Source organism: Schistocerca serialis, chromosome 1, assembly GCF_023864345.2.
Source record: "Schistocerca serialis cubense isolate TAMUIC-IGC-003099 chromosome 1, iqSchSeri2.2, whole genome shotgun sequence".
NCBI classification, from domain to species: domain Eukaryota; kingdom Metazoa; phylum Arthropoda; class Insecta; order Orthoptera; family Acrididae; genus Schistocerca; species Schistocerca serialis.
Genome location: NC_064638.1, coordinates 155,404,245 through 155,665,559, shown reverse-complemented (window position 1 = coordinate 155,665,559; position 261,315 = coordinate 155,404,245). Strand labels below are relative to the sequence as shown.

At 39.7% G+C, this 261,315-nt stretch overlaps 1 protein-coding gene across 3 annotated transcripts; it reads right to left on the bottom strand.

Moving 5' to 3' along the window:
- Positions 1 to 26,727: 26,727 nt before the first annotated feature.
- LOC126464701 (GTP-binding protein 1) lies at positions 26,728 to 194,650 on the bottom strand. Of its 3 annotated transcripts, XM_050096253.1 has the most exons (14): positions 194,569 to 194,646; positions 194,396 to 194,454; positions 193,007 to 193,257; positions 176,322 to 176,433; positions 151,914 to 152,094; positions 113,330 to 113,508; positions 111,095 to 111,258; positions 90,600 to 90,838; positions 66,858 to 67,002; positions 66,592 to 66,774; positions 53,394 to 53,529; positions 48,057 to 48,190; positions 47,803 to 47,970; positions 26,728 to 27,150 (listed from the first exon to the last, which is right to left on the bottom strand). In XM_050096253.1, the coding sequence occupies exons 3-14, from the start codon at positions 193,121 to 193,123 to the stop codon at positions 26,941 to 26,943; spliced, it is 1,968 nt and encodes a 655-aa protein (XP_049952210.1). In that variant the 5' UTR covers positions 193,124 to 193,257; positions 194,396 to 194,454; positions 194,569 to 194,646; the 3' UTR covers positions 26,728 to 26,940. The 3 variants fall into 3 exon arrangements, with proteins under 3 accessions (XP_049952210.1, XP_049952208.1, XP_049952211.1); XM_050096251.1 differs by having other exon boundaries at positions 194,396 to 194,650; XM_050096254.1 differs by lacking the exon at positions 194,396 to 194,454 and having other exon boundaries at positions 194,569 to 194,644.
- Between the last annotated feature and the right edge of the window lie 66,665 nt (positions 194,651 to 261,315).

Genomic DNA, 261,315 nt, shown 5'->3' with positions numbered 1-261,315 from the left:
GGACACTGTAGTTCAGCACAACACAGAGGATTGGACTTTAACTGCTTATTTGCAGCAAAACAATTTGGACTAGCATCCTCAGCAAACAGTTTTTGAAGAGACAAAAACGGGAGTGCACCAAGTACCAAGTGTGTCATTGCATATTTTGTTTCCTATTTTCAGTTTAATTTTAATCCTGTGGTTAACAGTGATCCTATCAGGTTGGCAAAAGATTTTGGTATTCAACACTGTTACAGCCGGAGGTAATAAATCACTTATGAGTGACCCAGTGATTTATAAAATCTCCGCATTCCTTAAATTTCCCAAAGTAATATCTGCTAGTGGTACACATTGTGTTTTCTGGCCAACCTCTAATGCCTCTGTACCTGGATGATGCTCTTGAAAATGGGAATAATTTCCTGAAATGCAATGTGCAAAATATAAGTGAAAGAAAGCATGACTAGAGCAGAAAAGTTATTTATAGACAAACCCATTGTTTTCACAAACCATTTCTAACAGATCAAGACACGTTCTTCTAAATTTCACTTTTAACTACCTATAAAGATCAATGATGAGCTAAAAATTGTGTTTTTTATATACTGCAGTAACAGAACAATGCAGAACCTCTCATATGGAATAGTATACCGAGAAGAATGCACTTGGCAACACGATTCATTTCCTGAAACTTGTCTTGTAAAATATAAATGCAGGAAAATCATGACTGATAGCAGAAAAGTTACTTATAAAAAACCCTACTACTTTCATCTGTTTTTTCAGTCTGTTGTTTGAATCTCCAGTGTTTATCCATTAAATCTTCTGAACATTGTAACTGTCATTGGTTCTGATTCTGTTATTGGTTCTTTATTTATTTATTTTTATTTTTTGTTTTTTTTATGTTCAACACATGACTGGTCAGCACCCATCTCTCCCTGAGATTTTTGCAACATTGTTGTGGTGGTGTTGGTGGTCTTTAGTACCAAGATTGGTTTGATGCAGCTCTCCATGCTACTCTATCCTGTGCAGGCCTCAACTTCTCTGAATAACTGCTGCAGCCTTACTTCATTCTTTATTAAGATAGTTTGTGTGTATGTAAAGTGAAGACAGGGCACCCATCTCTCCCTGAGATTTCTGCAACATTGTTGTGGTGGTGTTTGTGGTCTTTAGTGCCAAGATTGGTTTGATGCAGCTCTCCATGCTATTCTATCCTGTGCAGGCCTCAACTTCTCTGAATAACTGCTGCAGCCTTACTTCATTCTTTATTAAGATAGTTTGTGTGTGATTAAAGTGAAGACAGGGAAAGTCGTGTGTTTTGTTAATTGAGTTGTACAAGAAATTATGCCCATAGACATGGGCTCAAATATCAGCAATTTCAAAGCCCCTTTTGGAAGATACAGCGAGCACTTTCACAAATTTGCCATACTACTCCGAGAGGTGTTTGGCTTAAAGCAAATTTCTAAAACACTAATTGAGGTTTGTAGAAACAAAGAATTATTTATGAATGGTAAACACATCACATAATTTTAAAATTATCTGCAGGTGGCAGATATGAATTTTATGTGTCATTACATAACATATGAATGTTTCAAATTCAGCATTGTCATGTACAAACCTAATAATTTTAGTGAAGTTGAGAGTGTTCTGTGTTTTAAGATGTAACTCCATTCATGGAATAACCAACTTCAAATGGAAACTGCTCATTTCCCCTATTTGTTGTATCTAACAATGGGAGCAGAGTGAAATTTTGAATGTTACCAAAACATAGCTTGCTTGAAATTCATTTCTGTTTCTGACCCTTTCTTGCTGATATTGCACCTGAACCACATGCATCATTGATAGCCCAATAATATGATAAACTATGTAACAAAATTAGTCTCTGATTTCTATAAGGATTTCCCCGGTTACACAAACTTGCGGCCATGATTGTCCTTGTTCAGATATATACTCTTCTGTAAGCAGCTTCTTTCCACAATGAAGACTAAAACATACCCAGTGATATTCTTTGAGACAAACAAATTTAAAAGCAGGATGATGAATTTGCAGTACCCAAAAAGTGAATCTAGGCAATGTTCTGATGAAATAAAAAGTAAGGAATAATCATTAACTATTGGCAGTTTTTGCTGTCTAGTAATGACATGAATGGAGCTTTCATTAAATCACATAATTTTTCTAAATAACAGCTCCAGTTGCATAAAATGTTATTTGTCTTGACTAGTTTTGGCTGCTCAAGTATTCCATAACTCCTCCTCCCCCCCGCCCCCCTCCCCAAAGTGTTTGTAGTGAATCCATCAGGGTTCATTTGAATGTTGTATAGTGTTTTAGTATGTGTTATGTGGGTGGCCCAGTTCATGCTTTCATGAGACTGTTATAAGCAAGGTGAACACGTGTAGTTGTCAAATTTTGTCTTCCACAATGAAACACATTTGGCACTAATAGTATTCATGAGCTCTCTGATGCAAATACCAGCTCACAGCACAATATTAGTGGCCGGAAACACAAATATCATTGACATTCCCTTTCATAGTCTCTTCTAATTCCCCTATATGCCACTGCTTATTTTTAAGTCTCATGGGAACGAGTAATTGCTTAGTGTACAGATTGTTACATGGTTCCAAAACCTTAAGTGTGGTCCTACGCCAGCACTGTTTTTGCAACTGACCCCGGTGTGCTTTGGGTCCCCAAAGATAAAATAAGTGTAAATTTTGCAGTATATTAACATTTTCTGATGCCCTCTAAGTGCTAAATGGCACAAATAAAAGTACTGTTTCCCTCTAACCAGGTCTGTTTTACTTCTAAAATACTGTTCACGGTTGCTATACCAGATACGCTATTGAGTGGGAAGCATTGTATAGAAATACAGATTGTCCAGAAATTCAGAGAGATCATTATTGAAGTATTAATTGAAAGAGGGAAATGAATACAACAGATGATGAATGGATTAGCTTTGAGAAATGAAATAGTTAAGGCAGCAAAGGATCAAACAGTTGAAAAGACAATGCAGAGCAGATATCCTTCAATAGCACCTGAGAAAATATAAAAATGAAACAGGTGAAGGGAATACAGGTGTCTCAAAAATGAGACTGTTATGAAGTGCAAAACGGGTAAGCACGAATGGCTGGATGGGAAATGCAAGCTTGTAAAAGTACGCATAATTAGGGGAGAGACAGGTGTTGTCTATCGGAAAATTGAAGAGTTCTCTGGAGAAAAAGAAAAACATCCACACAAGTTTTATGAGCTTAGATGATGAGCCCGTACTTACAAGGGGAAGACCCCAGGAGTGGAATCAAGTTTTTGAAACCACCTATATGGCAGTATAGATTAGGCCCCCACATATCACACACTGCAGCCATTCATCAGAGTGACTTCTCATTTGTGAGTAATTGAAGTAAATTAATTCTACATGACACTAAAATAATAATGGAATGTGGAATGGCAGTATAGCATAGTGGTTACGATACATTCCTCTTGTGCAGAAGGTTGTGGGTTCAAATCCCATCATACTTTTAAATATTTACTTAAATTATGTTGACCTTTATTTTTATTCAATTAATTGGTTCAAATGTAACTTTTTTAAATTTATAATCCATTGTTGTGTTATTTTCGGCATGGTATTGAGTTTTTTGTTTGCTTTCATTTTTTCTGCATGTCATTCTTTTTTTTTAATTTGGAATCTTTCTGCATGTGATTTTAATTATTTTTATTTATCTATCATAATATTTAAACATTTGAAAATGTTGATCTATTGGTTAAAAAACAGAAGACAGTCATCTTTTATTGGCTGTGCTATGGACAGTGTCTTGTAGTGGGTACTAGATGAACACTGAAAAAAGTAAAACAAGGATAATGGAATACTGTCATATTAAATCAGGTGATGCTGAGGGAAACAGATTAGGAAACAAGGCACTTAAAAGTAGCAGATGAGTTTTGCTATTTGGACAGAAAAATTGCTGACGATGACCGAAGTGGAGAGGATACAAAATGTACATTGGCAATGGCAAGATAAGTGTTTCTGAAGAAAAGAAATTAGTTAACATTGAATATCGATTTAAGTGTCAGCAAGTCTTTTCTGAAAGTATTTGTGTGAAGTAAAGCGATGTATGGAAGTGAACAATGGACGATAAACAGTTTAGACAAGAAGGGAATAGAAGCTTTTGAAATGTGGTGCTACAGAAGAATACCGAAGATTAGATGGGTAAAAATGTGGAGGTACAAAATAGAATTGGAGAGAAAAGAAATTTGTGGCACAACCTGACTAGAGGAAGGGATTGGTTGACAGGGCACATTCTGAGGCATCAAGGGATAACAAATGTTCATGATGCTCTTCTTCCCCTCATCATCTTAGGAGACTGATTTGAAGATGATCATAACTGGTTACTGTTTCGTGTGAAAGTGCGTGTGTTAAATATTTTTATGATGATTACCATCCAAACCCTCTGAACAATTTTATACTCCACAAATTGGGAGACCAAGAGATGAATACAGTAACCAGATTCAGTACTTATTTGGAAATGAAGAGGCTTGCACTTGGATAGCAATCATCATAAAAATATTTAAAACATAAATGTTTAAAATAGTATTTATCACACAAAATAGTAATTAAAACAATAACCGGTTTCAACCAATTATGATCATCTTCAGACCAATCTTCTAGGGTGATGAGTGGAGGCATGAACCATATGTGCAAAGACACAAGCATCAACAGCAGTCTGTGACTTTGCACATACAGTTTGTGCTCCACCTGCTGCCTCTGTTTATCACCTAAGGACATTGGTCTGAAGATGATCATAATCGACTGAAGCCAGTTACCATTTTAATAAATATTTTCTGTGATCAAGACTGTTTTAAGATACAGACTGCTTTTCCAATAATGTTATCTAAAACATAAATTCTTGTTGCACTACGGACAAAATATTCCAGATGAAGATTTTAATGAAAGAAGAGATTATAAATAACACAAAATTCTATCAATATTAGATAAATATAGAAATCATGAATACAATAATGTGAAAAAATATAAAATCATAAAAACAAAGAAATTAAATTGAAGTTCATATACACAAATAATTAAAATCACATGGACAGAGAGAGATACCAAATGAAAAAAGTGTGATAGGAAAAAACAATGGGAGCAAATGAAAAAGTTAATATGATGATTAAAATGATGTGATAAAGGATAAGAAATTAAAAAGTTACATTTAAACTGAGTAACTAAATAAGTCATTTCAATAATTATTTAAAAATAAAAATTTCAAAGCACTTTACAGGATTCAGGTGCACAATCTTCTGTACATTACGAATATATCATAACCAAAACACTCCACCACTGCTCTGCATAACATTATTATCTTTAATACCTAGCGCATCATGTGAAATTCTTTTCCGTTGATTACTCATGAAAGAGGGTCCATTTTCACGAACTGCTTCAGAGTATACCTGGAACCCTAACCTACACCACTGTACAGATGGCTCCAAATAAGTCGAATCCCATTCCTGGGAAACTTTCCTTGTAAGCAAAATAGGGTAGGCTCAAAAATGGGACGAATATAAAAGGAATATATTGTGTCAAAGACAATGTTGTAGTACTCGAGATGGGAGACATGATGCTTCAGGGAGAGTTTGACAGGGCACTGAAAGACCTAATACGAAATAAGGTCCCTGGACTAGACAACAATCCCACAGTATTATTGTGACCATGAGAAACTATCCATCTGATGTGCAAGATATATATGACAGGATAAGTACCCATAAATCTCAAGAAAAATAGGTGCTGATAGGTGTGAAAATTAATGAACCATCAGCTGAATAAGTTATGGCTGAAAAATACTGACATGAATTATTTGCAGAAAAGTGGAGAAACTAGTAGAAGCCAATTACAGGGAAAATAATTTTGCATTCCAGAAAAACATACAAATACACAATGCAATTTTATTTCTATGAGTTATATTACAAGATGGACTGTAGAAAGCAGATATATGTTTCAAAACACAAAGCAACTAATGACATTAGCTGCCTATGGGCATTGATTTAAATCAATGGGAAAGTTGAAAATTTGTGCCAAACCCAGGTCTCCTGCTTATTAGATGTGTTGACTACTGTGCCAGCTAGACAAAGTGGTCATCGCAACTGCACGGGCTACCCTAGCACGCCTCCCTTCAGACCCACATTCTCAATTTATCCACACACTACTGATATAGTGCCCCTTGCCCATTATCCTCATTACTCACGGCATTTCACTGATTCCCGCAGGAGTTCGAGTGTGGTGTGCATCCGCATTGAAGCAATCGTTGGGCATCCTCACTTTAAATATACAGGTTTGTAATATTTATAGAGTTAGAGAAAGCTTTTACCTATGTTGGCTGGAATGCACTCTTTGAAATCCTGAAGATTGCAGAGATAAAATACAAGGATCAAAAAATTATCTAGAACTTTTACATTCAGCAAACTGCAGTTAACAAGAGTCACAGGACATGACTGGGAAGCAGCAGTCAAGAAAGTAGTGAGTCAGGGTTGTAGCCCATCCCCAGTGTTATTCAGTGTGAACAGTGAAATGTAGAAGAAAAGTAGAGTTCATGGAGAAGAAATAAAAACTTTGAGGTTTGCCAACATTGTAATTAGAGATGGCAAATCACTAACAAGAGCAGATGAATGGACTGGACAGTGTCTTGAGAAGAGGTTAATGTATGATGAACATCAACAGAAGTAAAACAAGGGTAATTGAAAGTAGTTAGTTAAGTAAGGCAATGTTGAGAAAATTAAATTTAGAAATGAAACAATAAAAGTAGCAAATGAGTTTTGCCGTTTTGGCAGCAAAATAACTTATGATGGCTGTAGTAGAGAGGATATAAAATGCACAATTGCAATAATAAGGAAAGCATTTCTGAAAAAGATAAATTTATTAACATGTAATATAAATTTAAGTTTTATGAACACTTTCCTGAAGACAATTGTGTGGAATGAAGTACTGTACAGAGGTGAAAGTGGATGACAAACAGTTCAGACTAGAAGCAAATATAAGTTTTTGAAAGGCGGCACTACAGAAGAATGCTGAAGATTAGCTGGGTAGATCGAATAACTAATGGTGAGTTACTGAAATGAATGGGGAGAAAAGAAATGTATAACACAGTTTGACTAAAAGAATGGACTGATTAATAGGAAACACCCTGAGGCATCAAGTTATCGTCAATTTGGAACGGAAATAACTGTAGGAGGAAAATATTGACAAAAGACTTCAATATAGTAAGCAGGTTCCAATGAACGTATGTTGCAGTACCTACACAGAGATGGAAAGGCTTGCACAGGATAAACTAGCACAGAGAGCTGCACCAATCCGGTCTTCAGACTGAAGACCACAGTAACAACATGTGAAATACCTGTTGCCATCCACTTCATGGTAGTTTGTCGAGTATGGAGGAAGATGTGGACGGCTACCATTTCAAAAAATGGTGAATAGAGACATAGGTTTTGTTTTAGTTATTCAAGCACAAATCAGGGGACAGTTGAATGTTGTTCGCTACGAGTACTCATGTGAACACAGGTTCTGAAGCAGAGCAACTGAGTGCAACACTTAAGCTGAATGTCTGTTCACTGCACTCAGTAATTTCATTACACAGTGTGAAGCCGTACACAGTTACCTAAAGTGAATTTTCATTACGATACAATCAAGCCAAATATAATTAAGTTGGCATTTAAGTATCTTTGCTGCTATGTCATTCAACCTATTTCAGGCATTACATCATCTCTAAGGAGCAGATAAAGCATAATTCCTCTTAACATTAGCCTGTGTACAGATAACTATGAAACAGCATTTCTCGATTGTTGGCACCTGGTTTGAACCACAGTTACAAATACATTTGCCTTAAGCCATGTTTTCACTGAATTTAGAAACATGTTTCTGTTTTGTTTCACCAAAGTCTGCTGTATGTCGGCAACAGTTCTCATTGTTTGCGTCCCAATCTATGCTAGCAACAAACATTTCTATGTATTTATTTGCATTGTCTACTATGCTGAACTGGCAGCAAATGATTTACACTGTATATTCACATCAAGAACTACACAATGAAAGTGAAGAGGATGAATTAATAATACTCAATGAAATAAGCAGATGAAGAAAAAGATGTAGCCATCATCAGTTAACAAAAGCACACTACAGAAGAAGTGGGGGAGGGGGGGGGGGGATGAGATGCTGTGTTAGCTGATTTGGATGATAGTTCTTGTTTTCATAGCTTCACTAGGATGTTGCTGCCAGATTTTGAAATTCTAATGAACATTCTGGGACCAGTTGTATCAAAGAAAGATACACATAACAGAAAAACAATTCCTGTTAAGCAAGACATGCTGTTACTCTCCATTTTTTGACATTGCGTGATTCCTATCAAAACCTTGTTTATTTATTCAAAATTTCAAAGCCGTCATACCTCAAATAGTGCCTGAGGTCTGTGAAGTTTTGGTCGAAGGATTATGTAGAGGTAATTCAGTGATGTTAATAACACTGAAACATATATTTTATTGAGCACAGACTTATTTTTATACATAGGTTAAAATTATTCCAAATCATCATTTTCAACAAACGGAACTTCTTCCCATCCATTGTCACTGGCAGTTTGAACGAATGTGACAAGGGAATCTGCAGCTGATGATCCCCCTGCCACATCAGCGTCCACCACTGACCCCCCCCCCCCCCCACACACACACACACACACACACACACACACACACACACACACACACACACATTGGCAAAAATTCACCTTCATCTCAAAGCAAACACTTTCAGTGGGGTGGAAGATCCTGCCAATGAACTTCTCGACGTAATCGTTGTGGTTGTTGTTGTTGTTCAAAATGTTCAAATGTGTGTGAAATCTTATGGGACTTAACTGCCAAGGTCATCAATCCCTAAGCTTACACACTACTTAACCTAAATTATCCTAAGGACAAACACACACACACCCATGCCCGAGGGAGGACTTGAACCTCTGCCAGGACCACCCACACAGTCCATGACTGCAGTGTTGTTGTTGTTGTTGGTGGTGGTGGTGGTGGTGGTGGTGGTGAACATTGTGCAACATTACTGTTACCTTGTTTAATTCCTCTCTTCACCTATTACCTGCTTTTGTGAAGGCAGTGCAGTTGCTGGTTCATTTGAACCTGCAGTACCTTCCATTTCTTCAGCTTGTATGTATTGTGGAACCTGAAGATAAATTCACTTTTTTGCATGTGCCGGCGATTGATGATGAATGGCTTGAGAAAGAAACTGTGTTCAGCCAGGTCATCTATTTTCCCCATTGTGTGAGAGTAATTGATGGGAAGCATATTGTCCTGTTGCTAGTGCAAGTTAATTTTACAATCACAATGGGGCATTTGCTGCCTGCTGATAGTAACGGCAATTATAAGTCTTATATGCTGATTTCGGCTACCAAGGAAGGAGTTTAGATGAAGGAATTGTTACGAATCTGTCACTAATTGAACTAATAAGAAAAAAAGATATGTATTCCTGGCAGATGATGATTTTCCATTACAGGATAACATCATGAAGATATATCCCAGAAGGGACAACAAATACTCAAAAGAAATAATTTTTAATTACTGATTGTCTATGGCAAGCATGGTTGTGGAAAATACATTTGATGTTATGGCCTCAGTGTTTCATGTCTTCGAAAAACCAATGCTGTTGCCACACAACAAGGTGTGACAGTAGCATGTCTCCATATTATTCCCTACAGACAGGCGAAATAATCCCAGAGGCCTGGAGACAAGATGCTGCAGCATCATTTATCATTGCACTCACAAATATGTACCACAGATAACTTCAAGCACATACAAAGAATTTCATGGCAAACTTGCAAATTACTTTATAAGCCCACAATGACTTGTACCATGCAAAAATAATTACAGCTAAATATTGTGGTACATTACAGCATACAAATAAACATAAGCACACATAGCCTTGTTTACCTCTTTTTCAATTGTGTATTGTTTTGTTTGATTCCTGAATATCATCCGAGAACTGTAAATAACTGAAAACAAACCACTTCAGTTTATACAAAGATTCTGTATCACAACCAGATTTCTTGCTCTCTTCAAGTTTCCTTTTTCACTTTTGTATTAAGCTACGAGACACTTCAGTTTTTTCTCCTCATCACTGCTGCTGGTGCTACATAATGCAGTGAATTTCTGCAGAGACCTGCTTCATTTTAGTATTTTTGTAAATGATTTTACATCTATTCCAGAGGCACTCCCCTGCTTCATATGTGTGACAGGTTCATACTTCTTAATTGTTGTCCACTCCATTTTTCACAATGCAAGGCAATATGCAAAATTACATAAAGTAGGACAGAGAATAAACAAACACTAGTGTTGTAGAGCAGATTTTAGGGGTATCAGACCAGATACAGACTTTCCTTTGATTTTTACTGGCACAGCTATGGAACACTTTTCTTTCTTTCTTTCTTGTTAGCAACATGCTGCAAACATCAGTAGTAATCCATCTTTGTTGCAGAACCTGTGTCAAACTCAGTGTAAACACAAATTTATAGACTGTCACAAAAATGAGACAGTAAACGCCCTTGTACAAGGTTCCTGGGCCCTGAATACAAGAAATTTTATTATTTAAATTTTACAAAGAGTCCGCCTTTTTCATCTGTCGCTTTTCTGCTGATGCAGCGACAATCAACCAGTTCATGATGGCAGAGGCCAAATTGGCACCAGCAAATCCGCCCTGTCAATCAAATCACACTACAGATCATCTGAGTTGTGAGACTGATGGACTCTCAGAGTCACAGGCAAAAAGCATCTCTCTCCAATGTTCTGAGCTGCCGCTAAGTGGCTTAGTCTTCTTGACCACTGCAAATCCCTTCTCCTCCAAGCCGGCCGCGGTGGCCGTGCGGTTCTAGGCACTCCAGTCTGGAGCCGCACTGCTGCTACAGTCGCAGGTTCGAATCCTGCCTCAGGCATGGATGTCTGTGATGTCCTTAGGTTAGTTAGGTTTAAGTAGTTCTAAGTTCTAGGGGACTGATGACCACAGCAGCTGAGTCCCGTACTGCTCAGAGCCATTTGAACCATCTCCTCCAAGGTGGGTCTTGGGCTACTACAGCTACCTTCTCTCATCCTCCTAGCAATCATCACCATGTATCTCCATGGGGAAATAACTGACATGGTTTCTTTTTCTGGACATGAGTATCATATATTATTTACAAGTCCACACAGCTATCCAATCCTGACAACACCTCCAATCAGATGAACACACTGCTGTCAGAATCGGGATGCCGAATTCACCTGGTTTGGTTCTGAGGAGCTACATTCAAATTAGTATGCTATGAGCAGATGCATGAAACTGTTGTGCAGGGCTGTCCGGCCCAGTGCTGTGACGCAATGGATGAGCAAAGTGCAGTAAATGGGGCTGTCCACCATAGTCTACTCACCGTCACCACTGCTGCAACTGCACAAAGCCATCTGAGCTCACATGCTTCCTCTGCCACTTCGCACAAGGCCATGTCGCAGGTATGATGACCAAGGGGCCACCATAATGCTAGGTGCTGCTGCCATGTCATTGCCCAATGTTGCCATGCCATTCATCAATCAGCAGATGTAAGTCCGAGCTTTCGCTTTTAGAGAGAATCTTTACTGACACAGCCATGGAACACTGTTTTTTTGTGTTAGCAACACCACAGTCCAATGCCACCAGAGGAGTTGTTGAGAGCTTTGTGTGTAGAAGAAATACAGATCACAGGAAAGCAGGAAATGGATCCATAATTCCAAGTTAGGATGGAGCAACTTTGGGCAAAGAATAAAGATCTGCAAAGATGCCTTAATGAGATATTATTAAATGCAACACCACAAACCAGCATGTGCCTATAGCTATCCTCGCTTCTCCATTTCCTGAGTTCCCACAGTGGTTCCATCCTGACCCGTAATTGATCTTGCAATAGGTGTGCTGGTTCCCACCTATGTGTGAAAACCAAGTGAAAATGTCCACACTTTTATACAAAATTTAATCGATACAGGAAAACTGTCCACATGGGGTACAAATTGTAGAAAGGTAGTTGCCTACCTAGAGTTGCAAGTGGAGGCTCACACTTACGTAAATTCCATAGAAAGGCAGAGATATAGAGCGGTATTTGGAGAGATATGGAGATTAACGTAGCATTAGCTTCTATAGTGACAAACTTTCCATCGTACACCAAAATTCTGGAGAGGATTTAGAGCACTTTGCTGACTAAATGAGAGCTTTGTTGTATCATACATGTGTACTGGGGGAAGTAATGAAAGGAATGAGGTAATATTCAGCAAAGCAGAAGCTCGCTGTTTGAATGTATTTGTTCTTGGGATTTAGTAGCACGTAGGAGCTGAGGTGAAGTGTGCTGCACCCAAAGGGAGGCCATAAAGCCCAGGACACAAGGACCCTGAGTGTTTGGCATCAACATATCACTACTGTAGAAAGATGAGAAATGAAAAAGTAAATGGTCCACCTTTACAGGATCACTCGGCTAATAAAATAGGAGCTCGATGAAATGTGAATATGGGAAATGCAAATGGGAGCAGTTCTTTCATTCCCCTCTCCCCCTTCCAAAAAGTAAATCCAGTAAGAGGGTTAGGGCTCCCTCAGCAGCAAACATAACTTTGCAAGTTAAAATCAACAGTAGCATTGCCAAGGGCATACAAATAACTCACAAAGGAATTACAGACATCAGCTGCAAGTGGGCATTGATTTAAATCCACAGGGAAAGCTGAAAATTTGTGTTGGACCATGATTCAAACCTGGTCTCCTGGTTACTAGGAAGATGCTCTGACCACTAAGTCGTCTGGACATGGTCATTACAAGTGCATGGACTACCCCGCACACATCCCATCAGACACAATTCTCAACTCCCATTACTCACAGCATTTCGCTGATTCCTGTAAAATTTTGAGCCTGTTGTGCCTCTGCACTGAAGAGATCAATGACTGTCCTTGAGTTAATTATATATTTTCAAATTTCCCCTTTGATTTTAATCAATGCCCACTCACATCCAATGTCTATAATTCATTTTTGTCTTTATTCATAGTGGCTGCTGTATCAAAAACGAACAGAAACCAATCATATATAATCAACGTGAGGATGGTCAATGATCTCTTCAGTGCAGATCCACAACAGGCTTGAACTCTTAGGGAAATTAGGAAAATGCCGTTAGTAATCAGTGTAATGACTGAGGAGCACTACATTCGTAGTTTGTGGATAAGCTGTGAATTTGGGTGGTGTGCTAGGGTATTTTATGTAGTCATGAAGACCACTGTGTGCAGATGACTTAGTGGTCAGAGTATCTGCCTAATAACCACAAGACCTAGTCTCGAATCCCAGTCCGGCACAAATTTTTGACTTTCCCTACTAGTTTAAATCAATTCCCACTCGCAGCTAATGTCTGTAACTCCTTTGTGTCTGAATTCATAGTGGTTGATGGATCAAAAAAGGTGTCTGTTCTTTCATGTCCAAAAGGACACACACACACACACACACACACACACACACACACACACACACACATAAGGGCTTTGTTCATTAAATCTACTCATACTGTTGCAGACAGTGGATCCGGAAAAAAGGTATACCCAATAGGTTCGCAAAATGTGGAACTGGAAATAAGACAGAAGGAAGTACCAGTCCACATTCGAAGCAGTTTAAAAGTATGACAACGATTTTAACATTATTTCAATGTCAATTTTCTATGCCACTGACAAGGTATAGTTAACTTCTGAACATAGAAAGTCCAAATAGATGTTGATGTTTGCCATTCTGGTAATGTTCCCACTGTAAGGACTCAAGGGGGTCCAGAATGAATGGCCACATTCCGACAACCCACTAAACCATTTACCATTGCAATGAAGTTAAAAAAATGAGAAAATATCATACAGTACATGATAAATACTTTGTATAGATGCGAATAAACATTTTTTAAGATGAGATATTTTCTTAATGGATCCATTAACAAGAAATGATATGTGGTAAAAAGATGCACGTGAAGCACAATTTATATAGAATGAGTGTGACAGATGAGATACATTTTTGCCAGTGAGCGTAGATAATTTTGGAAGCAGTGACATTTAAATTCCCTGGGGTACCATCCTCAGCAGCAAAGTGCATGAAGTAAATACTGATAACAGCATACCCAGAAAAAGAACATCCTGAAAGAATAGTTTACATAAATTACACCTCAGTTATGTCACCTATATAAGCAGAAATTGAAAAGAATCTTGAACTTCTGTGTAAAGCAGATAGGCGTAATACCCTGTTCCACCCAAATTTGCGACTTTATGTGAACAAAAGAAACAGCCTCTGGCAGCCTTCGTCACGTACCAAGAGATTCCTCATGTTAATGCTAGGCCTACAGCACAGACACCGTATCAGATACCCTATCACGTGCAGCCCATAGCAGAGAAAAATATTTCAGATTTACTAGAAGCAGAAGTGATTCAATCTTCTCTAAGTCCATGGACTTTTCCTATAGTGTTAGTCCCTAAAAAAACTAATTGAAAAAAAAAATTGGGTTCTCCTATAGTGGTAGTCTCCCAAAAACAGTAACCAAGAAAAAATTAAAGCAACTGTTTAGACATGAGAGTAGTCGATAAGGTCATGAAATCAGATACTGATAATGTATGACACTTTGGATTACCTGTCCAAATGCAAATTCTTCACCAAGTTAGATATGCTCTATGGCTGGCTACCATTCAGGAAAAGGCAGATTTTGTTGTGCCCTCCGGGCTTTATGGATTCAGAATGATGTCCTTTGGCCTCTGAAACAGTTCTGTCACATTTCAACATTACATTGTTTTATTTTTACAGGTTTAAAGCCAACCATTTGTCTAGTATATCTGGATGACATATTTGTCTTCTCAAATTCAATGAAAGAGCATGCAGAACAACTGAAAAACATGCTTAACTTGTGTTAGTGATACTAATCTAAATCTGAAATTAGAAAAATACTGTTTTGCACAGTCACAAGTGCACTATTTAGGCTGCATAATTTAGGCAGATGGTGTACAACCAGATCTCTCACTGATGGGTCCAGTAGACGATTTTCCACGGCTGAGGAACTGTAAAGGATTGCAATTATTTTTCGGGTTAACAAATTACTAATGACACTTTGTGGAAAACTATGCAGCTACCACAAAACTTCTCAAACAGTTACTAAAATTGTCTGGTCAGCAGACTGTGATAGTATGCCATGTTAAAATTGAAAGGAATTATTAGAAGTTCACCTGTTTTGCTTTACACAGATTTAGTGCTTCTTTTCAAATTGTCGTTTGATGCTAGTATAACAGGTACATACAGAATAAGCCCATGCTGAGCACCAAAATGTAGTGGATCAGGGACATCTGTGGAGAAACCAGATTTAACCATGAGCAGATCTTAAATATCAAGATGGGTTCGCACCTTTCCTGCGAGTGTGTTAAGGTCTGTAGATGGTTTGGGAGACAGCTGAAATGTGTGGGAAAGCTTCATACAAATCAGCAGTGATCACACACAGTCCTTTATTCAGTCAATAACAAGATTTCTCAACAAACATAAACAAGTCTTTAATTATTCCACCCAGCTAATACAGTCATTCAAGTGTGTTTCCATCCTCATGTAATATTCTGCCACTGAGTGGCACATACGGATAAGCTGTTTACACAGTGGAGCATAAATATGGTGCACTGACTCAACGGTGGTGACGCAGGTGCTACATGGGCATACAGTGGTTGCGGTGCAGAACTAGGCCAGCCAGCAGCGTCTTCTGTCTCTACAGCACACTGTGGCATTCCCGGTAGGGTAGTGACGACTTTTCCCAGATTCAAAGACTGGACCAACAGCCAAAAGAAGGGGCAGACAGGTTGCATGGTGTTGGCTATCCAGGCTGGGCAGTCTGGCAGAGGTCCGTCAGTCATGTCCCGGTGGCAGCAGAGGTACAGGGAAGACTTGAAGGTTGTGTCAGTAGACTCGTAGCGACAACTGTTACACAACAGGCACCATGCATGGCCCTGCTAGTCAAACAAGACGTATTCAACTGGGCCATCATTTAAATGGTAGTTTCCAGCACTGGATTTGTGGGCCACTGCGAACTATCTGGAACAAGGCAACGGTCAAGGCCTGTCATAGTAGGTGGTGCACATCGGTGACGCAAAAGTCAGTCAAGCCAGAGTGACATTTCAAAAGCTGGCCCCAGGCTATTGACGCCCTAAACTGTGATCATGGAAGTCTTATTACTGTTGAGGAATGCTGATCAAGCATGGGTGATGATCAGCTGTGGCCGATGTCCATGGCTTATGACCTGATTTTGACGCTTATTGCAGTTCTGGGCTTTGATTTCTGCTTCGAGTGCCCAATAGTTTCGTCCGTTACAATATCCCCCCTCCTGGGAAGAAAATTTGCCCTTGAATTTTACTGGCGCGCGCGCGCGCGCGCACACACACACACACACACACACACACACACACACAATAGTTTATTCACACTTTTTTTTTAATTTCAAATTTCCAATTCTACTAATAGTATAACTTTGCACTATTTACGTTTTCTCTCAACCACAGAGTCTGTATTTTCTCCTTTGCACACATTTTACTTCATCTTGCTTTTAGTTCTATTAGCAGTGAAATAATTTCATTCCTTGGGCAAGGAATGGGGCCCTGGCAGATTAAAAAATCCCCCATGTTCTTCTAACAGCTCTTCTGTACCTATACCATGTCCTTTCAGATGCGACACTTTTCCCCTCAGCGCAGTTGAATCGGCAGATTGTCCCAGCTTCTGGTATTCTGCATTGAAATCTATTTCTATTTCATCTTCTAAAACCTCTAAATTAGCTACCAGATTTCCTTTTGCTAGCCTCACGGTTTCTGAACCAAAATTATATATACTGAAGGGCACTATCCACCTACCATCTTACTCTTGCACATATGACAAACTGTGCCGTACAAAGCACTGCACCCAATCCAGTGTCTTGTTCTCTGGCAAGGGCTCTACAACACATACAGTATTAACCAGATCAGCTTCTATGTTCATCCGGATCAGCCTTCCTGTAACTTTTGGTCTCACACCAGTTCAGCTCTTTCACCTGTAAAACTGAGACCGAACAATGTCTCATCCAGCTCTATCATGTGCTGCTGCAGAACAATTATGGCAAGATGTTTACTCAGGAAATCCAGACCCAGAGTGACATCGTAGCAAACGCCCATGGAAGGCAGAACTTCCACACAAATTCGGAAGTCTCTCCCTCCCACTCAAAACTCAATAGTTTGGAACCGAGAGAATTCACACTTTTACCACCCACACCACTTAGCCAACAGTGTGATGAGCTCAAATTCACTGTACTCAATATACTCTGGCTAGCTACAGGTACCTATGATCCTGTATCCAACAACAACTTATGTGACCATTCCTTTACATAGATGAACAGACAAATGTCTGAGACTGATTTTGCAAATGGGGTATCCCATAGATGAACAGGGGCACAAGTGTTATGGTGATTCCACCACCTATGCAACAGTGTATTCTTTTGAGCAGCGTGCCTCACTTGCCTGCACTTCTGAAATTCTGAATTTATACAGAAACACTGAATGTGGCTTGGAGCACCACACCTACAACATACAATCTCTGCATTAAACACTAGCCTTAGTCTAGTTACAGAATCAATTTCATTCTAAGATATTGCAGTTGCCACTGCCCCATCCAGGGTTCTCGGCAACTCCATGCTTATTTTCCATGATATTTAGGGCAGCAGGCCCCGCAAAAATGCATCAACTGCCAATTGATCTGCCTCTGCAAAATGGTTTTATTGGCATGATCATCATTCTTAATTCGTGTGTACTGACAGTGACTTGCCTGATGTGGTCCACAAAACCCTCTACTGATTCCCCTTAATTCTGCACTATGCTATTAAGTTGTTCATAATAATGCTGCGAGGTATTCTTCCTGTAATGATCCACTAACCCTTCCTAAAAGTCTATGAAGGACTGAGCTTCCTGGAGTTTCTTATTGTACATCATGTATGTCCTAGTATCCCCTATCAATTTTAAACGAGCTGTTTGTCACTCCAACTTCCTAATTTCATGGCCATGTGCAAATTATCTATGAATACAAAAGTATCTCCACCATATTTACCAGAAAATGGAGCTATCAATGAGGCTATACCAGCATCAAGGATAAGTGCACATTTGCCCAAAGATGACCCTTCTCTTCTTTCACCCTTCAAACAATTCAATTCTCTGCACAAAACAACATTGTCAGCTATAACCTTAGCTACTTCATTTAATAGATGCTGAATTCTCTCCTGGGTTGTTGCTTTCTCAGGAATAGCCATTTCATTTGTCACTATCACCACAAGTGTACAGGATACCCAAACAGAAAAGTAAAGAACAAACATCACCACAAGTGTGCAGTATACCCAAACAGAAAAGTAAAGAACAAACACAATGAGACAATCACTGGAACTTACTTGAAAATTTGCACTGAATGCCACTGCTGCACTTTTTTCTCTTCAAGACTCCATTGAACAACCATTTCCAGCTCCAACAGATATTCTGACACCAACATAGTATGCCAATGCAAGCATTCCCCTTAGAAGATAGCAGTTGCCTGTCTACCACGGTAGACTGGTGGTTAGTGGCTGTTGGTGGGTGGGTGGTGGCGCAACAGCAAGGTGAAGTCCGTTGGCCCAGGTTGGGCACTCAGGCAGCAGTTGTTGATTCGCAGCCCAGCACAGGCAATGACACAGATGCGGTGATGACCGACAAAGACTGTGCATCATCAAATGGTCCAGATGTGACTACCTGCTGATGGGCTGGTCCTGAATATTTAAATCCCATTTCCACATGCTGACAGCTGAGGAAGATCTCTTGCACGAGGCCATGTTGAAACATCTGAAGCGGGATCAATGGCCTGGTGCGGCATGGTGTAATCGGTAGGTCGGTTGATCATGCAACTGGAGTCTGTGTCACATCCGTCATGCGGAAGCACAACTGTGAAAGCCATGTCTGCTGACACTTCTGAGCTGTCAGGGCATTGGCTGGCTTGACTGTGATCCCCGCTGCCAGTGTCTCGGACATTACACTAACAATGTCACTGTTGGCTACATTTTCAGTCAAATACAAGAAGTGAAGAAAAAAGCAATTGTTCATGCATCGCATCTGATGGGTCATGATGAGTACAACTACAGAAAAAGAACTTTCGGCACTCATTCTTTCAGTGTTACCTATATCTGAAACAGTTCATAGTAATTATCGATCATGTGGCTTTACGATGGGTATTGAGTTTGTAGGATTCCAGCAGCAGACTGGTTAAGTGGACCTTAAAACTCACTGAATATGACTATATAGTCAGACACAAACCTGAGACGTCAAATCAGAATGCAGTTTTCTTCAGCATGTCAATTAAGATCCTGCAAGTAAACGACATGCTTATTGAGGAATAAAAAAGGCACCAGAAACTGATGCTGAGTGTAAGAAATTGGCTACTTTCCAGATTTTATTACAATAGAGATGTTTTATATAAGGAAACACCTCTTGACGAACGGATAGTAGTAAGAAAGACTATCCAAAAGCGCAAACAGCTACAATGTCACGATAGGATACAGGAATGTATAATGGGAAAAGTGCTATGCAAGCATGCATTGCAGGCAACAATGAATGAGACATGTACAAAATTATATTTATAATTGACTTCCTTGCACTAAAGCCATCAGCACACCAACCGTGATTTAGAACAACAACGCTGAGCGTGCCGAGTTCAATGTGCTGCTCAATGCTCAGAAACAGTGTGGCTTGTGCATACGGTACATGAGCCCCAAGCAGGGTACATGTGATCACATGCCCCTGCGGCAATTGTTGTCTGTATGACAAATCACATTGTTTACAAAATGGATGGGTGTAAAATTCCTATATTAAATCTATTAAAACATACGTTTCTTCCCATGTCCATATGCTAGTCATATTGTTCTTCCTGTAGTATGCACAAAAACTGTGAACATGTTATATAGCAGCAAAAAAGAAAGTACCACGTCCACTCAATAAGGTCATCTGCTTATAAAAGTTCCATTACAAACAGTGTGATACAACTTTACAATAGCTCTCCACACTTTTTAGTAAAACCCTAGGATCATTCTTATTTGATCACATTTCCTATTCAGTATCAGAATCTTTACAACATATGAAATACAAAACTTAAAACAAGAAGTAGTGCTAGCTCTCCTGTAGATTAAGTCAATCGAACAAACTCACTCCTCAAAAAAGAGTGGGCTTATATTTACATAACATCAAATATTATACTATGTACTTAAATTAAACTAATAAGATGGTATCAAAACCTATTAAAACGCGAAGACAGCGGGGGGGGAAAAAAAACATGTATGAAGTTAGACACAAACCATTAGCACTTCTCACTTTCACTTACGAATCCGTGATGCTACTCACTGTACTAGACTGACCACAAGTTGTTAATGACTATACTTACTATGTTACATCTCCTGAAAGCGTTAACTGTAGCTATGTTACCAACTGAAATTTAATTATAAGAAACTGTACCAAGGACAATACTTTTTGGTGGATCCTCAACGTGCTGTTGCCTTCAAACAGCATACTCTCGTAATATGCAAGTTACAATACTTCTTTAACCATAAATATGACGCCGAATCATACAATTAACAACAGGTTTTTGAAATATGCCCCCTTTGCTGGCGCTCAGAAACTGCGTACATACATATGAGCTTCAACTGACAGCCAATATGGCTCCTCTTGCTCTGTAAGGAAGGGAGATGGTGTGCATGTGACGTAGGTGGCTTCCTGCTATGTCTCTGGTCAACATTAAAACACATGTTCAAAATATCTGACATTCTAGATATTGCTCTGCATGTTTAGAAAGACTGCCAAACGTGCTATTCCACACTATGACGTCAGAAACTAGGCATGCTCAACGTTCCATGTTCGAAAGCATGATCTGTGTGGCAATGGCTTAAGGGAGCACGAGGACAAAAACTAAATATACCCCTTCAAACTTTACTTGACACAGCAGAACCTACAGAAATCATAACACTCAATATTAGACCATTTCCCACAATAGCCAAAAATAACATATATGTTTTATTGATCACTGACCATTTCTCTCGTTGTATTATTAGGATACCAACTGATGGCATGACCACTGGGACAGTTACTAAAGCATTCATCACTCATTCAATATTACCACTTGGAAGCCCTGAGACCATTATAACAGATCGAAGAACAAGCTTTATTCCAATTTTATTGTACAGGTATGTCAACTATTTAAAATAAAGAAGCAGGTAACTATGCTTTTTCACCCTAAGAGTAACGGAAATGACTTATTATGTGAACAGCTCACTTTTTGACAGGAATCGTCTATTGCCATACGTGATTTCATCCTACGACAGGTTTAACTCCCTATGAGGCTGTTTATTGATGCAAAATGCATTCCCCTTCTGAGATCAAGAAGTTACCACCTGGGATAAATTCCAGCACAGTGACACACCTGGCTAAAAATTGATGTTTATTTGGAAGAGAGTTCCGTAGAACAATGCAGACATGACAGAGAAAGAGGAAAAGGAAGGAAAATTGGGTTTAATGTACCATCAACATCAAGGTCATTAGAGATGGAGTACAAGCATGGGGAATGATGTTGGGCATGCCCTTTGAAAGGAACCATCCCTGGCATTGCTTGGAGCAATTTAGGAAAATCACAGAAAACCTAAACCTGGATGGAGAGATGTGGGTTTGAATCACCATCCTCCTGAATGGGAGCCCAGTGTGGCACCTCAGTGAGACAGAGAGTTTATTTTGATCACTTAACCAAGCATAAAAGTAGCAATATACTATCTCTCAGTGAGACAGAGAGTTTATTTTGATAACTTAACCAAGTATAAAAGTAGCAATATACTATCTCTTGTTGTGTATCTAGCTCAACTCAAAGAATCTGTTGGTATAAAAGGCAATACCAAGTAAAACTGTTACACAGCAACCAATGCATTCTGATCACTATAATTTATGTTCTGCCCCAATTTAGTCTATGGATGAAAACATATTCCCCCCCCCCCCCCCCCCCCCCTTGAGTCTTAGGTGGAAGAGTCTGTCAGAATTTCGTGTCATTCTAGTTTATATCCATACTGATGATTCTGTTGTGCATTTTTGTCTAATCAGGCCCTGATTAGCTAAAAATTTTGTTTAAGTGTTGCATATATGTCACTGTTGTAAAGTTGACCCTGTGACTTACAGGTTTTTAAGCGTGTTAGCCTGATATTACCACTTCCTGGACAGAACTTCTCCCACACTGATCTATTCACTATGAATAATAGCTTGTCTGTTGAGGGCAATTGGCCTTCATCATACAATGCCAGCCATAAATCTGACATCTTTTTTTCATTGCATGTCACTCTGTGTTTTAGTGTGACTCTCTATGGTTATAACTTGGCTCCCTACGTCTAGCTTAGGTGCTACTAATGCATAGTATACATTACTCTTGTACATTACACATTATACGCTCATTGTTATCTCAAAATTAACTAGTATGCCCTTTTCAGCTCCATTTTGCTTTACTACTTAATCCTCTATATTTCATTATCCACCTTAATCATTGAATAGTTCTGTCATATGTTCACATTATTTTGCTATGTTGAGACACTGTCACCACACATTGACTTCCTTTATCAGTAAAAAAAAAAACTGTTAACATGTGTTGATTATTTTCAAAATATAATCTAGTCCCTGTCGAATGGGTGTTTCAGTTGCTTGCACCCCTTGAAACTGCCTCCGAAACCAACTTTGGCTACCTCTGTAACACTACCACGCCCCAGTCCTGAGTCATCAATTATAGTCCCACAGGGTTACTTCACAATTGTACTCACATTTCAAGATTTGAATTGTTACAGAAAATTAAAATATGTTATCCTTAGTTTTCAAGTTCCATTGATGTCAAATCCAACTGCAATGAATTCTTTCAGGGATAGAATATGCAAGAAATTTTACTACTTAAATTTTACAGACAGATCACCTTTTTTGTCTATCGCGTTTTCACTGATGCAACAACAAACAACCAACTCAAGTCAGAATAGATCAAACTGTCACTGCCGTTGATCAAACCGTGCCACAGGTTCACCTATCTTGAGATTGAGGGACTCTGAGCTGCAGTCACTGCCACTGCCACTGCCACTGCCACTGTTCCAAGCCACTCCCTCAAGCAGACATTAAATGGCTTGGTCTTATTTACCTCTGCACATTCCTTCCCTTCTGATGCGCATCTGGGGCTGCAATAATTACCTTCTCCTGTCCCCCTGGTAAGACTGCATCCCCAAGAGGGTGTACAGTTTGTTCTGCAAATCAGCTACATAAAAAATTAAATACACGCATTACCTTTTTCTCTTATCTACACTACTTAGCTGAGGTGGCTGCCATATCTTCATAGTCGAAGCCACATGAGCTGAAACAGTGGTAACACATCTGATTTGCATTTTGGAGGACAATGATAGAAGTCCCCAACCAGCCAACCAGATTTTGCTTTTTTATGAGCTCCCTATAAATAATTTAATGTGGATGCTGGGACAGTTCCTTTTAAAGAGCACTACCTATTTCCTTCCTAAAACCTGAGCTTGTGCACAGTCTCTAACGGCCTCATCAGTGGCAGCACATTGTAACATAGTCTTGCTTTCTTCCAAATTCCAATGAAGATCTTTTAACTGCAGTGCGACAGCAGCTGTAATTTTCAAACTGAATATGCTCCATAGCACTCAGTTACTATTAGCACATGATCTGTTTTTATGATTTTAACAAAAACCTTTTCACCTGCACAGCCTACAGTCTGTCCACCACCCTTCTCTGCATTGAAAAAACATGAGATGTGAACAAACAGTCACGAATTTTTTTTATATATTTTTTGGTGATATATGAACAAAGCTTTAAAATTCTTCAAAGTAGTTACCATTAGCATCTATATATTTTTTCCAGTATTTCACCCATGATTGGTAAGCCCCCTGAAAGCCCTCAACCAGTACCTCATTTAAGAGCATTGTCACAGCCTTTTGAATGTCCTCAATGTTCTCAGCATCCTTTGAGCGCAGTTTTAATCCTGGGGAACAGGAAGAACTCCAGCGGAGAGAGTTCGGGACTGTAGGGTGACTGCAGCAGCATTGCCAAGTTGTTCTTGGACAGGTACTGACGGACATGCAGACGTGTGGCTGGGCATGTTGTGGTGATGCAGCAGCCAGACAGTGGCAACATCTTTTCACACTGATAGGACCCTTTTTCTTAATCTTTTCAGAACATCGATGTAGTAAAGAGACCTAACGGTCTGTCCTTGGGGTACAAACCCTTTGTGCACCACACCCTTGCAGTCAAAGAAGACAGTTAGCATCATTTTCACCTTGGATTTGTTCATCGTCACCTTCTTGGGTTTAGTGGGTGTTGAGGTACCCCATTCGAAACTTTGGTGCGTTTCTGTGTTGTACACAAAAGTCCATGTCTCACCACCAGTAATAACACAGTCCGAATAATCCGGTTCAATGTCCACACGTTCCAACAGTTCATTTAAGACCAACAGTTGACTGGCCTTTTATTCGCCCAACAGAATTTTAGGGACCAGCTTGGTGCACACCTTTCTCATGTGTAACTCCTCTGTACCAATGTTGAACATGGAACTTTTTGGAATGTTCAGACTGTCGAGTGTCAGCAAAAAACTGAACACTCAATTGGTGGACAGAATTATTCAACAATTCACGAACACAATACACATTCGCTTCATTTCTGCTTGTTCATGCTCTTACAGAGTTCACCCCTTAATGGCCATCCCCAAACTTCTTCACCCACCCCGTAACTTGCACATAACTCATTGCAGACTCCCTGTAGGCTTGCTTTAACATTGTGTGATTCTCGGAAGGCTTTTTATTCAGTTTTGTGCAGAACTTGATTGTCCAACATTGTTTGACTGAATCACCCATCGCGTGTCATGACGAGGTCACGAAACAAAAGGTGCACTTATTCAACAATGCTGATGCTACTGGTGCTCAGAGCAAAAGCTGCCCCCCCCCCTCCCCCTCCACCGCAACTGTTCTGAGTGCTGTGTGACCAATACCCTGTGTATGCCTGCTACAACATAAATCACACAAGGTCACATTTTCTTTCGTGCTAGTATCGGTACACTCTACATGAGTCACATGGACATGCAGAGTTTTAAAAAACTATTCAGTATGAAAATTACGGATTTCAAATTGCATAAAAAGATTCTATATAATATACCACAACAAAGAACACTAATGTATTAAAAACTGTGCATGAAAGTAAAACATCTGAAGTTTCATATTAACTCTGAGACATATTTAGGATTCACTACTTTGAATCAACATCATTACTAGTAGTGAGCAGTACTCAAGCTAACAACCTATTCGTAATTTTCAAATGGTTCAAATGGCTCTCAGCACTATGGGACTTAACTTCTGTGGTCATCAGTCCCCTAGAACTTAGAACTATTTAAACCTAGCTAACCTAAGGACATCATACACATCCATGCCCGAGGCAGGATTTGAACCTGCGACCGTAGCAGTCCCGCAGTTCCGGACTGCGCGCCTAGAACCACTAGACCACCGCGGCCGGCATTCTTAATTTTCATCCTTGTGCTAGCTAAACAATACATTTTTTATTTTCCATGTTTCTTCAACTACAAAAGTGATACCTAGTATCAAACATAGCCATGCTGAAATATCATGAGTACAGGGTGGCACAAAAGTCACTGGACAGCTGGTTAAAAGAAAACAAAAGTAACAGCAAGACGAAGCACACTAAAAAGTTTTAACCCGTTATTACCAAAATGATGATAATTACACCTTGTCAAGGTGGAATACAATGCAATGACAAACATAGTGAAATGACAAACAAAACAAACACAATAATCAAACTAGTGAATTGTTGAAAGCATGATCCATGAGATGTGTTTACAGCTGTAGTTTTCCAAAGTGTCACAATGTTAATGAAAGAAGAAAGAATTTTTGCTTTAAAAACATTTTATAAAAATGGCACTACTGCAGTTCTTAATGACTGACCACCATTGGTATACTGACAATCAAAATCTTTTGTTACACCAACTACTAAATTAATCTGGTGTGAGTGTTTGGGGTGGGGACAGGGAGGGGGAGGGGGGGACAGGGAGGTGGGGGGGGGGGGCAATATTGTCATCTGGTGCACTTGAACCATATCTTTCTCGAGGAACAGCAACAGCAAATTATTATTTGAATTTGCTTCGGAATTACATGATACCAGAACTAATGATGTGTGCTGAAAACTTTGAAGAAATTTTCTTTCACCACAATGTTTCCCCCCCACATTATGCCATTGCAGTATGTGATTACTTAAATGAAAATTTCTGAAGAAAAGCGATTGGTCAAAGGGGAGATATTGACATTCCTCTATGTTCACCAGCTATCATTTCCATAGATTTTTTCCTATGGGGTGTCACAAAAACTCTGTTTATTCTCAAAAGCCTTAGACCATTGCTGAACTAACAGCTACATACACAACACATTTCATGATTTGGGTAGTGATACCACACTACGCAATAGAGCATGTAATGGTGTTCCAAAAAGACTACAAATATGTATTAATGAAGACGGAAAACAATTCGAACATAAAAAATAATTGTTTAGTATTATTTGTATTTGTAATAAGACATAAATTGAATATTTTGTTTAAATTTGTACCCAGTGTCCAGTGACTCTTGCGCACCCTGTATGTGGGATTGTATCAATGAGGATGTTAAAATACAACCAATTAATGTATTTTTGTCATTACAAAAAGGTGTATGACATCCTTTTCCAACCTGAAAGCAAACACTAGATCACATATTCAAATACTGAAATCTCATCAGAAAAGGACAAATTAAGAAGTTGTACTTCTTGACAGTTCATATTCACCTGAAGACATCATGAAAAACTTTTTGAGATAATAAATATCTTCATTGGCACCAAAGCCTATCTATGTTTTTGCACTCCGACCAGCAATCACAGGATTCTGCTCTGCAAGAGGTTTTGGTGTTGTTCCTGTTCCCGTTCCTCCTCCCCCTGATCTCCCTCGGCCACCCCTCCTCCCCCTACTCTTCCTGCCACTTCGCTGTGCCATATTCTCTCTCTTATCAGCAGACACTTCAAATGGCGAGTCGGCATCCGCTCTGTGGACTGGTGAAACCTGCAGAGAAACAGAATACCTCATGAACACAACAATAAGCAGTACTATCGTCAGTGTTCACATTTTGATATTGGCTTGTTACAGTCGTTAAAATCTGATACGCAGATCACATATTTACATCACTTGAGAGAAACATACAATTTAAAGACTATAAACAATGTGCTTGATGTGTTTAAAAAACATAACATGTAAATGATACTCTGGAAATGGTTCCTTTGCTATGGTTGTTGTCATATATTTCCACAGCATTTGCTGAACTGTGAGATGTGGATATATGAGGATCACGTTTAAAATAGGCATTGGAGAATTCTGTTTAGCATCTTCCGGTGACTCTGCACTGGCAGACGTTTAACACAATTCTGAGTACTGTTTCCTGGTACATAAAGGAGAACACCATAAACTATTTACTGAAGTAAGTTTAGGGACCTTTTAACTTGATATCTGTACATTACACTTCTCTTCAGATTAATGATATTTTGAAAGAATCAATGTTTCCTGAATTATAAAAAGGACAGCAACTATCAAACTGTTGCCCAATGAAACCGAGCAATCAAGTCGGCTTACACCACCCATATACCCCACAGGCCATAACTGGAATGTGTTAAGAGAGGTCAGAAGCTGATGAAGTATGTCATAACTACATATCTGCAACATTCCAACACGGTCTGTGTACTTCTTTGTTTGAATCTAAACAAGCTCCCAGACAAAATATTAGTCACAAAGCATGTAAAGCTAATAGCAACTTTGCTCTTTAACATGGAATGCAATACCAATGTAACAGTGTGCTTTTTTTTTTTATTTGACTCTAAATAAGTTCCCAGAGAAAATAATAGTTACCTGGCAAGTCAAAGCTAATGGCACTGTGAAGTGGGATGCAATACTGATGGGACAGAGTCAAAAGGGAACAACTGACATTGGGCATACCGAAAGTTAGTTAATGAAGAAAATGGAGGATTTCATGGGTATATTACAATCAACTGTCCTCTCAGTTCACCAAAGTGGCAAACAAACAAGCACAAGCGCGCGCGCGCGCGCGCGCAACACACACACACACACACACACACACAAAGAAGAAGGGATCACCAGTGATTTACAGTTTGTGTCTAAAAGTGTCCTTTACTGCAAGTAGGAATTGTGGAGGACATTAACAACAGGATTTGTTTATCGGTTTCCAAATTAACAGACAAGCTCATATTATGTAAGATGGATATTTGGAGTGAAATTACAAGTAAGAGACTCTTGCTCTATCTTGCCCACAAAGTTGCGATATCAACCTGACCTAAAGTACAACAACAATTGGGTGTAGGAGGCTGAATACTTGTTATCCGAAGAGATCAGTCATATTTCTGTTCACACACAAATTATGTGTGACACCACATTTACCACATGATAAGCCTTCTGGAGGAATTGCATCCGACTAGTGGTGCAAACCTATGGACATTTTATGATATTCTACACATTTTAGTTATGCAGAAATGAGCTCTTTGGTCAAGATGCCGTCAGTCAAAAATGCCACACTGAGTTGCTGGTAAATGCTGTCTGAGATTCTACCATTTCTGGGTCTATCTTCCACCAGGATAAAATTGTGACTTTATGGTGAAGGGTGCTCAGTAGCAAGACCACATCCGGAGTGCCATGCAAAGTTTCCACATTTGAACTCTACTGAAAATATTTTACATTGCCCAGAGCAATGTGCCAAAGCTGTGGGAGACTATTCATGAATTTTAGTCAAAATATATGGACTGATGTGCCAGGAAAGTGGACATCAATGTCTCCTACTCAGTACATTCCATGTCACAGGGAAGCACACCTATTATCTGTGCTTAGGGAACTGACTTGCACTTTTAGGAGAGACGTGAGTAACCTTTTGTCTGGTGAGCTTGCATATCATGCAGAGGACACCACAGCGTGCAGTAAACACACATTCGGCATATTGGCTAATAATGTGAAGTGCAATACAATACAATACATAAAATAAATGCTTACAAGAAAATAAAAATAAACATTTCATATATATCAGAAGAAAGCCATAAAAATTGTGGATAGAAGACATGCAATTCTGTTCCAATGAGTTAAGATAAAGAAAGGCAGTGAATGACCCACAAAACTATTCTTCCAGAATAATGAGTAACACCAATTCATTCTTTATAAACTGTGTATACACTTGTGCTACGATGTGCTTCATATGTCATTTATTATTACGCTGAATTATCCCAACTTACCATAAGAGTTATGAAGTAACTACGGTATCTGTGCATCATATTTAAACAAGGCTGAACACTTCTGAATCAAAATCAGAATATGGGGTTACAGCCCGCAACTACTCACCATACAGGAAAAACTTTTGCAGCAAACAGGTGATCAAAAAAGTTGTGGCTCTGTACATTAACACTTTCGGCACTAATAGACATGTTTACAAAAAGTAAGTTTGAGAGAGAAGAATACCACTTACAAGGAGAGGTCCCCAGTGGTGGGACTGACTTTTTGAAAGCATCTATACGGTGACGAAGTTTAAGGTCCCAGATATTACACCCTGCTATCATTCATCCCTAGGGCTCTGGTTTGCGATTAATTGATGATACAAAATTTCAGAATTTTGTATTCTGCTCTTGAGTTTTAAAAAACGGATGTTTAACAGTCTGGTTGCCCAGTATAATAATTAAGGTAGAGGCCTCATGTGCAAAAGGTGGTGGGTTTGAATATCATCAGGTGCTTTGAAACTTTTATTTTAAAATCTTTATCGAAATGAATTTGATCATCATTTTTATTCAGTGGCGGTGACCAAGTACACGAGCTCCAAGTAAGGAGTTGGCTCTGGAAGGAAGGAGAAGGCTCCTCCGTTGCCACCGGAGCGTTGTGGCGTAGGCGGGGAGGAGGCGAGAGCGGCAAAACAATCAGAGCAAAATGCCTCGTACCTTTGGAGGTGACGGAGTCCCACCTCTAACTGACAAACCAGGGACTCCTAAGATACAACTTGGCAAACAAATGGTAATGAGATGGGGAGCTATTAATATAAATGGGGGCTACTCTGGGAAGAAGGTGGAGCTGGCAGAGGCTGCAAGTAAGATGGGGCTGGACGTTTTAGCTGTTAGTGACATCCGGGTAAGGGATGAGAAAGAAGAGGAAGTGGGAGAATACAAGGTCTACCTGTCAGGAGTCAAAGCAGGCATAGCACAATGGGATGTAGGGCTTTACATCAGGAAAGAAATGGAACCCAGCGTAGTTGCAATAAGGTATGTAAACGAACGACTGATGTGGATAGATTTGACAGTGTCTAGCAAGAAAATTAGGATTGTGACAGTATATTCGCATTGTGAAGGGACAGATCAAGATAAGATGGATAGTTTTTATGAGGCACTCAGTGATGTAGTTGTTAGACAAGGACAGTGTCCTGCTCATGGGTGATTTTAATGTCAGGATTGGAAATCGAACAGAAAGGTATGAAAAGGTTATGGGTAAATTTGGAGCGGATATGGAGGCCAACAGGAACGGGAAACAATTCTTGGATTTCTGTGCCAGTATGGGCTTAGTAATCACAAACTCCTTTTTTAAACATAAGAACATTCACCGGTATACTTGGGAAGGCAGGGGAACCAGATCTGTCATTGACTATATAATAACAGATCAGGAAGGCTGTGAGGAACACACGTGTATTCAGGGGGTTCTTTGATGACACTGATCATTATTTAATCTGCAGTGAAATTGGGATTGTGAGGCCGAAAGTGCAGGAGGTCAGGTCCATATGTAGGAGGATAAGAGTGGAGAAACTTCAGGATAAGGAAATCAGGCACGAGTACATAACAGTGATCTCAGAAAGGTACCAGTTAGTTGAATGTAGTCAATTACAGTCATTGGAAAAGGAATGGACAAGGTACAGGGACACAGTACTAGAGGTGGCTAAAGAATGTCTTGGAACAGTAGTGTGTAAAAGCAGGATGAAGCAAACAGCTTGGTGGAATGACACAGTCAAGGCAGCCTGTACAAGGAAAAAGAAGGCGTATCAAAAATGGCTACATACTAGAAATCAGGTAGACAGAGAAAGTTATGCTGAAGAAAGAAACAAAGCCAAACAGATAATTGCAGCATCCAAGAAGAAATCTTGGAAAGACTTTGGAAACAGGTTGGAGACTATGGGTCAAGCTGCTGGAAAACCATTCTGGAGTGTAATTAGCAGTCTTCAAAAGGGAGGTAAGAAGGAAATGACAAGTATTTTGGACAGGTCAGGAAAACTGCTGGTTAATCCTGTGGATGCCTTGGGCAGATGGAGGGAATATTTTGAAGAGTTGCTCAATGTAGGTGAAAATACGATCAGTAATGTTTCAGATTTCGAGGTAGAATGGGATAGGAATGATGATAGAAATAGCATCACATTTGAGGAAGTGGAGAAAATGGTCAATAGATTGCAGTGCAATAAAGCAGATGGGGTGGATGAAATTAAGGTGGAACTCATCAAATACAGTGGAATGTCAGGTCTTAAATGGCTACACAGGATAATTGAAATGGCCTAGGAGTCGGGACAGGTTCTATCAGACTGGACAAAAGCAGTAATCACACCAATCTTTAAACATGGAAAAAGAAAAGATTGTAACAACTACAGAGGTATCTCTTTAATCAGCGTTGTGGGTAAAATCTTCTCAGGTATTGTTGAAAGGAAAGTGCGAGTATTAGTTGAGGACCAATTGGATGAAAATCAGTGTGGGTTTAGGCCTCTTAGAGGTTGTCAGGACCAGATCTTTAGCTTACGGCAAATAATGGAGAAGTGTTATGAGTGGAACAGGGAATTGTATCTATGCTTTATAGATCTAGAAAAGGCATATGACCGGGTTCCTAGGAGGAAGTTATTGTCTGTTCTACGAGTTTATGGAATAGGAGGCAAACTTTTGCAAGCAATTAAAGGGCTTTACATGGATAGTCAGGCAGCAGTTAGAGTTGACGGTAAATTGAGTTCATGGTTCAGAGTAGTTTCAGGGGTAAGACAAGGCTGCAACCTGTCTCCACTGTTGTTCATATTATTTATGGATCATACGTTGAAAACAATAGACTGGCTGGGTGAGATTAAGATATGTGAACACAAAATAAGCAGTCTTACATATGCGGATGACTTAGTTGTGATGGCAGATTCAATTGAAAGTTTGCAAAGTAATATTTCAGAACTAGATCAGAAATGTAAGGACTATGGTGTGAAGATTAGCATCTCCAAACGAAAGTAATGTCAGTGGGAAAGAAATATAAACGGATTGAGTGCCAAATATGAGGAACAAAGTTAGAACAGGTGGATGGTTTCAAGTACTTAGGATGCATATTCTCACAGGATGGCAACATAGTGAAAGAACTGGAAGCGAGGTGTAGTAAAGCTAATGCAGTGAGCGCTCAGCTACGATCTACTCTCTTCTGCAAGAAGGAAGTCAGTACCAAGACAAAGTTATCTGTGCACCGTTCAATCTTTCGACCAACTTTGTTGTATGGGAGCAAAAGCTGGGTGGATTCAGGTTACCTTATCATCAAGGTTGAGGTTACGGATATGAAAGTAGCTAGGATGATTGCAGGTACTAGTAGATGGGAACAATGGCAGGAGGGTGTCCACAATGAGGAAATCAAAGAAAAACTGGAAATGAACTCTATAGATGTAGCAGTCAGGGCGAACAGGCTTAGATGGTGGGGTCATGTTACACGCATGGGAGAAGCAAGGTTACCCAAGAGACTCATGGGTTCAGCAGTAGAGGGTAGGAGGAGTCGGGGCAGACCAAGGAGAAGGTACCTGGATTCAGTTAAGAATGATTTTGAAGTAATAGGTTTAACATCAAAAGAGGCACCAATGTTAGCACTGAATAAGGGATCATGGAGGAATTTTATAAGGGGGCTATGCTCCAGATTGAACGATGAAAGGCATAATCAGTCTTAAATGAAGATGATCATTTTATTCAGTCAACTGGATTAAACATAATTTGTTTACTTCCACTGCTTTATCACATCATTTTAGTCAATATATTAGCTTTAACAGTTGCTCTCATTTTTACTTCCTATCATTCTTTTCCCACTTGGGATCTTTGTGCATATGAATTTAATTATTTTTATTTATCTAGCAGTCTTCAAAGAAGACTGGAATAGAAGGGAGGACCAACAGAGGTACCAAAGTACCCTCTGCCACACACCTTCAGGTGGCTTGGGGAGTATGGATGTAGATGTAGTTGTAATATTTAAACATTTGAAACTGCTGATCTATCAGTTATAAAACAAAAGGCCTATTTGCACTGACTGCAGAACTGTGTCAAAAATGTATGTATCACTGCAAGATGTATTTTTTTTTTTTTTTTTTTTTTTTTTTTTTTTTTTTTTTTTTTTTTTTTTTTTTGATGGCTCATGTCATAAAAACATTAAAAACATTAATTCTTATTTCACCACGGACAAAATAATGCAGATGAAGATTTAAATGGAAGTAGAGATTATAAATAAAATTAAATAAAACAAAATGAGAAATATTATTAATCAATGCAATAATATGGGAAAAAATTTATTATAATAAAATGGAAGAAATCAAATCAAAGTTAATACATAAAAATAATGAAAATCCCATGCACAAAGCTTCCAAGTGGAAAAAGAATGACAAGAAGAAAAAATGATAGCCATATGAAAAAGTTACTGCGTTGATTAAAATTATGTGACAAAGGACTAGGAATAAAAAAATTCATTTAATCCAAATTTCAAAGAAGCTGACAAGATTTGAACCCACAACCTTTTGCACATGAGGTATGTAACTTAACCATGACACTGCGCAACCAGTCTGTTAAATGTGTCTTTTTTATAGCTGAAGAGCATCACACGAAATTCCGATTTCTTTCTTTTTGTCAGTGACTTGCAAATGAGGGCCACCATGGTGAATGGCTGCACGGTGTGAAACTTTGGACCTTAACCTACATCACCGTATACATGATTTCACACGGTAGATCCCACCAATGGGAGCCTTTCCTTGTCAGTAAACAGTTGAAGAGACACAGACAGAGAGAATGAGGCTGATAAGAATAGCACAAGAAGAAAAATGTGAAACAACAAGTTTCAGTGTCAAGAATTTATTTAATGTTGAGGTAGGAATGGGGGACGACAGGAACAGGGGTAGGAGAATGAAAATGGTCACGAGGATTTACAGGGATGTTACTCGAGAGATGGAGTACTGCTGTGGGAAGGACAATAAATATTTTGTTAATGATATTTCTCATTTCAGGATATAAAGAAAGTGAGTGAAACGTCTTCTGGAAGATGTAGTTTAGTTGTTCAAGTCTGCAACAGATCAGCTTAATAAGGAAAGTGCCTGTGGGAGTAATTTCTATCTTACTTCTCTGATTATTTGTGCAGTAATGTTTGAATAGCAGACAGACTCCCAAATGACAGATATTGATAGAAGCATCCTAGTACTGGAAAAAATTAAAGACTCTTCAAAGCACGAGGCCCACACTAAATTCCACCTAGATTTTACATGGAATCCACAGCAGATTAAGTCTCTTTTCTTCTTCAAATTCATCAAAAATCTCTTGCACAGCAAACAGCAACATGACTAGAAAAGAGTATATGCCACAACTGTTTACAGAAAGGATGAAACAATTGATGCACAGAGTTGCAGACCAGTATCACTTACATTCATCTGTTGCAGGATTCTCAGCTCGAACGTTATTATGTTTCATTAGGAGAAGAAACTCTTCTTAAAGAATCAGCTGACATTCATGAGAAACTACTCATGTGGAACACAGCCTGCTTTATACACACACCAGAGCTTGCAAACAGTAGATTCAGGTGAACAGATAGGCTGTTCGGCATGATACCATGCGGTCAATTGCTGACCAAGATACCATTATACAGAGTATCTTCATAGATATATGACTTACACCACGAATAACTTACTAACAGAACCTAGTATATTATCAGGGCGTATGTGCGAACAAGGGGGAAAAAAATCCCGGATTTTTACTGAATTTTCCAGTTAAAAATACACATTTTCCTGGGTAAAAACACACATTTTCCTGGGTGAAAATACACTTTTGCCCCCATGTTAAGCGACAATATACTTTCCCTAGGAGCCATAAAACTTATCAATCTTTTGTATGGTACAGGTTTTATACACCGACATAGAACTTTCCTGCACTTTAGGAAAAGGAACCCAGCAAAAAACACGTTTTGGACATCTCTTTGATGTGCACTGTAAATTTTCATATTATGAAAGCATAAATATGAATTACACCAAATACAGCACGGCAGCTTCCGAAGCACTGAAAACGAGATTATGATACACTTTTGTCAACCAAACATAGCTCACATCATGTGATCTCAGCAGCCAATGGCAGCAGATACTCGGAGGATAAGACACATGATGTAGTCAACGAATAGTAACATCAGTGATAAGTGGTGCGAACACACAAGTTAATGGTGTAAATTAATATACATACAGTACAGCTACCAGAAACGCTAAGCTTTCACACATAATGTTGGTCTATTTTACTGTGTACTACCCTTTAAGATATATCAAACACAAATGTGCAAGTGAAATTTTAAATAATGGCGTAAATGGATGGACTTCTGGGCCCAAAATTTTGCTGAGTAGCTGGTCCTCAAAATGTTAAGTTCTGAATGAGAGTCAAATGCTCCTTGATTTCAGAAATTCATCATACATTCTCACGTGGAACATAATTTATCTTACCTACAAGGAAATTTGCTTTGAAAGTAACGCTTCTCAAAGCACAAGTCACAATATTTTCCTGAGACCTGTTAGAAATGTAAACCAACAGCCTTGCCACACTGGTAACACCAGTTCCCGTCAGATCACCAAAGTTCGGCGCTGTCGGGCTTGGTTAGCACTTGGGTGGGTCACCATCCAGGTCTGGCAAGTGCTGTTGTGGCAAGCAGGGTGCACTCAGCCTTCATGAGGCCAATTGAGGAGCTACTTGATTGAGAACTAGCAGCACCAGTCAAGAAAACTGGCAATGGTCACGAGAGATGTCTGCTGACCACATGTCCCTCTGTCTCCACATTTGGTGATGCCTCAAGGCTGAGGATGACACGGCAGCTGGTCAGTACTGTTGTACCTTCAAGGCCGGTTCGGACAGTGTTTGTTTGGTTTTGTTAGATGTAAACCGTTGTAACACCATGTTCATCAAGAGCAGTCTGTTGTTACATGTAAATACTCTGACACGTTTTGCTGTCAGCAGATGGCTGTGTGTGCACTGGGTTTTGTCACTGTAAATGGCACATTTTCTTTGTAACTAAAGTTTTATTTTGGTGTTATTCTCTCATTCATGTTTTATTGCTGCAGTATTATTCTGCAGTGACAGGCTAAAGTAGAATTCTTTGCTAGATTATCAGTTCTAACCAATCAAAATTACTAAAATTGAACTGAAAACTAAAGCAATTGTAAATTCCCAGAATTCTAAGAAGTGTTTGGGTTTTTCCTGGATGTTTCTCCAATGAAAAAATTCCTGCATTTTCCCCAGATTTCCCAGGGTTACAGTGCTGGTTATTGTGCAACAGAAATTAAAGTAACGAAGGGTGTGCCCCAAGGAAAGATAATAGAACACGTAATGTTCTCAGGATATATAAATAGGTTGTTTGTTGACAGTGCTGTTGCTACATGGATAAGGAAACGCAGAAACACTTGGCCACTTTCCACTTGGTGGAATGAATGGCAGCTCTGATTAAATGTAGATAAATGCAAAACAGTGCTTATAACAAAGAGAAAGAACTCTATTTTATCCACTGACAAGATTAAAGGTGTGCATTTTGAGCATGTCACATCATATAAATATTTATGGGTAACAAAACCAAAAATTATATGAAATGGGATGAACGTATAAAATTAGTATTAGGGATGGCAAGTGGAAAACTTAGATTTGTTGGAAGGGATCTGGGAAAGTATAGCGCACCTGTAATGAAACAGCATACAGAATTGTAGTGTGATAAATACTAGGATACTGTTCCATTGTTTGGAGTCCTTATCATGGAACTCTGACACCAGACACTACACAATTTCAGGGATGCACTGTTACAAACGTAACAAATTTGTGTAGCCCATATGAAAGTGTAACAGAGATATATGGGAAAAATAAACTGGCATCTCTGAAAAAAGACATGGGGTAAATTTAGTGAACCAATATTCATGGAATCCTGTGGGACTATTCTGCTGATACCATCACATATATCACACAGAAGTCATGAGAATAGGATAAGGAGATCAGAGCACATACAGAGGCAGACAGACAGTTGTGTTCTCTTGCTTAGTACATGAATGTAATAGGACGGGAAAGTGCTAATATTGGTGTGTACAATGGCTTGCACAGTAGGTACACATGTTACTCTCTCTCAACTACTATGCCTTGGTCTCTCTACCCCTTGCTTCATCAGTATTCTCCACACCCATCTGAAATGTAACTGGTATTCAACTGGCAGGCCTGCAGCACAACTAAGGGAGGCTGTGCGTGTTTCTTCACAAAGTACACTTTTTTAACAAAACTAAGCTAACATTGATGTTACATTTTTTCCTTGCCTGTGAACTGCGTCACACATAATCTGTATGGTGAGTGGCTGTCTGTTCTCTCACAATTTGTGTAATTACATTCTTTTGAAAAACTGACTGCTGCACGTTTTCCAACACTGGGAAACACGGTGGCTGGTGAGTATAGTACACATTAGGATGTGACGCAAATGACTGTCCTTGGCTGGAAACATCTAGTACAAAAACACACCCATGCATATACTTTCCTGCTTTATACTGACAGAGAGAAATAACTATCCATCACAGATACGCTGAATTACACACACATACTACAAAAGAAAAATTCAGTGAACGGAAAGACTCCACCGAGAAACATAATTTCTGTATGCAACAAAAGTACATCAATTATTGTGTATTGTTTGCCATCAACTTACGTGCCCCACTATGGGATGATGATAGCACGCCTTATTCATATCTGAAATAGAAGGTATTGCACTTAAGACCACTCAAATATTTCTACATATTTATTTCTGTGAGGAAGTGAAACAAGATGGGAAAAAGAAAATTGACATTTCACTTAAAGCTCACAATGGTACCTGCAGCCTGACAACAAAAACAATTGTGCTTTCAGATATACTGTTAGCTGGGTCTTAACACACTACAAACACAAATTCACATGCACAAAAAAGTAGTATATTATATTAACTGTTACACCATGCTCTTCATATTATCCATTAAATGGGAACACAACCCCTCCCTTTCTCCCCACCATTCAGTTTTAAGTCTTGTTGCTGCACTACATCATCACTGACAATTTACATTAAACAATGGACAACATTCACTGCAAGTAATAACAGAAAAGAGGCTGTCAAAAGGAGAAAAATTTAACTGGAAAAATTACAATTTGAATGTAGCATATCATTACATTTAATATTAACTTAAGAATATGTTAATATGAAAGCTTAATAATCTTCATTTCTGTTCAGTATGTTTTAGACACAATATATACTTTCATCGTCACAATTTTTTTAAAAAAAAAGACAGACAACAAATATTGTCATCATAAAAGAAGACTTTAAGAGTAGTAAGGAAATTATGTTACAAAATATATATTTTAAAGAAGATAGCTCAGCCAGATGTTGTGGAAGGAAAAACAAAACTGAGAATCAGGCACAGGAATTACACGACACCAGAGGTGTGCAGATGGAAAGAGAGAAAGAGACGTGAAAAAAAGAAAACTGGAAATTCAGGGTTGCAGAATATAAATCTATTAAGATTTACTCCAAACTACCTTTATAATAGCAATGTCTATTGCAAGTGGTAAAATGTAGCTAATCAACAACCACCAGAGTTCTTGCATTTCAAAGAATCCCATGCTGTCATTAAAACAGAATGTCAGTGTAGTAAATCTTCAGCCACATTACTGATTTAAGAAATAGTTACTACACTGATAAAGGATTCACCTATAATATGTACTTCTAACATAATATTATTGAGCCCATTTAACTTGCAAGGTGGTGTGACTTGCGTGCCTCAGTGATACAGATAGCTGTACCATATGTGCAACTACAGCAGAGAGGCAAGACAAAACATTTGGTACTTGAAAAGGGGCAGCAGCCTTTTCAGTACCTGAAAAGGCTCTCCTTGACATGCTGATACTGCAAAGTGCTGTAAGCAAGGGGAAACTACAGCCATTATTTTTCCCCGAGGGCAGGTAGTTCTCCTGTATGGTCAAATGACAATAGAATCTTCTTGGATAAAATATTCTGGAGGTAAAATAGTCCCCCATTTTGGATTGCAGTGCAGGGACCACTCAGGAGGATGCTGTCATGACGAAAAATAAAAGTGCTATTCTATAGGTTAGAGCCTGGAACACTGAACCCCCTAAAAGAATAGGTAGTTAGAAAATTTAATAAGATAAGTGGACAGGTTAAAGTTATTTGTAGTGGGAATTAATGAAATTCAGTGGCAGGAGGGACAGGACTTCTGGTCATGTGAGTACAGGGTTATAACTGCAAAATGGAATAAGGGTAATGACGGAGTAGATCCAATAATGATTAAAAAAAATGGGAATGTGGGTATGCAACTACAAACAGCACAGTGAACGCATTAATGCAGCCAATACAGACACAAAGTCAACATTGACCACAGTAGTACAAGTTTATATGACGACTAGCTCGGAAGATGAAGAGAATGGAGGTATGTACAGTGAGTTAAAAAGAAATTTAAGGGAGGTTTAAATCTAATCGTGTTACAGGACTGGAATTCAACAGTAGGAAAAATTAGAGAACGAAAAATAGTAAGAGAACATGGAATGGGGAAAAGAGTGAAGGAGAAACACACCTGGTAGAAATCTGTAAATAGCTTGATTTAATCATCACTGACACTTGGATTAAGAACCACGTAAGGTATATATGGAAGAGACCTGGAAACATTGGAAGGTTTCAGACTGATTACATAATGATAAAGACAGAAATTTCAGAGCCAGATTTTAATCTGTAAGGCATTTCCAGGGGCAGATGTGGTCTATGACCACAATTTACTAGTTATGAACTATATATTAAAAGTGAATAAACTGCAGAACAGTAGACATTAAGGAGATGGAACTTGGGTAAATAGAAAGAGTTAAGAATTTCAGAGGGAGCATTAGGTAATGACTGACTGAAATAGGGTAGCTTTGACGTTTTTTAAATAATTTTTTTTTAAGAAAAAAGACTAATAGAAACCATTGGATAACACATGGAGATATAGAATGTAACTAATGAAAGGAGAAAATGCAGCAAATGAAGCAGGCAAAAGTGAATACAGATGCGTAAAAAATGAGATTGGCAGAGAGTGTAAAATGGCTAAACAGGAATGGCAAGAGGACAAGTGCAAGGCTGAAGAATCATGCATAAGTAGGGGAAAAATAGATACCACCGATATGAAAATTAGACGAACATTTAGATAAAAGAGAAGCAGCTGTATAAATGTTAAGAACTCTAATGGTAAGCAAGTACTAGGCAAAGAAGGGAAGCTGAAAGCTGGAATGAATATATGTTGGGTGGGTGAAATAAAACTGGCCTGGAAACTATTTTATGCAGCCTAGCTTATATTATCCAAACCGAAGGTAGATTACGTAAGTTGGGTTGCCTATCTTATGAAATGTCTTCCAGGCCAGTTTCATTTTTCCCGCACTTTATAAGTGTTGTACAAGGGAAATGAACTTAAAAGTAATATTATAGAAAGAGAAGAAGAAGAGACAAAGGTGAGATGAGAAATGATATCTACGAGAAGAATTTGGCAGAGCACTGAAAGACATAAGTAAAGAAAGGCTCCTGGAATAGAAATCACCCCTTAGAGTTCTTGAGATCCTATGAAGAGCCACCAATACCAAAACTATTCCACATGTAACATACACTATGTGATCAAAAGTATCCAGACATCCCAAAAACGTATGTTTTTCACATTACGTGCCCTGTGTTGCCACCTCCTGTCAGGTATACCATATCAGCGACCTCATTAGTCATTAGCAATTGTGAGACAGCAGAATGGAGCACTAAGTGGAGCTCACAGACTTTGAATGTGGTCACGTGATTGGGTGTCACTTGTGTCATACGTCTGTACATGAGATTTCCCCACCCCTATCCTAAACATCCCTAAGTCCAATGTTTCCAATGTGCTAGTGAAGTGCAAACGTGAAGGGACAAGTACAGCATAAAAGCATACAGGCCGATCTCGTCTGTTGCCTGACAGAGACCGCCGAGAGTTGAAGAAGGTTGTAATTTATAATAGGCAGACATCTATCCAGACCATCACACAGGAATACCAAACTGCGTCAGGATCCACTGCAAGTACTAGACAGTTAGGCAGGGAGGGAGGCGGGGGGGAGGGGGGGGGGGGACTTGGATTTCATGCTCAAGTGGCTGCTCATAAGCCACATATCATACTGGTAAATGCCCAATGACGATTCGCTTGGTGTAAGGAGTGTAAACATTGGATGTTTGAACAGTGGGAAAAAATTGTATGGAGTGACAAATCACAGCTCACAACGTGGCGATCCAATGGCAGGGTGTGGGTATGGAGAATGCCCAGTGAACATCATCTGCCAGCATGTGTAGTGCCAAGAGTAAAATTCAGAGGCAGTGGTGTTATGGTGTGGTCATGTTTTTCATAGAAGGGGTATGCACCCCGTGTTGTTTTGTATGGCACAATCACAGCACAGGCCTACATTGATATTTTATGCACCTTCTTGTTTCCCACTGTTGAAGAGCAATTCGGGGATGGTAATTGCATCTTTCAACACGATCGGGCACCTGTTCATAATGCATGGCCTGTGGCGGAGTGGTTAAGTGACAATAACATTCCTGTAATAGACTGGCCAGCACAGTGTCCTGATCTAAATCCTATGGAACACCTTTGGGATGTTTTGGAACGCCGACTTTGTACCAGGCCTCACCGATGGACATCGATACCTCTCCTCAGTGCAGCACTCTGTGAAGAATGGGCTGCCATTCCCCAAGAAACCTTCCAGCACCTGATTGAATGTATGCCTGTGAGTGTGGAAGCTGTCATCAAGGGTAAGGGTGGGCCAATACCATACTGAATTCCAGCATTACAGATGGAGGGTGCTACGAATTTCTAAGTCATTTTCAGCCAGGTGTCCAGATACTTTTAATCCCATAGCATATACGAGACAGGAAAAAGACTCTCAGACATCAAGAAGAATGTACTAATTCCTGTTCCACAGAAAGCAGATCCTGACAGGTTTGAATATTATCAAACTACCATTTTAATAAGCATGATTGCAAAATATTGAAATGAATTATTACAGAAGAATGGAAAAACCGATAGAAGCTGACACCACGGAGGATTAGTTTGAGTTCCCAAGAAATGTAGGAATACATAAAGTAATACTGACACTTAGTCTCAGTCTAGAAGACAGGTTGATGAAAGGCAAATCTGCATTTATAGAATTTGTAGATTTTGAGCAAGCTTATAACAATGTTGACTAAAATATACTCCTTGCACTTCTGAAGGTAGGAGGAATAAAATACAGAGAGCAAAAGGCTTCATACAACTTGTACAGAAATCAGACTTCAGTTGTAAGAGCCAAAGGACATGTATGGGAAGCAGGGGTTGAAAAGGGGATGAGGTAGTGTTGTAGCCTAACCCTGATGTCGTTCAACCTGTACACTGAGTAGAAAAGGAAGCCAAGAAGATATTTGGAAATGGAAATAAAATTCAGGGAGGAGAAATAAAAACTTATTGGTTTGTCAACAATATTATATTCTGTCAGAGATGGTACATCAATTATCTAATGAGGAGGTTGTGAATAAAAGTGGGAAAAAAAGAAATTTATGGCTCAACTTGTGTAAAAGATGGGATTGCAAGGGACTAATAAAGTACGCAGCTTCAAATGCATATGGGTTGCAGTAGTTATGTCTGCACAGGATAGACTAGCATGGACAGCTCTATCAATCCCGTCTCAGAAATGTTCACAAATACAGTATGTGGTTTGGATGAATTAATCAGTACATGTAAAGTGAAACAGAAAAATATACATAATGCTACAGGCTTAGGATGGAAAGAACCTTAGCTTTCTTATCAACACCGAAACTGATCTACTGTCTTTCAGATAGATACAGCATACCAATTAGTGGTGTGTTAAATGCAAGTAAATAACTAACTAGCTGTACAAATAAAATAAAAATTCTTATCTTATAGTATATCTAGTTTCTTCTTCTACTTCTCTTTTGTTAAATTCTCTGTAGACCACAAGTACTCTTCACCATTTGCATTTTCTTCTTGTCATCTGAGAACCTCTTCATTCTCTCACTTCTCTCCTGCTCTTCAGAAATCTTAACAATGCTCTTCTCTTATCTTCTCCACTGGTGGCACTCTATCCTTTCTTGTATCCTTCTCTGTTGTCAGTCTCTGCTGTATTAGTTGATATACCAGGTGGGGCAAACAAAGTGGTTGGAGAACAGAGTTCCAGGGAGCAAAGAAAAACAGCAGAGGAAAGGAAGTATAATACTAACCTGATTATAGCAGATGAAAGTGACCACCATTCATCTCTTGACACTTTTGGGCCTGGTCAGCAAGTTGCTGAAGGCAAATTGAAGCTGGACTGCTGGAACTGCTGCAGTCTAATCCGAAATATTCTGGTACAGTTCTTGAAGAGTATGAGGGTTGTTCTGATACACCTTAGAACTGAGGACTCACCACAGAAAGTAATTGTTTGCTACCAACTCTGTCAGGTGTGAAGAGTGTGTAAATGTGCTCCACAGTTTGGTCAGCTGTATAGGCAGCTGCTTCATCCTGGCAGAAGTAACTGTAGATCTTTTCCTCTTCCACTAATGCTGTCACAAATTCATGTCCAATCATATCCACTCGCCTGGGCCACTTTTATTTGCCACACCCTGTGTTACTTCCTTCTCCAATTTTGTTTCTCTCAATTCTGACCAATCCTTCCTGAATTCGACAACGCATTTGGTTCCTGTCATACGGGAGGCTGACCTCACGTTCTTCATCCTCTCTGTTGTCCCACGATTTCTTCCATTTCTTCCTGTTAAATATTCTCTCATATTTCTCTCAACTGTGTCTTAATTTCTGGCTATCTTGATGTTTCTGCTTGCTCCATTCATCTGTGGCTCTCTATCCCTGTTTGGAATCCAACAGCATTTGAACAATAGTGATCCGATTCTATTCTTGTGTTGTTCCTGACCTTAGTGTTTGCAGTCTCCTTACTGTTTTTCCTACTGATTGCTATCTGGTCAATCTGGAATACCCCAATGAGGGTGGTAAGTGGATTTGCCCATGTCATTTTCTTACTTGGTTTGGCACTGAAGTATGTTGCCATCAGTTCTAATTTCTTGTCTTTGAAACAGCTGAATTAACCTTCCCCCATTTTTTGTTTGCCCTCTAGTGTGCTGTGTATCCCTCTGCTATTCCCTTATGTCAATTCTCCATTACAGTATGTGCATTATAACTGCCTATGAATATCTTTGCTTATCTGTGTTGTATGTTTTTCAGTGTATATTGTAGCATCTCCCACAAAACGCCTAACACTTACAGGTCCTTCCTGTTCTTGTCATTAGTTGGTGCACGGCTGTTTACTATTGTACACATTTTGTTCTCTGCTTGGCACATCATCGATATCCTTTCTGACTCACTCCTCACTTCAGTTATGCCATCCTCACATCTCTGATCTACTATGTATTTCTAGTTTACAACATACGTTTAGCAGGTACACCACTCATTGTCTGACCAGATGTGGTCTGTTGACTGGCCACTGCTATGAAGTCTACATTAAATATCACTGGGTATCAGCATTCCAGTGGCGTGTACTCAACACATCAATTGTTTGGTCATTAACACCCTTTTCCTACATGACCACTTTTCCTTAAAGTAAATACCTAGTTACTCTCACAAGTATGAGTGGGCCTTGTTTCAGTCACTTCAATAAAGAAAAAAATCTTGGCAATTCTGGGAAATAAGTAAATGTATTGCAGGTGGCAGTCACTGTGCAGACTGTTCAATCACAGAGGTAACAACAGGGAAATTTTTGGAAGTGAACAACACACCTCAGTTAGATTAACAAAATATATTATTAATGATAATATTATGAAAAGATAGATTGCTACTCACCATATAGAGGAGGCATTGAATTGCAGACAGGCAGAACAAAAGGACTGCTGCACTTTTGAGCTTTTGGCCAGAAGGCCTTGTTCTACAGTACAAAACACACACAGACACAAACTTTCACATAAGCACAAATGCCTTAATCCATACAGCAACTGCATCTGATGGAAGAAGCAATCTGGTGGGGGTAGGAAAGAGACTGGAGTGGGGAGAGGGAAGGATAATATGTTAGAGGAAGGTGTAGCTCTGCTTATGGGAGCATGCAAGGACATTGTGTGGAGAGGGTAGGGCTGCTAGGTGCAGTAAGGATATTTGAGGGAAAAGGAGGGGGGGGGGGGGGGGGGGAGCAGAAAAGGAGAGAAACAGAGAAGTGGGTGCACTGGTGGAACAGAATGCTGTGTAGTGCTGGAATGGAGATAGGGAGGAGGCTAGGAAGGAGGAGGACAGGAACTAGCGAATGTTGAGGGCATGGTGGTTACAAGAATGTAGATGATATTGTAATGAGAGTTACCAACTGCACGATTCAGAAAAGCTGTATTCTTCCTACCGCTACCAGCTTTTCTGAACTGTGCAAATGGGAACTCTCTCCGCAATATTCTCTGGCCGCAAACTTTGCTAGTCCCTGTCCTTCACCGTCCTATCCCCTTCTCTATCCCCACTCCAGCACTCTACACAGCCTTCAATTCCACCAGCACACCCACCACTAGTCTTTTTCCTGTCCTCTACTTCTTCTCCTCATCTCTCCTTTTCCACTGCCTCCCCCTCCCTGCCCTACTGTATCTAACACCCCTTCCCTGCCTCTCCACCATATCCCTGCATGCTCCCACAAGCAGCACTAACATTCTCTGGTCTGCACCCTACTATCCCTCTCTCCACTACAGCCTCTTTCTTACACCCACTACCCACAGACCATCTCCCTCCATCAGCTGCAGTCTGGCCTCAGTGGTCAGAAACAGTGCTCGTGTGTATGTTGTGCTTGTACGAATATGTGTATGTTTTCTACTTCACAAGAAGGCCTTTTGGTGTAAAACTCATATGTATAGCAGTGATTTTGCTGTACTTGTCTGTCTTTGATGTCTTCCTCTATACGGTGAGCAGCTATCTAGCATTTTTATAATATTGTCGTTATTACATCCTGGATTTTCCACTGTTTAAAATAGATTTTTACTTGCAAATTATGTGGTACCAACCACTGAATGTAGTAGCACCAACATTTGAAAGTGAGTATTGTCATTATTAACACATACCAGACGTCTACTGTCAACCACTGATAAAATAATATTTATAATATAATAATATAATATTAATATAATATTAATATAATATAATATTTGGTCTTTAAATATGTCTGCTTGTGTCTGTATATGTGTGGATGGATATGTGTGTGTGCGCGCGAGTGTATACCCGTCCTTTTTTCCCCCTAAAGTAAGTCTTTCCGTTCCCGGGATTGGAATGACTCCTTATCCTCTCCCTTAAAACCCACATCCTTTCGTCTTTCCCTCTCCTTCCCTCTTTCCTGATGAACCAACCATTGGTTGTGAAAGCTTGAATTTTGTGTGTATGTTTGTGTTTGTTTGTGTGTCTATCGACCTGCCAGCGCTTTCGTTTGGTAAGTCACATCATCTTTGTTTTTGGATATATTTTTCCCCACGTGGAATGTTTCCCTCTATTACATTAATATTTACTGTGTTATATAAAGGAGAAATAGGTCATGGTTTATCTAAGAGTGATCATAATGTGAAGGTCCCTCAGCTGCGTATTTTATAAAACATAAGAATTTCCCACAGTACTTGACAGAAAGAGATTTATGTCTTCTCCTTTTTTTGTGTAGGTATTAGTAAAAGCTCTTGTCACAATTAAAATTCACAACTTGAAACAGGATAAATAATGTCACAAATTACTGCTCCTGATTATGAAAAAGTAATCGGCTAACCACACAGCAAGTGAGACACATCTGTGCTTTCCATGCATTTAGGACTTCACTCTGAAGCATGACAATGCTTTTCTGTGAACAGATTCTGAGGCTAATCCTATAATGTCAACATAATACACTGTTCTGTTTGATTTTCACATTCATAGTCTTCATGAAGTAGCAGTAATGTCAAAATATGCGATTCCGAACAATAAATTGGAATGAGTTGAACACCTTATATGTGAGCCTATTACAGATGTAGTCCCATATAAAACATTTAAGTTGCATCCCCATCTAATTGTTCTTCAAACTATTATCTCATCATAGGGTGCGATTTTCCATAAATGGACCTAGCCCAACTTTAATACGTTAATGCAGCTATCCCTGAAATGGTATATGTTCTGCACTTGTGTGTACAGCACTCATCAACAGCCCAAGCAACTAATCAAGATTCATTTCTATCCGTATATTCTGTAAGATCATGCAGCTCAGAAACACAGCTGAGACAAATAATACAGTATCTTGAGGACAAATTGATACTTTTGGTCCAAACACTGTCAGCTGCAAGAAACCTCACACGAGCTTGTGTGCAACATTATAGTATAATTTCTTTTTTTGTCTCAACGTTTTGTGGTTGGCCTACCTGCTGAGGTGACTGTGGAGCAGCAGAGGACTGTGATTGCACTGAGCAGCTGCTTTGCTTCGACTGCATCTTGTTGGGTTTGGATCGTGCTACCTGTGCCCCTGGGTTAGCCTGGGGAATCAGCCTCAAGATGTTACCGACAGCTTTGGTGCGGCCTTCACGGAAGACCTGAAACCGTGGCAAGCTATTCATAATAATTCAGTTTAAACAACCAATCACAAAAACAAGTCAAGATGATGAAATATAACAATTACCATTCGCTGTCCTGGCTTTATGTACTCCGGGTGCTTGATAAATCGGAAATGGACTATTGCTTTGTCCCCCGTTCGTAAACATTCTTTGGACATTGAGAGAATAGACGCAGTTTGTCGGATACTTCCACAGTGAACTGGCAACAAAAGTTTTACATGATTATGAATGAAATTCAACTGCTTCATGAGACCATTAAAATTTTCATGCGATGAGCAGTAAAATGTTAAAGACTCCACAATCACTTGTCATGAAATTTGCGAAGTAAGAAACTCAAAAATACAATGGTGACTTTGCTTATCATTTGTTTAGAAGTCATTCCAGTCAGAGTTGGCAGCTCAGTGGGATAAATCTTATGAGAGTAATCCTTTGGCCTTTGAATTTTATTCGACTAACATAATTTCATCGCTTTAAACTCATTGTGATTTGTGAAAAGTATCTATCAATACACTTCCCTGAAATTACATTCAATCTTACCACTAAATATTTGTTATCTTAAGAGAATGTCTCAGAGTTACTAACTTTCAATTTAAAAAATAGTGATTTATAATAATGAAAAGTATTGGTTGCATCAAAGACAAGACTAATATTTTATGCAGAAATATCACTACAAGTTGTTCTTCGTATTACAGTAACAAAAATTAAAAGACGAAAAACAGAAATGAGGAAAGGTTACCACTTAACTGTAGCTGACTGCTGTCTGGAGTACACATATGTGCATCAATGCAGAGACGTAACAACTTTCTGAGATACCACTCTTTTTCTATTGTCAATACCAACTCGCACACTTACTTGCACTAGAAAAAAGAGTGGCATCTCATAAACTAGTAATTAGTACGTGCTGTTGCGTAATTCCATTCCATGCACCACACATCACTCACCTACCGTTGAGTGGTAGCCTCTCCTTATCCTACCCCCCCCCCCCCCCCCCCTTTTTCCTCCACTTGTACTAAACTGCTGTTGCTATGAGAAGACCTTGAAGCTACGTTCCATCATCAATAACATTTCTTACCGAGATCCAACGCATACTCTGTAATATCATGTAGCCAATGGGTACCAAGAATTACAAAGAAACACTGAATTACTACTAGTAATGGCATATAAAAGTTCATGAAGATCACACACAGGATGACATCATTCAAACAACAGTTTTCATTTTGGATCATCTATTTTTCACATGGTTTTTGTCATGACCGAAAACAAACTATAGTCCACAAATATTAAGAATGGCAGAAAGCAACCATCTCAATTCTGCTATTTGTCATTAAATCATAATTAAATAAGAAAATCTGAATTTGGAATTGTAAATCATGTGTTAAAACATAATTAACAAATATCACAGGAGGGCTTTCAAAGTTGGCAATTCATTGCCATTCTATCACAGTGATTGCATTCTGCCTTCAATTGGAAATGGTATGTAAATGGGAAGAACATCTTTGCAAACTTGGAATTCATACAATAGCAATTTGTGACTGTCAGTAAAAGTGCTACACATTACAACGATTTGTAAGACTAACTAAAGTTGGAGATAGAAAACATTATTACTCAGAACAATTAAGGGTACTCGTAACTGTAGTTGACAATGATTACATAACAGATGAAATCACAGCTTCAATAGAAGAATAGTTAAGCGTGTTCAAACTGAAAACAGCACAATACTCTTCTGCAGCACAATACTCTTCTTGGGTGTGTTTTCATCAATTTCATAAGAGACCAACGTTTTTCAAGAAACTGTCAGGAGACTACATGGGTCAAACAGCAATGTAGTTTGAAACTTCCTGACAGATTAAAAATTTGTGCCAGAACGAGACTCAAACTCGGGACCTTTGCCTTTCTCAGGCAAGTGCCGTACCAGCTGAGCTACCCAAGCATGACTCGCAACCCATCCTTACAGCTTCAATTCTACAAGTACCTCATCTCCTAACATCCAAACTTCACAGAAGCTCTTCTGTGTACCTCACAGAACTAGCACTCCTGGAAGAAAGGATATTGCTGAGACATGGCTTAGTCACAGCCTGCGGGATAGAAGTTTCATATCAGCACACACACGCTACTGCAGAATGAAAATCTCATTCTCGAAACATCCCTCAGGCTGTGGCTAAGCCATGTCTTCGCAATATCCTTTCTTCCAGGAGTGCTAGTTCTGCAAGGTTCGCAGGAGAGCTTCTGTGAAGAGGCACTGGCAGAATTGCAGCTGAGGATGGGCTGCGTGGGTAGCTCACCTGGTAGAGCACTTCCCCGCATAAGACAAAGGTCCCAAGTTCGAGTATAGGTCCAGCACAAATTTTCAACCTGCCAGGAAGTTTCACATCGGCGCACACTCCACTGCAGAGTGAAAATCTCATTCTGGAATCAGTGCCATAGTTTGTTGAGCATCTCTGTAATGCTCTTGCACTGATTGAATAATACCGTGAGAAGATGTGCTGCTCTTCAGTGGATCTTCTCTATCTCTTCTATTATTCGTACCTGGTAAGGATCCCAGATTGATGAACAAAACTTGAGAATCGGTCGAACAAGCACCTTACGATTCTTGAGTATTGTTTATCAGTAGATTGTAAAACTCACTTGTTCAACTGATTCATGAGTGTTGTTCATCAATCTGGGATCCTTATCATGTAGAACTGATAGAAGAGATACAGAAGCTCCAACAAAAAGTGGCACTTTTCATCACAGGATTGTTTACTCGACACAAAAGCATTACACAGATGCTCAACAAACTACAGTGGTAGATGTCACAAGAGAGGCATTGTGTTCAAACGTGTGTGAAATCTTATGGGACTTAACTGCTAAGGTCATCAGTCCCTAAGCTTACACACTACTTAACCTAAATTATCCTAAGGACAAACACACACACCCATGCCCGAGGGAGGACTTGAACCTCTGCCGGGACCAGAGGCATTGTGAATCACAGTTACTTTTACTACCGAAAGTTTGAGAAAGCACTTTCTGGGAAGTCGGGCAACGTGTTAATTCCTCCCAAATTCATCTCACAAAATTAAGATGGTGAGAAAATTTGAGGCTTACAGACAATCACTCTTCCCATGTGTCATTTTCGAGGGGAACAGGGCAGCGGGGGAGGGAGGGGGGGGGAGGGGAGAAAATCAAATTGTGATACAAGAAGTACCCTATGAAACACACCGTTAGGTGACTTGCAGAGTATGATGTTGATGTGGAAGGTTCTGCAATTGTCACAGATGACTGAAGCTCCACCCATCTTACCTCAGACAGGCCAATCGGGATCAACTGACCACCATGTCATCCTCAACTAATAGCACAATTTGGATGCACTATGGCCATCAGTGGCTTTGCTGGTCTTGAGCCGCCACTTCTCATTCAAGTAGCTTCTCAATTGTCATCACAATGTGGAATGGACTCCATTCCAGTCCTCCCACCATAGGAAAATCCCTGGTGGTACAGGGAATTGAACCCAGGTCCTTCATATTGCAGTCATCTACAATGACCGCTCAGCTACGGAGGTGGGCTGTAGATGACTTAACAGGTACATCATTATTACAAATGGGATGCAGACACAGGGATGGCCTCTAGTAATGCGAATAGGCATGCACCATGGAATGCAGTACAGCCCATAGAAGGTGCAACCCACATGGTCTGGAGAATGAATCTTTCAGTCGGTAACACAGTCCACATTGTTATAAAAATTCGTGACATACAGGGTGGGCAAAATAAACTCGCCCAGAATATGTTTATAAAAAGACCGACACAGGATTGATCCCTGTTAATGAACACAGAAGATGCTGGAAATGGCCACTGTCAATGTCAATGCAGTGCTGTGTTCAATTTATCAAACTGTGTGACATGCAAAGCAGCTCTGCATGAGAGATAGCAGTGATAATATTTTCACTGTTCTGCTGTATTTCTTCCAGTGAATGAGGATTATCTGAGTACACCTGACCCTTCAATTAGCCCCACAGGGATACAGATCAAATGATCAAGAAGGCCAGGCAATTGCACAGCCTCTGCTAATTCTCCTCTCCTCATCAAGCATCCCATGCACTACTGACAAGGTAGTGTGTGCTGTTGCTCCATCTTGCTGAAAACATCTTTATAGTCATTCATCTCCAGCAAGTTGATCCACATATAGACTACAAACAGTTTCTGAACCTACTGGTTAGCAGCAACAGTTTGGTGAATCTTGAGATTATGTAATGGTTCTCCAAAGTACTCATGGGGATCTTCTAATGTATAACAGTGCATGTTCTGCGAGTTCACATGCCCTGACAGGCTGAATCAGTCCTCATCTGAAGAAATGAAAAACTGAGGATCCAAATAAAATTACAATGAAATGACTGTACAACAGGTTGTGGAAAGAATAATGTAGTTGAGGAAGAAGTGTGGACACTGATAAGGAATTAATTTGCTACACTTAACATGTACGGAAAGGCAAAAAGATACGGGGAAGACTGGAATGCAGGAATTATAGAGGCCATGCAGGAAAGGCAAGCTAACAGAAGATATTTATAAAGATGCATGGTTCAAAATGGCTAACATCTGAGGTCATCAGTCTCCTAGAACTTAGAACTACTTAAACCTAACTAACCTAAGGACAACACACACATCCATGCCCGAGGCAGGATTCGAACCTGCGACCGTAGCGGTCACGCGGTTCCAGACTGAAGTGCCTAGAACCGCACGGCAAAGATGCATGGAAACTGGGTTGCAGTAAGTGGATAAAGATGCTGTATAACACCACTGTAATACAAGACTATCATTTGTCTCTAATTCTTGTAGTTCAGTGAAATTAGCTTGTGGCAACTAAGGCAGTCGCGCGGCTGGCAGCCGCAATCAGCTGACGGAATGCAAGTGTCAACGAGGTTTGCCCGCCGTGAGGAGCGCTGACATGTACTTACCACTTGCTGTGGCGTGCAAGGGTTCCATGGCTTTTAAATGATGTGCTACGTTATAACTGTTCCATTGTTGATTTCACATAACGTTTCTGGAGAGTTCTACCCAAGATTTCAGCAACGTTCCATTGGTTATTATTCTGTAATCACTGCCTATGTTGTGTGTTCTTTCCTGAGTGATCTTCATAAAAACATGCTAAACATAGAAGACATACTTCTTCCACAATAAGAACGCGATAGATAATCGCGAGCCTAACACACAGTGGGAATGCAATGAGCTCATCTGTTCAGTTTTATGCTGTGCTAATGGTTTGTATCAATGAAGTAAGATGTACCAAGAGATCATCTTACGCAGCAACATCTTATGTTACAGTGAAGGCAAGTTCAAGTTTCTATGCTTATTAAAGTTATCTCTTCAAAAATTGTAAAAAAATTACCACTGCTAAATTTAATAAACTATTTAAACAAAAGTTTACTTACCCATTGCCTGATAACGAGAGCTTATGGTTGTTGGATGATGTAGTACAAGAATTTCACCTTCAAATTCCCAACAAGCAGTTGGATTTAATGCAGGTGACACCATGACCATGCCTTTTCTTATCTGTGAACGTTTGATCTGGAATGCAACAGAAAATTGCACAGCACATAATAACAGCAAATTTTCAGCTTGTCAGACATGAATTCTGAATAAACATAGTGTTACTAATGCTTGCTAGCAAGTGCCCTAACATTAGATATCCCATTCATTGGTAAAAAAACTTCCGTCTTCTGATACTACACTTTTACTCGAAGGGTGTCCAATTTTATCGTTACAGTCTTACATCTGCTTACTTAAAACACTACTGCTTCTATTAATCTCAAATCAGTGACGAAAGCTTCTGCTAGCCTTACAATATGAATCATCTATGTTGAACATTCCATGAATACTTTGCGTGTGTGTGAGCTGTCACCCAACAGCTGCTGGTAATAATAGAGGACGTTTCAGGATAAACAGTAAAAATTTTAGGAGTAAATAGTACAGACTAATTTAATTAAAACCTCCCATATCACAAGTGTCCAGTTTTTATTGGTCATTGAGATGCAGTTGTATGTAATCCATACTGACAGCAAGTGTTATGAAAAGGCTAATGATTAAGTTGTAAGTTGATTTTTTACAAATTCCACCTGCGACATCAATGCATTTTCGAATTCTCTTGACAATACCACAAGTAGCTCCTCTGAGGTTTTCTTGGCACTCTTTTATCAGAGCAGTGCTATTTGTAATCCAAATGGTTAATTTGTCTCTTGCTTTCACTTTTTCTGTGCACTCTTTGTCTTGTCACCCATCCCCACTGGCAAAAATCTAAAGAGTAAGGTTCCAGGACATTGTTGGTGAACTATCTCCCTTTCATTCTTTTATTGCTGATAGGTGGTTTATCTCCTTTAATGCAATGTCTGGTATTAGTAATCATTCTTTCTGGTATTAATTTGCAATTTGACAGAATTCATTTGCTGATTATTATTTTACATTTGATTAACAGGATAAAGTTTTGGCACTCAGTTGGAAGATCTTGAATTAATCAAAATACACTGAGATGAAAAAAGTCATGGGATAGCAATATGTGCATATACAGATGGCAGTAGTATAGCATAAACAAAGCATAAAGGGGGAGTACACTGGCAGGACTGTCACATGTACTCAGGTGATTCAAGTGAAAAGATTTCTGACATGATTATGGCTGCACAACATGAGTAAACAGACGTTGAACATGAAATGGTTGTTGGAGCTAGACACACTTTTGGAAACAGTTAGGGAATTCAATATCCTGAGATCCACAGTGTCAAGAGTGTGCCAAGAACACCAAATTTCAGGCATTACCTCTCACCACAGGCAACAGAGTGGCTGATGGCTTTCATTTAATGACCAAGAGCAGCAATTTCTACATGGAATTGTCAGTGCCAACAGACAAGCAACACTGTGTGAAATTACTGCAGAAACCAATATGGTAAGGGCAATGAACGTTTCCATTAGGACAGTGCAACGAAATTTGGTGTTAATGGGCTATGGCAGCAGATGACTGAAGCAAGTATCTTTGCTAACAACACGACATCACCTGCACCGCGCCTCTTCTCGGCTCGTGACCATAATGGTTGGAACCTAGACAACTGGAAAACTGTGATCTGGTCAGATGAGTCCCAATTTCAGTTGGTACACGTTGATGGTAGGGTTCGAACGTGGTGCAGACCCCACAAAGCCATGGACCCAAGATGTCAACGAGGCACTGTGCAAGCTGGTGGTGGCTCCATAATGGTGTGGGCTGTATTTACAAGGAGGGCACTGGGTCCTCCGGTCCAACTGAACCGATAACTGACTGGAAATGGTTATGTTCGGCTACTTGGAGACCATTTGCAGTCATTCATGGCCTTCATGTTCTCAAGCAATGACGGAATTTTTATGGATGACAACGTGCCATGTCCCCAGGCCACAATTGTTTGTGATTGGTTTGAAGAATGTTCTTGACAATTTGAGCGAATGACTTGGTGACCCCTACTGTCTGATATGAATCCCATTGAACACTTATGGGACACAACTGAAATTTGAGTTTGTGCACGAAGTCTTACATCGGTAACAGTTTTGCAATTATGGATGGCTACAGAGGCAGCAAGGCTCAATATTTCTGCAGGGGACCTCCAATGACTTATTGAATCTGTGCAACATCAAGTTGCTGCACTACCCCTGGCAAAAGGAGATCCGACACGATACTATGAGGTATTCCATGACTTTTGTCAACTCACTGTAATGGAACAGTTGTCCTTACGAAATGAGTATCACTTTCAACCAACATGATCAATTTTTCTACCACTCTGCTTACTGTTTTCTAACAGCATACACTGCAGTATAGGTAATGCATGCATGTATTATCTGAGACCACAAATATAGACAAAGTAGTTAAAAATTTGTTACTGACCAAATACAAAGACATCATCAAATAAAGCAGGTTTGACTTAAACTGAAACACTTTTAATAACAGAGCCACAATGATGCTCAATTGTTTGGTTGTCAGAGAATACACTCTAAAATTCTACAAGACTCTCTCACATATTACTGTATAAAAGAAAAACGTTTTCATCATATGGGGTTAGTGATTACTTCTGCAAATTAGTAGTACAACTATTTCATAAGAATTATAAATGGTGCGGGTCTGTGGTGGCAAAGACACATGAATTACAATTAGTTCAAAATAACAAACGGAAGTGGGAAGAATGCAGCACTTGGTACTTTGGTACTTCTATAACAAAACCATACATACAAACTTATCACACAATATAGACGTAGCCATATACTGTCACTGACAAAAGTATGAGAAATATAGGTAAACTGATGATTTCTCATACACTGTCAGATAACTTCTAGAAATCTATTACAATGTCCACAAAACACGAAAATTTCTGCTGATCCATCTTCCATAGAATGCTAAATTATGATGATATGTCACCTGACAACTAGAATTTGATCTGGGGTAGGGTACCAAACAGTGAGGTCATCGATCCCATTTCATTGGGGAAGGATGGGAAAGGAAGTCGGCCGTGCCCTTTCAAAGGAACCAACCTGCCATTTGCCTGAAGCGATTTAGGGACATCTTGGAAAACCTAACTCAGGATGGCCAGATGCAGGTTTGAACCACTGTCCTCCCGAATGTGAGTCCAGTGTACTAACCACTGTGCCATCTCACAGCCCCATCGTGCTGGAAGAGTACAGTTTTCACTACATAAAAATGTACCTGTTTCAATAATACTGGAAGTTCATTTTGAAGAAAGTCCAGGTAACAGGGCACAGTCAGACGATGTAGTAGCAGACGAGACCCAATCAACTGATTGTCTATCATATCAGTCCACAAATTTACACAGAAATTTTCTTCAAAATGTATCTCCACAAAGACATGTAGGTTTTCATTGGGCCATTTACGAGATTTACAATTGTTGTTGATACCATCACAAGTAGATGGGCATTCATCAGTATACAGTATTAATGAGATTACTCGGCAAGTTGGGATTAGGCTATTACGAATACCTGTTGTCTGCCTTCATCTCCTTCTCAAAAGTGTTGAAACCACTGCAAATGATATGGATAGATGCTGTGCGTTCATAATGTCTTCCATATTACTGTACGTGAAACACTGATATGTGTACAAATTGTTAGGAGACAATGTTCTACACAACTGAATAACACTTTTACTTCATCCATTCCCATGAGACATGACTGCTGGGCACTACACCAGCCTCAATGCAATTTAGTGAAAACATGAGTAAACATTCCTGAATCTGGAACTCTAAGGTTAGGTAATCACCTGTAATATTTTCAACAAGTGGCAGCAGTGTTTCCATTACAAAACTCAAACACAAATACCATATTGGCATACTCAGAATTTGTAACTATGTGTGACACATTGGCCAACAAATCACAATCACCGTTGAAATCCAATTATGTAAACTCTAGCACAGCTTCACAACTTTAACATAAAATACCCTAGCAACTGGAGTACCAGAACATGAAACAAAAACTTATATCTGTAACCAGCTGTTTCTCTGAAACCAATAAAAACTGGAGACATGTTATTCGAAATGTTTTATTCAAATTAGTGTATAATATCACCTCATAAAGTAATTAATATTGCTAAAATATTCTGTATAATGTTGAAAAAATTGTTTAACTTTGGAAAATTTATGTCAGTAAAATGAAAAATTGAATAAAACTTCCACAAAACTGCTGACGTCAAGCTCTAAGTGATTTATCCTTCTTTCTCCAAACATTTCAACATCGCATACTCGTTTATTTGTCACATCCCTCTTTAAGCAGTGCAAGCTGGGGAGCCAGGATTATGAACATCACAAATTCAGCAAAGGTAAGAGGTATCCCTCCACATTTCAGAATACAGCTTATTTTCAGCATTTCAAGCATTACATGTCAGCATCCCGCACTCAAACCTACACATTAAAATAGCCTATTAAATTATAAACAGATAGAATGGCTGGCACTACTTACCTTCAGGAAGTGAAATTCTAGTATTGCTAACAGTTCTGAAAACTATGAATGAGTTTTTTTCCAAGTATGTCTATCAACAATGCTGGAATTTCCCCTCCTGAAGTACTGGTTCCCCTCCTGAAGTACTGTGTAGCCATTCTGTCTCTTAGAAATTTCAAGTTTTTCTCAAGTGAATTTTCCTTTTGATAAATTGAAATCTTCTGTCACTTAGCAGGATTTGTTTGTTTGTTGTTTGCTTATGGAAATCACAGGCATACTACTTTCTACAAAATTACCTTTTCATACTTTACAGGAAGAAAGTCTTGATATTCAGTGTAGTGGCCTGAATGTTTTCACGGAACAATCAAACACAAGATGAGAATATTAACACACTACTGGAAAAACTTGGGTGGAGTATAAAAGTAATTTGAAGCAGTGAGAACCATAAGGGCCTATGTTCATATACACTATGTGGGCCTACAGCACAGAAAACCTGGCTCAACGTAAGATCAATAGATGTCAGAAGCAGGAATAAATGCTACACTCTCACAATTGATGCTGATATGCTTTCAGCCCTTACAGTTCTCAGTGCCTCATATGTAAGAAGTGTCGAGCAGTGCACAGATAGGGGGCAATTCCATGTTGTGTGGAGAGGAGGGAGATGATGTGACGATGTGGACAGGAGCAGAAGGTAAGCACTGTAAAGCAGCACAGAGGACACACAATGTGGAAGGAATCCAGAGAAAATAGTTCAATATGTACATAGGGCTATAGATATAAATACTGTCAGGGCTCGAGGTAAATATCTACAATTAGATGCATACACCTGAGCTATCATGTGGTATGCAGCTGTGAGTGCATTACATACTATTGTCACTTCTTTCCATTCCTTTTCCATTTGCAAAAGGGAAATACAGCTGATGGTAAGCCTCTGTATGAGGTCACACTAATCCAATTTTACTATCATGTTTATTTCATGCAGTATAAGTGGGAAGAAGAATATGCTGCTTAACACTTCTTGGAACAAGTGTCTTTGGGATTTAATTAGCAGCTCTCTCAATTATATGCTCTTCTGTAGTGTCTGCCACTGGCATTAAGAGAGATTTCCTGTGACATATGTAACAATCATAACCTGACAAACAGCACTCAAGATTCAGTCAAAGAAGAGTTTTATAAATTACTTCCTTCTTGGATGAATTACATTTGCATAAGATTTCACCAATAAATCACTACTTGGCACCTGCCTTTCCTACAGTTTTTTTTTTCTTTTTTTAGCTCAAGTCCTTCTGGGTGCATGCCCCTAGATATTTTAGGACTATTTTTGAAGGCAGATTAATATTTTTTAGTAAAATTATAGTGTCTTACTGCTTAATATTAATCTAATTAAGATCCGGGTCAGTTGCCAGTTTCTGCACCATATTCTGACTCTCCGCCAGTCTTATTGCATTACACTACAATTTTCTGAAACTGAACCTCCGTACATACAACAGCTTCATCCACAAATGGTCTCACAGAGTTTAAGACATTAGCATCTAGTTTATCTACATGTGCTGTAAACAGTAATGATGCTATAAAATTTTATTAGGGTATCCTTGAAATTACTTTCACACAACTGAGCTTATATTTGCCATCTTCCAAGTCTTCTGCCTCTGGAATTATGAAGAAGGCAATATAACTGGCCACAGAGCAGGCGAAAGTCAGTTCTCTTTACGCAGCCACCACTAGCAGATCACCACCAGATATGCTAATCCACCGTCTTGCGCTGTTGTACTGCTGTGGGACTTCATCGGCAATGCTCAACTCCAGGTGACAGAACCAAAACATTTCCTCCAGGTATCTGTGCTACTGTGGTCTAAGTCATGTGGAACATTCTGAACTTGGTCACATTATTATGGACTGTCACTGTTTGCATTCCGTATAGACTCTGAGTTTCTGGAACTACTAGTATGTGTGTGTGTGTGTGTGTGTGTGTGTGTGTGTGTGTGTTGACTTTAATTTTTCCCAGGTACGAGGATCCAATGATTTATATTGTATTAATATTTGACAGCCAATAAATACTGTAACTATAAAATTGTTTATTTAGTGCTGCAGGTTACAGCAGCTAAAGATTCCTCCCTGTAGAGAGTGGAAAAAACTCAGTTCACATGTTTGATACTTGCGGGATCTGTAGTTTCCTATTGAGTAAATTTTTTCCATTCAAAAAGGTCTCAATACATAAGCGTAATATTTGTTACACATTTCTAAAGCTATTGAATCAAGTATATTGTACTGAGCATTACATTTTGTAACTGAATGATCAAGATAGCACTTGGAGTTTTTGGGGCAGCGACCATACCTGCTAGTGGTTATGATCATGTAGAAGGGCTGTCAAATGCTGACAATGAAACATTTATCAAAGTATTGGAGTAGGAAATTGTTATATTAAATTTTATGCTTAACTTCATGTGTTCAGTTGTTACATGTTCATGTTCTCCATAAACAAACAAATAAAATTAAGCTGAATACAATGGGTATATATGTTTCACTTTTTCTTGTTCTTCCTTCTTCTTCTTGTCTCCTCCTTCTTCACCACTACATGGATTAGGTTCTACAAAATTATCCATCCATCTCTCCCTACATGTCTCCCACCTGCCAGTTAATAGCCTAGTGCGAAATTTAGAAGTCTTATGTTTGTATGCCTTAATAACAAGTGTTGCAATGTTTGCCTATTCAGTTCATTCCACTAACTATTGCCTTTCTTCAGAGGTCTGCTCTTGAGTATCCTCTTGGTCTTTTCACAAATTTCATTCCTGCCTCTTGTATTTTACTTAAGGTTTTTTTGTACGTTACCAACATTCATTCTTGTTATCCACAAAGATATTTGTTTAGACTGGATCTATGGCAAAGAAAGCCACTACTCCAGTTTTGGTTTTAGAGATCTCACCGCCATACAAATTACACGAATGATTCAAGTGGCTAATTGTACACATTATGTCATTATCTTTTCCATATAGTATAGAGACCTCATCTCTGTACAGTAAAATACAACAAGCTCCCAATTATGGGGGTGTGCATTACCTGGTTTGTGGATTACCCATGCACAGTTTGGAAAATTTTTTAAAAAATAAAATAATGAAGCCTGTTTAGTCTGTTATAATTAAAATAAATGTTTTTGTTTATAACACACTACTATGCATGTGGCTTGTGTTTTACAGCTGGAATATGATTCAGGCCCCAATCTCACCATCTGATGTCCATGAAGTATTTTTCCATTTTTCCCCATTTCATGTTCAGGCAAATGCAAAGTTTCTACACTTTTAACATGTCTGTTGCTGATTTCCTTAATATATGCTTGCCTCGCCCTTTTCCTATAATCTAAATAATTTCAAACTCAAAGCTGATGTAAAAATAAAATAACTTAGATATTCTTCCAGGACAGTTCCTTTCAGAATCCTTGTTATGTGTTGATAGGAAACAGAAACACACTGCTAAACATTACCAGGAGAAATGCACTGTTTCTAGCACCTGACGTATCTCAAAACACCACAGCTTCTAAAACTGCTCACTGAAAGTGTGTGTTTACCTCTGTCACACTTCTTTTGTTGTTACTGAAGTTAGGAATGATTTATATGTGCTACTAAGACGAAAGATAAATGCAAATGTATTGTTCTGATGATCAAAGAGAAATTACAAGTTATAGATTAGTTAGAAAAGAACAAATCACAGTAAAACTTTCTCAGGATCGAAATATACACAAACAAACAGTGCACAACTTAAAGAACATAAAAAATTATGGAAAAAGGTCAAACATTTTGTGAAATGCTTTGTCCAAAAGTAAGACATTAAACAGATCAACTACACATTTAAACAATGGTAAGTCCAGGATGGAATAACAGCAATATGGAAAGGATTTATTGCTATTTACCACTTAGAGGTGGCATTGAGTCACAGGCATACAGAATTAGAAAGACTGCACTCTAATGTTTGGTGGCCTTGAGATACTATTGGTATGTGATTTCAGGCAATAACACATTATACCAGTTGAAATACTACTGCCACAAAAAGACAAAGAATTAAATGCTTTTCTGATTCAGTTACTTGGGCTTTGCAAATGTTAACCGTAACAGCTCAGATCCTCATACACTATGTGATCAAAACTATCCAAACACCCCCAAAAACATACATTTTTCATATTAGGTGCAACGTGCTGCCACCTACTGTCAAGTAGTCCATATCAGCGACCTCAGTAGTTATTAGACATCGTGAGAGAGCAGAATGGGGCGCTCTCTGGAAGTCACGGACTTCGAACATGATCAGGTGTCACTTGTGTCATACCTATGTATGAGAGATTTCCACACTCCTAAACATCCCTAGGACCACTGTTTCCAATGTGATAGTGAAGTGGAAATGTGAAGGGACATGTGCAGCACAAAAGCGTACAGGTCAACCTCGTCTGTTGACTGACAGAGACAGTTGAAGAAGGCCGTAATGTGTAATAGACATCTATCCAGAGCATCACACAGGAATTCCAAACTGCATCAAGACCCACTGCAATTACTAGACAGTTAGGCGGAAGGGGGGGGGGAGGGGGGGGGGAGAAAACTTGGATTTCAAGGTCGAGTGGTTGCTCATAAGCCACATATCATGCTGGTAAATGCCCAATGACACTTCGCTTGGTGTAAGAAATGTAAACATTGGATGATTGAACAGTGGGAAAACATTGTATGGAGTAGTGACTAATCACATTTCACAATGTGGCGATAGGATGACAGGGCGTGAGTATGGCAAATGCCCAGTGAGCATCATCTGCCAGTGTGTGTAATTCCAACAGTAAAATTCGGAGGCAGTAGTGTTATGGTGTTGTTATGTTTTTCATGGAGGGGGCTTGCACTCCTTGTTGTTTTGCATGGCACTATCATAGCACAGGCCTACATTGATGTTTTAATCAGCTTCTTGCTTCCCACTGTTGAAGAGCAATTTGTGGATGGCGACTGCATCTTTCAACACGATCAAGCACCTGTTCATAATGCACGGCCTGTGGCAGCAGAGTGGTAACATGAAAATAACATCCCTGTAATGGGCTGGCCTACACAGAGTTCTGATCTGAATCCCATAGAACACCTTTGGGATGTTTTGGAATGCCGACTTCATGCCAGACCTCACTGACCAACATTGATACCTCTCCTCAGTGCAGCACTCCATAAGGAATGGGCTGGCTTCCCCAAGAAACCTTCCAGCACCTGACTGAATGTATGCCTGTCAGAGTGGAAGCTGTCATCACCGTTAAGGGTGGGCCAACACCATACTGAATTCCAGCATTACCGATGGAGGGTGCCATGAACTTGTAGATAATTTTCAGCCAGGTGTCCGGGTACTTCTGATCACGTAGTGTACGTTAGTGATGTAAGGAGACCAATGAGTGAAAGTCTGCAACTGATTCCAACTGCTATCTGAATGAAGGTTCCAATTTTATCCAATTATTAGCCTTTTTCTGTCATCACACATTAGTGAAGAAGAACAGTGTTATGTCAACAGCAATGGGAAGAAATGCACTATTTCCTTCACCACAGATACCTGTTTCCTAGTACTCGTATGGTTCACTAATGCAAAAATTTTCAGACCATAAAATTGTTGACCTTTTTTACATCTATTGCTACAGAACAGAGATATTGTCAAAACCATACAGCAGCATTGAGTATTGTGAACAATATCACCATGCAAACATTTACTACAGGCCTTGAAAAACATTTTAAAATTGAAAGTTAGAAACAAAGAGATATAGTAGCTCAAATGCTTATACATTACTGAAGTAGGAAGAGCAGCAAATAGAATCTATTTTTTTATATTCACTTTCTTTGTCAAGAAAAGTGATTGAGCACGAACAATGATGTTGACAGCACTTGTGATGAAGACATTACTTCTTATTCCATAAGAACACTCTTTTCATGATATTTGAAGAATCTCTATCAGAAAATTTTTTAGACTGAAAAATTGGTGGCACCTTTTATACCTCATGGCATAGATAACAGATATATGTCAATGGGACACAATAGCAGACTGCACAGCCTATACAATTTGTCAGTCAAATATCCTGTGGAACTCTTAAAAATTGTAAGATTCTAGGTGAAACTGAACATTAAATTCTCAATAAGCACTGCATTTGCTGAACATAATTTCAGAGATAATGCAAAGGAGTGTCAAATGTTTCTCTAACCTATTTCACTACTTCATTTCTTACTTCTACGCAAATCATTTCACAAAACATTTGACCATCTCCCCCCCCCCCCCCCCCCCCCCACACACAAGAAAGCATGAAATATGACATATTTATTATATTAAGAGTATACAGATCAAGAGAAAGATGAGAAGTTCCAATTTATATCACAATTTGATATTTATTTTATTTTTTCAACACGAAAAAAATGTCCATTTCCCACTCTTCATTTGGTATTGAAGATTTGGACAAAAATTCGTTGTGTAACTTTTCCACAAACTACTAAGTAAGTTTTTCTTAGTTAACCACAATACTTTCAAGCAATTAAATCCTTCTCTGCGAAACTATGCCTTATGCTGATCAATTAGATGCCTCATTTGTCTATTTACAACTCTTTTTTGGCTATAAAAATTCGCCCAGCTTGAACATTTGACAAAAAATAAATAAAACCTGTTAAATTTTGCAACATCTCTATAGGATTCGAGAAACTGCTGTTCAAAGCGAGAATCTTGGTGTTAATAAATATACAGCTTATGCTTTTTGTGATGAATTCTTCTGTTACACTGAACAGAACAATTTTCTCCCACAACAGATTTACAATGTTAATGAAACTGTAAAAGAAGTGCATGTTAATGGACTTTAAGCCTAGTAGCGAAATGCTAGATGGTCTTTTCTGCACCATTTAACAAGTGAACAGTGACTGAAGCCAGCTGTTATTGGAAAATAAAAACTAAATAAATGAAAATATTGTGCAAATTTGAAGGAATAATGAACTTAGTATTTTTTCCATGCATTAGAAAATAGCCTGGTTGGGCAGTGTTACCTACGAGATTGGTTTTAGTTTATGTTTATTCTAGTTGTGTGTGCATATTTGGAGAGAGGCGTTCATTTACTTGACAATACACTTTCTCATTCTGCATAAGATGTAGATGCTACATATGACTGAACAATTTTTGTGAGGTACTCAATTTGTGATAAATCATGCATACAGCCAATGGACCAAGGTGTGATTTCATCTGTGAAACATTACTGGCTGAATCTCATGAAGCAGCCTGTGCATGAATGTTCAACCATCCTCAATTACTGAAAGTCTCTGAATATGGACAATGGAATACACAGTATTTTTAATGCCTGGCAAAACATGAAGACAATAACGCTAACTTACTCATTAAAGGAAACTGCAATACCCTCCACTGAAAGTGGTTTTGAAGGTTATAGCAATTGGAATGTCATACCGCTGCTTGTCTGATCAATCTTGTGAAACAAATTTCTGGTTGTGAGAATGTAGTGATGAAAACATCTGTGAGTGGTTAAATACTGATGTCTATGAAATGGGATTTGAGCAACTAAATGACTGATATAGTGAGCAAAGTGTGTTTGGTAGAGGAAGAGAACAAAGATGAGGTGACTGAACCACTGTTTCATGCACACCAAGACAGTGAAATACATTGATCTCTTATTACAGTATGCAGAAAAAAAGTCAATTACTTTACCTATGTCTTGACTCTCCGGAAATGAGAACCTTCATCAGGAAAAAAATGAATGAAAAACAGAAACAGAAAAAACTGGATGATGATTTTCGAAGAGAGAAATGGAAGCAAGTACCATGAAATACAGTGTGTTCTAAGTATAATCATCATCATCATCATCATCATCATCATCATCATACCATAACCTTCACTTTCAGTGAGAACGGACCTGTAGGCATAAACTTAAAAATTTACCAATGGATACACCAATGGATGGATAATCTTACGTGGATATGAGGCATCACCTACAAGGCATATTATAGGCTTAAGCAGCTACTGCAGAGCGAAATACATTTGATTGTGATATACACAAATACCTCTACAAGCAAGTTGCCTGTTCTCCCTGTAAACACATACGATCATCAAAAATCTCATCACCCCAGTACTTCAGCTGACAGATAAACCTCCATAATAACCACAGATCTTAAGGAGTAACAGACACACAATCAAAATCATACAGTTACACTAATATTCATATTATTAAAAATTTAGATTAAAAACATAATGTAGAAATTTTTGGAACAATCAAAGAAAAGATAGAAGTTAGTGTTGAACATCCAGCAAGCACCTAGTTCATTAGAGACAGGAACACAGTGGTCCCTCTGGGACACAAACAGAATGAAAGTATCTGCCAGGAGTATCTGTGATAGGTGCAGCTCTGTAAGTGACCCAAGCATACTGCATTACACTTCTAACAACATAATGTTAAATTTTGTTTATATATGGTACTAATAATAATAATAATAATAATATAATAATAAAGATTTTATTGTCTTTAGGCCATTACAGCAATTGACAACGTATGGTACTGTATCATAGGAATCAAGATCTTTCTCAAAAATTAAGCACAAAGTCAATTCTTATGAAATATTACGTCATCAACAATGACAGGTTGTAAATGCATTCAGAGCATTAATATTATACTCACAGTACATGTACTGGATGCAAACTGACCTTTTTCAGAGCAAATGAAGCTGTCTGTCCACCACGAACTTCACGGACAACCATTCTCTTCCGATGAATACTTTTAACAGCTATGGGCATGAAATGACCCAATGGATCTGGCCCAAGCATTAAGGTATCATTCAATCTGATCACTCCTTTTAATGTTGTACCAGACACAACTGTGCCAACACCCTGTCAGAGGGGTTAAATTCATTAATGCATTTCGCACAAAATATGGCTCTGCAGTATATTCAGATTGTATACATTACACTCACAGGTACAGAGTAGGTGTCATCTATCTGGAACTCTGCTGGTTCATCATCACAGCTAGAAACACGAGTTGTAAGTAAGTTGAGAAACATTTTCAATAGTTCCAGGTTCTCTCCAGTTACATTTGAAACTTGAAATATGGGGCACAACCTGAAACAATCAATGGAAACACTATTAATATCATTAGTATCCTTATTTTCCACAACAGTGATTATACTGTTGGATATGTTAAAGTCTACAGGATACCTACAGCTTCCTCAAAAGTAGGCCTGGGTACAGTGGTTTTACAAGGCTTTACACTAGATATGTGTGGTTCTGAACAACAGCATTATACTTTTACTGAAATAACTTTGTTATTGGCGTTTGAGTGAATCGAGTGGCAGGAGCCACCCAACAGCCAATCGTAGTTCTTTCTCAAGTGTCACAAGCTCACTGGTGGCCTGTTTTGCAAATGCACGAAAGAGCCTAATCAGGCGTGCCTGGCTGCAGTCTGGTATCAATGCCCCTCATCGCTGCAATCTGTCACAGTTACTTTAACCGTGCTGTATGTTTTGTATTTCACTATGTTTACTACATCCTGGGTTTCTAGACAGAACACTCTTCAGGTTGTGTAGTACTGATCCCAGGACATCAATGACAATGGAGATGACATCAGCTTTGAAATCCCATATTTGCCTGAGCTCGGTGCTTGAAGCCTCATATTTCATGTTGTCCTTAGCCACCTTATCGTTAATGCTCCCGCCACACAGGACTGATATATCAATAAAGAGACATGATCTTTAATCTAGCTGATGTAAAACAATGCTGCACTGATCAGTCGATATCTATTTGTTGGTTGTAAAGGGTACTCTTGCATTCAGCAGTTGTGATGCTACAGGTGTGTGGTCACATCACTTGTGGAGAGATCTTGTGCTCCTAGGGCTCTACATGAGCACACAATATTGTGTACATTCAGGTACTCATTTTTCACTAATATTAGACAGCCTGATGCTATATGGTCCATAGTCCCATTGTGTGCTTCACAAAGTCACCACCTATCACCTTAAGTGGTTTCCACTGTAATTATAACACAATACCCTATCATCAAGGCCTGATCTTGGGCAGGTACTATTACAGCTCCTGGGTTGACTCTCATTATTTGTGTGTCAAGCCAAAGGTTGGGTAGTCTGTTTCAATATTTAAGTTATCTAGGCAGTTCGGGTACTGACCCTGCAGAGATCCCTATCTTCAGGTTTGTTTTAGCTTATTCTGAGTTTCCACTTTGATGTTACCTTGCAAAAGTGAGTCAGTATCACCAGATTCTGAATTCTGTGAGAACTTTCTTGCAACTTTTTTAGCCTGGCCAATAATTCCTCTGTTTCAATGTGCCCTCCCAGCCTGCAAATTTGACACATTAGTTGATCATTCTTAACCTGTGTCACATACCAACAGTGGCATTACAATGTACTGCCTCTATTTGTCTCAGCCCTCTCATATTAAGTACAGTCTGTCATTGTCAGCTCTGGGGTGAATGAACTACATGATACACAGTAATCAATTTAGAAGTCTTATAAACTGCAGATCAAGTATCTTGTTGGGTGCAGCCTAGCATTTCAAACCTGCATTTAATAACAGGAACTGACAGTGATCCTATAGGCATAATTTTATTCTTGGAATTGAGTTCAGTTCTTAGCATAGTGTTCTTGAATAGCTCTTTTCTTCGCTGTTTCTTACACAATTTCATTATCTAGATTTCTAATGCTGATATCATCAGAGTTCTGCCTTCAAAAAATTGGTGGAGTTTGAAAATTGTTTTAAACACTCAACCAAACCTCGTCTATTATTAACTGGAGTTTTTCCAGTTTTATTCCGATTTCTCATAAACCAAACTTTAACTCAAAAGTATACCAAGCATAAAATGTAGATGATTAAATTCTGAGATGATTAAATATTATGTTTTAACACTAAAAGAGCACAAAAGATGACTTCCCTAGGAAAGCAGGAAGAAGATATTCATTAAAAATACATAAACATAATTAAAGGAGGTGTTGAGCTGCAGAGAAGCACAATGCTAAACATTTAAGCTTTCAAACAAAGAAGCACCTCTTCTCTCCAAAACATAAATCACAAACCAACAAGCCACCTTCCTCAATGCTACCTCCACCTCAACCTGGCTGTATCAGTACCTCTGTCCACATCAAATCTACCACCACCAACAATCCCTCCACTTCAACAGCTGCCACCCATTCCATATAAAGAAGTTCCTTCCACACAGCCAAGCCACATGTGGTCAATGTGTATTTAGTGACGAGCAGTCTCTCTCCAAATCTGCTAAGGGCCTCAGGGAGTCCTTCACAGATCGGAATTACCCTCCCAACCTTGTCCAGAAATATATCTTCTGTACCTTGTCACTCCAGTCTCTTATCACATCTCACATACTTATTGTCTGGCCACAAAGGAGCACTTCTCTTGTGACTCAATAGCACCCTGGACTGGTGAAACTGAACCACACTCTCTGCCATGGTTTCAACTACCTCTTGCCATGGCCTGAAATGAGGAATATCCTCTCCAGTATCCTCCTCACCCCTCTCACAGTGGTATTCTGCCAATCACCAAACCTACACAATATCCTTTTCCATCCCTGCTCCCAACCCCTAACCCCATGGCCCATAAATCCTCCCATTACCACCTACTCCAGTCCTGTCATAGGCATCTACCACCCATTAAAGGCAGAGGTACCTGTGGCAGCAGCCATGTGACCTATAAAGTAAGCTGCAACCACTGTGCCAGTTCCTATGTAGGCACAACAAACTATCTGACCACATGAATGTCCTGCTTGACACAGTTATGTTGTATAAATATGTGGGTGTAATGTTGCAAAGTGATATGAAATAGAACGAGTATGCAAAGATTGTGATAGGAAAGGTGAATGGTCAACCTCCGTTTATTGGGAGAATTTTAGGGAAGTGTGGTTCATCTATAAAGGAGACCACATCTAGGATGCTAGTGCGATCTATTCTTGAATACTGCTCAAGTGTTTGAGATCCGCACCAGGTTGAATTGAAAGAAGACATCGAAGCAATTCGGAGGCAAGCTCTTAGATTTGTTACATTAGATTTGATCAGCATGCAAGTGTTACGGGTATGTTTCAGGAACTCAAGTGGGAATGCCTGAAGGGAAGAAGAGATTTATTTTGAAGAACACTACTGAGAAAGTTTAGAAAACTGGCATTTGAAGCTGACTGCAGAACAATCCTACTGCTGCCAACATACATTTTGCAAAGGGACCATGAAGATAAGATACGAGTAATTAGGGCTCACAAGGAGGCATATAGGCAATCATTTTTCCCTTGCTCTATCTGAGAGTGAAACAGGCAACACACCTCCCCCCACTCCTACCCTGCTATCTCTCTCCTTCCCCATGCCATGCCACCTCCTCAAACCCACAATCAACTCCAGCAGATTGCTGCTTACATCAGAAGCAATCACAGTCCGCAGTTGTACCCCGGTGCCTGTAGCCATGTGTATGTATGAGCTCTGTGAATGTGAACATGTTTTCTGATCTGGAAGAAGGACTTCTTTGTCTGAAAGCTTAAATGTTTAGTGGTCTTTTTCATTGTTGCTGTGTGCAACTCAATGCCTCCTCTACAAGGTGATAGCAACCTGTCCTTTTCATATTGTTATTTCAGCCTGAACTTTCCATTGTTTGAAAAAAAATTATAAGCAAAAACTGTCATTAATGTGAGTAGCTATGACAGATTCATTGGGGATGTTGTACCTAAATACATTTATAGGTTCTTCAAACCTAGTTCAAAAGCTTCGTCCAGTCTGACACACATTTTGTAGTGACAGTTGGATTTATAGTGTGTGACAGTCTATTACATAATTAATTGCTGATAGGTAAAGCATCTCTTACATTATATGGTCTAAATACATTAGAAATTTTCTGTGAAGTGGCATCAAAGTAGAGAAGGCATACTGCCCTGGTGTCTGTCTGATTGCTGTTCTTATTTTTGTTTTTAACTATTCCTTTCCTAACTTTCTTAGACATTTGAAAAGTCCAGGATGGAATGTAACAATATAATGAAAAGGAAAGTTGCTACTCACTATAAGGTGCGGATGCTGCATCGCAGGTAGGCACAAGTAACCTTTACAGCCAGTAAGCCTTCGTCAAAAATATACCACACACACACACACACACACACACACACACATGACTACAGTCTCAGGTAACTGAGGCCACACTGCGAGCAGCAGCACCAGTGCATGATCGGAGTGATGACTGGGTGGGGGTAAGGAGGAGGCTGGGGTGGGGAGGGGGAGGGATAGTAGGGTAGGAGAGGCAGACAGTGACATGCTGCTCGGGAGCACGCTGGTACGAGATGGAGAAAAGTAGGGCAGCTATGTGCAGTCAGAAAGTTAGACGGAGAGAAGGAGAGAGGTGAGAGGTGGGAGGGGGGGGGGGGGGGGGTGGAAAAGGAGGGAAGTAAAAAGAATGGGTGCAATGCTGGAATGAGGGCTGCATAGTGCTGGCATAGGAACAGGGAAGGGGGTGGATGGGAGAGGACAATGAGTGATGAACATTCGAGGCCAGGCTCCTTCCCACCAATAGCAGCTTTTCCAAACTGCGCAGATGGGAACTTTCCCTGCAATATATCCTATGTTCTAGTGACACTCCTGTCCTCAACCTTCATTAGTCATTGTCCTCTCCCATCCACTCCCTTCCCTGTTACTATTTCAGCACTACACAACCCTCATTCCACCATCACATCCAATCCTTACCCCCACCCAGTCGCCTCTCCCATCAGGCACTGGTGCTGCTGCTAGCAGGGTGACATCAGTTGCCTGAGACTGCAGTCGGTTGTGTGTGTGTGTGTGTGTGTGTGTGTGTGTGTGTGTGTGTGCGCGCGCGCGTGCATGCGTGCGTGCGAGCGTGTCATATATATTTCAAGAAGATCTCACTGGTTGAAAGCTTTGTTTGTGTGTCTTTTTGTTGTGCCTATCTGCAACTCAGCATCTGTGCTATATGGCGAGTAGCAACTTTCCTTTTAATTATATTGTTTCTTAGGCATTTTGTCTGTGAGAGCAGGTTGAAAAATCATTTCCAGCTGCCATTTGTTTAATTACTCCCACTTCGTTTTGATGCATTTCATTGCTCAATGGCATTTTGTGTACTCTGTGCAACATGTATCAGTATGCTACTAATTTGTGTGTGGGAGCATGGCACAAAGAAGCTTGAATGTTTCTACCGGTAGGAATTAGTGCCTCAACTTCTTACTTCTATTCCCCCTCTATTATTAACAATGCATCATCCACATACCTTGTGTCAAACTTAATATCTTGTGAACATGTTATGATGATTTTAAATAATTTTTTCTCATGGTGGTTTAGAAAGTTCCTAACTGCAGTACAATATGGACAACATAAGGTGTAATCTAATTACTGCCTCACAGTATAGGTCATTTGGATCACTCTTCCCAAAACCAATAACTGAAATTCCTCATTATGAGAACTCATTCTTGAATGCAAAACTGGCTCCCATCTTTCTTTTACTCCTCCATTCTCTCCCAAGATCTTTCTTCTACATTTTTTCTATTAATCTTCTACATTATATCTCTATTAATGTCAATTTGTATTTTTTTAATATTTTATTTTTGTCCTTTATTTCTTCACTTTCATCCCTTTTTTCCTTTCTTTGTTTATATCTTATTTGCAGAGCCTAATTTCCTTCTTTTTATGCCTTTCCAACAGTTTCCCATTCAGCATTGATATATTTTGTCTACTAAAGTCTCGCACATCTCTTTCAAGCAACGGTGTCAACAAGGTAACCAGAACATTCATCTTCACCAGCCATTTGTCATCTAGTTTTGGATGAGATCTCCTCCAGGCTCTCAATACGTTGAAGTCTTCAGCTATATGCATCCACGTTGCTACCAAATGTTTTCTAATATTATGTACCCACTTTCCATTAGGTTAGCCCCTCAGTCTCTTTTGATGAAAAAGAACTTTCTTGGTCCGCATACCATCTGCTTCCCTAGTTACATGTCTCCCTCACTTCAATTTCATTGTCATTACATTCATAATTACATCTTCCAAGCCAGTCTGTCCTCATACCCATTTGTTTGCTTTCCTGTGTTTCTTAACAATGCCCTGCATGCATCACTCAATGGTTTGCTGAGCAATCCACACTTTATAAACGCCCATGGCTCAGTGCTGTAAGTCAAGGCTGGCAATACCCACTGATTGGAAGCTTCCCATTTCATATACATCAGGAGCTTGACTTTGGGAACCTTACTTAGTTTACCACAAAAAGTTGACTCCATTTACACTCTCATGATTATTTCTTTTGTCCAGTTATTGTTTTCAACTGCACTAAATATAAATGTCATCAACTGGTCCCATGATTAGTTTCTTTTCAGTATGCTGATTAGACATAATTTTAGCTATATTTTAACTGAGTTTCTGGCCTGCTTTCTAACTTGCTATATTAATTTCTTCCACTCATTGTTGAAGTTTATCTTCACTAGAGGAAAACTGTTCAAGCCCATAACTGACAATGATTCACGTACATCCCATTAACATACACTCCTTTTCTGTGTACTCCATTTAACTATATATAAATTTCCTCTGGGAATTCCAAGAATAGTCTTGATAATATGCAATCTTCTTGCTTGACTCATTTTTCCATTTTATATTTCTCACTATGATGCTGAAGTCTGTTGGGTACAAATACACTCGTACTATATACTGGTAGCACATATTCGTATTTGCATGACTTTACTGGTTGGGTGGTGACATGAATATATAGCATCTTTCACCTTTGTGTCAACCTCACCTGCCCTGCCTAGATGATGAGGCCCAGACAACTGATACTGGCAATATAACTCTAATAATCTGGAGCAGAGAAAATGCTATACGCACTCCTTAAGATCAGGGGCTTGGATACCAAGCTCAGGGACGGCTAATGTCGCTCCTGCTACAGGTTGGTCCCTCATACAGGGACAGGTAAAGACTCCTAATATTACCAAGTTTGGATAACTAGATTGAGTCTCTAATGACAACAAATGGCAAATAAAAATGCAAACAGTTTTGGGTCCCAGAAAAACTAAAAATGTCCACATGGAATGTTACATAATTAAACAGAAAAGGACATGAGTTAATAAATATACTAGCAACTAGGAAAATAAGTACTGATGTAATTATGAAGGACCTAATGATATTCGGAAAGGATGCATTAAATTCAGTTTATGGTGGCATGTTTGTTGCTATTAGAAGTAGTTCATCTTGCAATGAAATTGAAACAGATAGTTACTGTAAGTCAGCATGGGTGGAGGTCATACTCAACAACTGGAATAAATTAATAATTGGTTCCTTTTGATGAGCCCATGATTCAGATGATCGAGGGTTCAAGAAAAATTTGAGTCTCATTTCGAAGAGATACGTGACTCAAACTATTATAGTTGGAGATGACTTCAATCTACCCTTGATATGTTGGCAAAAATGAATGTTTAAAGGTGGTGATAGGCATAAAACATCATCCAAAACTGTATTAAAAGCCTTTTCTGAAAATTATTTTGAGCAGTTAGTCCAAGCTTCCACACAAAGTGTAAACAGTTGCAATAACATACTAGGTCTCTTAGCAACAAACAACCTCTTAGCAACAAAGCAAAAAATCATCATGATGGAGACAAAGATAAGTGACCAAAGTGCACTGCTTGTAGCGAGATTGAATACCATAATACCCAAATCCATTAAAAAGAAATATAAAATATATTTGTTTGAAAAAGCAGATAAAAATTCACCTGATGCCTTCTTAGGAGACAGTCTCCATTCCTTCGGGGTGACAATTACTGAACTATACGAAATAAAATTGTTATAACTTCTGAACAGTTTGCATCAGGATGTTCAAACTGCATGATTGGCCATGGGGCATGATGGGAATTAGTATGCACTTGTGTACGCACCTTGTTGTTGTTGGCCATTTGCATGTGAAAAAGTCACAGTAAAGTGTGCCTGAGCGTATAGTGCTTGTGAGCGATAGCAACCCAACTACAGCTCAAAGGTAGTTTGCGAACGAGTTCAAGCTGAAGACAACCGGTCCAAGTGTGCTCACAGTCAAGAATTTGATTCACAAGTTTAAGAGAATGGGTAATGTTTGTGATGACAGTGTTGCAATGCAAGTCACTGAAAGAGGGTGAAAACACCTGAAAACATTGAGAAGACACACATTGTGTTTCAAACCAGCCCCAGGAAATTAATCAGACAGACTGCACAACATGTGGGAACCAACCAGGAGACACTGTGACAAATTGTTGTTGAAGACCTGCATCTCTTCCCATTAGCCATTATGCCCCAGGGCCATGGGATAGTGGTTGTGTTTTGCCAACACTATTGTCCACAGAATTGATGAACAGAACTTTGATATGAATATGGTTTGGTTTAGGGATGAAGCCCACTTTCATTCGGATGAGTTTGTCAATTAGCAAAATTTGTGCATTTGGGGGACTGAGGATCCACATTTCACGATGAGAAGTCTCTTCACCCTCAAGGGGTGACTGTGTTGTGTGCAATGTTCAGTCACAGAATAATGGGTGTGATACTCCTTGATGGCACAGTCACTACAGAACAGTATGTGAAGGTTTTGGAAGATAATTTTATCCCCACTATACAAAGTGACCCTGATTTCAACAAGTTGTGGTTGATACGAGAAAGAGCTTGACCGCATCAAAGCAGGAGAGTGTCCAAGTCCTGGAGGAGCACACTGGGGACTGCATTCTGACTCTGTGTACCCAGAGGCCACTGACATGGGCTTTGATTGGCCACCATATTCTCTGGATTTGAACACGTCACTCCATTTTGTGGGGGCTGTATTAAAGACAAGGTGTACAGCAATAACCCCAAAACCATTAGTGAGTTGAAAACAGCCATTCAGGAGGTTATCGACAGCATTGATGTTTCGACCTATCAGGAGGTTATGCAGATGTTCACTATTTGTCTGCACTACATCATTGCCAATGATGACAGGCATATTGAACATGTCAGAACCTAAATTCGATTATCTGTAGTGACAATGGAAAATCCAGGATGGAATGTAACAATACAAGAGAAGGAAGGTTGCTACTCACCATATAGCGGAGATGCTGAGCCGCGATAGGCACAATAAAAAGATTCACACAAACATAGCTTTCGGCCAGTAAGGCCTCTGTCAGCAGTACACACACATACACACATGCACACACACACTCACGCAAGCACAACTACCACACATATGCGGTCTCAGAGAGCTGAAACTACACTGCGAGCAGCAGCACCAGTGCATGATGGGAGTGGCAACTGGGTGGGGATAAGGAGGAGGCTGGGGCTGGGAGGGGAAGGAATAGTATGGGGAGGGTGGCGGACAGTGAAGTGTTGCAGTTTAAACGGAGGGTAGGAGAGAAGATGCGGAGGGGGGAGGGGGTAAGTAGTGGAAAGGAGAGAAATAAAAATAAAAACAAACATAAAAGAAATTAAAAGACTGGGTGTGGCAGTGAAATGATGGCTGTGTAGTGCTGGAATGGGAACAGGGAGAGGGCTGGATGGGTGAGGACAGTGACTAACAAAGGTTGAGGCCAGGAGGGTTACAGGAGTGTAGGATGTATTGCAGGGAAAGTTCCCACCTATGCAATTCAGAAAAGCTGGTGTTGGTGGGAAGGATCCATATGGCATGGGCTGTGAAGCAGTCACTGAGATGAGGGATATCATGTTCGGCAACGTGTTCAGCTACAGGGTGGTCCACTTGTTTTTTGGCCACAGTCTGTCAGAGGCCATTCATGCAGACAGACAGCTTGTTGGTTGTAATGCCTACATAGAATTCAGCACAGTGGTTGCAGCTTAGCTTGTAGATCACATGACTGGTTTCACAGGTAGCCCTGCCTTTGATGTGATAGGTAATGTTAGTGACCAGACTGGAGTAGGTGGTGGTAGGAGGACGTATGGGATAGGTCTTGCATCTCGTCCCCAGCTTGCTCATCTGTCTCTCGTCCGCATTTGTTAGGCAGTTAGTGTCTGTCTGTCTGTCCGACGGTCTGCTGTACGTTAATAGCTGCCTCTGTCATGTTTGTTGGATTCGGTGTTAACAAATTTATTCCTTAAGGTGTAAAGGCCGAATTCCTGAAATTAGTTTTTATCTTGCCTATCATCTTGAGAGGCGGTATATGTGTAATGTAGAGCATGTTTGTACATTTATGTAAGACTGCATGGATTTTTATTTAAATGGACATTTTAGTATATAAAGTTGCCACCCTTCCACCGTAAGAGTTCTTTTAAAAACAAAGTTGCACTTTCGGTGGCAAATAATTTTTAATGTGAGTGTTTTGTACCATCTCCATCCCTCCTACGGGGTGCATAGTTTGTGTGTTTGTGTGAGTTGTCAAAATTTTTAGTTTAAAGTAATCTGGTGTGTTGCAGATTTGGAGCAGTGTAGTCTTTCAGAGGTTGTTGTGAGCGGTCATGACTACGCCTGTGTTAAAAAGGGGTGGCAAGGTTCTTAGCCCAAAAGCTCATACTGTCAAAAAAAAAGAAATTTTTGTTATTTTTGCCTCTGAATAAATTGTAACTTGATATTTACAGGGCGCTTTCTGATTATAATTTTAAAAAAAACGGGTGGGGGGAGCTTTTAGGAATAAATTTCCATTTATTGAAAAAAAAATTTTATTTGTTTCCATCACTTCCCCACAGGCAACTACTTCCATGCTCACATAGTGTGATTAAATGCGTTAATGTTCTTGATGAATTGCTAGTGAATAAAGTAAATTGCTTACGAAAAGATTTTGAAAGTAAATTCACAGTTCAATGGCGAGTAGCAACTTTCCTTCTCTCGTATTGTTACATTCCATCATGGATTTTCCATTGTTTGATTTTTGCCTGACGGCTTTTCTTCGATCCGAACCCTGTGCTGTTTTCCTTTGTAACTACTTTCATTTGCATCACTATACTCAATGTCCATCCTTCTTTCTTTTCTTTCCTGTGTTTCTGTTGTCGCCTTATGAACTGCACTACACGCACTACTTATGAGCCGCACTGTATCAACAGACTTGGCCGCGCGCAACAGACGGCATCAAGAACACGCTGATTGTTGGTGTAGCATCCCACATTACTCCCGACAATATAATTAAGCCTATACCTCCAAACTGATCACGCTCCCTGTGTCGGTTCCCGTATTTTTGCGTGTTATCTCCTGCACTTTTCCAGTGCCACGCGATCTTACGTTTCTAACTACGAACCCCACCCCACCCCCCACACTTTCTCCGTTCTATCCCTGTTCGCACCCACTAAATCCACCTCATCCAGTCACATCTGCCGTCCCCCTTCTCTATGCTTATCCGCCCTCAAATCTGCTACCCACATTAATATACTTATATTTATTAATGATTAGTTATTCTCTACTTTGACCTTTGTGACTCTCGCCAATTTTAGTGCATTTTCACCTTCCTCTATTGGCGTCTTCCTCAGATTTTCTCTCTTTATTCCCCCCTGTGCATCAATTTCATACTTTTCACATGTATTTGGGGGTATTTCTGCGTAATTTTTCGGACGTAATTCTACTTTCTTACTTTTTTTTTTTTTTTTTTTTGCATTTTTGCACCACCACGTATCCTTGCTCCTTCCATCTGCATCAATACAGAAAAGTTTCCTTATCCCTAGCCAGATCCCAGGCCCACATTCTGTTCCTGCATTGTTGCTTTGCTCATGAAATCCCCCCAATGGCCTTACCATCAAATTACCCATCACTGGTTGCCACCCCTCCTTCCACAATGACCTCCACCTGTTCAGATTCCGCCAATCCTTAGCCCTCACCAACATAATCCTGCAAAACCATATTAACCAAGTCAAATCCTCTTTGCAGTACCTTCTCTCCATCCGCAAAATTCTCCTATGTAATCCCATATTCCTGGAACCCATCACACAGATTGAAACTCTTGCCCTGCAGGAACTTGAGCAACGTGCACAACGCCACCTCAAAAGCTCTCCATCCTGCTCATTTGCTACTCCCGTCTCGGAGTACCACTGTCCACCACTTCTACAACCACCTCCAAACCTCCCCCACACCCTCTCATAGCTGACAAACCTTGTCTCGCAGACCTACTACACTTACCCCACCCTCTGAAACTCCCTCCTACCACCACACAGAACTCAAATCCTAAACAGACCCGCAACACAGTCATGAACCTTTCCTCCAGAAGCCTGAGTCCCACAGAAATATCAGTCTTTTCCAAAGGCCTCACCTTTTTCCCCACTTCCAAATTCAACCATGCAAGACTAGTTAATGACCTTCTCTCCTTCTTCCGGTCCCTACAGTGGAAACACTTTTTCGCCACCAACCCGACCAATCAGACTCAACCAATGACCAACATTGACCCTTGCCTAACTCAGTTCACTCCTCCATCCAACCGTGATCCACCCCCACTGCCTCCAAACCACTCTCTATTAAGGTTTATAATTTATATAAAAAACAGCTACCAGCCACATGTGGCTGGTAGCTGTTTTTTATATAAATTATAAACCTTAAGTACAACAGCCACGTTTCTTAACATGTCGACTTTCGACAAAATAGTGTAACTCTCTATTAACTTTCCAGAATTTCTTATCCTCGAACCTTGCCTCACCATCATTCCCCAAATCCCTCAACATGCACACTAACCTTACATCCACAGAAAGAACTGCAGTCCACCATCTAAAAACTGATCCCAATCTTTTAATCCTACTTGCAGACAAAGGCTCCGCCACCGTAGTTTTGAACCGCAAGGATTACGTGGCAGAAGGACTCCGTCAGCTATCAGATACTTCCACCTACAAACCATGCCACAGTGATCTCATTCCAGCAAACCAACAGGATCTCCAGTCAGCACTCAAATTCTTAGGCCCATCCCAGAACCTCTCCCCAGAGTCCATCTCTCTACTTACCCCTACCACTCCCTGCACTCACACCTTCTACATGCTTCCTAAAGTCCATAAACCCAACCACCCAGGACACCCCATTGTGGCCAGTTACCGTACCCCCACTGAGAGAATCTCTGCTCTCGTAGACCAACACCTTCAACCTATTACCCGGAACCTATCCTCCTATATAAAAGATAGCAACCATTTCCTACACCGACTCTCCACAGTTCCTCTCCCTTCACCAAACGGTGCCTTGCACGTCACTATTGATGCCACCTCCCTGTATACTAACATTCCTAACGCCCATGGCCTTACTGCTATCAAACACTACCTTTCCAGATGCCCTATGGATTCCAAACCAACATCCTCCTTCCTAGTCTCCATGACCAACTATATCCTCACCCACAATTACTTCTCCTTTGAAGGCATTACCTACAAACAAATCCACGGTACGGCTATGGGCACCCACATGGCACCATCCTATGCTAACTTATTCATGGGCCATCTAGAGGAAACCTTCCTAAAAACCCAGAATCCTAAACCCCTCACCTGGTTCAGATTCATTGACGACATCTTCGCTATCTGGATTGAAGGTGAGGACACCTTATTCACATTCCTCCAGAACCTCAACAACTTCTCCTCCATTTGCTTCACCTGGTCCCACTCAACCCAACAAGCCACCTTCCTAGATGTTGACCTCCACCTCAGAGATGGCTACATCAGTACCTACGTCCATATCAAACCTACTAACCACTAGCAATACCTCCACTTCGACAGCTGCCACCCAATTCATACCAACAAGTCCCTTCCGTACAGCCTAGCCACCGGTGATCGTCGCATCTGCAGTGATGAGCAGTCCCGCTCTAGATATACCAAGGGTCTCATTGAAGCCTTCACTGACCGTAATTATCCTCCCATCCTTGTACAAAAATAAATCTCCCGTGCCTTATCTTTCCAGTCTACCACCACTTCCCAAAATCCCACAGTCTGGCCACAGAGGAGCATTCCCCTCATAACTCAGTACCATCCGGGACTGGAGCAACTGAATTACATTCTCCGCCAGGGTTTCAGTTACCTCTTGTTGTGCCCTGAAATGAGAAATGTCCTACCCACTATCATTCCTACCCCTCCTACCACGGTATTCCGCCATCCACTGAACCTACACAATAAACTCGTCCATCCTTACACCTCCCAGTCCCTTACCTCATGGCTCATACCCCTGTAATAGACCTAGATGCAAGACCTGTCCCATACATCGTCTCACCACCATCTACTCCAGTCCGGTCACTAACATTACCTATCACATCAAAGGCAGGGCTACCTGTGAAACCAGTCTTGTGATCTGCAAGCTAAGCTGCAACCACTGTGCTGCATTCTATGTAGGCATGACAACCAACAAGCTGTCTGTCCGCATGAAAGGCCACTGACAGACTGTGGCCAAAAAACAAGTGGACAACCCTGTAGCTGACACCCTGCCAAACATGATACCCCGCATCTCAATGACTGCTTCACAGCCTGTGCCATATGGATCCTTCCAACCAACACCAGCTTTTCTGAATTGTGCAGGTGGGAACTTTCCCTGCAATACATCCTACATTCCCATAACCCTCCTGTCTTCAACCTTCGTTAGTCACTGTCCTCACCCATCCAGCTCCCTCCCTGTTCCCATTCCAGCACTACACAGCCGTCATTTCACCACCATGCCCAGTCTTTTAATTTCTTTCATGTTTATTTTTATTTCTCTCCTTTCTGCTACTTACCCCCTCCCCCCTCCGCACCTTCGCTCCTACTCTCCATCTAAACTGCAACACTCCACTGTCCGCCTCTCCCACCATACTATCCCTCCCCCTTCCCCGCCCCAGCCTCCTCCTTACCCCCACCAGTTGCCACTTCCATCATGCACTGGTGCTGCTGCTCGCAGTATAGTTTCAGCTCTCTGAGACTGCAGATGTGTGTGCTAGTTGCACTTGCGTGAGAGTGTGTGTGTGTGTGTGTGTGTGTGTGTGTGTGTGTGTGTGTGTCTACTGCTGATAAATGCGTTAATGGCCGAAAGCTATGTTTGTGTGTATCCTTTTATTGTGCCTATCGCGGCTCAGCATCTCCGCTATATGGTGAGTAGCAACTTTCCTTCTCTCGCATTGCATCTGTAGTGACATTTAAATCATCTCCAATGATTGTAGGCAAGTCAAACATGTCATAACCTAAATTCCAATATCTATAGTGACATTTAAATGTTGAATAAAGTGTGTGCACGCCATAGTATGTAACTAATTTACATTGATTTTCATGTAGTTCAATAATTGTCACCCTATTACATAGGCATAGACCAGATGTAGTTTAAATTCAAAGAAGTAGTGCTGCTGGCAACTGAAAGCTTCTTACCAAGGAAATTAATAAGAGTCAGAACACATTTTCCATGTTACACTTTTCAGGTCAGGACACTGCTGCAGGAGCGCAATGGTAATGTTACCAATTACAACAATACTAATACAAGATTTACTTAAAACAGTTTTCTGAATTTCCTTCACCAAAGAAGAAGCAGTAAACATTCCAGGATTCAAATCAAGACCAGCTGCCAACATGAGTAACCTAGAAGTAGATACTCTCAGTGTAGCAAAGCAATTTCAGTAAATAAAGGCAAGTTTTCTGGTACACACTGTGTACCAATTATGTTCATTTTGGAGTATGCTGATGTAATAACTCCATACTTAATAACAATGTACAACTGCTAGCTCAATCAAGGATCTGAACCTAAGGACTGGAAAATTACATTGGTCACACTAACACTCAAGAAAGGAAACAGAAGTAATCTGCTGAATTAGAGACACTTATCATTGACATCAATTTGCAGTAAGATTTTGAAACATATATTTTGTTTGAACATTATGAAATACCTCGAAGAAAACAATCTATTGACACATAGTCAGCAAGGACTCAGATAACGAAGTAATGAATGCTATCGAGAGGGGATTTCACGTTCATTTTATACATACATTTCCGAAAGGCTTTCAACATCACTCCTCAAAAACAGCTTCCAATCAAATTGCTTGTATATGGAGCACTGTCTTAGTTGTGGACTGGATTCACAATTATCTGTCAAAAAGGACATAGTTTGCAGTAACTTATGGGAAATAATCAAGTGAAATGGAAGTAAAATCTGGCATTCCCCCAGGAAGTGTTATACCAGTTGTAGAAGTATGAAACCGGAATTTGGTTGCAATACTTACATGTCTTTATTCAAAATAATCTCCATTGCTATTTATAAATTTCTCCTACCTCTTCAGCAGGCTATGAATGCCACGCCAGAAAGCAGTTCTTCTTTTGAAGCGAAACAGTCAGTGAGCTATTTTTGTACATTTTCATACGAATTGCAGCATTGTTCAGTGAGAGTGTGCTCAAGTGATGCAAACAGATAATTATCAGACAAAGTCAAGTCCGGAGAATAAGTCGCATGCCCTAGTATCTCCCTGCCCTGTTTTGCTGTGTGTGATGGGGTGTTATCACAGAGCAATATTAGTTTGTTACCTTTTTCCATATTCTGGTCATTTTTCACATAATGCTCGATTTAAATGAATCATTTGCTGTTGGTAGTGACCAGTGTTAACGGTTTCACCAGATTTTAGCAGCTCATAATAGATTATACCTTTCTGATCCCATCACACACATAGCATTGTCTTCTTTCCAAAGCAATTTGGTTCTGCAGTGGATGTCGATAGTTTGCCTGGATTCACCTATGATTTACGATGCATAGAATTCTCAAAATATATCCATTTTTCATCACCTGTCACTATTCGATGGAGAAACGACTTTCTTTTGTATCTGGTGAGCAGCATTTCACCCAAGAGCATGTTCACCGAAAGCTTTAACAAGTATGTGACGCAATTCTACAGCAGTTTTCTTCAGATGATAACAGAAAACCAATGCTGTCCACAAATAGTAGTTCATAGGCACAAAACTCAACATGTTTACGGGTCTGAAACAGATATCAATGTATGGAACTTGGGTTACTGTGCATTGACATTCGTCGTCAACCGTTACAGGAAGCAAAAGGCGCTGCAGACGTGGTCTCATAGGCCCTCCTCTGATGGCTAGCACCATTTACATGGAAATTCCGGTTTCATATTTCTACACAAGGTAGGCCCTCAGCAGTTTGTAATCTAATAAAACAATTTGGGAGACAATGGGAATAGCTCTCTTACATTGTTTATAGATGATGCTGTTGTTTACTATCAAGTAAAGTCATCAGAATAACAATACAAATTACAAAATGGTTTAAACAAGATATCTGCATGTTGTGGAAAGTAGTAATTGACCCTGAACAATAAAAATTGTGAGGTCCTCCATGTGAATAATAATAATAATAAAAATAAAAAAAAATAAAAAATCCATCAAATTGCACACAAAACATTTGATCCAGTGAATATCTGCAGCTGAGGAACATATTTATAGAACAAAAATCGTCTTCAGTCGCTACCTTTATAAACATTAAATTTTGGTTACACTAATAAAAGACACAAATTTGAAGGTTGCCTATTAGACTAAATACCTAGAGATTACGATTACGAACAACTTAAATTGGAATCATCACATGTAAAATGTTGTGGGAAGGCAAACCAAAGACTGCGTTTTATGGCAGAAAACTTAAGAGCTGCAACAAATCTACTAAAGATACTACATACATAACACTTGTCTGTCCTCCACTAGAGTATTGCTGCATGGTATGGGATCCTTAGCAGGTAGGATTGATGGAATAAATTGAAAAAATTCAAAGAAAGGCATCTCTTGTTGTATTATCACAAAATATTGGAGAGAGTGTCACGCCTATGATATGCAAGCTCGCATCACAATCATTAAAACAAAGGCATTTTGCATTATGATAACATTTTTTCACAGAATTTCAATCACCAGCTTTCTCCTCCAAATGTGAAAATATTTTGTTGACTCCAACTTACATAGGGGGGAATGACCATAATAATAAAGTGGTGGAAATCAGAGGTGTTTATTTTTCCTATTCAGGTGTGGAACGGGCCAGGGACAGTCTGAAAGTGATTCTGTGAAACTTCTGCCAAGCACTCAAGCCAAGGAGAAAACTCCAGGGAATGAAAACAGTAGATAATAACTACACTATGATACACTGTGGAGTTAAACAAGAAATCAGAATAACAGCTGAGTCGGTAATATTAATGAGCAACAAATGGAGACAGAATTTCATCTTATATCTGGACAAATGAGAGACTGTTGCTGCAAGATTCAAAGTCACCAGAAGAAGCCTTTTGATAATAGCTGCATTTGCACTGGAAGAAAGTTACAAAGGACAAAACAGACAAATATTATAAAGATTTACAACTCAGATTAGTTTCAAGCTAGTTACAATGATTGCAGACGTTAATGGCAGAACTGGAAATAAACGATTAGATAAGCTAATAGGGAACAATATAGAAGCTACACTAAATAGAAATGAAAGAGTTTCGTATGATTCTGTAGCTTCCAATAAACTGGTAATTATAAACTCGTAATTTAAGGAATAATAGATCATAAAGTGATGTGGATAGCGAGAGGCCAGAAGAGCACTACCTGCTACTTCTTAGTCAATGAGAAAACTGCAGAACTGTTCACAGATGCAGGGGCTCAGAGATGAAATTTACTGTGATCACTAATTCATGATTTCAGATATGAATTACTACTTAAATAGTTCCAAAAAGCAAATGAACATAAACTGAAATTCAATTTGACAGTGGAAAAAATATCTTCTGCAAGGATAATCAATAAACGAAGTACATCAGAAACAAATAACAAAAACAGAAAGTTCAGATGAAGTCAGTTAATGACATTAAAGAAGAATGGAACAATATCAGAAACACAATTTAACAGCAGCTGGAAAAGCCCTTGGACTTTTTAAAAAAAGATAATAAAAAAAATAAAAAAACCCTGAAAGTAACATTGTGGAATTACGAAATAAAAAGTAGTAGAAAGAAAGATCAAGGGCTTCAGAAATATGCTACCACCTGAGAGCAAAGTACTATATAGAGGACTGTTAAATGAGAGTAATCAAATAATTAGAAAACATCAACAGGAAAGCTGCGATGTAAACATCTCTAATATTAAAACAAACATACAGGGTTGCAGCATCAGCTTATAAGATATTGAAACTTCTTTCGAGACACGTAAAAGAAACAACAACAATCCAGATAATACAAGAAGAACAGTGGTACTACAAAGACCTGTGGACAATTATACAGGAATAAGTAAGTTGCAAGTAGGGAAGAAACTGCTAAACTGCTGTAGTGGATAACAGTGCAGTAAAATATAGTACAAGCTTTAAAACAGATAAGAAATACATAAAAAACTTACTGGCATACACAACATAATGCTAAATTACTGAAATACTATCAGATAAAATACTAAAAATAGTTATAACATTTAAAAATGTGTGTTGGGCAAACAGATATATTCCACTGCAAAGCAACAGGCCCTCCCTATATGCAAGAAAGGAGACTAGTCAAACTGCTGATGAATATGCTTACTGAAAACAGTCTGCAAGTCATCTTGAAGTTGAAGATCTTTGTCAATGTTTGCTTAAAAAAAAACATTTGTTTTTGGACAGGGTCCGCCTTGAGCAAAACACCATTTTTATTTTTATTTTTCTTCCCCACATGTTTCACAAAAGTTTCAGCATCATCACTCAGTTTCGAGTTATCTTCTTGTTACCACTCCATGGATTTCCTTGATTTTATGCAATTTAATGCAGTGAATTTTATATTTAAAATACTTTGATGTAATTTTGCTGTGGTGTCTGGAATTTGTTGTAGAATTTGCTTGGAAATGCCTGGCAAGGCACTGAAATAATCATCTTGAGGTTGAAGCTCTTCTGTCTCTGTCTGCTTACAAATAGATTTGTTTTTGGAGAGGGTCTACCTTGAGGTAATAAAAAGAAAAAGAAAAATTGAGTTTTGCTCAAGGTGTACCCTCTACAAAAACAGTCTACAAGGTATACAAAAAATCATTAGAAGGTGAATCAACAAAATTGCTGAACTTGTCTGAGATATCAGAAATCATGTGGGGGAAGGAGCTGCATTGATAAAATATCGAGCTTGAAGGGGGCTTACTGGAAAACATGGGCAGAACAATAAGGAAACACATGTAATTATCACTGATTTCATTTCAAGCTTTCGATTGAGTTAAAAAGAGACACGCTCTTCCGTATACTTGACAACCAGAGCTTCACTCAACATTAAATAGAAATCATAAAAAAAGTGCATGCAAAATTAATTAAAATAGAGAAATATCATCCTTAGTTTATAATAAGGCTGCAGTTTATCCTCTGTGCCCTTTAAAATTTACGAAAGTTTTCTGGAACGGATTGATGAACTACTATTTAATCTTAAAAGGACCGAGCGAGATGGCGCAGTGGTAGCACACTGGACTCGCATTTGGGAGGACGACGGTTCAATCCCGCGTCCGGCCATCCTGATTTAGGTTTTCCGTGATTTCCCTAAATCGCTCCAGGCAAATGCTGGGATGGTTCCTTTGAAAGGGCACAGCCGACTTCCTTACCTAATCCGATGAGACCGATGACCTCGCTGTTTGGTCTCTTCCCCCAAAAACAATCCAATCCAATCTTAAAAATGTAGACCACACACTGATAATGCTATTTGCAGGCAACCAGGTAATTATTGCTAACAATGAGAATAATGTACAAAGAGTAACAAATCAACTGCAAAGACTCTGTGCTTCATACAACTTGCAGACAACTTACATCAAAACAAGGGTGATAGCATTTTATGGGAAAATAAAATTAGATCCAAAACTGTAACAAATGGAAACATAGTAGAAAGGTAGCAAACTTCAAATACTTGTAAAGAAATACATCACATGAAGCTGAAATTGATTTTCAATGTAAGATAAGAGAAATTTTAACTTAATGAATGGTACAACTAGAAAAAAATCTTACAAAGGAAAGAAAGGAAAGAGACACATCTGAAATTTTACAAAACACTGTCACTCCAAGTCACAATAAACAAAATCTGAATAACAACAATAGAAGACACAATAACAATTCACAGCATGCAGAAATAAGGTTTCTCTGACATGAAGCAGGATGCACAAGACAAGATCAAAACCAAAATACAGAAATAAGTGCAGCACTAAGGTTATTATCTACAATGACGACGATGATGACAATAAACTCCACACACAATAGTACTTACAACTACTGCCCAGCCTGGCCACCCACTAGGTGCTGACTGGCTTTCTTACAGCAGGTAGCATACGGTAAGCCTGTGCCCTTAAGTTGCTGATTCCCTGGCATGGAAGTGTACGCTACTGAGTTGCTAGAACTATAATGGAGGTGTAACACTACCAGAGAAGGAAGGTTGCTACTCGCCACATAGCAGAAATGCTGAGTCACGATAGGCACAATGAAAAGATTCACACAATTAAAGCTTTCGGCCATTAAGGCCTTTGTCAGCGGTAGACACACACACACACACACACACACACACACACACACACACACACACACACACACACACACATAAATGCAACTTGCGCACACATCTGCAGTCTCAGGAAGCTGAGACCACACTGCGAACAGCAGCACCAGTGCATGATGGGAGTGGTGACTGGATTTTCCATTGTTGGAAGTGTAACACTGACAGATATATTATTCAATATACTAATATAATAGAAGGAAACATTCCACGTGGGAAAAATTATATATAAAAACAAAGATGAGGTGACTTACCGAAAAAAAGCGCTGGCAGGTCGATAGACACACAAACAAACACAAACATACACACAAAATTCAAGCTTTCGCAACAAACAGTTGCCTCATCAGGAAAGAGGGAAGGAGAGGGGAAGACGAAAGGAAGTGGGTTTTAAGGGAGAGGGTAAGGAGTCATTCCAATCCCGGGAGCGGAAAGACTTACCTTAGGGGGAAAAAAGGACAGGTATACACTCGCACACACGCACATATCCATCCACACATACAGACAAAAGCAGACATATAATATGTCTGCTTGTGTCTGTATGTGTGGATGGATATGTGCGTGTGTGCGAGTGTATACCTGTCGTTTTTTCCCCCTAAGGTAAGTCTTTCCGCTCCCGGGATTGGAATGACTCCTTACCCTCTCCCTTAAAACCCACTTCCTTTCGTCTTCCCCCCTCCTTCCCTCTTTCCTGATGAGGCAACTGTTTGTTGCGAAAGCTTGAATTTTGTGTGTATGTTTGTGTTTGTTTGTGTGTCTATCGACCTGCCAGCGCTTTTTTTCGGTAAGTCACCTCATCTTTGTTTTTATATATAATTCAATATACTAATGTATTTTCAGTCACTGCCTCATTTCTCAAGGGCTGTCAGCATAGATATTGTTAAACTGGGTCGAAAGCTTTCTCCAAACTTCATGTATATCAGATAAAACGGTAATTTACGTTCATTGCACTGTTCTCTACTTGCAAACAGTTATCTTCCTATATCCACTTCTAAGGCTAGCATTTTCCTTTCTCTGATGAAACCCTAGTTGTTAGTTCCATGTGGTTGATGATAATTGTAGTGAGCATCTTGTAGATTACAGGTCCACATAGCACCTTCACTTTATGTTTCTTTCCTTCCTTTTTACTTTCTAGAAATACTTACCCCCCAGCTATGCATAGCACAATACTAACACCTCTTCCTCTTTCTGAGATCAACATGTCACTCATTATGAAGGGATGCTGACTCAGTTTTTCAGGATAGCAAATGGGAAGTTGCGGTACAGAAAATGGCCCATACATCACCAGTGTCTCTGTGTGTGTGCGTGTGTGTGTGTGTGTGTGTGAGTGTGTAGTGAGTGCAGTGTTATGAAGCAATGTGTGTATAGTGCATGCAGTGACTGATAGTGAGATATGAGTGAACGGTGTGGCATTAAATTATTTAACAAGTTATTTGTACAAGAAGTATTATATACCAGGAGTAAAACTAATGATTATGTCTACCTAGAAGTCTGCAAATATATATGTATACGAATTAGCTTATTTTAAATTGATCTAAACTTGTAAATTCTTTGACATGTCCTATATCCTTATAAAAAGAGATCTATGGATGAATAAAGCTACTACTACTACTACTACTACTACTACTACTACTAGGTAGGAGGTGACATGTCTATAGACTGTCCCCTTTTCTATGGAGGAGGCTAACTACAGCATTTTTCCAGTTTTATGGAATTGTCCTCTCTCACAAACATTCAGTAAATGCTTTTGTTTAATTTTCCCTCCAGCCTCAAAAATTATTACTGAAACACCCAGTTCCTTCCCTTACTTCAAACCCTGGATATACATAATCTGGCATCTGCGTGGGTTTCTCATTTATGCTGTTACTTAGAAAGTGATGTACAATAAGAAAACTGATTTCAATTATTGTAACATTTTCCAAAGTTAACTGAGTCGCTGAAAATTTCCACAAAAATAATCATGTTACTGACTTCAATAGTATTTTTTGTTGTAATAGGCATCCACTAGATTTGTCAAGTGATCAAATACCTACAGCTTTCATTACTTTAATTACCTGACCCAAGCAATACACACAAAGTACTAACATTCTTTACAGTCCATACATTAACGAAAAACAATTGGTGGTAGGTGAGTGTAACCAGGAACATTAAAATACCGATGAGATCAGTCTGCACATTCGCTATCACAATAACGAGAGAAACCTTTATGTTGCATGAATCTAAGACGTGAAATCTATCATCTCAACTATAGCTAGATAACCAAGCAAGACATATAAAAATTTGTTTCAAAAATGGAAGACCTGCTGTACAGACAAATAGTATACATATATTTTCCTTCAAGTTTCGTACTGTTTTATGAACATACCTTTCAGAAACAAAGTTTGTAGCACTAATTACAACATCATCATTTGTTTTGACCATCACTGGTACTTTCCTGCAACCTGGCGACTTTAGTATTCGAACTAGGAGTCGAAGGGTTTCCTGAAGAACATTGGGTGGACACATATCGATCTTTGTCACAACTACAAACACTGGAACACTCAAGGCAAGAGCAAGACCCAAATGCTCTTTCGTCATTCCTACAACCCCTGCATTGGCTCCAACCTGGCAAAATGGAACAAAATTACAATAATAATAATAATAATAATAATAATAATGATGATGATGATGATGATGATGATGATGATAAATAAAAGTACCCAAAATGAAAACAGAACAGTATACACGATCTTCATGTTGTTCAGTCACATTACAAAAACAAAACAACCAACATGTTCACTTCTGATTCAACTGTGTAGACAGCAAATGAAATGCTATATTGCTTTTAAATAAAAACAATAATAAATGTGAAAAAATTGCATGACACAGAATAAGTTAGTTACATTTTGACAAGCAAATTGCAGTTTCCAGCATAAAATAATGCATTTACTTCTTTTTCTCAGACCGCTTAAAAACACTGGAATTGAATTTTGATTAATTAGTTCTTCTGCCCTTTTTCACATTTCAGAACTAATTTTAGGAATTCTTGTAGTTACCATAGATTCAACATAATATTCTTAGCTAGGCCAACATACAGTGGCTTGGCTAAGAACTTAATGTTGACTTTGAATACACATCCTTAAAGTGTCATCAAAATCAAAAATCTCGACCTAGCTGAAGAAATGGTAATATTATAGGAAAGAAAATAACACTCACCCTTCCCACTGTGACAATTATGTCAATTGTACATTATTTCATAAGATTACAAGTATAAAGTTAGCTTTTCATTAAATTGTCTTCCGTATCTTGTGTTTTAAACTTACATAAATTTCAAAACTTGACAGAAAGAACAATTTACAAAACAGTTATTCTATTGTTGTGACAGTGCCACGACATTCAAAAGTGCCGCTACGTTAGTACGCGAACACGGCGATAGAGGCGCTCCGCAGCTCGGCCGAGCGCGGGAGCGCCACCTGGTTATGAACGGCGCCAGCCGCATGTCACGGCCCGGCAGTCGAATGACAGATACGGAGTTAGTAACATGTAACCCGCTAGTGTTTCTACTTTTGTATCTCCACGCACTTTATTAGTGATTAAAGGTTATAACACTTTTTGGCGACGAGGTCGGATATTTTTTTTCCTGCGTTGTGGACTTGTGTGTTCGTGTCGGGGCAGCCATGGAACAGCTTATGCAAGCGCTTATTGAACAACAAACACAGCTGACGGCTGCTATTCAGGCGTTGTCGACGTCGCTTACTCATCGTCTGTCTTCCTCTTCTCCGCCTCCGTTCCCTCCTTATGACGAGGCCGCTGAAGACTGGGAGGATTATGAGAAGCGTTTGCGGCAACACTTCTTGGCTTTCGGCATTGTCGACGCTCCTATGTGTAAGTCGTTATTTCTATCTTGGATTTCCCCACGGATCTATCAGCTGCTATCTCAGTTAGCCCCTCTGCGGGAACCTGCCTCTCTGTCCTTCCAAGAAATGTGTGACTTATTGTCTAACTATTACCGAAAAAACACCCATGTCGTTGCCGCCCGCGTGGCTTTTTACCGGTGTCGTAAACAGCCCCATCAATCTTACCGGGCTTGGGCGGCGGAACTACACGGTCTGAGTCGGAAATGTCAGTTTGTCACGGACACTCATCATGAGTCTTACGCTGATTCAATGGTTCGGGACGCTATTTTACGGCTTGCTCCTGATAAAGAAGTTCGGCAACGTGCCTTACAATTGCCAAACCCGTCGTTGTCGGAAGTTCTCAGCATCGCTCAATCGTTTGAAGTGTCTCACGCTGCTGGTGCGCAAATAGACGCGTGGTGTGATGTAGGCGCTGTCCAGACCACTTTCGACGCAGACAATGTGCCTGTTTCACAGGGAAACGACGATGTGGTGGCGGTGCACTCGCGTCAACAATGTCGCGTTGGGCCACCACGCTCGCAGCGAAAACAGCAACCACAGAAGCAGGTTCGTTCCGCCCTTCCTTCTTGTCCACGTTGTTTCGTACAGCATGACAGGGCCGCGTGTCCAAAACGTTGGGCCACGTGTAATTCCTGTAGGAAAAAAGGCCACATTGCTTCTGTGTGTCAGTCCCCTAAAGTTCCTGTCGACGAGGACGAGGCATCGGACATGGATGTTAACTGTGTGCTTTCTCAAACGAATAAGTTGTTTGTTACTGTTCGTGTTCTGGATAAAGACATTCGCATGCAAGTGGACACTGGCTCTGCAGTAACTCTCATTAATTCTTGCACGTATTTGGAGTTGGGCTCCCCTCCCTTGTCTCCCGTTACGCGAAATCTACGAACTTGTAATAAGCAGAAAATTCCTATCGTTGGCCAGTTTGATGCTTCCACTGCCTACAAGTCTGTTGTTAGGCCCCTCACGTTTTATGTGGTGGATCATGTGGGCACTGAAAACCTGTTCGGTTATGATGCTTTCCAGTTGTTCGGGTTTTCCATTGATGATGATGTGCACCTCATATCTGAGGACATTCCGTATCCACAGCTGGATGGCTTGTGTTCTGAATTCTCGTCCGTGTTCTCTGCTGGTCTGGGTCGTGCCAAGGATTTTGAAGCCCACATTACTCTTAAGCCTACGGCTCGCCCCAAGTTTTTCCGGGCACGCCCTATTCCGATGGCGTTGCGTGCGCCTGTCAAAGCTGAGATAGACAGGTTAACGGCTTCAGGGATTCTCCTTCCTGTTACCTCCAGCGAATGGGCATCGCCCATCGTGGTGGTTTCTAAACCAAACGGGAGTCTGCGATTGTGTGGTGATTTTAAAGCCACTGTCAACGCTCAAAGCCTCATTGACACTTATCCTCTTCCCCGTCCTGCGGAGTTATTTACCAAGCTCGCTGGGGGCCAGTTCTTTTCCAAACTTGACTTATCGGAGGCGTACCATCAGTTGCCGTTGGATGCATCTTCCAAGGAATTTCTCGTCATCAACACTCCTTGTGGGTTGTATCAGTACCAGCGGTTACCATTTGGTGTCGCTAGCGCGCCGGCCATTTTTCAGCGGTTTTTGGAACAGCTCACGGCTTCCGTTCCCGGCTGCATCAACTACCTGGATGACATTGTTGTCACGGGGGCCTCCACTGAGGAGCACCTTCGCAATTTGCGTTCACTGTTTCGGGTTCTGCATTCAGCAGGGTTGAAGTGCAATCTGGACAAGTCTCAGTTCTTCCAACCCTCCATTGTGTATCTTGGTTTCCACTTGTCCCGTGAGGGTATACGCCCTCTACGACAGCACGTTGCGGCCATTACCGCTCTACCCCGGCCGTCTACGGTCAAAGAACTTCAGGCGTTTCTAGGCAAGGTTGCTTATTATCACAAATTCATTCCCTCCGCGGCGGCGGTGGCTCATCCTCTGCATCAGCTGTTACGCAAAAACGTTCCTTTCTGTTGGTCCGCCGAGTGCGAGCAGGCTTTTGTCCGCCTGAAGGCTCATTTGCAGTCGGCGCCTTGTCTTGCCACATTCCGTCCGGGTCAGCACTTGGTTCTGGTGACTGACGCGTCACAGTATGGCCTAGGGGCTATTCTCGCCCATCGGTATGAGGATGGGTCGGAACGACCCATCGCCTACGCTTCCAAGACCCTCAACGATGCCCAACGGCGTTACTCTCAAATAGAAAAGGAGGCGCTCGCTATCATTTATGCTCTGAAAAAGTTCAGCGTTTTTTTGTATGGTTCTAAGTTTCACCTCATCACCGACCACAAGCCGCTGGTCTCTCTGTTCAGCCCCTCGGCGTCGCTTCCGGATAAGGCAGCTCACCGCCTGCAACGTTGGGCCTTATACTTGTCTCGTTTTCACTATGAGATTCACTATCCCCCACGGCCCAGCACGCCAACGCTGACGCGTTGTCGCGTTTGCCGATGGGCCCCGACCCGGTTTTCGATCGCGATGAACTCCTCTGTTTCCACATTGATGAGGAAGAACGTCGTGCGGTCGAGGGTTTTCCACTTACAGGTTCGCAGGTCGCGTCGGCTACTGCGTGGGATCCGGTCCTGCGTCAGGTGATCGGTTTTGTTCAGCGGGGTTGGCCGGACAGGACCAAGGGCCGGGCGTCGGATCCCCTTCGCAACTACCATGCCTTGCGCCTTCGTCTGTCTGTTCGTGAGGGTGTTGTTCTTCTGGCCACGGATGGCGCATCTCCACGGGTTGTGGTGCCCGCCTCTCTTCGCAAAGCTGTTCTCAAACTATTGCATGAGGGCCATTGGGGGATTTCTCGGACTAAGTCCCTGGCCCGCAGGCACGTTTATTGGCCCGGTATCGATTCGGACATCGCCCACATGGTCGCTGCGTGTGATCAGTGTGTTCAACAACTGGCTGCGCCTCGTACTCTGCCCTCTCCGTGGCCTGATCCGGCGCAGCCATGGGAACGGGTGCACGCTGACTTTGCCGGCCCCTTCCTCGGCACTTATTGGCTACTGTTGATTGACGCCTTCTCGAAGTTTCCGTTTGTTGTTCGCTGTCCGTCGCCCACCACTGCGGCGACGACGCTGGCTTTGTCAAAAATCTTTGCGCTAGAAGGTCTTCCATCCACGATTGTCACGGACAATGGCCCTCAGTTCTCTTCGCAGGCCTTCCGTGATTTTTGTACTGGACAAGGGATTCGTCATGTTACAGCACCGCCCTTCCATCCGCAATCGAATGGGGAGGTCGAGCGCCTTGTCCGCACTTTCAAAAGCCAAATGAAAAAATTCCTTAGTGATTTTTCCACAGATGACGCTCTGTTGCAATTTCTGAGTTCTTATCGCTTCACGCCTCTGGGTGATCGCAGCCCTGCTGAACTCTTGCATGGCCGCCAACCGCGCACCCTACTGCATCTGCTTCACCCTGTCAGGCCTTGTACTGTGTCCCCTAGTGCAGGAAAATACCCGGTGGGCGCCGACGTGTGGGCACGGGGGTATGGATCTCGCCCTAAATGGATTCCAGGGGTGGTCCAGGCTCTTCGCGGCCGCCGGCTTTGTGAAATACGTACGGACGACGGCATGGTTGTTCGCCATTACGACCAGATGCGCCCACGAGTGGTGGCCACGCCGGTACCACCGCCCCTTTTTTCGTCTCCACCAGCCCGAGAAGCCAGTCCTGTCGCTGCTGCCGATCTTCCGGGCGTGTTGCTGCCGCCGCCGTCGCTACCGCTTCCGAGTACGCCGGAACCGGCCCCAGTCGCGACGCCGCCTTCTCCAGGACCCATCTCGCTGGAGCACACCCCCAGGTCCACGACACCTATGGATGCTGCTCCGGAGTTTTCACCCATCATCTCGTCCAGGAGGCACGTTCCACGCGCCAGCTTCCGTCCTGGACATTTTCGACCATACTCTCGTGTTTCTCCGCGGGATCTTCTCGGGACCTCCCAAGAGGCCATGGATGTCTCCGCACTGTCCGTGTCTCCACAAAAGTGAGCGTTTCTTTTTTCAAGGGGGGAAAAGTGTTGTGACAGTGCCACGACATTCAAAAGTGCCGCTACGTTAGTACGCGAACACGGCGATAGAGGCGCTCCGCAGCTCGGCCGAGCGCGGGAGCGCCACCTGGTTATGAACGGCGCCGGCCGCATGTCACGGCCCGGCAGTCGAATGACTGATACGGAGTTAGTAACATGTAACCCGCTAGTGTTTCTACTTTTGTATCTCCACGCACTTTATTAGTGATTAAAGGTTATAACATCTATGGTCTGCAAACTTTATTCAATGTTATTGTTGTGGTCTTCAGAGCTGAGACTGGTTTGATGCAGCTCTTCATCTCCCAGTACTTACTGCAGCCTAAATCCTTCTGAATCTGCTTGGTGTATTCATCTCTTGGTCTCCCTCTACGATTTTTACCCTCCACGCGGCCCTCCAATGCTAAATTTGTGAAAGGTCAATATTCGACATTTCCCACTAACTACAGAAAAATTTTGCCTTCTGTATGAAATAAATAGTGATGACAAAGAAAATTTCATTGTTTGTGAAGACTGGAATGTATAGTTAAATGGATATATCACAATCAAAATAGGATAATATATTATTAATCAATCTGGAACATGACTCCCAACTATTTAAGTCCACTGTTCACACTCTCTTTTCCTACTATACTTTTCTCTTCAGGTCCATCATCCTCACTTGCTAAACATATTATTCTCACTGCATTATATTTGCAAACCTTTTCCTTTTGATTTTATTCCTGGGCCCTGATAAAAGAACACTCATTTGCAAAATGACAAGACTAATATGAACTTGTAAAACTACACTACAATCTGTCTGAGATGGCTGTTAGTTTACCATAAGTCTGATTCACTGGTCCTACATATTGCTGCAAGCAGTGCTGCACGCATCCATATGTGGAGTAGCGGTTAGTGTTGCTGGCTGGTATGCAGTGGGTCGATAGTTCAAAGCGGACTACCAGCACACATTCATTACTTTGTATTTATCATTTCTGGAAGGTTTGCATAAGTTTTTTATGTTTGTGAAGCTTGCATATTCTGGAATATTCAATGTTTTTATAAATAGCAGCAGTCTCAGCCCAGGAGCAGTTCTGTTTGGTGTGTACTTTTGTGTTCATAATAACTGTGCATTCAGTGTTGGGTGTTTTATTTCACTGATTGCTCTACTTTCTGATTTGGACTCAATTATGGTTATGATGTGACAACGGTTTGGGGAGATGGCGAATAAATCGAAAAATCTGCATCAGCGAGGCTCCAATTAGGCAACTTTTAAAGCCATCATCTACAAGGACAGGAACCAGAATAAAAGCAGTATACCGTTCATAAGGTCCTTCTATTCGGGAGACCAAGCCATTTCAAAACAGCAGTAAGTCAGCTGTACAGCACGCATCTATCAAAGTTTCTTGGAGACACTTGCCAGGACCCAACAAAATGGTTAAATGAATTCAACTGAGTCACCACGTGAGAATAATGAAGAGAAACTCAATAACTGTGGCAAATTCCAGGGTGAACTGCAGAAAAATATTGGTTATGATCAGCAGTAAGTCTGCTGACTGCAAGAATAATTAAAGAACATGCCCACAATCATGGGGAAAGTGTACACCTTACATACAGAATGATCTGGCCCTATGCCACATTGTGAATCTGAATATGACAGAAGCTGACAAAATCTCACACTTTATGAAGGGAGTCACAGAAGACATTTAACAAGGTCTTCTTGTAATAGATGTCACAACAACACACGAATTCATCAATTGGTGCCACCGCATCAAGGAAATGCAGCATATAAGAGTCTAACAAAAGAGGTCTAGCAAGAGAGGATATACCGTATTTTATGGCAGCCAGAACTGTTGGACCCAGTACACAAGAGAAATAAGCCACGAATATTGACTCATACACCATGAAGCAATAGATAATGTTGAAGAAGAAGTGGTTAAATCTAATGTGCCAATTTTCATACCCAATTAAATACGTCATGAAGAATAGACTCTGCCAATGCGAACTTATGATGCAGCTGTCAAACAACAACCAAGCATCGGACCTACATTGGTACAATCAGCTCCTGTGCAGGTATAACACCCCACAGAAGGACAGACATTTGGAAGACAGAGAACTACAAATCAGTATGTTTCCATTGAGGACTCCCTGGGCACGTACTCTACTGCAGATAAAGCAGACGGGTATTTGACAACTATTACACTGGATGATGTCAAGCATCAGCACATTGCTATTCATGCCAAACAACTGCGTATGATTATAGGTTATCTGTGGGATGAAGCCTTTAGCCTTATCCCGGATGAGGTCACTGCCCAAAATGCTGTAGCCATTCCCTGTCATATAAAATTACCAACTGTTCATCTACACATCCAATACACAAAAACTAAGGTGACTATGAAGGTGAGGTCACCACAGATGAAAACGCTCCATGGACAACAGCTGCCATGATGTCAAGGAATCTCACTGATGATGTTATTGATGGCCAATCTTTCCAGGTGCAATTAGAATCAAAGGCTTATCTTCGTCAGCTAATGAAGATTAAGTTCCATGATATAAAAGCAATTATGTTAAAGGACACAAATGGGAAATAAGCCCAACCAACTGGAACATGCAAGAATAACTATCAATAACAGCCCCCCATGAACCATGGACCTTGCTGTTGGTGGGGAGGCTTGCGTGCCTCAGCGATACAGATGACCGTACCGCAGATGCAACCACAATGGAAGGGTATCTGTTGAGAGGCCAGACAAATGTGTGGTTCCTGAAGAGGGGCAGCAGCCTTTTCAGTAGTTGCAAGGGCAACAGTCTGGATGATTGACTGATCTGGTCTTGTAACACTAACCAAAACACAGCCTTGCTGTGCTGGTACTGCGAACGGCTGAAAGCAAGGGGAAACTACAGCCGTAATTTTTCCCGAGGGCATGCAGCTTTACTGTATGGTTAAATGATGATGGCGTCCTCTTGGGTAAAATATTCCGGAGGTAAAATAGTCCCCCATTCAGATCTCCGGGCGGGGACTATTCAAGAGGATGTTGTTATCAGGAGAAAGAAAACTGGCGTTCTATGAATCGGAGCATGAATGTCAGATCCCTTAATCGGGCAGGTAGGGCAGAAAATTTAAAAAGGGAAATGGATAGGTTAAAGTTAGATATAGTGGGAATTAGTGAAGTTCGGTGGCAGGAGAAACAAGACTTTTGGTCAGGTGAATATAGGGTTGTAAATACAAAATCAAATAGGGGTAATGCAGGAGTAGGTTTAATAATGAATAAAAAAATAGGAGTGCAGGTAAGCTACTACAAACAGCATAGTGCTCACATTATTATGGCTAAGACAGACACGAAGCCCATGCCTACTACAGTAGTACAAGTTTATATGCCAACTAGCTCTGCAGATGATGAAGAAATTTATGAAATGTATGATGAGATAAAAGAAATTATTCAGGTAGTGAAGGGAGACGAAAATTTAATAGTCATGGGTGACTGGAATTCGAGTGTAGGAAAAGGGAGAGAAGGAAACGTAGTAGGTGAATATGGATTGAGGCTAAGAAATGAAAGAGGAAGCCGCCTGGTAGAATTTTGCACAGAGCACAACATAATCATAGCTAACACTTGGTTCAGGAACCATGAAAGGAGGTTGTATACATGGAAGAATCCTGGAGATACTAGTAGGTATCAGATAGATTATATAATGGTAAGACTGATTTAGGAACCAGGTTTTAAATTGTAAGACATTTCCAGGGGCAGATGTGGACTCTGACCACAATCTATTGGTTATGAACTGTACATTAAAACTGAAGAAACCGCAAAAAGGTGGGAATTTAAGGAGATGGGATCTGGATAAACTGAAAGAACCAGAGGTTGTACAGAGATTCAGGGAGAGCATAAGGGAGCAATTGACAGGAATGGGGGAAACAAGTACAGTAGAAGAAGAATGGGTAGCTCTGAGGGATGAAGTAGTGAAGGCAGCAGAGGATCAAGTAGGTAAAAAGACGAGGGCTAGTAGAAATCCTTGGGTAACAGAAGTAATATTGAATTTAATTGATGAAAGGAGAAAATATAAAAATGCAGTAAGTGAAACAGGCAAAAAGGAATACAAACGTCTCAAAAATGAGATCGACAGGAAGTGCAAAATGGCTAAGCAGGGATGGCTAGAGGACAAATGTAAGGATGTAGAGGCCTATCTCACTAGGGGTAAGATAGATACCGCCTACAGGAAAATTAAAGAGACCTTTGGAGATAAGAGAACGACTTGTATGAATATCAAGAGCTCAAATGGAAACCCAGTTCTAAGCAAAGAAGGGAAAGCAGAAAGGTGGAAGGAGTATATAGAGGGTCTATACAAGGGCGATGTACTTGAGGACAATATTATGGAAATGGAAGAGAATGTAGATGAAGATGAAATGGGAGATATGATACTGCGTGAAGAGTTTGACAGAGCACTGAAAGACCTGAGTCGAAACAAGGCCCCCGGAATAGACAATATTCCATTGGAACTACTGACGGCCGTGGGAGAGCCAGTCCTGACAAAACTCTACCATCTGGTGAGCAAGATGTATGAAACAGGCGAAATACCCTCAGACTTCAAGAAGAATATAATAATTCCAATCCCAAAGAAAGCAGGTGTTGACAGATGTGAAAATTGCCGAACTATCAGCTTAATAAGTCACAGCTGCAAAATACTAACGCGAATTCTTTACAGACGAATGGAAAAACTGGTAGAAGCTGACCTCGGGGAAGATCAGTTTGGATTCCGTAGAAATGTTGGGACCCGTGAGGCAATACTGCCCTTACAACTTATCTTAGAAGAAAGATTAAGGAAAGGCAAACCTACGTTTCTAGCATTTGTAGACTTAGAGAAAGCTTTTGACAATGTTGACTGGAATACTCTCTTTCACATCCTAAAGATGGCAGGGGTAAAATACAGGGAGCGAAAGGCTATTTACAATTTGTACAGAAACCAGATGGCAGTTATAAGAGTCGAGGGACATGAAAGGGAAGCAGTGGTTGAGAAGGGAGTGAGACAGGGTTGTAGCCTCTCCCCAACGTTGTTCAATCTGTATATTGAGCAAGCACTAAAGGAAACAAAAGAAAAATTTGGTGTAGGTATTAAAACCCATGGAGAAGAAATAAAAACTTTGAGGTTTGCCAACGACATTGTAATTCTGTCAGAGACAGCAAAGGACTTGGAAGAGCTGTTGAACGGAATGGACAGTGTCTTGAAAGGAGGGTATAAGATGAACATCAACAAAAGCAAAACGAGGATAATGGAATGTAGTCAAATTAAGTTGGGTGATGCTGAAGGAATTAGATTAGGAAATGACACACTTAAAGTAGTAAAGGAGTTTTGCTATTTGGGGAGCAAAATAACTGATGATTCTCGAAGTAGAGAGGATATAAAATGTAGACTAGCAATGGCAAGGAAAGCGTTTCTGAAGAAGAGAAATATGTTAACATCAAGTATAGATTTAAGTGTCAGGAAGTCGTTTCTGAATGTATTTGTTTGGAGTGTAGCAACGTATGGAAGTGAAACATGGACGATTAATAGTTTGGACAAGAAGAGAATAGAAGCTTTCGAAATGTGGTGCTACAGAAGAATGCTGAAGATTAGATGGGTAGATCACATGACTAATGAGGAGGTATTGAATAGAATTGGGGAGAAGAGGAGTTTGTGGCACAACTTGACAAAAAGAAGGGACCGGATGGTAGGACATGTTCTGAGGCATCAGGGGATCATAAATTTAGCATTGGAGGGCAGTGTGGAGGGTAAAAATCGTAGAGGGAGACCAAGAGATGAATACACTAAGCAGATTCAGAAAGATGTGGGTTGCAGTAAGTACTGGGAGATGAAGAAGCTAGCACAGGACAGAGTGGCATGGAGAGCTGCATCGAACCAGTCTCAGGACTGAAGACCACAACAACAACAACAGAACACAGCCCTTTGACTTTATTGTTCATACAGAATAATGTCATGATATTCTCAGACGGGACTGCATACAGGTATCACAGGGAATCATACACTGTGGAAGGTCATAGCTTCAGACTGACAAAGTTATTCCAATAAGGACACACAACAAAGATTGCTCTGGGCAGTTGTGTGCCACTGAAAACATTGTTATCCAGCTATCATCAATTAGATGTGTTACAGTCATCAATCTAGATGCTCAGTTACACTGTAAGGCTTTAGTAGGTTGCAAAAAGCTCACGAAATAAATACACACACCAGCAATTATCATAAGCATTGGAGAACTTTGGATCATTATTTGTCATAAACAGTCATAATTCAGTGCTAAATGTATGTGCATTGGAACAGCTAAACCAGTGTAGGAAGGGCAGCTCAGTGCCATGAGTGAAGAACTGTGCACTGCTATCACTACACATAATGCAGTACAGAAAGCTACTATCAAATTGCCAATAGGATCTGATCAAACCAAGCAACATCATTGGGTGTAAGCTGTTCTGTATCAATATTCAGATTTTTTCATATCCAAAGTGGAGAAAAAGACAGACCACATGATTCATAAGAAAACATCATCTCAATACTGCAGTGCTTGCATAGGGTGCCACTGTACGGACAGTATGTAATTCAAGAGTAAGTTGAGAAGATGCTGCTGGATGACAAAGCTGTATCTTCAGAGTGTCTTTGGTCCCCTCCTGTGGTCCTTGTGAAGGAGGAGGACAGCACACGGTGTTTGTGCGTTGACTAATAATGAGGGAAAAAAGTGATGAAAAAAGATGTCTGCCCATTGCCATGCATTGATGACGGTTTAAAAGGAATAAAGTACTTCTTAACTATGGACATGAAGACAGGCTACTACAAATTAAGGCTGATGAGGTTGACCAGGAGACTCCCTTAATAACACCCAACAGGTTTTACGAGTTCAAAGTTATGTTGTTTAGGCTACGTAATGCTCCAGTCACATTTGAGTGTATAACTGACAACGCGCTTTGTCACCTAAAATGGACACCATTTCTTTGCTAACTGGATGACAATGTCATTTTTTGAAGACATGTGAAAAACGTGTAAGGTGCCTGACAACTGTGCTGAAGGGTATTCAGACAGCACACCTCTGCCTGAGTGTGAAATAAAAACTTTGGGACACCTAATTAATGGTGATAGAGTCTGTCACCATCCGAAGAAAATAAGATCGCTCACAGATTTTCTGACTCTTCTGCAAACTCAGGATGTGACAAGTCTTCACAGACTGTGCTCATAGTACTGGCAATTCATAAAGGACTTCTGTACCAATTCATGTCCCTTGCAAGAACTACTATAGGGAGATGTCAAATTTTCTTGGAACAAGGAGCAAGAAAGATTTTTTTTTTCTTTTTGTCCTTAAGGGGAAGCTAACATCATCTTTAGTCCTAGCATTATATGGCAAGAATGATGAGGCAGAACTTCACAGCGACACTAGCGGTTTTGGGATCAGTCCAGTTCTAGTGCAAATTCAGGAAGGCACTGAAAAGGTGATAGCTTACACTTTCAGGGTACTCTACAACTCCGAAACGAACTAGACACTACTCTACAGCTGAGAAAGAGTGCCTCACAACCATTCTGGAGGTCAACAAGTTCTGACATATTTATTTGGCACACCATTCATCACTATAACAGACCATTGTTTACTCTGCTGATTGACTATCCTGAAGGATCTGTCGGGTTGAACGGCAAGACAGGCACTGAGACTTTGGGAGTACGACATCATAGTGGTACACAAAAGTTGATGAAAACACAAGAATAACTGCTTTACAAGGAATCCTTTGCAGCATATAGCAGTGTAGATGAAATCACAATTACCACTGCATTAAGTGGCACTGCTGCTGAATGGAAAGAAGATCCAGCACTGCTGAGAATAATAGAAGCCTTGAGGAAGGAGGAAGAAAGCTCCTGAAGTTGACAAACAGTCTGCACTGACTACCTCACCAGTTACGCTGTCACCAAAGCTGAGCTGACTACCAAGGATCCCTAAATCCAAGCTTACATGTAGAAGACATTATTTTGAAGTGTGGAGCATCCTGTGCAATGGTCTCTGATCACGCAAAAGTTTCTGAAGGAGACTATTAGCAGAGATAATTTCACACTGCAACATAACCCAAAGGGTAACAACTGCCTACCATCCACAGATGAACGGTCTCACAGAATGTTTTAATAAAAAATTGGCTGGTATGCTCTCAGTGTATAACAATACCAGACAGACAGATTGAGATGCAACACTATCATCCATGACACAGCATATAACACAGTGAAGCAAGACACTACAGGCTTCACATGGTTCTTCCTGCTCCATGGCTGTGAGGCTAAATAGAGTGGATACACTGTACCCGATTCAACTAGATGATACTCAGGATGCAAATGTGAAACACCTAATCACTAGGACTGAAGAAGCAAGACAGTTGGCCTGCGTATGTTCTCCAAACACCCAGTACAAGGACTGAGAGTGCTGTAACACCAAGCACGGTCAGTGATATACAGTCTTGGAGACTTAGTATGGATTTTCACAGCTAAGTGGAATGTGGGTTTACAGGAAACATTACTAAAACACTACTTGGGGCCATACTGTATCCCTCATCACTTGTCGGACATTACATACAAAGTAGAAAATTATGATCCCTCGTCAAAAGACAAAAGAGCAGATATGTTGCCTATGTCTGAATTATAAAGCCATATTTTAGTCACAACATGCAAATCAAAAATGGGAACTTCTCATTCAAGAAGGTTTTCTTGATGATCACAAAGCTTCAATGGGAGGGGTTACCTTTGATGCTCATCATAATAAAGAAGATATGACAACATCACCTAAACACGAAGAATCTTCACCGCTGCCATATAGGGGATCACTGACAAGATTTAGAGCTGCGATTCTGTTGTCAGCTCCAATAAAACAGCAGGTCAGGTCACTGTTTCTCCTGGAGAGGGAGCAATGCAGGAAGCAATGCTGCATGCAGCTGCAGCTGCAGGTGGAGTAGTGGTTAGTGTCACTGACTGGTGGGCTGGGGGTCACCAGACCAAACCCAATAGCCAAAAAATATTTGTTATCTAGTGTTTATTATTTGTGGAGGGTTTTCAAAATTTCTTACGTGTGTAGTGTTTGCATATTCTGGAATATGCAACATGTGTATAAATAGCAGCACTCTCCATCCAGGAGTCAGTCCTATTCCGCCTGAATTTTGGTCTGTGATAAACATGCTTTCAGTGCTAAGTGTTGTACTTCACTTATGACCCTGTTTTTGGATTTGGTTATGATGTGACACAGAGCACTAAATCATATGGAGAATTTTCAGCATTAAACAGTCTAGTTCATAACTCAGAAACTAAAAGTGGGAAGGATTTCCACAAAGATGTTCATTGCAATGCCTTATATCGTAAAAATATAGCTCTCCAACACAAAAATTTCAGTTGTGATATAATTCTGTTCTTCACCACGTTGACTGTAAGAACTTAATTTTTGCCATCTAATCAATTGCTCCCAAATGCAAGCTTGTTGTTCATCTTTACCAAAATTTTTATGTCTTAAAAGTTGATTCCGATGTAATGTAACAGACATTTTGGCTAAAACATAAAAGTGCTTGAAATTATTCATTTTTATAACAATTACTTAACTTATATTTACTATATCAGCTGTCATGGTGTGATTCAATTTTCACTTTTGGTTTCCTTTTTAGAAATAACCCTCAACATCGCTAATAAAACCACCATTTATTCACAGGGAGATAATAGGCATTGTGGGTGACAGTTTTCTTGAGCTAATTCCACCAAGCTACTTGCTACACTTGTTTTCTGAGACTTTTTAAAAACAGCCTTCTGAAACAATTAAGTTACCTCATAAAAAGACATGTGCCAAAATACCTCAATTTGGACAACTAGTTTCTCGTAACAGATTATATTTTAGTTAAAAATTAATTACAACATATGGATTGAATTTTGATGCAAAGACAGGTGAAGTAATGGTGTCAATGAGGAATAAGAGTACAGTGGCAATGGATATAAGTTTCAGAGGGCAAGTACTAAAGAAAGCAGAATGTTTCCAGTAACCTAGGTGACAGCAGAAGGAATGATAAGGAGATTGGTGAAAGGGGAAGACAAGCCATGGACTCCTGCAGAATGTAAGGAGTCTGGTCTGGAGCATTGATGTACCACCAAAATGCAAACATATGTTATACCAAACATATTATGCTCAAATAATCACATATGCTTCAGAAACATGGGTAATGGAGAGAAGGCAGGTGAGCAAGATACAGGCTTGTGAGACGAAATCAGAGATGCAGGATATGATTAACAAGAACAGAGTAAGGAATGAGACAGTGACAGAAATTGTGAAAGTGAATCCCATGTAAGAGATCATAGAAACGACAAGATTAAGATGCTATGGACATGTTAAAAGAATGGGAGTTGGCTGGATACCAAGAGATGCTTATGAAATGACAGCAGAAGGCAAGAGACAATGGACATTAGAGTGGAGGAATGTGTGAGGAAGAGAAGAGAAGACTGGAACAGAGTGGAGAGAGAAGAATGGTGGGGGGACAGGAAAAAATGGAGAGGCCTATGTTCCAAACTGGCTCAGACAGGAGCTGGAAATAGTAGATGATGATGATATGCTAATAAAACATGAATAAGAATATATTAACTGCTTTGCAATTGCATTGCCCTAAAAAAAATCTGGTTGCAAGTTTGTGCTTCCTAAATCAAAGGTCATCATTTGATATACTTAGGGCCATGTAAATATCACACAATCAGCATTTTCTACACTGTAATGAGAAATGGTGGTTTTTATGAAATTTCATAAAATTTGTCATTTTCCCAGTCCCGCAACAAAATTTCATAACTCTGAGGGCAGCAGTTTACTAACACTGACAACTGACAGTTATTTAATATTGAGATTTCATTTTAATTCTTTTCTCAACCCTGTGGTTTATATATAACCTTAAAACGCCCGTTCATTTCTCACACAGCATAACAGATGCCTTAGGTGTCAGACAAAAATGCCCTACTTGCAATGAACTGCAGTCTCTTAACAGTTTTATTTCAAGAATCTTATTTCCCAAGACTTTCAGGCAGCAAATCATACCAAAAATGACATATTTTGGAGTGTTCTTAAATGTGATGCATTAATTAAGCTGCTACAGGACTATAAAAACATAAACAACAAATACAGCATTTTGACTCTGAAAAGGCATTAATCAACATGATATGTTCTCGATTTCTTTCTATCAGCGATGAAAAATAATGAAATAAAGAAAAACTAAAGAACTAATTCAAAAACAAGCAGTCAGAAAATAACACCATAACTGACAAAAAATTTACCTAATTTGGTAAAAATTAATACCAAAATTTCCTGTTCACACACAATATAACAGAGAGATTCTGCTCCATTTTTATCATGGCAATTTTACAATACATTTTGACAATATTATGGAAATGATAGTTTCTGCTCACCATGCAGTGGAGATAACTCACAGATAGACACAACAAATAGACTGGCAAACAAAGCTTTCACCCACACAGGCCTTCATCAGAATTAGACCCCCCCCCCCCCCCCACACACACACACACACACAAATGCACCTCACATACATCTGACCACAGTATCTGGCCAAGGAGAAGGCTGGGGCAAGGAGTGAGGGGGATAGCAGGGTAGGGATTGGGGATGGTGAAGTGCTGCTTCTTGGAGCATACAGGAATGAGGTGAGGAGAGGGTAGGACAGCTAGGTGCAGTCAGGAGGTGAGATGGAGGGGTAGAGAGTGGGGGGAGGGGGGTAGAGGGAAAGGAAAGGGGGAAAAGAAGTACAAAAACTGTGGGTATTTGGTGGAATAGAGGGCTGTGTAGTGCTGGAATGAGAACAGGGAAGGGGATATGGGTAAAGAAAAATAACTAAGACAGGTTCAGGACAGGAGCATTACAGGATCAGAGGATATATTGTAGAGACAGTTCTCACATTCAGAAAAGCTGGTGTTGGTGGGAAGGATCCTGATGGCAAAGGCTGTGAACCAGTCATTGAACTGAAGAACACTGTGTTGGGCAGCATGCTCAGCAACTGGGTGGTCTAGCTGTTTCTTAGCCACTGTTTGTCGGTGGTCATTCATGCGGACAGACAGCTTGTTGGTTGTCATGCCTGCATAGCATGCAACACAGTGGTTGCAGTTTACCTTGTAGATCACATGACTGGTTTCACAAGCAGCCTTGCCTTTGTTGGGATAGGTGACGCTTGTGATGGGACTGGGTTAGGTGTTGGTGGGAGGATGTTTGTAACAGGTCTTGCATCTATGTCTATTACAGGGATATGAGTCATGCGGCAAGGGGTTGGGAGCAAGCAAGGGTTGTGTTGGGATTGACAAGAATATTGTGTAGGCTTGGCGGACAGCGGATTACCTCTGTGAGAGGGGTGGGAAGGATAGTGGGCAGCACATTCCTGATTTCAGGGGACCATGAGAGGGAGTCGACTATTTACAAGAGAAAAATATTTTTGTTAGTAATGTGTCATCTTCAGTCAGAACGTTTTATTTATTTTCCTGTTTTAATCCAATTTGTTTCAAAGCTATAGCTCAATTTTCATGGTCTTCATGATATTTTTGGGTATTTAAGCTGCTTCATTTTATCATCTAGCAGTATATTAACGAAACAGTTTTTAGTTTTATGTGAAGAAACATCTCAGGCAAGAGAAACAAAATAAATTAAATACTTCTATTAGTTTCTCACAGAAGCAGAGCAACATTTTGTAGTCAAATGAAGATTAACATTAATAATACTTCATTCATTCTGTTTATCTAGCTTAAGATGTTTTTCATGTAAAATGAACAACTATGTCATTCACGTAGTGTGAGGTGATACAAGTAGATGTAATGCCAAAAAAACGTGAATGGAGTCCACAAAAATGGAGTTGTAGCTCCAAAATACGTTGTACTAAAACGAATTGGACTTGTGACACAAGATGACACATTATGAACAAAAATATTCATAAAACTACCATCTACCATCCTCATGTCAGTCCTGTACAATCAACATGATTTGTACGCCTTCAAAACTGACACTCTGAGGGGTACTCCCATTTTCACTAGCGTTCTAAATCATGTAGAAAACTGGCCATCAGTTTCATTGAAAATTATTTACTACATAAATGGAATTGACAATCATACCATTATTATGACACTTGGCTCAGCTGGTGGTATAACAATGTTGTCACAGGCCACCATTTCAAAAGAACAGTGAAAGGACTTAAAGACATCAAAACGCACTTCGGATTACAACTATTCAAATTAGCAGAAGTCTACCATTTTACTAATTAGCTGTAGTACTCTATTTACTGTGCTCTTTGTATGTAAAAGAAATGAAAAATCTGCTGTTGCTTTTCTGCTTGAAGGTTTCAGTAAAATCTGTAATATACCAACCAATTGAAATGAGCTTCACAAAGCAATAATTAGTGAAATGGTGCGAGTGAAGATATCCACATCCACATACAGACCACCCTGCAGAGGAAGCCTCGCAAATGAAGACAGACTGACATGCTGTGGGTGGGATTTGTTTGTTTATCTGTTAACTGTTGTGAGACAAGCCTCCCACACTGCTTCTAACAAATGTTTTTACCACTGATCAATGACCAATGCAAAACTAACATCTTTATTATGACAAAATTTAATAAATGTAATTAATGGAATTATTATTTATGTACTTTGTGAGATTCAACTGTTTTCTAATTTTTTCATATAAAAAATGTCACAAGTAATCCTGCAATTTCTGTGATAATAGAAAGTAGGGTGCACCTATTAGATGCCTTGTTTGCAGGCTGGCCTAATTTTATTTTCACAGGCAGGAGCATACATTGTTCGTCTTGAGAATCCCGAGAGCTTCACGTTATTCTGTGTGAAAGATCCCACTTACATCAAAATGTATGAACAAAAGAGAATAATCCTAAAAAATTTTGTGGAATGATTATTCTTGAATAGATGTTCAAAAAGACAACAACTTCTTCAGTAAGCTGAAATCTTAATATGATTTAATGTAAAAAGCCAATATATGCTATTTAAATAACACACCAGAGTAATACATGCAGCATACAACTTATTATTTCAAGACATGAAAATTTATTTTGGAAATTATGATGCTGCTGTTATCGAACTAAAATTACTGCAGCCAGAGTGAACGTCTGATTAAAAAAGATGAGCTGTCAGTTTTAACTGAAAAAAAGTTAGACCTCTTTGCTCAGAGAAAGGACATTGTTTAAAACCTTAGTGACAATTTTAATCTTGCTGCTGTGCCTGTCAACCAGTCGACACCTCAACCATAAGATGAACTGATACCTCTACGCCTTCCATTATTTGTGCTCCACCTATGACTTTCCAGGAGCACATTAATGATGTAAAATAGAATAAATGAGGAATGATGATGCAAAAAAGATACGAGTGTCAAGGTCTGTACAAAGTAAAAGGACTTTCTATGGAAAGGAACAGCTGACAGGTTACAAAAATATAAATCTTGGAACCAGAAACAAAATCACGAAGAGCTGTGTTTGGAACATAGCTTTATGCAGGTGTGAAACATGGACAATTGGGGAAAACAGAAATTAAATGATTACACGATGGGATGGCAGAAGGAAAGAATTACAGAGGCAGGTTTAGATATGACTGTATAAGGCAGATCACTGATGACGTAGTATACAGCATTTATTCTGGATCAAAACATAATTAGCAAACACTAGGAATGGCAAACTGCATCGAGCATCGGGGTTAATGGGTCAACAAACTACAATGTAGATGTAACTGTAATATACATTGTCTTTTTCTATATACATTGAAGTGTCCAGCATCATCCAAGCATTTGGCATAAGCAATTTAGGGAAGCCATAGAAAATTTATATCTGAACTTCTGGATGAGAATCTCAGCCCTGTCAGTGTCTTCATTACCGCACCACTTCACACAGCCCAAGGACAAATAAACTTACTATTTCATATTGCATTCATTTTATGTACTCTGAAACTCACCATCAGCATTCCAAAATCAGGAGCATGACCAGTCATCCCAAATACTGTGGTCTTGAGGTAACGCTCATGCCCTGCCAAGTCAATAAATGTTATCACTTTTGAAGAACGTTCACAGATCTTCACCCAGTCAAGTGAACCATGCTCGGGCTTGTTTACAACATTTCCTGCAATAATAAACTAAATTTCATTTGTGTTAAAAAGGTTCCAGTGATTCAACACTTTACCACACAGCATATGGGGTAGTCAGTTCCAGCAAGAAGTAATACAGTGACACCATATACAATGACCATAATGAAAACTTTCATGATTAGATAGAGCACAGATGTATAAACAAGATGCACAACACAGTATAGTAAACATTGTATATTGTCACTAAATTTATTTTCTCATTAACATTCAGCTTGTCTTGGGGTTACGTGAAATAAAATTCCTTAAAAAATAATTTTAAAAAAATAACCTAATAATATGAAAGATAGAGAGATAGATAGAGACAGAGAAAGAGATAGTGATAGATAGAGAGATAGAGAGAGAGAGAGAGAGAGAGAGAGAGAGAGAGAGAGAGAGAGAGAGACTGGAACACAAAATGGAGTCAATCTTCACAATACAGTAGTGTCATACTACACAACAATCACATGTTTAGAATAGAAGAGAATACATCATGTACACATTAAACACAACAGCTTCTGTATAAAACTCATTTTCTTTGTCACATGTTGTTTCTCTCTCAAAGAAAACACTAAATGTCTTTTTAAAGTTTCCATACATTGCATTCCTTTCTGGAGCAACACAAGTTTCACTGTGTCCCAGTCTGGCGCACAGTTTTAATCTGCCATGAAATTTCAGATCAGTGCATACTCTGTTGCAGAATGAAAGATTCATTCTAGAAATGATATCCCGTGACATGGCATAGTCATTTCTCCGCAATATACTTTCTTATACGATTGCTATCCCACAACCTAAGCATGAGAACGTCTGGGAAGTTTGGAAGGTAGGAGATGAGGTACTGGCTGAAGTAAAGCTGTGATGGTGGATCAGGAGGCAGTAAGAGTACTGCCTGCAAAAGGTGAGGTGGCTGGGCACACAGCTTTAATCTTCCCAGAAGTTTGAAAGATTAGAATATGCAAAATAGATAGCAGAAAATGTTGACTGTAGTGTTCTTCGGGTATGTAATGATTATCACAAGCTGGAAAAGGTGGAGTAACAGTCCCACAATATCTCTGCAGATAGACGTCAAAATTACAGATCAGTGTATCTGAATGTTACAGGTGACATTATCAAAACACATTACAAAGTACGCTTAAGAAGTTGGGAGAACAACACCTGCCATTCCATGTTCACTTAATTAAATATATTACGAACAAACTAGCATAGAACAGGGTACGAAGAAAAGCATCAGATGAAGTTCGTAACAATATAAGAAAATTATTGTGTTCATGAAAAAAGTAAATGAAAACACACACACACACACACACACACACACACACACACACACACACACACTACACACACATAAACTCTCACAACAAAAACCAATACCAGTTGCTCCGTCTGGCAACACCTGCCCCTCCCTCACAACCATACCCAATTTAAGTGATGTATACCCGCATCCCATATTAACAACAAAAGATCACCACATTTTGAAATAAAACCAAAAACAAAATACAACAAAAAATCCACTAGACAGCTGGAAATGCCATTTGGCTCCCAGTAATTAGAAAACAAAACAACATACATACAAACTATTAATATTACACTATAAACACCGAACTATGCATGCCAGTGGTACACAAACACACAGTAGTGAAGCACCAAATCAACTCAGGAGCAAGTCCAACACATTTTAGACATAACAACAACAGGATTAAATAGTAGGTAACCTTAGTAAGGCTTAAAAAATATAGGTAACAAGACATAAAAGTTATTTTATGACAAAAAGCAAGTGCAGCACTGGAAACCAATTGTGAGTACTGCTTCAGAATTTCGAATGTCAATGCATTTATCAATTTTAGTGGCATATTACAGGCCAGCGACAACATTTCACATTAATAAAGGGAACAGATCCAGGTACTATTAAAAACTATTTTATTCATTTAAAAAGCCATAATTTACAAATGACAGGAAAAAAAAACTTATTTTAAAAATGATAGCAGAAATATAAAATAATACATATGTAAACTGGTCAATTTATTTGACCACATATATGTTAAATATAACAATCAAATGGTTTGCTCCTACCTAAACTATCAAAACCCAATATGTCATTCCCAACTGAGCTCGTACGTCCGGATTCCATTTCATGCTTGTGTCGAAATAGCCTCTGACGAGCATGTCCACGCCCATTGTCCAGTTCTCCATGTGTCAGCACTCCCAGAAGCGTCGACTTCCCAGCATCGACGTTTCCCACAACTGCTACCCTGTGTAAACAAAACAAATGGCATTGGCACAGGTAACAACATTATCCAGTGTAATTTTTTGCACAATGTTTGCCAATAAATTAATTATATCAAAAGGAAAATTCATTCAAGAACACTATATAGGATATCAAAATATCCACGGGTGTACTGCCGGTCTAGTGTCCAACGGGCACAATATTTCGGCAATCATACATGTCACCATCATCAGGTGAACTGACAGACTGAGCTCCTGTGAACGTGCTGGCACGGAGATCCATACGCTATGGCTGCTCAGAGGGAACTGGGTTCGCTCGCGGCAGCGGGCCGATTTAAATACCCTCCGCCCGCGGCACGCGCTGTCCGCGTCCTGCGCCACGGTCATGCGGTGGAACAGATTGCGACGGCGTCTGAGATGACGTCGGTGTGATGGCTCTGTCCGCCGCGGTCGTCACAACTATACGTTTGCTCAATTTACTCTTGATTAACCCAATCGCTGGTTCCCAAGCCTTACTAAGATTATAGCCACAGTCACGGTTTATGAGGTCATCACTGGTGCGAATTTTGATGGCGCCTCTAACAACGCTGTCCCAGTAGCTCGACGTCTGTACCAGAATCCTCATGTGTCATACTCCATAGCGTGATTTTCCAACAATGTTCAGCAACTGCCGACTTGCTCAGATACATCAGTCGAGTGTGCCTCTGGTGTTCACGGCATCAATCCTCGACGGTACGCATCGTCTGACCAATACACGACTTGCCACATTGACACGGAATCTGGTACACGCCGGCCTTCCTCAAACCGAGGTCATCTTTGGCGCTCCCCACCAGTGGACGAGTTTTATTCAGAGGACAAAACACAGTTCCGACCCGGTGTTTCTTCAAAACATGGGCGATTTTCCCCGAGAGTGCACCTGTACATGGAATAAACGCAGTGTCTACCTCCTCCCTCGTGATTTCATCCATCTCCACAGGTTGTGCTGTAGTGGTTGGGTGGAGAGCACGTTGAATCTGCCACTCTGAGTACCCATTTTTTTGAAATACAGTTCTCAGATGTTCCAATTCCTGGGGTAGACTCTCTGCGTCAGAGATAGTGCGCGCCCTATGTACTAGAGTTTTAAGTACCCCATTCCTCTGTGAAGGGTGGTGGCAGCTGTCTGCGTGCAAATACAGATCAGTGTGCATTGTCTTCCGATACACCCCATGACCTAGGGTGCCGTCAGCCCTTCTCTTGACCAAGATGTCAAGGAAAGGTAATTTACCCTCTGTTTCAGTCTCCATAGTGAATTTGATGTTGGGGTGTATGGAGTTTAGATGTGTAAGGAAGTCAAGGAGTTTATCCATACCATGTGGCCAGATGATGAACGTGTCATCCACGTAACGGAAAAAGCAAGTAGGTTTCCATTCGGATGACGACAGGGCTTCCTCCTCGAAGTTCTCCATGTACAAATTCGCTATCACCGGTGAGAGTGGGCTACCCATGGCGACTCCCTTCGTTTGTTCGTAGTATTCTCCATTGAAAAGAAAATACGTGGAAGTCAGGACATGCCTAAAAAGTTCAGTGGTCTTCTCGTCAAACTTCTGACTAATCAGTTCTAGTGACTCTCGCAGGGGTACCCTCGTAAACAAGGAAACGACGTCAAAACTCACCATGATATCTGACTCATCCAACCTGAAGCTATCAAGGCGTTTAACAAAATGAATGGAATTACGGATGTGATGAGGGCATTTACCCACATAAGGACTTAATATTCCCAACAGGTATTTGGCCAACAAATCTGTAGGTGCCCTGATGTTGCTGACAATGGGGCGTAATGGTACCCCCTCTTTGTGAACCTTCGGGAGTCCATACAGTCAAGGCGGTACTGGACCTTGGTGTAACAATTTCTTAGCGTCACCCTCCGGTAAATCTGCGTCCTTGAGAAGCAACCTCATCTTGTTCTCCACCTTCTTTCTAGGGTCAATGCCTATCTTTCGGTAGGAATCGTCATTTAGCAGGCTCTGCATCTTATCAGTGCAGTCCTTATGGGAGACAACAACTGTAGCATTGCCTTTGTCAGCCGGTAAGACAACAATTTCAGAGCGCTCCCTCAGATCACGAATGGCCGCCCTCTCTTTACTGGTGATATTTGACTTCATCGGCTTGGATTTTGTCAATGCACGACAAGTTTCACGACTGTGGCTATAATCTTAGCAAGGCTTGGGAACCAGCGATTGGGTTAATCAAGAGTAAATCGAGCAAACGTATAGTTGTGACTACCACAGCGGACAGAGCCATCACACCGACGTCATTTCAGACGCCGTTGCTATCTGTTCCACCGCGCGACCGTGGCGCAGGGCGCGGACAGCAGAGGGAGCGCGCCGCGGGCAGAGAGTATTTAAATCGGCCGCCGCGGCGACCGAACCCAGTTCCCCCTGAGCAGCCATAGTGTACGGATCTCCGTGCCGGCACGTTCACAGGAGCTCAGTCCGTCAGTTCACCTGATGATGGCGACATGTATGGTCGCCGAAATATTGTGCCCGTTGGACACTGTAGACCGGCAGCAGACCCGTGGATATTTTGATTATCAAATACGCCAGGAGAAACTCAAGAATCACACTATATAGAATAGTTTATAACACATTAATGACCCAGTAATTTTCTTAAAATTATGCAACGAAATAATGACAAAATAGAAACCTATCCTTTATTTTAGTTATAACTGGTTGTTCTACTTTATTGTGATATTACTCCATTTCTTTTAATTTCATGGCAACACAACAAAGCAAAGATGCCTTACTGTTAAATTATATATATTCACTATGTACCTAGAACAAATAAAAACCCAGTATGTTGCAAAAATATGAGAGAAACATTACAGTATTTGATATACTAAACAAACTCGGTACTTATGTCCTTGGTAACTTTTGTATTATACGCATTATATAGGATCAAAGTCATAGAATAGAATAGTATCCTTACTCACCTTTCAGTATGTATCACAGAATTGGTTTTGTCAATATTTACAGTGGAATCAAGTTGTATACAATAATCGATTACATATGCAGAAAATAACAAGCTCATTTAACAGTTAAAACCTTTTCTTTATAACTTAGAAAAAACATATATTATTATAACTAAACAACAGAAAATCCAGGATGGAATGTAACAATATTGTGAAAAGGAAAGTTGCCACTCACCATATAGCGCAGATCCCGAGTCATAGATAGGCACAACAAAAAGACTCACTTGGCGCCAAAAATAGACCCCCCCCCCCCCCACACACACACACACACACACACACACACACACACACACACACACACACACTCTGCAGTGTGGTTCAGTTGCCAGCGACTGCAGTCGTGTGTGTGTGTGTGTGTGTGTGTGTGTGTGTGTGTGTGTGTGTGTGTGTGTGTGTGTGTGTGTGTGCGTGTGTGTGGTTTTTTTATTTATTTATTTATTGTTCCGTGGGACCAAATTAAGGAGAAGTCTCCATGGTCATGGAACGAGTCAATACATGAAATTATAACACGATATTAGAAACAGATAAAATGAAATATAAAAAAAAACATATTCAGGTGACAAGTCGTAAGTTTAAATAAAGAAAATCAACAATGTAGCACTGGAATTTGCTTACTTTTTTAGCTCTTCCAGGAGCTCCTCGACAGAATAGAAGGAGTGAGCCATGAGGAAACTCTTCAGTTTAGACTTAAAAGAGATTGGGCTATTGCTAAGATTTTAGAGTTCTTGTGGTAGCTTATTGAAAATGGATGCAGCAGAATACTGCAATCCTTTCTGCGCAAGAGTCAAGGAACTGCATTCCAAATGCAGACTGGATTTCTGCCTAGTATTAACTGGATGAAAGTTGCTAACTCTTGAGAATATTGAGAATAGGGTAATACTGCTAACAACAAACGACATTAATGAAAATATATACTGTGAGGGCAATGTCAGAATTCCCAGACTATTGAATAGGGGTCGACAAGAGGTTCTCGAACTTACACCACATATAGCTCGAACAGCCCGTTTTTGAGCCAAAAATACCCTTTTTGAATCAGAATAATTGCCCCAAAAAACAATACCATACTGTAATGGATCTGGGAGATGTTATTTTTTTACCGTATTTGTCGATACCGAATTGTAAATGTTTTCTTATATTTTTGTCAGAATTTATTATAATTTGTCTTATTATATGTTAATTTACTTCTGTTTTTGAGAGTAAAAGCATATTGATTACTATTAGAAAATGTATCGAAGAATAGCAAAGAGACTGATAACAAGTGGAAACTTGTGAATTGTGTAAAATATCTTTGACGATGGAGTCGTCTTTGACTATAGTCAGTCGGCAGCTAACTCTTGGTTGTGTTGACGGAAGAACAATGTGAAGGTCGCAGTCATAAATAATTTTGAATTATGTTACTATTATTGTTGTATTAACTAAAAAGAAGAAACTACATTTGAAGAAACTGTTTTGAAACACCAAAATGAGAGAAACACGTTGAACCACGTCATTTCTGCAGCTGACATAGATGCATTGTGGAATCATACTTAGACAACTGAAGCCAAGACTAATATCGCCTTGCAAATGTCTAACGGAAAAGGTACTGTCACGAAATATGGCAAATTTAAGTAAATAAAAAATAGTGACCATATTTTCAACTTGTGTCTTAGCCGGGAAGCCATATTTCAACTGGGGACTGTAGCCGGGATATTGTGTTCACGAGATCTTCAACAGTGCTACGAGGAAGAAAATTTTTGTGTGTTAATACCAGTTTCTTCAGAATGTGTGTTACAGTGTTTGTGTTAATCGGGAAGTAAAAGTTTTGGAGAAGAAATGTTTCGGCAAAAAATATAATTTTCGACAGAAGAAAATACTTCAAGAATTTTGGTCAACAATCACATGGATGGAAAATGTGGTTTTGCAACAGTAGAAGAGTGTTCCAGATAAGTCACGAAACCCTCGTATTTTGTTAAAACAATATTTTTATCTTGTTTTGTATTGTTGTGTATAAATTTTTGTTCTTCACAATGACTTATGAGATTTTCGAGAGTATTGTGCCTAAAGTAGAAAGTAGTAATTTAATAGACCTCAAACATCAGGACAGGTCAAATAAAACAGAAAGAACCGATCAATTTGATTTAAAAAGTTTTCTTGTAAATTTCACAAAAGAAATTAAACAATCAGTTGACGACAATAAGACTTACTGGGATGAAAAAATTGATAACATTTTGTTGCAAGTCCAAGCAGTCAATACCCAAGTGGGTGAGCTTTCGAACAGAGTTGGCAGTGTTGAGGAAAAAATTGAATCCGTGGAAGCAAAAGTGAATGAAATTGATGTTAAATTGAGCGGTGAAATTAATACTGTAAAAAATGAGTTACTGGTAGATAGGGAAAGAAATTTAATTGATTTTAATGAGATAAAAGGGGAAATTAAAAATTTGGATGAGAATACAAAAGTTTTAGTAAAAAATGTAGAACAAAAAACTGACAATCGTTTGGTTACTCTAGAAGAAAAAGTAGAATGCAATGATTTAGAAAACAAAAAATCTGTCAAAGAACTTAGCGAAAAAATTGAAAGTTTTGACATTGAATTTCAAAGCAAAAATTACAATGTCAACACATGTAATCTTGTATCTAATATTCCAGTGAAGCACTTTTCGGTAGATGGACCCTTACATCCCGTTGATTTTATGCAGTATTGAAAGGATTGTTTTTTACCTCACTCACCAGATGAAATAAAAATTAAATTTGTGAAAAAATTCTTGGAAGGGGAAGCTTTGACTTGGGCAAACCAGATTGTAACTTTGGGGATGACCTTTTTAGAATTTGAATCAAAATTTCTGGAAAAGTTTTGGGATGATCTTAAACAAACTAGAATCAAAAGTGAATTTTTGAATGGGCGAAACTATAGAGAATCAGATGGGAACATGAAACAATTTTGCAAAAGTGAACTTCAAAAACTTATTCATTTAACAAAACCTTTGGATGACTTGATCAAAATTGATACCTTAAAGAGAAGATTGCCATCAGCAATGCAGTTGAGTTTAGTTCATTGTCCTGATAGTAATGTAGAGCAGTTTCTCAATTATATTGAAAATTTGGATAGGCTAACAACAAGAACACACAGTGGGTTTACTCAGAAAGGTAATGGTCAAAATTGGGGAAATGATAACTTTCAAAAAAGGGAACAAAACAATTATCATGGTGTCAGTCAAAATTCAGGGGGATATAACAATTTTGAAAAGAAGGACCATAATTTTTATCCAAAACAAGAACAACATTTTCGCGTTAATAATCAACAAAATAGAGAACACTTTAGGGATCAAAATCACAGAAATTTTGATAGAGGTCAGTACAATAGAAACTACCAACAATCAGGTAATGTTTGGCATAGGAATGGGATCAGAAATGTTGATCAGAGAAATTGGCAGAACCACAATCAGCAGTTCAAACAGGAACCGGAAATAAAAAACGAGTAGACGCCCCCTTGAAGGTCCGCAAGGTTGAGGCAGAAGGTGAGCATGATGAAAGGACCAATGGATGTGACTATCATAAACCCAAACATGACAGTTCCAAACCTAAGCTATCACATGAGGTCATTAGTTGTTACTTATTGAAGAAATTTCAAGAGGAAAATAATGATGATAAAGATAACATTTTCAGTACACAAGAACATACAGTAGGTAAAAGTAATTGTGATTCATTTAATTTAACAGAGTTTTACACTTGGGCAGAAAAGAACAACACTTTGTCAGATGATGTAATTTGTAGTAGTTCAGAGATGTGTGTGAATGAAAGAGAGAATGCACGCTGCGAGAATGAAAATGTTGGTGAAAGGGATCTGGTAACTTTAGAAAGGGGAAATAATATTTTGGGGGATAATTTGAATGTGTATGACCTGAATATGTGTAATGATAATGATGTTGTTGATAAAGTTGATAATGATGGTAATGGTATTGATGATGATGTTGAGGAAAGGTATTTCATTAGTTTAAATAGGGAGTTGGATATACACATGGTTGAAAATGGATTAAATAGTGAGAATATTATAGAAATTCCCAGGGATGTTACCAGGATGAATAAAGCTCACAAGCTGGATGTATGTGAAAGTGTGAATTTTGATGTTGTTGGTAAAGAATCTGACTACACAAATAACGATGACACATGTATAACTTCTAACCTAAGTGAAACTTTTACAGATGCTAATGATACACACACATTTCTTATGAATATATGGCTGAACAGTGAAACTATTTCTTTTGACAAAAACTTTAGAAAGATGCTTATTAATGTATGTGAAACTGTTTGTCCTGAGTGGTGGAAAAAGATGAGATATTTTATTTTTGAAAAGCTGAAGGATAAGTACTTCAGTAGTATACAATGTGATTTGGATGAAAATTCTTGGCTATTTGAGATAATAGAGAGTACTAATGACAATTTTGTGTCTTGTGCAAATTTTATAACTGTGACAAATAATACATGTAATGATATACCATATGATTCTGATAAGTATAGGTTCAGGGAAATTGAAAGTGATTTAGTACATGAGGATACAGGTTCTGAGAAAAGTGATCAATTTTGCAGTCCATATATAAAAGTTCAAATTGGGTCATGGATTGGTAAATGTTTAATTGATACAGGAAGTGAGATCTCGGGAATATCTGAAAGGTTAAGCAAGAAATTGAAAGTGGGGAAAGATTATGTTGAAATGCCAGTTGTTGGGGTAAAGATAAAAGGTGCTACTGGGAAGAGCAGTAAATTGGTAAAAAGCCAGGCTTTAGTGACATTTTTAATTGAAGGCAAGTTGTTCACACATGGATGTTTTGTAATTCAGGAATTTAATGAGGATTTTCTTTTGGGTATGAATTGGATAGTAAAAGTAAATACAGTATTTGATTGGGTTGGAAGAAAACTTTTGATAGAAACTAGTGAAAGGGAATACATTCAGACAAATTTTGTGAACACACTTGGTGATCAGAGTAATGGAAATTTTGACAGTATCAATTTACTAAAAGAAAATAGATTGGAGAATATTGAAACTCATAGATTTTATACTGATGAAGATGAATTTGGGAATTTAGTAAATTTGAAAATTTCAGAAACGCTAAATTTATCTGGGGAGCAAAAACAACAGTTAGAAAATCTGCTGTGGGAATATAGTGATGTTTTCAGTGACATACCTGGAAGGGTAAAGGGTTATCAGTGTGAGCTTCAGGTAAAACCTCATGAACCATTTTTCATAAAACCATACAGTATTGCAATATCAAAAAGACCTGCTGTTGAGAAAGAGCTGAAAAAGATGGAAGGATGTAATATAATAGAAAGGAGTATCAGTGCATATAATAATCCTCTAGTAGTAGTTTCGAAAAACGATGGTGGAGTAAGATTGGTTTTGGACTCTAGACACTTAAACAAAATTTTGTTCAGACAGACAGACCATCCTGAAAATATTGATGAGTTACTCTATAAATTTACAGATATAAAATATATGACAAGTTTGGATCTAACTTCAGGTTTTCATCAAGTACCACTTTCGGTTAATTCTAGAAAATATACTGCTTTCTTGTACAATGGTAAGAGTTACCAATATTGTGTTGTGCCATTTGGGTTAAATTCTTCTGTTTCCGAATTTATAAGAGCTTTGGATCATGTACTGGGGCAAGAACTTGCGTCTAAACTGATAATTTATGTAGATGACATTTTGGTTACAGGGCAAAATTGGGAGGAACATTTTTTGATTTTGAAGTCAGTTTGTGAAAAACTTAGAAAAGGAGGGATGACATTGAAAGTAGAGAAATGTAAATTTGCAGTTTCTGAACTAAAATTTTTGGGTCATGTTGTCACAGACAAGGGAATTTTGGCAGATCCAGAAAAAATTAAAGCAATTTCAGAAATTCCTATTCCTAAGACTAAAAAACAATTAAAGTCGTTCTTTGGGTTATGCGGTTATTACCGAAAACATATAAGTGATCAGAGTCTGAATGCACCATGTTTACGTCAATTACTTAAGAAAAACACTGTTTGGGTTTGGGATAAAAGTTGTCAGGAAGAGTTTGATAAAATTAAGCAAGAGTTGAGGAAGCAACACTTATTACACAGACCTGACTTTAATTTACCATTTTGTTTGAAATCTGATAGCAGTAATTATGGGCTTGGAGCAGAGTTATTTCAAGAAAGAGTAGAGAATCGAGTTAAGATACATTGTACCATAGCATTTGCAAGCAGAATGTTGCTCAAGCATGAGAAAAATTATACAGTCACAGAGAAGGAACTTTTGGCAATTCATTGGGCTTTTATAAAATTTAGAATTTATCTTATTGGACATAAAACCATAGTATTTTCGGATCACAAAGCTTTGAGTTACTTACAAGAGTGCAAATTATACCACAGTAGATTGACCAGATGGGCAATTTTTCTGCAACAGTTTGACTTTGAAATCAAACACATAAAAGGTTCTGAGAATGTAGTAGCTGATTCACTTTCAAGGTTACCAATTGGGGGAGAAAAGGAGATTTTTGAACAAGAGGAGGAAAAACAATTTAAAATTAGATACTTGAAAGGGGTGGAAAGTGAAAAAACAATTAGAGCTATGTGTAACAAAATTAGAAAAAATCAAAATTTAGATCAGAGTTGGAAATTAATCAAAGAATGTTTAGGCAAGAAGGGGTATGAGAAACTTGATAAATTTTACAAATTGCATAAGGGGATTTTATTTCGGAGAACAGATGTAGATTCTGATAATTGGAAACTGTGTTGGCCAGAGGCAGATGCTGATAAGATGATCATTTACATACATGAAAGTTTTGGTCATTGTGGGATACAGAAGTGCATTCAAAAGATACAAGAAAATGTTTATTTTTACAATATTGGAAAGAAGGTAAGAAAAGAATTGGCAACCTGTGACAAATGTCAGAGAGTTAAAGTGAGCAATCAAAGATGTGGTGGAGAGATGCAAAACATTATTCCGGAAAAACCTTTAGATCTTATCGCAGTGGACTTATATGGAATGTTACCAAAGAGTAAAGGTGGTCACTGTTACGTATTTGTTATGGTAGATGTATTTTCAAAATTAATTAAACTATATCCAGTGAAAAAAGCTACTAGCCATGAAATTATAATAAAAATTGAAAGAGATTATTTCGCACAGGTGGGTAGACCAAAAGCTATATTATCAGATAATGGTTCACAGTTAACCTCTAAAATTTGGAAAAAGTTTATTGAAAGATCAAAATTGAAGCATATACTTATATCTGTTTATTCTCCGTCCACCAATCCTGCAGAAAGATATATGAGGGAAATTGGGAGACTTTGTAGAACCTATTGTAGCCATAAACATCCAACCTGGTTTGAGCACATTCGAAATTTTGAAGATATTATGAATAGCCTACAACATAGTTCCACAAGATTTTCACCGTATGAGATTATGTTTAATATTAGACCCCCAAATCTTATATCAGAACTTATTGAATTTCCTAAATGTACACCTTTAACTATGCAAGAGAGAGAAGATATTGTCAGGGAAACTATGAGGGAACAAGGGGAAAAGAGGAATAAAAGACATAACAATAGGGTAAGATTAACCACTTTTAAAATTGGGGATCTTGTTCTGGTCAAATCTCATGAAAGATCAAAAATGTTAACTTCAGAAATTAAAAAATTCTTTGATATCTATATTGGGCCTTTTGAAGTCATAGAAAATCCACACCCTAATGCTTATCGTTTGGTGTATCCTAAGTCAAAGAAATTATTTGGCCTCAGGAATGTTGTCTCTTTAAAACTGTATAAACAGAAATCATAATTTCAAAATTTAAATAACCTATTATCATCTAAAACAAAAGTCCTCCACTGGAATACGCTTGTTAGAACAAAACTGCCTGTACAACCAAGTGTGCATATTTGCATGTATAAATTAATAATTTGAAGTTACATGTTAATTGAAACTGATGAAAAAACACTGTTGTAACAAAGAATGAGAGAAAGATTTATTTTTACTTTTTTTTAAAAAAAAAAGTCTCCATAGTGAGCATTTCTGAAGTTTTCTAATTTTTGGAAGCCAAGTCTTCCCTGTGGGTGAAGGCATGCATGTGAGGACATGCATGCAAAGGTATAAGTTTCAAAACTAATTTTAGATAAAGTCTCATGATATATGAGCAGTTTATTGTTGTTTATACCGATGTTGTGGGGAGCAAAAGTACACTTCACAAGAATGTGACTTGTAGTAATATTGTAGTAGAGAGGCAAGTGTACATAAATAATTGCAAAAAAAAAATTAGATAATACTGATGTATCTTTAGCGGTACTAAAAGAAGAAAATCATTAAAAAATACAAAATAAAAAAAACATGAGTAAAAAAAATTAAAAAGAAAATCATAAGCAAAAAAAATATACAAAAGAAAAAAAAACACTACACTATATATGTCCAGTATCATTTTTACTGTTACAATATGTAAGCATAATGAAATTAACATTAATATAAAAAAAATTAATTAAATCTTATTCTAGGAAATGAGTTTTACCTTCCTATTATTTTCAATCTGTATGTTAGAATATTTCTCATGTATGTTTTATACCATGTAAATTTGTCATGTCAAATAATTTCTTTACTTGAATTTTTTTTGTGTATGAGATTGATGGGGAAGTATCATTGCAACAACAGCCAGTAACAAGTCCACAGATTCAAAGAGTCCAAATTTGGAAGAGGTTATCAGACTGCATCATTAGTGTATTAATTGTGTAATACAGATCCATCACTGAGTGTGGTCGGGATTTTGTTGTATATGTCCATAACAACAAAAGCCCTGGGGAGCAGTTGTAATGGATCTGGGAGATGTTATTTTTTTACCGTATTTGTCGATACCGAATTGTAAATGTTTTCTTATATTTTTGTCAGAATTTATTATAATTTGTCTTATTATATGTTAATTTACTTCTGTTTTTGAGAGTAAAAGCATATTGATTACTATTAGAAAATGTATCGAAGAATAGCAAAGAGACTGATAACAAGTGGAAACTTGTGAATTGTGTAAAATATCTTTGACGTTGGAGTCGTCTTTGACTATAGTCAGTCGGCAGCTAACTCTTGGTGTGTGTTGACGGAAGAACAATGTGAAGGTTGCAGTCATAAATAATTTTGAATTATGTTACTATTATTTTTGTATTAACTAAAAAGAAGAAACTACATTTGAAGAAACTGTATTTGAAACGCCAAAATGAGAGAAACACGTTGAACCACGTCATTTCTGCAGCTGACATAGATGCATTGTGGAATCATACTTAGACAACTGAAGCCAAGACTAATATCGCCTTGCAAACGTCTAACGGAAAAGGTACTGTCACGAAATATGGCAAATTTTAGTAAATAAAAAATAGTGACCATATTTTCAACTTGTGTCTTAGCCGGGAAGCCATATTTCAATACGACATAAGCGTATGAAAATATACGAAGTAGACTACTTTTCGTGTTGAAGTATCACTTATTTCAGATACTGTTCTAATGGTAAATAAAGCAGCATTTAGTTTCTGAACAAGATCCTGGACATGGGCTTTCCACAACAGCTTACTATCTATCTGAATGCCTAGGAACTTGAACTGTTCCGTCTCGCTTATAATATGCCCATTCGGTCTGATCAAAATATCGGTTCTTGTTGAAATGTGAGTTAGAAACTGAAATAACTGAGTCTTACTGTGATTTAGCATCAAATTATTTTCCACAAGCCACAAACTTATTTCATGAACTACATTATTTGATACTGTTTCAATATTACACACAAGATACTTCACTATCAAGCTGGTGTCATCAGCAAACAGAAATATTTTTGAATCACCTGTAATACTAGAAGGCATATCATTTATATAAATAAGAAACAGCAGTGGCCCCAGCACTGACCCTTTGGGAACGCCCCACTTAACAGTGCCCCATTGGGACTGAACATCACTACCACTCTCAATATTGCGGAGAATTACCTTCTGCTTTCTGTTCTTAAAGTAAGAGGAGAACCAATTGTAAGCTACTCCCCTTACTCCATAATGGTCCAACTTCTGCAGTAATATTTTGTGGTCAACACAGTCAAAAGCCTTCGTTAAATCAAAGAAAACACCTAGCGTTCGCAACCTTTTATTTAATCCGTCCAAAACCTCACAGAGAAAAGAGAATATAGCATTTTCAGTTGTTAAACCATTTCTAAAACCAAACTGAACATTTGACAACAAATTATGTGAATTTAAATGCAACACTGTGTGTGTGTGTGTGTGTGTGTGTGTGTGTGTGTGTGATCTATTTTTGATGAAGGCCATACTGGCTGAAAGCTTATTTGTGACAGTCTTTTTGTTTTTCCTACCTATGACTCGGCATCTCCGCTATATAGTGAGTGGCAACTTTCCTTTTCATAATATATTATTACAACAATTTTTAGGAATTCTTCAATTGAATAAAATTCATTTATTTAGTAGTACTGCACAAACTGAGTGTGGCAACTCACTGAAAAATTTTGTGCTGAAGTACTTGTAGTTATTATTGACTATAGCAAGGAAGGAAAATCAACCAAGTGGCTGTTTCTGGTACTGTGTACATGAACATCTTGTGTCACATGCTGAGAAATAACTGTTAAGAAACAAATTCGAAACATTGCATCATTTGCAAGTTATTTAGAATTGAAGTTAGCCAATCTGGTCATTGAGTATGCAAATTCAAGCATTGTGTGCGCTAAGATCAGTGATGCACAGATGTGGACTTGTGAGTTAACACTTGTTGAAACGCTCATTTTGAGTTAAAATGTGCCTTATTTGGAAGTGATAAATTTAAGCTAGGTGAGCAACAGCTATGTTCACTCGGTTTGAGGAAACCAAATGTGGAACAAGTTTGGCAACACTGTCTCTGGGAGACTACTTGAATTTGCATGTGCATCGACTTGATTCGTAACTTCAATGCTAAACAGACTCAGTAATGGTGCAACATATCAATTTTTTAAAACTATTTTTTCCCATAACCTCCCCTGCAACACTCTTACAAGCTTTTTAGACTGTTTCTGACCACCCTGTATAAACAGAGGCTAAGCACCTTTATAATGCCGACTCATTTTGCTTTCTTCTGGCACCTGAAAATACATTTAGGTCCTGCGGAATTGCCCAAAAGCAATGTTCCATACTGCAAATGGAAACAGAAGAGAGTGAAGTATGACTGGAGTAACAACTGTCTGCTCACACTATTTCTTAACTTATACAATAAAAGAAGTACATGGGCTAGTTTACTGCATAGATATTTGATGTGTCACAAGAGAGTTTCTGGTCTGAGATCAGTTTCACTGTTTTATTTTAAATTTTAGTTACCTCAAGATCAAAAATTATTTCTCCTGTTTTTGTCTGGTTCACGCATAGCTGATTGGCATGACATCAGTGACCAGTAATTTACATAATTTATCTGTTGTTATCTGGTGCACTTAGTAAATTCTCTCCAGCGGTTACTAGCATCGTATCGTCAGTATACAGTATATTCTTGCAGAGTACATAATTCAAAAAGTCATTAATGTAGACAATGAAAAGGAAAGGTCCAAGAGTAGAGTCTTGGGGGTACTCCTCTTTTAACTGGGAATAATGCAGATTCCAGCTTATTTGCATATACAAGCTGCAACCTACTGCTTAAATAAGATTTGAATAAACTGGCTAATTTACCCTCAGTACCACAGTATTTTAACATTTTGATGATTACATCATGTAACACTGAGTCAAGTGGTTTGCTTAAATCAATAGTGAGAGAGGTGACACTTTGACTTCCTTTGCTTTATGATGAAACTAGCTGCAACCTACAATGTAACCCACGGATAAACAGTCAGCTGTAAGAAAATGTTAATGCTGAAACTCGCTACCCACATATATGCGCTATCAAAAAAGTTCTCTTGGAGATACTGCGACATCAGCTACTTGCGGTCCAGCAAAATGGTTGCAGAAAACTGATCCCTCAAAATTCATTCATTTACTTAAGCAAAAATTTGTACGTGATTGAGTAGCAAAGTACAAAATGTGCCAAGAAAAGGAGCAAATAACTGCATGACCATCTGTGAAATGTCTAGCATGGAAAATATCATAATTATCTTGGTATGTATGGGGAGCCACGATCTACTGCAATAAGTCTCTGTAAACAACATTCCAAGACTTCTTGTCTTCCTTGAATGTGTACAGATCTTGAGCTATCGATACGTGTGAGCAGCCAATGTAGAGCTGTCCGTGCCAGAAACATGAGGTGCTCAGATGAATACCGGCCACTTTTAAAGATTGTCCCTGACTCTTATTTACAGGGATCAAAATGGCTACTGTCATTGGGAACTGCAGGTGTTTAAACTGGAATGCAAGCTTGTTGGGATAATGGGAATTCATGGTATTAATACTCTCCCTCCCTTGGCTCCGCTGGTGATGATAGAGGCCTGTACGATATGCCTTCTCAGGTCCGTGACACACAACTTGGTGCCACTGCACAATTATGGTGCATCCAGGTTATGCATCAATAACACATGCACACCCATCTTTAGCTCCAACTTGTAGGATGGCACCCTCGACAGCTCTAATGAGTTTTGAAATTCTACAAGATATGAAGTTGCATCATCTCTTGTCATCACTGTATCGATTGATGTGTAGGTGGTCACCTCACCATGTACCTGAGCATTAATTTTTTTATTGATGTTTCCCACCAATTCATTCTTAGGCGGCAAGATAACTCTTTCACATAACCACTCCTCATTGTTCAAGTTTTCATGTAAGCTTGAAAAACCTCGTTAATTAGATTATCTTCTGACTTTACAACATTGTAGAAGTGGCTTTCAGATTTTGTTAAGTCTTCCGCATCCATTGCCATGCTGCCCTCACCAATCTCGACTCTTGGTCATTGTCTCATCTACATCTACTGTTGAGATTCAAATTTTACTGCCACACAATATCGTTGGTGTCCACAGACATTGTTATGTACACAGTTGTCCTACCAGTGTGTGTTCTCTGCCTGTGTGTGTACTCTGTCTGTGTGTGTTCTCTGTCTGTGTGTGTTCCTTTATGAATAAAGTTGTTCGTTAAACACGTGTTGTTGCTGTAATTTCAAGTCCTAATCCTAACAGGTTACAGGCCCACGTCACACGATAGGTAAAAGCGATACTCTTCGTTTACACAAAAACAGAAATTCGTAAGCTGAAGTGCGGGAATAAACTGAGTCTGTTAATGCGACTAATATAGCGCACATGGCTGCTGCACACAGAGTTCGAGTGGAAACGTTATCACGCGATAACTATGACACAAGGAGAATTCAAGTCGAAGCACTACTCATCAAGAACGACACGTGGGGGTATGTATCTGGAGACATACCGCAACCTGAAGTGACTGGTGAAGGCGCCGCACTTGCTGCTGCACAAGCCGCACACAAAGTGTGGTTAGCTGCAGACAGGAGGGCGAATGCAGACCTCATTCTATCCATCAGCCCCACGGAACTGAAGCAAGTGAAGAACTGCAGCACATCACGTCAGGTATGGCTCAAACTTGAATCAATTTATGCATCCAAAGGATCTGCTCGCCAAACATCGCTGCTTACTCTTCACAAGATGCAAGCTAGTGATGATGTAACACAGCATCTTAATGAATTCTTCGATGCAGTGGACAAATTACAAGCAATGGACATCGATATAAACAGTGATTTATTGCCGATAATGCTGCTCTACAGTTTGCCAGATAGTTATGATAATTTTAGGTGTGCAATCGAATCTCGTGATAACCTACCCGATGTTGAGACACTAAAAGTGAAAATCTTGGAAGAAAACAACACGAGAGTTCAGAAAGACAGTGAAAATGCAAGTGCTGCGATGTTTGTCAAACTGGTCAGGCCTAAACATTTCATAAACAAATCAAAAGGTACATTAAGTGACTGTGACAAATCAAAACAAAAATCAAAACAGAAGCAAAGGAGGGAAAAATCATCATTCAGGTGCAGTTTTTGCAACAAGAAAGGCCACAAAGAAGAAGAGTGTTTCTTCGAAAGGAAGCTACTTGCGCAAGCTGCAAATAAAGTTGATGAAGATCATTAATGTTTTTCCATTAACGAACATGCTCCGAAAGCTCGTGAACCAAACGTTTTGTGGTGTATAGACAGTGGTTGCACATCACACATGTGTAACGACCCTGAAGTGTTCACAAGCATAACAAAAGCGCAAGAAAGTTTAACGCTTGCAGACAACAGTGCTATGCAAGTGACAGCTGAAGGTGACGTACGCATCAAAATCTCAGCCAGTGATACCAACTCCATTACGCTCAAAAACACTTTGTATGTGCCAAAACTCGGAACCAATCTAATCTCAGTTACAAAGGTTGTGGACAGCAATCACACTGTAACCTTTGAGAAAAATCGTGCAGTTATAAGGGACACTAACGATAAGGTTAAGGTGATTGCAAACAGAGTTGGTAACCTGTTTTACTTGCATGAAAACAGCCCAAAAGCCTGTACAGCTGCCGAGACAAAAATTACGAAAAGTGACACGCAAATCTGGCATGCTTGATTAGGACACTTGAACTCTGGAGATATGATTAGAATGCTCAAGGATGAGTATGTGAAAGGCTTAAAATTCAGTGATGCAGACTTCACCAAGTGCACTACATGTCTCGAAGGAAAGATCACATCCACCCACTTCACCAGGCGGGATGAAAACAAAAGTGACCTTCTGGAGTTAGTACATTCAGATGTCTGTGGGCCAATGAGAGAAAAATCTCTAGGTGGTGCAAGATATTTTGTAACCTTCATGAATGACCACAGCAGATGGTGTCAAGTCTACTTTTTTCGACACAAGGGGGAAGTTGTGGACAGATTTGTTGAATTCAAGAACTTTGCTGAAAATCAGACTGGACGTAAAATAAAATCTTTCCAGTCAGATAACGGCAAGGAATACTGCAACGAAAGGATGGACTCCATCATCCGAGCGGCAGGAATACAGCGACGTCACACAGTTCCTTATACACCACAACAGAATGGTGTTACTGAACGAAAGAACCGATCCTTGGTTGAAGTGGCTCGCTGCATGATGCTGGAGTCTGGACAGCCACCATCACTTTGAGCCGAAGCTATTAACACAGCCAACCACATCCAAAATCGCTGCCTAACCAAAGGACTTTCAGGTGGAACTCCATATGAAAAGTGGATGAAGAAGAAACCAGACCTGTCACACCTTCGTGTATTCGGTGAAAGTGTGATCATACTGGACAAATCACCAAATAAGGGGAAGTTTGATCTGAGAGGCAAGTAAGGAATCTTTGTAGGCTACTCAGACTGTTCAAGTATCTATTGTGTGTGTGTGCCAAAAGACCACAAGATATGCACATCATGAGATGTCAGGTTCCTTGATCATAACAGTTTTGAACCCAAGCAAACCTATGTAGACCTCTCTGCAGATGAACATCATTATTTCCAAAGAAGAAGCATCTGCATGGACCTTTCACCATGAGATTTGAGTGACAACAGAAGCTGTGAGTCAGAATCATTCTCTGATGAAGAACCACTTTACGGTTTTGAAGAAGAAGAAGTCACCTCGCTACCACACGATATCATTTCAAATGTTAACCTGTCATATGAAGAGGACAGCAATTCCTCAAGTGTCACACTTGCTCCACAGCTTGCACCAGATGTTTCAAGTCCTGACATCAACTTTGCTGCTAAAGCAACAGAAATCAATGTTGAGGATGCATTGAATGGTCCAGATAGTCAAGAACTGTTTAGCACTATATACGATGAAGTCAAATCGCTAGTCAAGAATGAAACCTGGGACATCATGGACAGACAAGTAAACAGAAAAATAATTGACTGCAGAACTGTCTTCAGAAACACAAGCGGCAGTTATGGATCCTTGCTACAAAGAAAGGCCAGAATAGTTGCATGAGGATTCAACCAAAGACCTGGAGTTGACCTTGTGGAAACATTCCCTCCAGTTGCAGGAATCGAATCATTCACACTCCTCATGGCTCTAGCAGTGAAGTTTAACTTGCATGTCTCACAGCTGGATATCACCACTGCATTCCTCAAAGGTGAAGTTGATACTGAAATCTTCATGGAACAGCCGGACTCATTAGCCAAGTTCTTACAGAAGATGAGAGATGTAGAGGAGGACCATCACATAGCCAAAAAGGCAGATGATATGCTCGCCAAAAAGGCAGATGGTATGCTACAGAAGTTAAAATCTGGTGACAAAGTGTGCAAGCTTACGATAGCCATCTACGGATTGCGCCAAACTGGCAGACAGTGGCATGCCAAATTAAATGCCACATTGATGTCAATCGGATTGCAGCCCACTAGTGCAGATCCTTGTGTATATGTGGACAGTATGGGAAATTCTAAAGTCTTCCTGCTCACTTATGCTGACGACATCGTAATTGCGTCATCAGACCCGGAAAGAACAAGGCAGATCCAGGACAAGTTATCTGCCAGATTCGACGTCAAGTATCTTGGTCTTGTGAAATGCTACCTGGGCATTGACATAAATCAGTCTGTTGACAAACTCACGCTGTGTCAAAGTGGCTACATCAGAGAAGTTTTACACCAATTCCGAATGGGTGACTGCAAACCTGTAAGAACCCTGTTGGCGACCGGGATCAAACTGAATGTTGCAGCTGCAAGTACAGTGAATGGGACTCAGTATCCATTCAGGGAACTGCTCGGAGTGTTGATGTACATCGCCATTGGCACTCGCCCTAATATGTGCCATGCAGTCAACAACCTAAGCCAATACAACAACAGCCATAATCTTGTTCACTGGTAGGCAGCTAAACGAATCCTTACATACCTCAAGGGAACAATTGATAAGAAATAAACCTACGTCAATGATAAAGAGGGAATATTCGGTTTTGCAGATGCTGACTGTGGAAATTCTGATGCTGACAGGAAGTCGTATACTTCATCTTGTGCAAGTCAGCAATCTGATGGTGTTTGCGCAAGCAGAGGACCATCGCTCTCTCATCAACTGAGGCTGAGTATATGAGTATCTCCGAAGCAGCGAAGGAGGCGATTCACCTATCAACCTTTGTGAAGGAGCTGCGTTTAGTGGAGCTATCAAACATTGTACTGTTCAATGACAACCAGTCAGCTGGAAAATTAGCAAATAATCCAGTTTTCCACTTAAAGACAAAACATATTCACATAAAGTACCACTTCATTCACCAGGCCCTGCAAGATTATCCACTGAAACTGGAATATCGGTCAACAGAAGATATGGTAGCAGACATGCTGATGAAGGCCCTTCCTGCACCAAAGCATGAGATGTGTGTTGTTGGACTCGGACTGCGAACCTAGAACCACAAACTTAAGCACTCAAGTTCATCGATTTACACCTGCGTGTAAAAATTGAGGGGGCGTCTTGAGATTCAAATTTTACCGCCACATAATATTGTTGGCGTCCACAGATGTTGTTATGTACACAGTTGTCCTAGCAGTGTGTGTTCTCTGTCTGTGTGTGTTCCTTGTTGAGTGTGTGGTCCTTTATGAATAAAGTTGTTCGTTAAACATGTGTTGTTGCTGTAATTTCAAGTCCTAATCCTAACATCTACATCTACATCTACATGGTTACGTTCCTTGTTCAGTGTGTGGTCCTTTATGAATAAAGTTGTTCGTTAAACATGTGTCGTTGCTGTAATTTCAAGTCCTAATCCTAACATCTACATCTACATCTACATGGTTATTCTGCACACTTAAGTGTCTGAAAGACAGTTCATCGAACCATTTTCATACTACTTCTCTACCATTCCTCTCTCAAATGGCGTGTGGGAAAAAGGAACACCTGAATCCTTCTGTTCGAGCTCTGATTTCTCTTATTTTATTATGATGATTATTTTTCTCTATGTAGGTGGGTGTCAACAAAATATTTTCACATTCAGAAGAGAAAGTTGGTGACTGAAATTTCATAAATAGATCTCGCCACAAAGCTTACACTACACTCGTTCATCCTCTGTTAGAATATTGCTCTGCGGTGTGGGATCCTTACCAGGTGGGACTGACGGAGGACATCGAAAGGGTGCAAAAAAGGGCAGCTCGTTTTGTATTATCACATAATAGGGGAGAGAGTGTGGCAGATATGATACGCGAGTTGGGATGGAAGTCATTAAAGCAAAGACGTTTTTCGTCGCGGCGAGATCTATTTACGAAATTTCAGTCACCAACTTTCTCTTCCGAATGCAAAAATATTTTGTTGAGCCCAACCTACATAGGTAGGAATGATCATCAAAATAAAATAAGAGAAATCAGAGCTCGAACAGAAAGGTTTAGGTGTTCGTTTTTCCCTCACGCTGTTCGGGAGTGGAATGGTAGAGAGATAGTATGATTGTGGTTCGATGAACCCTCTGCCAAGCACTTAAATGTGAATTGCAGAGTAGTCATGTAGATGTAGAAAACTGCCTTTGCTTCAGCGACTGCCACCCCAAGTCTTGTATAATATCAGTGACACTCTCACCTCTGTTGCGCAATAACACAAAACGAGCTGCACTTCTTTGCACTTTTTCGATGTCCTCCATCAATCCTAACTAGTAAGGATCCCATACTATACAGCAATATTCCAGTAGACGATGGACAAGTGTAATGTAGGCTGTCTCTTTAGTGGGTTTGTCGCATCTTCTAAGTGTTCTGCCAAAAAAGCGGAGTCTTTGTCTCGCCTTCCCCACACTATTATCTACGTGGTCTTTCCAATCTAAGTTGTCGTAATTGTAATTCCTAGGTATTTAGTCGAATTGACAGCCCTTAGATTTGTGCGATTTATCGTATACCCTAAATTTATCAGATTTCTTTTAGTACCCATGTGGATGACCTCGCACTTTTCTTTGTTTAGTGCCAATTGCCACTTTTCGCATCATATAGAAATTCTCTCTAGATAATTTGGTAATTGGAATTGATCATCTGATGATTTTACTAGATGGTAAATTACAGTGTCATCTGCAAACAATCTAAGGGGGCTGCTCAGATTATCACCTAGATCATTTATGTAAATCAGGAACAGCAGAGGACCTATGACACTACCTTGTGGAACGTCAGATATCACTTCTGTTCAACTCGATGATTTACTGTCTGTCACTATGAACTGTGACCTCTCTGAGAGAAAATCACGAATCCAGCCACACAACTGAGACAATACTCCAGATGTACGCAATTTGATTAATAGTTGCTTGTGAGGAACGGTATCAAAAGCCTTCTGGAAATCTATGAATATGGAATCAATCTGAAATCCTTTGTTGACAGCACTCATTACTTCATGGGAATAAAGAGCTAGCTGTGTTGCACAAGAATGGTATTTTCTGAATCCGTGTTGGTTATGTATCAATAAGTCATTTTCTTCAAGGCAATTCATAATGTTCAAGTACAGCATATGCTCCAAAATTCCTATTCCAAATTGAGGTCAGTGATATGGGTCTGTAATTCAATGGGTTACTCCTATTTCCTTTCTTGAATATTTGTGTGACCTTTCCAGTCTTCAGGAACAGACCTTCTGCCAAGTGAGCGGTTGTGTATGATTGCTAAGAAAGGCACTACTGTGTCTGTATACTCTGAAAGGAACCCGACTGGTATACCATCTGGACCAGAAGACTTTCCTTTCTTAAGTGATTTAAGTTGTTTCACAACACCTAAGATAGCTACTTTTATGCAACTCATGCTAACAGCTGTTCTGGTTTCGAATTCTGGGATATTTACTTTGTCTTCTTTCATGAAGGAATTACAGAAAACTGTATTTAGTGACTCTGCTTTAGTGGCACCATCATTGGTAACATTTCCATCACTATCAGGCAGTTATGGTATAAGTTGTCAGCTCTAAATTTTCTACGTGTACCTGCAGTGGCGATGATTTGAGGCATGTGTTTGCCTTATCTGCCATAGAGCCTCAATAGATGACTGGCAGCACCTGTCGGAAATGGCCTGCGAACAAGACAATGACTCCACCCATCAACATTGAGTTATTGCAGATGTCTTGCAAGCTTCAGCCGAGCACCTCAATCGCATGCTTGTGTGATATCCAGCATTCACCCCATGCAATCAATCTGCACTGCTGAAACAGAGTGGCACGACCACTGCTCTTGCTGACATTGCAAGTGAATGTTTCCTCATTCGCAAGGTTCACAGGATGCTTGAACACTGAATGGGCAGTTCTTCCCCTGCTGCAAGGTTGTGGCTATCCCAGAGGACACAATAAATAGCACAACATTCCTGTCCTTGAGCAACTGGGCCAGCTGCAAATTCAACAGAAATGTCTTGCCATTGCCCCCAGGTGTGCACAAGAAATGAACTCATCCGATCTCCACATTATTCAAAATTTTATTGAAAACGTGCCTTTGCTCTGGTAATAGGAAGGGATTAGCTTGGGCAACTTGGGCCTCCAAGGCTGCTGTGTCATAACTATGAGTTCCCTGACCAAATCAGTGGACAGCCCTCCCGCCCATTGTAGTGTAGGCATGCTGAAATCAGACAGCTGTTTTCCCACCACCAAGAAAGCTTTGTCCTCAATAAGCTTCAGCACTTCATTAAAATATGTCAAAACTGGACTGTGCTGAACCTTGGTAATAATGCTCAATTTCTTCGGATAATGTTTTATATTTATTCCAAAATGTATTCGGGTTCAAGAGTCCACAGGTGTTCAACATGACAGCAAAGAGCTCTCTCAACTTCGCTGGTGACCAGCACAATATGGTGTCCTCCATTGTAGCGTCATCTTCCAAAACTCCTATCGCCTCATATGCTTCCTCAAACATGGCTTTTCCATCTCTGTCAACTGTTTGCAGGGTCTGAAAACTGATGGGGGCCCGGATGCGGGTCAGAAGCAACTATACACAATAACACTCAGTGTATTACAGGTGTGGTGTAAATTCTACCCAGGGCCTCAGACACCTTCACAGCTTGCCAGCCCTCAACCAGGGTGTCCTGCACATGACTTTTCCATTCTTTCTGTGACACTTTCCATGTGTGATATTTTGGCACATAGGCGTACAGTAAAGTTCTGCCAAAGTCGTCCATCTGGCATACATGGGAAAATGTGGTGAGGGTAGTAGTGGGCAGTGTCGCTATTCAATTGTGCAAACTGCCTCCATGAAGTACGCACACTTACTGTTGGGAAGGTGCGCCACTAGATGTGTCATGTCGTGTGCTTCTCGTGAAACAGCAAGCCCGATATCCACCATGTAGCTTTGTTGCCGTTCACAAATCGATCTGCCGTAAACATCCGCACATCGTCTCTTGGATCAATATTAGCACAGTCCTGCTGTTGCACAATAAATATTGCCTGGTCACTGCCTCTGTTTATGTATTTGCAAATATATTTAATTGCCTTAACCAAGTTACAAATCTCTACATTAATGTGAGCAATAAATATAATGGAAAGGAGTGGTGAGCATGGAATGATGCAGCTGCTGTCCAGTACAACTTCTTGTGCCATACCTCTCACTTTCATTGTGACCGTACATCCCTTGTTCTTGTACACTCAAGGTCTGTACAATGGATATACATTGTCGTTCGCCGGCTGCGGTGGTCTAGCGGTTCTAAGCGCTCAGTCCGGAACCGTGCGACTGCTACGGTCGCAGGTTCGAATCCTGCCTCGGGCATGGATGTGTGTGATGTCCATAGGTTAGTTAGTTTTAATTAGTTCTAAGTTCTAGGGGACTGATGACCACAGATGTTAAGTCCCATAGTGCTCAGAGCCATTTGAACCATACATTGTCGTTCATTTGGGTCTCTTTTAAAAGTGGCCCAGAATACTTTTTGGTGAATTTCTTGTCCTTCATGGCTGGCGGCACAGGTTTCAATGCTCTGCAAGGACTGTGGAGCATAGACTCTTAGTGACTGTGTCCTATAGCTTTTTGTCCACATTGGGGTCAGGCAACTCTGGTAATGTCACATCATACATTTATTTCAGCCACAATTTGTGCTTTAACCAAGAAGCAAGTGCACATGGAGGAAGTCATGCTTTTGCCACTCAATGGAATACATGAAACACTGTTGTTTCACCAAAATCTTGCCCTATCACCAGCTTCTGCACTTTAATCCCTTCCTGGCCATTCCAAAACAGGGCATCACAATAGCGGTGCATATCAATGATCCTGGTGACAGAGTCATCGTGCTCATGTTCCTGGTGATGGAGTTGTCATGCTTGCGCAGGACAATGTCCCCAGGGCAGTTGGGTTATCATCCGTGACCACAGCTGTGCCATTGGTCACGGCCATTGTGCTGTAGCAGCATGTGTGCTGCCCGCTTGGCACATTATCTACATGGATCACCAACTTGCAGCTCTCGTCAGGCATGTTCTCCAGAGCTGTACCAATACATTGTGATTTTGAAGAACTTTCTGAATTTTCAGTCCAGTCACCTGTTCAACTCCCTGAATAATTTGACACAGCGTTTCAGTCTCCTGCTTAGCAAAAATTGTGCTTCACCATTGGACAGAGGGAAAAGCGACCCGATTTTATGGTGCTCTTGCCCCTGCACTGTAAAGGTAAATGAAAAAACAGGCATAGTGAGAATTCTATTGACCTCAAAGGCGCTCATGTGAAAACATGAATTATATTTTTTGTACAGTTTAGGAACTGCTGTGCCTCATCAGTCTATCCAGAAAATAATTCCTTTAAAGGATCCACCAGCTCTTCTAATGTAGGAACAGATACCTTGCCCCCAGAGCAACACATTCCCACTGTTTCCTACTTCCATTTCAAGGTCCCACAAAATCTGCACACCTTGTTCATACTGTCAATTTTTATGAGCCTGTGGTCACTGTAATCCAATGTTGCATTATGGTCAAAATCATGTTTTTTTTATTTTATTTTATTTTTTTTTTAATACAAAACCCCAGGTATTCATTGCAAATATTTGCCGATGTTCAACTTGTCACTGAGCAACAGTGTGTCAGTGTGAAGCTGCTTCTTTGACTGTTTCAGTGGCACACACAGATGCTATGCATGCTGCATTCACCTGACGCCAAGAAGCCCCATTTTCAGTGGTCCCGGAAACATGCTGAGATGCAATGCATTTAGTATTCTGCTGATGTCAAGCATAAGTCTGCTCAGGAGTTTCAGCCACTCGTGCACTTGCCTGATGCTTAACTTCCACGTATGACATTTTAGTCACATAATCCATCACATGGGAACAGTAGTCATGCTGGCCATCCCATGGTAACAGTTGTTTGCTTCAGAATAAAAGACAGCCTGTGTGTTAATTCAGGGTTTAGATTATCTACATTCCAAAGTTCCTCTAAAACCATATACCTGCTTCAACATGAATGGGTAGCAAACATACTAACTCTATAGAGAAGGAGAATAAGCAATTTTTTGATTCAGTGCATCACAAACTTTATAACATTTGCTTGTGAAGCAATGTCATGAGCCCTCATGTGTGTGCCTGTTACCTGCAGATAAGCTTGCATATCATAATCCAGCCCCAATAAAGTTCTAGGAACCTTTACATGTAAAGGATGTCTCTTTGTTTGTCACACAGCATTTACATAACGAGATCATTGTGAGCCTTCAAGGTGACTTCATAGATGCCCAGGAGTTTCTGACACAATCGTAATATAAAAAGCAAATATTAGTGGGAAGCAATGTTGTAATTGTACCAATTTCTAATAAGAAAGTCCCAGAACATTTTCCAAACATATGAAATAAGGAAAAAAGATTGCAGCAGGGTGTGAACCTGGGTATTACATAATTCAGTTTGGCAACATGACGTCTCTAACAGCGTGGTTACGCAAAACATTCTAATGATGTAATAGCAGCCTGTTAAGACTTACTGCCAATATAGTTTTAAATGATATTTAAATAGAACAAATCATACCAAGGATGTTGAGTTTGTGTTAAATCTTCAATGCTGTGTTGCCTTGAAATGCAATATTGTCGTAACACAATTTCCAATCTGGAAATTAGCATTTAAGCAGCGCGCTTTTTGATTGGCTTTCCTGCTGTGACTTTTCATTGGCTGTTGCTCACAGTTCAATTATTGTTCCATAGTTAATGTTATATGCTTCATACAAATACATACTTTGTATCACACACTTTTAAAAACAAGCTGTATGTTAATCCAGGGTATAAGCTATGTCCACGTCAAATTTTATCCAAATCTGTCCATCCGTTTTAGCCTGATGCAGTAACAAACATACACACAAATTCTTGCATTTATAGTATATATGGGAAATGAGATTACTGAATACAAAGTAGGACTCCTTAGTTTGTTTACCAATTTGTAAATGTCATTTAAAGTGATTAATATCCAAGTAATTCCTCACTTCTTGTCTGTTTTGCATAAGTAAGGAGGGCTTCTGCATCTAATGTAGAATTATTGAGTGGAATCGTGGTGCTGGCAATATTTATAAAATATTCAATGAGAGTATCACAGTCAACAGGCATATTACACAATTGGCCATTAAAATTGCTACACCACAAAGATGACATGCTACAGACACGAAAATTAACCAACATGAAGAAGATGCTGTGTTATGCAAATGATTAGCTTTCCAGAGCATTCACACAAGGTTGGCGCCAGTGGTGACACCTACAACGTGCTGACACGAGGAAAGTTTCCAACCGATTTCTCATACACAAACAGCAGTTGACCGGCGTTGCCTGGTGAAACGTTGTTGTGATGCCTCGTGTAAGGATGAGAAATCCATACCATCACGTTTCCGACTTTGATAAAGGTCGGATTGTAGCCTATCCCAATTGCGGTTTATCGTATCACGGCATTGCTGCTCGAGTTGGTCGAGATCCAATGACTGTTAGCAGAATATGGAATCGGTGGGTTCATGAGGGTAATACGGAACGCCGTGCTGGATCACAACGGCCTCGTATCACTAGCAGTCGAGATGATAGGCATCTTATCCGCATGGCTGTAACGGATCGTGCAGCCACATCTCAATCCCCGAGTCAAAAGATGGGGACGTTTGCAAGACAACAACCATCTGCACGAACAGTTCAACGAAGTTTGCAGCAGGATGGACTATCAGCTCGGAGATCATGACTGCGGTTACCCTTGACACTGCATCACAGACAGGAGAGCCTGCGATGGTGTACTCAATGACAAACCTGGGTGCACGAATGGCAAAACGTCTTTTTTTCAGATGAATCCAGGTTCCGTTTACAGCATCATGTTGGTCGCATCTGTGTTTGGCGACATCGGGGTGAACGCACATTGGAAGCGTGTACTCGTCATCGCCATACTGGCGTATCACCCGGCGTGATGGTATGCGGTGCCATTGGTTACACGTCTCGGTCACCTCTTGTTCGCATTGACGGCACTTTGAACAGTGGACATTACATTTCAGATGTGTTACTACCTGTGGCTCTACCCTTCATTCGATCCCCGCGAAAACCTACATTCCAGCAGGATAATGCACGACCGCATGTTGCAGGTCATGTACGGTCCTTTCTGGATACAGAAAAAGTTCGACTGCTGCCCTGGCCAGACATTCTCCAGATCTCTCACCAACTGAAAATGTCTGGTCAATGGTGGCTGAGCAATTAGCTCGTCACAATACGCCAGTCACTACTCTTGATGAATTGTGGTACAGTGTTGAAGCTGCATGGGCAGCTGTACCTGTAAACGCCATCCAAGCTCTGTTTGACTCAATTCCCAGGCATATCAAGGCCGTTATTACGACCAGAGGTGGTTGTTCTGGGTACTGATTTCTCAGGATCTATGCACCCAAATTGCATGAAAATGTAATCACATGTCAGTTCTAGTATAATATATTTGTCCAATGAATACCCGTTTATCATCTGCATTTCTTCTTGGTGTAGCAATTTTGATGGCCAGTAGTGTACTTTCTTTACTGTTATTGTTAATTTTCCTTTTAATTACCTTCCACACTGCTTTACATTTATTGTTAGGACTTCAAACAACATATCACTTGCACTGCACTTAGCATTTTTTATTTCAGATCTGTAGAGTTTGTTCGCAGCTCGTAGTCTAGTGGTTAGCACTGCCGCCTATGGAACACGGGGTCCAGGATTCAATTCCCAGTCTGGTTGGGGATTTTCTCTGTGTGGGGATTGGGTGTTTTTGTTGTCATCATTTCTTCTTCTTCTTCATCATCATCATCATCATCATCATCATCATCATCATCATCCATGACAGTGGCTAGATCAGACAGTGTAAAAATTGGGACTTTGTACTGATGACCGCACAGTTGTGTGCCCCACAAACAAATCATCATCATCATCATCATCTGTACAGTTTTTTCATATTTACATAATTTTCCTTGTCCCTATCACTTCCATGAGGCTTACCTCTCAGAATAAGTAATAATATCCTGATTTTGATTAGTTGTGTAGTGTAGCACTTGTTGATATGATGCTGCTTATGTATAATATTAGTACATCTTTTGGTTACAGTGGAGCATGCATTTGATCTCTGCCACAAAAATTGAAAAGCATTCATCAATTGTTTTATCATTATCCTTTACATGAGACCAATCCATTTCTTTTAACTAATCTATCATATTGTTTACAATAGATTCATCTACAATTCTGTACGTCACTTGTCTTTCTGTGGTACTGAGAGCTGAATTTTCTATCGGAAGCCACAGCCCTGCACGGTCTGATATTCTTATTTCTATAACATGACATTCAAGAGAGTATCTATGTACATTACTAATTATGTTATTAAACCATGTATTCAGTCCAATGTGTTTTTCATTGAGACAGTAATAGTTCAATGACTTTAGAGAATTAACCATGTGAATCACATTTTTCTCTTTGCATTATTATATCCACATTAATATCACCTACTGTACATCAACAATTTTATGCTGTTTAAATTTGGACAACTGCAACATTAAAGTGGTAATTTTTTTCTACAAATGCTATCTCATCAGAGCTTGGAGTACAAAAAACTGAGACAATCACAAGTTATGTGTGTGTATTAACACTTCAAATGTGCCTTCAAGGCATATTCTGGTAATATATGATTCAGGTATGTAAATCAAGGTTTTACATTTATATGAAGAAGAAGAAGAATATTGGTACAGAAGTGCATTTAGATTTCACTGAGTCTTGCATGCTTGTTTATTTTCACTTGGTGATCTAGAGCAGCACAATTATCTGAATGAATTAGTTTGCTGCAGTTTTATAATTTTGTTTACCTCCTGGCACAGAAAATTTTTCCATGCTCATAATGTTCAGTGTGCAAATTTTTTCGAGTCTACTAGTACCCACCACATTGCATTTTGCACAAGTGGAGCATAGCAATCTGATTTTGATAATGGTTTTATGGCGCTCTTAGTTTACATGTGAATTAAAGATCAGGTCGGATCTCTGTGGTATAGTCACAAGTGTGTGTTTCATCTCATTCATATTAACAAATTCTTCATACCTGCTACACATGTTTTGGATTCTTTATGTTCTATGTCATTTATACCAGTCACACAAGCACAAATTCACTGCCCTTCAGGATATTCCTATGTTCCAAAGACAATGCTATTAACACTTTTCATCCTCATGCCAGGTGTCATGATGCCAGTTGCACAAAAGCCCATATTCACGTCACATACAATACTAGCTAGTTTTCTGCTATGGCTGTCCACGACAAATAACTTTGCATTTCTTTGTATGCTGTTTGTGATTGCTGCCGACATTAAATTTACAAGCTTATATTTTGTTTTGAGTTTCACGTTGGCTGGAATGTTCACTTTCAATGTTTACAGACTTATTGCTGTTTCCCGCCAACACACTGAACCTGTTTGTGCACATGAGATTAGATTTATTTGATGAGCTGACACTTTTTTAATTACTTTGTTTGTCAAAAATGGTTCAAATGCCTCTGAGCACTATGGGACTCAACTGCTGAGGTCATTAGTCCCCTAGAACTTAGAACTAGTTAAACCTAACTAACCTAAGGACATCACAAACATCCATGCCCGAGGCAGGATTCGAACCTGCGACCGTAGTGGTCTTGCGGTTCCAGACTGCAGCGCCTTTAACCACACGGCCATACTTTGTTTGTCATTTCTAGAGATAAGGAAAGTGTGTTTCAATTATTCCTGCTCTTTTGCCTATTATTTTCACTGTCAAATGTATTTGAATTGTTTACAGTACTTTTGGCCATTAATTTATGTCTAATGTTTCATCTTCCAATGCTGGAGACAACGTCAGAGAGGCCATAAAGACTCACACAACAGTTTCAAACCTACAACACTGCAGCATGCCGAGCTGCTTATATGTACCCATGCAATGGTCAATTCATGACGTCATCAAACCCCTGCCTAAGATAGCAGATTCACACTAACGTGTGTTATGGAACATATAATGTAGAACAGTTGGTCCTGTTGGTTTATTTAGCACTAAGGTCTACAACTTGCATAATTTCAAACCTTTTTCTTTTCTGTTAAAAGTTCTTTTTGTGCTTTTGAATTTATAGGGCCTCTCTTTGTTGTAGAAATCTGGATACTGTTTGACCCCTCTCCCACACCCTTTTCAAGGTCCCATTAATTCCAAAATCTGAATATAGGAACTGATTCTCTCCCAAGTATTTGACTCTCACTCTTCACTATGCCATAATTTATTTCCCCTTTGATCTTCTCCTTCATTCTCAATGCCTTTTACAACAAAATCTCTATCTCTCTTTCCAATATTTCTTTTTTTGTCCCGCAAACCTTAATCTTCTGCAATCCTAATTTGTCTTCAATTTTTTCACCTCTTTTGGTCTAATTTTCTTTTAAACAATATCATCTATTCTTATTTAACTTTCAGCTACAACCAATGATATAGTCTTCTGGACGTGATTTACAAGCTAAGCTGTAACCACTGTGCTGCATTCTATGTAGGCACGACAACCAACAAGCTGTCTGTCCGCATGAATGGCCACCGACAAACTGTGGCCAATAAACAAGTGGACCACCCTATAGCTGAACATGCTGCCAAACATGATACCCCTCATCTCAATGACTGCTTCACAGCCTGTGCCATGTGGATCCTTCCCACCAACACCAGCTTTTCTGAACTGCGCAGCTGGCAACTTTCCCTGCAATACATCCTACGTTCCTGTAACCCTCCTTGCCTCAACCTTCGATGGTCACTGTCCTCTCCCATCCAGCCCCCTCCCTGTTCCCATTCCAGCACTACACAGCTGTCATTTCACCGCCACACCCAGTCTTTGAATTTATTTTTATTTTTATTTCTCTCCTTTCCGCTACTTACCCCCTCCTCCCTCCCCCCTCTGCACCTTCTCTCCTACCCTCCGTCTAAACTGCAACACTTCACTGTCTACCACTCCCACCATACTATCCCTCCCCCTCCCCGCCCCAGCCTCCTCCTTATCCCCACCCAGTCGCCACTCCCATCATGCATTGGTGCTGCTGCTCACAGTGTAGTTTCAGCTCTCTGAGACTGCAGATGTGTGTGCAAGTTGCGCTTGCGTGAGTGTGTGTGTGTGTGTGTGTGTGTGTGTGTGTGTGTGTGTGTGTGTGTGTGTGTGTGTCTACTGCTGACAAAGGCTTTAATGGCCGAAAGCTATGATTGTGTGAATCTTTTTATTGTGCCTATCACGACTCAGCACCTCCGCTCATAGAGTAAATATCTCTGGAGTGAGCATTGTGCTCTGCGCATGTTGTCAACATTAAACCAGGATTGTCCCGTGTTTTCAGGACTTTGCTATGCGTGTGTGCTTTCCGCAGAGTTTGAAGTTTATAATATTGAGTTTTTGTTGTGTTTTCACCATTTGTTGATAGTGTAATAGCGATGGTGAATTACTGTTGTTGCTATGGATGCAAAGAAAAATATGTGAATGGAGGGATAGTAACTTTTCATGGCTACATACCATGTAGCTCTAATTATAGTTATCGTATTAGTAAGAGACACTGTATATGTTTAAAAATTTCGAGATGCATTATAATTAAGGCTTGATTCTGTAGACCTACTTTTCTACAACTTTATGACTATATAATAGATACTACGGCTCGTACAAAAGCTTACAAACAATCACTTCCTCTCGTAAATTTGCTAGTGGAACGGGAAAGGGAGTGGTTAGTTGTTTCAGCAAATACTATCCTCCATGCATTTATCAGTGACTTGTTGATTATGTATATAGATTTGAAAGACGGGAGACAGAAAAATTCAATAGAGTGGGAGTCTGTAATTGTCTCCGTATAATATGTGTCCAAACCTTTTTGTTTACTAGAAAGTTACAGTAGGAGACCATGTTAAGTGTGTCTAGGACATGGAGAATGATTATTTGTCATTTATATTTTAGTAAAGATGTGGCTCCAGAAAATAAGGAGTAGTAATTTTGTCCCCACAAAATATTCCAAAGTATGTTCAAAACACTGCAAAGAGGAATGTTTAGACAGAGAAAAATTTGCATGCGTGTGGCTGAAGGTAGCTAATCGAAGTACACATTCATCTTCTTTGCTGTATTTTACCTTCATTTTATTTTCTTCACCATTTGATTAAGAAGCGTAAAATATTAGTAAACATGTCCCCAAACTTTTTCATTTGAGTCAATTCCACTTCCCTTAATAGTGTTATATGGATTGACTATTACATGACCAACTGTATTTGCTTTACAGTACATTTATTCTCCGATCGCCTTTTTTCCCCCCCTTCTTACTCAGTCTATTATTTATTTAATAAACTGGGAGCAAGTATGTAAAATGCGTTAAATAAATACTTCAAAGTACCACCAGTAAGAAAAATTGTGCTTTAGGTCATAAAAACGAGAAAATAAATACGCAGAAATAGCAGAAAAAAAGGACGAATTAGCAGGGATATAATCGCTAATGTGTGGCAAATTCGGTGTTTTTCGGACACCTGCAAAACTACTAGCGTACTGTCAAGTCGTTTTGCAAGACTATCGCTGCAAAAATGTGCGTCAGGCTCTGTAATACTATAAAGTGCTGTATCATACCAAAAACTACCAAAAATCGAGTGCATCTGAACTGTGACGCCTATCGCAAAGAAGCAGAATGCAATATCACTTGCTCTTAAAAGATACATAGCTGGTTTATTCCCGGTATCAAGTGGATACTGTTAAAATGTCTGCGCAACATATATAAATAATCCACGACACGTATGAAAAGAATCCGTCTGTACTAGGGATGCAGTGACATTCTAAATATACAGGGTACTATACGGACAAACACATGACATCCCAAGAACACGTGACCAGGCCGGCAATGTATGTTGACAACACAAAATCTGTCCTGCGCATGTGAATGCTCACTTCAGAGATATTTACTCTATGTCTCCACTATATGGTGAGTAGCAACTTTCCTTCTCTTGTATTGTTGCTTCAAAATGATGTCTTCTCCTATCAATTGGCAATTTACAGAGCTTTGGCAGTCAGCACATGTTTGGCGATAACATAGTGGGTGAGACAGTCAGTCCCCTATTACCTGTCTCTTCCCAACTAATGACATTAGGAACCTCTCCAGAAGATTGGTTCCTATCCGGTTCTGTATGGTCTTCACAAATCCTAGGTGAAAAAGTGTTGGTGAACACAATGGAAAACGCAGAACAGTTGGCCACAGATGAGCTAGGATGACAAGATACCATTTCTGTCTCATTGGATCATAGTTCCCTCTTAACAGAGAGTGCTGTTATTTATATGAACATTGAATATTCCAGAATATGCAAACATTGCAAAATAAAAAATTCTGGGAACGAAAAATGATAAATACCAAATAACAAATATTTCCTGGTGACAATATTTGAACAGGCAACACCACCTGCTACTCCACATTGCATACAACACACCCCACACCACTGTTCTGGCTCCTGGAGGAACAGTGGCCCTGTGTTTCAGAAGTTCTCACTGGAGCCAACTACAGCACCCTGAATCTAGATCTTGTCAGGCATCCTCTGTATGGTAGTGCTGGAAGACACTCATGTTCTTCTCATGTTTTTACATCCTCTTGGCTATGATGGGCATCAAAAGAAGTGCCTCCCATCAAAACTTCATGAAGGAGGCAGGAAAGAAAATGTTCAACAGACATTGAGGTCATTAGAGGTGGAGCACAAGCTCAGAATGATTCAGAGATGGGGATGGAAATTGGCCATGTCGGACATGGATTTAAACCACTGTCCTCCCGAACGCAAATCCACGATGCTAATGACTGTGCCACCTCACCCGGTCAAACCTTCATGATCACTGAATGGCTCTTCCGTTTCCTTCAACAATAATTACTTAACTGTGCCTCAAGACTGTAGTGGGGTTGCATACAGAAGATACGGATGATGCCTATGTGCTTTTGTCTTCTTGATGACAGGTCATAATCAATGACTTCATATGAGATGTCCAACGAGCAACAAAGGACACAATACAGCTCAAAGTAGTATTTTAGTTACTTTTCTGATAGTTCCATTTTCTGCACAGGCATAAAAATTCATACCAAGTTTATGAGACTGTATCTCACTGACTGGTCCTTGGTGTTGTAGTGCTCTCAATCATTCTCGTGGGTGTCCAGGGACCATTTGCCAGCTAGCTGTCTTCTTCTTCAATCACAGTGAAGTGTTTTACACAGTCATTCTGGGTATTGTCCAGTTGTCACAATGATGTGTTACATATGGAACTTCACAATTTCTGGAGCTTTGGCAATCGGCATAGCTTTGGCGACAGCATAGTGGGTGAGAGAATCAGTGCAGACTACTGTCCGTCGACCCTCGTTTGATGATTTCAGGGCATCACCAAGAGGTCGCTTCTCAGCTGGTGGAATGATGATGCTGCAAGTGGTTTTGGTATCAGTTGCCCTGAAGCAATTTTTGTCACTAACATTCCTTATAATGGCTCACATAGTGTCTAACAGATTGGTAGAGATCTATCTACAGTCTTCGTAAGCCGTAGACAACCAGACATTGGAACATTGCGGAAGTACTTCAGGATAGCTGGGAATGGTCTGATTATTAACTGGAAACCTTCTTTAGAGGGTTCCTTCCTTCTTCAAGGCTTCTATGGTATTCAGCAGTGCTGAATCTTCCCTCCGTTCAGCAGCAGTGTTATTTAATACAGTGATGACTGAGATAAAATAAAATTAAGTGGGCAATAAACAAGAGAATATTCATGCTCCCATGAAACATACTGAAACCAAATACAAAAAAGGATTCGAAAAGTTGTAAAATGTCTGTCAAGTCTAATTTTGTCTTTGGTCTTAGATTCTCCAATCGCTGCATCATACAAATTAGAGGGCTACAAGTTCGTGGTAGAGTCGCATTCTCTTCACTCGGCTGCAGGGTGAGATGGAGAACATATCAGCTTGATACAGGTCACCAAGATTTGCCAATGACCAATAGTACCTCATCTAACGAAATAGCAGTATGGTCAGCACATATCGTCAAGTGGCAACTATACAGCTCAGTGCTGGCTCACACCTAAGTTGCATAGTCATAGACTGATCACACACAATACACTTCCATTATTCACTATTACACTTAGTGCTACATTGGGATGTAGCCTGAGGTTTACACATTTTGCTTTTAACCTGCCCAAGTTTGCCTGTTAGCCAAGCAGGCAAGCTGACGCACGTTATCACCAAAATGGGTAGTCTGCTCTATTCCCATCCAAGCCAAGCTACGCCCAACCCAAGCAGGCTGCAGGAGTCTTGTTTGCTTCCCTGTCTTCCCACTGCACTACACTACATAGCAGTTAATTCTGCACGCTTTTATTGTAGTGTTATGAGTAGGTTTCGTAAGATGATGACAAGTCTTTTTTAGCCAAGTATTGCAAGGTGTGTCTCAATGAAAGATATATTCACTTTAGGTACTTGTAGTCGAGGAAATGGTGGATTTTATTTGACCTTTTTCTCCTCTCCGGCATATTTCTGGCTTATTTATATATTTCGATATGAACTGTTTTCTCTGCAACTTCATCCTCTTTCGACTAGTATTGGTTACTCTCCATTTGAACCATCATCAGGTCACCTGTAATACTGTTTTCTGCAGTATGCAGAAACACCTCTGCAAGTCAAGATCATTTGTACCTAAGAACTGGAAGGTGCCTATTGTACTCCAACACCAACTGAACTGAGGTTTCAGAAGTCTACTTTCTGAAACCTTTGTGGGTTCCAGCCAAATATGACCTCACCTACACCAATTTTAATTACTTTTTCCAGGGTGTGTGTTATGGGTTCACTGAATTCATTCTATGTGGACAAAATAGTTAATTCTAAATTCACAAAATGCATTTTAGCAAACATGAAGTCTGTTTTTCATATCATGTTAATCTAAAAAGTACATATCTGAAACAAGAAACTTTTCTTTCATACTAAGCTTTCTTTGTACTAAGTTGCTTACCCACAAGAACATGGTTTTTAATATCCACTGAGCCTATTTCAATCAATGTATACTCTCAATTCAGAAAGCCTATATACCACTAAATGGCCTCAAGTCCTTAGCACACATTTCCATATGCTTTTCGGTCACTAAGTCTTTGTCCTCTTTCACAATATTTATGGAGAGAGGAAACTGCTGGTCAAGTTTACAAACATGTCGTAACACACTCAAGATTCGCAAATGGGTGTTTAGTAACTTTTTACACAATTTGCATTGTGAAACACCTACCAATTGAGGCTGCCTCATAAACCCACAATAACATTTCCCTTCTGGATTTGGGCTCTCTTTCCTGTCGGGGATATATTCCCCAATTCTTAATTTATGTCCGTCTCCTTTAAGTTTGGTTTTTTCATTCTGTTGCATCCACTGTTATGATGAATGAGGTGGCTATTCTGTAGTCAAAGTGGATCAACAGTGCAACCTGTCATCAGGTGCAGCAAGCTAAACGGGTCACGCAAAGGAGAATTTGTAAACCTCTGAATGTTCCCTCAGTTGGTGGGAGATCTACCCTTGTCAGTTCACACTCAGCAATTACTCATCCACAAGGCAATAAAAAGAACTGCCAGCCGCATGAGGGCAAGCCGCAAGGAAAGCAAGTGAAAGGGAATGAGTGCTGCCAGCCACGTGAGGGCAAGCTGCAAGGAAAGCAAGTGAAAGGGAATGAGTGCTGCATATGCAGCTTCCCCCCACAGACACAGTGCCCTAATACAGATACAACCAGAATGAGCAATCCACTCTCTGAGCATTCTGCTCAAGCAGTGTGGAGTTGCACATTAACACATTCTGAATGTAGCTAGTTTTCATTACATATTGGCAGCCAGCATCCGATAAACAGAAAGAAAATACGGGACAAATGCACCTACATATGTTTGTTGGTGTGTTACCCTGAAAATATGCCCCTCCCCAAACTCCCTTGCATCAATAATGCCCATCACAGGACTTGTGACCAATGTTCCTGCTGAGATTTTATGCTGAAAAATGGAATGAAGTCATGCTCATATGGTCTTAGTGGCTACAAAATTAAAACTTCATCACAGTTACTCTGAGATGACATTACTCTGCTGGACAACAGTGGTCTCTTGAGAGAGTGTAAAGTTTAATTGGCCTTGCTTCTAGTACATAACACAGCAATGGAGAATTTTCCAGACCAAGGATGTAAGACTAATATACCGTATTTCCAAGAAGTCCTGCTGATCTATTCGCCTTCTTACAAGGTACTGGCCAGTAAGTCCTTTCTCCACTTTACGTTCCCTTAATAGGACACAGTCTGCATCCAGTGTAGCTGCAAGGGATTTCAGTGTTGCAACAGATGCTTCATAATCATTCTGTGCAAGACCACTCTCCCCTCCATCTGAAACAAGTTAGTTTACAGTTCTCAAATGTGTAAATGTGCACAAAACGATCGACAATTCATATCCTTTTTAATACACTTTACATCTTTGAAAAAGTTCTCTTTTGAATGGCACTGTTTCCCCAGAGTTAAGCCCACGCATGATAGGTTCCAGTTTGAATCTTAACTTTCAAATGCACTCAAGCTAGACCTCAAAGTGACTCTTTCTGAATAAAGAATATGCATCTGATTATAATACAAAAGACTGTCACCAGCTTAATAACACTTTTTAAAACGTTTTGCAAACAAAACTAATTTAGTTTGCATTGAACAAAACAAGTAATCTTAACAATTAGATTCTCTCTTGTTGAAAGATGAAAAGGTCGTGGATAACAACATGCATCTGCCAATGATTAAAAAACACATGGTCTGAACAATTATTTAATTGTTCAGATACATCATGATTGCTTATTTTATGGGCCAATGTTATAACTAAGATTTCCCATAGAAAATATGTTTTCATAGCAAATAATGATCAATCCACATAAAAATCTGATTTATGAACAAAGACTCAAAGAAAACTGCATTTTTCAGGTGACTGTGGTAAACAACTATAGAAAATACACAGAAACTAAATACTGAAATTCACACACGGAATGCTTTGCAGAACAAATCAAATAACAAATGAAGTGAAGTAGTGGTAAGGGAGCAGACATCTCATAAAGGAACTCACATTACAAACTACTGGAGAGACCCAACTATTTCCAGAGAAAATAAACACATGAGAAATAGGCCAAACAACAACAGACTAAAATTACATAACTTTATGTGAATTTCCTTTGCATTGTTGTTGTTGTCTTCAGTCCTAAGACTGGTTTGATACAGCTCTCCATGCTACTCCATCCTGTGCAAGCTTCTTCATCTCCCCGTACTTACTGCAACCCACATCCTTCTGAATCTGCTTAGTGTATTCATCTCTTGGTCTCCCTCTACGATTTTTACCCTCCACGCTGCCCTCCAATGCTAAATTTGTAATCCCTTGATGCCTCAGAACATGTCCTGCCAACCGGTCCCTTCTTCTTGTCAAGTTGTGCCACAAACTCCTCTTCTCCCCTATTCTATTCAATACCTCCTCATTAGTTATGTGATCTACCCATCTAATCTTCAGCATTCTTCTGTAGCACCACATTTCGAAAGCTTCTATTCCTTCTTGTCCAAACTATTTATCGTCCAGGTTTCACTTCCATACATGGCTACACTCCATACAAATACTTTCAGAAACGACTTCCTGACACTTAAATCTATACTCAATGTTAATAAATTTCTCTTCTTCAAAAACGCTTTCCTTGCCATTGCCAGTCTACATTTTATATCCTCTCTACTTCAACCATTGTCAGTTATTTTTCTCCCCAAATAGCAAAACGCCTTTACTACTTTAAGTGTCTCATTTCCTAATCTAATTCCCTCAGCATCACCCGACTTAATTCGACTACATTCCATTATCCTCGTTTTGCTTTTGTTGATGTTCATCTTATATCCTCCATTCAAGACACTGTCCATTCCGTTCAACACCTCTTCTAAGTCCTTTGCTGTCTCTGACAGAATTAAAATGTCATCGGCGAACCTCAACGTTTTTATTTCTTCTCCGTGGACTTTAATACCTACTCCGAATTTTTCTTTTGTTTCCTTTACTGCTTGCTCAATATACAGATTTAATAACATCGGGGACAGGCTACAACCCTGTCTCACTCCCTTCCCAACCACCGCTTCCCTTTCATGCCCCTCGACTCTTATAACTGCCATCTGCTTTCTGTACAAATTGTAAATAGCATTTCGCTCCCTGTATTTTACCCCTGCCACCTTTAGAATTTGAAAGAGAGCATTCCAGTTAACATTGTCAAAAGCTTTCTCTAAGTCTACAAATGCTAGAAATGTAGGTTTGCCTTTCCTTAACCTATTTTCTAAGATAAGTCATAGAGTCAGTATTGCCTCTCGTGTTCCAACATTTCTGCGGAATCCAAACTGGTCTTCCCCGAGGTCAGCTTCTACTAGTTTTTCCATTCGTCTATAAAGAACTCGAGTTAGTATTTTGCAGCTGTGACTTATTAAACTGATAGTTCGGTAATTTTCACATCTGTCAACACCTGCTTTCTTTGGGATTGGAATTATTATATTCTTCTTGAAGTCTGAGGGTATTTCGCCAGTCTCATATATCTTGCTCACCAGATGGTAGAGTTTTGTCTGGACTGGTTCTCCCATGGCTGTCAGTAGTTCTAATGGAATGTTGTCAACTCCCGGGGCCTTGTTTCGACTTAGGTCTTTCAGTGCTCTGTCAAACTCTTCACGCAGTATTGTATCTCCCATTTCATCTTCATCCTCTTCCATTCCATAATATTGTCCTCAAGTACAACGCCCTTGTATAGATCCTATATATACTCCTTCCACCTTTCTGCTTTCCCTTCTTTGCTTAGAACTGGGTTCCCATCTGAGCTCTTGATATTCATACAAGTGGTTCTCTTTTCTCCAACGGTCTCTTTAATTTTCCTGTAGGCAGTATATATCTTACCCCTAGTGAGATAAGCCTCTACATCCTTACATTTGTCCTCTAGCCATCCCTGCTTAGCCATTTTGCACTTCATGTCGATCTCATTTTTGAGACATTTGTATTCCTTTTTGCCTGCTTCATTTACTGCATTTTTATATTTTCTCCTTTCATCAGTTAAATTCAGTATTTCTTCTGTTACCCAAGGATTTCTACTAGACCTCATCTTTTTACCTACTTGATCCTCTGCTGCCTTCACTATTTCATCCCTCGGAGCTACCCATTCTTCTTCTACTGTATTTCTTTCCCCCATTCCTGTCAATTGCTCCCTTATGCTCTCCCTGAAACTCTGTACAACCTCTGGTTCTTTCAGTTTATCCTGGGCCCATTTCCTTGAATTCCCACCTTTTTGCAGTTTCTTCAGTTTTAATCTACAGTTCATAACCAATAGATTGTGGTCAGAGTCCACATCTGCCCCTGGAAATGTCTTACAATTTAAAACCTGGTTCCTAAATCTCTGTCTTACCATTATATAATCTATCTGATACCTTCTAGTATCTCCAGGATTCTTCCATGTATACAACCCTCTTTTATGATTCTTGAACCACGTGTTAGCTACGATTAAGTTATGCTCTGTGAAAAATTCTACCAGATGGCTTCCTCTTTCATTTCTCTCCTCCAATCCATATTCACCCACTATGCTTCCTTCTCTCCCTTTCCCTACTCTCGAATTCCAGTCACCCATGACTATTAAATTTTCGTCTCCCTTCACTACCTGAATAATTTCTTTTATCTCATCATACATTTCATCAATTTCTTCATCATCTGCAGAGCTAGTTGGCATATAAACTTGTACTACTGTAGTAGGTATGCGCTTCGTGTCTATCTTGGCCACAATAATGCGTTCACTATGCTGTTGGTAGTAGCTTACCCGCACTCCTATTTTTTTATTCATTATTAAACCTACTCCTGCATTACCCCTATTTGATTTTGTATTTACAACCCTGTATTCACCTGACCAAAAGTCTTGTTCCTCCTGCCACCGAACTTCACTAATTCCCACTATATCTAACTTTAACCTATCCATTTCCCTTTTTAAATTTTCTGCCCTACCTGCCCGATTAAGGGATCTGACATTCCACGCTCCGATCCATAGAACGCCAGTTTTCTTTCTCCTGATAACGACATCCTCTTGAGTAGTCCCCGCCCGGAGATCCAAATGGGGGGCTATTTTACCTCTGGAATATCTTACCCAAGAGGACGCCATCATCATTTAACCATACAGTAAAGCTGCATGCCCTCGGGAAAAATTACGGCTGTAGTTTCCCCTTGCTTTCAGCCGTTCGCAGTACCAGCACAGCAAGGCCGTTTTGGTTAGTGTTGCAAGTCCAGATCAGTCAATCATCTAGACTGTTGCCCTTGCAACTACTGAAAAGGCTGCTGTCCCTCTTCAGGAACCACACGTTTGTCTGGCCTCTCAACAGATACCCCTCCGTTGTGGTTGCACCTACGGTAGGGCCATCTGTATCGCTGAGGCGCGCAAGCCTCCCCACCAATGGCAAGGTCCATGGTTCATGGGGGTAGGTCCTTTGCATACCATGTACATAATTGACACAATGCACATGTGTGTCTAAAAGTTTAAATAGTTCAGATATTTCAAATGTAAACAAACATTAGTGCCGCGGCGTCACATGTCAAGAAATGTGCAGTGTTGCAAGCCAGAGAGTAATTTGGAGAAAATCATCAATACCACACATCGGAATACTTGGAAAATATGCATACAGATGACACGTCCAGATGTAAACAGAAATCAGACAAAAAGTACAAAATCATACCTTAGCGTCTTTTGAAATGAACTGTTTTTACTTTCTTGTAGTGTGGGTCCCCAGCTTGTAGAAATCTGTTAAAGAATTTCATCCTGCTTTCAGCTGTTAAGAGTTTTATTTTTTAATTGCAGTTTCAGTATTAAGCCACTTTCAAGCATAAGACATACACATAGGCAAAGATAATAATGTAATACGCACATGTATTACTTTGTTGGCTTTGGCTTTACCTATAGGTGAAAGTTCTTCTCCCACATACCATATATAGTTTGTCTGCGTCATTTTATTTACAGTCAATTAGTTATACATCATTTTAGTCTGAGAGTAGTACATATAAACATCTACTTCAAACTTCCTCTATTAAGTTTGTTCACTCACTGTTGAAGTTTATCTGCACTGGAACAATTTCAATGACATGGAGTCACCTTGCTTGATTCCTCTTTTAATTTTTATTTGCTTTCAATTACAGTGAAGTCTAAGACAGGTTGTAGCACTGGTCCATAGACATTCTTCAGTACACTAACATAGGTTGCATTAATATGTTGCTTCTCAATGGGTGTTAGGATACATGTTGTTGAAACCAAGTCAAAAGCTACTTCAAAATCAATGTATCCCAGAAGAGAAAGTACTTCATACACACTGCTTCATTTTATAGCTTTGTCCACTGCTCAGAAAATTTTCATTGTGGTATATCCACTTCTAAAGCTAACTTTTCTTGGTGCTTGATTAAAAGTACAAGAGCTTTCTATGTGGATGGTGATATTTTTGGTGAATATGAAGCGATGAGGAAAATAACGGGCCCACAGTTTTTTTGTGTCTTGTCTATCTCTTTTGCCGTGGTGTATGTTAGTACTGTTTCAGTTTCAGAAAAGATTTTTAATGTCACTGTAATCAGTCATTGGCCTCTTTAACAATATAAGAAACATTAGAATGTTATAGTTTGTGATGGCATCCAGACTGAACCAATTACATTTACAGAATTACTTTCCCAGAGGTCTAATCCTTAGTGCGTTCTACAAGGATTCCATAATACTTAAACTAAAGGATGGGATTCACCTTTTAATATTCATTACTAAGGTGAACAAATTTCTCTGACTGATGGTACTGTAATAGCTCAAGATAGAAGTTGATCTTCTTCCTCTATCCTAAGCTGATGTTTTAATGCCTGCAGCAGAAACAGACGCAGGTTCTTAAAATTTACTTTCCTGTGACCTGTGTGTCAAGACACTAACTTAATCAGCAACTAATGGCATTATGGTGCTTATGGCGCACTGCACAGAAGAATCCAGTAGGTTACGTTGTCTTCAACTTCACAAACACTGACACTTCACCGGAAAATCAAACAGTCTACTACATAAGAAGTTGTGAATCATGATTGCGTCACTGATTTTTAAAGGTGTTCTCGCCATCACTTGAATAGCTGATTGCAGTGGCAAAAGCTCAAGAATACTGATATGAAAACATCCATTCACTCATCAGTCAAACTTTCTTGTGTGACAAAATCTGTGATCTGAATCACAATAACTAAGAGACTAATAATGCAAGAACAATGGTTGATCCCACAATGGATAGATCATGTCTGTAGTATCTGTTTTGCCTGTTATGTCGTCGTCTCAGTGTCTTGGCCCCAACCATTGTAAGTACATGCACACGATTGTTGCAATTTAGCTTTGTTAGTAGTTATAGACTATTGGTGTAGTGCGGAAATGCATTTAGCTAGGGCATTAATTCAGGTGTCACTGTGAAGAGCTTGCACAATATTGCTAGGAACCAAAGTGATACAATAAAAATATTTGGCAGAACATAAGTGAAAATCAATATTAAACTGAAAATTTTTTAAAATAATGAAAGATGTAAGACTCATAAATAAACTCACCATTATAGAAAATATACAATCAGCAGAAATCTCACATGAAAAGGAATCCAAAAGCGAAAAATGTCCAGTGCCAAGTTAATGCAAGAGATATAGCAGTATTAAAAAGGAAATGAAAAAACTGCAAAATACGGTTAAGTAGCTGGCCCATTGAACATACTGCAGCCAAACTTCTGATTTATCTACCCTGTAACTATTATACTTTCTGTATAACCGTTATATTAAAGAGATTTGTAATTAATTTACATGTTAATACGAAACACTGTTATGATTTCATCCCAATGTTTTCATGAAAAATCTATGGCATGTACCTGAACTGCACACACAAAAAACTTTTTTGCAGTTTCCCATGGAGAAAGAGTTTTTTTATTAAATAGGTGACGGGAACACTGATGTCCATAGTACAGTCTAAATTTTTAAACACTATATATAATTAAAATATTGTTGATACATACTAACAGGAGCCTTCATCTGGATCAGGAATCTAAGCAGGAGGGTTAAATGGGATGCTATAAAAAATGCAGGAAGAAGAAACCAGATTTTTATTGCATCTGAATTTAGCAGCAACAGGTTTACTGTAACACCTTACAGTTTTAAAGTGAGATCTACACTCCTCAATTTACTTGTGTGACATAGCAGATGATAAAATAAAGTTATAAAATCTGTATCATGTTGAGCTGATATTTTAAATGTCCATAACTGATAGGGACAGTAAAGTTGGCTACAGAGCATCCTGCTATTTTGATCAGCCTTATTATAAAACTTTACCTGTTGCCATTTGGCTCTTTCAGACTGGGAATTAGAACAGTTTTTATTCAGAACTGTACCTGAGCTAAAAAAATATAATTGTTTACAATTGATGCAATAAATATACATGGAAACAATATCTCCTACCACCATTTAGTGGAAGGGAGAATTTATATCTGCAGCAGTGCTGTCTCCTCAATGATGTCGGGGGATGCTGGCAAATTGACTCTACTGGCTTAACTCTTAATTTCGTAAGTACATTGTCTCTAACCACATAATCTTACTCCACTGCTCCCACCACTATGTGAAACCACTCTCTTCAATGGACTCTCTTTTCCATCTAAAGTGTACATTATTATTATAAATATTTCCTCAGTTTTCATATCTGATCTCATTCTTCTTATGAATGTGTGAGTGTACACTACTGTGGTCACTGTCACCTTCAATAATGAATTTATCTGTATCTGACTGTGTCTTTCATAGACTAACACTTCAGCCACTGGTGCAAGTGACGTATATTAAGGGATTCACTATTGGGCTGACGTATATTAAGGGATTCACTATTGGGCTAACGCAACATTCAGATCTTATAAAGGTAATTTCATTATGTTTGTTGTGTGTACAAATTGAAAACACCAATGAAGAGTAATTTTGATTGATGTCTGGTATGAAATGGTGGGAACTGAGACATCCTTTACTGACAGCAGTTCCTATTTTAATTCCTATGGCTGGCATCAGCAAGTAGTGACTCAAAAAAAGTCAGTCTGTCACATGCCTTTGCCTGCAGTGTTTAGTAGTATTGCATTGCCTCATGCAAAACACTTGCATACATGTTCTCAACTACTTTCACTGTTTCATGACAAATAATGGCATTAATGTGTCACAAAACTGGCCAACTGGAAGTGCAAAATATGTGCATAGTGCATGTTTATTTACACAGAAGCCAACTTCCAACATTTTATTTCCTCCCCCCCATGAACCATGGACCTTGCCGTTGGTGGGGAGGCTTGCGTGCCTCAGCGATACAGATAGCCGTACCGTAGGTGCAACCACAACGGAGGGGTATCTGTTGAGAGGCCAGACAAACGTGTGGTTCCTGAAGAGGGGCAGCAGCCTTTTCAGTAGTTGCAGGGGCAACTGTCTGGATGATTGACTGATCTGGCCTTGTAACAATAACCAAAACAGCCTTGCTGTGCTGGTACTGCGAACGGCTGAAAGCAAGGGGAAACTACAGCCGTAATTCTTCCCGAGGGCATGCAGCTTTACTGCATGATTACATGATGATGGCGTCCTCTTGGGTAAAATATTCCGGAGGTAAAATAGTCCCCCATTCGGATCTCCGGGCGGGGACTACTCAAGAGGATGTCGTTATCAGGAGAAAGAAAACTGGCGTTCTACGGATCGGAGCGTGGAATGTCAGATCCCTTAATCGGGCAGGTAGGTTAGAAAATTTAAAAAGGGAAATGGATAGGTTGAAGTTAGATATAGTGGGAATTAGTGAAGTTCGGTGGCAGGAGGAACAAGACTTCTGGTCAGGTGACTACAGGGTTATAAACACAAAATCAAATAGGGGTAATGCAGGAGTAGGTTTAATAATGAATAGGAAAATAGGAATGCGGGTAAGCTACTACAAACAGCCTAGTGAACGCATTATTGTGGCCAAGATAGATACGAAGCCCACACCTACTACAGTAGTACAAGTTTATATGCCAACTAGCTCTGCAGATGACGAAGAAATTGAAGAAATGTATGATGAAATAAAAGAAATTATTCAGATTGTGAAGGGAGACGAAAATTTAATAGTCATGGGTGACTGGAATTCGAGTGTAGGAAAAGGGAGAGAAGGAAACATAGTAGGTGAATATGGATTGGGGGACAGAAATGAAAGAGGAAGCCGCCTGGTAGAATTTTGCACAGAGCACAACATAATCATAACTAACACTTGGTTTAAGAATCATGAAAGAAGGTTGTATACATGGAAGAACCCTGGAGATACTAAAAGGTATCAGATAGATTATATAATGGTAAGACAGAGATTTAGGAACCAGGTTTTAAATTGTAAGACATTTCCAGGGGCAGATGTGGACTCTGACCACAATCTATTGGTTATGACCTGTAGATTAAAACTGAAGAAACTGCAAAAAGGTGGGAATTTAAGGAGATGGGACCTGGATAAACTAAAAGAACCAGAGGTTGTACAGAGATTCAGGGAGAGCATAAGGGAGCAATTGACAGGAATGGGGGAAATAAATACAGTAGAAGAAGAATGGGTAGCTTTGAGGGATGAAGTAGTGAAGGCAGCAGAGGATCACGTAGGTAAAAAGACTAGGGCTAGTAGAAATCCTTGGGTAACAGAAGAAATATTGAATTTAATTGATGAAAGGAGAAAATATAAAAATGCAGTAAGTGAAACAGGCAAAAAGGAATACAAACGTCTCAAAAATGAGATCGACATGAAGTGCAAAATGGCTAAGCAGGGATGGCTAGAGGACAAATGTAAGGATGTAGAGGCCTATCTCACTAGGGGTAAGATAGATACCGCCTACAGGAAAATTAGAGAGACCTTTGGAGATAAGAGAACGACTTGTATGAATATCAAGAGCTCAGATGGAAACCCAGTTCTAAGCAAAGAAGGGAAAGCAGAAAGGTGGAAGGAGTATATAGAGGGTCTATACAAGGGCGATGTACTTGAGGACAATATTATGGAAATGGAAGAGGATGTAGATGAAGATGAAATGGGAGATATGATACTGCATGAAGAGTTTGACAGAGCACTGAAAGACCTGAGTCGAAACAAGGCCCCCGGAGTAGACAATATTCCATTGGAACTATTGACGGCCGTGGGAGAGCCAGTCCTGACAAAACTCTACCATCTGGTGAGCAAGATGTATGAAACAGGCGAAATACCCTCAGACTTCAAGAAGAATATAATAATTCCAATCCCAAAGAAAGCAGGTGTTGACAGATGTGAAAATTACCGAACTATCAGCTTAATAAGTCACAGCTGCAAAATACTAACACGAATTCTTTACAGACGAATGGAAAAACTAGTAGAAGCCAACCTCGGGGAAGATCAGTTTGGATTCCGTAGAAACACTGGAACACGTGAGGCAATACTGACCTTATGACTTATCTTAGAAGAAAGATTAAGGAAAGGCAAACCTACGTTTCTAACATTTGTAGACTTAGAGAAAGCTTTTGACAATGTTGACTGGAATACTCTCTTTCAAATTCTAAAGGTGGCAGGGGTAAAATACAGGGAGCGAAAGGCTATTTACAATTTGTACAGAAACCAGATGGCAGTTATAAGAGTCGAGGGACATGAAAGGGAAGCAGTGGTTGGGAAGGGAGTAAGACAGGGTTGTAGCCTCTCCCCGATGTTGTTCAATCTGTATATTGAGCAAGCAGTAAAGGAAACAAAAGAAAAATTCGGAGTAGGTATTAAAATTCATGGAGAAGAAATAAAAACTTTGAGGTTCGCCGATGACATTGTAATTCTGTCAGAGACAGCAAAGGACTTGGAAGAGGTGTTGAATGGAATGGACAGTGTCTTGAAAGGAGGATATAAGATGAACATCAACAAAAGCAAAACAAGGATAATGGAATGTAGTCTAATTAAGTCGGGTGATGCTGAGGGAATTAGATTAGGAAATGAGGCACTTAAAGTAGTAAAGGAGTTTTGCTATTTGGGGAGCAAAATAACTGATGATGGTCGAAGTAGAGAGGATATAAAATGTAGGCTGGCAATGGCAAGGAAATCGTTTCTGAAGAAGAGAAATTTGTTAACATCCAGTATTGATTTAAGTGTCAGGAAGTCATTTCTGAAAGTATTCGTATGGAGTGTAGCCATGTATGGAAGTGAAACATGGACGATAAATAGTTTGGACAAGAAGAGAATAGAAGCTTTCGAAATGTGGTGCTACAGAAGAATGCTGAAGATTAGATGGGTAGATCACATAACTAATGAGGAAGTATTGAATAGGATTGGGGAGAAGAGAAGTTTGTGGCACAACTTGACCAGAAGAAGGGATCGGTTGGTAGGACATGTTCTGAGGCATCAAGGGATCACCAATTTAGTATTGGAGGGCAGCGTGGAGGGTAAAAATCGTAGAGGGAGACCAAGAGATGAATACACTAAGCAGATTCAGAAGGATGTAGGTTGCAGTAGGTACTGGGAGATGAAAAAGCTTGCACAGGATAGAGTAGCATGGAGAGCTGCATCAAACCAGTCTCAGGACTGAAGACCACAACAACAACAACAACAACAACAACAGATAAATTAGCTTAAAAGATTCCTAAAATCATCATGTAAAATTTCAATGTGCTTTTAAATATAATGAAAAGGATAGCTGCTACTCAATATACAGCGGAGATGCTGAGTTGCAAAAAGGCACAACAAAAAGATTGTCACACAATTAGCTTTCACCCAACAAGGCCTGGAGCCAGACTGGCTCCAACTGCCAGAGATTGTGGTCATGTGTGTGTGAGTTGCATTTGCATGATTGTGTGCATATGTCTTTTTGTATTGCCCTTCTGCAACTCAGCATCTCCTCTGTACGGTGAGTAGCAAATATCCTTTTCATTACATTGTTACAGTCCATGCTGGAATTTCCACTGTTTATATGTGCTTTCCGTGTTAATTGCTTCAAAATTTGTGTGTGTGTGTGTTCATGAACAAGAAACTTTTGTAGCCCTGACACACATGAACTGAGGTCCCAATAACTGTTTTGTCTAGCCCTTACTAAGGAGTTACAAAATATTTCATTAATGTTAAATCCAGCTACAGATTTAAAATATAGAAGAGATTACAAACCAAATGCCCACAATTAGGGGTCGATTATTTCCATATCAATGAGATGGTAAATTTATTAGGAAAATTTCCCCCGGAAAAGTAATTTTTGGCACAATTTCAAAATGAGTGAAGTGTTACCAAGGATATGAACAACATGAAGAGAAAGTCTGCATAATTTTGAGTTAGCCGGAAATCAATTTATTAAAATGGTTCCATGATAGTATGTTCATTGCAAAGGAAAAAAGGAGAAGGCAACTACCCACTATAGAAGAATACCTTCTTTCCTGCATCTCTGGATTAGCAGCATTCAGCAACCAAACACAAAGAGAGGTTATCACCTCCTACCCTATAAGGTCAGCAGTAAGGACTACATTTTGCAGAGGAATCACACTGAATAATGAAAAAAAGATGAAGACATGCCTTCAATCCTGCCTGGAAGCAGTTCATGGTCAAAGTTGGTCGGTTTTAGTTCATAGAGAAGACTAGTGTGTAAGTCTGCTATCATTTTAGCAGCAACATGTGCTGAATTCATTGCCTTGAAGATAGATGTATACTGGAAACTCACAACAAGGATCCGGATATATATCTAAAAGATGCTCGAAATTTACATGATCGCTGTTAACAACACGCATTCGGAATCAGTTCTGCAACCTTACAACCAAGATGCCGACACTTTCATAGTAAGCGACACACACCTGTGCCTGCACCCTCGTCTCTATTACTCTCCTGACTCATTAATTTATTACTTATTTCCTTCAGATTAGTTCTCTATCAATACATCCAGTAATTTTCGGTAAAGTCCAGAATGAACTCCCACTATTACTTTCTTTGTGTGCTTTTGTGTATTCTTTTCCTGTGGGTAGTGTGCTTGTCCCAACAGTAGTCTAGAATTCTGGATTCATGGATTTTCCCAAACTATGAAGCCTGACTCACCTTTTTCCGTACGTGAGATCAATACATGAACTTCGGATCATCTGCAGCATTTCTGTCACTCTTGTCCCTAAAAAACTCTTACTATACGGTGCGAACTCTGATGCTGAACAATTAAGGATACAGCAGATTTATCAGTTAAGTCCTAAATTTTCTGAAAAAATGTGGGAAGGAGAGAGATAGTTGCATGTATGTTTGTGATCATCAATACGAATCAGGCATCCAATTTCCACATTAATTTAAAATTGTCTCATGAGTTGTTATGAAACAAAGCCATAAATTGCTCCAGGCCTGAAACGATCCAAGTGACAGCAATATCCTCACTCTAAAAAGCTGTTTATTACAAATTTTAGCATGTATCTAAGTGACTAAACATATTAACAGACAATTCCATATTTCACCTTCGTTGTCATACAATCACTGTCATTTATATTACACAACCAGCTGATTTCAGTATTGTGTCATTTTCAAGTGCTACTCCTATCGTTGTAATTTTATACTGTCATCCTGCCTTGGAGTGTACAAATTTATGTTTATCATTTTAACTGTAGCCGCTATGATAGAAGACATGAGCTAGAGCAATGTTTCTTTTACATTTCTATGATTTAATATTACTGTTGAAGTGCCATATGTACACAAACATAAAAACTCATAAGGAGTAGCACTTAACATTGTCCCACAGGATTCATCTGAAATGCTAATGACACTAGCATACTAATCAAGGGTCCAAACTCAACCTTACCACATACAGCTCTTACCATAGATGAAAATGCCTTCCATTGGTTCCTAGCAAAGAGTTTAAATCTCAATGTCACAAAGACTCATGTTGATTGTATCAAGAGGAAAATTCACTGACAAAAACTATAAAATTATGAGACAGAATTGCTGGCCAGTACCTAACTTTTAGGAGGCAAGATTCTTAGTACTGCAAATAGACAAACTAATAGTTCTGACAGCTTGGACAGTTTGCTATACAGTCTTTCAGTTGTACTTGCTTGATAATGTAGTTATTACAAGCTCATCTCTTGTACTAGGGCGACATGAATGATTGATCCACATAACAATGCAACACAATCTATCAAAATACTGGATTTGACCACTCATCAAATCAGTTATTCTTAAAATATTGATCACAGTAAGTGTTGTGACTTGGCAAGACAGCCAAGCCACCAGGAGGTAGCAGAAAGGCACACGTTTAAGCTCACGCAGGCTGGCGTGAGGTCTGGAACAGTTAAAGGAGTTGAGTCTAATAAAAAAAAGTACGGATCTTCTGGAATACTTAACTTTAATCCATAATTGGTGAACATCGGTCTGACGGTACATGCATCAGAAGATAAATAGCAAATGATAATGGCGCCTTGCTAGGTCGTAGCAAATGACGTAGCTGAAGGCTATGCTAACTATCGCCTTGGCAAATGAGAGCGTAATTTGTCAGTGAACCATCGCTAGCAAAGTCGGCTGTACAACTGGGGCGAGTGCTAGGAAGTCTCTCTAGACCTGCCGTGTGGCGGCGCTCGGTCTGCAATCACTGATAGTGGCGACACGCGGGTCCGACGTATACTACCGGACCGCGGCCGATTTAAAGGCTACCACCTAGCAAGTGTGGTGTCTGGCGGTGACACCACAGAAAGTATTTCAGTTACTCTCAAGAGATCGCATGTATTGGCTTCACCAACACACAATGAACTGTCGTGTTTCAGCCTCACCCGGATCCTAGACTGTAATACAGACCAGTACGGTTTTGTAAACTCTCAATCAAACTGTCACCTTCTAACCTAACTTAGGCCCAGAGATATGCTGTAGATGAGTCTGTTACAACAACCTAAATTTTGAAAAATTATGTACCACTTGAAGCAAAATTAATATTGTCATGTTTTAACAATGGAAGTCCACGTTGGAATATCAACAATTAGAAAAGGATAAAGTGCTACTCATCATAAAAATAACAAGTTGTGTTGCTGACAAACACAATGAAAAGACTTTTACACTCTGAGTTTTTGGCTACAGCTTTCTTCAGAAAAGAAAAGAAAACACACACACATTCACATGAGCAGCATACCTCACGCATGCATGACCGCTATCTAACGCACTCTGGGCAAACTATATTTGTTTTTTACTTTCTTTTCTGAAAAAGGCCTTGGGCGAAAGCTCAATGTGAAACAGTATTTTCACTGTGCCATCCTGCAACTCAGCACAACATATATTCTTTATGGTGAGTAACAATCAATTCTTTTCGTAATAATTTTCATGTTCTGTATGCCACCAAGTGCCACATCTTGATAACATCATGGGTCAAAGCCAACAACCTATAGGTACAGCTTGTAAAAGTAACACAGTGGGACGATACGTAATGAAGAGTGAGATACAGACCAGATTGCAGTGTTTGATACTATCTCCGATGCATACGCAAACTTATGTAACTTAACAAACACACACTGAAACTGTTGTTATTATTGTTGTTGTGGTCTTCAGTCCTGAGACTGGTTTGATGCAGCTCTCCATGCTACCCTATCCTGTGCTAGCTTCTTCATCTCCCAGTACTTACTGCAACCCACATCTTTCTGAATCTGCTCAGTGCATTCATCTTTTGGTCTCCCTCTACGATTTTTACCCTCCACGCTGCCCTCCAATGCTAAATTTGTGATCCCTTGATACCTCAGAACATGTCCTACTAACCGGTCCCTTTTTTTTGTCAAGTTGTGCCACATACTCCTCTTCTCCCCAATTCTATTCAATACTTCGTCATTAGTTATGTGATCTACCCAACTAATCTTCAGCATTCTTCTGTAGCACCACATTTCGAAAACTTCTATTCCTTCTTGTCCAAACTATTTATCGTCCATGTTTCACTTCCATACATGGCTACACTCAAGACAAAGACTTTCAGAAACGACTTCCTGACACTTAAATCTATACGCGATGTTAACAAATTTCTCTTCTTCAGAAATGCTTTCCTTGTCATTGCCAGTTTACATTTTATATCTTCTCTACTTCGACCATCATCAGTTATTTTGCTCCCCAAATAGCAAAACTCCTTTACTACTTTAAGTGTCTCATTTCCAAATCTACTTCCCTCAGCATCACCCGATTTAATTTGACCACATTCCATTATCCTCGTTTTGATTTTGTTGATGTTCATCTTATATCCTACTTTCAAGACACTGTCCATTCCGTTCAACTGCTCTTCCAAGTCCTTTGCTGTCTTTGACAGAATTACAATGTCATCGGCGAACTTCAAAGTTTTTATTTCTTCTCCATGGATTTTAATACCTACTCTGAATTTTTCTTTTGTTTCCTTTACTGCTTGCTCAATATACAGATTTAATAACATCGGGGACAGGATACAACCCTGTCTCACTCCCTTCCCAACCACTGCTTCCCTTTCATGCCCCTCGACTCGATCTATTATAAAATCTATCTGATATCTTCTAGTATCTCCAGAATTCTTCCATGCGTACAACCTTCTTTCAGGATTCTTGAACCAAGTGTTAGCTATGATTAAGTTATGCTCTGTGCAAAACTCTACTAGGCAGTTTCCTCTTTCATTTCTTAGCCCCAATCCATATTCACCTACTATGTTTCCTTCTCTCCCTTTTCCTACTCTCGAATTCCAGTCACCCATGACTATTAAATTTTCGTCTCCCTTCACTACCTGAATAATTTCTTTTATCTCATCATACATTTCTTCAATTTCTTCATCATCTGCAGAGCTAGTTGGCATATAAACTTGTACTACTGTAGTAGGTATGGGCTTCGTGTCTATCGTGGCCACAATAATGCGTTCACTATGCTGTTTGTAGTAGCTTGCCCGCACTCCTATTTTTTTATTCATTATTAAACCTACTCCTACATTACCCCTATTTCATTTTGTGTTTATAACCCTGTATTCACCTGACCAAAAGTCTTGTTCCTCCTGCCACCGAACTCACTAATTCCCACTATATCTAACTTTAACCTATCCATTTCCCTTTTTAAATTTTCTAATCTACCTGCCCGGTTAAGGTATCTGACATTCCACGCTCCGATCCGTAGAACGCCAGTTTCCTTTTTCCTGATAACGACGTCCTCCTGAAACTACATTAGTAAAAAAACGGTTGAAATTGCTCTGAGCACTATGGGACTTAACATCTGTGGACATCAGTCCCCTACAACTTAGAAATACTTAAATCTAACCAATCTAAGGACATCACACACATCTATGCCCGAGGCAGGATTCAAACCTGCGACCGTAGCGGTCACGCAGTTCCTGACTGAAGGCCTAGAACCGCACGGCCACACCGGCCGGCCTACATTAGTAGACTGAATTATTGAAATTAAAGTATCTGAGTCTAAAAATTAATGGAATATAGCAAAATTATGACGACATGTAGTTTCTATCACATATACATAAAGAGCCACGATTCATGTTAATGACATTTGTAAATCAAATACTGTTATGAAAAGGTATTTGATGTATTTTGGCAATGATAACTGTAGTATTTGGTATGTTTATTTCTCTGAAATGTTTGTGACAAATTATAAATCCAGATTTTGTAATTTGCTTTGGGAAACTAACCAACTTTTAATTGAAAACTTCAAAATTACTGTTTGAAATGATGAATTCTTTTATATTTCAACTGTTAAAACATATATGAGGTACAGTGGTGGTAGCCCAGGCAAAGCTAGTATCATCTCAGGTTTCACAGAGTCAAAGTTACATCATATTTGTGGTCCGAATAAACACATTGCTAAGCTCATTTTTGTTTTGGTCACATTACTCAGTGGATCTGACTAATCCGGGCAACCACAGCCTGATATTATGAAGAGCCTAAGACTTTCTTACAGGTGGAGATAAGAGATACACACCCAGACCACAAACTTCAAGAAACAGCAAATATCTATTTTAGTGACCACAAGAGGCGGTTACTTTTTAAACTGGCCCTAAAGTACTGTACATTCTGCAGTCAATTTCCTGTGGGATTCATAAGCTTATAATATGTTATGTGTAACATCTGAAAGCATTTAATAAGAAGGGCTGTAGTAGTAATAGCAGTAGTAGCAGCAGAAGAAGCAGTAGTTGTTGCTGTCACCTTCAGGCTGACCAGTTTGATGCAGCTCTTCACCACCCACACTTCTCTAATAAGCAAATTGACTTTTCATTAATGTTTTATGTTGTGCCCTACCAACGGATTCCTTCTTTAGCTCAGATTCTGCCATAACGTTCTTTTCTCGCCAATGTGATTCACTGACCGAAGCAAATGTTATAAAATTAAAATACAAGATACAGAAAATACTAAAGTAAGTACATTCACCAACTGTGTGTCGTGGGAAGTGGAATGAAGGAAGATAAACATCCCATTGGTGAGGTTACTGCAGGTTGGTTAATTAGTACTCCAAGAGGTATGAAGTCCGCTGTCAACATTTTGAACAGCGTTGTGGATAGGACAAGAAATCGCAAAGCAACCACCTTGGTATTTATCTCTAGTGATTTAGTGAAAACTGTAGAAAAACCTAATTGTCTGGCCACAGAGGGGTCTTTAAGTCAGTTTTTCCAAATGAGAGACAAGTATCTTAACCACTGCACCACACCACCTCATTCGGTTCAAGAAGTGAGAGCTAAGTGAAACTATAAGGTGTGCCACTAACACCCGTAAATTAGTAATGGAGAATTACACTGCCCAAGATGGCTGCGTGTGTAGATATCCGCGATTTTACTCCTAAAATAAGTTACAGTGAAGCCGTTAAAAATTCGTGTGTAAGTTGCAAAAGTGAATTATTAAAGTATAATGAGCGTATTGCTAGTTTACAATGTGTAATCAGCAGTCTAAGAATAGAAATCGACAGCCTGAAGTCCGAAAATATGGAACTGAAATCGAAGCGAAACATGGATCCATTGCTTCAAGACAGACAGAAGGACAAAAACTTTCGCGAGAACATGGCTACATTGGTGCAAAATGACGCTGATAAATCATCAGAATGGAAGGTAGTACACAACAAGCGTCAAACAATCGGCACTAAAAATTCGTGTACAGCAAATATTTCGAGGTTCGAGAATGTAAACAATTTTGATGTACTTTGTTCTAGTAATAGTCTCACTGAAAGTGAAAACAATCGTAAGAAGAGTGTGCCGATAAACTATCGGAAAAAGGTTAGGTTTGATCTTCCAAAGCCACAACGTTCAGTTAACAGCAATGAAAGTGGCAGTGGTGTGATCCAGTCTGCTGTGAGTGAAACATCAACAAATCGTTTTCACATTTTCGCTGATAGTCATGGTAGAGGCATGGCTGATATAGTGAAAAGCAGTTTTAATGCTGCCGATGTTTGTGGAATTGTGAAGCCAGGTGCTAAACTTCAAGAAGTTGTAACGGGGTGTGATCCTGAAAAAGTAAAAAACGAGTGTGTGATCTTAATAGGTGGCTCAAACAACGTTGCCTGCAACGAAGGGAATGATGCCATACAGTCGCTCAGGAAGAAAATATCGGCGCTTCATCAGTCTAAGGTATTTGTTGTGAACATTCCAAAGAGACATGACTTAATTCCACAGTCCTGTGTAAATGAGGCTATCTCACAAACGAACTCTAAGTTAGCAAAGTTGTGTAAGCATTTTAAAAATATTTGTGTTGTAGATGTAAGCAGTTTTGGACGAGAATTATTTACAAGACACGGTATGCACCTGAACAGATCAGGAAAAAAAAGCATTAGGTACCCTCTTAAAAACAAAAATATTGGAAGAAGTCCACAAATGTACCCCAAAGTTGGAACCAATCGCACTTGAATGGCTCCAACCATCAAGTCAGACTCGGTTTCAAACTCAAATGTTTCAGGAAATTGTTAGTAATGAACGTATTGTGTCTGTAGCTACCGATAATTTTTTAGGCAAAAGTTTAGATCTGTCTCTAATTCCAAAGAAATGACGATTTTTCACCAAAATGTGGGAGGACTTGGTAATAAAGTAAATGACATTACTGTTCTGTTAGAGGAACCACAAGGAATAAAAGATACTGATGTATTATGTTTTAGTGAACATCATGTGAAGGATATTGAAAGGTTACAGCTAAGTGGTTACTGTCAGGCAACACATTACTCTAGAACCATCATGGAAAAAGGTGGAGTGGTAATTTATGTAAAAAACAACATATCTTACAATGCATTAGATTTAAAGAGCCATTGTATAGAGCAACAAATTGAAGTATGTGGTGTTGAGATTACTGTAAATGACTTCACAGCTGTAGTGTTAGCACTGTATAGATCTCCCTCAGGGAATTTGAATGTATTTCTTAAGCACTTAGATTCTTTATTATCCATACTGTACTCAAAGTCCAAGAACTTGATAGTTACTGGTGACTTTAATGTTGATTTCCTAAATGAGAGCAATAGTAAAGCTGATTTAGTACATTTAATGGAGTCTTATAATCTGATGGCAATAGTAGATTTCCCAACTAGGATTACTGTTAACAGTAAAAGTCTGATAGATAATATATTTATAGATAAGTCTAAATGCAATGAGATCACTGTACATCCAATCCTTGGCCTTTCTGATCATGGTGGTCAGTTGCTTAGGCTCAATTACATCAGTGTATGCAACAGTTCCGAGCATTCTTGGAAATCTTTTAGGATAATAAATGAACAGGGCCTTAAAAAATTCAATGATAGCCTAAAAGAGATAGACTGGAGCCGAGTTTATAGGGAAACAGATGTAAACAAAAAGTACAATTCATTTTTAAATGAATTCATGTCTGTATTTGAGTCCATCTTTCCCAAAAAAGTAGTTAGAAATAGTCATATAGGCAATGCCAAGAAGTCTTGGATCACTACAGGGATAATAACATCGTGTAGAACAAAGAGGATGTTATACAGTTCTCTCAGGACTTGTAATGATCCAAAGAAAAAACAACACTACAAACTTTACTGTAGCATTCTCAAGAAGGTTATAAATAAATCTAAAAGTATGTGCATAAAATCAGAAATTGAAAGCTCAGAAAATAAAATTAAAACTATATGGAATGTAATAAAGAGGGAAACTGGCAGGACAACAGGGAACATGTCTCAGGTAGAGATTAATACAGGGGACAGTATCATAAAGAAACCTGAGTTGGTTGCAGAAATATTTAATAACCATTTTTTGAGAGCAGCAGAGAAGACAGGCTGTAATGGTTCTATGGAAGAATCATTGTCCCTCCTACAGAAAGCTATTAGCAACAGAATCCCACAGTTATCCTTACCTCCAGTTACTGTAAGCGAAGTCAGAAGAGTAATTAGATCATTAAAAAATAAAAATTCTGCTGGTGTGGACAATATTTCTAGTAAAATACTGAAACACTGTTATAAATTTGTCAGTCCCGTCTTATGCAACATATACAATGCATCCCTACAAGATGGGATTGTCCCTGACAGACTTAAGTTGGCTGTGGTGATTCCTCTCTTTAAAAAAGGGGATAAAAGCATTGTTACAAACTATCGCCCAATATCCCTATTAACTACCTTCTCGAAAATTCTAGAAAAACTCATGCACAGGAGGATTGTAGACCATCTCAACTTCCACAGTATCTTAAGCAAAAATCAGTTTGGGTTTCGTGCCGGTCTTTGTACTGAACAGGCAATATTCTCTTTCAGCAACCAAGTTTTGGAAGCCATTAACAAAAAAATGTCTCCAGTGGGTATTTTTTGTGATCTTACGAAAGCCTTTGACTGTGTAAACTACCAAATTCTTTGGAAAAAGGCAGAATACTATGGTTTAGGTGGTACTGTTGGCTTGTGGCTACAATCATATCTACATGATCGGAAGCAGACTGTAATGCTAAATGGCTCTTCTGGAGAACCTGCCTCGTCTGAATGGGGCACGATAACGTGTGGTGTATCAAGGCTCCGTTTTGGGCCCACTGCTTTTCCTCATCTTTATTAATGATCTTCCTCTTTGTTCTGAGACAAACAGCATATTTACCCTGTTTGCCGATGATACCACAATTCTAATTGACCATTTGATTGATCATGATCTTGAAAAAACTACAAATACTGTTTTTAATGACATCTTAAATTGGTTCTCCTCAAATGGTCTCTCGCTCAATGCAGATAAAACTCATTATATGAGGTTCCATACATCACAAAGTAATCCCGATGAAATTAACATAAAATGTAGAGATCAACCAATACAGAAAGTTGAAGACACAAAATTCCTGTGTGCTTACATAGACAGTAAATGTAATTGGTCAGTTCACATTCTTCATCTATGTAAAAAACTTAGCTCGGCAACATTTGCATTACGGGTAATTTCTTCAGTGGCTGAAGTTGACACTATTAAGGTTGCCTACTTTGGCTACTTCCACCCATTGATGTCATATGCTATCATATTTTGGGGGAACCAACCACTTGCAAAAAAAAATTTCACCATCCAAAAAAAAGCAATCAGAATAATGTGTGGGGTCCATCAAAGACACTCTTGCAGGCACTGCCTCACAGTATATTTTTTCCTTGCTGACCTTTGTGTGCAAAAATTATTCCATCTACCAAGACAACAGTAAATTCCATGGTTATAACACCAGAAACAAAAACAATCTACATTTAGAAATGAAACGTCTCACTCTGGTACAAAAAGGAGTTTACTACTCCAGCATTAAGCTGTTCAATGCTCTACCACTACATATCAAATGTGTTCATACAGAACTGCCAAAATTTAAACAAGTTCTCAAATATTACCTGACAGAGAAATCTTATTATACTGTGGATGAATACCTGAAAGAAAATGTATACCATCACTAAACTTATTGTGTCTAGAAGTAGTTCAATTAATTTTATTGTGCATTTGGGCATTAGCGCACTTTTTGTAACAACAGATTGGCTGTACATGTATTTACTCTTGTAGGCCTAATATCTGATTTAACTTTGTGCTCTTATCTTTAATCTTTATTTGAAACTCCTTTTTCTGTCAAATGGTAGTTATGTTATCTAGCTGACATTGTATCTGTTACTGTATTTATAGTATGTCTTACTTAAAGTATGTACAATTTGCCATTGAATTGCCCTTGTATTTATTGTAAGTTTAAATTGAAACCTGTACAATTTGACACGTTCCATATCCTTGTGATTGACTCACTAACTGGATCTACGGAACAAGAAATAAATAAATAAAATAAAATAAAATAAATAAATAACAAAGAAACGGAAGCACCTAGAAGATATGGCTGGATGTCAATGAAACCACCAGAGTTCATTAGTGCTGTTTATGTTTAGTGTTCTTGCCAGGCTTTATAGGTGACACAAGAAGGATGAACAGCATCAGATGCTTAGTGATCACTGCAAAGAACATGGAGATATTGCATTCTCATGTGAGACAGAATAACTGGCATCTGACAAGAGTTTCAAAGGGGCCTCATTATAAGTCTCCATTTGACAGTTGGTCAAACTGTGCAATACACAGATTTGTGTGGCATTTGGATATGACAATGACCCAATGTTGGACTGCAGGGGGACATGATGGTAGACATACTTGCCAAGGTCACCATAAGGAGAGGTCACTGTATTGTGCACAATCTGAGAATAAGTGAAGCACTTCAGCAGCATTCTGTCATTCTTAATGGCTGGTCAGATACTAGCAGCAGCCAGACTATGGAATTACTGCCCCACACACAGACTGCCATTAACACAACAGAAATGACTGCATTTGGAGTGGCGCCATGACCAGCAGGCACGGTCTTCTGAGGAATGGTGTCACATTGTGTTCAGCAATGAATCATAGTTCCGCACAACCTCAAATGACCATGTTTAGAGAGACTGGCAGCAACCTAGGGAGAGGTCCCATTTTCCCAATGTTTTGGAAAGGCACAGTGGCATTACTCCTGTCTGTCCTAGTGTGGGGAGCCATTGAGTATGACTTCAGGTCATGACTGAGAGGGACTAAAGGAACTCTGAGAGCACAACGGTACCTCATGGACATCTTGGTCCTCACGTGTTACCTCTCATGAGACAGCATAAATGAGCCATTATTCAAAATGACGACACTCGTCCACACGTGCCATGCGTCTCAATGAACTCTGAGTAATGAGAAACTCCCATGGCCCAGCAAGAACCCCAGATTTCCCGTGATAGAACATAGAACTTCAACCCAAAGCCAATACCAAGGATATCAAGGACCAGTGAAAACAACTGTGGACCTGCTTGCCTCAGAAGAAGACTTAACACTTTATGATGTCCTTGCTGCAAAATCAGTGCATGCATTCAGGCCAGGCAACATCATACTGATAATCACACTCACTTTGAAAAATTCTTTGTAAATCTGGATCAAATTTGTAATCAATGAGACAACATCACATACTCTTTCAACACTGGAAGTTGCATTTCATTTCCTCCTCACCTTCTGGATGCTTCACCTTTTTTGTGAGGCCGTGTATAATTTGCAGCAAACTGTGCCAGACACAAAAGATACATGAAATCACTAAGTCCTTACTAAGCTTAGACTGAATATAAATGGTACAACCTGTCATCTGCCAAGCTGAATTCAACAAAATATAATTACTGATGCAGGTTACCAAGTTTCCACTGTAAGAAAAATTTCTTTCATGAGGTTACCTTCACCAATGCCAACTTCAAATATTGTCTCTCCTCTTCCATTGCCAATCCTTTCTTTGAGTTTCTGCAACAAAAGCTCATACTGTTCTTCTGTTGGGCTTATCAGTGCTGTCTAGGAGACAAAAGGAAGAAAAATGTGAATACAATAGTTAGACGTAACATAGTATTTGGATACAAACAATGGAATTATGGTTAATTGTATCAAAAGGAAAATTCGCTACAGGAAATAAAATTACAAGAAGGCCAAACAGTTGGCCACTACATACCCTGATGGAGCGAAATTCAAAGTGTGACTAACACATACAAATAAAAGTACATAAAACTAGACTAGCATTTGAAACTGAGAGTTCCTTCCCAAGGGAGGTAAGAGTAACAGGCAGGAGGAGATAAGAGAAAGGTGAGAGGTTACCCTGACTGTACGTTTAGATGGATAGTTCCTCTAACAAGGGAACTTCCCCATCGCACCACCCTCAGATTTAGTTATAAGTTGGCACAGTGGATAGGCCTTGAAAAACAGAACACAGATCAATCAAGAAAACAGGAAGAAGTTGTGTGGAACTATGAAAAAATAAGCAAAATATACAAACTGAGTAGTCCATGCGCAAGGTAGGCAACATCAAGGATGATATGAGCTCAGGAGCGCCGTTGTCCCGTGGTTAGCGTGAGCACTGCGGAACGAGAAATCCTTGGTTCAAGTCTTCCCTCAAGTGAAAAGCTTAATTTTTCATTTTCAGGCAATTATTATCTGTCCGTCCGTCCGTCCATCTGATGCGAGGTAACGTTGTGAAAACATTCTATGATTTTGTGAAGCTGCACAGGTACACAGAGCAGTATTGTTTACGTGATCATGTTTCAATTGCCAAAGTTCAGCCATTCACACATAATCAACTTCGCTCTCCAAAATTCCAGGACATGTTCAGATTTGCTTGGACATATGCAGGATTTGACGGCCTACACACGGAAAAATTTTAAAACCTTAAAAACATATGTTTCACAGAGCACAGGGAAAAGTGTGCGACTATGAAACTGTTGCATTCATTTGTTGCAGTTTACGTGGCAAACTCTTATGTTTTCGTCACTTTTTTGGGAGTGATTATCAAATCCACAAGAAAATCTAAATCGGGAAAGGTATAAGAATCTTTTTACCCATTCGCCAAGTGTACAAGTTAGGTGGGTCGACAACATATTCCTGTCATGTGATGCACGTGCCGTCACCAGCGTCATATAGAATATATCAGACGTGTTTTCCTGTGGAGGAATCGGTTGACCTACGACCTTGCGATCAAATGTTTTCGGTTCCCATTGGAGAGGCACATCCTTTCGTCTACTAATCGCACGGTTTTGAGGTGCGGTCGCAAAACACAGACACTAAACTTATTACTGTGAACAGAGACGTCAATGAACGAACGGACAGATCATAACTTTGCAAAAATAAAGAAAGTAAGTGTTTCACTCAAGAGAAGACTTGAATCAAGGACATCTGGTTCGCAGCTGCTCGCGCTAACCACGGGACCACGGCGCTCCTGAGCTCACACTATCCTTGAAGTTGCCTATCTTGCACATGGGCTACTCATTTCGTATATTTTGCTTATTTTTTTTCATAGTTCCACACAACTTCTTCCTGTTTTCTCGACTGATCGGTGTTCAGGTTATCAAGGTCTATCCACTGTGCCAACTTATAACTAAATCTGAGGCGGGTGCAATGGGGAGGTTCCCTTGTAAGTGTTTCAGGTGTTGTTTTATGCTCAAGCTATATCTAGACAAAGAAATGGATGTCTGATATGAACAATATCAAGCACACTCAACAAAACATAATCGCTTTAAGAAATAACTAAGAGTTAATATCAAGAGTAACAAAAAACTATTAATAAATAACATCCTTTCCTGTTCCCTCCACAAATACAGCGAGGGAAAACTGACTATCTATAAGCCTGCATATGAGCCCTAATTTCTCTTATCTTAGTGGTCCTTATGTGACATGTACATTGGCAGCAGTAGAACTGTCCTGCAGTCAGCTTAAAATGCCAGTTCTCTAAATTTTCTCAATGGTGTTTCTCGAAAAGAATATCTCTTTCCCTCAAAGGATTCCTATATGAGTACCCAAAGCATCTCAGTAAAACTTGCAGCTGTTCAAACTTTGGTAACAACTCTTGCAGTCCACACCTGAATTGCTTTGATGTTTTTCTTTCATCTGCCATGAAGCAGTGCTCAAGAATGCATTGCACTTATATGCGGTGCCCTTTACAGGCAAACCACACTTTCCTAAAATTCTCCCAATAAACTGAAGTCAACCATTTATCTTCCCTATTACAATCCTTACATGCCCATTTCATTTCATATCGCTCTGCAACGTTACGCCCAGATATTTAATCAACATGACTGCGTCAAGTAGCACACTACCGATGCCGTATTCAAACATTATATGGGGTTCCCCCCTACTCCTCTGCATTAGCTTACAAATCCATTTGATGGGAGAGAAGACTGTGTACTATGGAAAGAATACAAGATAACCATGACAGTGGTAGTGACAGGGGAGATTCTGTGGAATTTCCAGTCAGGAGGGCTAAGTGGCATCAGTATTTGACTATGGGAGGTCTTTATCTGGCTTTGTTTTCTGTGTACTGGTACATTTATAGTCTCCTTCATATACCTGTAAAAAGGTGACAATTTGTAAGCTTTCAAAATAAATGTAGTATGTGTCTACATGTTTTCTGTAATTCCTTACTGAACAAGGCGGGGAGGGGGGGGTGACCTTTCATTTAGAATCATTTTGTATTTGGAGATATATACAGTATATGCTGAAAGTAAAATTATACTTTTTGCAAATGATACCACAGCATAACCATTGGCCCAAATTTACATGATACCATAGCAAAAAAGCAAAATGATACCTACATGAGCCTATCCCTCAATAGCTAGGAAGTAACAGGCTAATTCTCAATAAAGAGAAAACTAAAATGATGAACAATAGAGAAATCGCCACAATTACAAGAACTGGATATGAATGTCATACATGAAATGTATTCACAGTTGTGAATATGAACAACCATCAAGTATAAGGGAAGGACAAAAAAGAAAATTTGTGCCAGACCACAACTAGAACCTAGATTTTCCACTTTACGCAAGCAGTCACTTTAACCGTTTTGGCTATCCGTGCATGACTCACAGCCAGATCCAGACTTCCACACGTCGTCATTCCTTCCTCATACTGTATACTCGTACAGGCATTATGTAATTCTCAGACAGAGGGGGACATTTTAATTGAAACTCACTGCCTGATATCAGCAGATAAATGCAATATTCTCCCTAACAACAAAGGCACAGCAATACTATGTCTATCCACTAATAGCAGGCAGCAACATTCACTTAAAATGTCCTCTCCTGTGTGGGAATTACATAATGTGAGTACGAGTACAGGGTGTGACACACGAACAACGGCATATGGAAGTGTGGGTATAGTTGTGAGTAGTTCACAGATAGCCGAAACAGTTACCATGACCACTCAAAGTGGGATATCCGGGCTCGAGTCCAGTCCAGAACAAGCTTTCGTTGTCAACATTTCTTTATACAGCTGATGGTTGACCACATTTGCAGCTGAGAACATATTTCATGCATTTCATAATAGCTGCAGTAGCCACAAAGGATTGTTTAAATTCATACTGAGAATACATTTCATGTATTTCATAATGGTTGAAGTCACTGCAGTGCCTGTCCCTTCAGAGATGCAAGCATGTCTAAGGACCACTGCATCATTCTTCCTAACAACACAGCCATTGCAATAAGAAGGATATGAATGTAGTTCAGTATGCAAAGTTTGGGCTCACTACAGATAACTATTTACTATGGAAAGACCACATTGCTATCCTAACAAGCGAACTAAGTTCAGCTATATTTGTTCTCCAAAACACTACCACTAGTAACAAATGATGCTATGTGAATGGGGTATTTCTCATACTGTAATGGTATCATGACCTATGGAATAAAAATACTACTGTTCGGATGGGGGCATAAAACACATTCAATAAAAATGAAGACATAGATAGCCATGCTGCCAGAAACAGTGTAAAGTTATGAGTTCCAGAGCACAACACCGCTAAAGTAGAAAGAAGTACCGCTTATATGACAATAAAACTGTACACTTGTTTACTGTTTCATATTTTAAATATTAGCTTGAAGCAATAAAATTATTCTTCACAGAAAATCATTTCTATTCAGTCAATGAATACATATTAAATGCAAAAAACAGGAAATATGCATCCAATGCAATAGAATTAAAATAAGCACAGACAGATAGGTAGTAAATTCAAGATATGTGTTCTTACGTATGATAGAACAGAAACAAAATGTATAGGTAGACTGTACAGGAGACACAAAATGTGTAACTATGCATGATGCCATTGTATTTAAAAATGATATACCATGATGTAAATAGTGTGTTGAACTGACAACCGATCTGACCAACATAAAACTCAGCTACTTGAATGGGTCATAATTATAAATTTTCTTTACTTTACATCTATGGTCACAAATTTTTGTCATCGGTCTATAATGTCCATCTTCTGATCTGTTTTATGAAAACATATATTAATGTACTGCAGTCATAGTGGCATTTAACATTTGATGATGCCACTATGGCTGCAGTACATTGCTACATGTTTTTATAAAACAGATATGAAGTTGGTCACTAGAGACTGAAACCGGTAGTCTGATGACAAAAAAATTTGTGACCATAGACGTAAAGTAAAGGAAATTTATTCGATATTTGGGTCACATTTTATTCACAACCATATCACAGCTTGTGGGTCATAATTTCCCTCCAAAAGCTTGTAAAAATGGGAAAGCTGTTTTAATGATCTGAGTAGCTCTGGGAGAATCAGAAGTGCAACATGTTGTTGCAAGTTGATTATTGTTTCTGGACATAATCCCCTCTGTCTGGTATAATGATGCATTTGCTCAGCTACTGATAGCTCATTCATAGCCTCGTTGGTCATGGTCTGTGAAGTCTGAAAGTGTGTAGTTCAGGCTGCATTACAATAACAAGCAAACTAGTGAATCGTTCACAGTCTTCAGATGGCAGAAATATACAGTACACACTTCAAGAGATGGTTTTTATTCCGAAAATATATTGAAAGTGTTCCAGCATAACATCAAGCACTGGCACATCGGCCTGGAACGAAACAGCAGAGAGGGCTGTGGGACAACGTCAGCCAATAGCATGCTGACTAGGACAACACCACAACAGGAGCGGCCCCCATACGAAGACAAGCCGCGAAATAAATTATATACCAGTGACTTGTGAACTGTTATTATTTGCTTGCACGGAAACTGTACATATTGAAGGACACTGATTATTTGCATGTCACCATTTGCTTGCAGCCCGTTTTTGTAAATATGCCAAGTTAAGTATTGTCTATTTAATTTACTGTAATAAACTCCATTAATAAGATTTGCTTAAACTGTTGTCTAGCTATCCGAGAAAAGAGCTTCCTAGGCACCCTATATTAGATGAGTGGGCCGGTATGACATGAAGACAGACAGACTGGTTACAACACAATGGCATTTTGAAGAGAATTCAGTGTGTGCAATTTTTCAACAAAGGCAACAATTTTATTGATTGTACAGAAGCTGGAGACAACTGGTGCACTAAGCAGTGACAGCGGTAAAGATAGACCATCCAGAAGTCCAGTGGTTAGTGATAAGGCTAGAAGACACTTGGAGAACTTTCCAAGAAAATCATTGCACTGATTGAGCCAGATAGCAGCCATTTCATATGGCACATGTCACAGAGATGCGAAGAAAATGGCATTGTGACAATACAGAGTGCACATGATGCAAATTCACAAGTAACAGACCATGAGAAAAGAATGTGTTACTGTCAATGGTTTCAGGAGTTTCTCATACAATGTCCAGACATTCTGCCCACAACATGGTTTACAGGTGAGGCATGGTTCGATCCTTCAGTTACATCAATAAACAAAGCAGCAAACACTGGGCTGGTGTAGGCCCCCATATCATGCACTAAACACCACTGCCCGATAAAAAGATTGGAGTGTGGTCCATGCTGTCAGCTTCCAGGATTGCTGGCCCCATTTTTCTTGAGACAACCGTAGACACTACAGTTCTTAATGTGTCATATGTCTAATGTTTTCGTGCAATTTGTAACCAGTGTGTTGTATGTTTGTACTGTGTGTGTGTGTGTGTGTGTGTGTGTGTGTGTGTGTGTGTGTGTGTGTGTGTCAATTGTGTATTATCATTTCCCAAAATTGCAAATGTGTCCCACTACTGGTTCAAATGTTATATAACTCATTAACGTAGGTCAGATTTACGTGGATCGCACTGTATATACATCCAAAGCTGCTAAATAAATAATTAAATCCCTGTAGCACGAGAATTTTCACACAAAACTAAATTTTAGAGTTCAAACTCATACATAAAATAGTGTGTTAAACTTGCATTGCAAATATGTCTACAGTGCGGCAAGTTAAGTGTTTATCTTTTTCTGTGTTTTCCTCAAAGTAAAATCACTAAATTCCATGCATGTTTCTCTGCTTTAAGAGGTTTAGTCTTGAATCTTTGCATGTGTAAATCCACTCAGTCTGTGGTGCAATGGTTGCTCACTGAACAGCCAGCTACATAGCTCATTAATGCATCAGGGTCCATAGGTGACACATCAGGGAGAGTAGCAAGTTGTATATCTAGGATTCTCTGCTTTTTGAGTTCACATCTTCAGTTAGTCTTACTAGGATGGCAAGGATGTGTGCATGCTGCGTGCAGTTGCAGGAAGTGCTGCCTGCATGTCACAAAGAGCTTAATGTGCTTTTGGCTATGATCAGTCACCTTCAGGATACTGCCTTGGGGGGTGGGGGGTAGAACTGGTGAAGAATCTGGAATGTTGCATGGAACACCTCAGGTGTCACTTGTTTTTCCCACAGGCTCTGATTCCGAGGTACCTCCCAGTGCATCCAATGCTGTGGATCTGCCCCCACAGCAGGGTGAGTGGCAGGTGAGAATGAGTTCACATTGCCGGAGACGAAGATCCAATGTTGAGACTGGCCGTCTGGCCTCACACATTCACCCTGTGAGTGGACAGGTGGCTGCTCCTTCAACAGGGTCTGAGCAGGCACACGGGGAGAGGGGTTTACTAGTTATTGGAAGTTCCAATGTTAGCTGTGTTATGGAGCCCCTTAGGCAAATAGCGTTCAGGGCCAGAAAAAAAGCCAATGTGCATTCGGTACATCTGTCGGGGGGACTCATCCGAGATGTGGAGGCAGACATGCCTGTGGCTACAGAGTGTGCAGTGTGCAGTTGTCTGCATGTTGTGGCTCACGTTGGTGCCAACGTCGACTATCACATGGGTTCTGAGGCGATCTTCAGTTCGTATAGCCAGCTGGAGGAGGTGGTGAAGACTGCTGGCCTTGAATACGGGGTGCAAGCAGAGCTCACAATCTGCAACACTGTTTCCAGAGTTGATCGGGATCCTTTGGTTTGGAGCCGAGTGGGTGGTCTCAATCAAAGACTTTTTCGACTCTGTGATGGTCTCGGCTACAGATTTCTAGACCTGGGTTACCATGTGGGGATTTGTAGTACTCCCCCTTGGTAGATCAGAGGTGCACTACACAAAGGTAGCAAGTACTCGGGTAGCAGAGAACTTGTGGAGTGAACATGAGGGTTTCTTAGGATAGGCAGTAATTTTAAGGGCTCTGAAGAACCCTTGGCAGTCAATATGCAGAAATGAAATTCAAATGGTGTTCAGGATAAAGACACTTTGACTGTTATAATTTCATCAGTAAACTGTCAAAGTATTCATAATAAAGTTCCCAAATTTACTGCCCTCCAGGAAAGTTCTCACGCTCAAATTTTTCTTGGGACTGAGAACTGACTGAAACCTGAATTGGAAAGCTCTGAGATATTTAGTGAGTTGTGCATGGTATATTGGAAAGACAGGTTAGAGGCCACAGGAGAGGGAGTGTCCACTGCAGCTGACAAAAACAGTGTCTCCACTGAGGTTGAAAGTGTGACAGTGAAGTCATCTGGCCGTGCATAACAGGTGTAGCTGAAACAAAGTTAATTGGTGGATGTTTTTACTAGCCACCCGATTCTGCTGTGGTAGTTCTAGAGTTATTCGAAGAATGCCTATGGTCAATAGCGCGTAAAAACCCAGATCATGTAATACTAGTTGCAGGCGACTTTAACCTGCCGAGTATTGTAGAGGAATTAAGGAAAAGTTTAAGCAGATTGTAAATTGTGGTGAGGAGAGTTATGTGCCTAATAGGTGGATAAAAGATGGCAAAGACCCACCATGGTTTAATAACGAAATTCGGTGGAAGCAGAGGGTGTTGCAGTCTCAGTTCAAAAGGGAATGCATGAACGACTACAAGCAAATGTTGAGAGAGATTCATGCGTCCATGAAAAGATCAATGCATGAAGCACACGACAACTACTACTGTCACACCATAGTAAAAGATCTGGCAGAGAACCCAAAAAATTCTGGTCGTGTGTAAAATTGCTAAGTGGGTCTAAGGCTTCCATTCAGTCCCTTGCTGACCCATCTGGTGTGACAGCTGAAGATAGCAAAACGAAAGCCGAAGTTTTAAATATCATGTTCCAGAAATTGTTCACACAGGAGAATCATACAAACATACTGTCATCTGAGCAGCAGACAGACTCCCGTATGGAAGACATAGTAATAAGCATACCTGGTGTAGAGAAACAGCTGAAAGATTTGAAAGCAAATAAATCACCAGGTCCGGATGGAATTACAGTTCTATTTCACCAAGATTACTTTACAACATTGGCCCCTTACCTAGCTTGCATTTATTGTGAGTCTCTCGCCCAGTACAAAGTCCCAAGCGACTGGAAAAAAGTGCATGTGACTCCAGTATATAAGAGAGGTAAAAGAATGGAACCACAACCAACAGCTCTAACTCCTGTTTGCTACAGAATCCTTGAACGTATCCTCAGTTCAGATACAATCAACTTTCTTAAGATTGAGAAGCTTATGTCCACAAATCACCATGGTTTTAGAAAGCAAAACTCAGCTTGCCCTTTTCTCATATGACTTACTGGGAACTATGGATGAAGGGCAACAGGCAGATCCCATATTTCTACATTTCCGGAAAGCATTTGATTCAGTACCCCACTGCAGGTTGTTAATGAAGGTACGAGCATATGGAGCAAGTTCACAGATATTTGAGTGGCTAGAAGACTTCTTAAATAATAGAACATAGTATGTTGTCCTCGATGGCAAGCGTTCACCAGAAACGAGTGTATCGTCAGGAGTGCCCCAAGGAAGTGTGACAGGACCTCTGTTATCCTCCATATACATTAATAATCTGGCGGACAGGGTGGGCAGCAATCTGCAGTTGTTTGCTGATGATGCCATGTTGTATAGTAAGGTGTTGAAGTTGAGTGCAGGGTGTATAGGCAGACATCCCTAGGTCCACTGTTTCTGATGTGATTGCGAAGTGGAAACGTGAAGGGATACGTACAGCATAAAAGCTTACATGCCAATCTCATCTGTTGACTGACAGAGACCGCCAACAGTTGAAAAGAGTCGTAATGTGTAATAGGCAGATATCTATTCAGACCATCACACAGGAATTCCAAATTGCATCAGGATCCACTGCAAATACTATGACAGTTAGGCAGGAGGTGAGAAAACTTGGATTTCATGGTCGAGCAGCTGCTCATAAGCCACATATCACGCAGGAAATGACGAACGATGCCTCACTTGGTGTAAGGAGCGCAAACATTGGACGACTGAACAGTGGAAAAATGTTGTGTGGAATGACAAATCACAGTACACAATGTGGTGATCCAATGGCAGGGTGTGAGTATAGCGAATGCCCGCTGAATGTCATCTACCAGTGTGTATACTGCCAACAGTAAATTTCAGAGGCAGTGGTGCTATGGTGTGGTCGTGTTTTTCATGGAGGGGGCTTGCACCCCTTGTTGTTTTGTCTGGCACTATTACAGCAGCTTCCCACTTTTGAAGAGCAATTCGGGGATGGTGATTGCATTGGTGTGGTCGTGTTTTTCATGGAGGGGGCTTGCACCCCTTGTTGTTTTGTCTGGCACTATTACAGCAGCTTCCCACTTTTGAAGAGCAATTCGGGGATGGCGATTGCATCTTTCAATGTGATCGAGCACATGCTCATAATGCACGGCCTTTGGCGGAGTGGTTACACGACAATGACGTCCCTGTAATGGACTGGCCTGCACAGAGTCCTGACCTAAATCCTACAGAACACCTTTGGGATGTTTTGGAACAACATGCCAAGCCTCATCTCATTGACCAACATCGATACTTCTCCTCAGTGCAGCACTCAGTGAAGAATGGGCTGCCATTCCCCAAGAAACCTTCTAGCACCTGACTGAATGTACGCCTGCGAGAGTGGAAGATGTCATCAAGGCTATGGGTGGGCCAACACCATACTGAATTCTAGCATTACGGATGGAGGGTGCCACGAACTTGTTAGTCATTTTCAACCATGTGTCCAGATACTTTTGATCACATAGTGTATCAAGGTAGATGTACATTTACTTGGAGTGACCCACAGATATATATCTGAAGCTGCTAAGTAAGTAAATCCCTGTAATAAGTGAATTTTCAAATAAAATTAAATTATGGGGTTTAAAGTCACACACAAAAGTTGCATTTTCTAGGTTAAGAAAGAAAGCCTGCAAACTGACACTCAGTACTGGGCCATACATTTTTTTACCACAATTTTTGGGACATCAAAGAAACGAGTATTTTGAAAATTTTACTTAATACTAAAGAGATTGGTGTTTCACATCTGAAATGCAAACACATTTTCTTGGAGCCCTCAAAGTAAATAGAAATCTTGCACTTTTACACAACAACAACATTTTCCTCCTTTTCTTTGGATCACAAAATTTTTTCTAGACTTCTTGTCTTGTACTAACTCTGCAACTTTCCCAACACAAGCCCTCAGTTTCCATGTAAGGTCGATATTTCGAATTCTTTTTCCATATGAGAAGTAAAAAGCCAGATTCCAAGTTTCTTCATAAAGTTCATCCGGCTTACAAGTTCATCATCTGCATTGCTGTTGTACAATACATATGCGATGACACAACTTATAAGTACTATCCCGTATAATACTGCTATAAACAGGACACCTATCATCAAGGCTGTCTACTCCTCATTTAGTTTCATTACAAAACTGAATAAACTCCAGCTTCTGTACAGCAGCTCTGTTTTTCTTTAGAATTTATGAAAGCAGTGTCTTTTTCTATTAGAATCCTTGCTTCTGTAAATATAGCCATTCAGAAAACTAGGAGCCAACTAGGCTCTGAATATTTACTGCCTATCTGCAAGATTTATTAGGAACGCAGACCTTGAATCTACACTTCCCTCAGAAGGGCACTAACATTTCATCAATGGTAGCACATCCAAACCACCTGGCAATTTTCTACAAATTTTGCAAAAATGTCAGCTATAGCTAGCTGCTGCTGATTCAACTGCCACTCATTCAGCTCTATCTTGTCAGTCATCGAAATGGAGGTTCAAAAACAGGATGCCGAATCAGTTTTGGCTCACAACGCTGCAAAAAATATCCTTTCCTGCTTCATATGTCACCCAAAGAGCAGAAGTGTCCGATATAGAAACAGATATACAGGGTGTTACAAAAAAGTACGGCCAAAACTTTCAGGAAACATTCCTCACACACAAATAAAGAAAAGATGTTATGTGGACATGTGTCCGGAAACGCTTAATTTCCATGTTAGAGCTCATTTTAGTTTCGTCAATATGTACTGTACTTCCTCAATTCACCGCCATTTGGCCCAATTGAAGATAGGTAATGTTGACTTCGGTGCTTGTGCTGACATGCGACTCGTTGCTCTACAGTACTAGCATCAAGCACAACAGTACATAGCATCAACAGGTTATGTTCATCACGAACGTGGTTTTGCAGTCAGTGCAATGTTTACAAATGCGGAGTTGGCAGATGCCCATTTGATGTATGGATTAGCACGGGGCAATAGCCGTGGTGCGGTACGTTTGTATCGAGACAGATTTCCAGAACGAAGGTGTCCTTGTAACAACACCAACGCTATACTATTGTACATATAATAATTTTTTCTTCTGATTTTCGATAAATTAGTGTAATCGATGTTCTGATTTCATTTCTTTTTTTTGTTTCATGCCATTATGTTAAAGAAACTGTAAACAATTTTCGATGTGAGTATTAATGTTTATGTCAAATTGCAAGCAATATTATAACAAAATGGAAATGTAAGAAATGTTGAAACTGTTGTAAGATGTTAAAGTTGTAATTGTGCGCCTGGTCCATACGTAGGCAATGTATTAGGATATGTAGAATGTAAAACCTCTGGTGAATACCCAGTCTGTAGGGGAGCGGTAAAAGGTGGATGGCAGGCGAGCGCGGGAAAATGCACACGGGCGCGGCACGGCATAACGGGCTCAGCAGTAGTAGTCGGAGTTGGGCATTGGTCTGAGTAACAACGTTCTGGGTCGAAGAGGCTCTCCTGGAAAACATGATTTTGTTGAGCCTCGGATGTGCCGTTTCCGACGCCTATACAGCATGGAAATATTCCAGAGGCACTAAATGGAAAAATATTGCGACGTTATGAAGAAGTAAAGTGCCGATACATCAAGAGCCATAGCTGTGATTGTATGTGTGCTCTGCGCCTCGCCATCTCGCCGCCCGCCACATCGATACGAACAGGTTGAAACTATTAGTACTGTATTCGTGAGGACCAGTGTTACGTTTGTTCCTTACTGTTCAATAACAACTTAACTTTTACCAGAACAGTCCTATCATTTAATTATCCTAATCACTAACCTAGACAGGGTCCTTTCCACGTGTTGTGCAATCCGAGTGTCCCGAGATGAAGATTTAAAGTTTATGTTAATAATAATTACCTGCAGACCTATCTATGTTAGAATGATGTTTAAAGAACTTTGTCGTTAATGAATATATAGGCAAATAATATAGGTCTGACAAAGTTGGAAGATAATGTTGAAATTGGTTTAGTAATAAAGTTTAATTAATTTGAGACAAAATTAATGGTAGTTAAATGAGCAAGAAATAAGACAAAAAGAGTTGTAACTCATATATTGGAAATCTTGAGTGCTTAACGATTCCATAATCAAAATTTTCAGTACAGTGATCATAAAAGTTTCAGGGTTCCCTCCCCCTCCCCTTTTTTCTTTTCTATTCACTTGAATTCTGAAGTGCACTGAACTGATTTGACCAGCAAAGTTAAAGTCAATATAAAACCAAAATTTCTCAGTGTTTTACCTTTTTCAAAATTGACACTGTATGTGTGTTTCGAAAGTGCTATTTCTAGGGTAACCTATGCCCGATTTTAATCAGATCAATAGACAGTACGAAGTTTGTAGTAAACATTATAGTGTAATGTTGTGTATTTATGGCTTGTTCATAATAGTACAGAAAGTGAAATTATTAGTTCAGTAGATTTTCGGGTTCTAAAATTTACCATATTATGCAGTGTCATTACGTGTTGTTTTGTATGAACGTACATCAACTTGTACTGGGAAAAAACTCAGTTAATGCCTAATTAGGCTGGCGACCGTATTATTAACAATTTGGTAGCATCTGCTGTGTTGTTTCTTGTCCGTCCTAACGTGTAGTTGCTCTTCAGACTAGCTTGACGTATCATTGTTGTTACTGAGTGGGTGGAAGTCTGATTTTTGCCTCCATTCAGGTACACGCGGTCAACATATATACCAAAATCCTTTCTTATAAGGTGAAGCCCGTCAACTTACCACAGCACAGGCTTTAATAAGTATCGTGCGCAGTAGCGTAGTGTTACATCCTGACAGGAAGTGCTACAGGAGAACCATTTGTTTCCGTACCATGTCCAGCGTGTGCAGGCACTATCAGCAGCTGATTGGCCTCCACAAGTACACTTCTGCGAATGGTTCATCCAACAACGTGTCAATCCTCATTTCAGTGCAAGTGTTCTCTTTACGGATGAGGCTTCATTCCAACGTGATCAAATTGTAAATTTTCGCAATCAACATGTGTGGCCTGACGAGAATCCGCACGCAATTGTGCAATCACGTCATCAACACAGATTTTCTGTGAACGTTTGGGCAGGCAAAGTTGGTGATGTCTTGATTGGGCCCCATGTTCTTCCACCTACGCTCAATGGAGCATGTTATCATGATTTCATACGGGATACTCTACCTGTGCTGCTAGAACATGTGCCTTTACAAGTACGACACAACATGTGGTTCATGCACGATGGAGCTCCTGCACATTGAAGTGTTCGTACGCTTCTCAACAACAGATTTGGTGACCGATGGATTGGTAGGGGCAGACCAATTCCATGGCCTCCACGCTCTCCTGACCTCAACTTTCATTTATGGGGACATTTGAAAGCTCGTGTACGCAACCCAGGTACCAAATGTAGAGACTCTTCGTGCTCATATTGTGGACATCTGTGATACAATACGCCATTCTCCACAGCTGCATCAGCGCATCAGGGATTCCATGCGATGGAGCGTTGATGCATGTATCCTCGCTAACGGAGGACATTTTGAACAGTTCCTGTAACAAAGTGTTTGAAGTCACACTGATACGTTCTGTTGCTGTGTGTTTCCATTCCATGATTAATGTGATTTGAAGAGAAGTAATAAAATGACCTCTAACATGGAAAGTAAGCATTTCCGGACACATGTCCACATAACATATTTTCTTTCTTTGTGTGTGAGGAATGTTTCCTGAAAGTTTGGCCGTACCTTTTTGTAACACCCTGTATACATGAGGAGGCCAAAAAAAGCTTTGAATTCAATCATATCCACATCTCTCATACCTGTGACGTTTGCACTTCGCCACTGTACTCACTCCCAATCAAGTTTGAGGCTAGTGAATCCTGGTATTCTCTCCACCACTGTGTCATCAATCAGTAAATTTCAGATTTCTTCAGGCTCCATGGCCCGAAACCATGTTAATTTTAGCATTTTAGCAGGGGTATGAAGAACAGGAAGCTGCAAGACAATAATATGCCTCAATGTCCCTGAAATTCAATATCAGCAAGTATCCCTTGACCACCTGAAACCATTCTTGTCATAGCAATATTCTTTCTGTGTAGATGATCCTCATCTAGCTCAGAAGAAACAGGAATGTCCCGATAACCACTGTCCTGAAGTTCTTCCTCTGAATCATACTCTCGTTCACTAGCTGAATTGAGATCACTGGCAACTGCAAAGTCATCCCCTATTTCTTGATCTATATCACTGATCTCTTCTTACCCCCACCGGCTAACAATTTCATCAAACTTAGGATTCTTAAAACTGACACATCTGTGTTAACACATTTTGTACTCTACTGGAAAAAACAGACATTTAGTTCACAATGCATCATCTTTGTTTGTCAACAAAGACAAAGCAATAAAATTTTGTTGTGTTTGTTTTCAACTTACAGAAAGAAGGGGGAGTATAAAATGTAATCCATCTGAAGTGACCTTGGAGAGTGAGGTCAAAGATTGTTGCGTGGTCTGAGAGACCACATCTCGTGCATCAAGGGTTAATTCTATTGAACATGTTAAAAACTAGAAAATATCATGCCACATTGGAAAAACATTGATTCTGATCAGAGCTGTAAATGTAACTATGGAACGTGCAATGTATATACAGAAAAAATCAAACACGAGATTGTCAAGATACATTGACTGGGTTCACCAAGTCACAACCCATCTGTCATATTCCCACTTAACCTAGGCTTTGGGCATTGGTACAGTTCAGACTGCACCCACAAAAACACAAAAAACAAAAAAATGTATGTACGTTTAGCATACAACACAACCCTCAATAAGTAACCATCTACACTACACATGTGTATGTCTACAGTAGAGTCAGCAAATGGAGATCCCTGACTGTTGTAGGGGACTTGGTGCAGCTCCTTTGAGTATCTACCCCAAGCAATCAAGTACTACAATTTTGTACACATCTCCATGGCAACACCTAAATGGTGTCACACCTCTGTAGATTACTATTGTTTATGTCTGTTTGTGCTTCGCAACAGCATAGGCAGCTGCCAGTGATCACCTTTTGCCAACTTTATAATAAACAATACAATCCACACCACCACCTACAGGAAGTGAACAACATGTTTTAAGCAAAACATAAGATTTACTGTAATAGAATTGAAACTGGTTAATTGATGAATTTCACACTGTCAGCTTTGACCAGTGACAACATGAAAAAGACAGATGTAAATGAGTAGTGAGATCCAATATCTATAACATACACATCACAACAAGAATTTTAATTATTCTCACAAAATCACATCTATAGGCTTTGCCAACCCATAAACTGTAACCATTCAACCTAACTGAAACGTGGGGCTACACAACAAATCAGTTTGTCACTACAACCTCCATTTCAAAAAATAATACAGAGATAAAACTAATGTTGGCAGTATCCTGCTTTCTTTCTGTCTGTCTGTGTGTACACATGATGCCACAAGTCACATCATCATTGCATCACGAATCAAAGCTGACATCATCTGTTATTGTCAGGGTCAACTGACCCACTGAAACATACAAAAACATCCCAGACACCATCTGCGAAATATATGATACCATATTTCAAATAATATTCCAATGGCTTGTATTGTTTACCTTCACTTTTCAATTTCCAATCTGAATGGTTAATAAAATGGGTTAGTTACCTTGGCACGTATTGATGCATAATCATGAGGCTCACTCATTGGCATGTCATTTGTCAATGTTGGAGAATCTGCACTAACTTCTGGCTTTGCCGACATCTGTTCAAGGACTGTTGCCATGTTTTTAACAATTCAATATCAGTTTTGACTACATTCCACGCACATAAAATTTCAGATAATATTAATCATCATTATCTGTAGATTGTTCACGTCATGTTTATGTGACACCGTGTCATATATAGAAGCACAATAATCTGTAACATACGAAAAAATTCGGTTCAACTACGAAGCTCAGAGGAAGAATTTAGCAAGAAATGTTAGTAATTTTAAATATACATTTGTTTGGTAGGTTGTTTCCATGACTGACTATTTACCATATAAATAAAATACAACGTAAATAGCCACAAAATTTTAAATTTTTTTTATTTACAACATATTTCGAAGGTTTTTTTCATCATTTGGGAGCAGTTCTGGTGTTCCGGTCATATTAGGCCTAATAACAATTACTCTGAAAGAAACTTGACCGACATCATGTAAACGTGGCGAAAATCTACGTAACAGGACGAGATAAAAAAGGGGCAAATGAAATAAATTGAGAGAAATATCGTAAAAGACTACTGATGCAAGTTGTTTACGCGTGACGCAACTTTCGTCGCAATCTCTACAAAACCGAAATGAACAGTGCTCGTTGTGAAGTCAATTCATAATTTCGCGGACACGTTTTCATACTACATTTTTATGAATCGATGAGTTAATTGAAAATTCGAACATTTCTATTACAACATAACTGCTTATGAAATATATGAAATCAAGATGCAATGTGATTTGAAAGAGTTTAAAAAGTAGAAGAGATCACAAGCAACTGCAAAATAATAATGTATCTTCTTAAACACTTTAACTACAACAGATAACATTTCTTTCTTGTTTTTTTATGCATCAGTACAGGATATCGGCACAGCTGTCATGAACCAAGCGGCGCATTCCTTCTGCGCAATACAATAGGTCAATATTTAAATTTAAAAACAAAATTGAAAATAGACTGGTGGTTTTTGTTTCAGCTTTAAAGCAGTGAGTTATTTTAGCAGTTCAAACAGCGCAAAACGGTAGGGTTGATACATCCGAGAACCAATGCACATAATGTCACACTGCAATAAAACTTAATGACACTAGTTGAGGCTGTTTAGCAAACTAAACACCCAATCGAATATAAAGTTCACTATATAACACTATAGCGTTAAATGTACACAGAAAGATAAAATACACCACTTAAAAACAAATAGCGTCGGATATCAAGTTACACTGATAACAACTACAGTTCACAGGAATGAAACACACTCCCGCATCAAAAATGTCGATACATTTTAGTACTAAAATAAAATCATATTGCATTACCATCTGCCTATAGATTAGATCCTGTCCTGGCGAGATCGCCAGATGGGAATCTCCGCTCGCTAGATTAATGACAAGACGAAAAATCAAAAAAACACTACTTATATCAGACACACTCAGCAAATTAACTGCTACAACATAAAAAAATAAGATGTTGCCAAAACACAGAAACTAACAGTTTCTAACCACAGTGTACATCCACAATACACAAATCACTTGTATGTGTCAACAGAGCGCAGATTATGCTACATACATTTAAACAAAGAATTTCATCACACGTAACTGCTATGTCGAAGATATTCTTGGAGCAATATTAAGGCATAGTGTCTGTGGTAGTTTAGCTTAAAGTCTATGGAGTTCACAGCGGCACTTCAAATTCCTTAACCCGTTACTACTCACTAAAACAAAATTAATTCGTCCAGGTACTTTGAGATACGCGCAAGTATTTCTTTCACTACACAGTAAGTACTTTTTGTTTGTCTAAACCTTTCTTCTAGAGAATGTGGTTGAAGTTCTGTTTGTGAAAAAAAAAAACGAAAGTAAATTTGTCCCTCCGCTGAACGGTGTATGACGTCAGCTAATGACTGCGCAATATTTCCTTTCGTTCACTTATCGCCAAATTCTCATTAACGAGAGCTTGGTTTTGCCATGGGAGCAGAAATAAAAAATGCAGATTTCAGAGGTTTATATCAAGTTAGTAAAAACAGGTGAGCGTTTGAATAACTAAATATGGACAATAAATATGTGCATCTAACGAATATTCATCTCGATAAACAACTATAAAATTAGAAACAACACGTAGAACCCGATTCGCACTTGACTTAATGGAACGTTAAAACTTTCCACAATGCATTTCAAATGACGATATTCACACAAGCTGTCAACACTGTGGAATGGAACGCGACGTCAATTGTAAGGTTTCTCGGGAAGAAAATTGGACTTTGAAAATAGTGCTAATATTAGAAGTTAACCCATTTTTCTAGCGTTCACTCCTGTTGTACTTGTGGAGTGCACGATTTTGCGCCTTTTAGCCTTTATTTTTACTATTTTTCTTTCTTTTCGTTACACGTTGGAAATACCCCATGATAACTTCGACATTTTTTCCGACTGGAAGTTCTTCCACAAGAGAGACCCGATATCTGAAAGCGAAAAATGATATAACTTTTAGAGTACCTGGACCGACAAAAAGCTTATGTGCTTAAAAGGAAGAACACAAAGTGATGTAGCAATTTTCATTACATGACCTTTTAATCCGTGACAAATTCGGCTTCGTTAAAGGAAAAAAATACATTTTTTTAAATATTATTTGATACTTAAGAAACTTAATGGATGGGGTTGTCGTTCGAGATAAAATAACTATTTATTTTGCACCACGTTCGTTACCAGCACAGCAGAATATCAACACAATACTATGCTGAACGCAGATGTATTATAATGTAGCGACGCTGCCGCGCGCTAATTCAAGCTCGCCGGAGTGTTTGTGTGTGGTGTGTGCGCGTGTGTCAGTGCAGTGCTGTGCGATCGTAATTACTGTACACGACGTCTGTGTAGTTCCGCGCCAACCTCTAGAGGCGCTGTGTTTTCTAGCTCTTATATACATTCTTTTTATTATTATTATTCCTTGTTTTTTGAGTTAATTGGTGGTTCCGTGCCTCCTGGCTTGTTTGGACGAGTACTGTTTTCTCTCCAATAACTACGGAAGTTTTCCCAGGATTAAGGATCCTTCTGTAGAGGCCGGAAGCAAATTTTGTAACTCCGATCAGTCCATGCATGCCGGGCGTCGTCAGATACGCACTCACAATAAAGTTATTGTTGCTGAACTGAAGGTCTTTATTCTTCTGAATCACGTTAAGCAAGAGGTCGGACAGCCACCAGTTTAGCTGAACCCGACGATAAGAAGAATGTTACAGTCGATACTATCAACAAATGCCGTCAATAAAACCAAAATGCTAGCTAATCAAAAGTGTACAGATACTTTTAATGGTGCTTATATTTCAACTACATCATTTACAGCTCCATCCTACTACCTCCCCAGCGATAAAAATGAGGTACCTCTTTGGGAATTGGCGCTGTGGGACCAGACGTGTACTTCGTAGGATTGGTGGTAACAGTCTGGTGGTTTGATGACTGGAGCCAGTTGTTTACTTGAAGTTGATATTGGTGATCCGAACTCCAATTCTTCAGCATGAAGGCTGCGTTTAGTTTATTGTTGTAGGAGAACAGAGAGATTAGTGTTTAACGTCCCAACTACAACGAAGTCATTAGAGATGGAGCACAAGCTCGGATTAGGGGAAGATGGAGAAGGAAAGCGGCCATGTGCTTTTGAAGGAACCATCCTTGCATTTGCCTTAAGCGATTTAGGGAATCACAGAAAATCTAATGCAGAACGTCCAGCTGCAGATTTGACCTGTCGCCCTCCTGAATGTGAGTCCATCTGCTGATGGAGACAGTTTCTGACCATGAGGCATTTACATCAAAGTGCTTTCCAGAATGCGAATGTACCAGATACGATCAACGTAGATAGAATCCAGAGGTTTCCCATGTGCAACAAGTCTTATGAATATATATAAACTGCTCTTAGGTTCAGGATCGATTAAGACAGACGTTGGAGCATGATGTCAACATTAACTGGTTTAGTTGATGTAACGTGCTGATTCATGTTGAAAATGAAATTTGGAATGTCATAATCCTCTGATGTGGGATCAGTGAAATCAAATGGAAGTCTTACTTGTCATGAAGTGTGTTGTGGACTGGCAAGACAGCCAATCCACAGTGACGGGTAACCGAAAGGCACGCGCTTAGACTCACGCAGGCTGGCGTGAGGTCTGAAACAGGATACGTAATGAATGCTATAAATAAAAGTACGTAGCTGCTGGAATACTCAACTTTAATCCACAATTGGTGAACATTGGTCTTGTTGATACAGTATATGCGTCATTAGATACATAGCAAAGGATAATTGGCGCCTTGCTAGGTCGTAGCAATTGACGTAGCTGAAGGCTATGCTAACTATCGTCTCGGCAATTGAGAGCGTAATTCTCAGTGAACTTTTCCAAGCAAAGTCGGCTGTACAACTGGGGCGAGTGCTAGTCAGTCTCTCTAGACCTGCCGTGTGGCGGCGCTCGGTCTGCAATTACTGACAGTGGCGACGCGGGTCCGTCGTATACTAGCGGACCGCGGCCGATTTAAAAGCTACCACCTAGCAAGTGTGGTGTCTGGCGGTGACACCACGAAGTGGACCATTTCTGCAATAGCGACATTATATTCTGGGATCGCAACGCACACAGTCCCATTAAAGCTGTTTGTAAATTGTCAACCCAGTCATTTGAAAGTCGGGCTCTAAATGCTGCCTAGATATTGTGATGACACAACTCAGTTTTGGTGTTCGATGTCAGATGATAAGGGGAGCTTCGATGTGGTCTATGCCTAGAGCCTTTGTGAGGCGAGTAAACAATACAGAATCAAAGTGACGTTCTCTGTCGGTGGTGCTGATTTTTGGAACTCCAAAATATGCAAACCACAGTGATGAGAGAGTGCTGGCAACGCTTTTTGCACAGATATCCTCTGGGCAACCTGGAAATCAGGCGATCATTCTTAAGAGATATGTAGAGTCTTGACAGCAAGACAATGGTCTCAATAGATCGAAACGAAAATATGAGGAGCGATTGTCAACTTCACTGAAACTTTCACAAGCTTTGATGGTATGTTTTGCTCATTGACAATGAATACATGTTTTTACCTATAGCTTTACATCTCTTTTCAATGAATGCCAGATGTCACACTGTTGTATCAAGTCAATTGTGCATTTCATACCAGGATGATCCATGTCATACTGTGTATGGAAGATGTGTCGTCAGTAGAATGGAGGAACATATGGCCTCAGTTTATCTATAGCATCATCACAGACCAGTTGTGAAACATCACATAACATTATAATTACAAATGCTAAATAACAGGAGTCTACGTCTTTCTCTTTAGGTTATCTGGATCATCGCTTTGTGCCTTAGCAATATCTTCATACGGAATTCTGGCTGAAAAATGATGTCTGCATAATTGGAACATGTATCTCCGGGGAGATCCTCGCCTCTAGGAAGATACAGAATATTTGTGCTGAACTGAATGAGAAACTCCAGACGGTATAGTTGTCTGGCTGTTGCTTTTCCTGGACACTGTTTAAATTGAAATTAAATGACTTGTGATCTGTGAATATTGTCAGTTCCATGCCTCTCAGAAGAAAATGGATGCGTTTGACTGATGAACATGCTGCCAACAATTCGCACTTGTACGTACAATAGTTACTCCATATGTCATTGAGCGACATGGAGATAAACACAAGTGGTTCAGATGTTTCTTCTCATAGTTCGTTTAAAGAAGCACTAAAGTCATATTGAGAAGCACCAACCATAAAAATTTAGGGAAGATCTATTGAGGGACAAGCAAGCTAAGTTGGATAAGGTAGTCCTTTTAGCTCCATGAATAATTTGTCTGCTGTATCAGTCTGTGTAATAGAGCGTTTTGTATATTATGGGAAAATCACTTGTTTCAGGAGGGGAAGTGGTGAGTATTTGATGGCTCAGCCAGCTCAGGTGACCAAGTGAGCAGAGCCAGGAATGCAGAGTATCCATGTGCCTGAACATCAGAAACGGTTTTTTCCTTGAGGATCAGATCATGCACATTAGCTGATGGGGGTGGAGAGGATGTAACCTCCTCCTCACTTATCGACCTTAATGACAGTGAAAAATTAAACCGCATGTACCTAATGGAAATTTGGGAAAAAAGCAATTGTCACCGAAGTTAATCTGTCGGTAAAGAGGGAGGAAAGGGTTACATCTAAATGAAAGGAAAAATGCAAATGAAACTGGTGGAAATTAATTTTGAAAAGGGGTAAAGTTAATGAAGAAAGTAAATGTGCGGCCGTTACGTTAACAATCAACTAGCGGTAATTAGATATTTGAGATTTGGGGGAAATTACGGTCGCCAGTCCTAAGGACAATTACTATAGTAACTGAAAAAGAAAGGTAATTACACATATAATTAGCACTAGAAGCGTGGCAACTGAAGGTTGACACGTGTAGTGTGAAAACTGAAAGTTTGTCAGAAGTAATAAATTTCGCTACACTCTGACTTAATTTAGCAAAAGAATTAATAAAACTGGAAAATCGAAAGTTAATTTAGTGACTGAAGTTAATAGTGAGCTTTCTTTCTGAAGCACATCGACATTCAGTAAAATAAGGTTAGTCTTGGACTACCTCAACAATCATTTCAAAAGCTACTTGAATCTACGCAATTTAGAAATAAGAGAATTAACTTTGAACTTGAATTAAATGATTCTGAACAATTAACAATAGTAAAATTTAGTACGTACCAAGCTGAGCTGCAGTCACAGGTAACTAAAATACGGTAACAAAACTCGCACTCTTAATTTGTGCTTGTGCAATCTAAATATTGTAGCCAGCTGAACTTTGAAATTAAAGCAGTGAAATCGAATGATGCTGGCGTTTGAATTTCAACGACCCTCGGGCTCATTTCGGAAAAGGAAGGGACCCTGCTTGGCAATGCAATTGGGACAGTGAGCAACAAAGGTTCATGCTAAGTTGCTGTAATTTTGCGAGGCAAATGGAACAATTTGAAAAGCTGAGGTCTGCCATACAGTTCTGAAACTTTACGTGCTTTTAGTCTTCCTTGTTGGTTGATTGAAGGTTTGAAGCCGTCGATCGAGGAGGTGGCGACAGTCACTCATTGTCGGCCGTCGCTGTTGCAGAAGCTGGATGTTGGCGCGCCTTCTTCTCGACACGGTCACTAGGCGAAACGGGCTCTTGATGTGCGCCAGCTAATGCTTCCCGTCCGCGACACCATGTCAGAAACTATCATCGCGAGTCGAGCGCAATTACATGCTGCCAAACCCCGAAAGCGCGGCAACTCGCGGGAGCGTCACACAACACACCTGCTCCACTCGCTACTCCCGCCAGACTCTCTCTGCCCGCGCTCCACGCGGCAGAGTTAACACTACCAAAGATCCTACACACATTGATTCTTCACACGACCCATCGATGTAATCGTTCGATAGCAGTTTTCCCTAGGCAAGACCCAGCGTAAAAATACAAATAATATTTACGAAACAAACCAATTATACATCGACATGAGTGCATAAATATATATATACAAACAGTAAACCAATTACAATATATAAAGAGACAGAAATGTCATATCTTGAGGTAACAAAACAAGGAAAAAAAAAATAATAGTACAATAGATGGAAATAGGAGGATATGCATTTCCGGCGTTACACGTGCCCCACATTGTCTGAGGATGTTCGTGTAACGTAAACAGACTCAGAAAATGTCCCAAAAAAGAAACAGCGGAAATGCACATGCTCAAAACATCAACAAAATTTAGCATTCGTCTAATTAATCATAAATCAATTTTTAGACCATAATAATTGAGTGGAGACACTCCTAATCTTATTCCACACTGTCATCTTGCACAAAATAAAACAGGTTGACAACATATTAAAATTCATAGAAGATATAGAAAATGGTTTAGCTATTCCAAAAGCGTCAAAATCCGTAACACTATCATGAACTGGAATACTATTTACAAAATTAATCAGAGTACATGGTCATAAAAACAGGTAGATCAAAATACGCAAATTAATTATTAATTACATAGAATACACATTTTATATAACCTTTTCGTAATTAATACGCTTGCCATGAGAGTCCACTTAATGCTAAACAAGAAAATAATATTCAGTAGATCGAAAAAAACATAAGTATTGACAGCAGAATTCTTTCACATCATCTGTCCGGGAAGAAAAACAATTCCGCCTTCCGTACTTGCAAGTACAAAGAATGCCGACAGCGGCACAAGAGCCGACAGCGGCACCGCCTCGCCAGTATTGTTGCGCCCGCCTGTGCGGCACGCTTGATCTCACTCGCCTGTGTAACGGCATTTCCAGAACGTCCGTTTCACTGAATTCTTTCGGAAAAACTCACTCCCGAGTAATCTCAAGGAGTCCATTAACACTATCACAGTGGATAACTCAACACTGTCCATCATCACACATGTACAAGCCTGAAACTTAAAACAGCATCTAAGTACATCGGCAATGACTAGTAAAACACATATTCATGGAATCTTACAGCTAGTTACAAAATCATATTTACATTGCTTAATCTACTGTGACTCAGCTGAAAACTTAAACTAGCAGCTTGGATTTTTAAATTGATTAATATTCAGTAACTCTTAAATCATTTAATCAACATAAATTACTTATTAATTACAACTTCTTTAATGACCTCTAGGTCAGGCAAAAGCATCGCCACATGGCACATCCTTAAATCTTACACTCTATATCTACATACTGTACAAATTACCCTATCTGTGGTACTAATCAATCCTTGGTTGGTACAATTTCAGGTCTACAATGTTTCGTATACCTAATAGCTTTCCAGAGCTTGGATACTCTAAGCAATAAGCATTTGTGTGAGGTATACCAATGACTTTATATGGTCCATTATAAACAAACCTAAATTTAGAGATTTCATTGTCTATCTCGCTCGATTTCTCATGAGCTTTTACAAGTACTAAGTCTCCGATCGCAAACTTAGCAAAACGCGCTTTAGCGTCATGACGACGTATGCGAGCATCGGCTTTAAGCTTCATTACTTCTCGCAAACGATCTTTTTTCACACCAATACTAATGTCAATCCGTGGAGGGAATTTGATTATCTCTTCCACTAATCTTTTACTTCTGTCATCCAACAGGATTTCCTCTGGAGAAAATCCCGTCGATTCATGTCTCAAGGTGTTCATAATTCTCTCAAATACTGCTACATATTTGCCCCATGCCCTATGGTTGTGATGGCAATAGGTACGGCACAGTCAGCCTAGCTCGCGCATATACCTCTCAGCGGGATTCCCAGCCGGACAATAAGCAGAAATATGGATCACCTCGACCCCATTACTTTCCATGCCTTCATTCCACAACTTAGAAGTAAATTGTGCCCCATTGTCTGATAGAATCGCCTTGGGCTTACCAATATGAACAAAATAATCGTTCACAAGCTTGCTATAGACCGCTTTGGCTGTAGCTTTCCTAATCGGGTATAGTTTGATGAACTTGGAAAAAGCTTCTAGCACTACTAAAATGTAGGCAAAGTTTCCTGATGACTTGGGCAAAGGTCCGCACAAGTCCACGCACAGTAACTCAAAGGTGTCGTTAGGCCTTATACTTTGCATAGGACCACGACTCGTACAGTTGGTAACCTTCACCTTCTGACATAAATCGCAAGTTTTCACTCTGTCAGTAACTCGTTTTAACATGTTGTTAAAATGCACTACTTCACTCAGCTTTTCCGTACATTTCTTTGGTCCACAGTGACCATACGCCAAATGGTAGTAGTCTATTATTTCCGTGACGTATTTGGTGGACCAGCATACCCGCCAAATATTACTATCTTCACCCTTACGTATGTACAAGATATGATCGTATATCTTGTAATACTTCCTTAATTTCTCTCCTTCTGGACTCTTTTCATCATATCGGGTTTTCACCATATTTAAACAACCATCCTCGTTCTGATGACGACGTAGATTCTTACAGATGTTCATTATTAATTTACGTCCCTCAGCTTCTTTAAAATAGTACAATTTGACCACTCCATCTGCCTCATCTTTCAATAGACCTTGATTAGACTCGGGCAACCGCGACAGCGCATCCGCTACGCAATTGTCGGTCCCTTTTACGTAACAGATGTCATAGTTAAATTGCTGTAAATACAACGACCACCTAGTCAGTCTTTCGTGAAGTAGTTTACAATCCTTCAGATAAGTGAGCGCCTTATGGTCCGTATGAACAATCACCTTACGGTCCCATAGGTAACCCTTGAACTTCTTGAATCCCCACACGATAGCGAGACACTCTTTCTCAGAAATCGTGTAGTTTCGCTCAATTTTTGATAAAGTTCGACTCGCGAACGCTATCGTCCGGTGTTCCTTATCCTCTCCTTTACCAACTTCTTGGAACAGTTCTACCCCCACCCCGTAATTCGACGAATCCGTTCCCAGATGGAAGGGTAGCGATAAATCAGGATGAAATAGTATGTTAGATCTTAACAACTCGTCTTTTAATCTCTCGAAAGCGGTCTGACACCCGTCAGTCCACACAAACGGAACATTTTTGCGTAAGAGGTTATTCAAATTTTCATCATTAAACACTTGTCCTTTTACAAATTTACGGTAAAATCCTGTGAGCCCCAGAAAACTTTTTAACTGTTTCCTAGACTTGGGTGGAGGACAATTCCTTATTGCCTCTAGTTTCTCTGGGTCTTTCGTAATACCAGCAGTGGTAATTACATGCCCTAAAAATTTCAGTTCCTGCTTCACAAATTCGCATTTCTTTAGCTTTAGAGTCATTCCGCCACGGTGCAATGCTCTAAAAACTTCATCTAACAGGTCACAATGGTCATGCCAAGTGGCCTTGGCCAACAATAGGTCGTCAACATATACAGTTAATCTTGAACTCAAAGCCGGTCCTAGCACTTTATCTAGGGCCCTGATGAATACGGACACAGATATATTAAGTCCAAACGGCAGTACTCTATACTGATAACACCTGCCCGCAAACAAGAAGGCGGTATATGGCCTAGATTCTTCTTCGAGTTCTATTTGCCAGTAACTAGCCGTCAGATCGAGGCTAGTCATGAACTTAACGTCATGAAAACGTTGCAAAATCTCCTCCATACTCTCTGGTCTGTCTGTTTTGCGTTGAACGACTCTATTCAACGTGCGTGCGTCAATCACAATACGCACACTACCATCCCGTTTTGCTACAATGACCAAACCGTTATTGTATGGACTCGTACTTCTTTCAATCACTCCCCATTCGATCATCTTATCTATCTCCCGTTGCACTGCTTCCTTTTTGGACAGCGGTATAGCATACGGTCTCACGAAGAATGGTTCGTGCGGAATTACATGCAACTTGCATTTATATCCTTCCACAAGTCCCGGTTTGTCTGAAAACACACTCTTATTCCTCATTTTTACTTCATACAGGCCTCGTCTTTGTTCGTGTGTTACGTTTGACACACCGTCTACAATACTTTCCAAATCACTTTCTACACTATTGTCAATGCCGAGATTCCTCACATTACAGTAGTTCAAATTCATTCCTACGTCAATGTCATCCGGCCAGTTAACAATGTGTATAGTCTGGTATTGCCTATGCACACCGTCTCCTGCCTCGTCAAAACCAACTACCATTGTTTTATCTAGTGACATACATGTCAAAGTTTTGCTTTCGCAGTTAATCACTGCACGGCACTTTAATAGCCAATCTAACCCGATAATTACTTCCGTAGTTAAGTCTGGCACGACGACAAACTCTTGTTCAAATCGTGCCCCACATATCTCGAAGTTGACAAAAATCTGTTTTGTGACCGGTTTACTGGCCTTCCCAGTAGCACCGATAATTTTCACTCCTGTTACTGGCATAACTACGATGCCAGGTCTGTCTTTCAGTAACCCAGATACAGCACTCAATTCTGCACCAGTGTCAATCAACACGTTAAGTTGTAGGTCGTGCATTTTAACAGACACTACTATCTGTCTACACTTGTCCTCGACGGTTTCTTTATTTTCCCACAGTAAATCCCCGTCTATATCCAGGTCATTCCAGAAAAAACCATCCGGCTTTGATCCTAAATCCGGTTTATCTGGCGGCTTTTTCAGCCTCTGTTCACATACAGTTTTAATTTCAACACGTTTGTTCTGAGGCTTAGTCTGTAGCTTCGCCTCCAATACCGAACCCTTTTCCTGTAACTCGTCAACTAGTGAGTGTTGCTTTGCTATCAATTCACTAATTGTCACCTTCGTTGATTCCTCTTTGGCCAGATCGATCTCATCTGCCAATCTACCTGGAGGAATGTACCCAGTAGTATCTGCAATTACTTCCTCTGGATCTGCGCAACCCACATTGCTACCGTCTGACCGTATAACGTCAGCTCTAACCTCATACACGCTGTAATCTAGGTGCTTTTCTACCAATTGTTTCCGGCTATCAATAAAATTTTCGTAATCTTTCTCTTTAATACTCTCGCAATGTTTAAACTGGATGTTCGCGTCGGATAGGTCGGCTACTTCTACCACTACAACTTTCGGTAAAGTCTGCCGGTTAGGGCCAGAACTTTCCGTTACTACTTCAACATTCAACTCCTGCGGGACGAAACACGACGCATCTTGCTCGTGCTCCCCCTTAACATCAACTATTTCTAGTAAAGTCTGCCGGTTAGGGCCAGAACTTTCTATCACTTCACAATCACTATCTTCCTGCGGGACGTGACGCGGCAAATCCTGCCCACGCTCCCCATAAACACTTCTCCCGTACAGGCCCCTATAATCTCTTAGTTCGTCGTATAAGCGACCGAACTGCCTTAACCAGACCTCATCCCTCTCTGCATCCCCTCGCTCAATGACGGACGTGTTATCCGCCATCTGATCTTCTCTCAACAATTGCGAATCATTCTTAAACTCAATCTCCAGTTCCGCTGTGGGTATTATGCTGCCCCTTTATAATCGATTTCCGGAACACTACTTAAATTGTTCTCACTGACAGTGAATGTATTTTCTACTGCCGTGTATACAATTGATCTACTACTTGTGGGCGCGCTCCTTTCTCCTAACACTGGCACACTCTCCCGCCGTTGATTACTCCACACGGAATTTTCATATCGACGACACCTGGGTTTTCTCCTGCTATTGGGCCGCCAAAATTTCTCCACGCCCGGTCGGCCCCTCACCGGCGCGGCTAATGGTTTCCCTGTCTCGTCCCAGTAGATACGGTCCCCGGATGTTGCTGAGGCGACTGATCACACCCTCTGGCGTTATTACTATTCTGTGAAGCCCGTATCACGTTAGTATGATACTGGTTTCCGTCATTCCTGTTATTATTTGCATTGTACCGATTGTTATTACGGTCCGAACCATTATTGTTATTGCTGCCATGGTTGCGGTATGCATTATTCCCGTGGTTATCGTTGTTGTGGTTGCTGTGGTACCCGTTGTTGTTACCACGGCCTCTGCCACTGTCGCGATTATTGCGACAATTGTCCTCGTCCTCCACGCTTTCCAGGAAATCATTGATTGTCCTGTAATTGCTTCCTACGTATCGTTTCGTATCATCTGGAAGCTTCTTGTAGAGTTCCCAGACTATTTCGGATTCCGTGCGGCGATCACGCAAGTATTCCAACTTGCGGATCCAGCCCTCACAAAACTCCTTCATCGAACCGCGCGAATTCGCATCGAAAGGCCTCGATACGACAAATTTGCGCCAGACACTTTGCTGTTTTTGCTCTGACCAGTATTCAGCCAGAAACAAATTTTTAAATTCGTCAAAAGTCAGGTCCGTAATGTAGAGGTTTAAGCCCCAACGCTTGGCATCACCAGCCAACACATCAATAATCGCATTAATTTTTCTCTTATTAGTCCATGATCTGGGTAAAACTCTTTCACAATTCTTAATGAAATCCGTCGCGTGTATACCGCCTTTTTTCAAGGGGTCGAACCGCTCCTCTTTCGTCAACAATTCCGAACTATGTGCATAGATTGGCACATAGCTCTGTTTTTCGTCAAGTTTCTTTTCTAATTCCGACACTCTCGTAATTACTTGGCAAGTGGTTGTCGCAAGCGTTTCTACTTCCCTTTTTTTCTCTTCGCAGGTATTAGCCTGCTTCGTCACTTTGGTATCTACTTCGGATACTAAAGCCTTTAAAGTTTCCACCTTCTTTTGATCCTCGTTTTTCACTAATTGAATTTGTTCCGTCACCTTATTCTCGATGATCGGAGCAACTGATTCTCCTACACTTTTCTCGATTCTGCTAATTTCAGAATTAAAACGAGTATTTATGCTCGCAATTTCCGCCTGAACGCCTATCATTTCCTGTTTAAGATTACCGATTTCGGTATTAATTACAACAATATCTTCTTTGATTTTATCACTTTTGTGTTAACAACTCCAACATTGTTGATAACAACGTTAATAGCTTTGTTCTGATTGTCTAGCATCCGTTCAAATTTTTCAGACTGAGCTTCTTGCTTGGCAGCCTGATCTTCTTGCTTGGCCGATTGACTCTTGATTTCGTTAATCAAAACATTCAATAAATCAGTTAAATTCCCTGAAACTACCGGTTTTACTTCCGCAGCGGCTTCCTCTTTAATTTTCCCCCCGTATTCGTCATCAAGGGATTCAGATATGATTTTCACTTCCGATTCCGAAACAATTTCTAAAGTTTGGAATTTCATTTCTGCTCTTTGTTGCGTTTCGGCGGTCGCGTCTTTCATGCTAGCCGCCTGCCCCTGAACAATGGGTACCGTGGTGCGCGTTTCCCACTGTTCGACCGATTGTTCCGTATCCAAGTCTACCAAATTTTGGCAATTGTTGCCTTCACTCATTTTAATATTTTTCAATATAAATGCCAAATCTCAAATCTAATTAGGATTCCTCACATTAATATTCTCGCTGACGTATCGACCATTTCGTAACCAGTACTTTGTTACGAGATTTGTACAATACAAAATTCGTGTACAGAACAACCTCAAATTTGAAGATTGTCCTGTCACCAGGTCGCCACGTGTAACCTCCCCCTCACTTATCGACCTTAATGACAGTGAAAAATTAAACCGCGTGTACCTAATGGAAATTTGGGAAAAAGCAATCGTCACCGAAGTTAATCTGTCGGTAAAGAGGGAGGAAAGGGTTACATCTAAATGAAAGGAAAAATGCAAATGAAACTGGTGGAAATTAATTTTGAAAAGGGGTAAAGTTAATGAAGAAAGTAAATGTGCGGCCGTTACGTTAACAATCAACTAGCGGTAATTAGATATTTGAGATTTGGGGGAAATTACGGTCGCCAGTCCTAAGGACAATTACTATAGTAACTGAAAAAGAAAGGTAATTACACATATAATTAGCACTAGAAGCGTGGCAACTGAAGGTTGACACGTGTAGTGTGAAAACTGAAAGTTTGTCAGAAGTAATAAATTTCGCTACACTCTGACTTAATTTAGCAAAAGAATTAATAAAACTGGAAAATCGAAAGTTAATTTAGTGACTGAAGTTAATAGTGAGCTTTCTTTCTGAAGCACATCGACATTCAGTAAAATAAGGTTAGTCTTGGACTACCTCAACAATCATTTCAAAAGCTACTTGAATCTATGCAATTTAGAAATAAGAGAATTAACTTTGAACTTGAATTAAATGATTCTGAACAATTAACAATAGTAAAATTTAGTACGTACTAAGCTGAGCTGCAGTCACAGGTAACTAAAATATGGTAACAAAACTCGCACTCTTAATTTGTGCTTGTGCAATCTAAATATTGTAGCCAGCTGAACTTTGAAATTAAAGCAGTGAAATCGAATGATGCTGGCGTTTGAATTTCAACGACCCTCGGGCTCATTTCGGAAAAGGAAGGGACCCTGCTTGGCAATGCAATTGGGACAATGAGCAACAAAGGTTCATGCTAAGTTGCTGTAATTTTGCGAGGCAAATGGAACAATTTGAAAAGCTGAGGTCTGCCATACAGTTCTGAAACTTTACGTGCTTTTAGTCTTCCTTGTTGGTTGATTGAAGGTATGAAGCCGTCGATCGAGGAGGTGGCGACAGTCACTCATTGTCGGCCGTCGCTGTTGCAGAAGCTGGATGTTGGCGCGCCTTCTTCTCGACATGGTCACCAGGCGAAACGGGCTCTTGATGTGCGCCAGCTAATGCTTCCCGTCCGCGACACCATGTCAGAAACTATCATCACGAGTCTAGCGCAATTACATGCTGCCAAATCCCGAAAGCGCGGCAACTCGCGGGAGCGTCACACAACACACCTGCTCCACTCGCTACTCCCGCCAGACTCTCTCTGCCCGCGCTCCACGCGGCAGAGTTAACACTACCAAAGATCCTACACACATTGATTCTTCACACGACCCATCGATGTAATCGTTCGATAGCAGTTTTCCCTAGGCAAGACCCAGCGTAAAAATACAAATAATATTTACGAAACAAACCAATTATACATCGACATGAGTGCATAAATATATATATACAAACAGTAAAACAATTACAATATATAAAGAGACAGAAATGTCATATCTTGAGGTAACAAAACAAGGAAAAAAAAATAATAGTACAATAGATGGAAATAGGAGGATATGCATTTCCGGCGTTACAAGGAGACAGTGACAGCTAAGACATACGAAATTAAAAATGAGTTTTTTCAACAAAATTGCATTACAAATCCTACAAACATGGTACAGAAAAATCAAGTTCGCCTGAGAAGATGCAGTGAGAAAAGAAATTGATTGCAACTACAACCTTGACTCTGGGATAATTTTTATAAAAATTAATATTGTTTTCGATAAGACATATTATAAAATTAATAGCTACTAAATCATTGGAGGAATCTGAGAATATGATGCTTTATACAGGGTCTGGCAAAAAGACCTCCTGTCTTTGGAGAGGCCATTGTCTGAGTTGTGGTAGTGACAGTGATGTGGAGGGGGATATAAATTAACAATGGTGTATGTGACGTTTTCAGTAAGTGCAGTGGCTAGGCTAGATGAGTGTCATGGATTTGCTGTGGAGGACTATTTTCATAATGGTCATTCTGTGATTAGTAGTCAGCAAATATATCACATTCAGTCTAAACTTGGCCAGCATGATTCAGTCCCTGACAAATGAACTATCTGACCTTAGAGCATCAGGTTCTGCACTGAAAAGAAAATCTACTGGCTGACCTCTGACTTCACAGTCCTCGTGTGACATTGGTGAATTTGGTGTGTGGGATCCATACTTTTACAGAGAACATGGCATAGCGGTAACAGTTAATTCAGATCGTTATTGACACATGACAGAGACCATCTTCTGACCTATATTAAACCAGTCTGTTGGGGACCATGAAGAGGGAAAAGTCTGGTTCTGGCAAGATAGACCCCTAAATCATACTTCTCAGTGTTCTCTAGAAACTTTGAGAATGTTGTTTCATTGACATATTTTCTCTTCATGACGAAACATCGTCTGGTCCCCAAGGTCAGCAGATTTATTAACTTGTGATTTTTTTATTTGTGGAATTTAAAGGCTTAAGTGTACAAATATCACCCTATAACCTTGCAAGTACTTACAGAGGAAATCATTCAGGAAGTGGCTGCCATTCTACTGGAAATGATAGGAAGAACTATGCACAATTTGTGGGAAAATCTTCATCAATAGGTCACCACTGGAGGATGCCATTTACTGGACACAATATTTAAAACCAGCTAATGTAAAATGCCACAGTATTTGTCGTTCACAAATAAAAATACTTTCTCTGTATCTTTCTGTGTTTGTTTGTAACTATCTTTTGAAATATGGGAGACTTTTTGCCAGACCTTGTTGAAAGCTGATAATGTCAATAATCATGATAACAAGCTACTTTTCAAATCAGGCATTTGTATGGAACATTACAGGTAAGTTTATTAAACGATGACATGCAAATGTGTCTTCCACAGTTACATGCAATATGAGAGCAACATCAGTTTCCCATATCCTAATATCTAATATTTCTAATGAATGAATAACCACAATGAACTATTTTGCAAGTATTTAAAATGTAATATAAGTATTCTCACATTGCAAAACCAGGTATAAGCATCCATATTGAATTTTGTTAATAGCTTGCTCGGTACTGTGTTGATGTTTTAATGAGGGGTCACAAAATTATTGCAAGAAGTCTCTGTCTTCTAGTATCATACAGGCATGTGTAATTAGCTTTAAATTTAAATGGAGGTCATTACACAAACAATTAACTTGGACTCAGTAGTGTCCAGTCTCATAGAGAGAGTTCAAGCATGCGTGTGGATTTAAAATAATCTTGTGAGTATGGACTTTAACTTCTTGTGAGACTTAGGTTGTCCAACTGTGTATTCTGCTGGCTGATTTTGCCCAAAAAACAGGCTTTAATTTGGTTCATGAGATCTGAGGTGGCTGTGAACTGTGATTATTCACTGTAGTGATTAGTTATATTCATATGTGATAGATTTGTTGCATGTTTTTATAGTGTTTACTTGATATAACGAATTTAAATTTATGTTGTGACAGACAGAGAGAAACTGCACTTTTGGATTTTGAATGTTTGCTGCTAATTTTCGTGAATTAGTGTGCAGTTAATTGAAATTTGCTTATACATATTTTTGTATTCAATGCTCTCCTCACACTACAAACTACATAACTACGTTCTTTTTTTAAATCTGCAACCCATGTGAGGCCACTATTCTCATATGTGTGAATTTTAGTAGTGAACATTTACTTTAATCAAAATATAGCTCTTTGATTTCCCCAACACCATTAAGCCTGCATGACTCACCCACTCATTTTCTTATTGATATATGATTATTATGGTTCTGCAAATATATTAATTTACTAGAAGTGGTATATAAGCAACTGGTGTTGAAATTTTATTCACAATCAATATTACACTTCTGGAACCTGTGTCAGCATGCTCCATCTTCTGGACAAGATATTAAAGGTATAATGATTATTTGTCTGTTACATGTACAGGCTTTAAAGCTTCCCACACAAATTAAACAAAGGTTGTTGGGTTTATCCAGTAGATGGTAACAAGTGTCTGTAGGAATTCACCAGTCCTTAAAAGGGTGTAGTTCTGTTCCTGTTTTAAGATGAAGTAAGCATTTGATTATTTTCACTTTTTCTTGTACTGATCAATAGCTTTGGCGTTAGACGTTGTAACCTAAGAATACTATTTATTTCTTTTCAGAACTGCATTTTCCCACATTAACATTAAGGTGATTTTTATCTACCTGTTCATAAAACATGCAGATGCCTTGCATGTCATTCAACTGGTGCTGAAACTACTAGAATATCATCTAAGCTCGAATACACAAAAAGCAAATCATGGAAAATACTATGAACAAATTACATGAATGTTTGTGCTGCTTTGCAGAAAGCAAACAGCATTTTGCAGAGTTCTAAATATCCAAATGGTATAATCACGGCTCTTTTGGGGACTTTTACGGTGCAACAAGAGTGTGATGATATACTAGAATAAGGTCTATTTAAGAGGAATATCTTTCTGTTGAAGAGTTGACAGATGAAATCTTGTAACGTATTAGATAGCAGTCTATCACTGCCAAAGCAGATAAAGCTCGAAAATTTCCACAGGAATGCCAAATTCCGTCTTTCTTTCTGATAAATCGGAGAGGAATAGACCAGTAGCTTTCAAAAGGAAGACTAAGGCCAACGCTGATCGTCTTGTGAAATTAAGTTTTGCGGGAGCTAATTTTTCTGGTGATTAGTGCCTGACTTATGCATCCACTGGAGGTCCCATAGTTGCGATCATTTGTTGAACATTAACTTCAGGAAAGCTGCAGTTAGATTTCTTTGCTGAAGATACAAGTATAGTAATCACACCTGACAAACAAGAATTAACTGATGAAATTGACAATAATGTCTTTCAGAAAATTACTAAGTGGTTCCTTGTAAAAGGATTCTCACTGAATTTTGATAAGACACAGTACATACAGTTCCGTACAGTAAATGGTATGACACCATTAATAAATATAGACCTTAATCAGAAGCATATAGCTAAGGTAGAATATTCAAAATTTTTTGGTGTGTTCATTGATGAGAGATTAAATTGGAAGAAACACATTGATGATCTGCTGAAACGTTTGAGTTCAGCTACTTATGCAATAAGGGTCATTGCAAATTTTGGTGATAAACATCTTAGTAAATTAGCTTACTACGCCTATTTTCACTCATTGCTTGCATATGGCATCATATTTTGGGGTAATTCATCACTGAGGAATAAGGTATTTATTGCACAAAAGCGTGTAATCAGAATAATAGCTGTAGTCCACCCAAGATCATCCTGCAGAAATTTATTTAAGGATCTAGGGATATTCACAGTAGCTTCTCAGTATATATACTCTCTTATGAAATTTCATATTAACAACCAAACCCAATTCAAAAGTAATAGCAGTGTGCATAACTACAATACTAGGAGAAAGGATGATCTTCACTATTCAAGATTAAATTTAACTCTGGCACAGAAAGGGGTGAATTATACTGCCACTAAAGTCTTTGGTCACTTACCAAATAGTATCAAAAGTATGAAAGATAACCAACAAGTATTTAAGAAGAAATTAAAAGAATTTCTGAATGACAACTCCTTCTACTCCATAGAGGAATTTTTAGATATAAATTAAGAAAAAAAGAAAAAAAACTAACAAAAAAATTATAAAGAAATAAAAAAACAAAAAATAAAAAAGTTGTTATATTAACTTAATTACATTGTTAAATTAACTTAATTATGTCATGTATTAGAAAATTTGACTCATTCCACATCATTACAAAATATCATATTCATGATCTATGGAACTAGTATTAATCTAATCTAATCTCTGGGAGAAGGGTAAGATAGCTTTCTAGCAAGTCTTGATATTTGTATTTTGTGCCACTTAGAAGGACTAAACTGTCAGTATGTACGTTTTCAGAACGTGTTGTAGCGATTAGTGTTCACTAGTCAAGTAACTTCTTGGATTTAAGTTCAAGCAATACATCACAACAGCTCAAAAAATCAGCACTGATACCTGACTGGCGAATATCTGCAAGCAGAAATGGCCATGGAAAGCTTCTGATAGTTTATTTTGTGTTTCGGTATGTGATCACCATACATTCGTGTTACAGAATCGTTTGCGGCATACAGTCACTGTTTTTGCGATCTAGTAGCCCATTGTTGCTGGTAGTACAGAAACATCTGCTCCGAAATCAGTAGAAAAAGGAATATTAGTGTTGCAGTCTGTTATGTACAGACAGCAAGATGATTTAACCACAACTTTAGGTGTGGCGCCATGTGAGAAGCATCCTAATTTTCTGTCTGAACGTTATGAGACGGCTGAGAAACAAACGAACATGGTGGCGCGGATTTCTTCGCGTTCTGCTTGGATTTATAATGATGCCAACACTAATGATATGTTTCCGTGCTCTGAGTTCGATTTGGATTCCGATCGTCTTCAGGTTCGTTGGTCCTGAATTTGGCTCGTTATTTCTGAAACCTGCATTCCAAAACGGGGATGTTTCTTATCTTGAGATGGTAGAGAAACAGTACAAGTGCAGTGCATGAACTGACTGTGTGTCGTGACCTCTGAGATTTTGTGAGTCGTAGAACCCATTCCACTGAGACTTAAATTGTGACTAGCTGCGTAGGTACAACATGTATTGGTTGCTAGTAATTGAAAAAATAAAACTCTTAAGAACTGCCAGTTAATTGCTTTCTTGGAAGAGCATGCATCTCTCTGAACAAAGTGTATGGCTTTAGTCTTCTAGTTCTAATTCAGTTAGTATTTATTTTCCTTTAATTGACTATGAATCTTCAGACTCTGAGATAAGGTTTGTTTTTAAGTCTGTATATGTAGAAGGTCATAATGCTTTGTATGTTGTTGTTGTGGTCTTCAGTCTGAAGACCAGGTTGATGCCATACTCTACACTACTTTGTCCTGTGAAACCATCTTCGTCTCCAAATAACCACTGCAACTCACATCAACTAGAACCTGCTTACAATGTTCATCGTTTCGTCTCCTTCTCTAATTTTTACCTCCTCTCACTTGCCTAAATTATCAAATTGACGATTCCTTCATGCCTCAGGATATGCGCTCTCATCCAATCACTTCATTTAGTAAAGTTGTGCCATAAATTTAGTTTTTGCTCAGTTTGATTCATACAGCGTCATTCATTACTGAGTCTACCCAACTAATCTTCAGCATTCTTCTGTTGTACCACACTTCTAAAGCTTATGTTCTCTTCTTGTCCGACTTGCTTATCATCCACGTTTCATTTGCATACAAAGCTGCACTCCAGACAAATACCTTCATAAAAATTTATTAACACTTAAATGTATATTATATTTTACACAGTTCTTCGTTTGTAGAAATGTTTTTCATGCTATAGCCAGTCTGCATCCTGCATTTTATATCATCTATGCTTCGCCCATAATCAGTTATTTTGCTACCTAAATATCATTTCCATTACCATTGTTTTATTTTTTGGTCACAAATTTGAGGGGAACGAAAACAAGACCTCTTAAAAATTACACAGTAGATCCTTTTCCGAATTTTCATAGCCATAATAAATGTGGAAAACAGGCAAATATGGAATCACATTGACCAGAATAAGATCTAGTTTTATAAAAAAGTTTAATTGCTTGGAATTAATCAGAGTAATTAACAAAAATTTTATTAGTGATTTGAGGAAAAAATTTTGCCTGAGTTTTCATAACCCAGTAAAGAGCTAGAAATGGACAACTGAGGTAGGTGTGAAGCCTACATTCGCAAAACAAGATGTAGTTGCTTGAAAGTAATCAGTGTAATAAAGAAAAAGTTAATTAATGATTTTAGAGAAAAGAGAACTGTTTAACAAACAGCTGAGGCTAGCTATGTAAAAAAAAAAGTTCCTATCTCTGGTGCCTGACGTTTCTGCATATGAAAAGTCACACTAAAATAAGAATTGCTGACTTCATTGTTCCATAAATAAAAAATTGAGTAAGTACCAAATGACAATATATAGGAATGATTTAAATTATTTGTATCTTTAAATGTTTCTTACATGGAGGATTTTTTTTCAGAACAAAAACAGTCTTGGGTGCAAAGTTATTTAATATTAATGACCCATTTCACAGTTTGGGATATCACCAGATTGTCTGTAAAAACATTAAACCAAATAATTAGAATCGAACAGAGGAAGGGGCATGATTTTATCTTGTAGGACTATGCAGGTAAAAGGAACAAAAAGTAATAGAAACTTACATAAAATTACCCGGATATATAACCATCCATCATAAAACCGTACAAAATGGAAAATGTTCACAATAGTATATGTAACTCATCCACCACAAAACATATAAAATGCAAAGTGAACCTAGTTAAAAGGGAAAAAACAACAATATATTATGAAGAAGGTACAAGGAGGTGGCGGAAAACTTCAATGACTATTCGATGTGACCTTGAGAACATGAGCTGATTCTGCTATAGCAGCAGGAAACAGGTCCACACTTACAAAATAAATCAAGTAAGAGCTTTACACAGCACAATACCTGTTTGGTGTGCACCCAAACAGTTCTGTGACAGATCAAAATGTAAACACTGCTTTTATAGCAGTAAGAGGAGACCCAATGGCACACATGACTGCCGTAAGGCAAATTAACAAAATACAAAAACTACATAAAACTAATAAATTAATATTCATATATCCGAATCACCCCAATGACGTGAAAGCAAAAGTATATTAAGGTAGCCCCACATAAAGCAGAAAATTAGGTAAAATTGTTGTTGTTGTTCTGGTCTTCAGTCCAGAGACTGGTTTGATGCAGGTCTCCATGCTACTCTATCCTGTGCAGGCTTCTTCATCTCCCAGTACCTACCGCAACCTACATCCTTCTGAATCTGCTTAGTGTATTCATCTCTTGGCCACTCTCTACGATTTTTACCCTCCACGCTGCCCTCCAATACCAAAGTTGGTGATCCCTTGATGCCTCAGAACATGTCCTATCAACCGACTCCTTTATCTAGTGAAGTTGTGCCACAAATTTCTGTTCTCCCCAACTCTGTTCAATAGCTCCTCATTAGTTATGTGATCTACCTATCTAATTTTCGGCATTCTTCTGTAGCACCACATTTCGAAAGCTTCTATTTTCTTCTTGTCTAAACTATTTATTGTCCATGTTTCACTTCCTTACATGGCGACACTCCATACAACTACTTCCAGAAATGATTTCCTGGCACTTAAATCTATACTCGATGTTAACAAATTTCTCTTCCTCAGTCTACATTTCATATCCTCTTCGCCCATTATCAGTTATTTTGCTCCCTAGGTAAAATTATGACATTAAAAATAGTAAGTCAAAATCGGTTATTAAATTTTTCTTTGTGTAGTCGTCTCTAACAAGAGGAACATTCACTATCGTTTTATAAAGTCTTTTCAGAACACTGTCCATTTCATTCAATTGCTCTTCCATATCCTTCGTTGTCTAAATGGCATTGGCATACCTGAAAGCTTTTACTTCTTCTCCCAGAACTTTAATTCCCTCATCAAATTTGTCTTTTGTGTCCTTGCCCAATGTACAGATTTCCTGATGACAACATTCTCCTGATGAGTCTCTACATGGAGGTCTGAATGGGGACAGTTTTACCTCTGGAATATTTTACTCAAGAGGATATCATCATCATTTAACAATGTTGTAGACCTGCATGCTGTCAAGGAAAATAATGGATGTAGCTTTCCCTTGCTTTCAGTTGTTTACAGTACGAGCATAGCATAGTGAGACAATATTGGCTAATGTCACCAAGGCCAAATCGGCCAATCATCCAGATTTTTGACACTATCACTATTGAAAAAACAGCTCTAAAACTTCAGGAACTGTAGGTTAGTCTGTCCTCTGTGTAGATACACCTTCATTGTGGTTGCATTTATTGTACAGCTATCCTTCATCACTGAGGCATTTAAGCCACCCACCCTGGCAAGGGCTTTGGTTCCTAATTTGAATATCAAATCCAAAATTAGATCAGCAACTTCGCTATCTGTTGATCGAAAAATATAATAATATTTTGGCACTTCTTTGCTAATATTCACTGTAAAGAATATGTATTCCACTTGCAAAAACATAGTTTCACAATTCTCTACCAGAAAGGTGATATTTTCATAGCCACATACGATATTCAATGCCGACATCATTTCTACATCTACAGGATGGTGAATTTGTCATAAAATCACGCACTTAAATTAACACAATAAAGTTTGAATAATGATCATGTTGGGGTCACCAGTTGTGAATCTAGTTAATATAACTATTTATTTAGCACCACTTTTGTTACACAGAACTACATCACAACAAAATAAAGCTGCAGTGAATGAACATGTACTTCAACGAAAATGTGTATATGATAAACAGATATATAAGTGTAACTAATCCAACATATATCAATACTTTTAACAGAGTTTATATTTCAGGATATCAGTTACAATCGCAACTGCAAGGTAAGCAGGCTCTACATATTGCGTTATAAATATTTTAAATATGTTAGTATATATATATATTTATGCTAGAAAATAAATGCTCATATTTTGGAGTGTTTGAACGACACTTTAACTTCTCTACAGTTTACCATACAAACTTTATTTAAAAGTCCTTTATCATTACTAGCCCTTTTCGCGATTTTACATATTTCATCACCCTTCCCTCAATTGTATGTATTTTACATGTGGGTTGGAGTAGTACATGGAATTGTATCCTGACTTCGAGTTTCCAGTACATCCATCATCTGCATAACTCGTTGAGCCTCATATAGGTGTGAAGTGACTGTTAGTTTGCTTTTCATGATCGTCCTTCCCAAAATGCATGCTTTTGGATCACTAGGAATATAGGAGGTCTCAAAATTCTTAGCAGGTTCGTTTATAAGATCCGCAAATATTCTCGTAGAAAATCAAACAACACGTGGGTCTGTCAGCAATATGACCATGTACATATGGGAAACTGTCGAGAAAATATGAAAAATGACATAACATCGGTAAAATGTGAGGTAAACCTGGTATAATGACGAAAAATTGATGTGCAATACGTAAAATTGAAGGAAATACGATGAACTATGTTGTTGTTGTTGTGGTCTTCAGTCCTGAGACTGGTTTGATGCAGCTCTCCATGCTACTCTATCCTGTGCAAGCTTTTTCATCTCCCAGTACCTACTGCAACCTACATCCTTCTGAATCTGCTTAGTGTATTCATCTCTTGGTCTCCCTCTACGATTTTTACCCTCCACGCTGCCCTCCAATACTAAATTGGTGATCCCTTGATGCCTCAGAACATGTCCCACCAACCGATCCCTTCTTCTGGTCAAGTTGTGCCACAAACTTCTCTTCACCCCAATCCTATTCAATACTTCCTCATTAGTTATGTGATCTACCCATCTAATCTTCAGCATTCTTCTGTAGCACCACATTTCGAAAGCTTCTATTCTCTTCTTGTCCAAACTATTTATCGTCCATGTTTCACTTCCATACATGGCTACACTCCATACTAATACTTTCAGAAATGACTTCCTGACAGTTATATCAATACTGGATGTTAACAAATTTCTCTTCTTCAGAAACGCTTTCCTTGCCATTGCCAGCCTACATTTTATATCCTCTCTACTTCGACCATCATCAGTTATTTTGCTCCCCAAATAGCAAAACTCCTTTACTACTTTAAGTGCCTCATTTCCTAATCTAATTCCCTCAGCATCACCCGACTTAATTAGACTACATTCCATTATCCTTGTTTTGCTTTTGTTGATGTTCATCTTATATCCTCCTTTCAAGACACTGTCCATTCCATTCAACTGCTCTACCAAGTCCTTTGCTGTCTCCGACAGAATTACAATGTCATCGGCGAACCTCAAAGTTTTTATTTCTTCTCCATGAATTTTAATACCTACTCCGAATTTTTCTTTTGTTTCCTTTACTGCTTGCTCAATATACATATTGAACAACATCGGGGAGAGGCTACAACCCTGTCTTACTCCCTTCCCAACCACTGCTTCCCTTTCATGTCCCTCGACTCTTATAACTGCCATCTGGTTTCTGTACAAATTGTAAATAGCCTTTCGCTCCCTGTATTTTACCCCTGCCACCTTTAGAATTTGAAAGAGAGTATTCCAGTCAACATTGTCAAAAGCTTTCTCTAAGTCTACAAATGCTAGAAACGTAGGTTTGCCTTTCCTTAATCTTTCTTCTAAGATAAGTCGTAAGGTCAGTATTGCCTCACGTGTTCCAGTGTTTTTACGGAATCCTAACTGATCTTCCCCGAGGTTGGCTTCTACTAGTTTTTCCATTCGTCTGTAAAGAATTCGTGTTAGTATTTTGCAGCTGTGACTTATTAAGCTGATAGTTCGGTAATTTTCACATCTGTCAACATCTGTCAACCTAACAAGATTACAAACATTGGCTGAGAATACACAATATTTTAGAAAAAATACCATGAAATGTGTACTGACCGAAATAAACAAAATTGGGTGTTCTGGAGGAAATTGGACCAATGCTACATATACATAGATTAATAATGGAAAGATGAGGCATTCTAGAGACCTGGTGTCAAGGAAAAATGGTCATCTTACCCCACACATGAGCAATACAACCTATCATCAGACAATGACTTGTGTGTGCAAGAGGAAGGTTACCAGGGGCGGTGGTAAACTGTGATAAGAGTGTTACATTTTCACTGGCTACTGATCGTGGTGTTTATTTCCTGGTAAAGTGCCACTGTTCTTCATTCATTTCAGTTGTCGATGATCATTTTATAAGACCATTGTGAATACATCATAATTACAGAACTGTAATCAGGCTTGAGCTTCATAGACAGCAGGCGTCATCATCTCCAGAAACCTATGTAGTGTTTGTGTTACAAGGAATCGATGTTTTCTTTTGTGTGCAAAGTAGCTGTTTTATCACCTTACAGTTTGTTACCATAGTTTTTTGGAGAGACTCTTGCAGGGATAATGTATATCATGCGCTGGAAATATATTTCTTACATTGGAATATTAACAGTGTTGCACTCCATATGACCAGTAGATCGGAAACTGTACAGCTCTGGCATTATAGCATGTTTAAGTACAGAACTGTATAGCTCTTGGAATGTGAGTTTATATTTTAATATCAGTTCTCTCTTTCCAATACCTTCTTGGTACAGGCTCCTGACACTAGAACGATACTCGAAAATTTATAAGATAAGGGATTTAAGTAATGTGTTTCATACTCTGTCTGTCTGTAGCTCCACCATGCATAAACCACACATTTCTTCTCCTTCTTAACCGTCAGCTATATCACCACAACACTGCCAAATCTTTCGGGCTCATATCTGTTACAAATCATTAAGGAGTGCTAGCTTCCACAGCAAGCATGCATCTAGAGGATGATGTGTACTTGTATTAATGCCGTGAATGGAACTGTCTTCGCTCAATGGTAGTGACGATACTGGGATGAGAACGCCAGTCTGCAACACTGGCATCAGTCGTTTGTGCCGGTGAGGGAAACATACCATGCTCTTTCGAGAGCAGAATATCCGAGTGTATTGATTACCTCTTCCACTTCCCATAGGTTGCAAATCTTACTCATTTTGTCAGTAAGAAACATTGCCCCTGTCTTCTTTTTCTACCATCCTGCGTGTGTTTTGGGAGCAGCTTACCCAGCACTGTCCGATGTCCAGCATTCTGTAATAGCCAATGGATCAAAATGTATTAATGTCGGTTCAGCATCTGACCGAGACCTCCGAGTCATGGCAGAAAAAGAAAACAAAATGTATGGTGCTGTAACACCTACTGTCATACACTGCTTGGCTGTGTTACAGCGAAAAAACAGTGTATGAAACTTCTTATGAAGATATAACACAAGAAACCTCTGCTGCGAACGACGGTCTGTGGAGTATGATCTTCTTCCAGTATGGGCGATGAAACTTTACACAGGTCTGTGCGAGCGACTTTGATCACTCGTCACCTGCTCCAATGAATCAGTACGTGTATATTTAACGGGATCACAACATATTCTCGATGCCGACACGCAGTCTGTATTTGTTTTCTATATGTCGGGAGAGACATCGTAAAATCTCATAGAGCTCTCTACCAGGCGACATTAGCGAAGTGGTAGGGAGCTTAAGAGTTTGTTTGCATATATTTCGTAGAGTCCGTAGTTTTTCTCTGTTGGATGGTACAAAAAACGAGGAGAGAGAGAGAGATGTTTAGGTGACAGACATGAATGCACTCTGAGAGACGCAGATCTTCTTTGGACTGCAGTACCTGTATGTAGTTTGGAAACGCACCGCTGTGCAATAGCAAAATACTCGTTCTTCTTCCAGTTCCCATATGATGTGAAGTCTTCTTAATTTTCCCGATAAGAAACACCATCGTAACTGCTTGTACTGTCTTTTCTACTGCCTCGTTTGCAAGAGTAAGCTTAGTTTGGCGCTGGCTTTACACGTTGTACAAGGTTGGCAGAGCTATGACAAAATGTTTCCATTTCCACCGAGTGTTAAGAACACCGTGCTGTCAAGTTAACTCAGCTCACCCTGTTTCCCCACGGGATGCAGAAGTTGGTAGACATAGCACTCTCCGACTTCCGCTCAGTTCAAACATAAATTGGAATGATCACATGATCAAAGCTGCAGGGAGGGAGGGGCAGAGACAGGAACAGTTACAAGATGCAGGAAGACTGTCTAAAACAACGCTAGAGTTCTGCTGTATGGGGGGCTAAGCAGATAGTATCGAAAAGCTGACTCGTTTCGAGATATGAGAGCGCCTATGATTCACCAGTAGCTGTAATCATTAAAAGACTTCTTCATATGATCCAACGTAAGTGTGTGGTTGAACGGAGACACTTGAATCCAAATCGCAAACAGTATTTCTACGAGAAAGCATAACACGATAAACCCGAAAAACCACTGTATTGGTCATAGGATTTTGCATATTTCTTTCCACTTCATTCTAGCGTTGCATTTTTTAAGTGATTCCTCAAATAAGACACCATCTACTGTATGTGATCATTCTCAATCAATTATCATCCTCGCTCACCTATAAGACCATGGATATGTCGCAGAACCTCTGTTACACCACCTACATGGCACTTTCTAATTTCGGTGAGAAGGGTGATTTTATTACGAGCTTACACCACTGGCGACGTGCACCGGCAGTTTCGGTCTGTTAATACACACCCCAGCGATCACCATCTGTATTCAATGTCGCGGTATTTGTGTGGAAGGTTACTTCATTCGGAAACAATACCACACCACTGTTTATGAAGCATGTATAGCTTTTAACATGGATAGCATTAGCAATACTTCTGTGCACCTGTAGAACGAAGACCTCCTTATATGCAAGGTGACAGTAACATAGTCGTTGCGATCGTGTTTTTAATGTCTGTTCACTTATAAGACGATTATGTCTGTCTTCCTAAAACACACTGGTACCATTTGCAAGAAAACAGATGGTGCGCGTCCATGCATTCTAGAATTTTCGCTCAGTATCGGTTGCTGCCATAAGCATTCAGTTATTGGCGAAGTATTATACTTATTTGGGGGGGGGGGGGGGGGGATAGATTCGCTGTGATCAGTAGACTTATGATGTATGTGTTGGGGAGTAAAGTTATTGTGGTGAGTGTTCCGACATGTGCAAAGAAAATGACTGCATCCAGTCAGTCATAAGAGAGATATGGATTTGACATGGGAAATTACGATTTCAGTGCACCGATAGCCGTAAGGGGGATGAAAGATTTTTACGTGGCAAATGATGTCCACTCATAAGAAGGATGTAGATATTGATATTTACAGAGTCACACGCATTAGGAGGAGGTATTTCTGATACTTCGCTCATTGTCGAATATCGCCAGATTCGGGTGCAATCGTAATATTTAATTGTAATTACAGTGATAAGAACGCGGCTTGTTTCCTAGGACGACACCATTTGGCGTTTGTAGCACGCAGTGGAAGTAGCCAGTGGTCGGAACGAACTGACATTTCTGTGTTGGGTTGGGTTGTTTGGGGAAGGAGACCAGACAGCGAGGTCATCGGCCTCATCGGATTAGGGAAGGACGGGGAAGGAAGTCGACCATGCCCTTTCAAGGAACCATCCCGGCATTTTTCTAGAGCGATTTAGGGAAATCACGGAAAACCTAAATCAGGATGGCCGGACGCGGATTGAACCGTCGTCCTCCCGAATGCGAGTCCAGTGTGCTAGCCACTGCGCCACTTAGCTCGGTAACATTTCTGGCTGTCGCAAGCGGCGGGTACAAAGAAATTTCCACCTGTCCAGCTAGTCGGCTCTTGCCCCCAGCCCCCGGGACAAGTCCTGGAGGTGGCACTCGCAGTACCCTCTGGATAGCTGAATAAAGAACTAGTCAGTATGTTGGTAGAACAGTGACAGAAGTGGATGTGTGTGTTGTATGACAAGATTCAGCATGACGGGTGTTTGCGCTGGACGATTATTCCCTCCATGTAAATTGATCAGTTGACTGCTTGGTGACATTCTCTCCGACGTTGGAGGCCAAGGGATGGACATGCAGCTGCCGACACTGCCGGCACAAGTGGGGTCTCTCTCGGCCGGAGCGGACGTGGCTACCTGGCAGTCGGTGGACGTTGCGAGCTTACGACCGCGAGTGTGTGAGTGATCGGAAGGAATCAACTAGCGATACACGACCTGTGCCGTGGGGCACTGCCTGCGGACATTGGGACATGAGCATGTGGGATGCTTGAGTGTTCAGCAATAGCTGACATCTAAGCATGACAAGCTACTACTACTAAGGAATGGAATGTGGTTTAAGTATGTGTTTACTGCTTCTCAATACACTGAAGTGCATGCTGCTTTTGGAGTCGTATTCGTTGTTGTTACTATCCAACCACGTGGTAGACCTTTCCGTCTCCTTCTTTGTCCTGGTCTAGCTGAGAGAACAAACTTAGGGATTATATAGTGTTTTAAAAACCAATTCGCAACATAAAATTCCCGATTGATCAATTTGTTGTTTCCGATAGTTGTAATGCGAGTATACACACCAGTCTATGCCCTCCACAGATTTTTTAAGGATATAGAATGGAACTGAGCTGAATTTGACACTTTTTAGTTACCTCTGATGTAATGGACTTCCTTCTAAATGATCTGACAGTGCCAGTATTCACCAATGAGAGGCAAGGGGAAAAAAAATACAGAAGGATTTGGAAATTGGGTGGTCACAGGAGGAAACCCCACCAAATATACCAGTTATAGTGTCTATCAATAGGATGCAAGGAAAAACTGCCCGCACACAAAGGGTTTCGAAACCAATTAGTCGATCAGTCTGATAGTTTGAAGGAATATTTCCAGGATATCACTTTCGGATGTACTAGGAGTTTCCCAGGCATCCATTTACAAGGAAGTGTTTAGTGTGGCACACAACAGACACTACCTACTTCTTCTTGAATGTTTTTGTCCCATCCGCTACCGGTTTTCTTAGCAGTGGAAGTGGGAGAACAATTGAATATACCGACTACCAGCTCCAGGCCTGCATGAGTGGCGAGAGGGGGAAGGGGAGGGGGATGGGAGGAGGGCTGGGGAGGACACCTTGGCTGGGTGTGTTTGCATACGTTGGTTCACACACAAACAGGCAGTAATTGCTGAGAAATGGCGAAGGTGCTTTCTCAACTATCAAATATCAAAAGGACACTGACTTCTGCTGTGAGGTCGCTGAACTGTCCACGTGGCAACATTCTAGGGGCTCCCTGGGTGTTGAATAGTGAATTACTGTTTAGTATGCATTTGGCTGGCTTCCTGACCGTGCACATTATGGGCAGCACATGGTGGAGTGTGCTTGTGTTCTCATACCGCTCTGTATACAAGGCCCCTATATATGGCGAGTGTTCTTCAAATTTAGTTACTTGATTTGCTTTCGTCAATCTATACGCGTGGGGAAGGGCCACGACACTCTTTGTGATGTGATCACCAGTCAGTAGTTCCATCAGATGTCGCTTGGGGACCCTGGTATCAACCACTAGTTGTCTGCAGGTCTGAGCAGAAAGCTTCGGGACACCATGTGAAGCAGATGTGTTGTTGTGAGGGTCCCAGCAAAGTGTAGTGATGGAGTTATTTTTCTTGCACCATGCATTTGCTCAGAACTGTCAGTGTGTGTGTGCTTTATAGAGTCTATTCGCGGTATACATGGAAGGCGGAGTGGAATGTTTAGGTCTTTATTAGCGATTTTTTATGGCATGTTATTCACACTGCCAATCTGTAGCACTGTAATCAGAGCAGGGCATCATACCTAATGTTTGTGGTAGAGGGAAGCTAGTGCTTCCTACCAGCTCTTATCTGTCGGCACTGCCGCACAAAGTGTTGCCATCACCCGACCCTTCTTGGCGGATTAGCGCGACTTCCGTCCTGGGCGTCACGTGATCCGGCCCTGTGTGCAGGCCTCCTTCCCGACCTGTAGACGCGGGAATACATGAAGTGACCGGCAGGTCTGCACTTCGGGCGGCACGAAGACGGGATCGGATGATTTTTAACAGTGTAATTACATTCTGTCGACGTCGATTTCATGACGGTATTCCTTCCTCGATAGGACAAGAAGTGATCTATTTAATTACTCGATGTATTTTACAAGACCTGGATCTTCCCAAACAGCAGAGAATGATTAGCTTTTTCCCCCAAATAAAAGAGAGATCCAAACCTTGCAAACTGAATTATATAAATAAACAGTAATCCTTTGCTATGTAATTGATATCGATTTGAATTCCCTGCCATGAGATCCTTCCTCTCCAGCACAAACTGAGCCTTCTTCCCACCAGTTTCCACATGGGGGAGGGGAGAGGGGTGTGGGTGGTGGGATTGAAGGCCTGAGGCATTTCCCAGATGGGGAGAGGTTAATTAGATTATCGATAAATTAATTAGTCAATTAATTTGTTATCAAAAGTATGCTTGTATCAGTAAGAAAGTTTCCCAGCAAGGTGGGAGGAGGAGGGGAGGGGGTTACTCAGAAGGACGGATTATCCCCAGGGGGTCATAAATCAACTATCAGGGGGTTGTAAACAAATTAACAGAACAATACGTTAAAGGGAGGTGTGGAGTTATGAAAAACCACAAAGCAGAACAATAGATTAAGGTCATAAATCAATTAGCTCTTAAAATTTAATTAATTTGCATATCAATCTCATATCAAAAGTGGTGTAGAATATAGTTTCTTCCACTACTGATCTCATTACTTCTCATTTTCTAGCCATCTGTAGTTTCTATTGCCGGCCGGGGTGGCGAAGCAGCTCTAGGCGCTACGGTCTGGAACCGAGCAACCACTACGGTCACAGGTTCGAATCCTGCCTCGGGCATGGATGTGTATGATGTCCTTAAGTTAGTTAGGTTTAAGTAGTTCTAAGTTCTAGGGGACTGATGACCTTAGACGTTGAGTCCCATAGTGCTCAGAGCCATTTGAACCCTCTGTAGTTTGTATTGCAGCCATTATTTTTCTAATAATCTATCTTTCAAATATCTGTATTCTGTACAGCTTAAAGTTTATCATTAGACTTTTACATCCACATAAAAATTCTTATTATACCACTGGGGTATAGTGATTTTCTTATTGTAAATAGTTTTTGTCAGACTTTGTGCTCCTTCCTTTTTATTAACTCTTACATCTATTGCTGTTTTTCATATCCATTCCTTTTTATAGTTCCTTCAAGATAATTAAATTTACTCACTCTATTTTAACTATTTGTGTTTCTTCGAACCTCTCTGCATTATTTATATTTCCCATTAGGTTTATTTCTTCAGCTGCAGTTTAGAGACTAGTTCTACTTTCTATTACTTCTAGATGATTTATTTGAATAATTGCTTATGTCAGATTTTCTGAAGGTATTGCAAAACCATCTTCAAAAGCCAGGCACTTTACCATAATTCCATTTGTTTCCTTCCCAGAATTATTATTATTGTTGTTATTATTTTATTATTACTATTGTCATACAAATTATTTTTACATTAATAATTTATAACTTAAATGACATCTAATGAAATATGTGTGAAAGTCTAATAAATAGATAATTCAGATCTACATTCAAATTTCATTTGAAGTTGTTATTATTATTATTATTATTATTATTATTATTATTTCCTTCACTTTCTCAGACGTTAAGTCCGGTTGAAAATGGAGTGACACCGACCTTGATCAAGCGTCACTTCCTTTTAACTGTAAGGTATGTGTTATATTGCATTTAGGAACTTTCGGGTAATTGAACATGTATCAATAATTACGGATTTCTGTAGCTGTATATATATGTTTGGATGTAGCTGTATTGCATTGATGTACTGGTGGATATTGTGTGGTATGACTCCTGTAGTTGATAGTATAATTGGTATAATGTCAACTTTATCCTGATGCCACATGTCTTTGACTTCCTCAGCCAGTTGGATGTATTTTTCAATTTTTTCTCCTGTTTTCTTTTGTATATTTGTTGTATTGGGTATAGATATTTCGATTAGTTGTGTTAATTTCTTCTTTTTATTGGTGAGTATGATGTCAGGTTTGTTATGTGGCGTTGTTTTATCTGTTATAATGGTTCTGTTCCAGTATAATTTGTATTCATCATTCTCCAGTACATTTTGTGGTGTATACTTGTATGTAGGAACGTGTTGTTTTAAAAGTTTATGTTGTAAGGCAAGCTGTTGATGTATTATTTTTGCGACATTGTCATGTCTTCTGGGGTATTCTGTATTTGCTAGTATTGTACATCCGCTTGTGATGTGATCTACTGTTTCTATTTGTTGTTTACAAAGTCTACATTTATCCGTTGTGGTATTGGGATCTTTAATAATATGCTTGCTGTAATACCTGGTGTTTATTGTTTGATCCTGTATTGCAATCATGAATCCTTCTGTCTCACTGTATATATTGCCTTTTCTTAGCCATGTGTTGGATGCGTCTTGATCGATGTGTGGCTGTGTTAGATGATACGGGTGCTTGCCATGTAGTGTTTTCTTTTTCCAATTTACTTTCTTCATGTCTGTTGATGTTATGTGATCTAAAGGGTTGTAGAAGTGGTTATGAAATTGCAGTGATGTAGCCGATGTTTTTATATGAGTGATTGCCTTGTGTATTTTGCTAGTTTCTGCTCGTTCTAGAAAGAATTTTCTTAAACTGTCTACCTGTCCATAATGTAGGTTTTTTATGTCGATAAATCCCCTTGCTCCTTCCTTTCTGCTTAATGTGAATCTTTCTGTTGCTGAATGTATGTGATGTATTCTATATTTGTGGCATTGTGATCGTGTAAGTGTATTGAGTACTTCTAGGTCTGTGTTACTCCATTTCACTACTCCAAATGAGTAGGTCAATATTGGTATGGCATAGGTATTTATAGCTTTTGTCTTGTTTCTTGCTGTCAATTCTGTTTTCAGTATTTTTGTTAGTCTTTGTCTATATTTTTCTTTTAGTTCTTCTTTGATATTTGTACTATCTATTCCTATTTTTTGTCTGTATCCTAGATATTTATAGGCATCCGTTTTTTCCATCGCTTCTATGCAGTCGCTGTGGTTATCCAATATGTAATCTTCTTGTTTAGTATGTTTTCCCTTGACTATGCTATTTTTCTTACATTTGTCTGTTCCAAAAGCCATACTTATATCATTGCTGATTCCTTCTGTTATCTTTAGTAATTGGTTGAGTTGTTGATTTGTTGCTGCCAGTAGTTTTAGATCATCCATGTATAGCAAATGTGTGATTTTGTGTGGGTATGTTCCAGTAATATTGTATCCATAATTTGTATTATTTAGCATGTTGGATAGTGGGTTCAGAGCAAGGCAGAACCAGAAAGGACTTAATGAGTCTCCTTGGTATATTCCACGCTTAATCTGTATTGGCTGTGATGTGATATTATTTGAATTTGTTTGGATATTAAGTGTGGTTTTCCAATTTTTCATTACTATGTTTAGGAACTGTATCAATTTAGGATCTACTTTGTATATTTCCAATATTTGTAGTAACCATGAGTGGGGTACACTATCAAAAGCTTTTTGGTAATCAATGTATGCGTAGTGTAGCGACCTTTGTTTAGTTTTAGCTTAATATGTCACCTCTGCATCTATTATCAGTTGCTCTTTACATCCTCGTGCTCCTTTGCAACAGCCTTTTTGTTCTTCATTTATTATTTTGTTCTGTGTTGTATGTGTCATTAATTTCTGTTTAATGACTGAAGTTAATATTTTGTATATTGTTGGTAGGCATGTTATGGGGCGATATTTAGCTGGGTTCGCTGTGTCTGCTTGATCTTTAGGTTTCAGATATGTTATTCCGTATGTAAGTGTATCAGGGAATGTGTATGGGTCTGCAATGTAACTGTTAAATAATTTAGTTAGATGTGAATGTGTTGAGGTGAACTTCTTTATTATTATTATTATTATTATCAGTCATTATTATTATTATTGAAAGATTAACAAAATTACAAAAAATGCAGTATGTACACACATATGTGCGAGTTTTGTAGAGGTCCTACAGTGCCATGACCAGCCCCAGATTAACAGTGGTTTCAGCCACATGAACACTGGGTTAGGCACGCTGCTGCTGACTGAAATGAAATCACATATGAGTGCAGTGACAATTTGGAGATGAGGATAAACACTGTGCAAACAATACTCAACTGCTGTCTATAGAACATCACATCCATTTTATTCAAAGAAGCTCTACATTAGCTCACTTTAAATGGCCTGCCCCTTAATGTTAACAACACTCAGATTATTCAGTTACACACAGCACACAATAAACAGGAAGATGTTGAAAGAAAATGTGGTGAAAACGAAATATTGAGTGTTGAATCTTCCATATTATTGTAACAGCATATTAACAATAACCCAAACTGGTCAGTTCACGGTTTGACCTGTGGAAAGATCGAATTTCTCAGTGTTTGCCATTCGCTCAATTGCATCTCTTTGTGGGTTGGAAACAATTGAAGCTGCCTACTTTGGACATTTTCATTGATTTATGACACATGGCATCATATTCTGAGGAGACCAGTCACAAGTATACAGATTCTTTGTTTCACAGAAGAGTGAAGTCAGAATTATGAATAAAGCCCTCCGTAGGTGGTCTTTCAGAAATTTACCGAAACTGCTAGGAATCCCCATGATGTCATGCCAGTACATGTTTTCACTTGACAACAGGAATCACACAGTTTACAAAATAAACAGCATGTACCACGATCATAATGCAAGTATGCAAGCACTAAACATGATCTTCAGAAAGATACAAAAAATCTCAGCTTGGTACAGAAAAAATATAGATCATTCAAGCATAAAAGAATAGAATGAACTTCCAGTTCATGTCAAATCAGTCACAGGGGAGCTGACTCGAGTTTTTTGTGATAACAGTTTTCTATGACTTGATCACACTTCATGCCACTGTGGTGCATCAGGGTTTTTGGGTGTAAGGGCCACTGAGAATGGCATGTTGGCTTTGCGGACATTGGGTTCAGGATGATGACTGCTCAGTTTGCTTCTGTCACCTGGACGCATAGTCTGGGTAGCCAACCATATTAGATCTCTGGCAAGCTACATATTAGTTTGTCATGACAACCAGATTCTTTTCTGGAAACACAGCTAAATATTTGTGACAACCATTACAATGTGGGAGCACTGTAACAAATACGTACGAAAAGGCTGGAAGTAGAATGGCAGTTTGGGGGTGGGGGGTCTTGGTGCTTGGTTCTTACTGCTGGTCATTTGTATAGCCATTCAAACAACCGACTTACTGCAGCTTTGTTGCAGTATATTAAGCAAGATTTCTATGCCCAGGGAAACAGTGTGAATCAATTAACTTTTTTTTTGCAAAATTTATATGTGTGCTATTCGGATTTTACTTGCAAAAAAGTCACTCTTAAATAATTCCAGACTGGAGAGAGACTCATGGTTAAAATTTGGCCCATAAGTGTATCTGACACTGCTATAACATTAGTTTTAATCACTAGAGTAAATCTTGCTTTGTTTGGATTAATTTTCCAAAACACGTTTTTCTGAGATTTTGAAGATGCGCTCCACTTCTATACTTTAAACTTATACGAATCAATTCAGACTTTGCATGTAGGTAGATAAATGGATAAAGTCAAAATGAAATTTTTTGTCCAATAATCTTCACCCATTGTCGAGATATGATGGATTAAAGTCGAGCTAAATGTAGTACATAAAATTCGTTCTTAAGTGAAATGAATGTGCAGAAATGGTATAAATGGCATCAAATCAATAAAAAAAGCATTCTTACAATAAAATTGAAAACTCACTTTCACAGCGAGCTTCATTCAGATTTTATATGCAAAAACATGGTTTGAATGTGTGGAAACGGTATAAACTGCATCAAATAAATAAAAAATGAAATTTTACAATAAAATTGAAAACTCGTTTCACAACGAGCTTCATTCGGACTTCATATGCAAAAAACATGTTTTTGTGAGAACTTTCCACACGCTGCTTCTATATTTCAGACTTCTGCGAATTAGTTCAAATTTTGTAAGAAAATAGACACATGCATGTAACTGATGGTCGTCCTGTAGTTTTGTGAAAGCTTTAATCGTTGTCACGATACAGTGGTCTAAAGCTGCACATATAATGTGGGTAAAATCCGGTTTTAAGCGAATCACATGCGCTGCGATGGTTTGAAGTGATGCTGATAATAACAAAAACATAGTCTTACAGTAATTATAAGAAGCATTCACTTAAATCTTTTCACCATTTGGGTTTTACATGTAAAATACCAGACATTTGCAGATGAAAATGCGTTTTGTAGAAATGTGTTGCATTTTAACCACAGCATTTGCATATAATTAAAAAAACTGTTACAGTTGATTATCTTTTCGTTGTTTATATGTTAAAGCTTTGTTCCTCAGTGGCTTGAAAACATTAAAAATCTTCAGTGTTCAAAACAATGAATATACCAAACCAGAAATATGCCCATCCCTGCAAAAATGTTGTGTTTCACCAAGCATTTAATGCTTTAAAGATGATCACGCAGAAAAATAACTAAACCGAAAATTGCCATAAAAATAATTTTCAAAAAAAGGTAACCTTATTTCAAAGTAACAAAAAATTTTTATTGCATTTTCTTCAAAAACTACTATGCTATCTTGTATAAAATTTATTTCCGGACAAAAGAAGCTTAATTTCGTCAATTTTCATACAGGATTGGAAAGTTGATAGTATTTTGTCATGTATACATTATTTTACTGTTTTTCTGCTTATTTCAGCCAGTCATACCCATATTTAGTTCCGATTAGTTCTTGTAACGTTTCATGCCAAATAATTTGTGAGAGTTTTTGTAGCAGCAGTTTCTTAAGTTTCAATTTTTGCTTTAAATAAAAAATGGCAATAATTTTAAGATAAGAGAAAATAGAAGAATGTGTGCTTTCAAATAGTTGATTTTTTGTTTGCAAAAATTGTTTGGTGTTCATGTAGTGTGTGATTCATTACACAGCCTCCTTTATTCTGGATTTTTTTCTGATTCAACATTTAATTTACAACATCATTCAGGAAATTTTCAAATATTTCGAAATGATACATTTGCTCAGCTGATAGGTGAGTTACGTTTAACCACTGAACAGTAAGATTCCCAATAAGTTAGGCATATTTTGGTCCATCAGTTATTCGGTCAACACGTTAAATCCCCAACTAGAAAATAGTTGAGTGGATTGTCTAGTATGCAAATTAATTAAATTGTCAGTTTGTTCTATTTTATGATGTGTCATCGTGCAGGTTACCAAATCATTAGATGTCGAATGCCAGCCTATTCTAATGCATTATTGACTACATTTCGTCATTCATTATACATACATTATAAATAGTTTTGCATCACCCTGGTTCCCAGAACTCCTGAAGATAGATGTTGACTGTGGATATTGTATCACAGGCATAGTCCCTTTAACTGTTCAGAGATGTCACTAAACAGGCCCAAAGATGTAAACAGCCATGCATGAGTAGCGTCTATTATACAGAGGGGTCTGACAGCTGATCAGGTCCAGTCATTCCACTAGGAAGAAGGTACACGGCTCAAGTTGTCTGTAGTTCAACCATGCCTAGATGGTCAATACTGCAGTTCGATTGCGTCTGCATTATTACTTTGTGCCAGGAAGGGCTCTCATAAGAAGTGTCCAGGTGTCTTGGAATGAACCGAAGTGATGTTGTTCGGATGTGGAGGAGAGGAGGAGATACAAAAAGACAGGAACTGTCGATGACATGCGTCTCTCAGGCCGCCCAAGGGCTACTAGTGCAGTGCATGACCGCTACCTACGGATTATGGCTTGGAGGAACCCTGACAGGAATGCCACCATGTTGAATAATGCTTTTCGTGCAGCCACAGGACGTCGTGTTCCGACTCAAACCGTACGCAGTAAGCTGCATGATGCGCTACTTCACTCCCAATGTCCATGACGAGGTCCATCTTTGCAACAACGATACCATGCAGCGTGGTACAGAAGAGCCCAACAACATGCCAAATGGACCACTCAGGACTGGCATCACGTTCTCTTCGCCAATGAGTGTCGCATATGCCTTCAACAAGACAATCGTAGGAGACGTGTTTGGAGGCAATCCGGTCAGGCTGAACGCCTTAGACACACTGTCCAGCTAGTGCAGCAAGGTGGAGGTTCCTTGCTGTTTTGGGGTGGCATTATGTGGGGCCTACATACGCCGCTGGTGGTCATGAAAGGCGCCGTAATGGCTGTACGATACGTGAATGCCATCCTCCATAGTGCAAACCATATTTGCAGCATATTGGCGAGGCATTCGCCTTCATGGACCACAATTCACGCCCCTATCGTGCACATCTTGGGAATGACTTCCTTCAGGAGAAAGACATCGCTCAACTAGAGTGTCAAACCTGTACTCCAGACATGAACCCTATCGAACATGCCTGGGATAGATTGAAAAGGGCTGTTTATGGACGACATGACCCACCAACCACTCTGAGGGATCTACGCCGAATCGCCGTTGAGGAGTGGGCAATCTGGACCAACAGTGCCTTGATGAACTTGTGTATAGTATGGCACAACGAATACAGGTATTCATCAATGCAAGAGGACGTGCTACTGGGTATTAGAGATACTGGTGTGTATAGCGATCTGGACCATCACCTCTGAAAGTCTCGCTTTTTGGTGGTACAATGTGTAGTTTTCATGAGAAATAAAAAGGATTTAAATGATGTTTATGTTGTTCTCTATTCCAGTTTTCTGTACAGGTACCGGAACTCTCGGAACCGAGGAGGTGCTAAACTTTTTTTGATGTGTATAAATAATCTTTCACATTTTATAATGGGAGATTGTCCTTCGTCTGTGTATTATTTCGTACAATTTCATCATGTGGCTGGCACATGGTTCTTGTAGGATACTTTGCAACTACTTCTACAAAGCGCAATAATGTACAGTCTCATGCTGCTGTTAAACTAGGTGAAAGTGTTCTCCCATCCAGACATCATTTGACAGCAGTGTGTGGGTATGGAGAGATTCACACAATTTGCCAAGATTTGAACCAAGTGTCAATGGTTTTTTTATGACAGTTCCACATTTTTGATCGCATTGTAAGTTTATCTATGTAATGTGGTCATACAATAAGTTTCTCTATGTAATATAAACTACTTTCATACATTATTATCATAAACTTTGCACAGTGTTTAATATTTCATTTGATATTGTATTTATGTTTGCTCTTATTATGTTCACTGTATAAAATATTTGCAGCTATTTTTCATATATTTGCATATACAGCTTCATGTGTATATGAAATAAAGTATATAACTATAAAACAAAAAATAAAAACAAAATAATAAAAAACAAACAAATCAAAAAATATAATACAAAATAACAAAAATAAATATTATGAAAAAATAAAAAATGGTACAAAAGCCTCCCATGAGCATGTGACCCTTACAAGGGGGTGAGACCTGTATGCTCTGAGGACACAGTAGGCTATACTGGGCAGGTTCAACCATACAAGGTAGGTAACAATAGAAGAGCCAGACTAACGATGCCTAACTCAAGTAACATAGTTCAATAGATAATGAAAGATCCTATACCAGGTCAGTTGTTGCCCAAGTCAACAAAATCTACATCAGTTGCCATGCTATTGTGGTCTAATGCCAAAACTATGTTGGAGTAAAAGTTGGGAACCAGACTGAAAAACGCTCCTATCACAGCACGAAAAAGGCGAATATCTCCTGCGCAGAATTAGGCACATAAATGAAGAGAATTAGCTTTCCAACTCATTTGGTAGCTTCAAAGAAATTTAAATCAAAACATCTTGACTCATTTGCGCTTTTTTATGAGTTAACCCTACTTTCCCAGAACAGTGAACTCTCTTAGCTTCAAGGTATTCGTGTATCTGCCCCTTGCAATTTATAAGCTAAAATCCCTGATCCCATACCGAAAAACTAGAAAATTCATCTGCTGTAATAAACAATATATAACATTATAAGGCTGAAGGGCATACATGTAACAGCCAAAATTGTTTTACTGCGAGGGAGGACTATATTTCTTGGGGTAGATTTGCTCTTGGGAACACTGAAATAGTTTTTGACTTCTGGGCGGTGGGGTTGATTTTTTCCCTAAGGGGAATGTTTATTCCCCAAATGCAAACTCTGTTACATGTATAGTGAGAGCTGTAAGAACAAACAGACACAAATTTATGTGCTTGTACAGAACTGGTTGCAATTACAGTAAGAAGTATCCAGGAGTGGGGGTGTATCTATAATAGAAAGTCTCCCAAAGTGAGGATGCATGCATCCTGAAATTTAATAACAAATGAATGTCAGATGACATGATGGGATGTGTCATGTTATACAACATGACATCATGTATCATGTTACTTTACTTAAGATGATGTATGATATTACGTGTCGCAGGTACTAATAATTAGAAATATAAAAGTGCAAATATGTATAGTTCTTTTGATTTAAATGCGTTTGAAGTTATCAGATAAATCGAAAAACTAGTTCTCTTCTTTTATATCTCTAATCCTGCCCATGACATATTCGCCTTTATGTGATGTGATGGGAGCACTTTTCATTCTGATGTATTCTACGATTCGCTGACGAGATCATATGTCATGTACTGTTGTTGGGCTACAGAAGCAGTTCGAGTGGCCTCCATCTTGAGTTTGGTGCCTACAAGGATTCAGTGCTGTATTTGATGGTTTTTGTGTTCATACTTGTGTGTTGTGACGGTGTGTGGATTCAATGATGCACTGCATACAGGAATGTCCATAGGGCAGGTCATTTTCGATTTGATTTCTCGAGCTGGGGAGATGGGAACATTTACATATGGTTATTACTAATAATCAGATATGTTGTACATTCATGTTAAGGATCCATGGAAATCGAAAATAAATAAATAAATGTAATACCTATGGATTTTATTGGTGGGAAGGAGAGAGTCATATCAGACATGTTATTGTAGCAGTACTGTTGTAAGGAGTGGTTCTGTGCTTTTGGTATATGTGAGAAGCTATTAATAAAATGCGAAAAATGCAATGAATGGCCTGTAACATTTCATTTAATAATTTATATTAAAAAATTGAAACTGTGAAATCTGTTTTGGAAGGATCATTCTACTCGATATACTGTGCCACCAACAAAAACTAATAATAAGTCAACACCGAACAGAAGATAAGTGAAAAAAGTCATTTCTTTCAACATCAACTAGAAAATGTTAATGAACAATCCTAATTCTATATCTTGTCATCGTTACTGAAGGCACTGAGAAGTATCCATCCAAGCCCATCACTGTCACAGTTAGTGGGGTTTTCTAGGTATTATTATTATTTCGATTAGTTCAGCATTGTACTAACAAGAGATTGGTTAGACATAGTGAAGTAAAGTGTGTAGTAATGAAGCATGGAAAGACCACATTAGTTAACAAATTTAGGTGGATAGAAGAATGGTTCAAATCAAATGGACAGGCAGATTGGATAAATTTAAAAATATGAAACTGGTGTACAACCTTCCATAGAACAACTACAAGGAAATATCTGGATCTTTCGAAACAAACTTCAAATAACTATATGTCAATCACGACTGGCACAATATTAAACATTGGCACAAACAGATCATAGTCTTACACCATGACATTCCACCTATAAAGGATTAAATACTGAATGATAATGATGTGATCTGTATTGTCTACACCTACATGCATACTCCATAAGCCACCATATGATGCACGGCAAAAGGTATGTTATATTACTACTAGTAATCTCCTTTCCTGTTTAGTTTCCAAATAGAGCAATGGAAAAAGGACTGCCTATGTGGCTTCATACGATCCCTGAATTCTGTTATCTTATCTTTGTGGTCCTTACACGATATATACATTGGCAGCAGTAAAATCACAGTCAACTTCAAATGCTGACTCTCTAAATTTCTCAATAATGTTTTGCGAAAATAACACTCTCTTACTTCCAGGGATTCCCATTTGATTTCACAAAGCATCTCTGTGTCACTTGCATGACGATCGAATCTGCCAGTAAAAAATCTAGCAGCATGCTTCTGAATTGCTTCAAAATCTTCTTTTAATCCGACCTAATGAGCATCCCACACCCTAGAGCAATACTCGAGAATGAGTCACGCTAGTGTTTGAGAAGTGCTCTTCCTTAGAACTGAACCACATTTTCCTAAAATTCACCCAATGAACTGAAGTCAACAATTCGCCTTCCCTGCTGCCATCCTCCTGTTCTTATTTCATTTCATATCACTTTTAAAGGTTGTGCCTAAATATTAAATCGATGTAACAGTGTTAATCAGCATGCTACTAATGCTGTATCTGAAAATTATGGAATAGTTTTTCCTAATCATCTGCAGTGACTTACATCTTTTTAATTTGAAGTCAAGCTACCATTCATCACACCAACTAGAAATTTTATCTACATAATCTTGCATCCTCCTACAGTCACTCAATGATGGCAGCAAATTGCTGTTCATCATGTCTGTCAGCTCATTTATGTATATAGACAAAGAAGAGAATAGAAGCTCTCGAAATGTGGTGCTACAGAAGAATGCTGAAGATTAGATGGGTAAATCACATAACTAATGAGGAGGTATTGAATAGAATTGGGGAGAAGAGGAGTTTGTGACACAACTTGACACTAGAAGAAGGGACCAGTTGGTAGGGCATGTTCTGAGGCATTAAGGGATCACCAATTTAGTATTGGAGGGCAGCATGGAGGATAAAAATCGTAGAGGGAGACCAAGAGATGAATACACTAAGAAGATTCATAAGGATGTAGGTCGCAGTAGGTACAGGGAGATGATGAAGCCTGCACAGGATAGAGAAGCGTGGAGAGCTGCTTAAAACCAGTATCAGGACTGAAGGCCAGAACAACAACATGCATTTTGACAACTTTTTCTTTTCAGCTTGTAATATTTTTCCACCTTGACGCAAGTTGATCATCTACAATTTTTTTGCATGTTGTAAATAATTGCATAAAGTAAGTTACTTCAATACTTTACTGTGTTTCATTTTAAACAATTTCATTTCTGACTTTCTCTTACTGTTCTGCTACACCAGTGATGCACTGCCAATTCTATCATGTTAAGTTAATGACTGAGAGATGATGATTTTTTTGTATTGTCATTAAACAATACTGAAGCTCAAAAGAAGTTTCTTGCTTTATTTTCGATTAATAAACCATTTCTTTCAGCTACTACTGAACATTTCGAGGGTTAATCTCTTTTGTGTTGCATTGTAGAGTAAGTTATGTCATTATTATTTGCTTTGTAAGACATGGCTTTTGAATGTTGTATTTACTTTGCTGTTGTGAGTAACTATGTACAGCCATATGATTCTGACTCCATAAGATTATGACTCTGTTCGATTCTGATTCCACACACAGAAAAGTTGACATTTAACATCTGATGATTTTGACCTTGTGATGCTATTTACTATTTTCTATTCGATGATCATCATGTAAACATTAGTATGATTTTAAAAATTGAAATAATTGTGTTGTAATAATATGGAAGTACTTGTGATAATCGCAGACTCGTTACTCAATGATTGTATGTGTAATAACTAAACTGAATATGTAGTCCTTAGAAATGACATTCTTTACTAACTTACGTTGATTAGAGCTCGACTCACTTATGCTACATAAGGAATTGTATATTTACTCACATATAGTTTTTCTTAAATATCTACCACAGAAATTGGATTATATGAACTTCATATTTTGATTGTTTATCTGCAAGTTTATTATGTATGTGATTCAAACCATAGTAATTTTCTATTGTATGATAATTTAAGCCACATGTAATTACTATGTATGCTTCAGTTCTGTGATCTATAATTAATTGTAACCACTTTATAACAATATGTTACCATTAATGTCTTTGGACAAATCTGTATGTCATTCAGTGATGTTATATGTCACATTTTGATCCAGAGACCAAAACATGCACTTGATGGTACACTGTATACTGTACCATCAGAAAATGAATTTATGTAGAGCAAGTTTGCCACTATTTGGTTGGTCAAAACTTCATATTTACAACTGTACTTCAAGAAACTTGCCGCACTTATATAATTACTTGTGGCCATACCTATTTTGAGTCATTTACTGAGAACTGAGATTATGTGCCTATTCACATATTGACTTTTTTTATTAAAATGTATATAACTTACTATTATTCATTTTTTCAGTATGATTAAGATCTGTTAATGTTTCATATATGAGACTTTTGATCTTTTATGTCAATTATGAGAAGCTGTTTTCTCAGAGGGATACAACGTCAATGCTTTTATGATCTTCACAAATTCTTTGGTACTCAACAAGGTGTGCTTGTGCCTTATGCTACTACTGCTGATTCTGTTCAATATCTTTAAATGAATATGAACATAAGTGACACACTAAAACATTTTGGTTTGATTATAATTGGACATATTGTGTGTAATGAGTCCCTTGCCTGCTTACACTTCAAACTTGCATGTCATCAAATGAATATTTTACTGTTTTGGTGTGGTTGTCAGTGGAAATGTGTGAGTTGTCACTGAGTCTGCTGCACCTAAAACGTGTTTCTTTACCTGGTTTTCTATTACCAGATGAGTTTTGTTCTCTTAAAGAACTGTAAACAACATTTTGATATCTTATCTTGGCTACCGTCAACATGAATGATTACCTGCAGAATGACACTTGTATATTTGTTTCTTCTCTCTTTCCACTATTAACAATGGTATGTAATATTTGTATCTACACAACTGAGAGACATTTTTTGCGCTGTTGAAGAACTATAAATAACATTTCGTTATCCTTTGAAATGAAGTACTATCAATGCCAGGTGGAGACAGTACTTAGATACACAAGATGATACTTGCATATTATTTTTTCTTGGCTACATTGTACAGTTTATCATTTTCTTATCATGTACATAACTTACGTAATATTATGCTTATGTTTATGTATTCTACCACTTTTGTAAAGTATCTGATGCTATTTTTCTCAATTTTGTTATGTAAGAATTTTGTGTTTGCTCCTTGCAACATATTGGCAAGTATCGCCTCACAAAATTATTGATGTGATGGTGGGGGTTAATAAAGATGGACTAATACTTCTTTTCAAAGTTGATCGATGATTCTGCGGTATGCATACACAAACTCTGAGTCTGAGATATTATTATCACAAATAGTAGCGAGCGAACAGTTGTTGAGAGGAGTTGGAAGTGCTCGGACAGCCTGCGATGGAGAGAAGCCATGCGACATGAGAGGTCGCAGCCCACCGTGATCATGCTAGTAGCGCCGGAGGAGGCTATGGTATTAAAGGAGGATTTTTGGTAATTTGCTTTTCTTATACACGTTTTCCTTTTGCACTGGAGGGATTTTGTTAATTTCGTGTATGCATAGATTGAGAGTAATATCCGTGCCTTTGTTGTGGTCAGAGGCGTGTTTACTGAGTATGAATAATTAAGGTCTGTGTAAAGTTAGTTAGGGTTTAGATAATCTATTTTTGCAGATATAGTAAACTAAAGTCTTTATTGGTTTCTTCCTTTTTTTTACACTGTCTAGGCTTGTTGACCAAACCCTCCTTGATCATTCAATTTATATAAAAAAATGAGTCACTAGTTAGCGCAGTAATTGTGACCTTGCATTGCACTCGGCATGGATCGCAGTATTGCTTTTGAATTATTTTTAGCGTGTTACTGATCACGTAGTTGCAGTGGCAAGACGAGGTAAGTTGTCTGTTGCGTATAGAAGCATTGCAGAGCATATGTTAATAGTTGTTAGAGAATATTTTAAAACACGCAATCAGATACTTGAGACTTGAATTCTTTGGGGTTTATGGGAATAGTAATTCATTAGTGTTTCTTTTTGTTCTCAGAATTCTATTATTGTCAGAGGTGCAATGTCACGTAATTCGGTGCGTCTTTTAAATAATTACGACCTAGTCTCACTGTTAAACGGTCAAACAAAGTCTGAGTTACCGAAAATTTTAAAAAATGAATACGCAAAAGGTTGAAAGTACACTTTCTATGTTTATATGTAAGCATGCTTCTATTTTGACCACTGACCATTTATAATAAGAGTGTAAAAAAAACACTGAGCCATAATCAAAGTGCTGACTTCTGACTACACAGAATAAAATGCACAAATATAATCAAAAAGCGTTGGTACCAATCTTTTATCGAGAATTAGTAGAGGACATTGGAGGTTAGGAGTACAGTGTATTCACTGATGAATCATCGGATGTTTCAGTCAGCATACTATTAGGCCTATCAGTCAGATATTTCAACAAATTGCAGAAGAAAATCGTTACCAACTTTTTGGATTAGTTGAATTTTAGGATGGAACAGTGAAAGGCATAGCGAATGGCTTGAAGTCATTGCTTTCCAGATTAAATTTGAACATCACAAAATTAATCGACAATGATACAGACACCATCTCTGTTATGGTAGGAACCATTAACAGTGTTCCTCAGTTTCTTGAAACTGAAAGTAATAATGAAAACTTAATATTACTACGCTGTGTTTGCCATTCCTTGCAATTAACTGCGTCGCAGGTCTCGGAAGAAACTTCGCCGAGGAATACTGATTTTCTAATTCGTGAAATGTGTAATTAGTTAAGTCATTCATTGAAGGGACAAATTTATTATAAAAATTTATGTAAAACCTTGAACTGTGTGTCAGACCCTTTAATGATTCCACAATTGTGCAACAGCAGATGAATCTCCATCGAACCAGCTGTGTATCGCATTTTATGAAAGTGGAAGCATTTAAAACAGTTTTACAAATTTCCAGAGGAAATGAACATCGTTACAAAGTGGAAATCTTCCACAGCATGTATTGTGACCCTGAAAACCATTTATATTTAATTTATAACAAGCGAGTAGTGGATAAACCTTACGAAGACCTGATTCCCTGAAGGTCTCTACAGCCAAAATTAGCATGCCGGAACAAAATATTCCTATTTTCTTTGATCTGTCGTTGTATGTGACGTACGCTTTCGAAACAAAGTTAAGTAATATACTCTAAAACGTGAAGTGCCGCAAATATTAAAAAGCGGTGCATAAATTTTCCTGCGAAACTTTGAAGCGAATTAAAAGCAAAACTGCCTATGAACTACAAAAAATGTCAATGTGTTCCACACAAGAAACTCTTAAGATTATTAAAGCATCAATTGTCGAAATAGCACAGCCGCGTGGAGTGGCCTCGGGGTTAGAGACGCCATGTCACTGATTGCGCGGCCCCTCCCACCGGAGGTTCGAGTCCTCCCTCGGACATGGGTGTGTGTGTGTGTGTGTGTGTGTGTGTGTGTGTGTGTGTGTGTGTGTGTGTGTTGTTCTTAACATAAGTTAGTTTAAGTAGTGTTTAAGTCTAGGGACCGATGACCTCAGCAGTTTGGTTCCTTAGGAATTCACACACATTTGAACATTTCGAGATCGGATTTTGGTGTAAGTACTGAACTATAAAGACGCTGCTGGAAACAATCCTTTTCAGAATTGGCTGGATTTGGAACAAAATTAGAAAGGGTATTCGTAAAGTAAGGTTCGATGAGTCGTGAAATGGAAATCACTTGAAAAACCAAAAATGTTTTGTTTGTGACAGTTAGCTGCAGCTTCCAGCTACTTCCCTACACAGCTGCCGCTCCGATTTGAAACATTATTGCTGTGGCAATGTATTAACTTTCCAATATCCTCATCATAGAATGCAGCCGCCTGTGCCTTCTGCCAATTCTCTACAATGAGCTGCAGCTTCTTGTCTGTGACAAAATGTTGTCTTCATAGCCAGCAGTTCATGTGAGCAGAGACGAACATCAAAGGGAGCCAAGTCCGGGCTGTATGGTGGATGATCAAAGACTTCCCAACGAAAACGCTACAGGAGCATCCACATTGTGCGACCGAGAACTGTAATTAAGAAGGAAATGCATAACAGTTACATTGCGTGGACTGCATGAAATCAGGCATTCAAAGTTGGCGGGAGACACTGTTTTCTAGGCATCTTTAAGTGGTCACACTGCCTCAGAACTGAAAAGAGCGACGTGAAGCGATCGACTGGCATCCTAGAGACACTTTCCAACAAATCTGTGCAAACTTCACCCGATTTTCGCTGTTGTTTCCATGTCGCGACCGTTCGGACCTTGCTTTTCGAATAGCCCTTGTATTAACTTTACCAAATTCAAATGCGGACATCGAGCCGATATTGGACCAAATCAACTTAGTTAAAACTAAACTCAGGAACGGTTTGTCATTCTCAACATCAGATGCAGTTTATTAGTAAGCTATGGATTGGAAAGGAGGAACAAATGCTGTCCCACTTAAGATGACCCAGGCCTCGTCTTAAAGAGAGGAATAAACAACACACATGCATCAAGAATATACAAACGAGGGACAAAATATTTCATTTGTGTTACAAAATGACTGACGTTATTGTTTGAAACTTACACCACAGGCGTACACTAAGATATTAACAGAAAATTATTTATTTTAAATACGAAATGCTGATGACAATTGAAATCATGTACACAAAAAATCTTGGGCTTTAACAAGTAAGTCCTATTTACTTGGAGTTAAAGTGTTAGTATTACTCATTTATTTGTTTATTTATTAGAATAATCTATGACAAAGAATTGTTATTAACAATTATTACTTTTAAGTTGGTTATTTTAAACTTTTTACGAGTGTAAAGCATCTCCACCAAAAGATTTAATAAAGAAATACTTTTTACCAAATTAAAATAATTCAGCGGTAGGGTTCGTAAACTGGTAGAGATGTTACTAGATAGATATAATATTAGATAGAATTGTTTATTAGAATAATTATTTTCTGGCAGCTAAGATAATTGTGTTGGCATTTTTAGCATTTTCCGTAATCTTTAGCATGTTCTTGACATTTTCTAAACGTGGATTTGGCATAAAATATTTGTTAGAACTGGCAGCACTGCTGACAATAGCCCTGCTAGCTGTCAGGCATCGTCTTATGCCAACTTGACTATAGTATGATCTATATGGAGTGCAGGGCTATCAGTATATTACTGACATGCAATTTTTAAAGAAATGAATTACTATCACGATGTATGTATTGCGCAAATGAGACGGAACCGTTAAACACACTGTTTCGTATTTGATAACTTATTTACTAACCTGCGACAGCTACAGACCTCTCCTGAGACTTTCGGAACAGGATACTACTAACAATTAAAGTTTGGTAGCTCGCTCCCTATGCAGGCCGCACGTTCAGAGGACAATAAGAATTTTATCCAGCGAGAAAATAAAGGGAAGGGTTTTGCGAACTACCTGTGGTTTGCCGGCTCCACCTGCGAACTTGCGAATCATCCCTGACAGGCATCGTCAGTCTATGGGTGGGTATCTTGCCCTGCTTTTCCTGGCTGGAATATTTTCTGCAGCCAGTCAGAATGCATATCAAATCACGTGAGCGAGCCCTCGGGAAAGCAACTGAAAAGTACCCAGGGATAAATAATGCTTATATTTTTTTAGGATTTCTTGCCATTGTCGAGATTCTTCATGCTACTTTATTCTCAAGAAAGTTAATTGAAAAATGAATGAATTAATTAATTAATACACTGGTGAGAAAACGAAAGTAACTTTCGGATGATGTGTAAGTGCCAAGTAACATACTTCGATGAAACTTGCACCACACAGAGAAAGAATTTCTACATTATAGTACAGAGGGTAATTGAAAGAAATATCTACATCTACACACTCCGCAAGTCACCGTACGGTGTGTGACAGATTGTACCCTATACTACAACTAGTCATTTCCTTTCCAGTTCCATTTACAAAAATGAGAGAAAAATGATTGTGTTTATGCCTCCATATGAGCCGTAATTTCTTGTATCTTATCTTTGTGCTCCATATGTGCAGCGTATGTTGGCGGCAGTAGAATCGTTCAGTAGTCAGCTTGAAATGCTGGTTCTCTAAAATTTTCTCAAAAAGAACATTGTTTTCCCTTCAGGGATTCCCATTTGAGTTCTGAAGCATCTCCGTGACACTTACGTGTTGTTCGAACTATCGGTAGTAAATCTAGTAGCCCGCCTCTGCATTACTTTGATGTCTTCCTTCAATCCAACCTGGTACAGGTCCCAAACACTCGAGCAGTACTCAAGAATAGGTCGCACCAGTATCCTATATGCGGTCTCTTTTACAGATGAACCACTCTTTCCTAAAATTCTCCCAATAAAGCGAAGTCGACCATTCTCCTTCCGTACCATAGTCCTCTCATGTTTGTTCCGTTTGATATTGCTTTGCAGCGTTATGCCCAAATATTAAAATGACTTGACTACAAATGCTTTAAGTGACTGGATTCATGGTGGTCCCCCTGACATTACAAAAAGCGGGACATGGTTTTTAATAGGGTGTATCTGATCACGGCTGACGGCAATGCGTGTTCTGGAACGTGCTCCCATGCTGACACCAAAGTTGGTAAGCAGTTCTTGTGGAAAAGCGTTCCATTCCTCCACCGGCGCTGTTGACAACTGCTGGATGGCCACTGGTACATGTTGACATGCTGCAGTACGTCTACTCAATGCATCCACACGTGCTCGGTGGGACTGAAGCTGGGAGAAAGGGTAGGCCAATCCATACGCCGAATATCCTCTCATTCCACCTGCACTGTTCGACGGGGTCTCACATCGTCGTTCATAATTAAGTCTGGATAGAATGCACGCCGGGGAAGGAGTACAGTGCCACGATAACGTTGACTGGTGAGTGTACCGCGTTCAAAGATTTGGAGGTCAGCACGCCCGTGCAACATTCTGCCTCTCTACACCATAAAACATGGACCACTAAAACGATCGTGTTCCTGGGTGCATTACGTGTTCCCACCTCTCACTATGTCACGGTACGTCCAGAATCACTACTCAGACTATACAGGGTGGCCCATTGATAGTGACTGGGCCAAATATCTCACGAAGTAAGCATCAAACGAAAAAACTACAAAGAACGAAACTTGTCTAGCTTGAAGGGGGAAACCAGATGGCGCTTTGGTTGGCCCGCTAGATGGCGGTGCCATAGGTCAAACGGATATCAACTGCGTTTTTTTTAAATAGGAACCCCCATTTTTTATTACATGTTCGTGTAGTACGTAAAGAAATATGAATGTTTAGGACCACTTTTTTCGCTTTGGGATAGATGGCACTGTAATAGTCACAAACGTAAGTACGTGCTATCACATAACATTCCACCAGTGTGGACGGTATTTGCTTCGTGATACATTACCCGTGTTAAAATGGACCGTTTACCAATTGCGGAAAAGGTCGATATCGTGTTGATGTATGGCTGTTGTAATCAAAATGCCCAACGGGCGTGTGCTATGTATGCTGCTCGGTATCCTGGACGACATCATCCAAGTGTCCGGACCGTTCGCCGGATAGTTACGTTATTTAAGGAAACAGGAAGTGTTCAGCCACATGTGAAACGTCAACCAAGACCTCCAAAAAATGATAATGCCGAAGTAGGTGTTTTAGGTGCTGTCGCGGCTAATCCGCACATCAGCAGCAGACAAATTGCGCGAGAATCGGGAATCTCTGAAACGTCGGTGTTGAGAGGAATGTCGTTACACGTACTGCCAAATGCACTGAGTTGACGGACATCATTTTGAGCTTTTATTGCATTAATGTGGTATTTACAGGTAATCTCGCTGTAACAGCATGCGTTCTCAGAAATGATAAGTTCACAAAGGTAAATGTATGACATTGGAACAACCGAAATAAAATGTTCAAACGTACCTACGTTCTGTATTCTAATTTAAAAAACCTACCTGTTACCAATTGTTCGTCTAAAATTGTGAGCCATATATTTGTGACTATTACAGCGCCATCTATCGCAAAGCGAAACTACAACATTCATATTTCTTTCGTACTACACGAAAATGTTAAGAAATGTGGGTTCCTAATTAAAAAAAAAAAAAACGCAGTTGATATAAGTTTGACCTATGGCAGCGCCATCTAGCAGGCCAACCATAGCGCCATCTACACTCCTGGAAATGGAAAAAAGAACACATTGACACCGGTGTGTCAGACCCACCATACTTGCTCCGGACACTGCGAGAGGGCTGTACAAGCAATGATCACACGCACGGCACAGCGGACACACCAGGAACCGCGGTGTTGGCCGTAGAATGGCGCTAGCCGCGCAGCATTTGTGCACCGCCGCCGTCAGTGTGAGCCAGTTTGCCGTGGCATACGGAGCTCCATCGCAGTCTTTAACACTGGTAGCATGCCGCGACAGCGTGGACGTGAACCGTATGTGCAGTTGACGGACTTTGAGCGAGGGCGTATAGTGGGCATGCGGGAGGCCGGGTGGACGTACCGCCGAATTGCTCAACACGTGGGGCGTGAGGTCTCCACAGTACATCGATGTTGTCGCCAGTGGTCGGCGGAAGGTGCACGTGCCCGTCGACCTGGGACCGGACCGCAGCGACGCACGGATGCACGCCAAGACCGTAGGATCCTACGCAGTGCCGTAGGGGACCGCACCGCCACTTCCCAGCAAATTAGGGACACTGTTGCTCCTGGGGTATCGGCGAGGACCATTCGCAACCGTCTCCATGAAGCTGGGCTACGGTCCCACACACCGTTAGGCCGTCTTCCGCTCACGCCCCAACATCGTGCAGCCCGCCTCCAGTGGTGTCGCGACAGGCGTGAATGGAGGGACGAATGGAGACGTGTCGTCTTCAGCGATGAGAGTCGCTTCTGCCTTGGTGCCAATGATGGTCGTATGCGTGTTTGGCGCCGTGCAGGTGAGCGCCACAATCAGGACTGCATACGACCGAGGCACACAGGGCCAACACCCGGCATCATGGTGTGGGGAGCGATCTCCTACACTGGCCGTACACCACTGGTGATCGTCGAGGGGACACTGAATAGTGCACGGTACATCCAAACCGTCATCGAACCCATCGTTCTACCATTCCTAGACCGGCAAGGGAACTTGCTGTTCCAACAGGACAATGCACGTCCGCATGTATCCCGTGCCACCCAACGTGCTCTAGAAGGTGTAAGTCAACTACCCTGGCCAGCAAGATCTCCGGATCTGTCCCCCATTGAGCATGTTTGGGACTGGATGAAGCGTCGTCTCACGCGGTCTGCACGTCCAGCACGAACGCTGGTCCAACTGAGGCGCCAGGTGGAAATGGCATGGCAAGCCGTTCCACAGGACTACATCCAGCATCTCTACGATCGTCTCCATGGGAGAATAGCAGCCTGCATTGCTGCGAAAGGTGGATATACACTGTACTAGTGCCGACATTGTGCATGCTCTGTTGCCTGTGTCTATGTGCCTGTGGTTCTTTCAGTGTGATCATGTGATGTATCTGACCCCAGGAATGTGTCAATAAAGTTTCCCCTTCCTGGGACAATGAATTCACGGTGTTCTTATTTCAATTTCCAGGAGTGTAGTTTCCCCCTTCAAGTTAGACAAGTTTCGTTCTTTGTAGTTTTTTCGTTTGACGCTTATTTCGTGAGATATTTGGCCCGGTCACAATCAATGGACCACCCTGTATATGTTCTCATTCGAGAATAGGGCGCGACACCACTCCTCGTTGGTCTAGTATCTACGCAAAGAGACCACTCCACGCAGTCGCCGTGCCACTGCGGAACGTGAGATTGTGTCTTGCAGTCCTGTTAAATCAGGTTGCAACTGCACCCGCTCATTGATGTGGGCCCCATCTTACCAGTCGCGCAATGCAGGATTCATCTGACTCTGATGTTGACCGTGATCGATCACCTCCTCTCCTTCGGGCAGCAGTGTCTGTGGTTCGAAGCGCTCCTCATGCACGTCACAGAATGCTGAGAGCAATATCAAACTTCGGAGCTGTACTTGTCACACTTTGTCCTCCTTGCAGTTTCCGTATAATTCTTCCTCGCGTGGAGTCATCCAAATGTAGCATTAAGGTCATGTTATAATAAAAAAACACCACCACAGTGCACCATAACATCTATTTGATTGACACACACTGTCTGCTACCGTTCCTTCACTTCCTCTTGTTGCGGAGCCAGCCCCATCTGGCACTACAGTCACGCCACGAAACGTCCTACGTTCTGTGTGCGACTGGGAGATTTCTGGCAACATGCTCCTGCACTTTCAGTTATTTTCACCGATTAGTTAATATGTTATGTTACCTTGTCTATCTCGTTCTCAAGATCTGCAGGGCAGTATTATGTGTAAAGATACGAATACAGCTAGTATTGTTTGGAAAGGGGATATGACATCCAAGGTGAAAGTAGGACTGAAAATAATTTATAATGCATAAGAAGAAGAATCAAAAAGTTTTCGTTCGAAGGCCGTAGTCCAAAATTGGTATGCCAATCAAACAACATCACCGTGAGCATTGAGGCACCGGGTGGAAGATAACCATTTGGTTAAAAAAAAAAAAAAAAGCATTGTCTTGCTCTGTGAAGAAGTCCGTAAAAAAGGCCTTTTTTTTTAAGTGACTGAAGGCATGATAGTCCCATGGGGGCAGACGAGGACTGTAGGGCGTGAGCTCGAGTGTCTCCCACTTGATTTGGCGCGTCTTTCGCATTACGACATTTGCGATTTGGAGACATGGATTGTCATGAAGCAGCAGCACCTCTTTGGTACTTGTGGCACCATTCCACGTCGACACTTTTCGACAGACATACTGCTCCGTATGCATTCTCATTCTCCCATGGGTGTCTGCCGGTGATTATCCTTCGGCAGTGAAGGAAAGAATAAGTGCTTTTGATGTGCAGGTGTACAGGCACAAGGACACTGAGGCGTTTGTTCACAGCAAGTACAACAGCCTTAGTTTACGTCATGTAGTACAGCTAACGTCATCTATGTTACGAATTAACTAACAGAATTTTGTTTCAGTACAGTACTTTAAAAAGCCTTTTTTAATATAATATCTAAAATCAAAAAGCATATTTCCTTATCACTTTGGGTGCCACAGGGCAGTGTCGTAATGCAATGGCGGTAGTTGAAAATTTGTGCCGGATCGGAGATCGAACCCGTCTAACGCCACTGTCTTACCAGCCTGGATTCTGTGCTTGTGTATGGAACACTGAAATGACGATCTCTTCCAAGGCGCATTGCACGTTGGACAGCCACAACGCTTTGCACTACTTAACTAAATGGAGGAGGAGGAGAAGGTGATTAGTGTTTAATGTCCCGTCGCCAACGAGGTTATTAGAGACGGAGCACAAGCTCGGGTTAGGGAGGCATCGAGAAGGAAATAGAAGGAAATCGGCCGTGCTCTTTCAAAGCACTAACCTGGCATTTGCCTGAAGCGATTTAGGGAAATCACGGAATACCTAAATCCATTCTCTCAGCAACTAATCCTGTCCACCGGTATTTCAAGCTTATTACAGTCATAATAAAATTTTCCTCAGCATCCTATTCCCCAGTCAGTTTGCCTTCTTGTCTCCTGTAGATCTCCCAGCATGCACTCCTCCATTTCTGACTGAACTACGTTTAGTGTTGCAGTACTTCACTCATTTATTCTCCATCTCACACTGTAAACACACATGGAAGGCAAACTTCCTCTTTGAGGTGCATCAGAAGCTAATTTTTGAAAATCGTATTCAGCTGCCCACAAGCACTCCAATCAACTTTCATTCTTTCATTTGCTTATTTTGCTGTTCATCTTGTGTTCAACCGCCATAAAAACAAACATTCACTTCTGGTTCTAGTATAACTGTACTGTTTCCTTTTAGACGTGTTGAATATAAACAGCTGATCAATCATGATAGTGACTATAACCTTGATAAGACCTGGGAACCAGATCCCACAGCGAACCGACGCGGGCCAGGTTTCGCAACACCAGAGAAGCCGTCGACACACATCCCTGGGTGGAAACCCAGCCTAAACCTCCTCTTTGTCAATGCGCAAGGAGTTGGGACAACACGTACCATCCTGATGCTCAAGCAACAGCAGGCTGATATTCATGTGGCAAGAATCGCCGGAATATGGATAACGGCCAGAAACAAATTTGACCTCCCCAAATACTACACTTTCCGGAAAGATAGGCGAGACAGCTGAGGCGGAGTGGCGAATATACACGCGATTCAATAGCAGCGAAAGAAGTCCCTGTTCCGGCAACACATCAAAATATTGAAGCCATCATAGTCCAAATAAGAGATAGAAACAGTTGCACGCTCATCATGTTCGGCATCTACAACCCTCCAGAACGGCGCCTACTTACCCAGTTTTTAGATACGTAACGTCACTCAACAGGTTTCTAATACTGGGTGACTTAGATGTAAGACACGATATGCTAGGGAACAGAGGAGGCAATGGAAACGGACGCCGACTCTTCGACGTCCTTACAACAGAACCAATCAACAGAATCCCAGTAAGTCAACCTCTTCTTCGGCTTCGATGGAGATTAGATACTAGACCACATACTGCACAGCCCCAACACCAGCGACAAAATGTCAGCACCTAGCATCGGTAATTCTATCACAAGAGACCACCTTCCTATCCTTTTCGCGACCAGTGTCACCCAACCAACAGACCAGCAGTCCACAAGACGAATAATACGAAAATACGCCAGCGCTGTGTGGGATATGTGGTGTCACCGCCAGACACCACACTTGCTAGGTGGTAGCCTTTAAATCGGCCCCGGTCCGTTAGTATACGTCGGACCCGCGTGTCGCCACTATCAGTGAGTGCAGACCGAGCGCCGCCACACGGCAGGTCTAGAGACACTTCCTAGCACTCGCCCAGTTGTACAACCGACTTTGCTAGCAATGGTTCACTGAGAAATTACGCTCTCATTTGCCGAGACGATAGTTAGCATAGCCTTCAGCTACGTCATTTGCTACGACCTAGCAAGGCGCCATTACCAGTTACTATTGATGCTGTAAAACATGTACCGTCAAGAGCGATGTTCACCAATTATGGATTAAGGTTAAGTATTCCAGAAGATACGTACGTTTTTTGCTAGTCTCAATTCCTTGTCCTGTTCCAGACCTCACGCCAGCCTGCGTGAGTTTAAACGCGTGCCTTTCAGCTTCCTCCTAGTGGGTTGGCTGTCTTGCCAATCCACAACAGGATAGATACAATTTATCTTCTCAGAAAGCTTAGCGTTCCCCATAGCCGTAACAGACGACGATGGCCTTCAACAGGCCATTAACAGACTCGAGAAAGTCGTACAACAGGCTAGAGACGGCGGCGTCACAGTCATAGAGATCTGGACACAGGCAATCCCTCAGGACGCCCTCAACCTAATGCGACAGAAAGACGAACGGAAAACACAGAACTTAAAATACAGTGGAACAGACTAAACGCGAGGACAAAACGAACCATTTCCGTGCACCTACAAATACTGTGGGGTGACAAGAGCAGACAGCTAAACTACAGACTGGGAGGCACGTTCTGGAAGCGCTTCAGAAAACTGACATGCCAAGGACAACACGACATTACTAACAAATGACGAAACAACAACAGACAAAACGGAACAAGAGGAAGCCTTCAGACAGGTATTACAACAGATTTACTGCTTCCCACAAGACAACAATGAACCGTGGATTTACTTTCAAAATCCTTTCTTAAAGAATTTACTTTATTTACTAGTGATTCATCAAGAACATTAACACATTTAATCACACTATTTGAGCGTGGAAGTAGTTGCCACTGGGTAACTGATGACAACAAATTTCTTTCAACAAATGGAAATTTTATTCCCAAAAACCCTTTTTTTCAAAAAAAGATTTAAAAATTATAATCACAAAGCACCCTCTAAATATCAAGTTACAATTTATTCAGAGGCAGAAATAACAATTTTTTTCTTTTTTTGACAGTATGAGCTTTCGGGCTGAGAACCTTGCCGCTCCCTTTTAACACAGCCGTAGTCACGACCGCTCACAACAACCTCTGAAAGACTACTACACTGGTGCAAATCTGCAACACACCAGATTACTTTAAACTAAAAATTTTAATCACTCACACAAACACATAAACTATGCACCCAGTAGGAGGGATGGAAATGGTACAAAACACTCACATTAAAAAAAAAATTACTTGCCACCGAAATTGCAACTTGTTTTTAAAAGAAAACTCTTACGGTGGAAGGGTGGCAACTTTATACACTAAAATGACCATTTAAATAAAAATCCATGAAATGCAGTCTTACGTAAAATGTACAAACATGCTCTACATTACACATATACCGCCTCTCAAGATGATAGGCAAGATAAAAACATATTTCAGGAATTCGGCATTTACCTTAATTGTATAAATTCGTTAACACCGAATCCGACAAACATAACAGAGGCAGCTATCAACGTACGGCAGACTGACAGACAGACACTAACTGCCTAACAAATGCGGACGAGAGACAGACGAGCAAGCTGGGGACGAGAGACTGACCAAGAACACAAGTAGAATTTAACAAGTAAATGATACAACATATCACGAATCACTTAACTTTTAATAAACTGCGATGTCTGTCGAAGACCTGGCGCAGCACGCCCAAATCGCTCTCCCGAACCGTCCGCTGCCAGCCGCTTCAACGGACGCAGGAAGGAGCGCCGATCTCCCGTCTCTCGGCGTCGCAGCTCGCGCCGGCCAGACCGATGTCGTGGGTTGACTCCTGTTGCTCTCGTGTCGGCCACGAAGCCACTACCCCTCGCTATACGGCACGGGCCACTGGACTGACGTGCGACTTCATATGCGCCGACGCTCAAGACGGGCAAGTCAACTTGTGTCTCAGTACGTGACCGACCAACCGATCGATCCAACCGCCAATGGTCATTGCCTGAACAAACTGGAGCAGACTGGCGGCCTAACACATACTAGCACTCCGGACGACGACAGACACTGACTGCCCACACTGACCCGGCTGACCAACTGACGAGACTCACCGAGACTGACAGACTGACCTTTTTCGGAGCTCATAGAGCCCCTTAAATGCACGTGAACAGGCAACTTTTCCCCTTTCTCACCAGAAGGAGACACCAACGCTGCTATCGCCACACCGGCGCCACCGCCAGAAACGGAAGGCGACTGCTTTACACTACGCGCTGCGGCGCGCTCTTGAGAACAGTAAATTTTACCACGGCTCAAACAAATTTGACGAAAACTTCAAACTGCAAGTGGAAAACCAACTAGCACAGACTCTGAGCCCCCAAAAACAGAAACAGAAGACGGGCATGTCGTAACTAAAGAAATAACCGAGACAGGAATCCACTCCGAGCGGAACTCAGCCCCTGGAGAAAACGACATAAAACGGTTCCACGTACAGAAAGCACCATTACACCTCCACACACCCATCCTCACCTTCAATTAATGCCTGACTAATGAGACCATACCGACTAGCTGAAGAACAAGTGAGAAATAATGATACCATAACCCAACGAACTAAGGACAGACCCGCGCTCCTACAGCCGATATCTTTGTTCGACGTCTTGGGAAAGACATACGAACGAATTGTAACCGACCACCTAAAGACGTATTCAAAGACACAATCAGGTTTCCGATACAACCACTCGACAAATGACCCGCCGCTCAAACTGACTGACGGAAGGGTCTCAATAGAGGTCACTGCAAGCTCGCAGTCTTTTTAGACACAGAAAATGCCTTTGACAAGCTCTGGCACACCACACTATTTCACAAGCTTACACAAATGGGTCTCCCGAACAAAGTAGTTGTACACCTAATACGGGCATACATCTGAGACAGGCTATGCAAGGCCCATGTCTGCGTTACAACGTCCCAAAAATTCACACCACAGGCAGGACTACCACAGTCACCGCTACTGTACGCGCTGTCCACTGCCGACATACCCACTGTAACAACTCTCTCAGAGACAGTAGGACTTTACGTTGACGGCACTGCCTACTGGTGTACAGAACTTAAAACAACCACTATACAATGGAACACAGCCTGCTACCTACAACGACTTCAAGACTGGATGGCTATATGGAGAATTTGGCCAAACCCATCCATGACTTTGATCAATCCTCTTTCAGACACAGACACCTAACTAAAAAAACGACAACAAAACAACGACAACGTACAGCTGACACTCTGGGACCCGTCACTAAAACTTAACGACACAGTTAGGTCCTTGGCGCGTTCCTACACAGACACATGAACTGGAAAACACACCTAACATATCTACTCAACAGGACCAAATAAAGACAAAATTTAATAAGATAGGTTCAAGGACGACTGTACGGAGTGACGACCAAACAGCCATACACACATATAAGAAGTACATAAGACCAGTAACAGAACATGTCGCAGCGCCCCTCGGACGCATGCAATAAAACCAGTAGCAGAACGACTATGCTCGAACGAAAGGCGACTTCTACGAAGCATCACCAAACTCTCAAGATTTACACCCAGTAATGACGTGTACGGCATCACTGCAGTGGAACCCTTGCAAACACGACTAACCAAACTCAGAGCCAACTACGGAAGACACATTCTCATTAAACGATCAGACGTGGAAGAAATTCTGACAATTAGATCACGACTAATCAGGTGACCCAAATTCCGATACTTTCAGCCAGCGGGTACTACTGTACTGTAAACATTAGAAATAAGACAGGTATAAAACCAAGAAGGAAGGAAGATTGAATTTAACGTCCCGTCTACATCGAGGTCATTAGAGATGGAGCACCAGCTCGGATTGTGCCCCAATACTGCTCCTCACCCATAGTGACAAGTGGATAAGCTGAATGGAAACAGTCCTCACCTAATCGACACCAGTAGCTACCAATTGTAATGCATCACTGAGTGAGCAACTGTGATTGTACCCTCTAATATAGCACCAACGTCCAAAGATGTCGCACCCACTTTACTTAATGATACACTTATCCAGCAATAATTTATTTAAACCTATTCATTCCTTGTATACGTTTACTCGACTTAATTAAGTTACAACATTTATCTGTGTAAATAATTTATCAATCTCAAGCGTCTAAACAAAAAAGGCACCTTCATATACATTAACTTAATATCTCTATAATCTGTACAATAAGAGTAATATTAACAATATATTAGATAATGAACCTTCAATTTAATTCCGTTCTTATTAAATGTCAAACCACAAAGTAAATTTAAATTTTTATTTTACTAGAAAACATAATATTGTAAAGCTTTTGTAAAGCATGACTAATTGCACTAACGCAAAAATACGAAATAAATAAATTGTACTATACCTATACAGGAATTGGCTAGGAAGAGCATACTGTAAGCTCACAAGCACCTCGGTCCACTCCATCAGGTGTGGTGACATGAACTGCCGTGACTCTGTTCAACTGTAACGCTAATGGTATGTTGACCAGAATGGATTGCTGTTGTGTAATAACATGGTCTTTACTTATTGTTCTATGTAAACTAAATTAATTTTGATTCTGTAATTTTCCTTATATTGTAGCACTGGAGTTGGCTATTTATAGCCGAAATCTGGATTTGCAAGAATAATAAAAACTAATGGTATTGCGACTGACTGCTGTGTGCCTCCCCCTAGTTAATGCTTTGTTTGCTTTAGATGGGTTTAAGCACCCACGACCCCGACCCGCCTCATTCCTTCTTCCCTTTCGTTCCACACACATCCATTCTCTTAACTGCTTACTTTGTGACATAGGTTCCTTCATAGCTACGTTTCCTCACTTTTTAGTAAGTTGCATATGATGGCACGGTAATTGACATATTTTTGATGTATATTCTTTCTGTTTAGATACAAATTTTGAAGTTCCATTTGACGACCCCTATCACATGCTAGTACTGCAATATATTGGATTATTCATTATTAAGGACATATGTAATACGTGCATATTCACTTTGTACTAACATTCAAACCTTCTAGACTTTTAATGTTTTACTCTTCACTTCGTCATTGTAGACTCTACCTTTCACAGTAATTAATGACTGTTGGGTTCTTTCTCAGGTTGGACACATTGTTTTGTAATAGAGCTATATTTTGATATTTTTTCATGAATTGTTTCCTATTATGTGATAGGCACTTACTCGTACCGCATGATACTTCAAGTTCGCTCACTTTGTACATTACACTAAGAAAGACAGTTTTATTTTCTTTCAGAAATATGGTTGTTCTCATTGGTATATATTTCTATTTAACTTCAAAGGTATCAACATATTCCGTATTTTATAATTAAAAAACATTGCATTCTTTTGTACATCTATATGTTTTCTGTTTCTCATGTGTAATTTCGTGATGACTCATTGTATAGAGACCACACGTACTAACATATTTACCTCTTTCTTAGAATGTATTACTTACTTTTTACCATTGTGTCCCTTTGATTTTGTGTATTACTTGACTCATTTTTATTATAATTTTCTTGTATTGTTTCATTAATGCCAACCTATCTCTGATTATATGTTTAGTTTATTATCGGTCGTTTGTACATTCAACTCTACATATATGCTGTATGTTCATGTGTATGATTTAAAAACTATTCTTGTCTTTACTTTTTCGTTATAATATCACCGACATTTGTATACCAGACTTACACTATATTGTATGTTTGTTCATTTCTGATGTACGGGAGCCTGACATTAATGTCGCGACGAAATTGGTTGGCTAAATAATAAAAAATGTTCAAGAAGAATTACAGCTGTTGGCATCCTTTTTCTCCAACTTCTATAGCATAGTCTATTCATTCACAAAGAAGTTTTTCAACGGTATTATAACAACCGCTTCACTTTCAATGAATTTGTTAAAAAAAGCCTTATTTCTGGCAACTGATCTGTCTCACCTAGTTATTTAGCGAAGTAAATTTTTGTTGCCGTAAACACTGCCGACAATTGCTGGAATGTGCCCATGGAACGCTCCAACCACCCTCCGGCGCGGGCGTCTCCAGCCTTTTACCTTACCTGGGCCACATTGGAAGATCAGAAAATAGCATCGTGTGTCGCAGTTTCAGATTGAAGATATTCATAACTTTACATAAATCGATTTTTTTTTTTTTTTTTTTTTTTTTTATAGATCGTGTGACACATGCTCATTTCTTGGGCTGAGCTGATACTTGCTTTGGGCCGCATCGGGCCCCAGGGTTGGACAGCCCCGCGCTAGCTGTTTGTTGCCCTCGCATCGAATCAGCGTTACACTTAGTATTGGTTTCTGTTGGATGCCTCCAATGTTTGCCCAACTACAACCACTAATCATCACCTGTGTTAAAGGAACAATTCCTCCCCCCACCCCTGCTAAATCGAGCCTTCTTTTGTTATTGAGTCCTCAACTCCAAGTATGTTTTCTCGCCTTGAGTCTTCAACCTCTAATTCTGTCGTTGATTCATCTAGATTATCTTCTTCTCTTCTTTCGCTTTCCTTTCTTTTTGTATTCTCGTCCTGTTGTAAAGCGAGCCATGAATGTGGTGTAAAACGGTTTCCTCGTCACCATGAATCTTTGGTAAAGAATGCAGTTTATAAACTGACCGTGTGCTATACTGTGCCGACTACATCTGACTGTACATCGTTAATATCGTGAGTGTTTGCAGGTTTGGCTCATTTTTTAAGGAAGAGTATGATAATAAAATAAAATTATTTCTTTATTTACTACCGGAAGCTATTGCAATATTTCATTATTGATTCCTTTCGTTTCCCACGCCGTCCGGACTGGCCGTGCGGTTCTGGGCGCTACAGTCTGGAACCGAGCGACCGCTCCGGTCGCAGGTTCGAATCCTGCCTCGGGCATGGATGTGTGTGATGTCCTTAGGTTAGTTGGGTTTATGTAGTTCTAAGTTCTAGGGGACTGATGACCTCAGAAGTTAAGTCCCATAGTGCTCAGAGCCATTTGAACCGTTTCAACAAAATACTGTCTATTTGCCTCATCTTTCACGTTAAATTCCAATGTTAGATCTGAGGATGGGGAATATTCGTTTAGTACTTGGGGCATCCGAGATAGGGCGTCAGCAACAATGTTGTCCTTACCACTAATATACACTATCTCGTAACCGTATTCTTGCAAAGCAAGAGACCACCTGGCAAGTCGTGCATGTAGGAGTTTACAACTATGCAAAAAGCTTAGCGCCTTATGATCGCAATAGACTTTGGTATGTGCACCAGCTAAATAATAATGGAATTTTTGGAACGACCACAGAATGGCAAGTAGTTCCAATTCTGTAGTATAGTAAGATCGTTCACATGAGGTTAAAGTCCTACTCGCGAATGCAATTATGCAAATGGTGGGTTGTCCATCAATATTTTGAACTTGGAACAGACATGATCCTAATCCCACATTGGATGCGTCTGCATACAAACAAAATTCAATACTCATATCAGGATGATAGAATAATTTTGCATTTAATAAAGCCTCCTTGATTTTTTTCAAAATTCGAATGGCATTCCAGAGACCAATTCCAGTACGTATTCTTTTTGAGAAGACGTAATAACAGCTCCGCATTTAGTATTTGATTTGGAACATATCGGCACTGGAAATTTCGCTATGGCATCAATTTTTCACTATCTGGGAGGATACCATACGAATCCATCATATGGCCCAAAAATTTAATTTTCTCTAGTGCAAACTTCGATTTACACAGATTAGCTGTAATACCAGCATGCAAAAACTTATTTAATACGTTCTCCAGTATTTCCATATGTCGTCTACAAACAGTGATATCTTACTCACAAGTTCGGGACCCAAAGCTTCAGCAAGTGCCGCAATAAAGACACCTGAGCTTATATTTAAACCGAATGGTAAAACTTTGAATTGATAACTTCTTCCTGTGTGACTGAAGGCTGTATATTTCCTAGATTGTGTGGCAATAGGACTGTCAGATGGTTCTATGATGTTCCATGCAAGCATCTTTTGAATTTCATTACTAACTGCGTTTCTTTTTGTCCATGGTGCTTGGTACGAACTATGACAGAAGGTTTTATGTGGCATGACATTCATCCTATATTCATATCCCCCAATCGCACCAGGTTTTTCTTCGAATACTGGTTCGCATTTCACGA

Coding starts and splice junctions, on each gene's coding strand:
- LOC126464701 (XM_050096251.1), bottom strand. CDS start 193,123: ATGGCAACAGTCCTTGAACAGATGTCGGCAAAGCCAGAAGTTAGTGCA. Junction 90,839..111,094: donor CTGATTTTGGAATGCTGATG/GTGAGTTTCAGA, acceptor CCATTTTGCCAG/GTTGGAGCCAATGCAGGGGT. Junction 53,530..66,591: donor CTTCATTTGCTCTGAAAAAG/GTCAGTTTGCAT, acceptor GTTGCATTCCAG/ATCAAACGTTCACAGATAAG.